This window comes from Schistocerca gregaria, chromosome 2 (assembly GCF_023897955.1).
Source record: "Schistocerca gregaria isolate iqSchGreg1 chromosome 2, iqSchGreg1.2, whole genome shotgun sequence".
Lineage (NCBI taxonomy): Eukaryota > Metazoa > Arthropoda > Insecta > Orthoptera > Acrididae > Schistocerca > Schistocerca gregaria.
Window position 1 is genome coordinate 62448683 of NC_064921.1, and position 272752 is coordinate 62721434.

Here is a 272752-nt window from a genome sequence, read left to right on the forward strand (position 1 = left end):
ATGCCAGAGCTTCTGTTTTCCAATACTTTCCTTCTCTAAATGCTCTTTGTCCAGTTTTCTCTTACCTGTTCTCAGGAAGGAGTGACCATGTATGACATGAAGTTTACCTTGCAGTTCTTGTTTACCTAACAGATCTTTAGCCTTTGTTGCATCGATTCTGGCAAATCATCTACCACGTCCAGCCTGAAAATAATTACAGATAAACATTCCATGTTACAGCCAAGTACCCAACACAGGGATGTTGGGGAAAGGTAGTGAAGTCAGTCCTGAAATTTACAGGTACTTTTGTATTCTGTCAGGAGCTTTTTTCAAGAGTTTCCTTAATACATTATACAAGTTTATTCATGTTTGAGTATTTTTCTTTTAATGCATCGCAAATTCTATGAATAGTGTGAATCTTGCAAGTCGTGTTCTAAAATGGAGAACGTAGAGTTGAGATTGGAAAAGATGAGTCAATAAAAGCCATGGTTTCACTTGTTCCCCATTCAGCCTACTCATGTTATTTGTGACACTCTTCATATAGATACTGAAGGTATAACTTTCAAAGCATTTTTATTTTCAACAAACATGTCACTATACTTTTCTGTGTACAGGTTTTTAATTGGAATATTAAACTTAGAAAGGGGAATACCACTTGCTGGAAATGCTGATACTTCATCGGTAAATAGTTCGTTTCTATTTCTCAAACTTGAAGATACTAATGCCGCACCAATAAAAACTACTGTCACAAAGTACTGTCACCATATTGTAGCTCCTTATTCTTGATTGGTATTAGAGTTATAATTTACACCTTATGCTGTGTTAATAGAAGGCCATATGTTGAACAAGATCCCGATCCTAACTAGAATGTGGGGGAAAGTAGAGTTACACAACTTGTGCATTAAAGTTCCTCATATGTATCGTTAAATCACGAGCCTACCAAAAGCGTGCACTCAAGCATTGAAACATCTAGTGAAACACTCAGCAATAAAGTTTACCTTGCAGTTCTTGTTTACCTAACAGATCTTTAGCCTTTGTTGCATCAAAGAATCATCTGGCAAATCATTTTTCATGCTCTGAATCAAATGAAGTTGAGATGCTACAAATGCTGCACATTACAGCAGATCTGTCACCATAAATACCAACACTACAAAACTGTTTAACAATGTTACAGTGCTTGTTATGGCATTTGGCATTTTGGGTGCAGACAAAAATAAAACAATCAGAAGGGCACCACAAGTCTCGCAACCTACCCTTCCGTCTTGACAATCACTGTTAGAACTGATGTACTTTGGTAGTCTGCACTGCCATAATTTTCTAAATTCATCCACATAAATAACTTTGTTCTGTCATTTGATATATTTTTTGTATGATGAATGTAGACATTTTTATTAGTGTTTCTGTTTCTTTAATGTTCTCTATAATAATATTAAGTGAACAGAGCTCCAAGGACATCACTCACTGGATTTCTCTCTGGTAATGAAAAAAATTGCATGATGGAGCACTAAGTGTGAATTGCCTCTTTATCTGTTGTACATGAATTTTTAGAAATATTTATTGTCAGATTCAGTGAAATTTGTACTGTTGGCCCCTGAGAAAGTCGCCGCTGTGTGGAGTGCATACACCCATACTATGCCTTCCCTTAGGCTTCACTGGGAATGTGAGAAAGTGAAAGATGAGTAAAACAAGGACATGTCACCAAATAGATTCAGGAGTCTGAGACAGAGCAAGCTGCAACTCTTCCACCTGCTATTATTACACTCCTATTACTTATTTTCTCCTCTTTCTTCTTTTCATCTTTTTTTTATTTGAAACTAATTATCCAAAGAGTTTGGATATAGTAATGTGTTTAGCCTGAAATTTCTTGAGAAGATTCCCCACTTTTCTGTCACGTCTTTTAAAGAGGAGCGTATTCAAATTTTTTGTGCTCCAACAGGAGCATTTTTCAGCCGGTTCCCTTCTTTTCCCTATTACAGCAGAGTGTGTTGCTTGTACATTAAAACAAATTTTATAGCTCAGTAAAGTTTTGACAGTTTGATTATACCTGTATACTTCACCACATTTATGTGCTTTGGCACATATAGGCAACAAATAACTGAGTGCAGTATAAAGTTAACACAAAATCATCTCCCACCCAATGCAACTTCACTTTAGAAAAATGCTAATTTTTAGGCTGTCCCACAGTACATCAAAAATGCAGTGTTTGATTATCAAATACAAAGAATTTCATATGACAATTTTTTTGTAAGATGCTTGCACCACCAGGCGGCTCCTTGGAATAATTTCCAGGCCAAGACAGCCTGTATAAGTCTGAAGTGCCCATTATACAGAGACAGTGTATCTGTGAAAACATGGAGACTAAAAACATAGTTTGGTGACCACAGAACTTTTGCGATGATTCAAGGAACCTTGTTACATATTCACTACATCATTTGAAACTACAATTACTCCCCAGACTGGATTTTATGTACATAAGTACAGTAACCTCTGGATCTCGGGAACAAAACAGTTACGAAGTTCCCCGAGAACATCATCTTAAGAATATATTGCAAAAATTATTACAATTTCTCATGAATAGAAATTATGGAAGTGTTCATTCTTAAAATGGGTACTTTTGGTACCAAACAATTATGATTTTTTTTTTTGGGGGGGGGGGGGGGGGGCTTTTTTGAGAGTCACTCGTGAAGAAATGGTGGTTTTATACACCATCTGAGACCTAATTCAAGAAAACCAACCAATTTGCCAGAGCTGGAGGAAGTGTGAAATGTGTAAATTTTGACGCTGTACTGTAGGATAACTACAATATGCCAATTCTTCTGATAGGCCAAGAGCTATCCAAAACAGTTGATCCTTTACCTCTCTGATCAACAGAACCTGAGATATGATTGCTGAAAAATAGCATTTTTCTGTACAGCTTTTTGGAACATGTTGGTACCCTGAACAGATTGATAGTAACTTGTACAGAGTGGTTAGGATGGGATAAAAGATATTGGGGAAAGAACTATAGAATATTTTTAGATAAAAAGCGTGTGTAAACTTGTCTCGGATTCTACATATACCGGTAGGGAGTGTTTCATTGGTATACAGTGGCCCATTGCCTAGAGATTATCTGGGATCAATAAATAGGGTAACATATATGGAACACTGGGTCTAAAATCATTTATAATAGAGCCAGGTACTTCAAGAGGTGGTGATTTGAAAAGTGTTGTTTGATGACAAAATGGTGACGGTGTTCAAAATTTTTCTGTTCCGGTAGATATTGTAGATCTGGTAGATATACTTTGTTCTGTGCCAGAGACTACACCCCTCCAGCCCTGGGAAGGGTGTTCGTCCCCAGAAATTTGTAATCTTGGACAAGAAGAAAGTTCACTCGACGCAGTACCAAGAGACCAATTTAAAAAATCGCCTTTTGAGTAACAACGAACCCATACTGTCTATGTTGCTATCACATTTTTGTGCTGATAATTGTACAGGTGGCTGTCTGGGAGCTAGTAAGACCATGGTGCTGTCTCACTGAGTCACATTCCTAATGCCTCACCATAATAACTTCAGTGCATCAGATTATCTCTGAAAATGCAGACAGACACAAAGTGGGTAAAAGTAAACACATCGTACTGTTACCAGTCTGATTTTTACGTTGTAAGTCTCGTGGTATTTGTTCCTTGATCATTGTCATTGTGATCAGTTGTTAGATAGCAATTATCTTTCAGTATGGTATCCTCATATTTATTGCCTCTAAGTTCCATCTTGATGATCAGTTCCTATTAAAATATAGGAGCCTCAATATTGTAATACATACAAGTAAGCTACACCAGTTAACAAAAGTTTCAAATTGTTCACTTGTGGCAGAGACTAGCTAATTAACTGACATAGTGGCTGTACATTGAGCTGTTCAACCACGACTCACTTAAAAACTCTACATTCTGGATGTTCATTACAGACTCCTTTATGGATTTGAACTTTCTGACCACCAGGTGCAGTCTGACAGACTTCGTGACACCTGTGTATAGACATGTGCAGATATTAGAAAATGTTAAAATTCAGGACTATTACATTTTAGTTATTAACTTGAAACACATAAATGTTTGACTGGAAGCTGCATAACTAGAAAATAATGAAATAATAGGTGCTACCTTATGAGAGATAAGTTTTAATGTGTAGGGAATTTCCAAAGTCTGACAAGAACTTTTGAGAAGGTGAAATTTTATAATTTGAACAATTAACAAACCAACATATTATTTTAGTGAAAGCAAAATTTTCATAAACAGAATAGTCAGGGCTACAGATCTGTCATGCTGGATGTTGGAAAGTATTACATTTTGCAATTGGAACAATCTCATACATGAAAATTTTGAACACAAATAACTTTTGAATTATAATTTCTTGGGAAAAGTAAGAAGTTTGTTGAAAAGTGGAGAATGAGGGTGTTTAAATCAGGTCAATTTTAAAACAAACATTATATACCGGCATTGAAATTTTACATGCACATGGTTTGCAATTATGAATCATGAATATTTCTTTAAATGAAATGTTACTACATGAACTAAATATACCAGTGCCATCAATAATCAGTAAATTATACTGTAAATAATGAAGTTTAAATTCTTATATTTGTAGTACATCATTAGTCATTTCATGTAATTTGGTATCAGCAGTGTGTACACAGGGCGTAAACTACAACTGTTTACAACATACCACACTAGTGCGAGAGAAGTCGAGACGAACAATTTGATTTAGAACATTTGCAGTCTGTCAATCCAAGAAACAATCTCGAATAGGCCTATAAAAACCAACTAAGCTAAAGCGCATGCATGCTGTGTGAGATTTTCAATTTCTTTCGTCCTCTTGTGCCAGCGGCTTAATCGCGCAAAATTTCAGATAGCACACATGCACTGTTGCTCATATTACTTTTGTAGGCCAATTTCAAGCTGTATCACGGCCAGATAGACCACAAGTGTCCTACATCAATTTGTTCATATGAACTACACCAACACTGTTGTGGTATGTTGTAAATAGTTGTGATTTCAACCTTGTAAAATAGAAAAAAAGTATTTAAGGAGTAGAATCATAGCAGAATCCCACTTTGCTACATTTCAACAACGCCACCCCTTGTGTGAACATACAAGCGTGTGGATATTGCAACATTTTATAATACATGTAAGATAGATTCGTCACCTATCTGCATTTATAATTTACTGTGACCTTTTACATACAACACAAAAGACTAGTAAGACAAGAATTATTTTAAGTATGGGTATATGTTACATGCACAAATAGAAGGGTTTATTCTTTTGTTCGGGAATTGAATATTACCTGGAAGAATTGCAGATCTCAGTCAACAGTTTGTAGTATGGAAAGCATATACAGATTAATGAAACCATAATTTAACTATCAGTTTTTTCATTGAGACCAAGAAGGTGACTCCAACATTTAAAATGTATGAATTAGCATTACATAGAAAGAATATTTCAACTAAGTGGAAGGTTTTTCCTCCCTGCACCCATAAATTCTCATACTGCAATGCTTTAGACATGTTCACACCATTACACAGTGTTAATCAGACAGACACTTTTGAAATAGCACATTTTTCTATTACATCTATTGTTATTGTTATCAACATCATCATCATCATCATCATCATCTGCTACTCATTTGCCGCACATATTTGAATGTTGTGCTACTAAAGAAAATATGATTAGTTGTTCAACAGGGTCAAACTGATCCAAACTTACCAGGCTTAAGAAATGCATGAATGAATACATTATCACAGTCAAAGGAATGTCAGCAAACTTTGTGTACATTAGATGTGACTGCAGAACTTACAGAGAGGAGTTCATAAGTGTTTCTTGAAAACATTGTTAGTGATGCTTTCTACAATGCTGTATTCAAATATTTGTATCAACCAAACCTACCCCAGTCATCTTGTCAATTTGTCTATGACGCACACCATGTGAAGAGTTGTTTAATACTTCTAGGCAACAGAAAAAGAAAACAGTACTTGTAATTAGAGACAATGTGTATCCCTCTGTCCAGAAATTTTACTTTGATACACTGCAGATAGTACCAGACATGAAAACAGCATATGGTGAACAGCCTGTAGGCTACTGAGCCATTTCAGAACTACAGAGTGAGACACTCACAAAGATACATACATGTACACAGAGATTCATTCTCTTTCTCTCTCTCTCTCTCTCTCTCTCTCTCTCTCTCTCTCTCTCTCTCTCTCTCTCTCTCCACATACTTCTCCGAAATGTGCTGTGTTTTCATTGTTTTTTATGATATTTATTTATTTATTTAACCTGGCAAGATTAGGGCCATCAGGCCCTCTCTTACATCTAACCAGGCATTCTACTTATTTTACAGTCATATGTTTTAGTAGGCATGTTAAACTACATGTAATACAAAAAGTGAGTAAACAATTAGAAAGGTACACCTCGAAAAATACATTATTGAAGAGAAAGATTTTAGGTAGGAGTGCTGGCAGCAGGGAGTATGAGGGAGACTCATGGTGAAGGGAGGAGAAGAATAGAGAGACATGATGAAACATGATTAAAGAAAATATAAAGGAAAAGAAGACTGTGTGACTAATAGAGATAGATGAAGTGGAAGGCATCTCAGGAGCAAGATAGGAGTCGCTAGCTTTGCTATTTGACAGAGGAGAGGATTGGCCTTGCACATTAATTTTGTGGAGAATTTTATGCGGATGATAGTAGAAAATGCTTAACTTCTTCTTAAAAGCAACAGTAGATTGAATTTTCCTCAAGGTAAGGGGCAGTTTGTTCCAGAGGCGGACAGCGGCAACTGAGAAGGAGTTTGCAAAAGTTTTTGTTTTGTGAGTGGGCACAGTTAGGATACCAGATAAGAGTGACCTCGTGTTTCGATTATGATGGCATGACAGGTTTTTAATCTCTGAAGCTAGGTACTGGGGTGCTTGCGCGACGAGGAGTCGGTGAAGTAGACATAGAGTGTGGTAGTCACGCAGTTTGTCCGGCCGCAGCCACCCTAGCTTGGAGTATGAAGCACTAACATGATCATATCGGCGAATGTTGCAGGTGTAACGCACACAGGCATTCATGGTTAGCTCTAGCCGTCTTTTGTTTTCACTTCTCATGCCTTGTTGAATCACATCACAATATTGGAGGTTCGGTAGAACGAGTGCTTGCACGAGCTGGCGTTTCAAGTCCTGTGGGAATATGTTCCGAAACTTTTTGAGAGCATGACAGATGGTGTTCACACTTGTCCTACATTACATTTATTTTATTTTTTAGTCATTTGCTCCTACAGAGACCCATGCCAGGGATATTAGAAGCCATGATTTTCTTCTTAGCATCTGCATTTACATCAACTGAGTGTCTACAATTATTTCATGTATTGCAAAACGTAGGGGTACAAATGGATGACAGCATCTATTTCTCTGCTTACTGGCCATGAGTACAGAGCACTTGCCTAACTAACAACAGGCTGACAGAATTCCTCCCAGTTCTCGTTGCTGGGAGAATGACTTAAGCAATCACTGTGGATCTGTTCCTGGTCAGGAGTATTATTTGAATGAGTCTTTCCAATGTCATAATTTATGTTAAATACTGACAATGTTACTGAACTAACAGAAGACGTGCCTGCTTTGAGTACTTTCTGTACATAAACCATTAGTCCAGAGATAAATGCAAGTGTATTTCAATTCCATACAGGCTGCAATACTTGATCAACATCTCATGTAGGCAATAAATGAGGACTACCTTCCTTTCAGCTTTCTGTTTCGACTACTTTTCAAGACCATCCAACCACCCACTTCCCATACACATACATTACTTAAATAGGAGACTTCTTTTTAGGATTTTTGACAAGTTATAGAATATAATAAACAAATATTCTTGTACAAAATATTTAATAGAATACTACATTTACACACAGAAAACAACTCCTTTTGTTTGTTTGGTGTTGTTTTAATAACTTCCAGATTAATTTCTAAATGATAATTTAAATCTGCATCTGAATCATGGATTTCCTCCTACAGCAAGTAAACTGTAAGGAGGTACACTTTCAAATTCCAATAAATATCTTTTTCTTTGTAAAATGTCTCTATTATGGGCTTAACAATTTGCTCCATTCCTTCCTGTGATTCTTCTAGTCAAGAGTATTTGGGGAGTATAATTTTACCTCTTATTTCCTGCACAGCATTGTTATTAAAACACTCCACATTCTTGCAAAATTTTGTGTAGAACTTGTAAGTTTACAACTTCTGTGATGTGTTCTTTAGATGCCGTTATTTCCATGGTTGTAAGCTCTGTTTTCATCTGCTTCCTTGACTGCAGGAAAGATTCTGATTATGTTATCTGAGAAAAGTTGTGACAGGTGCTCGCAGAGGTCGGTGTCCAATTACACTTGATAGCACTGATAATCAGAAGTGTAACAATAACCTCACAGTTGTGAAAACAAGTGTTGGCATGTCTGATTTCTTCACGTATCTGCCCAACTGTACAACATCTATGCAGAACACATCATTAGGGATGTTCTTGTTGTTATGACTAAAGGCATCTCAGTTGGTGGTAGAATTATTAAAACCTCCAATTTGCTGGTGACACCATGATTTTAGCCAGCAGCAAAGATGAACATATTCAGCTACTAACAAAAGTTAAATCCGCACCTAGTGGTCTCGTGGTAGCATTGTCACTTCCCGAGTACGGGGTCCCAGGTTCGATTCTGGGCGGGGCCAGGGATTTTTCCTGCCTCAAGGTGACTGGGTGTTGTGTCATCTTCATCATCATCATTCATCCCCATTACGGTCGGAGGAAGGCAATGGCGAACCACCTCCACTAGGACCTTGCTTAGCAAGGCAGCGCGGGTCTCCCGCATCGTTCACCTGCGCTCTGCAAAGAAGTATGGGACTCATCATCATCATCATCAAAAGAAAAGGACACTGGTCTATCTCGTGGACCAGATATCAACCTCAGCAAGCCCAAACTCAAACTAAGTGATAGAGGGGCATAAGCCCATTTCACAGGTCAATTGAAGAAACTGGAAATCCTGCAGTCTTTTGTCTACCTTTGGTCAGCTGTGAAGATAAGAAGACCGACCTCACTAGTGAGAGATGCTATGAAGAAACTCATCATCATCAGCTGGCATAACAGAGCTGTAACAAACAGCTCAAAGATACAGCCTGCTGAAATACTTATGTTTTCAGTACTCTTTTACGCTTGGAAAACATGAATCTTTAAGGCCAGAAACAAGCAATGTATTGATGTGTGTATCTTTGGTACATGCGCAGGAGGCTGCTCGTAAAATGGAGTGAAAGAAGAAGAAATGTATCCATTACTGAGCAGCTCAGCATCTCCAGGTGCCATCCTTCCCGTGTCAACCAAAATATCCTGCAGTTCTTTGGCCGACGAGGGAGGACAGGGAAGGGATCAAATCAAGATCTTCGTGCCACCTCTTCATCAGAATCTAAGAGAAGCATATGCTAGCAAACGTTTATATATAAAATAGTAATGTACCTATTTGCGACACACACACACACACACACACACACACACACTAATACAGCTTATTGTAAACACTATACACTTAACCAAAAAACGCGAAAAGAGTAACTACTTTTATATAAATATTATCCTGAAGGTACTAATCATATGATAGCGAAAATGAAAAACCAGTTAATTACTGCTATTAGTGGCAGATTGATAAAATTCAAAAAGTGGTATAGGCAAATAAGCTCTGAAATTACGGCTTGTGCTTGCCTATAAACTGCTTAATTTCTTCGTGAAGTTTGCTTGTGATGGACCTGCTTAGCTCTGCTACTATAGACCATCGGACTCCATCAGAAAATCATGAAACAAATCTCAAGACTTGGATGAGAGTGTATTATTAGAACTAATTATTGATATTACAATACACATTAATACAAGAAATGTCTCGTTCGAGACCTATATAAAATACAATTGGTTCTCGAGCGAACGACACTACTTATAAGTATTAAAAATAAAGTATCATTGTTTATTAGTTAAGTCTTTATTTATTGTTGAATTTCTTTTGATGAAGATCAATTAAGTGAAAACTTGCGAGAAATCGCCATGCTGGTACCGAAGATCTCATAGTTCCGCATTGACTTCGCTAAATAAATTTTCCGGTCGCCTGTAATGCAGAAAGTTGCTTTACCCATCCTCCTGGAATCATCGGTGTCTGTACAGTTTGGCGATGAGATTGAATGATCTCTAGGGCAGAGTTGGATTCTACAAGATCGGAAAGCATGATGATAATGTTTCCCACAGAATAAATGACCGTGCTTGCAGATTCGGCCGTTGAAACATGCAACAAATATTGTTCCGAAGATCCCATGGACGTTAGTCTACAGGCACAGCGGTTTAAAGGAAAAACTGCTTTTATAGCTTTTCACTAAAAAACATATATTCTTGAATCCTTTACGTAAGTTTGGAGGTGAAGTATTAACTCGCTGACACCAATTTCGCCGTCGAAACTAAATCAATTTTAAACAGTCTTTAACGGCTGTCGGCAATAATACGATTATTTCACAAAATGAGACTAATGCATATACATGTAGTCTCTGGTCCAATCGCAAGACAAAACTAAGTCCGGTGTCAGTATTAAAGCAGTAAAGGTTATGTTCTCCACATAGTAGCGTCCTCACACCGAACGACTGAAAAGAAACACAACGGGCAGGCGATCTACATCGGCAACTGGTGGCCGACTGGCTGTTAACGCAGTTCCACAGACTCGCAAGTCTGAAATCAGAAACTGCTGTTGCCATGCGCGAGCTTGGAGGAGAGGGAGTATTGTTTGTCATACCCGATCATCTCTCGGCTACACTCAGCATATCGAATACACATTCAAGCTCAGAGGAAGATGTGGTTCGTTATTATTATTATTATTATTATTATTATTATTATTATTATTGATACATGAACGAGAAAATATAAACTGTTGGAGGCTGTATGCCAAAGAGCTGTAACAGACAGATTTGAAAATCATAGCTCTTTACAGAACGACTAAACAGTGCATGCAGTGATTTGATACAGTTGATTTCTTTCGCCATAACACACTGTTACTTTCATTTTGAAAACCCAACTGTCTTGAGATTTATACACACTGAAATGTGGTGATTGTGGTTTGTGCTCATTAAATCATTTGTTTGTGAACATAATAGGTTTACATGTATTGGAGAGTTATGACTTTACTGCCATGAATGAATTTTACGGAACGACACATGCTGCTAGTCACATAAAAGAATACAGCCAGTATGATTTACTTGTTTGTGTAACTGTTCCCATCAATGCACAAAAAAATTTATTTTTATCAATAGATGTATAGTATACTACATACAGGCCATAGGGGAGAGTGGGGCACTCTGGACCACGGGGCACAATGAATCAGGTTGCATAATTTCAGTATAACGTGGTAAATAATTTTTTCTCTGGGCATATGTTGTCAGTATTTCTCTACCGACTGTCATTTGTTTTTTGCACGATCTAGTTCCCGCCATTAGTGTTGTACTGGTGATATGTTAAGTTTTGCGACAGTGAAGTAATTTTTGGAGACATAGATATACTCAATTTTGTTCAGTCCTTTGTCACCAAATTTTAGAGAAAGTAAGTCATTGTAAAAATATCAATAATGTATTTTAATTATATAGATTTTCAAATATTAACGATGTTCATACATAACCTCACATGAGCTTTGTTAGAAATACACTCCTGGAAATGGAAAAAAGAACACATTGACACCGGTGTGTCAGACCCACCATACTTGCTCCGGACACTGCGAGAGGGCTGTACAAGCAATGATCACACGCACGGCACAGCGGACACACCAGGAACCGCGGTGTTGGCCGTCGAATGGCGCTAGCTGCGCAGCATTTGTGCACCGCCGCAGTCAGTGTCAGCCAGTTTGCAGTGGCATACGGAGCTCCATCGCAGTCTTTAACACTGGTAGCATGCCGCGTAGGCGAGGACGTGAACCGTATGTGCAGTTGACGGACTTTGAGCGAGGGCGTATAGCAGGCATGCGGGAGGCCTGGTGGGCATACCGCCGAATTGCTCAACACGTGGGGCGTGAGGTCTCCACAGTACATCGATGTCGCCTGTGGTCGGCGGAAGGTGCATGTGCCCGTCGACCTGGGACCGGACCGCAGCGACGCACGGATGCACGCCAAGACCGTAGGATCCTACGCAGTGCCGTAGGGGACCGCACCGCCACTTCCCAGCAAATTAGGGACACTGTTGCTCCTGGGGTATCGGCGAGGACCATTCGCAACCGTCTCCATGAAGCTGGGCTACGGTCCCGCACACCGTTAGGCCGTCTTCCGCTCACGCCCCAACATCGTGCAGCCCGCCTCCAGTGGTGTCGCGACAGGCGTGAATGGAGGGACGAATGGAGACGTGTCGTCTTCAGCGATGAGAGTCGCTTCTGCCTTGGTGCCAATGATGGTCGTATGCGTGTTTGGCGCCGTGCAGGTGAGCGCCACAATCAGGACTGCATACGACCGAGGCACACAGGGCCAACACCCGGCATCATGGTGTGGGGAGCGATCTCCTACACTGGCCGTACACCTCTGGTGATCGTCGAGGGGACACTGAATAGTGCACGCTACATCCAAACCGTCATCGAACCCATCGTTCTACCATTCCTAGACCGGAAAGGGAACTTGCTGTTCCGACAAGACAATGCACGTCCGCATGTATCCCGTGCCACCCAACGTGCTCTAGAAGGTGTAAGTGAACTACCCTGGCCAGCAAGATCTCCGGATCTGTCCCCCATTGAGCATGTTTGGGACTGGATGAAGCGTCGTCTCACGTGGTCTGCACGTCCAGCACAAACGCCGGTCCAACTGAGACGCCAGGTGGAAATGGCATGGCAAGCCGTTCCACAGGACTACATCCAGCATCTCTACGATCGTCTCCATGGGAGAATAGCAGCCTGCATTGCTGCGAAAGGTGGATATACACTGTACTAGTGCCGACATTGTGCATGCTCTGTTGCCTGTGTCTATGTGCCTGTGGTTCTGTCAGTGTGATCATGTGATGTATCTGACCCCAGGAATGTGTCAATAAAGTTTCCCCTTCCTGGGACAATGAATTCACGGTGTTCTTATTTCAATTTCCAGGAGTGTATGTACTGCTGGGGTACATTGAACTACAATGAGCCATGGTCCATTGTGCCCCAGGACTCTTTTAATTGTCCAATACAAGCACTCTGTACTTTATTTCCTTAGCAAGGGTAAAAATTTATGTGTAGGTATTTAAGACTTGGGGATGTGTCTGGTGAATCTGAGTACAACTTTGAAGACTTGGACAAATTACCAGAAACAGATGATTTTGTTTTGACCGAATTTGAACTGCAAAACAAAACACCGGTTTACTATGTAGGGAAGATTTTGAAACTGAAGGATGACACAGGAGAATATCGGGCATCCTTTTTTAGAAAAAGTGAAAAAATGGGAGGGATGTTTTATTTTCCTCAGGTAAAGGATGAAGCTTTTGTTCCAGCTAGCAACATAGTTTATGTGCTTCTATGACCTGCTACTCATGGTGTGAGAAAGAGACAAAAATCATATTTAAAATCTGGAATCAGCTTCAAGTCCATTGATGTTCGGTAATTCCAAAATAATTTACATGATTGTGTGCCTACAGATTTAATTATATGATTCACATGTAGAATATATATATATATATATATATATATATATATATATATATATATATATATATATATATAATGTTTAAAGTGCATTTACACTTACTTTCTATGCTAAATAGCTTCTTTCAATGAACCTGTGTAATGCAGTTCATTGTACGCCACATGTGGGGCACAATGAACCATTTACCAAATTTTCTTCAAAGGTGTGCAGCTAAAAGGCAATTAATGACAATGCAATCATATAAGGCCATTTGATACTTGAAGGATTAAACTGTAACATCTGTAAATCACTACTCTGTAATACATTTATTGGATGAGTAACACGGGAAAATATTTTTTATGGTTCAATGTGCCCCACTCTGCCCTACTCTTCAGACAACACTTCCTGTCAAATCCCTCCTGCAGTAGCCTGGAAGCTTGTAGTTGAAAAATATTTGATGTGTTTCTAGTTCTGCACCAAGTTAGTATTCACAACCTGCTTGTTTATTTTAAATTATAACTATACAGAGCTGTGTTTTGGACACGACGCAACTCAGATAGGTTGCCAATGCGGGCGCTGCGTCGTTGCAAGTGATTTGATGATGACTCACTCTGCATTTGCGCCGTCTGCTGCCGAGGGAAACTCTTCGTTGCACCCCGCTCAGATTTAGTGATAAGAGGGCCCAGCAGACAGCCTGTCAAAAACTGAAATAGATCAAGCATGGAGACAGGAAAAAGGTTCAGTGGACTATGGGAAAAAAAGCAAAATAGAAATAGTGAACGTTCCTAGAAGAAGTAATGCAATCTATAGCTGCTGGCACGGGAAATGGCGTCTTGGTTAAGTGGTTACGGCCTTGGACTGCCAAGCAGGCCAGCCATTTTCAAAACTCTCTCTTGCCAATTTTGAATTTTATTTATTTATTTTTTGCCCTGCTATTCGCTTTATTCAAATTTATGTCTGTGTCATGGTGTAATGTCCATTTGCAACAGCGAGGTGTGAGATAGGGACCTGTAATCAATCACAGCTCATTCTGCATAACTACTCTGTTAACAGTCGAAATAAAGTGGCTTTCGAATGGGAACCACAAACGTTTGATAACAAGGCGAGAAGTCAACCGAATCCTCCACCGAAAATACCTTTGGTGTGTCATACATGGCATTAATGACAGTACGGTACGTGTGTCATGTGATAGGAATCTGTTATCGACGCACCTAATTGGTATGAGTGGTGAGTGCGTGAGGTATGCCTCATTGCCCGATATAAGTGTTCATATGGATGTGAATGTGAGCACTCCCAAGGAAATGAAGAAAACATAACAGTTTCTCACATAAGCTGCAACCAATGAACGCAACAGTTTCACAACCACACAATTTCTCGGTGCCCTGTCAAAACACGTGTCTTTAAAGTTTCTGAAGTTTTGGCTCTTGAATTTCGTTGTTGTAACACAGTTCACACCTGTTTATTTGTTGTTTTCATTTCTGTGTTCTTGCTATTAGACTGTACACTGTTTCTATTTTGCTTTATTTTCCTCAGTTGAGTACACCTTCTTCCTGTTTTCAAGCTTGAACTGTGTCCAGTTTCTGATGGGCTATCCACTTTGCCATCTTACTTTTGTATCCCGCCTGGAAGGTGGCGCGTGGGTCTGCTCCTGAAAACTGAAAGGTTGGACGAATGAAGGAAGCGAGTAGGAGCAGGTGAGGTAAGCTTTTACGTGAAAGTACATTTAATAGAGAATATTAGTCAATGACATATGTAACTTTACACTTTAGAGCCCGTAGGTGCGACTGGTACAGGTATCAACGGTAAGTACTACAAGTAGTGAGACAAACTATCATTGAAGTAACAAAGTCAGTAATGGCCCCCTATGAAGTAGGTCTTCTCCTCGGCATCAAATGGTCTGAATCTGGATCGGAGCTCGTAGCGCTCCACAGCGGCGGCTAGAGGGCGCTGTCTTCGGTGTCCGTCGTAGTGCCAACTTACGAACTTGCCCCTACGCCGTGGCATCGTAGCAATCAATACCACATTACCACCAAATCTGATGGGGGACCGATGGGGATTTTCGCTTGTGAGCCCTGTTCAAGTATACAGGACCGGATACCAAATCGCGTCGGCAACGGGTTTCATTTGAGTCGTTCCGTGTGCGCAGGGCGTTAAAGTTCTAAAAGCGCCAAACTCGCTCGCAGGCGAGTTTTGTTTCTTTTGATGTCACTAGTGAAAACGTTTTAACAATAACGAAAGGTCACTGACTTTGCGGAACTACCCAGAGCTTCTTGTTTGCGTTTTTCAAATAAATAACATTCTCAAAAAAGATGGTATACTATACAGTGAAACTGGCAGTTTGGTAAGTCACGTTAGGAAGCGGAACCTTTTGCCACTGAGCGTGATATGGATGATCAGTAGAGACGGCGCCGTGGACCGGCGAGCAACGCGCCGTTGTGAAAGCGTTTTACAAAGACGACAGCTACAGTGTGTGGCCGCGCAGCATGTGTTTCGTGCTCGTTACAATCTCGCACATCGTGCTCCAGCCCTGCCCCGTTGGAACATACTTTCAAAGAGCAACACAAGCTATGTAGCTGTTATTTCAAAAATCGTGTATAGTCACAGTCTCCGTACGAACTTTAGGAAACGGCTGATACAGTGCGAAAAGGGGAAGGGGGCAGGGGTGGAAGTGCGAAATGCGTGTGCATACCACAAAATGTTGCAAGACTGGGGGAAGCCTTCAGTCAAAGTTGCAGACGTTCTGCACCCAAGCATGTGCTGCAACTTGACATATCGGATCGCAGTGTGTGGCGAATATTGTACAAGCAACTGCTCTACCACCAATAATAAATTAGGTAGGGCAAAAACTGGATGCACACGATTCCACAAAGAGAATAGGCTTTTACCGGGAATTGTTGGCACCCGGGAACTACAACCGAGGCCTGTGCGACAGTCTGATAATGAGAGATGAGGACAATTTTTATGTGTCAGGCTTTATTAACAAGTAAAACTTAAGATACTGGTCCCGTGTAAATCGTGAAGTGCTTCATGAAACACCACTTAACACACAGAGAAAGTGGTAGTATGGTGTGGCGCATCATCGTTTGAATCATTATTTTTAGAAAATGATCACGAAAATGCAGTTACTGTGGATACAGGAAGTTACGTTCACATGTTGCATCATTTCCTATTGCGACAGCATGATGATCTTAAGGTATCTTCACACTGAAAACCAACTCCAACAAACAAAAACACGCAACTGTTGCAACTTTAGCATATGTGCAACTGTTGCGAGTTTGGTAAACTTACAAGTGTTATCAAATGTTGCAAAATGTTAACAACAGTTTCAGACTCTTGTAAACACACATATTGGGCGTTTTTCTTTTTTCGTTTTTACAGAAAATAGAATGGATTCTGACTCTGGAGACGCATTAGCACTGTGCCATATAATTCTTGGCATAGTTGTTTGTCACGAAAATCAACTCAACAAAGACGTAATTAGTGCAGAAAGTTTTTGTAGCAAAGAGAATTTCTATTGGAGGAGCTCTATACTGAATACAGGCAATGTTTCAAGAACTATGTCAGAAAGGTTTTTGTAAAAGTAAGCACTCTGGAGTTGGTATTGCACAAACACAAGGTAGAAGCAAAGAAGATGACACTGCAGTGTACATGCCCCAGTCACCCTATGTGCTGTGTTTTCACTCGCTGAACATAACTACAAACTTGAGACAAAAATTCCCTAAACTACTTTTTTAAAACTCGCGATTTCAAACGACTGTTGACTACATTTGAAAATTATGTCAAACTTAGATTTGAAAACAATTGTCAACCGACTTGGAGTTGTTTTCCGGTGTGAAGGTACCTTCATGTAATTGCAAACGCATTCTTCAAACAAGGCAGGGTCACACGCCATACCTTGTGGCATTCCATTAACGTGCTCCAGAATATCTTCCTGCCTATCTCATGTCGAAGAACGGGGACATGGCCACCTTTTAGCGTGTAAAAAATGGTTCAAATGGCTCTGAGCACTATGGGACTCAACTGCTGTGGTTATCAGTCCCCTAGAACTTAGAACTACTTAAACCTAACTAACCTAAGGACATCACACACATCCATGCCCGAGGCAGGATTCGAACCTGCGACCGTAGCAGTCGCACGGTTCCGGACTGCGCGCCTAGAACCGCGAGACCACCGCGGCCTTTAGCGTGTAATTTCTTCCATTGGTGTCATCTGAAATCTCAGATCTTCCTCTGTTACCGACCACATTCCATATAAGGAACTGAATGATCAAATTCTGGAGGAAGTTAACCGAATTCCAGTGCCAATCCTGCAATATATGATATCTAACTTCCGTAAAAGACTTGAAATGTGTGTCACTGTCAAGTGATGGGCATTTTAAATTGCAAGACTTATAAATTCACGTTCATTTCTTTCCTATGGCTGTGAAGAAATTTGTATCGCTGGTGGAGGTTTCAGAATCGCCCGATTCACTGTCGCAACTGTTAGTAGGATATGCTTGTCGCAAACAACCTTATGCCACGAATGCCAATTAATTGGAATCTACAAATTTGTATGCAAAGCACAATTCGAAACATGAAAGCGAACCAGAAAAAAGATGGCCAATATTGTCAGCACGAATCCCTGATTAATTATCACCAAATCGGAGTGGGTTGTTGGGTGAGAGCCAGAAACAACAGCGTCGTTCGGTTACCAGGAGAATGCGTGTTTTACACAATAGAAAACAAATCTCACTCGCACATGGAATACATGCAACTTGTAATCACGGAATATTGGAAGCTAAAACATAATTTCACATCAGACATAGTGAGTGGGTACAGGATTGGCTCAACACAACACTCTTCATTGAAAGTTTTCCGTTGAGAGGCCAGACAAACGCGTGTTCCTGAAGAGGGGCAGCAGCCTTTTCAGTAGTTGCAGGGGCAACAGTCTGGATGATTGACTGATCTGGCCTTGCAACATAAACGAAAACGGCCTTGCTGTGCTGGTACTACGAACAGCTGAAAGCAAGGGAAAACTACAGCCGTAATTTTTCCCGAGGGCATGCAGCTTTACTGTATGGTTAAATGATGATGGCGTCCTCTTGGGTAAAATATTCCGGAGGTAAAATAGTCCCCCATTCGGATCTGCGGGCGAAGACTAATCAAGAGGACGTCGTTATCAGAAAAAGAAAACTGGCGTTCTACGGATCGGAGTGTGGAATGTCAGATCCCTTAATCGGGCAGGTAGGTTAGAAAATGTAAAAAGGGAAATGGATAGGTAAAAGTTAGATATAGTGGGAATTAGTGAAGTCCAGTGGAAGGAGGAACAAGACTTTTGGTCAGGTGAATACAGGGTTATAAATACAAAATCAAATAGGGGTAATGCAGGAGTGCGTTTAACAATGAATAAAAAAATAGAAGTGCGGGTAAGTTACTACAAACAGCATTATTGTGGCCAAGATAGACACGAAGCCCACGTCTATTACAGTAGTACAAATTTATATACCAACTGTCTCCAGATGATGAAGAAATTGAGGAAATGTATGACGAGACAAAAAAAAAAAATATATTCAGGTAGTGAAGGGAGACGAAAATTTAATAGTCATGGGTGACTGGAATTCGAGAGTAGGAAAAGGGAGAGAAGGTAACGTATTAGGTGAATATGGAATGGAGTTAAGGAATGAAAGAGGAATTTTGCACAGAGCACAACTTAATCATAGCTAACATTTGGTTCAAGAATCATAAAAGACGGTTGTATACATGGAAGAAGCCTGTAGATACTAAAAGGTATCAGATAGATTATGAAATGGTAAGACGGAGATTTAGGAACCAGGTTTTAAATTGTAAGACATTTCCAGGGGCAGATGTGAACTCTGACCACAATCTGTTGGTTATGAACTTAAATTAAAACTGAAGAAACTGCAAAAAGGTCGGAATTTAAGGAGATGGGACCTGAATAAACTGAAAGAACTAGAGGTTGTACAGAGTTTCAGGGAGAGCATAAGGGAACAATTGACAGGAATGGGGGAAAGAAATACAGTAGAAGAAGAATGGGTAGCTTTGAGGGATGAAGTAGTGAAGGCAGCAGAGGATCAAGTACGTAAAAAGACAAGGGCTAGTAGAAATCCTTGGGTAACAGAAGAAATATTGAATTTAATTGATGAAAGGAGGAAATATAAAAATGCAGTAAATGAAGCAGGCAAAAAGGTATACAAACATCTCAAAAATGATATCAACAGGAAGTGCAAAATGGCTAAGCAGGGATGGCTAGAGGACAAATGTAAGGATGTAGATGCTTATCTCACTAGGGGTAAGATAGATACTGCCTACAGGAAAATTAGAGAGACCTTTGGAGAGAAGAGAACCACTTGTATGAATATCAAGAGCTCAGATGGAAACCCAGTTCTAAGCAAAGAAGTGAAGGCAGAAAGGTGGAAGGAGTATATAGAGGGTTTATACAAGGGCGATGTACTTGAGGACAATATTATGGAAATGGAAGAGGATGTAGATGAAGACGAAATAGGAGATATGATACTGTGTGAAGAGTTTGACAGAGCACTGAAAGACCTGAGCCGAAACAAGGCCCCGGGAGTAGACAACATTCCATTAGAACTACTGACGGCCTTGGGAGAGACTGCCCTGACAAAACTCTACCATCTGGTGAGCAAGATGTATGAGACAGGCGAAATACCCTCAGACTTCAAGAAGAATATAATAATTCCAATCGCAAACAAAGCAGGTGCTGACAGATGTGAAAATTACCGAACTATCAGTTTAATAAGCCACGGGGGCAAAATACTAACACGATTCTTTAAAGACGAATGGAAAAACTGGTAGAAGCCGACCTCGGGGAAGATCAGTTTGGATTCCGTAGAAATGTTGGAACACGTGAGGCAATACTGACCCTACGACTTATTTTAGAAGCTAGATTAAGGAAAGGCAAACCTACGTTTCTAGCATTTGTAGACTTAGAGAAAGCTTTTGACAACGTTGATTGAAATACTCTCTTTCAAATTCAGAAGGTGGCAGGGGTAAAATACAGGGAGCGAAAGGCTATTTACAATTTGTACGGAAACCAGATGGCAGTTATAAGAGTTAAGGGACATGAAAGGGAAGCAGTGGTTGGGACGGGAGTGAGACAGGGTTGTAGCCTTTCCCCGATGTTATTCAATCTGTATATTGAGCAAGCAGTGAAGGAAACAAAAGAAAAATTCGGAACAGCTATTAAAATCCATGGAGAAGAAATAAAAACTTTCAGGTTTGCCGATGACATTGTAGTTCTGTCAGAAACAGTAAAGGACTTGGAAGAGCAGTTGAACGGAATGGACAGTGTCTTGAAAGGAGGATATAAGATGAACACCAACAAAAGCAAAACGAGGATAATGGAATGTAGTCGAATTAAGTCGGGTGATGCTGAGGGAATTAGATCAGGAAATGAGACACTTAAAACAGTAAAGGAGTTTTGCTATTTGGGGAGCAAAATAACTGGTGATGGTCGAAGTAGAGAGGATATAAAATGTAGACTGGCAATGGCAGGAAAAGCGTTTCTGAAGAAGAGAAATTTGTTAACATCGAATATAAATTTAAGTGTCAGGAAGTCGTTTCTGAAAGTATTTGTATGGAGTGTAGCCATGTATGGAAGTGAAACATGAACGATAAATAGTTTGGACAAGAAGAGAATAGAAGCTATCGAAATGTGGTGCTAGAGAATAATGCTGAAGATTAGATGGGTAGATAACATAACTAATGAGGAGGTATTGAATAGGATTGGGGAGAAGTTTGTGGCACAACTTGACAAGAAGAAGGGTTCGGTTGGTAGGACATGTTCTGAGGCATCAAGGGATCACCAATTTAGAATTGGAGGGCAGCGTGGAGGGTAAAAATCGTATAGGGAGACCAAGAGATGAATACACTAAGCAGATTCAGAAGGATGTAGGTTGCAGTAGGTACTGGGAGATGAAGAAGCTTGCACAGGATAGAGTAGCATGGAGAGCTGCATCAAACTAGTATTAGGACTGAAGGCCACAACATCAACAACAGGACTACGAATTAAAACTTTTTTAGTTCTGTTTTTTAATAAAAGTGGAGTCCCTCCGCCTCCACACTGGCATGATGGCCAACACAAAAGGTCTACTGCCATGTCTGCAAAAGGGTTAGTTTTCACTACAGTGAAGTCTCACAGGACGTGGGTGCTGCGATGTTTGCGTACGTCTGGTTAAGGTTAACCATTAATACTCGCCCACCTGGAGATAGATAGAGTCGAAAGCTGAACGAAGGGTAGCAGTTTGAAGGGCAGAGGGAAAAAAACCTCTGCGATAGTTGGGTCGGGTTCTAAGAGCAGTTGCGGTTTGCTTGCTGCCTGCGACAGGTCATGCAAGGGTACGTTTTGTTAGTAGTGGGTATCATGCATGTCGATACCTTTGATGTTGCGCGGTGCTGTTACTCGGCGGCTGCCGTTCGGTGCTGGTGTTGGTTTCTCGATCAGAGTTACGATCAGTATCGTTTTGTGTCCGATAGGTCATATATCAGATTCACAGTGTAGTGTAATGTTGGCGATTTGTTTGTGCGTCAGTGAGCGAGCTCATCGGTTTCCCTGCTGTAGCCTGTTGGTCGGCTTTTATATCAGCTGGTATATCCAGTCAACGTTGCTGATATACAGGGGCTTGCCGACGTTTTCTGTTTGTGGGTGTATGTTAGCTTGCCATAGGTGGTTGTGCCCTAGCTAGTACTGTTTTTGGCCGCTTACGTTTCCACCTAATTTCGTGGTCATAGTTTCCCACAGTAAGGATGAATGGATTGTTCGTGTGTTTCGAGTTCCCGTATTTTCGTGTGTCGAGTTTTTTGACTACTTCCTTGAGGGTTTCAAGGCGGTATTCATTGTGAAGATCCACGGTGAGTGTGTAGCATGGAGCTGAGTACGTCATCAGAGGTCTAATCGGTGTCATGTACACTCCTGGAAATGGAAAAAAGAACACATTGACACCGGTGTGTCAGACCCACCATACTTGCTCCGGACACTGCGAGAGGGCTGTACAAGCAATGATCACACGCACGGCACAGCGGACACACCAGGAACCGCGGTGTTGGCCGTCGAATGGCGCTAGCTGCGCAGCATTTGTGCACCGCCGCCGTCAGTGTCAGCCAGTTTGCCGTGGCATACGGAGCTCCATCGCAGTCTTTAACACTGGTAGCATGCCGCGACAGCGTGGACGTGAACCGTATGTGCAGTTGACGGACTTTGAGCCAGGGCGTATAGTGGGCATGCGGGCGGCCGGGTGGACGCACCGCCGAATTGCTCAACACGTGGGGCGTGAGGTCTCCACAGTACATCGATGTTGTCGCCAGTGGTTGGCGGAAGGTGCACGTGCCCGTCGACCTGGGACCGGACCGCAGCGACGCACGGATGCACGCCAAGACCGTAGGATCCTACACAGTGCCGTAGGGGACCGCTCCGCAACTTCCCAGCAAATTAGGGACACTGTTGCTCCTGGGGTATCGGCGAGGACCATTCGCAACTGCCTCCATGAAGCTGGGCTACGGTCCCGCACACCGTTAGGCCGTCTTCCGCTCACGCCCCAACATCGTGCAGCCCGCCTCCAGTGGTGTCGCGACGGGCGTGAATGGAGGGACAAATGGAGACGTGTCGTCTTCAACGATGAGAGTCGCTTCTGCCTTGGTGCCAATGATGGTCGTATGCGTGTTTGGCGCCGTGCAGGTGAGCGCCACAATCAGGACTGCATACGACCGAGGCACACAGGGCCAACACCCGGCATCATGGTGTGGGGAGCGATCTCCTACACTGGCCGTACACCTCTGGTGATCGTCGAGGGGACACTGAATAGTGCACACTACATCCAAACCGTCATCGAACCCATCGTTCTACCATTCCTAGACTGGCAAGGGAACTTGCTGTTCCAACAAGACAATGCACGTACGCATGTATCCCGTGCCACCCAACGTGCTCTAGAAGGTGTAAGTCAACTACCCTGGCCAGCAAGATCTCCGGATCTGTCCCGCATTGAGCATGTTTGGGACTGGATGAAGCGTCGTATCACGCGGTCTGCACGTCCAGCACAAACGCCGGTCCAACTGAGGCGCCAGGTGGAAATGGCATGGCAAGCCGTTCCACAGGACTACATCCAGCATCTCTACGATCGTCTCCATGGGAGAATAGCAGCCTGCATTGCTGCGAAAGGTGGATATACACTGTACTAGTGCCGACATTGTGCATGCTCTGTTGCCTGTGTCTATGTGCCTGTGGTTCTGTCAGTGTGATCATGTGATGTATCTGACCCCAGGAATGTGTCAATAAAGTTTCCCCTTCCTGGGACAATGAATTCACGGTGTTCTTATTTCAATTTCCAGGAGTGTATGTACTGCTGGGGTACATTGAACCACAGTGAGCCATGGTCCATTGTGCCCCAGGACTCTTTTAATTGTCCAATACAAGCACTCTGTACTTTATTTCCTTAGCAAGGGTAAAAATTTATGTGTAGGTATTTAAGACTTGTGGATGTGTCTGGTGAATCTGAGTACAACTTTGAAGACTTGGACAAATTACCAGAAACAGATGATTTTGTTTTGACCGAATTTGAACTGCAAAACAAAACACCGGTTTACTATGTTGGGAAGATTTTGAAACTGAAGGATGACACAGGAGAATATCGGGCATCCTTTTTTAGAAAAAGTGAAAAAATGGGAGGGATGTTTTATTTTCCTCAGGTAAAGGATGAAGCTTTCGTTCCAGCTAGCAACATAGTTTATATGCTTCTATGACCTGCTACTGATGGTGTGAGAAAGAGACAAAAATCATATTTAAAATCTGGAATCAGCTTCAAGTCCATTGATGTTCGGTAATTCCAAAATAATTTACATGATTGTGTGCCTACAGATTTAATTATATGATTATATATATATATATATATATATATATATATATATATATATATATATATATTACGTTTAAAGTGCATTTACACTTACTTTCTATGCTAAATAGCTTCTTTCAATGAACCTGTGTAATGCAGTTCATTGTACGCCACATGTGGGGCACAATGAACCATTTACCAAATTTTCTTCAAAGATGTGCAGCTAAAAGGCAATTAATGACAATGCAATCATATAAGGCCAATTGATACTTGAAGGATTAAACTGTAACATCTGTAAATCACTACTCTGTAATACATTTATTGGATGAGTAACACGGGAAAATATTTTTTATGGTTCAATGTGCCCCACTCTGCCCTACTCTTTAGACAACACTTCCTGTCAAATCCCTCCTGCAGTAGCCTGGAAGCTTGTAGTTGAAAAATATTTGATGTGTTTCTAGTTCTGCACCAAGTTAGTATTCACAACCTGCTTGTTTATTTTAAATTATAACTATACAGAGCTGTGTTTTGGACACGACGCAACTCAGATAGGTTGCCAATGCGGGCGCTGCGTCGTTGCAAGTATTTGATGATGACTCACTCTGCATTTGCGCCGTCTGCTGCCGAGGGAAACTCTTCGTTGCACCCCGCTCAGATTTAGTGATAAGAGGGCCCAGCAGACAGCCTGTCAAAAACTGAAATAGATCAAGCATGGAGACAGGAAAAAGGTTCAGTGGACTATGGGAAAAAAAGCAAAATAGAAACAGTGAACGTTCCTAGAAGAAGTAATGTAATCTATAGCAGCTGGCACGGGAAATGGCGTCTTGGTTAAGTGGTTACGGCCTTGGACTGCCAAGCAGGCCAGCCATTTTCAAAACTCCCTCTTGCCAATTTTGAATTTTATTTATTTATTTTTTGCCCTGCTATTCGCTTTATTCAAATTTATGTCTGTGTCATGGTGTAATGTCCATTTGCAACAGCGAGGTGTGAGATAGGGACCTGTAATCAATCACAGCTCATTCTGCATAACTACTCTGTTAACAGTCGAAATAAAGTGGCTTTCGAATGGGAACCACAAACGTTTGATAACAAGGCGAGAAGTCAACCGAATCCTCCACCGAAAATACCTTTGGTGTGTCATACATGGCATTAATGACAGTACGGTACGTGTGTCATGTGATAGGAATCTGTTATCGACGCACCTAATTGGTATGAGTGGTGAGTGCGTGAGGTATGCCTCATTGCCCGATATAAGTGTTCATATGGATGTGAATGTGAGCACTCCCAAGGAAATGAAGAAAACATAACAGTTTCTCACATAAGCTGCAACCAATGAACGCAACAGTTTCACAACCACACAATTTCTCGGTGCCCTGTCAAAACACGTGTCTTTAAAGTTTCTGAAGTTTTGGCTCTTGAATTTCGTTGTTGTAACACAGTTCACACCTGTTTATTTGTTGTTTTCATTTCTGTGTTCTTGCTATTAGACTGTACACTGTTTCTATTTTGCTTTATTTTCCTCAGTTGAGTACACCTTCTTCCTGTTTTCAAGCTTGAACTGTGTCCAGTTTCTGATGGGCTATCCACTTTGCCATCTTACTTTTGTATCCCGCCTGGAAGGTGGCGCGTGGGTCTGCTCCTGAAAACTGAAAGGTTGGACGAATGAAGGAAGCGAGTAGGAGCAGGTGAGGTAAGCTTTTACGTGAAAGTACATTTAATAGAGAATATTAGTCAATGACATATGTAACTTTACACTTTAGAGCCCGTAGGTGCGACTGGTACAGGTATCAACGGTAAGTACTACAAGTAGTGAGACAAACTATCATTGAAGTAACAAAGTCAGTAATGGCCCCCTATGAAGTAGGTCTTCTCCTCGGCATCAAATGGTCTGAATCTGGATCGGAGCTCGTAGCGCTCCACAGCGGCGGCTAGAGGGCGCTGTCTTCGGTGTCCGTCGTAGTGCCAACTTACGAACTTGCCCCTACGCCGTGGCATCGTAGCAATCAATACCACATTACCACCAAATCTGATGGGGGACCGATGGGGATTTTCGCTTGTGAGCCCTGTTCAAGTATACAGGACCGGATACCAAATCGCGTCGGCAACGGGTTTCATTTGAGTCGTTCCGTGTGCGCAGGGCGTTAAAGTTCTAAAAGCGCCAAACTCGCTCGCAGGCGAGTTTTGTTTCTTTTGATGTCACTAGTGAAAACGTTTTAACAATAACGAAAGGTCACTGACTTTGCGGAACTACCCAGAGCTTCTTGTTTGCGTTTTTCAAATAAATAACATTCTCAAAAAAGATGGTATACTATACAGTGAAACTGGCAGTTTGGTAAGTCACGTTAGGAAGCGGAACCTTTTGCCACTGAGCGTGATATGGATGATCAGTAGAGACGGCGCCGTGGACCGGCGAGCAACGCGCCGTTGTGAAAGCGTTTTACAAAGACGACAGCTACAGTGTGTGGCCGCGGAGCATGTGTTTCGTGCTCGTTACAATCTCGCACATCATGCTCCAACCCTGCCCCGTTGGAACATACTTTCAAAGAGCAACACAAGCTATGTAGCTGTTATTTCAAAAATCGTGTATAGTCACAGTCTCCGTACGAACTTTAGGAAACGGCTGATACAGTGCGAAAAGGGGAAGGGGGCAGGGGTGGAAGTGCGAAATGCGTGTGCATACCACAAAATGTTGCAAGACTGGGGGAAGCCTTCAGTCAAAGTTGCAGACGTTCTGCACCCAAGCATGTGCTGCAACTTGACGTATCGGATCGCAGTGTGTGGCGAATATTGTACAAGCAACTGCTCTACCACCAATAATAAATTAGGTAGTGCAAAAACTGGATGCACACGATTCCACAAAGAGAATAGGCTTTTACCGGGAATTGTTGGCACCCGGGAACTACAACCGAGGCCTGTGCGACAGTCTGATAATGAGTGATGAGGACAATTTTTATGTGTCAGGCTTTATTAACAAGTCAAACTTAAGATACTGGTCCCGTGTAAATCGTGAAGTGCTTCATGAAACACCACTTAACACACAGAGAAAGTGGTAGTATGGTGTGGCGCATCATCGTTTGAATCATTATTTTTAAAAAATGATCGCGAAAATGCAGTTACTGTGGATACAGGAAGTTACGTTCACATGTTGCATCATTTCCTATTGCGACAGCATGATGATCTTAAGGTATCTTCACACTGAAAACCAACTCCAACAAACAAAAACACGCAACTGTTGCAACTTTAGCATATGTGCAACTGTTGCGAGTTTGGTAAACTTACAAGTGTTATCAAATGTTGCAAAATGTTAACAACAGTTTCAGACTCTTGTAAACACACATATTGGGCGTTTTTCTTTTTTCGTTTTTACAGAAAATAGAATGGATTCTGACTCTGGAGATGCATTAGCACTGTGCCCTATAATTCTTGGCATAGTTGTTTGTCACGAAAATCAACTCAACAAAGACGTAAGTAGTGCAGAAAGTTTTTGTAGCAAAGAGAATTTCTATTGGAGGAGCTCTATACTGAATACAGGCAATGTTTCAAGAACTATGTCAGAAAGGTTTTTGTAAAAGTAAGCACTCTGGAGTTGGTATTGCACAAACACAAGGTAGAAGCAAAGAAGATGACACTGCAGTGTACATGCCCCAGTCACCCTCTGTGCTGTGTTTTCACTCGCTGAACATAACTACAAACTTGAGACAAAAATTCCCTAAACTACTTTTTTAAAACTCGCGATTTCAAACGACTGTTGACTACATTTGAAAACTATGTCAAACTTAGATTTGAAAACAATTGTCAACCGACTTGGAGTTGTTTTCCGGTGTGAAGGTACCTTCATGTAATTGCAAACGCATTCTTCAAACAAGGCAGGGTCACACGCCATACCTTGTGGCATTCCATTAACGTGCTCCAGAATATCTTCCTGCCTATCTCATGTCGAAGAACGGGGACATGGCCACCTTTTAGCGTGTAAAAAATGGTTCAAATGGCTCTGAGCACTATGGGACTCAACTGCTGTGGTTATCAGTCCCCTAGAACTTAGAACTACTTAAACCTAACTAACCTAAGGACATCACACACATCCATGCCCGAGGCAGGATTCGAACCTGCGACCGTAGCAGTCGCACGGTTCCGGACTGCGCGCCTAGAACCGCGAGACCACCGCGGCCTTTAGCGTGTAATTTCTTCCATTGGTGTCATCTGAAATCTCAGATCTTCCTCTGTTACCGACCACATTCCATATAAGGAACTGAATGATCAAATTCTGGAGGAAGTTAACCGAATTCCAGTGCCAATCCTGCAATATATGATATCTAACTTCCGTAAAAGACTTGAAATGTGTGTCACTGTCAAGTGATGGGCATTTTAAATTGCAAGACTTATAAATTCACGTTCATTTCTTTCCTATGGCTGTGAAGAAATTTGTATCGCTGGTGGAGGTTTCAGAATCGCCCGATTCACTGTCGCAACTGTTAGTAGGATATGCTTGTCGCAAACAACCTTATGCCACGAATGCCAATTAATTGGAATCTACAAATTTGTATGCAAAGCACAATTCGAAACATGAAAGCGAACCAGAAAAAAGATGGCCAATATTGTCAGCACGAATCCCTGATTAATTATCACCAAATCGGAGTGGGTTGTTGGGTGAGAGCCAGAAACAACAGCGTCGTTCGGTTACCAGGAGAATGCGTGTTTTACACAATAGAAAACAAATCTCACTCGCACATGGAATACATGCAACTTGTAATCACGGAATATTGGAAGCTAAAACATAATTTCACATCAGACATAGTGAGTGGGTACAGGATTGGCTCAACACAACACTCTTCATTGAAAGTTTTCCGTTGAGAGGCCAGACAAACGCGTGTTCCTGAAGAGGGGCAGCAGCCTTTTCAGTAGTTGCAGGGGCAACAGTCTGGATGATTGACTGATCTGGCCTTGCAACATAAACGAAAACGGCCTTGCTGTGCTGGTACTACGAACAGCTGAAAGCAAGGGAAAACTACAGCCGTAATTTTTCCCGAGGGCATGCAGCTTTACTGTATGGTTAAATGATGATGGCGTCCTCTTGGGTAAAATATTCCGGAGGTAAAATAGTCCCCCATTCGGATCTGCGGGCGAAGACTAATCAAGAGGACGTCGTTATCAGAAAAAGAAAACTGGCGTTCTACGGATCGGAGTGTGGAATGTCAGATCCCTTAATCGGGCAGGTAGGTTAGAAAATGTAAAAAGGGAAATGGATAGGTAAAAGTTAGATATAGTGGGAATTAGTGAAGTCCAGTGGAAGGAGGAACAAGACTTTTGGTCAGGTGAATACAGGGTTATAAATACAAAATCAAATAGGGGTAATGCAGGAGTGCGTTTAACAATGAATAAAAAAATAGAAGTGCGGGTAAGTTACTACAAACAGCATTATTGTGGCCAAGATAGACACGAAGCCCACGTCTATTACAGTAGTACAAATTTATATACCAACTGTCTCCAGATGATGAAGAAATTGAGGAAATGTATGACGAGACAAAAAAAAAAAATATATTCAGGTAGTGAAGGGAGACGAAAATTTAATAGTCATGGGTGACTGGAATTCGAGAGTAGGAAAAGGGAGAGAAGGAAACGTATTAGGTGAATATGGAATGGAGTTAAGGAATGAAAGAGGAATTTTGCACAGAGCACAACTTAATCATAGCTAACATTTGGTTCAAGAATCATAAAAGACGGTTGTATACATGGAAGAAGCCTGTAGATACTAAAAGGTATCAGATAGATTATGAAATGGTAAGACGGAGATTTAGGAACCAGGTTTTAAATTGTAAGACATTTCCAGGGGCAGATGTGAACTCTGACCACAATCTATTGGTTATGAACTTAAATTAAAACTGAAGAAACTGCAAAAAGGTCGGAATTTAAGGAGATGGGACCTGAATAAACTGAAAGAACTAGAGGTTGTACAGAGTTTCAGGGAGAGCATAAGGGAACAATTGACAGGAATGGGGGAAAGAAATACAGTAGAAGAAGAATGGGTAGCTTTGAGGGATGAAGTAGTGAAGGCAGCAGAGGATCAAGTACGTAAAAAGACAAGGGCTAGTAGAAATCCTTGGGTAACAGAAGAAATATTGAATTTAATTGATGAAAGGAGAAAATATAAAAATGCAGTAAATGAAGCAGGCAAAAAGGAATACAAACATCTCAAAAATGAGATCAACAGGAAGTGCAAAATGGCTAAGCAGGGATGGCTAGAGGACAAATGTAAGGATGTAGATGCTTATCTCACTAGGGGTAAGATAGATACTGCCTACAGGAAAATTAGAGAGACCTTTGGAGAGAAGAGAACCACTTGTATGAATATCAAGAGCTCAGATGGAAACCCAGTTCTAAGCAAAGAAGTGAAGGCAGAAAGGTGGAAGGAGTATATAGAGGGTTTATACAAGGGCGATGTACTTGAGGACAATATTATGGAAATGGAAGAGGATGTAGATGAAGACGAAATAGGAGATAAGATACTGTGTGAAGAGTTTGACAGAGCACTGAAAGACCTGAGCCGAAACAAGGCCCCGGGAGTAGATAACATTCCATTAGAACTACTGACGGCCTTGGGAGAGACAGCCCTGACAAAACTCTACCATCTGGTGGGCAAGATGTATGAGACAGGCGAAATACCCTCAGACTTCAAGAAGAATATAATAATTCCAATCGCAAACAAAGCAGGTGCTGACAGATGTGAAAATTACCGAACTATCAGTTTAATAAGCCACGGGTGCAAAATACTAACACGAATTCTTTAAAGACGAATGGAAAAACTGGTAGAAGCCGACCTCGGGGAAGATCAGTTTGGATTCCGTAGAAATGTTGGAACACGTGAGGCAATACTGACCCTACGACTTATTTTAGAAGCTAGATTAAGGAAAGGCAAACCTACGTTTCTAGCATTTGTAGACTTAGAGAAAGCTTTTGACAACGTTGATTGAAATACTCTCTTTCAAATTCAGAAGGTGGCAGGGGTAAAATACAGGGAGCGAAAGGCTATTTACAATTTGTACGGAAACCAGATGGCAGTTATAAGAGTTAAGGGACATGAAAGGGAAGCAGTGGTTGGGACGGGAGTGAGACAGGGTTGTAGCCTTTCCCCGATGTTATTCAATCTGTATATTGAGCAAGCAGTGAAGGAAACAAAAGAAAAATTCGGAACAGGTATTAAAATCCATGGAGAAGAAATAAAAACTTTCAGGTTTGCCGATGACATTGTAATTCTGTCAGAAACAGTAAAGGACTTGGAAGAGCAGTTGAACGGAATGGACAGTGTCTTGAAAGGAGGATATAAGATGAACACCAACAAAAGCAAAACGAGGATAATGGAATGTAGTCGAATTAAGTCGGGTGATGCTGAGGGAATTAGATCAGGAAATGAGACACTTAAAACAGTAAAGGAGTTTTGCTATTTGGGGAGCAAAATAACTGATGATGGTCGAAGTAGAGAGGATATAAAATGTAGACTGGCAATGGCAAGAAAAGCGTTTCTGAAGAAGAGAAATTTGTTAGCATCGAATATAAATTTAAGTGTCAGGAAGTCGTTTCTGAAAGTATTTGTATGGAGTGTAGCCATGTATGGAAGTGAAACATGAACGATAAATAGTTTGGACAAGAAGAGAATAGAAGCTATCGAAATGTGGTGCTAGAGAATAATGCTGAAGATTAGATGGGTAGATAACATAACTAATGAGGAGGTATTGAATAGGATTGGGGAGAAGTTTGTGGCACAACTTGACAAGAAGAAGGGTTCGGTTGGGTGGACATGTTCTGAGGCATCAAGGGATCACCAATTTAGAATTGGAGGGAAGAGTGGAGGGTAAAAATCGTATAGGGAGACCAAAAGATGAATACACTAAGCAGATTCAGAAGGATGTAGGTTGCGGTAGGTACTGGGAGATGAAGAAGCTTGCACAGGATAGAGTAGCATGGAGAGCTGCATCAAACTAGTATCAGGACTGAAGGCCACAACATCAACAACAGGACTACGAATTAAAACTTTTTTAGTTCTGTTTTTTAATAAAAGTGGAGTCCCTCCGCCTCCACACTGGCATGATGGCCAACACAAAAGGTCTACTGCCATGTCTGCAAAAGGGTTAGTTTTCACTACAGTGAGGTCTCACAGGACGTGGGTGCTGCGATGTTTGCGTACGTCTGGTTAAGGTTAACCATTAATACTCGCCCACCTGGAGATAGATAGAGTCGAAAGCTGAACGAAGGGTAGCAGTTTGAAGGGCAGAGGGAAAAAAACCTCTGCGATAGTTGGGTCGGTCATGCAAGGGTACGTTTTGTTAGTAGTGGGTATCATGCATGTCGATACCTTTGATGTTGCGCGGTGCTGTTACTCGGCGGCTGCCGCTCGGTGCTGGTGTTGGTTTCTCGATCAGAGTTACGATCAGTATCGTTTTGTGTCCGATAGGTCATATATCAGATTCACAGTGTAGTGTAATGTTGGCGATTTGTTTGTGCGTCAGTGAGCGAGCTCATCGGTTTCCCTGCTGTAGCCTGTTGGTCGGCTTTAATATCAGCTGGTATATCCAGTCAACGTTGCTGATATACAGGGGCTTGCCGACGTTTGCTGTTTGTGGGTGTATGTTAGCTTGCCATAGGTGGTTATGCCCTAGCTAGTACTGTCTTTGGCCGCTTACGTTTCCACCTAATTTCGTGGTCATAGTTTCCCACAGTAAGGATGAATGGATTGTTCGTGTGTTTCGAGTTCCCGTATTTTCGTGTGTCGAGTTTTTTGACTACTTCCTTGAGGGTTTCAAGGCGGTATTCATTGTGAAGATCCACGGTGCGTGTGTAGCATGGAGCTGAGTACGTCATCAGAGGTCTAATCGGTGTCATGTATATGGATCTTGACACCCTCCTATTCAGTGTACTTTCCCTATTGAGCATTGGGTATAGTTGATTGAGCCTCGCGTGCGCTCTGTTGGCAATGTATTCAATGTGCCCACCCCAACATGTACGTTTCCGGTTCAGCCAGACACTGAGATATCCGACTTTCTCTCGGAAACGTATTGTGCGAGTATGTAGTGTTACCTGTCTACAGTGTTGATGTTTGCGCAGTAGTGTCGGTCTGCGTGTGAACAGAACTGCTTCGCACTTGACGTTTACTTTAATACGCCATCGTTCCAACCAAGGCTCGGCAGTTGTGAGTGCCGTCTATATTCGTGAATTTATGTTCGACGGTTTCCAATCTTGGGCAAGGATGGCTGTGCCATTCACGTAGATGGCTAACGTCGTGTTACTGGGAAGTCATTAATGTACAGGTTGAATGAAATGGGCCTCAGTATGCTTCCCTGGGGTACTCCAGTTTGGATACCGTGTTGTGTCAACTGTCGCCCTGCACGTCAGTGTTAAAACATCTGTTCGTGAGATATGAGTGTATGAGACGTACTAGTCCGTCCGGGAAACAAGCTTCGCTTAGTTTGCATATAAGGCCGTTGTGCCAGAGACGGTCGAAAGCTTTTTCGATGTCCAGGAACGCGGCCCCTGTGGCTTTGTTCGTGTTGTAGCCATGTGTTATACACTACTAACCAATAAAATTGCCACACCAAGAAGAAATGCGGATGATAAACGGGTATTCATTGGACAAATATCTTATACTAGAACAGACATGTGAGTACATTTTCACGGAATTTGGGTACATAGATCCCGCGAAATCAGTACCCAGAACAAGCACCTCTGGTCGTAATAACGGCCTTGATACGCCTGGACATGAGTCAAACAGAGCTTGGATGCCGTGTACAGGTACAGCTGCCCATGCAGCTTCAACACGATACCACAGTTCATCAAGTGTAGTGACTCGCGTATTGTAAAGAGCCAGTTGCTCGGCCACCATTGACCAGACGTTATCAATTGGTGAGAGATCTGGAAAATGTGCTGGTCAGGGCAGCAGTCGAACATTTTCTGTATCCAGAAAGGCCCGTACAGGACCTGCAACATGCGGTCGTGCATTGTCCTGTTGAAATGTAGGGTTTCGCAGGGATCGAATGAAGGGTAGAGCCACGGGTCGTAACACATCTGAAATGTAACGTCCACTGTTCAAAGTGCCATCAATGCGAACAAGAGGCGACTGAGACGTGTAGCCAATGACACCCCATACCATCACACAGGATGATACGCCAGTATGGCGATGACGAATACACGCTTCCAATGTGCGTTCACCGCGATGTCGCCAAACAAGGATGCGACCATCATGATGCTGTAAACAGACCTGGATTCATCCGAAAAAACGACGTTTTGCCATTCGTGCACCCAGGTTCGTTGTTGAGTACACCATCGCAGGCGCTCCTGTCTGTGATGCAGCGTCAAGGGTAACCGCAGCCATGGTCTCCGAGCTGATAGTCGATGCTGCTGCAAACGTCGTCGAACTGTTCGTGCAGATGATTGTTGTCTTGCAAACGTCCCCATTTGTTGACTCAGGGATCGAGACGTGGCTGCACGATCCGTGACAGCCATGCGGATAAGATGCCTGTCATCTTGACTGCTCGTGATACGAAGCCTTTGGGATCCAGCACGGGGTTCCGTATTACCCTCCTGAACCCACCGATTCCATATTCTGCTAACAGTCATTGGATCTCGACCAACACGAGCAGCAATGTCGCGATACGATAAACCGCAATCGCGATAGGCTACAATCCGACCTTTATCAAAGTCGGAAACGTGATGGTACGCATTTGTCCTCCTTACACGAGGCATCACAACAACGTTTCACCAGACAACGCCGGTCACCTGCTGTTTGTGCATGAGAAATCGGTTGGAAAGTTTCCTCATGTCAGCACGTTGTAGGTGTCGCAACCGGCGCCAACCTTGTGTGAAGGCTCTCAAAAGCTAATCATTTGCATATCACATCATCTTCTTCCTGTTGGTTAAAATTAGCGTCTGTAGCACGTCATCTTCGTGGTGTAGCAATTTCAATGGCCAGTAGTGTATGTTCGAGTACGTGGAGAAGCTAATGTGTTGTTGAGTGGCGATTCATAAAGACGAATTGCCCGGTCTTAGGGTGTATATAACGTATACTTATAACTAAGATAAGTTGATTCGAGAGGACTTCACAAGCAATTAAGTAGGATTTACTTTTGAAAGGAATTTTGTTCACCAAGAAGGATTTGTTTCGCTAATAAGACATACGAGAAGTCTCGGTTTTTACTTTCCAATTTCAGGAGAGCTAGGACGGAGAACGTGATGTTCAGCGAGAGGAAGGAGTGCTGTAAGGGGAGAAGGGAGGGACTTAAAAAAGTGGCCGCTGTGGTGTAGATGGTAGGGCGCTGGACCTGTGGGTCCCGGTTTCAGCCCCGAGCAGGCGCGGGGATTCTTCCTGGTTCCAGTCCCTGCAGACGCCCCTACGCCCACCCCGCCCCGGGGACGCAGCGTCCTTCCCCCTGCCAGCGGCGCTGTGCTCCAGCTGCAGCCAGGCCGACAGCACAGTCCGGGCTCGCGCCACCGACCTAATGATTACCATTTACTTTCTCTAACCCTCCTAAAACGTCGCACATAAATACGGGCATCTTTCAGGGCTCATACTTCGGGTTCTGTAGATGATAGAATGGGAGGCTCGTGTATACATATCAAAAAAGGTTTTGCATCACCTCGACTCCGAGAGTTCCGGAACCTGTACAGATAATTGGAATAGAGATCAAAATAAACAGCATTTCCGCCATTTTATTGCTAAAAAAATTCAAATGTGTGTGAAATCTTATGGGACTTAACTGCTAAGGTCATCAGTCCCCAAGCTTACACACTGCTTAACCTATATTATCCTAAGGACAAACATACACATCCATGCGCGAGGGAGGACTCGAACCTCCGCCGGGATCAGCCGTATTGCTCATGAAAACCACACATTGCATGTTGTACCACCATACAGCAAGACCTTCAGAAATGGAGTTCCATATTGCTGTACAAACCGGTACCTCTAATACCCATTAGCACGTCATCTTGCATTGATGCATGCCTTTATTCGTCGTGGCGTACTATCCATAAGTTCATTAAGGCATTGTTGGTCCATACTAGGGTGTCCATTCGTCCCGTTTTTCCCGGGACAGTCCCATTTTTTACCAAAATGTCCCGCTGTCACGAAAGTTTTTTGGGGGACGCTCAAATGTCCCATTTTTTTTTAAGATTCCGCTTGGCTATAGTATTTTACGCTACTGGTTGTTTGACTTGCTATTAACTGCGCATTTATTTACGCTAGGAAGCGTGTGATGACATTCAGCATACCCCAAACATGTACCGAACTGTCAAAAATCGCAAGTAATTTTAAACGCACTATAGGTTACGAATAACAACGAAGATTCTTCTGTTCTAAGTCGATCCACTGAATCCGTCCTTTCGGTCCAGAGATGATCTACGCCACTGATACTTGCTCTCTGGCTTTCGTCACCACTCTGTTAATGTTTCGCAGTGTGCAATCACTGTTTCATTATGCCAAAAAGAAAGCGTAATTTTAACAGCAATATAAAAAGCGAGTTTCCTTTTATCACTAGTAGTGTAGAAACTGTTGATTGTTACGTTGTGCAGATAAAATTTGCTATTGGTCATAGTGGAAGGTCTGAAAATGGCATCACGGTGAAAGTACTCGAATTGGTTAATTTAGCTGGAGAAACTTCAGATTTACTTCAGAATTATGTGCTGGAGGTTTTAAAGAAGTATGGTCTTGAAGGAAAGGTGATTGCAGTTTCTGCAGACAACACTAACACCAATTTTGGTGGTAAGCAGAGGAAAAGAAAAAACAATTTGTTCTATAAACTGCAACAGAACACAGTGAATAATATAGTAGGTGTTGGCTGTCCAGCACATGTGGTGCACAATTCCTTACAAAGTGGCTGAGATTGCCTACCCATCGACTGCCAATTAACTGTAAACAAAATCTACCAGCATTTCCACATATATACAGTAAGGGTTGAATCTCTGAAGTCATTCTGTAAGTTTACTTAAAGTGAATACAAAACTGCACTTGGGGACAGCAAGACAAGGTGGCTATCTCTGCTACCAGCATTATGAAGAATTGTAGAGCTATTTCCTGATTTGAAATCATATTTTATTTCCCTTGATAAGTGTCCTATTATCCTTAAACAATTCTTTGATAACCCTGTGTCTGTTGTTCTTCTACATTTTCTTGTTAGCCAGCTAAAACCTTTCTCCACAGCAATTAAATGTATTGAGAAACAAGAAATCACAATAGTGGAAGTTCATCAAGAAATAAACAAATTATTGGGCAAATTACAATGTAGAAAATCTGAAAGATTTCTCACATCATTTGTGCACGAGACTCTAAGAAAGCTGGAAGAAGAGGATGAAATTACTGTAAAACAATTTGATATTTATGCTGACATCTTCTATGACTCTTGCATTGAGTATATTAAAGAATGGTGTTTACCATTTCTCACACTTTTTAAAGCATTTGACTGGGTTGATACTGAAAAAGAGCAGCTACAGTGGAAGGACATTTGGGACTGTTGTGTTTTTGTTAAAAGTATTGTACCAAATTTTCCTGTTGATGAAGATGAACTGTTCGATGAATTTTCATGTGCACAGAACTTCAGAAAAAAGTGAAGAAGGAGACAAAAAAAGTGTTCATGCAACGTGGTGCAAAATATTTGCTTATTTTTACTTTTGAAACATTAACATGAAAAATATGATTCATTTGGTGGAGTTTTGTCTGGCAATTCCTGGGTCAGATGCTGCTGTGGAACATGTGTTTTCGTTAGTGAACTCTTTGTGGTCAGATGAAAAAACAGAATGAAAGTTGAAACAGTGAGGGCCTTGCTCATTGTCTAAACACACTTTAATGGTGTATCGTGTACTGACTTTTATGGAACAATTTCAAACGAAAATGCACTTCTTGATAAAGTACATAAAAGTGAAAGGTACGGCGATAGTGTGGCAGAATAATCTTAAAAAGTGATTTGGGATCGTCTGAGTGCACGTTGTAAAGGTAAACTTGTATATGTATTAAATTTAGTCAATACAGTATTTATGTCCCGTTTTTTTCTTCATTGTCCCTGGTTTTTCTCTAATTTATTTTAAATGTCCCCTTTTTCAGTGAAAATGAAATGGACTTCGTAGTCCAGATTGTCCCACTCCTCAACGGCGATTTGGCGTGGATCGCTTAGAGTGGTTGAAGGGTCACGTCGTCCATGAACAGCCCATTGCAATCCCAGGTATGTTCGATGGTGATGTCTGGAGAACATGCTGGCCACTCTGGTCGAGTGATGTCGTTATCCTGAAGGAAGTCATTCACAAGATGTGCACAATGGGGGCGCGAATTGTCGTCCATTGAGACGAATGCCTCGCCAATATGCTGCCGATATGGTTGCACTATCGGTCCGAGGATGGCATCCACGTTTCGTACAGCCGTTACGGCGCCTTCCATGACCACCAGCGGCATTCGTCGGCCCTACATAATGCCACCCCAAAATATCAGGGAATCTCAACATTGCTGCAGTCTCTGGGCAGTGTGTCTAGGCGTTCATCCTGACTGGATTGCCTCGATCTCTCCGACGATTGCCTGGTTGAAGGCATATGCGCGATACTCATCGGTGAAGAGAACGTGATGCCAATCCTGAGCAGTCCAACAGGGATGTAGAGCCCATCTGTACCGCGCTGCATGGTGTCGTGGTTGCAAAGATGGACCTCTCCATGGACCTGAATAGTGAAGCTGCGCATCATGCAGCTTATTGCGCGCAGTTCGAGTCGTAACACGACATCCTGTGGCTGCACGAATAGCGTTATTCAACATGGTGGCGTTGCTGTCAGGGTTCCTCGGGGCCATAATCCGTAGGTAGCGGTCATCCACTGCAGTAGTAACCCTGGGTCGGCCTGAGCGAGGCATGTCGTCGACAGTTTTTGTCTCTCTGTATCTCCTCCATGTCCGAACAACATCGCTTTGGTGCACTCTTAAGACATCTGGACACTTCCCTTGTTGAGAGCCCTTCCTGATACAAAGTAACAATGCGGACGCGACCGAACCGCGGTATTGACCGTCTAGGCATGGTTGAACTACAGACAACACGAGCCGTGTACCTCCTTCCTGGTGGAATGACGGGAACTGATCGGCTGTCGGACCCCCTGAGGCGCTGCTCGTGCATGGTTGTTTACATCTTTGGGTGGGTTAAGTGACATCTCTGAACAGTGAAAGGAACTGTTTCTGTAATACAGTATCCAAAGTCAACGTCTATCTTCAGGAATTCTGGGAACCGGCGTGATGCAAAACTCTTTTTGATATGTGTATTTTGGATAGCACGATGTTAGGTCGAATTCCGCGAACCGCTGGTAAAATTGTTGTTTATTGAAACGCAACCGGTTTCGCGGCCTAAAGCAGCATCATCAGGTGCAACCTACATGTTAAAAGGAAAGTATAGTATCACCACATTTTATGGAGTTTAAAAGTAGTAAAGGAACGTCCAGAATGTATTCACAACTATAACAGGTCATAAGCATACCTATCGCTCGTAGTCAAAATTTATTACTCAGGGAATATTGCCAATTCCATAGGGAGCGAAAGGTAACGAAGACATGATCCATTCATTTACGACAAATTGCTGAAAGGAGAAATTTGCGATTACAGTCATGTTTTAAAATTTGCCTGCTGCTAAAAATAAAAATAAAAATATTTTATAGTGAGACGACGCTAAAAGTTTTTAAGGCGGCCGACCTGGCGGAAAAAATTCGTCACTGCTAACATGATTAGTCGTGGCACTAAGCGAATTATTATGTGGAATGTATTAGGTGGCAGTGTCTTACCGGTGTGACGACAGGACAACGCGGAGTGTGCATGTAATGCAGTAATGATTGCCCTAAGAAATATATTGGGCGAACCTGTAGGTTATCTCAAATAAGATTTCAGGAACACTTTAACTTGCAGATTTGCATTAACAGTGCACTAAGACGCAAGTAGGGGCCCACCATCCCAAGCCCCTCAGAAAATTTAAAAATACTTCATAAAAAAGAAAGGCATATTTTGAATATTTTAGAGGAAGTAGAAATTTTTAGACGTGGAAAAGAAAATGTACAGTTCAAGTTGAATAGCGAATTAGAATTAAAGCACCATAGCACTCTCGCTAATTTTGATTTTTTATACGATTAGGTGTTAGTACGTAATAAAACCGTGTATTATTCTCGCTTGTAGAGGTAGCGACCCAACACTGCCAGTTATGATTGTCTGACGTCACACTGTCCGCATATATACCTTCCCTTCCGCCAGCCAGCTATCTAGGTGGAACAGAAGCTATACATGCGGACAGTATGCTGTGCCGTCACGCCGGTAAGACACTACCACCTGATACATTGCTCATTGCTCATAGTAATTTGGAAAGTGCCACGACTAATCATGTTAGCAGTTGCAATTTTTTTCGCCAATCCAATACCTATAAAAGTTTTTAGCGTCCTCTCACTGCCGGCCGGTATTGCCGAGCTGTTCTAAGGGCTTCAGTCCGGAACCATGCGACTGCTACGGTCGCAGGTTCGAATCCTGCCTCGGGCATGGATGTGTGTGATGTCCTTAGGTTAGTTAGGTTTAAGTAGTTCTAAGTTCTAGAGGACTGATGACCTCAGATGTTAAGTCCCATAGCGCTGAGAGCCACTTGAACCATTTCGTCCTCTCACTATAAAATATTTTTCTTTTTAGATACAGGCAGATTTTAAAATATGGCCCTGTAACCGCAAATTTCAGCTGTCAGCAGTTTATCCTAAACAAATGGAGCACGTTTTCGTTACCTTTCACTGAATAGTAAATTTTGAACAGGAGCGATTGTTATGGCCATGATCATTTAACGTTGTGATTATATTTTATACGTTTCAAAATCCAGAACACGTGGTGGCACTGCGCTTCGCTTTTTACCGTGTAGGTTGCACCTGACGATGCAGCTTTATGCTGCGAAACCTGTTGTATTTCAATGAGCAAGAATTGTTACCAATTGTTAGCGGAATTCTTAGTAACGTCATGCCTTTCAACAGATGTGGATGACAAGAATATAAAGTAGTTTGTTTTGAATAGCATTAGGGCTAGGGATCATTCGTATACCCAACAGTAGGATCCTCTTAGTGTCACTGCAAAATGGTTCAAATGGCTCTAAGCATTATGGGACTTAACATCTGAGGTCATCAGCCCCTAGAACTTAGAACTACTTAAACCTAACTAACCTAAGGACATCACACACATCCATGCCTGAGGCAGGATTCGAACCTGCGACTGTAGCAACAGCGCGGTTCCGGACTGAAGCGTCTAGAACCGCTCGACCACAGCGGCCGGCAGTGTCACTGCCCTATAGCAGAGTCACAGTATGAATATTACAGACTTGTTTCTGCTTAATCAAATGGAGCAAATCGTTTGGTCCTTTTTGCTTTTGATGTGATCTACAGTGAGTCTTAAGGGGCTTACACAGACGCCAATAGTTCATGGGTGGTTCCTTAGAAAACCCCATAAAAGGTTTTTTTATTTTATTTTTTTATTTGTTGTATCCTGCCCACTCGTCAATTATGGAGTGCCTAGGAAACCTGGTTTCTCGGATGGCCAGACGAACAATTCAAGCAAGTCGTATTAATGAATTTTATTAGAAAATTAAATAATTACAATACTTAACTTTGAGAATTTACGCTTATATGTCACAGGCAAAGGGCGACAGACAAAACAAGAAATCTCTTCAGTATAGACTTTTCCTGATGCAAGAAGTAATACAATTCCTAATACAAGAGACGTAATACAGTTCCTAAGTCGTTGCTATACAAATGCCTAATTCTTGATGCCGCTGTGGTAGTGGTAGAACTGCTAGTCTTAAATTGGGCCGGGGCCAGGCAGCGCGTCGCTGATGTCCTATATTGTGTCGAGGGCGCTGCCATCGCGTTGTCGTCCTAGAGAGGAGTCGGTCCGTGTGCAATTGGCTGACGTCTTCTTCACAGCACTCTCTGCTCTACCGTTCCCAACTGATGTACCGGTGCTTGACCTTTCGCCGGATTATTTTAATCATTTTTTTTCGCATGAATCACATATAGCTACTAGGAAATACCAGAGAGGGTGACCACTGAAAGAGAAAGTTGAACATATCCGCATATAAACAGGTAACCTACGTTCTTTTGGATTTATTTTCGATGTTTGAAATTTATTACAGGTGCACAGCAGAGGACGTTTCCTGTTCCTCGTTTCTAAATTTGCACTCTACAGCAAATAACAGCATGTCCATCGGCTTTAACGTATACTGAGGGTGAAGTCACTGCCTCAGTTAAAGCAGTTGTTCTAAATTCAACGGCTTCTGTGATGACAGATGCGTGGGCTAATATTTCCGTTTTATCAAACATTATGGTATTTTTTTTTCATGAATCTGTGATCCAAAGCGGATTTGTCTAAATGACGATAGCTCTGTGGAGCGCATTGTAGTTATCCTCGTTGTCTGCTCAGAGTGACTGTTGCCACATTCGCAAGGTATTTTTGTAAGTTCCAGGAACACAGAGAGCTGTCTTTTACTGGGAATGGCATCTCTTCAATTTCCTATGGTGATCGGACAATTGATTGAATACTTTGTCTGCCTGGGACTCTGCGTACTTTATTTGTTATAACTCCAAAGGAAGGAAGGAATTCTGTGAGCTCAGCATCTTTTGTTAATTGACTATCTCTATGCTTTTCTTCCTTAGAAATAGCTAAATATATTGATCACTACAGTCATTCTTTCAGAATACGTTTCTTAGATATCTGACCTCAGAACCCAGGTGTTTCCTGTCACAGTCTCAGCTATATGTTGCAGTGTGTTTAGAAATGCGTTGCTACGGAATGGATGATGGAAGGTTTGTGAACTGAGATATAGGTTAGTACGAATTGGCTTCTGATGAACATTATGCCCTACATTTATGGGCTTTGAATTTGATTGATATATTGTGTAAACGAAATTTAATTAATTCCTTTTAGCAACATTGTTACAGCGTAAAGTCAAGCGCGGGCAAGTCAACTGCACGGCAACCGCCAGCTCTCCAGGACGACAACGCGGCAGCAGCGGCCTCTATGCGAAGAGGATATAAGCGCCACGCCCAACTGGTCAGAGCCCAGTTGAAGAGCAGCTTCAAGAGTAGTGACTTGTATAGCAGCGACTTCGGATTGTTTTGCATGTTGCCCTTTGCTTGCGACACTTCAGTGTAATAGTCAAAGTTAAGTATTGTAATCCTTTCCTTTTGTAGTAAAACTCATTAACAGGATTTGTTCGAATGTTGTATAGCGATCCGACAAAGCAGGATTCCTAGACATCACACATTCGATGACTAGGCTGGATTTAACAAACATCGTATGTGCGCTACCCGCCCATCTGAGTTTCGTCCGCGTTGATACCGTAAAGACCTGGCTTATTGCAGGTCGCTACGAGTCAGGATGGGCGAGAGGAATGGTAAGGGGAAGGGCAGATTCACACCGGAGTGTACAGTTAAACAGTGGCAGTGTAGGTAGATGTTTATTCGAGCAGCTTTATACAGCACTCTGGCCCACCACATGCCGTTCGCCTGAGTGCGACAGCCAGCACCAGAGCAGCAATGCTTCAGTCACCCCCGTAGGCATAGACCAGGACAGTGGCCGAGGAGGTCTAGGTGACTAGGAGGTGCAGCTACCCCAACCATATCTTACACAACTTGCAGGGTATGGCCCTAGATGTAGCTTGCCGAAGTCTCTCAGAGGATGGAGGCTAGGTGCTTATTCTGTATCTTTCCGCCATTGTGCCGATCGTTTCGGTACTCAAGAGTACCGAACGGTCTAGTACTCGAATTAGAGTTCCTGGATTATTCAGTGTACATTTCGGTAGCGATACCGTTCGGGTCTAGAGAACCGAAGCGCTGTTGTCGGTTCGTGTCGCACAAGCCAACCAAAAGCAAGTGGCCACAGATTCGCGCATGCGCACTGCAGCGCGCACAGCGCCACGAACACAAAGCGGCTAGCAGAAGACACAGGCGCGCTATTCTTCCGAGTACCGAAAATTGCGTTTACGCTGCCATAATCCATGACGCTGCATTACATCGAGCTGATGTGCCCGCCTTCATCGCCCTTGACTCCCCCTTAACAGTGTCAGGCGCAATATATCAATTTCCATGATTCTCAGCTGAAATGCATAAAATTTTTTACAGTTTCTCTGACCGCATGTTTCCATGCATGCATAATAACGATAGCGTATTTGACCGTATTCTGCAGATTGTCGTAAACGCCGCATTACGTCATCTTATTCTCATTCACACTGACGTCGTGGTTCGGATTTTACGTTTCGGAAAAGGAGTTAAAAACAGTGTGTAGTACGACATTGTACTAATACATCTATAAAAACACCTGAAAAATTGATTCTGAGAGTTTCAAAGAATATGCACGTCACAGATTTGGGTCTTAAAAACAAAACTGAAAAAAAAAAAACGCATTTTCGAGAGCTCCTGCAGTTCGTTTAAGTTTATAACATGCACCTCATGAATGAAAATGTTTCGTATATGGTGCTACAGTCTAAAAATATTACGGCAGACATCTTTCATCTCTGTCTTCTGTGGTTGAGGATTAGATCGCAGATAAATACTTGTGACAAGCAAGATTATGAAGATAACTGCTGCTACTTACATTCCCAGTAATTTAAGTTGTGCTCTTAGATTCCTGTCTAACCGCTTACTGGGAAATCGCTACATATTCGGAAAAAATGATGAATTACACGAATAACAATGTCTCAGAACGTGTTGCAATATGAAGAAGAAAAGAAATGTTTGCATCCTCCCATGAGCGAGCCCGTGTCCTTACAGATCATATTTCCGCGCGCTAACCACTCTGCCACGCCAAAGTACAGATGGGCAGTGCTCAATTCTCATAGTATTGGGTAGAGGAACGTAGGCTGACTTCGTTGCCAAACGGTGCTGCGTGAGTCATAAATGCGTGATAGTTTGGAAGGTTTCCAATATCAGGCTTCACATAATTGCTTTCCATTGTTGCTTGAAAGTCGTAAACTTGTTTCGACAATTACTAAAAGTACACAAAGGCACTAGTAATGTCAGTTCACACTAATGTAATATACGTAAGCACAGCTGATGTCTTGATATTTAATGATCTTTAAACTCTTATTTGCATAAAAACTAACACGTATTTTGAGAGAATATTGACCGAAAACGTTTTTTTATGTAATCATTCACAGTAACAACCTAACTTAACCATATTTCTAACAAAGGAAAATAGTGTATTATGAACTCACTTTCCAACCGGATGCGTCCTCTGGTGATTCTTTAGTAACACAATCACTAAATCTAAAGCTAAAGCCGCTAAATATGTTTAAATTAACAAATTGTAGGTGTACATAAACCACATCTCACTGATCGACAGTTGTTGTTGTTGTTGTCTTCAGTCCTGAGACTGGTTTGATGCAGCTCTCCATGCTACTCTATCCTGTGCAAGCTGCTTCATCTCCCAGTACCTACTGCAACCTACATCCTTCTGAATCTGCGTAGTGTACTCATCTCTCGGTCTCCCTCTACGATTTTTACCCTCCACGCTGCCCTCCAATGCTAAATTTGTGATCCCTTGATGCCTCAAAACATGTCCTACCAACCGATCCCTTCTTCTAGTCAAGTTGTGCCACAAACTTCTCTTCTCCCCAATCCTATTCAATACCTCCTCATTAGTTACGTGATCTACCCATCTAATCTTCAGCATTCTTCTGTAGCACCACATTTCGAAAGCTTCTATTCTCTTCTTGTCCAAACTAGTTATCGTCCATGTTTCACTTCCATACATGGCTACACTCCAAACAAATACTTTCAGAAATGACTTCCTGATACATAAATCTATATTCGATGTTAACAAATTTCTCTTCTTCAGAAACGCTTTCCTTCCCATTGCCAGTCTACATTTTATATCCTCTCTACTTCGACCGTCATCAGTTATTTTACTTCCTAAATAGCAAAACTCCTTTACTACTTTAAGTGTCTCATTTCCTAATCTAATTCCCTCAGCATAACCCGATTTAATTTGACTACATTCCATTATCCTCGTTTCGCTTTTGTTGATGTTCATCTTATATCCTCCTTTCAAGTCACTGTCCATTCCGTTCAACTGCTCTTCCAAGTCCTTTGCCGTCTCTGACAGAATTACAATGTCATCGGCGAACCTCAAAGTTTTTACTTCGTCTCCATGAATTTTAATACCTACTCCAAATTTTCCTTTTGTTTCCTTTACTGCTTGCTCAATATACAGATTGAATAACATCGGGGAGAGGCTACAACCCTGTCTCACTCCTTTCCCAACCACTGCTTCCCTTTCATGCCCCTCGACTCTTATGACTGCCATCTGGTTTCTGTACAAATTGTAAGTAGCCTTTCGCTCCCTGTATTTTACCCCTGCCACCTTCTGAATTTGAAAAAGAGTATTCCAGTCAACATTGTCAAAAGCTTTCTCTAAGTCTACAAATGCTAGAAACGTAGGTTTGCCTTTTCTTAATCTTTCTTCTAAGATAAGTCGTAAGGTCAGTATTGCCTCACGTGTTCCAACATTTCGACGGAATCCAAACTGATCCTCCCCGAGGTCCGCATCTACCAGTTTTTCCATTCGTATGTAAAGAATTCGCGTTAGTATTTTGCAGCTGTGACTTATTAAACTGATAGTTCGGTAATTTTCACATCTGTCAGCACCTGCCTTCTTCGGGATTGGAATTATTATATTCTTCTTGAAGTCTGAGGGTATTTCGCCTGTCTCATACATCTTGCTCACCAGCTGGTAGAGTTTTGTCATGACTGGCTCTCCCAAGGCCGTCAGTAGTTCTAATGGAATGTTGTCTACTCCGGCGGCCTTGTTTCGACTCAGGTCTTTCAGTGCTCTGTCAAACTCTTCACGCAGTATCGTATCTCCTATTTCGTCTTCATCTACATCCTCTTCCATTTCCATAATATTGTCCTCAAGTACATCACCCTTGTATAAACCCTCTATATACTCCTTCCACCTTTCTGCCTTCCCTTCTTTGCTTAGAACTGGGTTGCCATCTGAGCTCTTGATTTTCATACACGTGGTTCTCTTCTCTCCGAAGGTCTCTTTAATTTTCCTGTAGGCAGTATCTATCTTACCCCTAGTGAGATAAGCTTCTACATCCTTACATTTGTCCTCTAGCCATCCCTGTTTAGCCATTTTGCACTTCCTGTCGATCTCATTTTTGAGACGTTTGTATTCCTTTTTGCCTGCTTCATTTACTGCATTTTTATATTTTCTCCTTTCATCAATTAAATTCAATATTTCTTCTGTTACCCAAGGATTTCTAGCAGCCCTCATCTTTTTACCTACTTTATCCTCTGCTGCCTTCACTACTTCATCCCTCAGAGCTACCCATTCTTCTTCTACTGTATTTCTTTCCCCTATTCCTGTCAATTGTTCCCTTATGCTCTCCCTGAAACCCTGTACAACCTCTGGTTCTTTCAGTTTATCCAGGTCCCATCTCCTTAATTTCCCACATTTTTGCAGTTTCTTCAGTTTTAATCTACAGGTCATAACCAATAGATTGTGGTCCGAGTCCACATCTGCCCCTGGAAATGTCTTACAACTTAAAACCTGGTTCCTAAATCTCTGTCTTACCATTATATAATCTATTTGATACCTTTTAGTATCTCCAGGGTTCTTCCACGTATACAACCTTCTTTCATGATTCTTAAACCAAGTGTTAGCTATGATTAAGTTGTGCTCTGTGCAAAATTCTGCTAGGCGGCTTCCTCTTTCATTTCTTAGCCCCAATCCATATTCACCTACTATATTACCTTCTCTCCCCTTTCCTACACTCGAATTCCAGTCACCCATTACTATTAAATTATCGTCTCCCTTCACTATCTGAACAATTTCTTTTATTTCATCGTACATTTCTTCAATTTCTTCATCATCTGCAGAGCTAGTTGGCATATAAACTTGTACTACTGTAGTAGGTGTGGGCTTCGTATCTATCTTGGCCACAATAATGCGTTCACTATGCTGTTTGTAGTAGCTTACCCGCATTCCTATTTTCCTATTCATTATTAAACCTACTCCTGCATTACCCCTATTTGATTTTGTGTTTATAATCCTGTAGTCACCTGACCAGAAGTCTTGTTCCTCCTGCCACCGAACTTCACTAATTCCCACTATATCTAACTTTAACCTATCCATTTCCCTTTTTAAATTTTCTAACCTACCTGCCCGATTAAGGGATCTGACATTCCACGCTCCGATCCGTAGAACGCCAGTTTTCTTCCTCCTGATAACGACATCCTCCTGAGTAGTCCCCGCCCGGAGATCCGAATGGGGGACTATTTTACCTCCGGAATATTTTACCCAAGAGGATGCCATCATCATTTAATCATACAGTAAAGCTGCATGTCCTCGGGAAAAATTACGGCTGTAGTTTCCCCTTGCTTTCAGCCGTTCGCAGTACCAGCACAGCAAGGCCGTTTTGGTTAATGTTGCAAGGCCAGATCAGTCAATCATCCAGACTGTTGCCCCTGCAACTACTGAAAAGGCTGCTGCCCCTCTTCAGGAACCACACGTTTGTCTGGCCTCTCAGCAGATACCCCTCCGTTGTGGTTGCACCTACGGTACGGCCATCTGTATCGCTGAGGCACGCAAGCCTCCCCACCAACGGCAAGGTCCATGGTTCATGTGGGGGGGGGGGGGGGGGGGGGGCTGACAGGGTCACACCGAAATCCAAAACCTCTCGATACAATTGGCGTAAAATCGGTGGGAGCACCGTTCGGTAACAAGTCTCTAGATGCTTACTGAATAGGATATTTCGTTAAAGAATCGAAAATGACGTCACTACCGAGACTAACCTACTACACCGATCGGTATGAACGGTACAGAATAGGGCCCCTGGCCAGACACCAGCTCACTGCATAGGTGAGGTCTTCCAAGTCCCGCAGCCGCCACGCCACAGGTATGGCGCGCTCCTGTCGGAACTCGACGAGTTAATCAGCGGACAGGTTCCCAGCCAATCCACATCACCCAATGTTAGTCGTGGTTTCTGTGAAACTCAAAAGCCCGTCATTCTCTGGGGTTCACGATGATGAGAGAATGACGGCACGACTGAATGCCTTGAGCTTCTAAGCTCCATTATTTATAACCTTGTAGTTGCGCTCCTGATCTAACCCTACAGGGGGAAGGGCAGGGACGACGAGACTTTGCCACATAACTTGTCTTTCCAGCTTTTCTTCGATCGTCCTGCGCCGAGCATGGGTTGCTACGCACTGTTAAATTTGCAACGTGTGAGTTTCTCGGTAGCAAACAAGTTGGCTTCGACTGCCTGGGCGCAGAAAGAATTAAACTTCGGAGATTTACAATGTCTGCGTTGAACTTTTTCAGGGCGCAGCAATATCTAATGAAGCCCTTCGGGAAATTGGCGAGCCTGTGAGACCAAATTTCCATAACATTAGTCTTTACATAGACGTGCCAGCATCACAAAAACAAGAGTCCGAATGAAGGAGATTGTAGCTTCTGTCATCGGAATGACCACAAAGTGATACAGATATATAAGAAACTGTGGAGAGGAACACAACGGTACTGTAAAAAGGACAAGTACATTTTATTAACGGTACCTGTGATCAGTTAGAACAATATCATAATCACAATCAATCTCTTCAAGAATCTCAACAATATTACCTGTGAATTTAATACTCGTACATGGGTGGCAATCCTATCGAGCAATTAGTTCATGAGCCTAGTCGAACAGTAAACGGTTGTGCAAATACACTTGACCCTTAGCAACGAATAATACTGAGCACATAACGAGTATCAAAACCGGTACAGGGATTAGTGAACACAGGGTTGTCGTAGCGAGACTGACTACCCTAGCTCCCAATTCCACCAAAATAAACGAAAAAATATATCTATTCAAAAAGGCAGGTAAAAATTCGCTTCCTGACAGACAATCTCCACTCCTTCCAAATTAACAGCGTAAGAGAAGACCAGATGTGGGTTGTATTCAAGGAAATGGTATCGACAAAAATTGAAAGATTTATGCCAAATAAATTAACAAATGACGGAGCTGATCCCCCAGAGCGCACAAACCAGGCCAGAGCACTCTTGAGGAATCAACGAAAAAACACGCCATATTTCGACGAGCGCAAAATCCCCAAGATTAACGATGGTTTACAGAAGCTCGTTATTTAGTGCGGGCTTCTATACGAGATGCTTATAATAGTTTCCTCAACGAAACTTTCTCGAAACCTACCAGAAAATCCAGAAATTCTGGTCCTATGTAAAGTATGCTAACGACAAGACACAACCAATGTCTCTGCCACAATTTGCAATTAGAAGCAGAACCCTCAGAGTAGTGTAGCACCTTAAATCACTTAATAAAAGCATGTCTTGCGGTCTAGACTGTGTACCAGTTAGGTTCCTTTCAGAGTAAGCTGATGCAATAATTCCATACGTAACAATCATATAAAACCGCTCACTTGACGAAATATCCCTACCCAAAGACTAGAAAGTTGCACAACTCTCACCAATATTTAAGAAAGTCAGTAGGAGTAATCCACGAAATTACAGACCCACATCGTTCATGTCGATATGCAGCAGGATTTTGGAACATGAATTGTGTTTGAACATCATGTATTACTTCGAAGAAAACGGCCTATTGACACACAGTCAACACGGATTCAGAAAACATCGTTCTTGTGAAACACAACCAGCTGAATGTTATTGACAAGGGATTTCAGATTGATCCCGTATTTTGACACTGTACCTCACAAGCGGCTTGTAATCGAATCGCGTGCTTATGGAACACCGTCTCAGTTATGTGACTGGATTCATGATTTTCTGTCAGAGAGGTCTCAGTTCGTAGCAATTGACATAAAGTCATCGAGTAAATCAGATGTTATTTCTGGCGTTCCTCACGGCAGTGTTATAGGCTCTCTTCTGTTCCTTATGTATGTAAACAATTTTGGAGACAATCTGAGCAGCCGTCTAAGGTTGTTTGCAAAAACTGCTCTCGTTTAGAGAAGAAGAGAACAGTTCAACATCTGAAGAAATGTAAATCCCCTGGTCTAGGCGGTATATTTGGAGGGAAGGGGTTAATAATCAAAGAAATGGAATCAGGAGGTACTGATGTGCTGTAATCATTGTATAAAAGAATGTGGGAAACTGGGGAGTTGCCAGAATACTGGTCGAAGTCTCTCTTCATCCCTCTACAAAAGAAAGAGACGACCAGCAACTGTTCCAACTATCGATCTATTGTTCCCATATCCCAGGGAAGTAAAAGTTTGCTCAACAACTTGAGTCAGTGTTAGAAGCTATACATTCGGCCTCACATATGCACAGAACAAGCAGTTTCATCGAAGTAAAAGGAAGTCGTGTGCAGACCCTCAATGTACGACAAATAATTGAGAAATGGTGAGAGTTCCTGATTCCTGTTTTAATCTGCGTCCTTGACTACAGCAGAGCCTTTGATAATGTTGTCTGAGAAAAATTGTGGCAAGTGCTTACAGAATTTGGTGTCACTCTTGATAGCACTGATTAGAAGACTACAATAATTAAAAAAATGCAAATGGCTCTAAGCACTATATAACTTAACATCTGAGGTCATCAGTTCCCTAGACTTAGAACTACTTAAACCTAACTAACCTAAGGACATCACACACATCCATGCCCAAGGCAGGATTCGAACCTGCGACCGTAGCAGCAGCGCGATTCCAGACCAAAGCGCCTAGAACCTCTCGGTAACAACGGCCGGCTACAATAATCACCGTGCAGCCGTGAAGACATGGACTGACACGTCTGATTTCTTCAGTGTATAAATAGGTGTCAGACATAGTTGTGTCCCATCACCCCAACTGCACAACATCTGTGCAGAACATGTCATATTAACAATCTCCGATTTGCTGGTGACACTGTGTTTTTAGCAAGCAGCAATGACGAACCTGCTGAGCTACTAACGAACTGGTCTATCATATGGGTCTGACATCAATCTCAGCAAACCCAAACTCGTGATAATTCAAAGAGGGGCACATGTGCATTTCACAGGCAGATTAAGGAAAATGTAAATCGTTTATTCCTTCATCTATCTTGGGTCAGCTATCTGTGACACGGGAAACTGAAGATAATGAGATAAGAAGACGGTACAAGCTAAGGCGAGAAGCTATGAAGAAAGTTAGCAACATCTGCAGAACAGACTTTAGCGAACAGCACACAGATCCAGCTTGCTAGAACATTCCCGTTTTCCATCTTATTTTATGGTTGTGAAACATGGATCCTTAAAAAAGGAGACATACTGTGTATTGATGTTTTTGAGCTTTTTTGTGCCGGATATTTCGTGTAAAATGGATCGAAAGCAGAACAAATACGAGTACGTCCATTATTGAGCCACTAATATCTCCAGGTGCCTTTCTTCTCGTGTGAAACAAAAAATTCTCCATTTATTTGGCTGAGGGGAGAGCAGCGAAGAGGTGGAGAGTTCGATCAAGGTGATCTCCTGTCTACTTATTCAGCAGACTTTAAGGAAAACTGGGAACCGCCCAGGATGGAGACGCTTGGCTCATTGTGATAATGATGATGAGAAATCTAAACATAGAAATTTCCTTCTCTCAAAGTCAGCGGTGAACTTGATATTAAGGTGTATACTATTTACATGCTTAACGGACAGGCGAAGAGCTCCGATTCTCTGTGGCCAGACAATAAACGTGTCGTTAGCGTAGCGAAAGAAGTAAGATGGACGAAGAGGAGCTGAATTTAGCGCCTGTTCTTTGGAATACTCCCAGAAATTAGCTAGTGCCGGAGACAGTAGAGACCCATGGCTATTCCACTAACATTTCGTAAAATGTATCACTATATAAAACGTGAACGACTGTCAAAGTATGTCGAAACAGTTTGATGATCTCGAGATGGGAGTGGTCTGCTAATAAGTTTAATATATCTTCCACAGGGACGTTTGTGAACAAAGAGACCACATCGAAACTTATCATAATTTCGTCTGAACTGATTATAATTTGTTTAATTCTATCTGCAAACGATGTATGTGAAAAGGAACCCCTGGTCTCCGAGAATAGATACCTAAGAAACATATACCAGAAGAACGGCTATAGCGGTCGAGATCTTAGGTTAGTCGTGTCTCAGAAACAAAGACTAAGAGGTACTCAAACATGAGTTGATCAGCCCACATCATTCCTTCCTTTCTTTGGAGCTATAAGGAATAAATTAGGCAGACAAGGTATTATATCAATTTTCCGATCGCCAAAGAAAATTAAAGAGACGCTGTTCCCAGTAAAAGACACCCATGGTCTCGGTGTTCCGGGAATTTATAAAATACCTTGTAGATGTGGCAGCAGTCACACTGGCCAAACAACAAGAACAACTGCACAACGCTGCACAGAGCACCGATGCCACATTAGATATCGAGATTTATACAAATTCATCAACACACATACGCTTACGTTTGATAAAATTGTGATTCTGGCTTAAAAGAAGCAGTTGAAATCAGAATGCGTGACAACAACTTTAACCGAGTCAGTAGCCACACCCATAGTGGTGCATGTTCATGACAATATACGCCCGCATCTCGTGGTCACGCGGTAGCGTTCTCGCTTCCCGCGCCCGTGTTCCCGGGTTCGATTCCCGGCGGGGTCAGGGATTTTCTCTGCCTCGTGATGGCTGGGTGTTGTGTGTTGTCCTTAGGTTAGTTAGGTTTAAGTAGTTCTAGGGAACTGATGATCATAGATGTTAAGTCCCATAGTGCTCAGAGCCATTTTTGACAATAGACGCTTGATGCTGAAAGACAACAGAGAAATCAACTGAGAAATCATCATTTAAGAAAATCACCATCGCATCCATAGTTCTTCAGTCACAAACATGTCATAACCTTTGGTAGCACATTATAGAAGTTCCGTGATTTTGTGACGTCTCCACGATATAATTCGGCCAACCAAAGTACCTAATGGCCTAATAAAGTGTAATCTCCTGACTATGATGATGGAGGAAATCGTCTAAAGCTCGCAATTGTCAAATTTAAGGCGTCAAGAACTCAGTGAAGAATTTATTCAAGAATGTCGCCGCGAAAAACTATGATTTCATAATACTGTTAAGAGTAGATGATCTACGTCTACATCTCATCATACCCCACAAGCTACCTCATGGTGTGGCGTTGGAAGAATGATTGTCAGTAATCCTCTGTATTGGCTGTAATTTCTTGTATTTTCTCGTCGTGATGATTATCCACCACGTATGTGGGAGAAGTAATATGTTGCCCGAACCTACACGGAAAGAGTTCTGCCTAAATTTCAAAAGCACACCACTCTGTGATACGCAACGCCATGGAAGCAGCACATGCTATTTAGGAGGGCAAGAAAACGTTGTTGCCTGTTTTTGACACTGGGCTGTCCGCCTGGTAGCTGAGTGGTCAGCTCCATGGAATGTCATGCCAAGGGGCCCGGGTTCGATTCCCGGCTGGATGTTGTGTTGTCCTAACCATCATCACCTCATCCTCATCGACACGCAAGTCGCCCAAGTGGCGTCAACTTGCACCCGGCCCACGGTCTATCCGACGGGAAGCCCTAGCCACACGACTTTTCATTTCAACACTGAACTGTTCCAGGTTAGTCTGTGGTATTTCCTTGTATTTGTATGAACTGAAGTGGACTAATGTTGAAGACCAAAATACATGTTATGCGAGAATATAATGAGTGAGGACCATAGAATACGTGAGGGAAGTACCGTTACCTTGATAATTGTGGTTTGTGTAAATTTAGTTCTCGCTGAAGTTGCTTTCACCGAGTTGTTTCTTTTTTCATCGTAGTGGTTCTTAATCGTGTTTATTTAAATTCATTTATGTAGTAATTAATTTAACTGATTGTCATCTTAATGGATTTTAAATTTAAACTCAGTATATGTTGCATGCTGATAGTTTCAACTTGTTTGTGGCTATTTTATTATGGTAATAAATTAATTTTATTTGTATTTGATTTGAATTTTACTAACGGCTCACTGTTGTGCTAAATTATGAATATAGTTATTTGAGTAGGTTGTTCGCGCGTTGCACCTTACTATAGAGACGTTTGGCTTACAAGGAGATGCTCTATCATTTTAACTCCCAAAACACAGCATTGTGTCAGTGGAACTGCTGGCAACACACTGAAACTCACGAGTGATTCTCCTCGGTAATTAAGGCGATTTGTTGCAATCACCCGCAACAACGCTCCCCGTTCCTTATCTGTCAGTACATGTAGTCTGTCTGGTCTTGGTTTACTGCCTGTTGTTCCTTTGCATCTCCAGTTCACAACTGCGTCACCAACAGTCCACTTGGACAGCTTTTGAAGGGGTGAATGTCGCTGATGGATATGTTACTCAGGTGACATCCAATGACTGGTAAACGTCCAAAGTCACTGAGCTCTCGTGACTCCTTCACTGTTGACGACACAATACACACCGTCTCCTTTTGTACTGGGAGGACGCCTGTTGTGACATCTGGTGGTCAACTCCAAATCACACAGCAGTGGCCATGTACCTTTGATCAGATAGCATGGGACACATCTTTGGCAGCAGCGAGGCAAGTGCTGTCGGGCAAGAGTTTCAGACGGAACTAACATAGACCATTGTGGGCTGGTAGCGTCCGCTTTGATGAAAATCTCGTTGCCGCTGAAAGAGACTAGTAAAGGTGGGTTCTAGGGCAGAACACACACAATGAAAGTAACACAGAATAGTGAATAGCAAAATTATGTTATTAAACTTTGGTAACACTGGTTACAGCAATTGTAGAATACAGGTTTAATCTATCTGTCCTACTCTGATTACAGCTCCATGAACACAGCTAAACAATATTCTCTGAATTAAAGTCGGAAGAAAACTAAACTTCTGTCTTGATGTGCTATACGAAGAATGGTTCCAAGCTAATAGTACTTAGTTAAATCTGTAGGCAGGCGGTCTCTGTCCATACACGGGAATTCTGTTCACTGCCCTGATGATGTTTGGTTTGTGGGTAGCTCAACTGCGCGGTCATCAGCGCCTGTACAAAGCCCCAAATTTTCACTGTCCAATTTTTTTTACACAGTCCAGTGGGGCTAGTGTTACGAATGATGATGATGAAGTGATGAGAACAACACAAACACCCAGTCCCAGGGCAGAGAAAATCCTCAACCTCTCCAGGAATCGAACCCAGGACTCCGTCAACCAGAGGCAGCAACGCTAGCCACTAGACCATGAGCTGCGGACATTCACTGTCCTGTTTCTACTAAAGACCAACCACTGTAAATCTGTCAGCCACTATTTCTCGCCGGCCGGGGTGGCCGAGCGGTTCTAGGCGCTACAGCCTGGAACCGCGCTGCTGTTAGTGTCGCAGGTTCGAATCCTGCCTCGGGCATGGATGTGTGTGATGTCCTTAGGTTAGTTAGGTTTAAGTAGTTCTAAGTTCTAGGGGTCTGAGGACCTTAGAAGTTAAGTCTCAAAGTGCTCAGAGCCATTTGAACCACTCTCTCACTCGAGGACTTTGAAACTTGAAGACAAGACGAAAGATCTGCAGAAACTCTCTAGCAAGACTCGGAGGACTTACAACTGACAACTTCTGCTCGTGTACAGTTACGTAAGCAGGCGCCACTCTTCCTGGTGGCGCTCCCGCTCCAGGGGATGTGGTTCTCGCTGGCAGCGTGACTGGTCTGTGGGCAGCGATTGTCCTGCTGCGGACGGACGTCCGGTATACTTCTGGTACCACCCCAGTATATTACACAGACTGCCTGCACCAGGCGACAGAGATGTTCACGGCAGCAAAGTACACTGTTGAAGACGTTGATCATGCAACGCTACCGTAATAATGACGTAGACTGCTATAAGAGACATTGGTTACAGTGATTGTTACGTTAAGGGTTGTCCCAGTCCATGCGAAGTTTTGCTAGAGTCTATCCTCACCTTAGTATTACTTGAGATACAATCCTGCACTTATTCCTAATTATAAACACAGGGTGTCTAAGGTTAATGTGTAACGCCGGAAATGCATATCCTCCCATTTCCATCTATTCTACTATAAATTTTTTTCCTTATTTTGTTACCTGAATATATGACATTTCTGTGCCTTTATAAATTGTAATTGCTTTACTATTTGTATATATATTTATGCATCTATGTCGATGTATAATTGGTTTGTTTTGTAAATATTATTTGTATTTTACGCTGGGTCTTGCCCAGGGAAAACTATGGTGTCGAACGAATACATCGATAGGTCATGTGGAGAACCAAAGTGTTTAGGATCTTTGGTAGTGTTAACTCCGCCGCGCGGAGCGCGGGATGAGCAGAGGGAGTTTGGCTGGAGGAGGGCAGTGGAGCAGGTGTGTTGTGTGAGGCTCCCGCGGGTTGCCAGAATTTCGGGGTTTGGCAGCACGTAATTGCGCTCGACTTGCTATGATAGTTTCTGGCACAGTGTCGTGGACGGGAAACATTAGCAGGGACACATCAAGAGCCCGTTTCGGCTGGAGACTGTGTCGAGAAGAAGGCGCGCCAACATCCAGCTTCTGCAACAGCGACGGCCGACAATGAGTGACTGTCGCCACCTCCTCGATCGACGACTTCAAACCTTCAATCAACCAACAAGGAAGACTGGAAGCACCTAAAGTTTTAGAACTGTATGGCAGACCTCAGCTTTTAAAATTGTTGCATCACGAAATTACAGCAACTTAACATGAACCTTTGTTGCTCATTGTCCCAATTGCAGTACAAAGCAGGGTCCCTTCCTTTTCCTAAATGAACCCGAGTGTCGTTGAAATTCAGACGCCAGCATTAAAGTAATATCATTCCATTTCGCTGCTTTAATTTCAAAGTTCAGTTAATGTATTCATAGCTGGCTACAGTATTTAGATTACGCAAGCACAAATTAAGAGTGCGAGTTTTGTTACCATATTTTAGCTTACCTGTGACTGCAGCTCGGCGTGGTACGTGCTAAATGTTACTATTGTTAATTGTTCAGAATCATTTAATTCAAGTTCAAAGTTAAATCTCTTATTTCTAAATTGCGTAGATTCAAGTAGCTTTTGAAATGATTGTTGAGGTAGCCCAAGACTAACCTTATTTTACTGAATTTCGTAGTGCTTCAGAAACAAATCTCACTATTAATTTCAGTCACTAAATTAACTTTCAATTTTCCGGTTTTATTAATTCTTTTGCTAAATTAAGTCAGAGTGTAGCGAAATTTATTACTTCTGACAAACTTTCAGTTTTCACACAACACGTGTCAACCTTCAGTTGCCACGCTTTTAGTGCTAATTATATGTGCAATAACCTTTCTTTTTCAGTTATTATAGTAGTTGTCCATAGGACTGGCGACCGTAATTTTCCCCAAATCTCAAATATCTAATTAACGCCAATTAATTGTTAACGTGACGACCGCACATTTACTTTCTTTATTAATTTTACCCTTTTCTCAAAATTAATTTCCACCAATTTCATTTGTATTTTTCCTTTCATTTAGATGTAACCCTTTCCTCCCTCTTTACCAACAGATTAACGTCGGTGACGATTGCTTTTCCCAAATTCCCATTAGGTACACGCGTTTTAATTTTTCACTGTCTTTAAGGTCGGTAAGTGAGGGGGAGGTTACAAATGAAATCATCACCAAAATTATAATCAAGATGGGGAAATAATGTTGTCTGAAATTTCGACAACATTTAAAACACCTAAAAATCAGCTTATGTTCTCACTAATCTGGCTTGACAAATAAAGTACGTAATAAAGAACTTCACTCTTGAAATCATAAGGTAAGCAATGTCAATACAGAAAACTGAGTTATTGTTTTTGCTATTAATATTGTCAGACCAATTTTTTCGTCACTAGTGATCTACTCTGGTGTCCAAAATCAAAGCAACAAACATAATTTTGCAAGGTTCTGTTCATTCTACCACAAAACATTATAAACAGGTAATAGTAAAGTAAAAATAATATGAAGACTACAGAACATACACTACTACAATATACGTAACGTACAAAAATGTTTTTTTTTTAATTTAACGGATTTCCACATACATTCCGATAACTGGTTAATGTGCGCAGTATGAGGTGTGACTACCTCTGGCAGCAATACAGGACTGTGAATGATATCATCAATCTCATCTTGAGACAATAACGCCCATTCTACCTGCAGAACTGCTCTCAAAGTCTTGGAGAGTGATTGGTGGATGCCTAGTGCACCCCAGACATGCTCTATGGGATGCAAGCAATCGGGAGAGGGAGCAGGTCACGCCATGTGGTATCTTCCGTTTCCAAGAAGGCATCAACCGCTCTTGCTCAATGAGGTCGATCATCATCGTCCATCAATACGAAGTCTGGCCCGCACCATCTCGCAGCAATCCCACACGAGGTCCCAAGATCTCGTCACGATACCATTTCTGGATAAGGTTTGTTGGTACCACTTAATATTCCGTTTGCCGTTCGTTTGTATTTGTTTGACTACTCAAGATTTATTTTTGGAGAGATGGTTGTAGTAGTTACCATGCCTCAAAGTTCATGGAAAGACGTTTGCAACAATTTTCTTTGTAGGATAGGAGAGAAAGGCACCTTGCTGTCTTCTGCCCTTCTTCGTCTTGTATCTTCTGTTCTTCTCTTCTTTCTTGCATTCTTCTGTTCCTCTTGGGCTAGGAATACCTGAATTTTAATGTAGGAGAGATATAAGATTTGTAGGACCTGACTGCCTTTCCAAACACAAGTTGATGAGTTTATTTCTTGTACCTTTTTTGTACTCTCGACTTATCATGATTCTCACCATACTTGTCCATGAAGTAGCAGTATCGTGACATATGACACGTCCATGCTGGGCGTTGTTCTTCTGAAGACCAGCCTGGTTGCAACCTGCATTTCCAATGTGGCGCTGATCTTCATGTTGTTGTCGTTGCATTAAGTGCTTTCTCAACATGTCTGTACACTCTCCGTCGCTATCTCGAAGCATCTGGTGTTGAGGGAGCTGGCGATTGATGTTGGTGGCGATGTCCCTCTGATGCATAGAAATATTTGCAATTTTTGTTTTACATATATCTGTTATTGTTATTTACAAAAAACTCTGATTTTATATAATGCAAAATTTTTTTGATAGGGTCAAAAATTATTAGATTGATATGATTTCTTTTCTTTGTTCTAATTATGTCCTACCACTTCTTCATCCTTTTATGGGTTGTGTGTCATTTCTTGTTTGTGTGCATGTTGCAGGATACTCAATACTACAAGAAATTGTTAGTCTGTTTTGTGTCCCTTTTTTTCTTTTAGTTATGTTGTTCTGTTGGCCTATTAATTTAACTGTTATTTAGTGGTTAGTATAAGATAGGCTGCACGTTAGTTTGCCTAACCTCTTCCGCATTTTTCACGTCAATCTTTACGTTTTGCAGTATTCGGTGGGCTAACTTCTACTTCTGGTTTCTCTTTGCTGTGTTGTTCTTGTCCCTGTGGACCATAATTTCCTCTGCAATTATTCGCGCCTTGGTCTCGCCAGTAGCTGTTTCTGACATCGTGACCTCTTTCGAAGTACCCTTGACAGTTGACATTTTGATTCCTAAATCCAAATCCACCACTGTATGAGTGTCCATTACCGTTCCTATTTCGGTACCAATTATTCTGGTTCTCGTTTCTATGCCAATTACCTTCATTATTCCACCGCTTTGGTCTGTTAAATTGCCTGAAATTATTGTTATTAGGATTCCGTTTATTATTATTGGAATATTCGTTCCTAGTCCTCTCCTTTTGCTTTTCCCTTTCCTTTCTTTTTTCTTTCACCTCGTCTTCTTTAAACATAAATCCAAGTTCCCTTAAGACCTCTTTGATTTCTTCGGTATTTTCATTTTTTTCTACTGTCGCCTGTTGATATTTTACCGGTAACTTCATTCTACATAGACGTAACAGCTCTCTGTTACTGTATGGTTTGTCTAGGCATTGATTCTTTTTGTCCATTGTGTCAAAGAATTTTACCACGCTTTTCTCCCCCGAGTTTTCATATGGTGTCATCTGAAGTAACTCGAATTTAATTTTGTTTTGCGTCTCCATAGACCAATATCATTTGAGAAATGCTGTTCTGATTTGTAGGTAAGACGTACAGGTAGCAGCGATCTTTTGCGTCACCCCCGCTACTGTTGCTGACATGTGTGCACAAATGAAGTCAAGTTTGTGAGCCACTCTCCAATGGTTTGGCGAGCCTACTTGGAACTGATCGATGAATGTGCGTGCATGCAAGCTACCGCCTTCTTCCTTGAAATGTTGAAATTTTCTGTTGGGAAGTGGTCTGTATCATATCTACTCATAAATCCGTGGCTGATTTGTGGCTGATTCATGGACTCAAATAATCTGCCACTGCTTGTGTCATCTTGCCTATTCTCTGGTAATCTGCTGCCTGTCTGCATATGCTCAGTTTCCTGCCCCATAATTCCATCATGTCCGCCCCCGGTAGCTGAGTGGTCAGCGTGACAGAATGTCAATCCTAAGGGTCCGTGTTTGATTCCCGGCTGGGTCGGAGATTTTCTTCGCTTAGAGACTGGGTGTTGTGTTGTCATTATCATCATTTCATCCCCATCGACGCGCAGGTCGCCGAAGTGGCGTCAACTCGAAAGACGTGCACCAGGCGAACGCTCTACCCGGCGGGAGGCCCTCGTCACACGACATTATTATTATATTGCATCATATCGTAACACTGGTGAACAAAAGTGTTGTTCCTTTGTTTCTACTATCGCCGCTCGCGGTACTGTACCTGTGCTACTGTTGTATTGTCATTGGATTTACTGGTTCAGTCGCCTGTCTTTCTATTGGTATCGGCTGACTGTATGTGTCCTGTTTTTCTAGATACTGTGCATCAGTATCATTTTCTGTTTCGATTTCTGCGCTAGTGTTGCGTCTGGCCTTGGTTCTACTTGAACTTTCTTAGACGGCGCGTGTTCGTGTACTGAATTAACGCTTGGCGTATCAGTCGTTTCGCTACAGGTGTAATCGGTCTCGATGTTTTCTTCGATAGTTTGTACCAACTCTGTTCGAAGCTTTTCAAACTGATCTTTGTTTTTGCAAGTTCTATTTTACTAATCCGCTGACCATATTTTTTGCGACCTTGCTTTGAATTGCTTGTTCCTCCGAAATTTGTATTGCTGTTCGAGTGGCTTTTTTCGTAAAACGTTCCACCTTCTTGTCAAAACTTACGATGTCCAATTGGACTTTGTCCACGTCAGTGCGTAATTGCTGCTGACTTTGTGTTAGTGCCTGAGTTCTTTCTCTAGATTCTTTCGCGTCTATGTTTATCTGTGTGATCTGACTATCAATTCTAGCGATCCCCTCTTCCATCTAGATTTTAACCTGTTGAATCTGTGTCTACTTCTTTTCTCAAGTTCTGATTATCCTGTGTCAATTGCTGATGCTGTTTCGTCATCTGTGTGTTCTGTTTCATTATCTGTGTTTTAATATCCTGATTCTGTTTCGATATCTGTTCCGTTATATTATTGTTCATTTTTTGTAACATCTCGACGATCGCGTCCTGTCCTGTAACACTGCCTTCTGCTGAACTGTATGTTCTCATTCTATTGTTTTCTACTCGGTCAGTTACGTCGTTTACTGGGCTATGCTGTGGCGTTTCTAAGTTTGATAACTGCAACAATCCGTGCTGTCTTCCCTTCTCCCTCTGTTGTTCTTTGTGTTGAGGACTAGTTGCGTATGCCATTGAAGCATTACGTGGCGCAAACAACTCCACCCACTGCCCTCTCTGTTCTGCATGTCTTGTGTTTGCAGGTACAGTTGCGTCTGTTACGAACCTTTTCGTGGCGCTCGTAACTCCACAAGATTCTGTGCTTGTTGCTGAGGCATACTGAGAATTTGTACGAGAGTTTCGACGTATTCTAAATGTTCCCCCTCTTCCTCACTGTCTGCTTCTCTTTGAACGTTGAATAACTGCCGTTTTATTGTCTCTGAATATGCGACAAAGAAACGAGTTTCCTGAGGTCGTTTCGCTGCTAACTTTTGCCATTTCCTGCGTGGGCTGTCTATTTCTGGCTGTGAATGTGCCCTACACGGAATTTCATATTCTGAAAATTCGGTGTTCTCGTCCCTTCGATTCCTATCTGTCTTATCTGTCTCAATTCTATGCAAATCTACCTGAACCTCCTGGTTTTCCAGCTCACCGACTGACCTATCCTCAGGTTCATTGTCTGTCCAACTTTCCATTAGATCGTTTACTTGCTATTTATCTAGTTAATTTTCCTCCATCTTGTCTACCTGCTGTATATTACGCAACCTTTTGGCTTGTGCTCTTATTAAGATGGAAGTTTTTTCAACATATCACAACCCTATCTACAAAACTGTACGACAACGTACCAGTTGGTTGAACCAACAACAACAACGTCGTGACTTCTCGGCTGTTCTGTCTGCTCTGCTACAGTCACCAATCTCCACCTGTGCGCTTGCAAAGGGAGAAAAATGTTATTTCTTAATTCTAACTCATTTTATACTGCGTCGCTCCGTTTCTGTGTCTCCCTGCATCTGTGTCTATCACCTGACACTCCTATGCCCTAACAGCTACTCAAAAATCGTAAAAATCCAAAATTTTCCGACACAAGACCTTGTCCCTACAATTCTACTTTCCTCGTTACTGGTATCTATTCAAGCCCTAAATCTTTGCAAATATCTCTTTACGATATGAAAAAAATTTCCAACTACGATAGCGACCTGCCGTACCTAACTCTGACACTATCCTTTCTTATTAATCTACCAATTTTTACCTGGCAGTTTTACCTATCTTGGCAGTGTCGCCATTTACTGTGAATGTGTGGGTTTTATTTTGTCAAGTTGCGCAATGGATTGACCCAACAAGTGCCCTTTGGCTCGTGCAAGGAACAATTTGCTCCTCACACTACTACAGAAGTTTGATCGATGCTCCTAATTTACCAACAAGAACTACTTGAAAAACATTGTGTGAAATCTTATGGGGCTTAACTGCTAAGGTCATCAGTCCCTTAAACTGACACACTACTTAAACTAAATTATCCTAAAGACAAAGACACACATCCATGCCCGAGGGAGGACTCGAACCTCTGCTGGGACCAGCCTGAAGAACATTCAGCAACAAATATCTTCTGGAGTCGTCCATTGTAAGGAAAACACACAAAAATATTCTATTCTCTTACGTAACTAGTCTAATGGTTCAAATGGCTCTGAGCACTTTGGGACTTAGCATCTTAGGTCGTCAGTCCCCTAGAACTTAGAGCTACTTAAACCTTACTAACCTAAGGACATCACACAACACCCAGCCATCACGAGGCAGAGAAAATCCCTGACCCCGCCGGGAATCGAACCCGGGAACCCGGGCGTGGGAAGCGAGAACGCTACCGCGCGACCGCGAGATGCGGGCAACTAGTGGAATACTTGGGTACTGGAGTATTGCTAGTTAGTGTAAGAAAAACATTAAACGAACGAACAATATTATTTATTGAAAAAAAAATTCTGAGAAATAAACTGAATCTTTTTCTTATAAAATAACATTTTTCCGAGTTCTTTTCGGAACAGGAGATTGCGTCTTATGGATAGGAATGCTATTATTTTACAAAGTATGGAAAGGTTCTTTTCTCCTTTTTCTTTAAGAATATTATGTACTCTGCAGAATGGCTGAGAAGCGCCTGCACAACTTGAATAACTTTTCTAGGTACGATCAAGACTGTCGCGTGAGAAATGTAATGGAGTGAACTGTTATGGAGGACAGATGGGGCTCACATACACTGTAGTGCACAATACTGTGAGCTGCGACGACTGCTGCTGGTGTTGCTCGCTGCTGACAAATAACACAACTGTCTCTCTTAATCTGGATTGACCTTCGCCAATCAAACTCTCCCTACGCCTTGATGAAGTCAAGGACTCCTATCCGCTACTAGTCTAACTATTGGCGTGGTACACCGGTCAGATAAGCAGTCCACCGCGATGTCACTCAATATTTGGTCCCAGACGTTCAACTAGCACTCTGTCCGTGTTCACACCGCACAATAAGTGAGCAATGCTTAATCGTGAGCGACTCAATATAGAGTATCACTCCGATTTGCTAATGACAGAGGTGCTCTCCCAGTGAAGTACTGAGGAGAGACTTTGTTCCTTACTCTTTGCTTATACGCATGTGCACACTCGCTCTCGTTACGTGTTCCCGCTCCAAAGGCGACAATGGAACGGCCCCTTTTTCTGGAAAAGTTTGCAAGGGTATATGATTCGCTGTCTTCCCTCACTCCTCTGGCCCTTTACGTCAGAATATTCTGCCAATCAGTGTTGCTCTTTTAAACAGGAGAATGACGTTTTGTTTAAGTTGACCAATGTGGAGATATGGTGGTCCATCAAAAAATTCATCTTCTGGGTGCTTCCACACAATGTAGCGGAATCTGCTTTCAAGTTGAACAAGGGGGTTGTTATCCCTTCGCACTGGCAAAAACTATCCTCTCTCTGGGCGGTCATTCCGGCTGAAGTAGGTGTGCGCCGACCCACCCCTCTGAAGGGGCGGGCTTCCCAGCGACCCGGCCGCCTCCTTAGAACGAAAATTCCTGTGGCTGTCATGTTGTGTACACCAGCCTCGACGTTTTCAACCTCGGTGCACACTTGCGATTTACTTATTAGAACTGCATATCACTTACATGAATTTGTACAAAACTGACTCTACCTTATCGACTTTGGGTTCGAATGAAGCATCTTGATGTGCAGAATACGATTGTGAGGACGGAATATGTAGGAAATGAAGGAGACCACGGCACCTTACAACCACTCGAAGAATCTCAAAAAGCATAAATACTGATTTGGGCTTTTTCAAATATTTGCGTTGGCAGTGCTTCTGCACCCATCATTTCCCAACAGTATTTGGAACAGCAGACTGTACAGGTACCAAACTGTTCAAACTATTTGGATGATATTGTCGTAGCAGGTCGTACATTTGAAGAACATATTGCAAATTTGCGTGCTTTGTTTAGTGTGTTACCTGAAGTAGCACTTAAGTGTAGACTGGACAAGTGTGATTTTTTAAAATCCGAATTACAGTAGCTTGGTCATGTCAAACTGTCAAGGTCTACTTCCTCGTCAGTCACATTTGTTAGCCATACGAGACCTGCCAGTTCTTCACAATGTCAAAGAATTGCAGTCAGTTTTAGGGAACATGAACTATTATATTCGGTTCATACCGAATGCGGCACATATCGCAGGTCCATTGCATCGCTCTCATCGCAAGAATGTCTCCTTTGTTTGGACAGATGAGTGCCAAGTAGCTTTTCAAAAACTTTAAGATGCATTACTCAGTTACCGATGCTTGGTTGACTTTGATACTTGCAAACCCGTTGTATTGCAAGTTGACGCTTCCTCTTACAGTACTAGTGCAGTGCTTTCGCACATAATTGGTGTTAAAGACAGGTCTATTGCTTTCGCATCAAAAGTGTTGGCCATGGCTTAGTGTAACTATTCACAAATAGAGAAGAGGCTTTGGCTATTGTGTATGGTGTCACCAAATTCCACCACTATTTGTGTGGCAGAAAACTCTACTTAGCAACGGATCACAAGCTTTTGCAGTACTTGTTTCATCCGACGAAGCCAGTTTCTGTACGAACTGCCCAAAAATTGCAAAGATCGGCTTTGTTGTTATCTCAATACAAGTACGAGATAGTGTACCATTCGTCAGCTCAACATGGTAATGTGGACGGACTCTCACTGCCTCCAACTGGCCGTGATACAGACTTTGGCGCTTCTGCTTCATCTTGTTGTCACATTGATGCTCAGGATTTGAATTGCTTTAATCTTTTCTGGTGAACTACAGTAAAATTGCACAGGCCAAGGAATCTGATTCAGATTTAAACGTTTTGCTAACGTACATTCGCACATGTTGGCCTCATTCCTTGCATAGCATGAAGAACTCTGTAGTGTGCCAATACTTTGCACGTCGGCATAGCCTAGCTATACAGAAAGGAGTGATTCTTGTTCAAAATGACAGTGGATCGTCATGTGTGTTGATCCCTAAAGCTTTGCAGTTACTTCACCAAGGACACCGAGGGACTGTTTGTACCAAACAGTTACCGCGTCAACACTATACTTGGCAGGGAATGGACACCCAAATAGAACAGATGACGTCACGGTGTCAAGCATGTGCTGACAATCAGTCCACTCCACGACAAAAATTCTCTGCTTGGCCTCAGTCGCAATCACCATGGCAACATGGGCACATAGGCTTTGCAGGAACTTTTTGGATCACTCGTTGGTTGATTGTGGTTGACTCATATAGGAAGTTTCCTTTTTCTGTGACAAAGAACTCGACAACATCACATAGCACAAGTCAGGTATTGTCCTCTATTTTTTGCCTCGAAGGTTTACCTGAAGTCGTGGTGCCAGATAACGGCCCTCAGTTAATGTCAAATGGATTTGAAACATTCTGTGAATGCAATGTCATACAGCATCTAACTAGTGCACCGTTCAATACACAATCAAACAACGAAGCAGAACGTTTTGTCAGAACCTTCAAGCAGTAAATGGCCAAACTTCGCGCCGCTGACACCAAGTCGCCTCCTAACGTTCGCACCCATGAGATGGACCATCGCCGGCGGAATTTCTTCGCGGCCTCCGCCATCGGACACTCTCCACCTGCTCCACACTCCTGAGCATCCGGCACTGAGGGAAGGCCGCAAGTATCACTTCGCGCCACATGATATTGTTTCCTACAGGGCTTTTAGCGGCAGCAGACGGTGGACGCGGGGCGAGATCGTCCGTCGACTTGGCGCTTGTATGAATCTTATTACATGTCTAGATGGCTTGCAGCGCCGACATCAAAATCAACTTCGCCACTGCCATGTGCACGATGATCTTTCTGTGTCTCTTCCCTCAGATTCATGGATACCAGCGCGGCCATATGAGCCATCAGAAGGTGGCATCTCGACACTGCGGGACGACCCCATGGAGACGGAGCTTTCGCCCCCTCTACTTCCTCTCGTCTCCCTGATGGAGCTGGATTCGCCCACACCGCAGCTGCCAACGCCTTCCCCATCTGGTTACTGGCCTCCGGAAGTGGATGCGTCCCCTTCTGGTCGTTTTCTGGGGGACGTTTCTGCCAGATCGAAGGCCAGATGGAGGGTTATGACCGGTAGCTTGACGACCCCTGCAGCCTCAGCTTCCGGTCCAGCGCCGCGTCCTCCCTCCAGCCTCTCCCTGCGTTGTCGCGCTTTTTACGCGACGACGGTCCGTCGCTTTGAGGGGGAGCAGTGTTTCGGCGTAACATCAATCGCCGGCACATCGGCCCAGAACGTAACCACAGAGAAGGCTGTGAGATGACGTCAGCCAATAGAACACTGAGTACGAGCGCACAGGAGTGGCACTTATACCAATATCAGCGCCGCTCCAGCTAGCCTCGGCCGCACAAGAAGAGCTGCACTAGAAGAGCCGCACTAGAAGACGAGCCGTATCCCTGGCTCTTTAGTCGTGACTTGTGCGTTGTATGAACTGCTTGCATGGAAATTGTATATATTTGCATGTCACCCCTTACTAACGACACCTCATTGTAACTCCCCTAAATTAAGTATTGTCAATTTACTTTACTGTAATAAAAAACATTAATGTGATTTGCTCGAATGTTGTTTAGCTCTCTGATAAAATACCCTATAGTAGACGAGTGGGCAGGTCCCCACAGTTTGTGTGTTGTGTTGTTCTGTGCAAGGTTTTGTGTGTTGTGTGTTCGTTCCTTTTCTGTTTACAAATTTGTTGATTTCATTTCTCCATCATACATTTATGATGTAACCATTTCTCCTGCTATTTGTTTTATTGTGTTTAGCTCCTGTGCGTAATTCTGTTTGCTGATGGGTGTTCTGTTTAGTCTGTGCAGCATGAATCTGCTTGTGTGCCGCCAGGTGGTTCAATAGATTGTGTGAGTTGTGGTGCTCATGGTTGTCAGTTTCCTCGATATTATGAAGTCATGAGTGTTGCATGTTTTTCGTGTGGTGGCTCCACAAAATTTAGTGTGTTGTCTGTTTTTGTTTCCAGTGTGAAGTGAATTTTTGGATGTAAGTTGTTTGTTATGTTGTGTAGCTGCTCTCTCTCTCTCTCTCTCTCTCTCTCTCTTTCTCTCTTCGTGTGTGTGTGTGTGTGTGTGTGTGTGCGCGTGCGTGCATGCGCGCTAGTGTAGGGCATATTATGTCATCGATATAATGAGTCCCGTCATAACTATGTATTTTTTTTGTTTTGTTATGTGTGTGAAGATCTTGTTCTCGATGTTAATCACGAATATGTTGGCTATGAGGCCACTAATTAATTGGTGATCCCATTGGCAGTGTTTTGCATACTAATTGAATTATTCATCCTTTATTTTGAAGTAAAATCAGGCTTCAGTTTTTCTCTCAGTTGAAACATGTGTTCTATTCATACGTCCATTCAACTAAAACCACTGTTTAATAGTTTAGTTGACTGAGTTATCCAGACTTCCTTCTGAGTGAAAGCAGTCTGTAGTAGTTTTGTCAGGTGAAGTGAAGCAGCGGCGTAGAGTAATAAAAACAGCTGTGCACATACCCCCAATAGGGTCAACCCCACCCCCATGTGTAAGACATCTCAATGAGTACACCAAAATTGAAATATTCATGTAATTATTTACTGAAAGACGAATTCTTCTTCCACCATTTAAAACTGGTAAAATAGATCGCTGCACATAAAATTGTTCCAAATGCAATTATACAACACGTACGTACGTAACTGATAAAGAACGCTTGGTTGGGAGCACAGAGTTAGTTGTTGAACAAGCATAAAAGTTCTCTTAGGGCTGTGTGACAAAGAAAGGATATACAATAGATTTTTGCAACTGTTCGTATTCTGCTTTCCTGGACAGGTGTGACGATGATCACCATTTTAATCATCCATCAATCATCCTGAGAGTCCGTTTCCACACACTTCATTCACGTCAGCGCCCTGCTGCTGGCAGGGCCAGGAACCCAACCGGCACGAGGAGGTGGCGCCGTGGACGGCGCGGCGCATGCGCAGTGCCACTAACAATTGCTCACCGGCCACCTCCTCCCGCCGGCTGTTACCCTGGTCCTTGCAGCAGCAGCGCGCTGACGTGAATGAAGCGTGTGGATGATTGGAGAACTTTTATGCTCCCTACAGCGGCGGTTATCGCTGAGTTAAAAAAAAAAAAAAAATGGCTCCAAGCACTATGGGCTTAACCATCTGAGGTCATTAGTCCCCTCTACAGAACTACTTAAACCTAACTAACCCAATTACATCACACACATCCATGCACGAGCCAGGATTCGAACCTGCGACCGTAGCAGCAGCGCGGTTCTGAACTGAAGCGCCTAGAACCGCTCGGTCACAGCGGCCAGTTCGTTGAGTTCTTGGGTTGGGTTTGGGGTTATGTACATATATCATCGATCGGTTTTATTCCACGCCAGTTTAAATTGACAGATAAAACCACTCAAAAAACCAGTTTCTGAAACAACCGATTTTCGGCTTTTTATTGGTGTTTCTTCCTGCAATAAACGTATAAATCGAACAAAGATTGAAAAAATATAAAAAAATTCTCTCTTTCAAGCAAGATGCATCTAGAATGAAAATATCTAACTAAATAGTCAAAACAAAATTTATTCCGTTCACCTGTCGTTGCTTTTCTCGAATAGGTAAGTGGTTGAATACTACAAAAAAAAAAAAAAAAAAAAAATCACCGGTATTCTCCTACTGATTCTAATTTTTTAAGACTGCTGGAAACTCACATTGAAATCGGGGATCATACCACTACATGGGCATTACGAATAGTCAGTGCTAAAGGGTGAAAACTGAGGGTGAAGAGCACTGTTTTTAGTTTTAATTTATCCGTTTTCAAGGGCAGATAAAGACACAGATGTTGACACAGGCAGCAGCAGATGAGCTACTTTCTGTTTTTATATTATGCTATGAAAGAGTTGTTGTTAAATATTTAATGTGTTACTGTTACCATATTTTCTTTCGTCCTTTATTATTTCAGAGAAATGGCAGACAAACTCTCAAAGCAAATGGAGCACTGCTCTTCATTGGTGAATCACTTCATAAGAATGTTTCCAGATTAGGGTTGGTGCCATTTGCAGTACAACAGGCGTCCGGCGACGACAGCAAGAAACTTACCGATATGACCAGGCGGATGAGAGTTTTGCACACTGCACGTACACACGTACGACACATGGTAGCAGGGACATTGTTCTGTTATGTCTCAGCAACGTTGTACAAGTTCTTACGCTGTGCGTTTGTCGCTCGATTCTGACGACATTATTGTTAAAATAGTACTGATCACTTTTTTCCATTATATATAATGACGCAGCATTTCAAACCACTGCAAATTTTATGTATGAATATTACTCGTTTTGTAAAAAAGGTTCATTTAAAAACGAATAATTTAGCACTGCTGCCATAGGTAATTGATATTTCGGTTTTCTGCCCAGTTATTAGTAGAAAATAAAAACAAAAAGACCTGTTATAACTGAGACCAAACAAATAAAGATTATTCAGAACTAAAATAGCGGTATCGGTTTTAACTGGTCGGTTTTTCCCATCCCTACCATGCGCCGCCTCCCCCATGGTACGGAAATGAAATCACTCAAACACAGAGACAGTGAAAACATTCATATAAGTGATGTAACTGACACACACTTGTGTCAATCGATTGTCTTACTTCAAGTGAAACTACTCAAGCCTAGAGAGTGATGTGACCGCTGAGGAGTTCCATTCGCTTGTTTCTCTTGACTCAAAAAACCGACTGAACGAAAAAACAATCGATGAGAATCGATTGTTGAAAATGGTCGGTTGTCCTATCAATACATGAATTCGATGGTTGAAATATCGCGTGAAAATGCGAGTACTTACAATGAATAAAAATCTGATACAAAAATACGAAACGTCAGAGCTAAAATAAAATGTTTTTTTTTAAATCTACAGGTTTATCTCGCGGTAAAATAAAATGTGTAGGCGAGAGACCTTTTAATTATTGTGATTTGGATTTGACTTTGAATTGAACTGAACTGAAATTATTTTTGAAATTTTATCTATACTTTTGAGTTTATGCTTTCAAAAACTGGCTGATTATTTTAGATTAAGATGAGCAAACTTTTTGTTCACGTTAAAGTTACTTTCATATGACTTAGCCTAGAAACACATTGCATTTAAATTGAAACCTGAAATAATGTTTTTGTATGTGCCTCGGCTAATATTTTTATCAAGCATGTGTTCTTTGTTAAAATTTGTAGCTGTCCACATACACGAGAGAATTGTTCTTACCGCCGTTAACAAATAATTGAAGTCCAAGTCATGGTTCTGGATCTCAGCGAGTAACTGAAAATAAAAATCTTAAAAATTATGTTTTCTTCCGCTGCCTCATGTGGCTGTGCAAAAATAATTGTTATGTTTTCTGCGGGCGATCTCTTCGCTTCTGCTAAATTCGTTAATTAAAAATACCACGTTATGGTGTCTGTTGCTGCAGCGGCGGCTGCAACTGTTGACCTGAAAATTACTCAGAATACTGATTTTAAAGGGAAACGGACATGACACAGGGCTCACGTTCTACAAATAAAGGTGAACAATAACTTTAAACTATTATATTATTGGATTAATATCACAAATGAGCTTACACTCGTCAGCAATTTACAAACATCAGACAAAAGAAAAAATTTAGATATAGAACAAATGAACGCTTTTCTTCTTCACATTAAACTTACATAGATTATATTGTGCATAATTAGTAATCTGTGCACTCAAATATTGAAATTAACATTTTACATAACATTAATACAAAAAAAATTATGTCGGCTGTGCGGCCAGTATCGCACTCAATATAATATTTCGGATCGAGATAAAAGCTCTCGTCCATGTTAAATCTTTTTAATATTTACGTTTAAGTTTTTTCAATATTTTCCCTCGGGATGGCACATTTGGAAATTTGTGGTAAGATCTTATGAGACCAAACTGTTGAGGTCATCGGTCCCTATGCTGTTTAGGTTTTTATGTTGGTAACGCCACGTAGCGCTCTATATGAAAATCATTGACTGTGCTGTGTGGAGTCTGTGGCTGGTTGGCATTGTTGAAATAGTCGCTATTTTGGTGATGGGCAGTTGGATGTGAACAGCGCATAGCGTTGCGCAGTTGGAGGTAAGCCGCCAGCAGTGGTGGATGTGGGGAGAGAAATTTTGAGAACGGACAATCTGGACGTGTGTCCATCAGAAAGAGTAAATTTGTAATATTGGATATCATGAACTGATATATATATGATGACTTTTGAACACTCATACATTGTTTGTTCTCTATCAAAATCTTTCATTTGCTAACTATATCTATCAGTAGTTAGTGCCTTCAGTAGTTAGAATCTTTTATTTAGCTGGCAGTATTGGCGCTCGCTGTATTGCAGTAGCTCGAGTAACGAAGATTTTTGTGAGGTAAGTGATTCATGAAAGGTATAGGTATTGTTAGTCAGGACCACTCTTTTGTAGGGATTGTTGAAAGTCAGATTGCTTTGTGCTAAAAATATTGTGTGTCAGTTTAGTGTTGATCAGAATAAGTAAAGAGGGAAATGTCTGAGTACATTCAGTTCTGCTCAGCTGTTTGAAAATCAAATAATGTAAGCGGTTTACCAGCACAGTAATTCGTTAATTTTTCTAAGGGGACGTTTCACCTAAGCTAACACATTACTTAATCTAACTTAAACTAAGTTACGCTAAGGACAACACACACACCCATGCCGAAGGCAGGATTCGAACCTCCGAAGGGGAGAACCACGCGAACCGTGACAAGACGCCCAAGACACAATTACTGACGTACAGAATCTTTTCATTTAACAATAAATCAGTTCGCATATTTGTATTAAACTTTAATTCATTTTCCCAGAAACTTTCTTTAAAAATGCAAATACGTTATTCTGATATGAAAAATATTAGCCATGTAGGTGCTGCGCTCACGTATCAATAATTTTGATATGAAGAGATTTTAGGTATCCTATGGCTCACCTAGTAATGGAAGTCGGATTTTAGCACCAGTGGAACACATATCAACCGTTTTCTCCTTCTATTTCAAAGCTTTACAGTATGTACCCATTTGGTCCATTCTTCATGACATGAGTAATCGATGATTAACATAACCAATTAACGCAGCTTCTCCAAAAACCTCCCACGTTCTACATGTTGGCATAACGTCCCTCTGATTGTTGTGCAGCATTTCAATGACGCCATCGGTATGAGTCTTCAAGCATCTGAACAGTTATAAGAGATGCATGACAGTCAGCCTTAAAATGCGACACCTTGTAACAGTTCTCATGTCTCTCTAGCTCTTAAGGCCGCATGACATTATACATCTAATTTCTATCGTATCTGACATTGCTCAAAGATTTGTCGGGTTCGCATAACTTTCATAGCACGAGCTCTCTTAGAACTGTGCGCAAGCTCTTTTCGTAAGACTTTCGCAACGTAATAGTTGTAAATACGGTTCTCGGACTTACTGGAGAATTTTATAATTGTATCTCCACTAAATTCCGCCATTAAAACGGTCCAGCATCGCCATGTCGTCTAGCAATTCTTTTTAAAGTTTCAGGAACCCGGCGCACGAGCAAACATTGGTTCTCACTGAAACGGAATAATCTGTAAACACTCACGTCCACCTCCGCGTAACCGTCGACTGCATCACACTCCCGTATATCGTATTTAGAACTGTCAGAATTAGTCAAAAAATGATACTACTTTGTAAAGGTGCCTATGTTCCTCCTGAAGGTTCAAGGTATGTCGATGCCAAATTTCATCTACACTCCTGGAAATTGAAATAAGAACACCATGAATTCATTTGCCCAGGAAGGGGAAACTTTATTGACACATTCCTGGGGTCAGATACATCACATGATCACACTGACAGAACCACAGGCACATAGACACAGGCAACAGAGCATGCACAATATCGGCACTTGTACAGTGTATATCCACCTTTCGCAGCAATGCAGGCTGCTATTCTCCCATGGAGACGATCGTAGAGATGCTGGATGTAGTCCTGTGGAACGGCTTGCCATGCCATTTCCACCTGGCGCCTCAGATGGACCAGCGTTCGTGCTGGACGTGCAGACCGCGTGAGACGACGCTTCATCCAGTCCCAAACATACTCAATGGGGGACAGATCCGGAGATCTTGCTGGACAGGGTAGTTGACTTACACCTTCTAGATCACGTTGGGTGGCACGGGATACATGCGGACGTGCATTGTCCTGTTGGAACAGCGAGTTCCCTTGCCGGTCTAGGAATGGTAGAACGATGGGTTCGATGACGGTTTGGATGTACCGTGCACTATTCAGTGTCCCCTCGACGATCACCAGAGGTGTATGGCCAGTGTAGGAGATCGCTCCCCACACCATGATGCCGGGTGTTGGCCCTGTGTGCCTCGGTCGTATGCAGTCCTGATTGTGGCGCTCACCTGCACGGCGCCAAACACGCACACGACCATCATTGGCACCAAGGCAGTAGCGACTCTCATCGCTGAAGACAACACGTCTCCATTCGTCCCTCCATTCACGCCTGTCGCGACACCACTGGAGGCGGGCTGCACGATGTTGGGGCGTGAGCAGAAGACGGCCTAACGGTGTGCGGGACCGTAGCCCAGCTTCATGGAGACGGTTGCGAATGGTCCTCGCCGATACCCCAGGAGCAACAGTGTCCCTAATTTGCTGGGAAGTGGCGGTGCGGTCCCCTACGGCACTGCGTAGGATCCTACGGTCTTGGCGTGCATCCGTGCGTCGCTGCGGTCCGGTCCCAGGTCGACGGGCACGTGCACCTTCCGCCGACCACTGGCGACAACATCGATGTACTGTGGAGACCTCACGCCCCACGTGTTGAGCAATTCGGCGGTACGTCCACCCGGCCTCCCGCATGCCCACTATACACCCTCGCTCAAAGTCCGTCAACTGCACATACGATTCACGTCCACGCTGTCGCGGCATGCTACCAGTGTTAAAGACTGCGATGGAGCTCCGTATGCCACGGCAAACTGGCTGACACTGACGGCAGCGGTGCACAAATGCTGCGCAGCTAGCGCCATACGAGGGCCAACACCGCAGTTCCTGGTGTGTCCGCTGTGCCGTGCGTGTGATCATTGCTTGTACAGCCCTCTGACAGTGTCCGGAGCAAGTATGGTGGGTCTGACACCCGTGTCAATGTGTTCTTTTTTCCATTTCCAGGAGTGTAAATCGGTTGAGTGTGGAAACGTAACAGACAGACTTACTTTCCCACCTATAATATTAGTATGGAAGAGTATGGATGTTTGCTAATTGAAGTGTCCTGTAGTTTATAAATATGGAGTTTAAATAAAATTTTAGAAAATGTTCGTGTTAACGAGATTCGAACCAATGACGCTGGGCATACGGCTACAGGCAACTACACTCGAAATCGCTGCGAAATCTTCGGATCTTAAAAGGTGACTTCTTGGAGCAATTCTGTTGCCAGTGCAGGATTTTGTGCACGAACTGACGTCTCAGTTACTCTATGTCCGACAAAACTTCGATCGGGGGGAGGGGGAGGGGGGCGGAGCGGGTACGGGTGGCCAATCATTCGCTCGAATTTTTCATAATGTTCTTATAACGAATCGTAAACAATTGTGCCCTGATGACATGGTGCATAAAAACTCCATCTTTGTTTGGGAACATGCAGCCCATGAATGGCTGCAAATGGTCTCCAAGTAGCCGAACATAATCATTTCCAGTCAATGATAGGTTCAGTTGGACCAGACGACCCAATGTATTCCATGTAAATGCAGCCGACACCATTATGGAGCCGCCTCCAACTTGCACAGTGCCTTGTTGACAACTTGTGTCCCTGGATTCGTGGCGTCTGTGCCACACTTGAACCCTGCCATCAACTCTTACCAACTGAAATCTGGACTCATCTCACAAGGCCACATTTTCCAGTTGTAGAGAGTCCAAACGTTGTTAAAAGCTGGACATCTACGATTCTGCCTTGTGCATAAACTACTATTATCGCGAGTAGTCGCGAGCTAACAGTTGTCAAGGGGAGTCGGAAGTGGTCGGACGCAGGGTGTGGTGGAGAGAAGCCACGCGACATGAGAGGTCGCAGCCTGCCGTGACCATGCTAGTAGATCTAGAGGAGACTTTCGTATTAATTGAGGATTTTTTGGTAATTTGCCTTTTTCTGCTCCTAGTTGTTGGTTGCTTGTACACTGGAGCGATTTTGTGGAATTCGCGCTTCAGGGGAGAGGGGTTGGGTTGTCTGGGGGAGGAGACCAGACAGCAAGGTCATCAGTCTCATCGGAGTAGGGAAGGACAGGGAAGGAAGTCGGTCATGCCCTTTCAAAGGAACTATCCCGGCATTTTCCTGGAGCGATTTAGGGAAATCAGGGAAAACCTAAATCAGGATGGTCAGACGCGAGATTGAACCGTCGTCCTCCCGAATGCGAGTGCAGTGTGCTAGCCACTGCGCCCCCTCACTGTGTAGCGATTTTGTCAGATGTGTATATGAATACACTCAGAGCAATATTCGTATCTTTGTTGTGGCCAGAAACGTGTTCATTCAGCATAGACATTGTGGGATAGATAAAAGTGTGTGAAGTCTGTCAGCATTTAAATCATCTTTTTTCTGATTATAGTAAATTAAAATTTTTATTGGTTTCTTTCATTTTTCTTTTAACGTTTAAGATTAGTTGATTATAGCCCTCCTGATCATTTATTTCTATGTATAAAAGTATGGCATTAATTGCTGAAATTAGTCCATGCATTGCACTGTGCACGGATCGCAGTATTGCTTTTTTGATATATTTTAGCATATTGATGATCATGCAGTTGCAGCGGCAAGACACGCTAAGTAGTTTTGCGTACAGGAACATTGCAGATCAGTTGTTAGGAGATGTTAGAGGATATTTTAAATCTCGCTGTCAGAAGGCTGAGAATTGATTTCTGTATATTTCGTGGGAGGAGTAATCATTTTTCTGTTCCTATTTCTGTTTCTTCAGTCTGATTTCCATTATTTTCAGAGATGGAACGTCACACACATATTTCTGTACATGTCATAAAATAATTACGAGCCCGTTTCGTTGTGGTCACGAGCCCAGGAGAGGCGTTGCAGGTGATATCATGCTGTTTGCAAAGGCACTCGCGTCGGTCGTCTGCAACCATAGTCCATTAACGTCCCACACTGATTTCTTCAGTTATTTCAGGCACTATTGCTTGCCTGTTAGCATTAACTACTGTATGCATACGCCTTGCTTTCCGTCATTAACCGAAGGCCATCGGCCGTTGCGTTGTCCGTGGTGAGAGGTAACGCCCGAAATTTGCTACTCTCGGCCCCCTCTTGACACTGTGGATCACGGAATACCGAATTCTCCAACGATTTCCGAAACTGAATGTCCACACATCTAGCCCAACTATCATTCCGTGTTCGAAGTCCGTTAATTACCTTCGTGTGGCCATAATCATGTTTATCATTATTATTTGATTTTTTTTACTGATACTATTATTGCTTTTATCATAATTTGTATGTATAGCACCTGTTGTAAAAATACTGCCAGCACTTACTTTATTATGTCTTAGTCATTACTCTTTAATCATATTGTCACTAGAGTAATCTAATTTTCTTATTTAAACTATTTTCATGATGTAACTGTGGTGTGTGAAATGCTGCATGTGCGAAACACTCTTCCGATGTAAGAGAGGGCCTGATGGCCCTAATCTGATCAGGTTAAATAAATAAATAAATAAATAATCGCATAGGAAACCCTTTCACACGTATCACCTGAATACAAATGGCAGCTCTGTTGCTGATTTTTTTGTTTTTTTTTTTGTTTTTTTCTTTATTGTGATTTCATTCCCCTGCCCCATATCGACAGGAGAGGGCTGTCAGCGGCACAATCCGCCGCTCTTCAGCCGAGTGACATGACAGTTAATACAAGAAGAAAATGTTACATATAAGGTGATAATAATAATAATAATAATAATGAGTGTATGGTATTGGTGGCCGGGAGACCCCTTGCAGGGCAGTTCGGCTGCCGCTCCACAAGTTCTTTAACGTCACTATGGCGACTTGCGAGTGAATGAGGATGAAATTATGGTGAAACACACTCAACACCCAGTCATCTCGAGGCAGAGAAAATCCCTGACTCCGCCGGGAATCGAACCTGGGACCCCGTGCGGAGGAGCAAGAATGCTACCACAAGACCACGAGCCACGGACTGTAAGGTGATAAAAATGGGGACATAAAAAGGAGTAAGGGGAGATAATGGAGGTAAAAATACACTGACATAGAGACATTCATGGGGGGACAATTAAAAAAGTCGACATAAAGTTTAAAAACACAGTTGTCGATTCGTAGAACACAATAAAAGACACTGAAGTCACATGCACAGGTTAAAAGTTGGCCACAGTAATAAAAACACTCCAGAAAACACTTAAAACTCACATGGAACACACACGATGAAGAATAAAAACTCCCAGGTGGGACCTGCTGAGGCAGAGGCCTGCAGGAGACAGGTGGGGCAGGAGATGAAGAAGGAAGACAAGGCAGGGGAGACACTGAAGGGGAGCACAGGAGAGGGAGGGGGAGTAGTAGGGGAAAGCCACTCAGGAGAAGGGAGGGGGAGGAGAGGGAGCCCTCAGGAGGAGGCAGGTGGAAGGTGGGGTTAGAGTTGGTAGGAAGGGTACTTGTCAGGGCGAAGCTCATCATCCGGAAGGGGTGCAGCTCCCCCAATGCACTAGCCTTTTATACATCGGGTATGTGCTTCTGCCGTCATCTGCATGTGTGCAGATTGCTATCGCATGACTTTTGTCACCTTAGTGTATGAAAAAATTGAGGAGGGTGGAGAAGTTCATTACGTGTGCCCCCTTCTGTGTCATCGAGCCGATCATACACTGCAGTCCGCGCCTTCCATCTGCACTCCAGATCAACACGACAGAAACTGAAGGTGTGATCGGCACATTGTTGTACGATTTGATATGAGAGTGTTATCTCAGACGGGTCACTTACGAGAACCATTGTAACTAAGCAAATGACATAGGTGGAGAAACTGGTGTGCAAACCGTCTTATGAAAAGAAGAGGTAGCGTCACGGTCGCTACGTTATCGCATCCGTACGTCGCGAGCGGCTTGTGCAGACCCGTGATTGCTTCCACACTGACGTAGGAGTGACGCGGAGGCTGCAGTGGGTGAGCTTAGGCCTCGGCTGCCGGCTGCTGACACGCCGACCTGGCTCCGCCAGCTGCAGTCGCCCGCCTCCCGCCCAGCCGCTCTGCCACAGCGCTCTTACGGGGCCACAAACCCAGGACCCGCCGCCATGAGGGACCTCTCCAGCGCCAGCGGCCGTAGCAACACTGCACTACCAGCAGAAAGGGACGCTCCCTACGTGAGTAACACTACTGTCATTTCCGTACCACATTCGTCTGTTTCTGTAGGCCAAGAAAGTATTTTTGACTACTCAACAACATACAAATGACATCGCTTTAAAGAAGAATGTGATACAGCAGTACCAAGTGCCGTAAACGCGTACACGAATTAATGTTGCTATCTGTAGGTAACATAAACAAATTATGCTTCCTGTATGTCTGTAAGTTTGGGGGGAATCAGCTTTCTGTTTGGAATTATGCATGCTGGGATATAAATTCATTACCAAAGACTAACTTCTCAGTCTTCCACCTCCGTAAAATTTGCACGAAATATTTACTTCTTACTCATTAAAGCATCTAACTCCCATGTATAAAACAACTTCCGAGCTCTGATTATATTGCAAATCAGTTAAAGTGCTAACTGTCTGACATTAAGCGTGCAAAATCCGTTTCAGGAAAGCTAATTTTTCATGCATCTCACTTGTTATGACGTCATCTCTCATAAAGTATGTGTCGTACAACATTATTCTGTTGGTGCATATGTTCGTAGCGTTCTTCCTTAAGTTTAATAAACACAAACGATACAAAAATCAAATGGCTCTGAGCACTATGGGACTTAACTTCTGAGGTCATCAGTCCCCTAGAACTTAGAACTACTTAAACCTAACTAACCTAATGACACCACACACATCCATGCCCGAGGCAGGATTCGAACCTACGACCGTAGCGGTCACGCGGTTCCAGACTGTAGCGCCTAGAACCGAACGGCCACTTAGGCCTGCACAAATGATACGTATAACAGAATTTAGTCGTCAGTAATATATTATCCTCCACTATTTACAAAAGTATGCCAACACTGGGGTTGCTTTTCGATTTCGCCACTGTAGAAATCACGTGGTTTTGGGGCAAAGAACTCGTCGAGAGCATTTTCATCCGGTAAAGAAATCCCTTGTAGGCTGCTGGATAGAGAGCGGAAACGTGAATATCTGAGGGCGCAAGATCAGGTGAACGAGGTGAGTGCGGAATGACTTCCCAACCCAACTCCTGTGTAATGTTTTTTGTTAGTCTAGCAGAACGCGGGCGTGCGTTATCGTGTATTGGCATTACTTCACGCAGTCTCCATGGCCGTTGTTCTTGAACATCTTCTGCAAGACGTCTCAGTTGTTGACAATAAATGTCAACAGTGACACTTACACCTCGGGGAAGCTATTGATGTTATACCACACCGTTGCTATTCCACCATATGCATAACATTAAACTTTGTGGATGCGAGCAGTTCTTTGTACGGGGAGTTGCCGCTTTGTTTCGGCGCAATCATCCCTTTCTTTTCTTTATGTATGTAGGAAGACGCCATTTCGCTTCACAAGTAACGATACAGGATATGAATGCTCGCTGTTGTTCACGAGCCAGTTGATGACGAGCAAGCAGATCAAAAGCGTCAGCACATCCCCAAAAACATACTTTTTTCTTATTAGGGGCATTGTACTGCCACCTACTGCCAGATACTCCATATCAGCGACCTCCCTAGTCATTAGACATCGAGAGAGAGCAGAATGGGACGCTCCGAGAAACTCAGAAACTTCGAACGAGGTCAGGTGATTGGGCATCACTAATGTCATACGTCTGTACGCGGGATTTCCACACTCCTGAACATCCCTGGTTCCACTGCTTCCGATGTGATAGTGAAGTGGGAATGTGAAGGGACACGTACAGCACAAAAGCCTACAAGCGGACCTCGTCTGTTGACTGACGGAGACCTCCAACAGTTGAAGACGGTCGTAATATGTAATAGGCAGATAGATATCTATCCAGACTATCACTCAGTAATTCCAAACCGCTTCAGGACCTACTGCAAGTACTATGACAGTTAGGCGGGAGGTGAGAGAACCTGGATTTCATGGTGGAGCGGCTGTTCATAAGCCACACATCACACCGCTAAATGCCAAACGACGCCTCGCTTGGTGTAAGGAGCGTAAACATTGGACAATTGAACAGTGGTTCAAATGGCTCTGAGCACTATAGGACTCAACTGCTATGGTCATTAGTCCCCTAGAACTTAGAACTACTTAAACCTAACTAACCTAAGGACATCACACACATCCATGCCCGAGGCAGGATTCGAACCTGCGACCGTAGCAGTCGCACGGTTCCGGACTGCGTGCCTAGAACCGCGAGACCACCGCGGCCGGCAATTGAACAGTGGGAAAACGTTGTATGGAGTGACGAATCACGGTACACAATGTGGGTTTGGCGAACGCCCGGTCAACGTCATCTGCCAGCGTGTGTAGTGCCAGCAGTGAAATTCGAAGCCGGTGTTGTTATGGTGTGGTCGTGTTTTTCAGGAAGGGGACTTGCACCCCTTGTTGTTTTGCGTGGCACTATCACAGCACAGGCCTACATTGATGTTTTAAGCACCCTCACAGTTGAAGATCAATTCAGGAATGGCGACTGCATCTTTCAGCACGATCGAGCACCTGTTCATAATGCACGGCCTGTAGCAGAGTGGTTACACGACAATAACACCCCTGAAATGGACTGACCTGCACAGAGTCCTGACCTCAATCCTATAGAACACCTTTGGGATGTTCTGGAGTGCCGACTTCGTACCAGGCCTCACCGACCGACATCGATACCTCGCCTCAGTGCAGCTCTCCGTGAAGAATGGGCTGCCATTCCCAAGAAACCTTCCAGCACGTGATTGAATGTATGTCTGCGAGAGTGGAAGCTGTCATCAAGCCAAGGGAGGGCCAACACCATATTTAATTCCAGCATTACCGATGGAAGGCGCCACGAACTTGTAAGTAATTTCAGCCAGTTGTCCGGATACTTTTGATCACATATTGTATGTACTCATGAATTCGCTTCTCTTTCTGGAGACTGCAGAAAAGGGGCCACAGTGACAACTTTCAAACAAGGACTGGTGGGATTATTTTGTGACACTGTCAGAGTGTCATAAAGTACCCCGTGAAGTGTCGATATTTTTCTTGTGTTCTGATATCCCATGCAAAATACACAATAAGACAAAGAAAACACGTGCATGTCGTCCTGTTTTCGTAGTGCGGTATTCCAGTGCCAAAACACAATTACGTTTTTGTCTCCCTTAACTATGTGCAAAGATTCTTTTATCTTCTCATACTTTATTTCAATTTCTTCATCACCTATCGGGATAGATGGCATACGTACCTGTAATTCGTGGATGGTGGCTTCATACCGGTCATGGATGTGATAATGGGTTCAGTATGTTGTCTACAGCAGCTTAGCAACATTCCTGTTTTCGTATTCTTTATTAGACCTACTCCAATATAAAACAAAAAGGAAAAATTGATTTCTTCTGCTATTCTTAGAAGGACATCTTATTTCATCTTTCTGTCAGTCCATTTCATTTTCAGCATTTTTCTCGACAACAACATTCCAAAGATATTGTCAGAAGAATCACAACACCAAACTACATTTAAGTGATTAACAATGCAAAGTCACAGGCTACTGTAAGTACGAGATAAGCCATTGCAGATGTTAAATACTGGTACATTAATAACCGGTTTAACCACCAGTCTGATGAATACAAGCATGCAAGCGTCTGTGGGATGAAGTTCCACTTGTTCGGCCAGTCTGTCGACGGTTAATGCTGGTTGTGGATAACTCTGGAGTTGTCATCCGATGAAGTTCCATCTACTCTCGACTGGTGACAGATCGGATGATCAAGCAAGCCAAGGCAATATGTCGACACTCTGTAGAACGTGTTGGGTTACAATAGCGGTATGTGTGCGAGCGTTATCCTGTTGGAAAACACGATGTGGAATGTTGTTCATGAATAGCAGCACGACGGGTCGAGTCACCAGATTGAAACACCTTAGCATTCAGGATGCCTGGGATATACTGTCATATGAAATCGAGCCCAGACAATAACTCCAGGTGTAGGTTCAGGGTGTCTAGCATGCAGATATGTTGGTTGCAGGCCTTCAATTGACGTCCTTCTAACCAACACACAGCGGTCAATGGTATCGAGGCAGAATCAACTTTTATAAGAAAACATTGTAGGCTGCCTACTCATCAAATGTGGGATCCCTAGGAAACCTGCTTTCTCAGATCGCTACACAACAATTCAAGCAAATCGTATTAAAGAAGTTTATTACAAAAGGAAATGATCACAATACTTAATTCTGAGAATTTACAATGATCTGTCGCAGGCAAAGGGCGACAGACAAAATAAGAAATATCTTCAGTATAGACAGTTACTAATACAAGAGAAGTAATACAGTTCCTATGTTGCTGCTATACAAGTGCCTATTCTTGATGCTGCTGTGGAAGTCATAGAACTGCTAGTCTTCAACTGGGCTGTGGCCAGGCGGAGCGGGGCTTACATGCTCTTTGTGCCACTACTGTTGGGTTGTCCTCCTGGAGAGCACTCTCTGTTCTAACGATCCCGACCAGAGTGGCGGCGCTTGATTTTACGTCGGAACAGAAAACACAAAAGGCCTCCACTATCCCCTCTAACGAGAGCTCGCTTGACACCATTTCAGTCGCAAGTGGCGGTGCTTTTTGTGGTCACACTAAGGGCTTCTGGCTCGGAGCTGGCCTTGAAGTAACCGATATAAGTTCGTTGAGTCACTGTGGTGCCAACTGCTGATCAAATAGTTGCTGCAGAAGCAGTACGATGCTCCAGAGCCATACACCCAACACGATGGTCTTCCCTCTCGGTAGTGCCTTGTGCGATCTCGAGAAAGGACTTCTCCTGACCGTATATTTTTGTGATCACCGCTGCCAGTAATAATGTATAGTGGCTACGTTCCTGCCCTATTACACAACCTCGTTCAAACTCGGTGAGATATTAATAATGGCATCTTTGTCACCTTAAAGGCATTCTCAAGTAACATCAACGTCAAATCTCAAAGGTAATTAATGCTCACAGCTGCTACAGTCTGTACTTAAAGAAAACCTGATTTGCATCGTCATAGTGGCGCTACTACTGCGAAATTTGAATATACAACATCTTTCAGACGAAGGAACACGCCTACTAACTTTCTTTTATATCGCACAACAGGTTCTTGCTTTGCGATTTTTTTCTGTCAGTGTATTATTTCTATTTCGTTTAGACAGTCCATGATTCACTGCCACAGAGTACCGTAATCGAGATAAAACACTTGGCGAATACTTCTTTTGATATTACTGGATTCTTTTTTTTTTACTGTTAATAAACATTTTGCATTTTCATAAGGTACTTTACTTTCATAAGTTTCTTTAGCCATCAAATTTCTATTTCTTGTTTCCCACTGCAGTACGTCTAATAAAGAATCAGAAAACAGTAGTACGGGTAAGTTGCTGCAGACAGCATAGTGAACGCATTTTCGCAGTCAAGATAGGTACAAAGCCAGCAGGCACTCAAAGAGTACAGGCTTATATGACACATATCTCCGCAGATGAAGAAACAGAAATAAATTATGATCAGACAAAAGAAATTTTACATATAGTTAAGGCAGACAAAAACGTAATTGTATCTTGGGACTGGAATTCAGTATTGGAAAAAGAACGAGACGAAAAAACAGTATAAGAAAGTGCACTGTCGGGAGACAAGTGAAATGGGATGCCGCCTGGTTGAATTTGGCACATAGCATGATGTAATCATTCGCAACATCCAATTTAAGAACCATGAAAGAAGGTTGTATTCGTGGAATACACCTAGAGACATCGGAAGTTTCATATAGATTACATTGTGGTAAGACAGAGATTTCGGAATGAGATTTTAAACAGCAAAACATTTCCAGAGGCAGATGTGGACTCTGATCATAAGTTATGCTTGATGAACTGCACATTAAAACTGAGGGATTGCAAAAAGTCAGGAAAAAAAGGGAATGGGACATTGAAAAATTAAAATAATCGGAAGTTGTTGAAAGTGTAAAAAACAGCATTAGGAAACGACTGGGCCAAAGAGGGAACTTGACTGCAACAGAAGACGAACGATTAGCTTTGAGAGATGAAAAGATGAAGGCAGAAGAGAATTCAATAGGGAAAAAGACAATTTCCAGCAGAAATCCTTGAGCAACACGCGTGACACTGAATTTGGTCGACGAAAAGAATAAACATAAAAATGTAGCAAATGAAACAAGCAGCAGAAAATTCACAAAATTCACACGTCAAAAACTGAGATTCAAAGAAATTCCAAAATGGCAATGCAGGAATGGCCAGTTGATAAATACAAGGCTGTAGAACCACGCATAACTAAAGCAAAGAGCGATTCGGCCTACACGAAAAATTAAACAATCTTTGGAGAAAAGAGAAGCACTTGCTTTTGTATTAAGTGTTCAGACGGCAGACAAATATTATTCAAAGAAGAGTGCACAAGCAGGTGGAACGAGTGTGTAGAAGGGCTGTAAAAGAGAAATGTACCTGAAGAGAATATTACGCAAAGCGAAGAGGAAGTAGGTAAACATGAGATAAAGTATTACAGGAAGAACTGGATAGAGCACTGAAAAACCTAAGTCGAAAAAAGGTGAGTAGGTGACACTCTCTCAGAATAATTAGGTCCTTGAGCCGGCCATGACAAAACTTGGTAAGCAAGTGCATCAGTCGCGACGTACCCTCAGACTTCAATAAGTCTTTTCCAAAGAAGGCAGGTGCTGACTGGTGTGAATATTACCAAACAATCAGTTTAATAAGCTGCGGTTTCAAAATACTGCCTCGAATTATTTACAGAAGAATGGTAAAACTAGCAGAAGCCTATCTCGGAGAAGATGACTTTGGGTTCTATTCAGGAATAATGTAAGAAGCTGCGACTTATCTTTCAAGATAGGCTGAATAAAGACGAACTTCCATTTATAGCGGCCCAGATGTTGCCAACGCTGTTTCGTGTACACAACCTAAGTTTCACTGGGAAGCGCTTACACGCCTTCCATACTGTCTCTACTTCCTACCAAGCAATTTCCGTAGTTTTTGGGACCTAAGGAAAGAGATTCGTGACCGTCGATTTGCTTTGGACGAAAAGGTGCACACCAGGGAGCAGTCGTAGCTCCGGAGACAGCCGCAACAATGTATCCAGGAGGGCACTGACCATTTTGTCTCATAGCTGGATAAATGTATTAACAGTTATGGAGACTACTTTTGAAAAAGTAAACAACTTACTTTTCTCCACCTGTTTTGTTTTCATTTGATTGTGCCTTGGATAAATGTATCGAGGCATGGTGGTTACTTTTGAAAAAATAAACGACTTACCTGTTTCGTTTTCATTTGATTATCCCTTATAGATTTCGAAAAAGTTTTTGACGATATTGACTGGAATATGCTCTTTGAAATTCTGAAAGTAGCAGGGATAAAATAAGGGTGCGAAAAGTTATCTACAACTTGTACACAAATCAGACTGCTGTTAAAAGTATAGACGGCCATGAAACGGAAGCACTAGCCAAGAAGGGAATAAGACGGATTGTAGAGTATCCCCTTTGTTATTCGATATGCACAATGAACAAGCAGTAAGAAAGCCAAGGAGAAATTTGGCAAAGTTTAACATACAAAGAGAAGAAATAAAAACTGAATTTTTCCGATGACATTCTACTCCTGTCAAAGACGCAAAGGATTTGGAACATCTATTGAACGGAATCAATAAGGAATCTATAATGTCTTGAATATACATTATAGTATGAAATCAACAAAAGTAACTAGATTATAATCTATTTAAATCAGGCGATTCCAAGGGGACTAGATTAATAAATCAGACACTGAAACTAAATGTCCTTTTCTTTTTGAGCATAAAATAAATGACCACAACCGAAGTATCGAGGATATTTTGATCATTTACCCAATAACATAAAAGGTCTGACAGGTAGCGAAGCAAGTTTTAACTCTAATTTAAAATCATTTCTCCTTAAAAACTGGTAGCCAGCAAAAAAATAATTGTAGTTACATGAGGTGTACCCATAACATTTCGATAAAGAAATCGTTCAAATTATCTGTGGGACAAATAAATAATTATAAAGTGGAGATTGGCAGTAGTATGTAAAGAGTTTCTGAGAAAGAAAAATTTGTCAACACGGAATACGAATTTAAGTTTAGGGTATCTTATATGAAGGAATTTGTGTGGAGTGTAGCCTAGTGAAAGTGAAATGTGGACCACAAACAGTTCAGACAAGAAGTGAACAAAAGCTTTTGTTATGCGGTGTTACAGCTGAGGACTGGATGGGTAGATGCGAAACTGATGAGGAGGCACTGACTCGAACTGGGCAGCATAAATATTTGGCACAATTGGACTAAAAGAAGGGTTCAACTGATAGGACACATCCCAAGGCATCAAGGAATAGTTTGCTAATTGGAGGAAAAGTAGGCGTAAAAATTGTAGTGGAAGAAGATCACGGCTATTCTACAGTAAGTATTTTCAAATGGATGGATGTGGCAGTAATTATTCATAGTTGAAGAGGCCTGACATATTGTGACTAGACGAACTGTGGGTTCTTTTTTATCGCTCTGAGTGAGGCTCATGAAGCCAGAATACATGAAATATTTTTTCACTCTGTTACATAAATGAATAAAATATTTACTTCTCTGTGACACATTTCTACGAGGTGCGGCAATAAAGTAACGAGACTGATGTGAAAAAAAAAGTTGCTTACCGTTTTAGTCTAGTTTAGTGTTGTCTCCTTCAAAGTAGTTCTCTTGTGGTTGCACACACTTTTTCAAGCGTTTCTGCCATTGATGGTAACATTCCTGGAACTCATCTTCTGTAATATCCTCCTAGGCCCTCGTCACAGAATTTTGTACATCTTGTGTTGTTATAAAATGGTGTCCTTTGACCGCCGTTTTGACTCTTGGAAATAGAAAAAAAGTCGCACGGAGCGATATCTGGTGAATAAGGTGGCTGTGGTAGTACTGAAAATTGTTTTGAGGTTAAAAATTGCTGTACTGACAGAGCAGTATGGGATGGAGCATTATCGTGATGCAGAATCCAATTATCAGCAATGTTGGTACGGACACGAAGAACTCTTTCACGAAGTCTTTCTAAAATTTCTTTGCAGTAAAACTGGTTAACTGTTTGTCCAGGAGGCACCTACTCTCTATGAACAATTCGCTTGGAATCAAAGAATCACACAGGCATGCATTTCATTTTTGACTTTGACATGCGAGCTTTTTTGGTCTGGGTGATCCGTTTGAGCACCATTGCGAACTTTGGCGTTTTGTCTCTGGACCGTACTGAAAAAAAAAAACCTTTCATCACCAGTGATAACACGGCTCAAAAATTCTGGATTGATTTCCAGGGTCTTTAGTTAATATTAGACGAACCGTTTCTCGATTGATGTTCAGTTCTTCTGCAATCATTTTCACGGATAATCTTCGATCAGATCATACGAGTTCACGCAGCCTGGCCAAGTTGACATCTGTCCGTGAGGTTGATGGTCGTCCACTGCGGTATTCATCTTCAACATTCGTTCTGCCTTCACTAAACATTTTATGCCGATGAAAAACTTGAGCTCTTGACATAACCTTATCTCCAAAAGCCTTTTGAAGCTTACCGTAAGTTTTCGTCGCGTTTTCACCCAGTTTAACGCAAAAAGAAATGGCATACCGTTGCGCAATATTGTGCAGTTCCATTTCCGTGACAAGAGACACAAACACGTGTTAGCTTATTACAGCACAACTCACGACTGAGCAGTTGCATCGATGTGTCACTTGGACTAGAAGCAGCTTATAGACCAAGGGCAAGATATAGTGCCTACGCAAGCCTGCAGGGCTGCCACATCTTGCCAAGAAAATCAGTCTCATTACTTTATTGTCGCACCTCGTAGACCATAGGATTGCTTGGTAATTTACACTGTCACTCGTTATGAAAGCATCACTTGATGCAGTAACTTAACTGTTCTCTTAAGGTTCAATGTTCGACATTTACATCAGCACAAGTTGACATGAAACTTCAACAGTTCATTGTCTCTACACAAAAATGTTGACCTCTGTAGCTGAGATCACCAGTTGGGTCTCAGTTCTTGTACGCTCGCACTATATTGGCCTCAGTGGGAGCGCACTGCTATGCTAAGAGCCTTCTGTAGCGCTTCCCATTGGTTGTTGCGCACTCCAGCGAGCCGTCGCCAATGTCTGCGGCGGCATCGACTCGTTTTGCCGACTTTGGTGTGGCACCGCGACCTATGGACGACACCACAGAATCAAACCATTGTTTGGACTGAACACCAAACAACACAAGGCAACCGCTTAAGCAACTGAAGACCTCAGCTGGAAACAGTGTTAAGGGATGGTCTATGAGAAACAACAGAGTTATTACATGTAAAACATGATAAGGATGTGCAATAGTTCCACGATAAAACAAGAACTGGCCGCTCTCTCTCTAATTTCAGATTCGCACTAATGGCAACTTTGTCATGATGTCTGCACTTAAACAGTTGTAAGAACCAAAATTGTGGCTCCTAGTAGTAGTAGAGTGCTCTGTTTTTGCGCCAGGAATGTGCTTTTCAGGGATGAATTGGACAAATACGGGGATTATGAGGATAACTAAAACTCAGACAAAGACCCTGAAATGTTCTGGAGCACAAACTGGGTAGATGTGAATAATTCCATAAACAAGTGAACAATTTTAACTTGCCCTTACCATCGTTTTTGTGAATTTACGTGACAGGTGTGATGGCAGAAATGTTAAGCGACATCCTTAATATTATAGATTGCTGTTTGACGTTGTGATACTTCTTTATTTCTAAACGTGATAACGCAAATCTTAGTAACATAACGAGAAACAATTCGGACGTGTTAAATTCGTACTTTCGAGAGTTTTCACAGAAATGTTTCGTTACCTTGACCGGCGAGTAAACAGTAGTAATTCAGTTGTAACCCAGTTTGTAAGTAAACAATTTTAAGTACCTGTTGATGTTTTTTTAAGAATAAAATTTTGGAGAGCATTTAGTTTTCAAAAACTTGTCACTACTCTAGAAATATTTGAACACAATGGCTTCTATCAATAACACTACATATACTTGAAATGTCTTAAATGTAGATTTTATTCGCTACAGTCTGGAACCTGCGACCGCTGCGGTCGCACGTTCGAATCCTGCCTTGGGCATGGATGTGTGTGATGTCCTTAGGTTACTTAGGTTTAAGTGGTTCTAAGTTCTAGGGGACTGATGACCTCAGAACTTAAGTCCCATAGTGCTCAGAGCCATTTGAAGCATTTTATTGAAACTTTACTGTGCAATTACTCAAAACAAACAACTTGTCCCTTCCCATTGTTTACATCCAAGGTCTTCTATTATGTAATTATACAAAACAATAGCTTTATCGACACTGGCATATGAAATGAAGAAAACAACTTAACCAAATATCTGCAATGACGTACCAATGAAAAGATACGGATACAAGATTTGGCTGATAATGGGACGAAAAAAATTACTTATATCAGGGTTAATATAAAGTGCGACGACCGAGCATATGTTTGGCAGAAAATGCCTAAAACAAAATCTATGATTGATGATGATAGTAATGTTGTCGAACGCAGATGGTCATCTAAAAGGCGAGAACTAGGAAATAACTCCAGTTCGAGAGAACTAGGAAATAACTCCAGTTCTATCACAAATTGAGAAACTGTAACATTTTCGAAATATTTAGGAATACCTTTCAATCATTCTACTTCTGGAAATAACGTAAGAACAGAATCAAGCACGAAATGTGAACTACAATAAGAGTTGTCTTATACGCTCAGTACTGAAGCTGCAGTAAAAATAAAAAGCAGTAAAAATAAAAATACGGACCTTTCCAGTTCAAACTGGCAACAGAACAAAAGTCATTAGTCCGAAATGTTATTAATAAATATCTCTGGATTATCATTCATACTTTCTGAATTTCGACATTTCCTTAAATTTGCTTTATGCCTTGTACTTCGAGTTTGTAATTGTTGTGTGACTTACTAGGGGTAGCCATAAAATCTTAAGTATAATTTTGATAAAACAAAGGTTACTTTATTAATTTTTTGGTTGTTTGAAATTACATTTTCCCAGTGCTGGAACACAAATTCCTGCTCCACAGTGCTCTAGCAGTACAGCTATTTCACTTTGTTCCAGAACTACAAATGAGTATCCATTAAGAAAAAATTAATGAGAGCGACAAACGAAGTCTTATGACTACCTCCACTCCTCGCAAGTGGTGATATCTCTCGACTTTTTTCTCTGTGTCTCTATCTTAAAAATCAGAAATGTCATATCTTAAAAAGGTAAAATCCGAGATTGGTTCGAACGTTTTAGTCAGCGGTATGATTTATGACCGAACTAGTTCATTAGCAAGGAACTACATCACTTTTGTTTTGGCACAAGTGATTATGCAATTACATTCCCTTGCAATGACAAAGAATTCGTATAACAACATTTAGAGCTCGTAATACTAATAAAGCCACGTTGTATAACGTATCAGAAGAAACTGAGTATAGACCTGAAATCAGCTGTCAGTTTCTCACTCACGGGCTCCATTCGCTCCATTTCGCTTCATCTAATTCACCTCGTGTGCGTTTCTTGTACTAGAACAAGGCATTGTCCTCCGCCACATTTCTTTAATTTTTTTCCGCTGGTGCTGCGAGAATGAATCTATCGTTGTGGTGATCGGAAACATACATGAAAACATGAGTGACAACGAAAATATGTGTCTGGCCAGGTGAGTGCTTGTATGGACGCAAGGTTAAGGCGACGAGTCGCAGTAAATGAGCTTCGATTCCCAGTCGCGCACAAATTTTCGGTTGTCTCTTCATATTAGCCGTGATACAATTTCATATCTTTGCATCTTCATTGATTTCGTCCGCGTGAACGTCGTCACGTTGTAACAGCACTCAAGTTCTAATCCGAAAGATGGATCAACACTTACTGCTGAAAGCACTATTATTAAGAACAACAACGTACAGCCCGAGCAGTGATCATCTGCTGGAAGGAGAGTACAGTTATTTATACAAATATCGAAATTTCAGAAGTTAATATTGGTACATGCATAGAATATCCCACATATACGAACACTGCAAGTATAAGATATTTCTAGAACGTGCCAGAAATGAATGATACGAAATGACCTTGGTTGTCATGTTTGGACCGACAACCGTAACAGGCCACCAGCGACGCTAAGCATTACACCACGCCCATGGCACAACAGCTTGTGGCATTATACAGGGTGAGGCGAAATTCGCGCACTCGGGTTTCGCAGCGTGACTCCTCACATGCCAGCGATAAAAAAATGTCTGTCACAAAATTTCGTCCGGCGATTACATCCGACAGAAAAAGGACGTTAAAGAGTGGCAATCTGACAATACTGTAACTACATGTATCGCAACTCTGTAAACAAACGGCAGAGCTCTGCTGTACAGTTGGTGCAGTGGATTGAATTTTGAGCTAGCATGCAGGAGGTCGAGGGTTCGATCCTGGGTTCAAGAATGTATTTTTAATTTGGTAAATGTAGTCCAAGTGGTACAGTATCTAGCATTTAATCGTCAACAGCGATTGCAGCGAGTCCTCTGGAAAACATTTGCACTTACATACGACAATCGTAGAAATGGAAGATTGGTCAGGTTTGAAAGATGCCCTTTCTACGTCGTGGGCTCGAATTTATTTGCACCACTTCCTCTAGTAGAAGCGAAACCGGTTTTCTTTGCACCCTCCTCTAATGGTCACATAGATTAGTACCAACTATTTTTATTGCTCCGTTTAGGTCCGTTACATTTCGTTAAGGCCATACGTTACCAGTAGGACTAGCAACGTGCTTTGCGAATAATTCCCAAACTCGGTTACTATTTGTATGTGTTATCACCATGGTCCCATTAATTGTTTGAACTATCTGTTTCTTATTTGTCTAACCACGTATTTGTTATGTTTGGCGTTACAAAATGTTGTAAATTTAGGGTACGTGTGACACAAGACACGGTATATATTACATTATGAAATGTCAGAATGAAATTACCAAATAAAAAATATGCACCCCAACCCAGGATTGAATCCTCCTGCACTCTAACCCAACTGCGTCAACTATGCAGCACGATTAAAATGTGCAGTCAGAGGTAGTAACCATACGTGTTGTTACAGAATTGCCAGATTGCCACTCTTTAACGTCCTTTTTTTTGCCGGACGAAATTTTGTGACAGACATTTTTTTATCGCTGACATGTGAGGAGTCGCGCTGCGAAGCCCGAGTGCGCGAATTTCGCTTCACCCTGTATAGCCTGAGACAAAAAAAGGGGGAGGTAGAGAGAGAGAGACGCAAGACGGAGGACTAACCGAGTTGGACGGAAATCGGTAGATGTAACGTACATCTACAGAGAAACAAATGATTACAATTTCCGAAAAACTGGATGATTTGTTCAAGAGAAACAGCTTCACAAATTGAGCAAGTCAATAACACATTGATTTACCTGTGGTCCTTACGCATGCAATTATTCGGCTTGACATTGAGTGATAGGGTTGTTGGGTGTCCTTCTGAGGGATATTCTGTCAAATTCTGTACAATTGGCGCGTTAGAAAGTCAAAACCCCGAGATGGATGGAGCAGCCTGTACATAGAGCTCCAAACGCTCTCAACTGGGAAGAGATCCAGCGATCTTGCTGGCAAAATAATGGTTTGGCAAGCACGAAGACAAGCAGTAGATAGTCTCGCCATGTGTGGGCAGGCATTGCCTTGCTGAAATGGCTTGCAATGAAGAGCAACAAAACGAGGCGTAGAATATCGTCGACGTGTCGCTGTACTGTAAAGGTGGCGCCGATACAACCAAAGGGGTCCTGCCATGAAAAGGAATGACACACCAGACCACCAGTTTTCTTTGTCGGGCCACATAGCGGGCAACAGTCAGGTTGGTATCCCTACATGTCCGGGGCTTCTCTTGACACGTCTTCGGCCTGAAATTTCATTGAGTGGAGTAGATTTCTCTTCAGTGATGAGTCCCGCTTCGAACTGAGTCCTGACGACCAGCGAAGAGATATCTGGAGACGCCCCAGACAGCGGTGGGGTACCAACCTGTCTGTCGCAGTCCGGCCCGACAACCTGGAGCGATAATCTGGGACGCCATTTCATTTTATAGCAGGACTCCTTTGGTTGCTATAGCAGGACCCGTACAGCACAGCGATCCGTCGACGATATGATACTCCCCATTCTGTTGCCATTCGTGAGAAGCCATCATGGGCTTACTTTTCAGGAGGAGAATGCCCGCTCACACACGGCGAGAATTTCTACCTACTGTCTTTGTGCTTGCCAAACCTTACCTTGGCCAGTGAGGTCGCTGGATCTCTCACCAAATGAGAACGGGTCGTGCATTATGGCAGAGCCGCCCAACCAGTTCTGGATTTTGACAAACTAACGCACCAGTTGGACTAAATTTGGCACGAAACCCCCCAGGAGGACATCCAATAGTTCTATCAATCAATGTCAAGCAGCACGCTAAGGGGCAGAGATGGTCCAAGGCGCTATTGACATGATCTGTTTGTGAAGCTCTTTCTCTTGAATGAATCATCCAGTTTTTCTCAAATGGTAATCATCTGTTGGTGTCTACATGTACATCACATCTACCGATTTCCGTCCCATTCGGGTAATTAAGATCTTGGCCTGTCTCGTGGCCCAGCCTACTGCAATCAGAACTTGCGCTGCGGCCCTACTGACGCGCTCGTCGACAGGTCGATGCACTTCAAGCATACCCCGTCCCAACCACTTGTAGTTCACTGTAGTCGCGAAAAGCAACTCAATAAACAAACGCCGAAGAAAGTTTGTCTTTGAGAGATCCACAGCCTCCAAATGCGCACTAATTGAAAGCATAGTACGTAGTACGCTATACTGTAGTAGATTTTTATTTAAATCGCGCGATTAGCTAATTTGGACGACTTGTTATTTTCAAGCGCATGTGCATTATTACGTATTACATGTCATAATTGTCAAATTATTTTTCACTATACGTAAAGCGTAGACGCTATATTCCATCCTTACGTTAATGTTGATCCATTCACAATGCAAAGATGGAATATAACGTCTACTTTTTACGTGTAATGAGAAATAATTTGACAATTATGACGTGTAATACGTAATATTACATGTGCTGGAAAACGACACATCGAAAATAGCTAATCATGCGTTTTAAATAAAGATCGACTACAGTACAGCCCACTATGGACTACGTTTTGTCTTATTAAACACCGAAGAGGGTGATACTCCTATATCGCTTTCAGTTCGTAATTTCCTGTGCAGTCTCCTCTTACTGCGTCAACAAGACCCCTCCAAGTGTTGCTGGACGGGCCTCTCTTCTTGAAAAACCATTACACATCACCACTTTAGAGAAAGCAGGTCGCCCCCCTGTTCGTGATAATACGACACGCTACAGTTTCCTCCTGCCCGCTTGTTCACGAACCGTACATCGTAAATTACGCAGGGCAACCAGACTACGTAACGAGTGTTGTTCTTTCAAAGCTTTGTAAATGTCCCGGTAGTACTTTTGTGTGTCTTGTGCTGCCGTGAAGTCCTTATCAGCTGTGATAGTTGCAGGCTATTAAGTAAAATGTACGAGCGTCAGGACTACCGGTTACGTTACACTCTGAAGCAGGGATATTTGACCGGTGAGAGGGGTGGAGGGGAGGGGAAGGGGGGGGGGGGAAGGACTAGGAAGGACGAAGGGTGCTGTGTACAGACGCCGGTCAGCGCACATATGACGTGTGGAACACGATGATGAGCAGTCTTCCTACATCTACTTCAGTACTGTGCAAATGACACACACGTGTTTACCAGAGGATTCGTGGAACCACTTCGTGACTATCTCTCGACTGTCCCACTCTGGGAGAGCTCGTGCGTAAAATGAGCACCCGTGTATTTCACTCTGAGCTCTGATTTCTCTCATTTTACCATGGTCATTTCTGCCTACGTTGATGAGAATCAACAAATATGGGATGAAGAAAAAAATACCGCATTTGGAGGTCGGTATACGATTCTTTATCCCAGTTCATCCTCCAAAACATAGCCCAGCCAATAAGATTTAACAGAGATGGGATTTTAAAAAAGATGTTCTTGCTGGAACTGCGTGCAGCGTAGCCAAGAAAAGGTAGCATGAACACTACAGTTTGCTGGGTGTATCCTGTTGGCTTATCAGGACGAGGTGATGCAGTGGGGAATGTACCGGGTAATCAAAAAGTTAGTATAAATTTGAAAACTTAATAAACCACGGAATAATGTAGATAGAGAAATAAAAATTGACACACATGCTTGGAATGACATGGGGTTTTATTAGAACCAGGCGCTCCACCCCATATTGCGAGACGCGTGAAAGATCTCTTGCGCGCGTCGTTTGGTGATGATCGTGTGCTCAGCCGCCACTTTCGTCATGCTTGGCCTCCCAGGTCCCCATATCTCAGTCCGTGCGATTATTTCCTTTGGGGTTACCTGAAGTCGCAAGTGTATCGTGGTCGACCGACATCTCTAGGGATGCTGAAAGACAACATCCGACGCCAATGCCTCACCATAACTCCGGACATGCTTTACAGTGCTGTTCACAACATTATTCCTCGACTACAGCTATTGTTGAGGAATGATGGTGGACATATTGAGAATTTCCTGTAAAGAACATCATCTTTGCTTTGTCTTAGTTTGTTATACTAATTATTGCTATTCTGATCAGATGAAGCGCCATCTGTCGGGCATTTTTTGAACTTTTGTATTTTTTTTTTTTTTTTTTTGTTCTAATAAAACCCCATGTCATTTCAAGCATGTGTGTCAATTTGCACCTCTCTATGTACATTATTCTGTGATTTATTCAGTTTTCAAATTTATATTAACTTTTTGATCACCTGGTATATGCAGAGTCGTCGATGTTCGAGACAGGTTCGCGACAAACAATTTTTTTCTGTACTTAAAGCATCAAATTGCATACAATTTACACTTCCAAAATGCTGTATTTTGTGTATTTCTTTCTGTTACTGTTACCTTTATTTAAACTTTAAGACACCATACGGACTTATTAGAAACGTAAACGACCACTTTGTTTCGTCCATCGCACAAATTTAATCAATACAAAATAATAGTGGATACAGAAACACCGTCTGTATCCAATGACATACAAAAAACACAATAAGTAGTCTACACTAGATTCCACAGATTCACAGAGCCGGTACGTATACGTACGAGCAACGTTCACTATTGCAAACACTTCGCCACTCGCTGGACCATACTTTGATGGAGCCTACGCAACACACCTGTATCCGAAGCGGCACGCACACGAGTTATTAGGTCACGTATATCCATGGGTAGAGTACTATGAACGTGTTCCTTTAACTGTCCCCACAAACAAAAATCCAGGTTTAGGGAACGCAGAGGACAGGACATCCGACCTCCACGACCGATGCTTTTCCCTGGTACTTGCATAATAACGAACGTTCAATCTAAAGTGTGGCGGTGACCCATAACGCTGAAACTATAGCTGTGACCGAATGCCAAGTGGAACATTTTCTAATGCGTCAGGCAAAATACTGCAAATTGTGCGGCAGTAAGAAAGGGCACAAAAGGACTCCTTCCACGATTTCAGCCCACAGGTTTACGCCAAATCGTGCCTCAAAGCCAAGTTCACAGGTGACATTTGGGTTATGCTCTAACCAACCCGTTGTGGAGATTGAATATACCTTCACGAGTGAAACTGGATTAGTCAGCCGATATCGCGTTGTTTATAAAATGTTCATTATCTTCCACTTGGTGCAAAAGCCATTCACAAAGCTGGACTCGTCAAATATGGTCTTATGACCGCTGGTGTTGTGCTAACATGTAGGGATTTGGCTCAGTTCTTCATGGTGCAACACTTCAACAACCAGTCTTCGAGATATTTGGATCTGCCTTCCAGCATCACAGGTACTTGGCTGAAATGATTGGTGAACGACGAGAACTAGGGAACTGACGTTAAAAATATCATATCTCCATGTTTTTCCTTATTGTTTTTTTCGAAACATTACAAATTGTTACTCAAAAAAAGAAAATAAACCGGAGTTAATTCTACACTGTTTCCGCCACTCGAGAAAGAAAAAAATTAGTTTCCAGTCGTGGCTGCAACCATTTTTGTTTACTTTTGTTTTATTAACTAGACAAAAAAACAAGACAGATAAGGCCACAGAAATGACAAACTGTCTAACAATACAGCTGAAAAGGGACTGTAACGAAAACACCGAAATGACCTACTCAAAACTTTTTCGTTTTCTGTCAAGTTTATTAAAAGCAAGGTGACAGGAATTAGAAGGGATTCTAGGCTTCATCTAACTACTTCACGATTAAATAGCGGCTACAGCGAATATGTTCATGATAACGTGGCATCCTTTGCCATGCCCAACGGGACAGGTCGCAGACGCTCCCCACCACGCAATGAACATAATGCTCGACAAGCCACGCAAGTGTATTGTTCTTTGTTCTGGGAAAGAAGCTTGAATCGGCACGCAGGAGAACCTCACTCTCTACTGCTGCTTCCGTCGTCCTGGCAAGAAAGGCCAATTGTCGGCGGAGCCAACTCTAATGTCTGTGTCCGCAGGCGACGAACTGATGACATAAAGAATCCGATTCATGGCAACGACTCCTTCGGTCTGTCTCACTAAGGCCAATGTGATAAAGACGAACGTTGATGGGTAGAAGATTATGAACGACTTGGTATCATGGTGACGCCACTTCCATCGGTAGAATAGGTAGGCTGACACTGGATCAAACAACCTTCCAATGTTTCTCTAGTGATAGGAACTTCACAGAGGAAGCGCGATTTGGAAACGCCCAGCGACATAATAGCATTTTTACAGAGAGATGCGACTGGGAAAGAATATCAACCCCCAAATAATGTCATGAATAAAAGATTCCCAAATAGTTCTTAATTTATTATTTATATTAAATTATTATTTATCCCACCAATGGTGGATGTGGACTTGATGTCCCAGCAGTCTACTGAGCGGCTACGACGGCTGTTAAGGTAGTGCGGGGTGATGCACGTTTCTCTGCACATTGCGATACGCTGAACAGTGTGATAGTGTTGCAAGCTCCTCGTTTTCATACATTTTTCGAAATACATCCGGTCTGATTTCACTAGATAAACTTTTGTCTTGAATCTGGATGAGGAATCGCTCGCCGTCCTCCAAGTGCGGCATTTTTTCTTTACTCTGTATTTCGGCATTCGGAGAAACAACAACAACCATAATACGAGGGTCAGTCAAAAAGTAATGCCTCCTATTTTTTTTTCTACGTTTAATTGTCAGGAAATTTAAATGCAATTACATAGGTTGAAAACCACAACATTGAGGATCATTTTGTCATTTTTCAATGTAATCTCCGCCCATCTCTACAGTTTTGGTCCATCTTTGAACAAGGGCATGTATCCCAGCACAGTAAAAATCACAGCTCTGCTTCCTAAGCCATTGACGCACGGATGTTTTGACGGCCTCCTCATCTTCAAAATGAATCCCACGATGAGCTTCTTTTAGTGGCCCGAACAGATGGAAGTCTGATGGTGCCAGGTCAGGGCTGTATGGGGGATGAGGCAAAACTTCCCATCCAATTTTGACAATCTCGTCAGAGGTGTGACGACTGGTGTGTGGTCTTGCATTGTCATGCAAAAGAAGAACATCTGCCATTGATTTTGTTGGGCGAACTCGCTGAAGACGTGCTTTAAGTTTTTTGAGGGTTGTGACGTATTGAACAGAATTTATTGTGCATCCCTGCTCCAAAAAATCAACCAGAATCACACCCTCTGTATCCCAGAAAACTGTTGCCATAACTTTCCCTGCCGATCGCACAGTTTTGAATTTTTTCTTCCTCGGCGAGCTTGTGTGACGCCACTCCATTGACTGCCTCTTTGATTCGGGTTCAAAAAAATGCACCCATGTTTCGTCCCCGGTCACAATTTTTTTCAGAAACTCATCTCCCTCCAAACGGAAGCGCTGCAAGTGTTGGGAGGCTATTGTTTTCCTTGCCTCTTTATTCTGATCGGTTAACATTCTTGGAACCCACCGTGCACAAACTTTTGAGTACCCCAATTGTTTAATAATCGTGATCACACTGCCTTTACGAAGAGAAATAATGCGACACACTTCATCTGCAGTCACCCGACGGTCACCACGAATGATGTCATCAACTTGCTGAATGTTGTGTGGAGTCACTGCACTCACCGGCCTGCCGCTCCGCTTTTCGTCAGTCAACGGTGTTTGCCCTTCAGCTTCCTTACAACGACGAACCCATCGTCTAACAGTGCTGACATCCACTGTCACAACACCATACACCTTCTTCAGTCTTTCATGAATGCGTATGGGCGTTTCACCTTCTGCATTCAAGAATTCAATCACACAACGCTGTCTCAAACGAACATCGATGTCGGCCATCTTACAAACTTCTGCTGTGCTGCCACCTGTTGACACAGAAAGTTACTACTGCAGTGGATTGCAGAAGGTTTGAGGAATGGCGCCAAATTCAAATTTTTCACTTAACTTAATTTTTTTAAGTAGAAAAAAAATGGGAGGCATTACTTTTTGACCGACCCTCGTAATAATAATAGTGCTGCCGTATGACCACAGGCGTGGTGCATGATTTTTCAGCCGGGAGATAGCACCCGGCCTTTCCCCCATACAAGTACTAACCTGGTACTACGTTTGCTCTACTTCCGTTATCGGGCGACAACAGATGTTAACACCGTGACAAAGCCTTTGGCTAGCATTCGCAGCAGAGAGTTAGTGATGTTACTTTCACGAAGTAATCTCTTCGCAACGAGAAACGCCTTTGCTTCAACGATTACCGAGTCAACACACTTATATCCGCGACACTTTCTCCACTACTTCGGGAGAGTAAAAAACGACCTGGCATTCTTCAGACCTTCTAGATGTGCTCCTTCAATCCTCTCCGATAAGGATACTCTAGCAGAAGGCGAACAAGCTAAGTGTAGGAGATCCATTTAGTAGATTTGTTGCATATTCTAAATGTTGTGCCAATAAAACGCAGTCTGTGGTTCATCTTCCCCACAACATTTGCTATTTGGTGGCTCCAATTTAAGTTGTTTGTGACTGTAAATCCTAGGTATTTGGTTGAATCTACAACCTTCAAACTTCTGTTGGTGTAGTGGAAATCTAGCGCTCAAGTTCAAACGCTAGGTAATCGCCAAGTCTGTCGCTGAAATTCCTTCACCTGTAGTCACACACACACACACACACACACACACACACACACACACACACACACACAAACACAGACACAACATTGATGCTACAGGCTGTGGTGCTTTTCGTGCGGACAGTATATTTCGGTTTGTTACGACTTAATGCACAATTATAACTGCCGTATCGGTAAACGTTTTAACCACTAAATTTTGTGGTACCTTCTCAGTGGCGTTATCATTACCGTCACCGTTATCGACTATTTGGCATCGATTGCTAGATAAATGTCTGCTCCACGCATTACGCTCTCAATGGCGGGTCTGTCTGCCCGAGTCTGGCCCGGCATGTTTTCTGACGTCAGCAGTCCACTTTAACACCGTACAACACAAACATAACAGCGCCCTGTAGACGCATCCGTAACACTCAACTACACTTCACAAATCACAACTTTCCAGGGCGGTGGTTGAATCCACCCACGTGATTTTCCAGTCAACAAGACCATACGACATTTACAGTTATATTTTTTTACATTTCAAACACAATCAAGTGACTTTCAATTTGGATCACATAACTATATTCTGATCTTCACTTCCTTTTGTGTAAAACTGTACACTGATCAGCCAGAACATTATGACCATCGACCTGCTAACGATATAAACGGATCCGGGCGATAGCAGCGTCACCTGGCGAAGAACGACTGCTAGTCAGGCACGCACGGTACTTCTATGCTATCCGTGTACAAAGTAAGGATGGTGCGCGGTCTACAGGGTGGCGCACGAAATGTGTTACCACTTTGTCTTTGAATATAAACTTTATTGTCAATACAATCTGAAAGGAACATATACTACAATGAAGAGCCGTCCATGGAGATTTGTTCTATCTCAGCACATGCTCAATATGTCCATCATATCGTTTCCTAACTTCCTTCAAACGAACACTGAAGTTAGTGATTTCCCTACGGAACATGTCTTCCGTAATTTCACTGCAAGCTTGAAGAATAAGTCTTCTGAGCTCCATAAATCACGTGGGCGTCTCGCGAAATTTTTTTCCTTTAGGTACCCCCAAAGAAAAAAGTCACATGGATTGAGGTCTGGACTACTGGGGGGGGCAATTTTGACTGTCATTGAAGCGAACTGGAAACCTGAGTGAAATGATCCGCATGTCGAAATGCTCGTGTAAAAACTCCAACACAGTGTTTGCAGTATGTGGCCTTGCTCCTTCTTGCATGAACCACTGCGCGTTGATGAGCAAGGCACTAGCAAGAAGCTGTGGAATGAAGCTATTGCGAAGCATGCTCAAATAACGCTCGATGTTCACAGTTTCTTCAAAGAAAAAGGGTCCAATAAGTCCGTGACTGAAAATTGCTGCCCACGCTGTAATCCTCGGAGCATAATGTTGTCGTTCATGAAGCGTGGATTTTCAGTGGCCCAAAGGCGTACATTTTGTTTGTTAACCACACCGTCTAAATGAAAATGTGCCTCGTCTGAAAACCAAACGTTTATGAGACTTTCTTCTCTATCCTCCGCCCACTGAGCAAACAGTAGTCTCTGCTGCTTGCCTCGTCTGAAAACCAAACGTTTTAGAGAGTGTCTTCCCTATCCTCCGCCCACTGAGAAAACAGTAGTCTCTGCTGCTTGCCTCGTCTGAAAACCAAACGTTTTAGAGAGTGTCTTCCCTATCCTCCGCCCACTGAGAAAACAGTAGTCTCTGCTGCTTGTGTTCTTCAGTGAGCTTCCGTGCACAGGTCATCTTGTATGGGTACATATGGAGGCCACTTTTAAGAATGCGTTGAACTGAGCGTCTGGATATTCCCAGTTGCACTGCTGCCTTTCTACACGATTTCCCGGGACTTCTCTGTACAGCAACTCGTACCGCGAACAAAAAGGCTTAGGCCGAGGTCGCTTCGCTTCCAATACTGTTCCTTCCTGTATAAAATTTATGATACAGCCTGTGGATGGTCTTCTTGCAAGGGACCCATCGTGTGTTAAACTGTTGTCGAAAACGCCTCTGAGCTACAACAAGGCTTTTCTTTCATGAAAAAGTCACACAACTGCCGATCGTTGCTGTGTCGTCAGTCTTCCATTGTCAGCCATTGCTGCTTGCTAGCCTCCTAGCGGCAGTATCGTGAATTACACGTCATTTCGTAACTCATTTGTTTTTCGAAGCTCTGCTGGTACTGCTGTAGAGGTCCCAGCGGGATATCTAATGTGCGTCGTAAATTATGAAAGAAACAATTGGTAACACATTTCGTGCGCCACCCTGTATCTGAGTTTGACCGCGGGCAGATTGTGATAGCCCGGAGGCTCGGCACGAGCATTTCGGAAACTGCACGCTTGTCGGGTGATCGAGGAGTGCGGTGATGAGTGGTGGTGGCGGTGGCGGTGGTGGTGGTGGTGGTGGTAAGCTCTTATGGGACCAAATTGCTGAGGTCATCGCTTTCTAGGCTTACACACTACTTAATCTAACTTAAACTAACTTACGCTAAGGAGGACACAGACACCCATGCCCGAGAGAGGACTCGAACCTCCGACAGGAGGAGCTTCGCGAACCGTGACAAGACGCTGCAGACTGTGCGGCTAACCCGCGCAGCGGTGAGTGTCTTCAACACATGGCCAAACCAAGGGGAAACCACGTCCAGACGTCGTCGGGTTGGGCGGCCACCCCTCTTTACAGATGTCGGAGTATTAGGCTGGGCAAACTGGTAAAACAGAACAGGCGGCGAACTGTGGCGGAACTGCCATCACATTTTAATGCTGGGCAGAGTACTGGTATGCCTGAAGGCACGGTGCACTGAACACTCCTAACGATGAGCCTCTGCAGCCAAGGACCAGTGAATGTGCCAATGTTAACACCACGGCATCAGAAACTACGACTGAGATGGGCACGTGACCATCGGCTCTAGACGCTGGCGCAGTGGCAGAGCATTGCACGGTCTGATGAAGCCCGATACCTTCATCACCATGCCGATGGGAGGGCCGAGTCTGTCGTCTTACAGGGGAAAAGCTTCTTGTCACCTGCACTGCAGAACGGAGACAAGCTGGCGGCAGCTCCATTATGCTCTGGGGAACATTGACGTGGGCATCCATGAGTCCAGTGGAACCCGTGCAAGGCACCATAACGGCAACGAGCATCGTACACTGTTTACAGACCTTCATGACGACCATGTTTCCCGACGGCACTGACATTTTTCAACAAGATAATGTGGCTTCTCACAAGGCCAGGCGTGTGATGGAGTGGTTCAACGAACACACTGCCGAGTTCGAATTGATGCGCTGGTCCCCCAGATCTAAACCCGATCGATCTAGGATGTGATTGAACGTGGCGTCAGGGTTCATCGCCCCCTTCCCGGAATTTACGGGATTCAGATCACTTATGTGTGCACATGTGGTGCCATGTTGCTCCTGCAACCTACCTAGGCCTGTTTGCTCCCACGCCACGACGCGTCACCTTTGTTAACCTTGCACCTGCTTTTAGGAAGGTGGTCATAATGTTGTGGCTGACCAGTGCGAAGTGCAGTCTCTATTGTGTTGCCATTCTGGTAGAAACAAAAGTGCGAATGACAAAGCAGAGCACCCATAGCACGATCGACCTCTGCCAGAGTAATACTGTACCACTGAAGCTGCAAACTTCATGGAATCTGCTCAGTTGGTTTAGACACTGCCGAAGGACAAGCAGAGTTACTCGAATGCAAGCTGTGGACCACCACCTGGATGGTATGAAGAAAACGATATAGCAGGGAGGATCCATCGAAGGGAGCTTGTTGTCTTTACCAATACTGTGTATGCCGGCCAGGGTGGCCGAGCGGTTCTAGGCGCTACAGTCTGGAACCGCGCGACCGCTACGGTAGCAGGTTCGAATCCTGCCTCGGGCATGGATGTGTGTCATGTCCTTAGGTTAGTTATGTTTAAGTAGTTCTAAGTTCTAGGGGACTGATGACCTCAGCAGTTACGTCCCATAGTACTCCGAGCCATTTGAACCGTACTGTGTACAGAAAAGCTACCACCTTTGTTTAAACTGCTGCACGTCTTAAACAGCATTTCAACAGGTCTTTCCCAGTCCGAGTTACGCCATTATCAATCGTAGCTGTGTAGACAGAGCTTAATTAAGTGTGCCACAGACGCTCGTAATTTGCAAATTATTATCTTGGAACACACGAGGTTCTTTTTCTCGAGGGTTTCGCCGAACTGCTGCTACGAACAATGCTCTCGTGTGTAAGTGACCGTGACAGGCAAAGCTCTCAAGTTAACGGGTCCGTAATTCGCTCGCACATCGTTGATTTATGAGCTTGTTGTTGCCTGCCGTCTTCCCGTAAGCCTACACAACATGGAAGAACAATGGAGAGCTAGCCTGAAAACGTGACCGATACTGCCGCTGGCCTTTGCTTTCCCGGAACTGCCTCATTCTCTGTTGAGAACGTGCTGGATCCTGGAAAAGAGTTGTGACAGTGCTGGCTCCAGTTTACTGATATTAACAACATTCTTCAGGATAACTAAAAACTCTACGGATATTGCATACCCTTTGGAATGAGAACCGAGACGGGTGAGGTTAATGTATGACCACGTTGTTGACATTCGCACACTTTTTTTAGACATTTGTGTCGTTGTAGAACATTAAAAGTGGATGTACGAAATCGCGTAGACAAACTAATTAATTGTATTATGTTTATTTTACTAACAAGCGGAGGGCGAGGGATGGGTCTCACCTATTCGGCTCACACTGTTCATATGGCTCTAAGTACTATCGGACAACATCTGAGGTCATCAGTCCTCTAGACTTAGAGCTACTTAAACCTAACTAACCTAAGGACATCACACACATCCATGCCCGAGGCAGGATTCGAACCTGCGACCGTAGCGGTCGCGCGGTACCAGACTGTAGCGCCTAGAACCGCTCGGCCACAGAGGCCGGCGTCTCAAACTGTGTGAGTAGAAGTTCCTAAAATGTTTCACCTGAGTGGGCCGTAGGAAAAGAGAAAAGGTTCTCGAAAGTTTTTCTGATTACGTTGTGAGCAATATATGAATAACAGTTCCGCCATTGGTTGCGCAGTCAGTAAATAAACAGAATGATAAATTGGTGACTCCAGTTCGACAACCTGTGCTACCTATTTAAATATAGTTGAACAGTTAGATTTATACACGTAAAATTAAGATATATGTTGTTGTTGTTGTTGTGGTCTTTAGTCCTGAGACTGGTTTGATGCAGCTCTCCATGCCACTCTATCCCGTGCAAGCTTCTTCATCTCCCAATACCTACTGCAACCTACATCCTTCTGAATCTGCTTCCTGTATTCATCTCTTGGTCTCCCTCTACGATTTTTACCCTTCACGCTGCCCTCCAATACTAAATTGGCGATCCTTTGATGCCTCAGAACATGTCCTACCAACCGATCCCTTCTTCTAGTCAAGTTGTGCCACAAACTTCTCTTCTCCCCAATTCTATTCCGTACCTCCTCATTAGTTATGTGATCTACCCATCTAATCTTCAGCATTCTTCTGTAGCACCACATTTCGAAAGCTTCTATTCTCTTCTTGTCCAAACTATTTGTCGTCCATGTTTCACTTCCATACATGGCTACACTCCATACAAATACTTTCAGAAACGGTTTCCTGACACTTAAATCTATACTCGATGTTAACAAATTTCTCTTCTTCAGAAACGCTTTCCTTGCCATTGCCAGTCTACATTTTATATCCTCTCTACTTCGACCATCACCAGTTATTTTGCTCCCCAAATAGCAAAACTCCTTTATTACTTTAAATGTCTCATTTCCTAATGTAATTCCCTCAGCATCACCCGACTTAATTCGACTGCATTCCATTATCCTCGTTTTGCTTTTGTTGATGTTCATCTTATATACTCCTCTCAACACACTGTCCATTCCATTCAACTGCTCTTCCAAGTCCTTTGCTGTCTCTGACAGAATTACAATGTCATCGGCGAACCTCAAAGTTTTTATTTCCTCTCCATGGATTTTAATACCTACTCCAAATTTTTCTTTTGTTTCCTTTACTGCTTGCTCAATATACAGATTGAATAACATCAGGGAGAGACTACAACCCTGTCTTACTCCGTTCCCAACCACTGCTTTCCTTTCATGTCCCTCGACTCTTATAACTGCCATCTGGTTTCTGTACAAATTGTAAATAGCCTTTCGCTCCCTGTATTTTACCCCTGCCACCTTCTGAATTTGAAAGAGAGTATTCCAGTCAACATTGTCAAAAGCTTTCTCTAAGTCTACAAATGCTACAAACGTAGGTTTGCCTTTCCTTAATCTTCCTTCTAAGATAAGTCGTAAGGTCAGTATTTCCTCACGTGTTCCAGTATTTCTACGGAATACAAAGTGATCTTCCCCGAGGTCGGCTTCTACTAGTTTTTCCATTCGTCTGTAAAGAATTCGTGTTAGTTTTTTGCAGCTGTGGCTTATTAAACTGATTGTTCGGTAATTTTCACATCTGTGAACACCTGCTTTCTTTGGGATTGGAATTATTATATCCTTCTTGAAGTCTGAGGGTATTTCGCCTGTTTCATACATCTTGCCCACCAGATGGTAGAGTTTTGTCAGGACTGGCTCTCCCAAGGCTGTCAGTAGTTCTAAAGGAATGTTGTCTACTCCCGGGGCCTTGTTTCGACTCAGGTCTTTCAGTGCTCTGTCAAACTCTTCACGCAGTATCGTATCTCCCATTTCATCTTCATCTACATCCTCTTCCATTTCCATAATATTGTCCTCAAGTACTTGTGTAGACCCTCTATGTACTCCTTCCACCTTCTGCTTTCCCTTCTTTGCTTGGAACTGGGTTTCCATCTGAGCTCTTGATGTTCATACAAGTGGTTCTCTTATCTCCAAAGGTCTCTTTAATTTTCCTGTAGGCAGTATCTTTCTTACCCCTAGTAAGATAATACTCTCCTTACATTTGTCCTCTAGCCATCCCTGCTTAGCCATTTTGCACTTCGCAGCAATTTGTGGAAGGGTTGTACTTCTGTCACGTTGAACGATTCTCTTCAGTCGTTGTTGATCCCATTCTTGCAGGATCATTTTCCGGCCGCAGCGATGTCAGGGATCTGATGTTTTACCCGATTTCTGATATTCACGGTACACTCGTGAAATGGTCGTAATGGAAAATTCCCGCTTCATCGTTGCCTCGGAGATGCTGTGTTCCATCGCTCGTGTGCCGACTATAACACAAAGTTCAAACTCGCTTAAATCTTGATAATCTGCCATTCTAGCAGCAGTAACCGAAGTAGCAACTGCGCCAGATACTTGTTATCGTACACAGGTGTTGCCGACCACAGCGCCCTCTGCTGCTTGTTTACATATCTCTGTGTTTGAGTACGCGTGCCTATACCAATTTCTTTGGCGTTTCAGTGTATTTTTAGGGTGATAATCGTCAAAGAAACATTTAAAACACAAACATTGTTCAAACCATGCACGTTTTATCAATGCATTTTCTTAGCAAGGAGATTTTTCTAAAATGTGCTTAAGTGGAAAGCATACTTCATTCAAGTTTTTAAATGGAAGGCTTTCCTCTATTAATTCTGATGCGCACCAAGCATATGGAATCTTTGAGGTGAAAACTGGACCACTGAACTGTTGCTGCACGATCGACTGCATTTTAATTATATTTTCCCTTGACGATAATTCTTGCTGTTTTTGTAGCAAATGAAGGGCGCTTTGCTAATCTTTTAATTAGACTTGACTTGGCGATAGGAATACATATCACGAGGGTGAGCAAGAGGGATTCATACTGTACAGACCGTTTGAAAATCTTGCAAAACAGTTGAAATCACAACCCGTCAGAGGGGAAGCATTTAAAAACAAGCTCTATTTAGATGTTTTCATTATTCGAATTAAATCATCATAAATTATTGTAAATTGTATATATTTATTTTACGTACACAAACCGAACTGTTAAACTGTGGCAGTGTTATTTTTTTCGTGCACTTGCGCAACATGATGTCAGGAAGCGCGAGGAGTTATTTTGGTGGATGTTGTTGTTTATCTTGGTCGTCAAGTTATTTAATTTCTTAGCGTTGTTGAATAGTTTTGGCAAGATTCTAACCAATAAAGGGTTTCTTTCACTCATATTTCACTTCAAATATTGTATGTGGTGTAGATACACGACTACATAATTGGTTACCTCCATCTAAGGATTTTCAGACTTTTCGTTGGTCGGCCTAAGATTACGGCAAACCTAAGCATTTAGAACAATGAACGACGATGGAACAAGATGCTGTCCGAAAACGGAAGAAATTCACAGGTTTCAGAATGAAACAGAAAACTTGCAGCTACATCTATCGGAAAATACAAACTTTAAGTATGTGCTGGACCAAAGAAATGACACTGATTGAACAACGCCAGCACAGCCCAGTAAGCTAACAACTCCAGAAAAGGCGAAGGTTGCTACAGCAGGACCACAGCAAGGAACAGCAGTGGATCTATCCCCTAGTTCCGGCATTGACCCACTCAGTGGTTGCAGTTACGATCATCCTTTCCGAGCCACATACATGGTTTGCTGAAATGGAAAATATATTTCAACAACAGAGAGTAGACAACAATCACGAGAAGTTTAGTTTGGTGATTAGTAGCCTCGGCGTTAATATTGGACGTTATAGTGAGGAGCCTGGAAGAAGCATTAATTTCTCGGTGCATGATGTGAGTTGACATCAGAGTGAGGCAGGTACCGTGCCAAGAGAAGCGGGGAGATAGGACCTCGTCGGAATACTGGCGACATTTAAGCATCCTAGTAGATGGCCCGACAGTCTTTGGCAGATTGATGCTAGACAGCATCCAGCACAAGCAAGGACTGCGGTAAACACATACGAGGAGACATCAGCTGACAAACCACTACTTAGGAGATGCACGAGCCAACCGCTACAGTGACAGTGATGCCGACATATTCCGCGTACGATAACCACCGTGGTGAGCAAGGCTAAACCGGAACCACGAATGTACACTGCTCCACAGTCACACCACGACACGCGACAAACACTTCAAACGAGAGTAGAAATTTAAAAGCTGCAATAGAAGACATTGGAACGCATATGCGCTCGCAACAGCGACGACAAGTTAACAATAATCATAGAAGCCGTCACAGGATGTACATAAATTGTGTTCAGAGAGGCGCTTCTCCTACTCAAAGAGCCAAGGTACGTGGAGCATTTTTCATTTAAGCAGCAACAACCATTACTGCATACGCCTCCTACTTCAAAGAGGTTGTACATATTAGACAGAAATACGGGCACAAGGTTTTTGGTGGATACCGGGTAAGACATCAGCTCGCACCATGAAACTAACGAGATGTTTGAAAGCAGTGAATAACTCTGTAATTAACACATATGGGCATAAAGCGTTCAAGATTGATGCCGGTTTATTCAAGCAATTTACACGGTCTTCTGTGATAGCTGATATATCAGAAACTTTATTGGATGCTGATTTTGTAGCACATTTCGCATTGGCGGTCGACGTACAGGGAGAATGTTTGTTAAATTTGACAGACAACAGTACATCATCAGACACTAAAAGGCAAACAACATATGAGAAGCTGGAGGCATTTAGTAACTTCTTACCTGAGGAATTTCAATATGAAGAGGAAAAACAGAAAATTTCGGATGACCAGGCAACTGGAGCAGCAGACCAGTCGACTAAACAGGCCCACCCAAAGGAATTAAACACATTACAGTGCACTATATCTCTGCCATGCCAGGACAATCAGTTCCATGACAAGCACAGAGAACTACACCAGAGAGGCTGACAGAAACAAAAGCGATATTCGAAGAAATGTTACATTCGCGGGTAATTCGCCAGTCAGACAGCCTATAGTCTTCGCCCCTACGCTTAGTACGTAAGAAGGACAGAGCGTGGAGGCCGTGTGGGGGCTATTGGACATTAAACTTGAGGACCATCCGTGATAGACACCCAGTACCTGACATACAGGACTGCACACCTCAAGTCTGAGGTGTATCGCAACAACTCTCACAGTCTTCAAGAACTGTAGCACAACATTTCGAATGAGCAGCAAATCCAGCAGTTCAGTTTCGATCAGCCTTCAGCAACTTTCTAACCAGTGCCCAAATGTGCCAAGGGATGAATGATGGTCACTTTCAACATCTGCTGTAGTCAGGTTAGTACTGTATTTCCTTTCCCCTGCTGTGTATCCTGGAACCCCACCCTCCGGTCCACTTCTATTTTCCCCACCCTGCAGCAACCCAGCAGCCGTCTTCTGAGGCCTCAGAGGTAGTTACGAATAACTCTGTGCAAGTGAGGTAAGAGATGACTCAGATAAGGTACTGCAAACTGTTTAACACAAAAAGTGATGTAAACGTGAGTTCGGAAGCAAGGTCCAGGTGAGAATGTGTGAGATGTGAGTGTGGAGTGTGTTGCTGTTGCAGGAGGTGGCGGTGTGCTGCTCCGGTTCCACCTGCAGTGGCGCCTGCTGCCCGTGGGCCCCATCGCCGGCCGCGCTACTCTGCTGCACCGCCCCTCCTCCAGCAGGTGAGTCTGCTGCGTCAGCTGTCAGCATCTTGCTGACATGCCCACACTACTGTGTTGTGCAGTCCCTCCTCTGGCAAGTGAGTCTTCTACATCAGCTGCCAGCACTTTGCTGACATGCCCATGCTACTCTGCTGAACTGCCCCCCCCCCCCCCCCTCCTGAAGGTGTCCGCTGCATCAGCTGGCAACATTTTGCTGACATGCCCACATTACTCTGTTGTGCCGCCCCTCCTCTGGCAGATGAGTCTTCTACATCAGCTGCCAGAATTTTGCTGACATGTCTGTGCTACTCTGCTATGCCACCCCTCCACTGGCAGGTAAGTCAGCTGCGTCATCTGCCAGCATTTTGCTGACATGCCTGCGCTACTGTGCTGCAGCACCCCTCCTCCAGCATGTGTATGTGTTGCCTCAGCTGCCTACATTTTGTTTACACTATCTCCTCAGCAAAATAGTTCAAATGGCTCTAAACACTATGGGACTTAACATCTGAGGTCATCAGTCCCCTACGTTTACAACTACTTAAACCAAGGACAACACACACATCCATGCCTGAGGCAGGATTCGAACCTACGACCGTAGCAGCTGCGTGGTTCTAGACTGAAGCGCCTAGAACCGCTCGGCCACAGCGGCCGGCTCTCCTCAGCATTTTTCAGTCATCGTGACTGCTTCTTCACCTTTTAAAGCTAATGAAGATGTCGAGGAGGACGAGTTTTACACATCTGCATTTTGAGGCTGAATGGGGTGACCACATGCCACCGTGAGATTGAATGGCACCTGGGGCCACTGCAGTCACATGATGCGGTAGGGAAAGTACATTGCGTGACAGAAATCAAAGGATCAGTTACCGAAATCCCCTAATTCCCACCCACTGCGACGCTTAAATTTGAAATTTGAATCACAGATTCCTACAGCATTCTTAGTAATAGTGCAACAGAGTGGCGCTCTTCGGCGTTACCCACATTTGGAAAAGAGTTGGGTTGTTTTGGGGAAGGAGACCAGACAGCGAGGTCATCGGTCTCATTGGATTTGGGAAGGACGGGGAAGGAAGTCGGCCGCGCCCTTTCAAAGGAACCATCCCGGCATTTGTCTGGAGTGATTTAATGAAATCATGGAAAAAGGAAATCAGGATGACCGGAAGCGGGATTGAACCGTCGTCCTCCCGAATGCGAGTCCAGGGTCTAACCACTGCGTCACCTCGCTCGGTTTGGAAAAGAGTCCAGAGCTCGGAATTTGATCTTAGCTGTGAGGTGGGTCAAAAGATGTCGCCATGGCAACGAATTTCACGATCGTTCTGCTCAACGCCACCGTCAGAGTGTCACACGGTGAGATGGTCGTCAAAACCGCTATTACTAACATTTCGCCCCTTCTTTTAATGTCTCTGCGATGGAGGTCAGATCTCCGACACTCAACACTGAAATTACACAGTTTTCTTACGTGGGGCCGAAGAAAACATTTCAGACGCAGCACCAATCAGAATCGGCTAGAAAAAGGGCTCAGGGGGCGGCATAAAGAGCGTCATTGAAACACCTCTTCTTCTGATGAGTTTATTCCGATACATTTCGATATCGAAAATGACAGTTCACCGTGCGATGAGAAACAAGATGTTCTTGACAACCTTTGACCCTGCTCACACCCTCCGACTTTTCAACTCTTCTGTAAGGACTTTGTGAGGCTGCAGACCCTTTGAACTTGATCGCCTTGCTTTGGAGTGCAGCGCGACCATAAGATAGCTCTCGTGTACAGGCTGAAACGACTAGGGACCGCTCAAAACCATTCAACAAAAATTGAAGCAACATATAATACTTTTGCTTTTTCAGTTGTTCCGTTTTCCATCCTCCTGTTATCTCGTGGGAGTGCACCATGAACTCGAGCGTCTATAAAACGCAAATGGTGCCTCTAGGAACTCCCCCCTCTCCCCTCCTCTCCTCCACAGTTCAGCAACACGTTCAGTGCGACCCACACACCTTTTCTGAGCACATTACAAACGTATATCTGAGAGACTTCGACATCAGTTCATGTTGACGGCTGCCATAGCGGCCGAAAGTAGGTAAACCCTACTGCAGGGGTGTCAAAGGGGTTGCCTAACCGCCAGGTGCAAGGGCAGCCACGACGCTAAATTGATGTCTAAGTTCCTGACGCATACATTTCTAACGCTTTGAAGAAAGGTGCACGGGTTTCACCGAGGGTGTTGCCGAACTGGGCTGTCTTACAGGAGCCCTTTGCCATTTTACTGATGACGTTAGTGTCTTACAGGAGCCCTTTGGCATTTTACTGATGACGTTAATGTCGCACTGCGTATGTTGATACCACAGGAGGGCGGGAAACATGAGAGCTGAAAAAGCACAAGTATTCTTTGCTGCTTCGAATCACGTTCAATTTTCGTAGAAAGGTTTAGAACGATCCCTAGTGGTTTCAAATTGCACACGAGAGCGTAAATTACGGTCACTTTGCACTACAAAGGCGAGCGATCACGTTCAGTGTGAATGTAGATCCACAGTGTCCTCAGAGTAGTGTTGAAACGTCCAAGGGTGCCAGAAGTGTCAAAGGCTGTCCAGGACATCTTCCTGTTGCTCACTACGTTGCTAACTGTCGTTTACAACCCCCAAATGTGTGGGAATCAACTCCCGAGGGAAAGTGGTGACTTCATTGACTCTGTTTATGAAACACCTTGAGGCCTTTCCTTGTCCATTCCGAGCGGCGGTATGTCTGAAATGTTTTCTTCAGCTACGCATAAAAAACCGCTTGATTTCAACGCTGGGTTCGCGGTTCTGGCCTCTATCGCAGAGCCGTCAAAAGAAACGGCGAAATGTTAGTAAGAGCGGTTGTCACGACCATTACATCGTGTGACATTTCCACGGTGGCGTTGAGCAGAATGATGCTCAAATTTGTTGCCAATACGACATCATTAAACCGCCTTACTGCTAACATCAACATCCGAGCTGTGGACTCTTTTTTTCGAATGCGTCGACACCTTGCTGTCTGAAGAGCCGGCGAACCCGAGGGCGCCATGTATTTGCTCCATCACAGAGAAACGTCTTAGGCTCCTTTGAGACAAATTCAAAACTTAAACATCGAAATGAGTGGGGATTACAGGGTTCCGAAAAAGTCATCCTTTAGTTTTGTTAAGCAATGTATGCAAGCGGAGCAGAAGCGAATGAAGAATCGTTCTAGTGACGAGACGGGCTCCTAATGGGGAAACCTCTGACGTAGCGACTTTGGTGAAGGGCAAATTGTTGTGGCCCGGTGCCTGGGAACAGCGAAGCTGGACGGCTGAAGGAGAGTGAAGCCACGAGCAGGCGACAAGTTGCTGGGCGTCCTCGTCTCATCACAGAACCTGGAGGCCAAAAGCTCTCCCGCTCTGTGAGGTAGGACGGGTGGCCTTATATATGAGATCTGATGACAGATTGGTTTGATAGCCGTGTTAGAAAACTACTCCGTAAACAAAGAGACCTTCATCTCAGATTCAAGACAAGTGAAAACTGACAAACAAAATGTTATCGATAGTATTGAGCCACAGTCATGCGATACTTCTGCCATTTAACTATGTATTACTATATTTATCTTCTGTACTATCTACACAAATCAAAAAACGTTTTGCATCACCTCGGTTCCGAGAGTTCCGGAAACTGTACAGAAAATTGAAATGGAGATCAACGTAAACATCATTTCCGTCCTTTTTATTGCTCATGAAAATCACACATTGCATGTTGTACCACCACACAGAGATATTCGTCGTGGCATACTATCCACAAGTTCATCAAGCCACTGTTGGTCCAGATTGTCCCACTCCTCAACGGCGGTTCGGCGCAGATCCCTCAGAGTGGTCGGTGGCTCACATCGTCCATAAACAACCCTTTTTAATCCATCCCAGGCATGTGCGATACGGTTCATGTCTCGAGAGCATGCTGCCCACTCTAGTCGAGCGATGTCGTTATCCTGAAAGAATTCATTCACAAGATGTGCACGATGAAGGCACTAATTGTCGTCCATGAAGACGAATACCTCGCCAATATGCTGCCGATATGGTTGTACTATCGGTTGGAAGATGGCAGTCACGTATCGTACAGCCGTTACGGCGCCTTACATGAACACCAGCGGCGTATATCTGCCCCACATAATGCCACTCCAAAAGAGCAGGGAATCTCCACCTAGCTGCACTCGCTGGACAGCGTGTCCAAGGCGTTGAGCCTGATTGGGTTGCCTCCAAACACATCTCCGACGAGTGTCTGGTTGAAGACATCGTCGGTGAAGACAACGTGATGACAATCCTGAGCGGTCCATTCGGCATGTTGTTGGGCGCTGCATGGTGTCGTAATGGCAAAGATGGACCTCGCCATGGACGTAGCGAGTCAAGTTGCGTGTTCAAAATGGTTCAAATGGCTCTGAGCACTATGGGACTCAACACCTGAGGTCATCAGTCCCATAGAACTTAAACCTAACTAACCTAAGGACAACACACACATCCACGCCCGAGGGAGGATTCCAATCTGCGACCGTAACGGTCGCGCGGTTCTAGACTGAACCGCCTAGAACAGCTCGGTCACATCGGCCGGTCGAAATTGCGTGTCATGCAGCCTACTGTGCGCAGTTTGAGTCGTAACAAGACGTCCTGTGGCTGCACGGAAAGCATTATTCAACATGGTGGCGTTGCTGTCTTGGTTCCTCCGAGCATAATCCGTACGTAGCGCTCATCCACTGCAGCGGCCTGAGCAAGGTATGTCATCGACAGTTCCTGTCTCTCTGTATCTCCTCCATGTTCGAAAGCATCACTTTGGTTTACTCCAAGACGCCTGGACACTTCCCTTGTTGAGAGCCCTTCCTGCCACAAAGTAACAATGCGGAGTCGATCGAACTGCGGTATTGACCGTCATGGGTGAACTACAGACAACACGAGCCATATACCTCCTTCCTGATGAAATGACTGAAACTGATCGGCTGTCGAACCCCCTTCGTCTAATAGGCGATGCTCATGCATGATTGTTTACATCTTCGGGCGGGTTTAGTGACATCTCTGAACAGTCAAAGGGACTGTGTCTGTGATACAATATCCACAGTCAACGTCTATCTTGAGGAGTTCTGGGATGGGGGGGGGGGAGGGGGGGTGATGCAAAACTTTGTGTGTATAAGTTGTTAGACCATTATTATGTCATATCTGTTAAGGTAGTCCAAAGCAGGTAAACAAGACTAACGCATGTCTTGAAGATGCAATCATCTCGTTACACACACAAAATCGATGTTAGAGTATTCACGGAAGCCAGTTCATGGATTTTGGTCATTGATTGGATCGTGCATACCAATCGGAGTCAGCCCCCTCAGCATCAGCTAACGCCTGAACGTGGCGTACTGCGTCACTGAAACTGGTTGCCATACGATAAAGTAACAGCAGAACTGCAGGTGTTTCATTTTATTACGTAAGTCAACAGGAGAAGACGCGTGGAACATCGATAACAAGGACGAACATACAAAAACTAAGACGTTTTCGTCTTACATAAAATCAGTAAGCGGCTCGAAACCAACTATTCATTCAATCAGTGACAGTACTGGCACCGAAAATGGAGATAAAAGAGAAAAGGCCGAAATACTGAACTCTGTCTCCGAAATTTTTTCGTCACGGAAGATGGTAACAGTCCCTCCATTTAATCGTTGTACGAGCGTCGAAATGGCACATATTGCGATAATCGATTGCGGAGTAGAGAAGCAAATAGACTCATTTAGTAGTGAAAAGGCATCAGGACCAGATGACATAGGTAGAATTCTACAAATATTTTGCGAAAGACCTTGCTCCTGTTCTAGCAACAGTTTACAGTGGACCACTCGGGCAACGAAGCGTACCGAGGGACTGGAAAAAAGCGCAGCTCATTTCCGTTTTCAAGAAGGGTTGTAGGACAGAGGCACACAATTATAGATACACAACGTTGATGTCGGTACGTTTTAGAGTTATGCAGGATGTTCTGTGCTCAAGAATTATGACGTTTATGGAGAATAAAAGTTTTCGTCTGTATAAATAAAAAATGGATTAAGCAGAGATCTTGTGAAAATCAGCTCGTTTTGCTCCTCCATGAGATCCATAGTGCTATAAAAAATGACACTCAGGTCGAAGCAGCGTTCCTCGACTTCAGGAAGGCGTTCGATACCGTCTCACACTGCCGTTTAGTGAAAAAGAAATAAGAGCTTACTGAGGATCGGACCAGATTAGCGAATGGATTCAAATCCTGTTCATACATAGAACTCAACACGTCTCTCTTAACGGAACGAAATCGACAGGTGAACACGTAATTTACGGAGTACCCCAGGAAGTGTGACAAGACCGTTACTGTTCACAATGTATATAAATAATCTAATAGAAAGTGTCGGATGCTCTTTAAGACTGTTCGCAGATGATGTTGTTGTCTATATAACAAAACAACCACGCGAGAAGACAGTATCGGTTTGCAGAATGACCTGCAGAGGACTGATGAATAGTTCAGGCCCTGGCAATTGACCCTGAATGTAAATACATGTAATATACTAAGGCAGGAGTGGTAGAAGGGACAGAGAAGGTCCAACGAAGAGCAGCGCGTTTGCTTACGAGTTCGTCTAGTCGATGCGAAAGCGTTAACGAGATGCTCAACAAACTCCATCGGCAGACGTTACAAAAGAGGCGTTTCGCATCACTGATATTTCTGTCCTTCCCGGGAAGGCTCGGACAACATATTAGTTCCGTCCACGTACATCTCGTGTAGTCACCGCGACGAGAAAATGCGAGAGATGTGTGTCAATGCAGAGGCTTACGGACAATCATTAATCCCACTCGCCATTCACGAATAGAACAGGGTAAGGGAGATCAGTCTGTGGTACAAAATGTACGGTCCACCACACAGCATTCGGTGATGCAGATGTAGGCGAGGTGCAAGTGCTTTGGAACAAAACGTGCAGGGCACACTGCAGATCATGAGCCTCTGGAGGAGGGGTGTTCGCGTGTTGACTGCTCAGAATCGTCAGTTACGATTGCAGTGGGCATGAGGCCATCGAAGCTGTACTGTGAACCAATGGGAACGTGTTGTTCGGCCGGATGAACCACGTTTATTGTTACAACAGCCGGTGGTGGTGATGCGCTGTCATTCCGGCGGTCAGCAGCTCGTGACGCGCATGTTTCACGAAACAGGTTACCTGGACGACGAGCGTTGGTCGGCGGGGGAGAAGAGGGCAGTATGATACTGAGGGGGACAGCCACCGAGGCTTCCACCGGACCGCTAGCAGTCATCGGAGGCACCGTGGCAGCAGTGGACGACGAGAAAGTTACTGACGGTTCCCTGCATCACTTGATGTTTCATGTCTTCTCCGATAGCGATGGCTTCTTCCAGCAGGCCAACGACAGTCGAGCAGCGTGCTGCTTCACTCCGAGAAGCACGACATTGAGCTCACCTTGAAGTCTCGGCCGCCAGAGTCGCCTCATGTGAAGAAGCCTTTGCAACGAATCTCGGACGCTATCATCCACCAGCTCGGCGTCCACAAACCTCCACAAGTTCGCAAGTGACGGCAACTGCGTGATCTGGGAGCAGACGTCTGGTGCTACGCAGCTCCGAAAACCGATCAGGTACACTGCTCGTCAAACACATGGCCGCACACAGTAAACGCTACTGTATGGCGTTCCGGAGGCAACGGCCGTGCCGCAGTGGATACACCGTTTCCCGTCAGATCACTGACGTTAAGCGCTGTCGGGGGTGGCCAGCACTTGTATGGGTGACCATCCGGGCCGCCAGAGCTGCTGTCATTTTTCCGGGTGCACTCAGCCTCGTGATGCCAATTAAGGAGCTAGACCGAATAGTAGCGGCTCCGGTCAAAGAAAACCATCATAACGACCGGGAGAGCGATGTGCTGTCCTCACGCCCCTCCTACCCGCCTCCTCATCTGAGGATGACACGGCGGTCGGATGGTCCCGATGGGCCACATGTGGCCTTATGATGGAGTGCTATTGCGTTCCGGGGTGGACCATAAGGTGATCAAAATGTTTTGTCTGGTCAGTCTGTAACAGGCGAATCATTTTCATTCGTCCCACTTGTTCAGCAGAAATGCTATCCATGCCTGGGGCTTTCTTATTTCTCAACTTTTTCACAGATATTTCTAATTCCTTTTTAAATTTGAATTTACTAATAAATCTGGCTTCTCTTCCTTTTTTAACGATGCTTCGAGACAATACTTCCTCACTGTACAGTTTCTCTGTCTACTGTTTCCATCTTCTTGCAGTTTCATCGTTATCACTCAGTGCAATGGAATTTTCTGTCGTAAGTATTCTACTTCTCTTTTATCTCTAGAAAGAAAATTACAGTTTTACGTGCTTCTTCACTAACGACACATGTTACTTCCCACTTCGCATCTAAGATAGCATCTACTACCTTTCTTTAACCTGACTTTTAAATCTATACAAAGTCAATCTGGAAAGTGTTGTAACCTGCGGATATATTCCAATTATAAGATGTGATTCAGCTGCCCTTCTACTGTCGTTTTATGCAACTCAAAATATTATAGCTGGCCTTCATCAACTTCTATTTCAAATTCTCTCGATCGCTTCGCACAAACTATTTGTCCTACAGAAAACGATCAACACCTTTTTGTAGGAAATTTTATGTAGCTGGAGGTCACGACTTTCGAGTTATTCTAGTAAAACGTACAGAAGTGACCTTCGGACACAGCTCCACCCCACACTCATCCCTCACCAGTCACGATTTATTGTATGTTGTTCGTAGCACTCGTTTCCACCACTGTTCAAAAATTTCCTACTTCACGGACTGTTCCCCATGTTTGAGATGTTTTGGTCGCTGCTGATTGGACTGTTATGCCACCAGCATAGTCAGCTACGTCGTTAACGTTAATAATTTAAACTTGTCCGTCAGGATAATGAAAGAAAAACGAGTTTTCTACACGTGACGCTAATACTAATTACGTTGACAATTCGATCCAAACTTAACCCATACAATTACAGCAGTTTCCTAGTCAAAACGCCTAACGAATGCAACTATGAAATTGTTTATTTGGTGCTGCTAAAATACACAAAATTGTTTGGTAAACGCAAATTTGGCAATTGCCAGTGGTCGACTAAGCCGGTGGAGTGATAACATCAGTCATGAAGATCAAAAAAGGTCGAATGTGAGAAATAATTCGTGCAATCTAAATTTTTGTTCAATGGTAGGAAGGAGTGCCACGAACAACATACTAGAAATCCTGACGGTGAGGTTGAGTGTCGGAATGGTAACTTTTGTAAATTTTTTTGGAATAACTCGTAAACTATGGCCTCTAGCGAAAACGTACCCCAGTACAATATTTAACTACATTAAATTTCCCTCCAAAAGGTGCTGTTTATTTTTTCTGTAGAACTTATAGTTTGCTCGTAGCGAGTGAGAAAATAAGAAGCTTTAGCACATGCGGTATGAGAGCCAGCTATAACATTGCAGGTTGTGTAAAAGGATAGCGGTAGGGGCAGCTGCATCGCCCTGTATCTCCTCCTAGGGTGATGACGAAAAAGCTATCTCCGTGGTGCGAAATATCTTTGGCACATTCTACACGCTTGTCTCTTTCATCCCGAACCAAATTTTCCAGCCAGTTCTAGTTCCCATCGCTTCCATCTACAGCATTCATATAACCAGGTAAGATACGCGCGCTGTCAGAATTTCAGCAGTGAACTCCGTGATGCACAACTACTCCTTCGTAGTGTCTGGCAATGGACTTTTTTGAACAACGTTGTAACGCTCTGGCGCCTCTTAACCGATCCCGTGACGAAACGGGGATATTCTCTGCCTCTTCTACTAAACCAACCTGATAAGGGTCCAGCCTGGTCAGTAATAGTGAAGAATAAATGGCACAAGTGTTCTATATGCCACTTATATCGCGGATGGCTTATTTTCCTGGAGATTCTTCCAACGAATCCCAGTCTGGCATTTGTTTTCCATAGATCTAGTTTGATGCGGTCATTCCATCTCGCGTCGCTCCGGATCCGTTACTCCCAGATATTTTCCGGCTGTTATGGTTTCCTGTGATGGATCACCAATATCATACCAGAACAGTAAAGGAAGTAGTTTCTACGTTACATTTTGTAACTTCAGAACGTCGAACTGCGTGTGGTAAACCATACCTGCGCTTGTACAACATATTATGTCCTTTGGACGTCAGAAACCTCACAACAAAATCTCAGCCAACATCACCTGATACGCCACTGGCTGGATCCAGCAGACATCATATTGGGACACTGCTGACTGGAGCTAAAACATCGCGTTTCGGGCTTTTTTATCACAATAATCAAACTGCGATTTTTCGTTCAAGAGGGAGTAGACCTATAGGACTAGCCCTTAAGGATGATGAACACTAGCAAAACTATGAAAAAACGCTGTTTCGGTGTGCGAAAAAACGAGTATGTTCGACTTAATTCTAATGGTAGAACTGACTCTGTATTCATGTGATGGTGAGCATTAATAAAACCGGTATACTATAGGGACGAATTCCTGACTGGAGGTGGAGGAAAAAAGATCCTATCAACATGCGTTTCGAATTGGACAGCGTGCATGCAACGCCAACAAATCGTCCTGGTACACAATAGAGAGCTGCATCGCATCCACGTCGCAACAGATGTTCAAAGTGGCCTCCTTGGGATACAGTTCACATGTTCACACGTCAAATTATCGATTGCCGCACTCTTTCGCACGATCCCGCCTCTTTCTCTGAATAGCGTCACAGATGTCGTGAACACGCTGTTGAAGGGTCTGCACATCCGTGACTGGTTCAGCATACACAACGCATTTCAGACGCTCCCAGAGCTAAAAATTCGGGACGTTTAACTCCTGTGATCTAACAGTCAATGCCACAAGGACTCCGCGTCCGGGGAAGACGCTGCCGAGGTGCCAGCGAACTGTAATACGAAAGTGGGGTGGTGCTCCGTCACTGAGGACCCACAAAGTGTGTCGTATTGTCAAAGGCGGATTCTGAAGCAGCACAGGCAGAGTATTACGCACGGAGTCCGTCGAGGCGTTGTGGAATAATAAACTATTGAAGTATGTGGTCGCCAAAAATCCCTGCCCACACATTGACGCTGAACCGATGCTGATGATGAGACACTTCAACCATTCCCCGAGGATTGTGGGTACCCCACATATGACGATTATCCAGGCTGATTATGCCAGTTCTGGTAAACCCACAATTGTGGTGGTCTGCTGCAAAAACTATCGACAAAATCCTTCCTGTAGAAGTAAATCCACGGCTTATGATCCTTGCACTCGTCACAGATGACAGAGATAGTAGGGGTTGTCATGCAGGTTACACATAATCGTACTTGTGCTTACACCATATTGGTGGGGCATTTGCCTGGATCTTCTACTTTGGTTCGTCTCCACATCCTGTAGAACCCGGTCCTACAAATCCACATCAACTTCTACATTTATACTCCGCAAGCCATCCAACGGTGTGTCGCGGAGGGCACTTTACCTTCCACTGTCATTACCACCCTTTCCTGTTACAGTCCCGTATGGTTCACGTTGATCTCCTCGGGAGATATAAGTAGGGGGAAGCAATATATTCGATACCTCAGCCAGAAACGCACCCTCTCGAAACCTGGACAGCAAGCTACATCGCGGTGCAGAGTGCCTCTCTGGCAGAGTTTGCTAAACATCTCCGTAACGCTATCACGCTTACCAAATAACCCTGTGACGAAACGCGCCGCTCTTCTTTGGATCTTCTCTATCTCCTCTGTCAAACCGACCTGGTACGGATCCCACACTGATGAGCAATACTCAAGTATAGGTTGAACGAGTGTTTTGTAAGCCACCTCCTTTGTTGAGGGACTACATTTTCTAAGGACTCTCCCAATGAATTTCCACTTCAAATCGTCCCGTACTCATACTCGCAGATATTTTACAGAAGTAACTGCTACCAGTGTTTGTTCCGCTGTCATATAATCATACAATCAAGGATCCTTCTTTCTACGTATTCGCAATACATTACATTTGTCTATGTTAAGGGTCAGTTGCCACTCCCTGCACGAAGTGCCCATCCGCTGCAGATCTTCCTGCATTTCGCTGCAACTTCCTAATGCTGCAACTTTTCTGTATACTACAGCATCATCTGCGAAAAGGTGCATGGAACTTCCGACACTATCTACTAGGTCATTTATATATATTGTGGAAAGCAATGGTCCCATAACACTCCCCTGTGGCACACCAGAGGTTACTTTGACGTCTGTAGACTTCTCTCTATTGAGAACAACATGCTGTGTTCTGTTTGCTAAAAACTCTTCAATCTAGGCACACAACTGGTCTGATATTCCGTAGGCTCTTACTTTGTTTATCAGGCGTCAGTGCGCAACGGTATCGAACGCCTTCCGGAAGTTAAGGAAAATGGCATCTACCTGGGAGCCTGAATCTAATATTCTCTGGGTCTCATGAACAAATAAAGCGAGTTGGGTCTCACACGATCGCTGTTTCCGGAATCCATGTTGACTCCTACAGAGTAGATTCTGGGTTTCCAGAAATGACATGATACGCGAACAAAAATCATGTTCTAAAATTCTACAATAGATCGATGTCAGAGATATAGGCCTCTAGTTTTGTGCATCTGCTTGACGACCCTTCTTGAAGACTGGGACTACCTCCCGTTCCTCTAGAGACTTGCGGTACACGATTGTTAGAAGGGGGCAAGTTCTTTCGTGTACTCTGTGTAGAGTCGAACTGGTATCCCGTCAGGTCCAGTGGACTTTCCTCTGTTGAGTGATTTCAGTTGCTTTTCTATTCCTTGGACACTTATTTCGAAGTCAGCCATTTTTTTGCTCGCGCGAGGATTTAGAGAAGGAACTGCAGTGAGGTCTTCCTCTGAGAAACACCTTTGAAAAAGGTGTTTAGTATTTCAGCTTTACGCGTGTCATCCTCTGTTTGAATGCCATTATCATCCCAGAGTGTCTGGATATGCTGTTTCGATCCACTTACTGATTTAACGTAAAGCCAGAACTTCCTACGATTTTCTGTCAAGCCGGTACATAGAATTTTACTTTCGAATTCACTGAACGCTTCACGCATAGCCCTCCTTACGTTAACTTTGACATCGTTTAGCTTCTGTTTGTCTGAGAGGTTTTGGCTTAGTTTAAATTTACAGTGAAGCTCTCTTTGCTTTCACAGTAGTTTCCTAACTTTGTTGATGAACCACGGTGGGTTTTTCCCGTCCCTCACAGTTTTACTCGGCACGTACCAATCTAAAACGCATTTTACAATTGTCTTGAACCTTTTCCATAAACACTCAACATTGTCAGTGTCGGAACAGAAAGTTTCGTTTTGCTCTGTTAGGTAGTCTGAAATCTGCCTCCTATTACTCTTGCTAAACAGATAAACCTTCCTCCCTTCTTTTATATTCTTATTTACTTCATATTCAGGGATGCTACAACGGCCTTATGATCACTGATTCCCTGTTCTGCGCTTAGAGAGTCGAAAAGTTCGGGTCTGTTCGTTATCAGTAGGCCCAAGATGTTATCTCCACGAGTCGGTTCTCTGTTAAATTGCTCGAGGTAATATTCGAATAGTGCACACTGGTAAATTGAAATCTGCACCTAAGACTATAACAGGCTGAGAAAGTTTATGTGAAATGTATTCCAGATTTTCTCTCAGTTGTTCTGCCACAAATGCTGCTGAGTCGGAAGATCGGTAAAAGGAGCCAATTATTAACCTAGTTCGGTTGTTGTGTATAACCTCCACCCATAATAATTCACAGGAACTATCCACTTCTATTTCACTACAGGATAAAGTACTACTAACAGCGACAAACACGCCATCACCGGTTGCATGCAATCTGTCCCTTCTAAACATCGTCTGTGCCTTTGTAAAAATTTCGGCAGAATTAATCTCTGGCTTCAGCCAGCTTTCCGTACCTATAACGATTTCAGCTTCGGTGCTTTCTATCAGCGCTTGAAGTTTCGGTACTTTACCAACGCAGCTTCGACAGTTTACAATTACAATACCGATTGCTGCTTGGTCCCCGCATGTCCTGACTTTGTCCCGCACCCTTTGATGCTGTTGCCCTTTCTGTACTTGCCCGAGGCCATCTAACCTAAAAAAAAAACACCCAGTCCACACCACACAACACCTGCTACCCGTGTAGCCGCCTGCTGTGTGTAGTTGACCCCTGACCTATCCAGCGGAACCCGAAACCCCACCACCCTGCGGCGCAAGTCGAGCAATCTGCAGCCCACACGGTCGCAGAACCGTCTCAGCCTCTGAATCAGACCCTCCACTCGGCTCTGTACCAAAGGTCCGCAGTCAGTCCTGTCGACGATGCTGCAGATGGTGAGCTCTGCTTTCATCCCGCTAGCGAGACTGGCAGTCTGCACCAAATCAGATAACCGCCAGAAGTCAGAGAGGATTTCCTCCGATCCATAGCGACGCACATCATTGGTGCCGACATGAGCGACCACCTGCAGATGGGTGCGCCCTGTACCCTTCATGGCATCCGGAAGGACCCTCTCCACATCTGGAATGACTTCCCCCAGTATGCACACGGAGTACACATTCGTTTCTTCCCCTCCCTTGCAGCCATATTCCTAAGATGCCCCATTACGCGCCGATGTTGGAGCTCCCAACTACTAGTAAGCCCACCCTCTGCGACCGCCCGGATCTTGCAGACTGAGGGGCAACCTCTGGAACAGGACAAGCAGCCATGTCCAGCCGAAGATCAGTATCAGCCGGAGAACAGAGCCTGAAACCGGTTCGTCACACAAACTGGAGAGGCCTTCTGTTCAGCCCTTCGGAAAGTCTTTCGCCTCCTGCCACATCTCGAGACGACCTCCCACTTTATCACAGTTGAGGGGTCAGCCTCAATGTGGGCAGTATCTCGTGCAGCCACAGCCGTAGTCCAATCGGGGGATGCGTGGGACGTGCTGGCCTTCCCCGACAAACCCCCGTCCGGACCCCCACAGTGGTGCCCATTGGCAACAGGCCAAACTGTGTGACCGAAACCAACACTGCCTGAAGCTGGGAGCGAAGGGATGCCAACTCAGCCCGCATACGAACTCAGCAGTCGCAGTCCCTATCCATGCTAAATACTGTTGTGCAAAGAACGTCTGAACTAATCTACAGAGAGCACACACTGTCTGTGGCCTCCATGAACGTTCGTCTGTCTGGAAGATCCCACGATCACAAACGCCCAAAAAGGGGTTTGAAATGTTGTGTGATGCGGTTGGTGTCCGTGAGGGTACTTGTTTTGGTACAGCCGTGCTGGTTCTCGACCGTTTCCATCTGCTTGGTCGTACACAGACACCATCTCTATTTGTCCCTGACATGAACACTGGAACATTCGGTTGCCTACAGTATGCTGTGACATTCACACAGCCAGCAACGCGCAAGAAACAAACAGTACATGGTCATAGGAACTCTCATTCGTAAGTGCCGTCTACTGTAGTAACGATCTATTTTAGACATACATTGATAGGACTTACTTTCCTCCATTTCCCTCCCTGAAGTTTTTCGGTTTTATTAATGTTCATCCTGTATGGTGCTAACTAAATACGTTAGTACGCGAAAGAACTTGCCCCCTTCTAACAACGGTGTACCGCAAGTCTCTAGAGGAACGGAAGGTTCCAAATGATTGAAAAAGTGCACTGGTAGTTCCAGTTTTCAAGAAGGGTCGTCGAGCAGATGCGCAAAACTATAGGCCTTTATCTCTGACATCGATCTGTTGTAGAATTTTAGAACATGTTTTTTGCTCGTGTATTATGTCATTTCTGGAAACCCAGAATCTACTCTGTAGGAATCAACATGGATACCGGAAACAGCAATCGTGTGAGACCCAACTCGCTCTATTTGTTCATGAGACCCAGAAAATATTAGATACAGGCTCCCAGGTAGATGCTATTTTTCTTGACTTCCGGAAAGCGTTCGATACAGTTCCGCACTGTCGCCTGATAAACAAAGTAAGAGCCTATGGAATATCAGACCAGCTGTGTGGCTGGATTGAAGAGTTTTTAGAAAACAGAACACAGCATGTTGTTGTCAGTGGAGAGACGTCTACAGACGTTAAAGTGACCTGGCATGCCACAGGGGAGTGTTATGGGACCATTGCTTTTCACAATATATATAAATGATCTAGTAGATAGTGTCGGAAGTTCCATGCGGCTTTTCGCGGATGATGCTGTAGTATACAGAGAAGTTGCACCATTAGAAAATTGTAGCGAAATGCAGGAAGATCTGCAGCGGATAGGCACTTGGTGCAGGGAGTGGCAACTGACCCTTAACATAGACAAATGTAATGTATTGTGAATACATAGAAAGAAGGATCCTTTATTGTATGATTATATGATAGCGGAACAAACACTGGTAGCAGTTACTTCTGTAAAATATCTGGGAGTATGCGTGCGGAAAGATTTGAAGTGGAATGATCATATAAAATTAATTGTTGGTAAGGCGGATACCAGGTTGAGATTCATTGGGAGTGTCCTTAGAAAATGTAGTCCATCAACAAAGGAGGTGGCTTACAAAACACTCGTTCGACCTATACTTGAGTATTTGCTCATCAGTGTGGGATCCGTACCAGATCGGGTTGACGGAGGAGATAGAGAGAAGATCCAAAGAAGAGCGGCGCGTTTCGTCACAGGGTTATTTGGTAACCGTGATAGCGTTACGGAGATGTTTAGCAAACTCAAGTGGCAGACTCTGCAAGAGAGGCGCTCTGCACCGCGATGTATCTTGCTGTCCAGGTTTCGAGAGGGTGCGTTTCTGGCTGAGGTATCGAATATATTGCTTCCCCCTACTTATATCTCCCGAGGAGATCAACGCGAACCATACGGGACTGGAACAGGAAAGGGTGGTAATGACAGTGGAACATAAAGTGCCCTCCGCGACTCACCGTTGGCCGGCTTGCGGAGTATAAATATAGATGGAGATATAGAATTTATAAAATGATACGTAGTATAAACCTTATGTTTACGTTCTCTGTGCTGTTTTCTTAAGAGAGAGTTCGAGAATGAGTAGGCGTCTTGTGAAAGTGGTAGATCTTAGCACTCCATCATGAGCCAATAATGAGTTTAATATTATAGTCCTGTGGTACAGGACCTGACAGATATTTTTCTAGTTGATGAAGGAATACTTAGATGGAATTCTGTTAACGAAAAACACATATTTAAAACGACCCCACCTTGAGATCTTGCGTGCATACTGGTAGATGGTCAAGGAGAGTTTACAAGACTAAATATCAGGTGACGAACCACTTTTGCAAACATCAGCGGTAACATTTTTCTATTTCCACATCACCACATCCAGCCACGTGCATGAAGGCCATGATTTCATTGCATCGCTGCCTTGTGAACAGTTTGTAAGTATAAAATAATTACTTCATAGTATAGTCTGTCAAATGTTAGTTGAGTGGCACCGAACCCAGGAACTAGTAGCTGCCGGCCGCTGTGACCGAGCGCTTCTAGGCGCTTCAGTCTGGAGCCGCGCGACCGCTACGGCTGCAGATTCGAATTCTGCCTCGGGCGTGGATGTGTGTGATGTCCTTAGGTTAGTTAGGTTTAAGTAGTTCTAAGTTCTAGGGGACTGATGACCTCAGACGTTAAGTCCCATAGTGCTCAGAGCCAACTAGTAGCTACGCAATAGACAAACTGGTTGTTGTTGTTGTTGTCTTCAGTCCTGAGACTGGTTTGATGCAGCTCTCCATGCTACTCTATCCTGTGCAAGCTGCTTCATCTCCCAGTACCTACTGCAACCTACATCCTTCTGAATCTGCTTAGTGTACTCATCTCTTGGTCTCCCTCTACGATTTTTGCCCTCCACGCTGCCCTCCAATGCTAAATTTGTGATCCCTTGATGCCTCAAAACATGTCCTACCAACCGATCCCTTCTTCTAGTCAAGTTGTGCCACAAACTTCTCTTCTCCCCAATCCTATTCAATACCTCCTCATTAGTTACGTGATCTATCCACCTTATCTTCAGTATTCTTCTGTAGCACCACATTTCGAAAGCTTCTATTCTCTTCTTGTCCAAACTAGTTATCGTCCATGTTTCACTTCCATACATGGCTACACTCCAAACAAATACTTTCAGAAACGACTTCCTGATACATAAATCTATATTCGATGTTAACAAATTTCTCTTCTTCAGAAACGCTTTCCTTGCCATTGCCAGTCTACATTTTATATCCTCTCTACTTCGACCATCATCAGTTATTTTACTTCCTAAATAGCAAAACTCCTTTACTACTTTAAGTGTCTCATTTCCTAATCTAATTCCCTCAGCATCACCCGATTTAATTTGACTACATTCCATTATCCTCGTTTTGCTTTTGTTAATGTTCATCTTATATCCTCCTTTCAAGACACTGTCCATTCCGTTCAACTGCTCTTCCAAGTCCTTTGCCGTCTCTGACAGAATTACAATATCATCGGCGAACCTCAAAGTTTTTACTTCGTCTCCATGAATTTTAATACCTACTCCAAATTTTTCTTTTGTTTCCTTTACTGCTTGCTCAATATACAGATTGAATAACATCGGGGAGAGGCTACAACCCTGTCTCACTCCTTTCCCAACCACTGTTTCCCTTTCATGCCCCTCGACTCTTATTACTGCCATCTGGTTTATGTACAAATTATAAATAGCCTTTCGCTCCCTGTATTTTACCCCTGCCACCTTTAGAATTTGAAAAAGAGTATTCCAGTCAACATTGTCAAAAGCTTTCTCTAAGTCTACAAATGCTAGAAACGTAGGTTTGCCTTTTCTTACTCTTTCTTCTAAGATAAGTCGTAAGGTCAGTATTGCCTCACGTGTTCCAACATTTCTACGGAATCCAAACTGATCCTCCCCGAGGTCTGCATCTACCAGTTTTTCCATTCGTCTGTAAAGAATTCGCGTTAGTATTTTGCAGCCGTGGCTTATTAAACTGATAGTTCGGTAATTTTCACATCTGTCAGCACCTGCTTTCTTTGGGATTGGAATTATTATATTCTTCTTGAAGTCTGAGGGTATTTCGCCTGTCTCATACATCTTGCTCACCAGCTGGTAGAGTTTTGTCATGACTGGCTCTCCCAAGGCCGTCAGTAGTTCTAATGGAATGTTGTCTACTCCGGGGGCCTTGTTTCGACTCAGGTCTTTCAGTGCTCTGTCAAACTCTTCACGCAGTATCATATCTCCCATTTCGTCTTCATCTACATCCTCTTCTATTTCCATAATACTGTCCTCAAGTACATCGCCCTTGTATAAACCTTCTATATACTCCTTCCACCTTTCTGCCTTCCCTTCTTTGCTCTGAGGGATGTAGTAGTGAAGGCAGCAGAGGATAAAGTAGGTACAAAGACCAGGGCTGCTAGAAATCCTTGGGTAACAGAAGAAATATTGAATTTAATTGATGAAAGGAGAAAATATAAAAATGCAGTAAATGAAGCAGGCAAAAAGGAATACAAACGTCTCAAAAATGAGATCGACAGGAAGTGCAAAATGGCTAAACAGGGATGGCTAGAGGACAAATGTAAGGATGTAGAAGCTTATCTCACTAGGGGTAAGATAGATACTGCCTACAGGAAAATTAAAGAGACCTTTGGAGAGAAGAGAACCACGTGTATGAATATCAAGAGCTCAGATGGCAGCCCAGTTCTAAGCAAAGAAGGGAAGACAAACTGGTAGGACATCAAATCTGGAAGCTGGTTGTACTGGTTGTATTATTGCTAAATTGAATATGCTGGTGTGAAACCATTGTAACATGCATCACACTTACCTAGACCAAATTTATTACTACAAATATTCACACCATAATCCTGGGACCACAGAGCACAGACCTAGAATGGAGAAGAAATTGCCTGAGAGCAGTGGAGCCCTACAGCCATTGGCTGAGAGCAACAGTGCATTATTGATACATAATTCAGATCATTTGGAGACTTTTGAGTGCGAGCTATGTTGTGACATTGTGATTAGCTCTTGCTCGAGTGCTGTTTGCATCATTAAAAGAAAAAAATGATTCAAATGGCTCTGAGCACTATGGGACTTAACAGCTGTGGTCATCAGTCCCCTAGAACTTAGAACTACTTAAACCTAACTAACGTAAGAACATCACACACATTCATGCCCGAGGCAGGATTCGACCCTGCGACCGTAGCAGTCGCGCGGTTCCGGATTGAACGCCTAGAACCGCTAGACCACCGCAACCGTTTGCACCATGACCTACATTTAATGTCAGACGGCTAACTATCTGCAAGAACGGATGCATTTTACACAGTAAGCAGACATACAGACATGGGCATAAAGTGGACAGTTTTTTAATTCGTACACCTGCATTTTGGGAAATCTTACTAGTTTTTTTTACCAATTTCGTGATGTAGCATCCTACCAGTCTACCGGTTTTATCAATTTCCAGATTTGGCGTCACTCAACTAAAATTTTGACATTATTATTTCATGCTACAGCTATTTTGCTTCATCACTGCTTTTACTCTGCTTCTCACTACAGCACCTGGGCTACTTTTAACTGCGTCACCCTGAACTGTGGTTATTTACTCGGTTATTAATAAATATAAAAATCACTCATTATAAACGATATCAAACAAATATCGAAAAATACCGGTTAATCGGAACTCAAATACCGGTACCGTATTAAGCTGCACGGGTTTTTCCCGCCCCTGGTGTGCAGTGGAGCGTCCGAGTGCGGTGCGCTGTGGCTGAGCGGCGGCGGGCTGTTGTGTGCCGCAGGTGCAGCCCCGGCGGGCGGGCGGCGCCGGCTGGCCTCGGCGCTGTTCGCGGAGCTGCTGGGGACGGCGGCTCTGCTCTTCCTGGGCTGCACAGCCGGCGTGCGGGGCGTCGCGCAGCAGGGGCCGGGAGACGTGGGCGCCGCCCTCGTGTCGGGCACCGCCGTCGCCGCCGTCATACAGGTGAGTGGCTCCTCGCCGCTACAGGCGCGAGGCTCTGTATCATCCGTGCCGTAGGTTAGCCTCGGTACAGAGGTAAATTTCGGTCTGGTGCTGGAGTTGCTATTCTGTACACTACTGATGCCTGTTGCCGGTCCGCCGGCAGATTGTTCGTCTACTATACTGGCAGGTGGCGCGGTGTCCGTAAGGCCGTTAGTTCGGTTCTGTGTGCTTTAACTGTGGACATAAAACGTTATTTTAGAAATACCAACAAGGAAAACTCGTCATTTCACCCGCCTCAGAGGGCCCGGCGGACAGCCCGTCAAAAACTGAACACAGATCAAGCCAAAGAACAGGATGTAGGTGTTATGTTATGTTATGTTAACCGGGGAACTATAAACGACGGAGAGGCTTCGTTCCCGCCGCAGCGGCAGTGGTCCACACCCCCACGATGACTTCCGCAGTCCACTTCACCCCTCCGACGCCCCACACCGAACCCAGGGTTACTGTGCGGTTCAGCCCCCAATGGACCCCTCCAGGGAACGTCTCACACCAGATGAGTGTAATCCCTATGTTTGCGTGGTAGAGTAATGGTGGTGTACGCGTACGTGGAGAACCTGTTTGCGCAGCAATCGCCGACATAGTGTAGCTGAGGCGGAATAAGAGGAACCAGCCCGTATTTTCCGAGGCAGATGGAAAACCGCCTAAAAACCATCCACAGACTGGCCGGCTCACCGGACCTCGACACAATTCCGCCGGCGGATTCGTGCCGGGGACCGCTGCTCCTTCCCGCCCGGAAAGCAGTGCGTTAGACCGCACGGCCAACCGGGCGGGCGATGTAGGTGTACTGGACTGTGGGAAAAAAAAGCAAAAGAGAAACAGTGAACGGTCCAAGCTTAACAAGTGCAACATTGAGCGAAGAAGTGAAGCGATGGCGTCGCTGTTAACTGGTTACAGTGTTGAAGTACAAAGCTGCCGAGCCCTGTTCAAAGCGCCTTCTGCCTTTTTTTATTTTATTTTTTTCGTGTTCACTGTATTCAGATTTGTGTCTGTGTCATCGTGTAAAGTCCGTTTGCAACAGTGAGGTCCAAGGAAGGCACCTATAATGAAAGTTGGTGCTGCACAACTACTCTATTAGCAGCTGAAAGGAAGTGGCTTTCGAATGGGTACTCCAAATCTTTGATGACTGGCGAAAAGTCAGTTGAATCCTCAACTGGAAACGCTTCTGGTGTGACAGTATGTGTGTCACATGAATTAGCTACGCCTGGTGAGTGAGACCTTGCCCGATTTAGGTGCTTGTATTAATTCTCAAGGAAATGATGAAAGCATAACCGTTTGTCACATAAACTGCAAAAAAAAAAAATGCAACAGTATCACGATCACACAGTTTCTCTGTGCTCTGTCAAAACGTATGTTTTAACGTTTTTGAACTTGCGGTCCTTTTTTTGGAAGTGTTGACTCTTGAATTCCTTTGTTGTAACAAAGTTCACATCCGTTTACTTCGTGTCTTCATTTCTGTCACACGTGCCCGGAATGGGGTACCTTAAACTGGTTCTCGTTTCAACCGTGCACCCTGTCCACACCACGTACCTGATAATCCCGCTGCGGTCGTATTGTTCTGCTCCACACTGCTGCTGGCTTATCTATCGAAATATGCAAGCGCGTTTAGGGGAGCCACTCAACGTTAAAACACAACACTGTTCTACGTCTGGTACGAACAACTATACTCTGAGACGATAAAAGAAAATCGCAGGTTGCACTGTTTAAATTCTAATTCATAAGTGTTTATCCCAATTAATGGATTACCAGACCACAATATCACTCAGACGGGCATACGCGTAACCAACACGACGCGGGTGATTGTTGATGATGCGAAAGCCGAATGATCGCACGAAAGTTCTTACGCTCGTCACGCTTACACAGATACTTTTCTTGTCCTCATTGTCACTAGTAATGATATAACACTGTTCGAAAAGTTAATTTTTCAGTTCTCAGTTCTCACCTGTACGAGCGTGCGCGTAACCGTCGCGGCGCGGCTGATTGTTGGTAATGTTGAAACGCGATGACCGAACGCACGTCCTCACGTTCGCTACAAGACACTGACACTTGTTTGCACTCTTTTATGGTAACTAACATTTGCTGATTCACATCAGTTCATTCTGAGAGACCGAACACGGCGCTGATGATTGATTCTGTACACTACTTATTTTTAATTACTTCTTGACGCACTTTCCTCTGATTCATTTGCATATTTTATAACTTTACTGTAATAGCACTTGTAGCAACACTTCAGCTTCCATACTAACAATGCCTCTCACATGCAGAGCTACACACAACACAACAGTTCCTTGTCCCGTGCTCGACTCGACAGACGCGGCTGCCCGCAAAGATACTCCACAACTCAGCCAGCGATATGACAATACGCTTACAGTCTTAATGGCACCTCGCCTGCTGTCACTATTCACCGCATTTACTTGTGACGGTAACTATTCTTACCAGACGACTTACACTCCTGGAAATGGAAAAAAGAACACATTGACACCGGTGTGTCAGACCCACCATACCTGCTCCGGACACTGCGAGAGGGCTGTACAAGCAATGATCACACGCACGGCACAGCGGACACACCAGGAACCGCGGTGTTGGCCGTCGAATGGCGCTAGCTGCGGAGCATTTGTGCACCGCCGCCGTCAGTGTCAGCCAGTTTGCCGTGGCATACGGAGCTCCATCGCAGTCTTTAACACTGGTAGCATGCCGCGACAGCGTGGACGTGAACCGTATGTGCAGTTGACGGACTTTGAGCGAGGGCGTATAGTGGGCGTGCGGGAGGCCGGTGGACGTACCGCCGAATTGCTCAACACGTGGGCCGTGAGGTCTCCACAGTACATCGATGTTGTCGCCAGTGGTCGGTGGAAGGTGCACGTGCCCGTCGACCTGGGACCGGACCGCAGCGACGCACGGATGCACGCCAAGACCGTAGGATCCTACGCAGTGCCGTAGGGGACCGCACCGCCACTTCCCAGCAAATTAGGTACACTGTTGCTCCTGGGGTATCGGCGAGGACCATTCGCAACCGTCTCCATGAAGCTGGGCTACGGTCCCGCACACCGTTAGGCCGTCTTCCGCTCACGCCCCAACATCGTGCAGCCCGCCTCCAGTGGTGTCGCGACAGGCGTGAATGGAGGGACGAATGGAGACGTGTCGTCTTCAGCGATGAGAGTCGCTTCTCCCTTGGTGCCAATGATGGTCGTATGCGTGTTTGGCGCCGTGCAGGTGAGCGCCACAATCAGGACTGCATACGACTGAGGCACACAGGGCCAACACCCGGCATCATGGTGTGGGGAGAGATCTCCTACACTGGCCGTACACCTCTGGTGATCGTCAAGGGGACACTGAATAGTGCATGGTACATCCAAACCGTCATCGAACCCATCGTTCTACCATTCCTAGACCGGCAAGGGAACTTGCTGTTCCAACAGGACAATGCACGTCCGCATGTATCCCGTGCCACCCAACGTGCTCTAGAAGGTGTAAGTCAACTACCCTGGCCAGCAAGATCTCCGGATCTGTCCCCCATTGAGCATGTTTGGGACTGGATGAAGCGTCGTCTCACGCGGTCTGCACGTCCAGCACGAACGCTGGTCCAACTGAGGCGCCAGGTGGAAATGGCATGGCAAGCCGTTCCACAGGACTACATCCAGCATCTCTACGATCGTCTCCATGGGAGAATAGCAGCCTGCATTGCTGCGAAAGGTGGATATACACTGTACTAGTGCCGACATTGTGCATGCTCTGTTGCCTGTGTCTATGTAGCTGTGGTTCTGTCAGTGTAATCATGTGATGTATCTGACACCAGGAATGTGTCAATAAAGTTTCCCCTTCCTGGGACAATGAATTCACGGTGTTCTTATTTCAACTTCCAGGAGTGTATATTCTATAACCAATGTATAGTCTCACAACTGCCGAGACTACAGAAGGAGGACATCCATTTCAATGACAGTACAAGCAGGTCGTAAAGTTGTGGAAAAAAATGGCATAGTGAGGTTTAGAACCCACCTCACCCACTTCTAGACTGTGATCGCTACTTACCCATGACACAGTCGCCATTACTCTCTACTCAATATTACATTTGTTATTGTGGACTTTCCAACGTCTCTATTTTGCTTTTTTCTCACAGTTCAGTACACCATCTTCCTGGTTTGATACTTCATCTGTATTCAGTTTTTGAGGGGTATCCACTGGATTATCTTACCACTAAAGTGGAGGGGGGGGGGGGAGTGCGACTCGGACGTTCCCTTGTGAGTGATTTTTAGGTTCGGATTTGTGGTTATGTTTTATTGAAGAGTCCTTGTGACGAATCCGGGTAGAAAGTGTGTTCATAAATGTTATTATACATGCATTTCAGCAGAGAATCGTGAACGTCGACACGGTGCACACGGTACCGTCGAGAAGAAGTTAATGGTCACAGAAGTTGGCGAGGCGGCTCGAGGAAACCCTGCGCCGTTATTTGGCAAAGAGTCTGCACGACGAGATGAACCCCTCCGAACTGCCTGACAGCAACTTTGTGCTGAGGTACTCACGGAGTGGGGACGTGGCCCCTAATTTGGCCGAGGTAATGCAGTCATGCATGAGAGCCCATCAAAGAGCTACTGCCATTTCCTTGCAACTGAAGGTGCATTTGCTTAGCAAGTCCTCAAATAAATCAGTTGAACAATATTCTTGTCGGTCATCATACGCTATAACTATATTTTTTCTTCTAGACTTTCACAACTCTTAACTTGTTGAGAGATGGGGCTCATCAGAAGGGGGTGGGGGTGACAGTTCAGCTGCCACGATTCAGCCAAGCTTTTCAAGGTGAGCATGCCCGTAGCTGTGGTCACTTGTCTTTGATCGGCGGGCGCGAGAAGAGACGGAAACATGGCATGGGGCCACCTCAAGCACAGACTCTTAGTCGAAGCAACCTTACTACTCAGTGCACTGGCCTACTGAACCGATCGACAGGCCGACCGAACGATACAGAATAGGACTGCAGTCCACATGGCTTTTAACTCGACTGTGGTGTGTGATAAAGCGGCCAGATAAACTCACCGTAGCACTGAGGAGTTGGCCAAATACGACTGATACTACCTTGCCTTACGACATTGGCAGAGCCATCTGCTCAGTGTTTATGTCTGAGAAGACTGCGTCGGTGCGATGCGTTTCCTTTCCTGGTCACTACATCTTGCACTGCATGGCGATTTACGTTATTTGATCAAACGTGTCAGGACAGCAAATACTGGATATTTATAAAAGGCATGCCCACCCTTCAGCTTGATGATGGCTCTAACTGTGCTGTAGACGTTTTGAATGGCGTATCTGGATGTCTGTGAAGGAATGATGGACCAGTCTCCTTCAACAGCCGAAACCAGAGAAAGTGTTGCACGCTGGGTTTCCGAGAAAAGCCGATGATCTTGTTTAGTAGTCGTCAAACGTTCTTGCTCAAGACCCAATACTGACATTTTGAGATGGCACCTAGGGCCGCATATGTACTGACCCTATTATTAATTGGTAACCTACGTAAAGAAGTATGTTTGTGCTGCCAATACTGTAGCCACAGTGATGACACGATAAGCTCGCCGTCAGCACAATTTGAAATACTTCGTATCGAGTGTTCCGTGTTTCAGATTGCTACGTCCCTCACCGACGACGAAGTTATGACACAAATTGCCAGACGAAGTGTTGTTATGCTGTCTGTGTGAATGAATGATTAACTGATTAAAAACAATAATTTGTACTTATATTTAAATGCATTATGCATTATGAGATATGACCAGAAATGTTTAGGAATATTTTGGATGTCATCTCTCCTGTACTCATTACTATGTATTACAACAGCCTTTCTTTACCAGAGGTTGAAAATACCGCTACTGTTGTAAGGTTATTTTATTTATAACACTTTGTTCTAAATACACACTCGTGTTATAAATAAAAGAACCTTGCAACTGTTGTGCTGTTTTCAACCTCTGGTATAATGCTCAGTTGCGGATTTCCCTCTGACAGGTTTGTTTGTAGTCTTACTTGAATTACATATTCCTTGCTTCAAATATTTACCACATTTGAAGATGACAATCTCTATAATGCACAGTCACGAAGCTATGTGACTCCTGTTTTTGCATTTATACCATAGCATCTGATCGGTAAGGGACAGCCAAGTCTGTGAGTTGCCAGTAATGGAAAACAAACAACAAAAAAATTCCCCTCACATTCTACAACCCCGCAATGGTCGCACAACTTACCCCACACTTCACAAGTAAAGTGGCCAGCTTTACTTAGCTCACGGCCAAATTCATTAATTAACCATGTCTTAAAATAATACTGCCTCTGTACTTTTTGTAAGTAAACACGAAAACTAGACTCTTAAGAAGGTCTTAACGTTAGTTCACGAATTTGGTTTTGGCTGTCAGTTGCTAGATGTACTTTATTAAAAAATGCGGATGCAAAATGGAGCCCGCACGAATACCTTATTCGGGCCGCATGTGGTCCCTAGGCCGGAGTTTGATTACCACTGCACTAACTCATCTCAGAGGTGTCACTTCAGGTCGGGACTCGGGGAAGTCCAGTCCATTTTAGGAATTTATTGTCCACAGACCATTGTCTCAAAGATTATGCTTCATGGCAGGATACATCATCATCCTGAAACAAGCAAACATTATCTCCCAACTGTTCCTCTACCGTAAACAGTAAACAATGTCGTAAAATATGTTCATACCCTTCCGCGTCTATCGTTTTCTTTAATGTAGCAGGGGGACCTCAGCACCGCCTTCCCCATATTTCACTATTGGCCCTACACATGATGGCAGAGGTAATGTTCATCAGTCATTCACCAAACCCAGTCCCTTCCAGCGAATTTCCGCAAGGAATAGCGTGACTGATCACTCCAAACCATTCACTGTCCAGTCACCCACTGTCCAGTGCCGTTGCTTTCCACACGACCTCAAGTGTCGGGTAGCACTGACTACGCCATCGTGGCCCTCTCTTTTTCGTTCCCTACGAACAGTCGTTGAGTTAGCTCGAATGCTGATAGGACTCTGGAACTCAATAATTGATCCCTTCCACGTTGCAATGTTTTACAATCATTTTGCGCACTCCTCGACGGTTCAGTACATCAAGACTGCCTGGTATTGTTTAAACTGTCATTGTTTCTTCGCGTTTCCATGTCACATCACAAGCAGTCGACACGAATGGCTTTACGAGGCTTCAAATGTCCCTGACGGATTTGCTACTCGCGTGACGTCCACGTGTGAATTAACTGAGCTCTCGTGATCGACTCATTGTGCTGTTACCGTTTCCCTACTGGTAACGCAATCCTTTCAGTGGTCAGATCCGTATTTCACATTACAATGGTGCGGATAGTCTGGAGCAGACAGTGGACCCAGCCCTTATGTTTGTGTTTCCTTGGTTGGGTGGTGGGCCACGAGTCTGCCGAGTCCCAGTCGGCCGGTGCTCACACACTCAGACGCGATCGAGGAAACGCTGGACCGAGTGAAGCCCAGGGCGGGCAGTGAGGGACGAGCGTCTCTCGTGCGGCTTCGCCAAAAGGACACACTGGTTGCTCTACATCTACATCTACATCTACATCCATACTCCGCAAGCCACCTGACGGTGGGTGGCGGAGGGTACCCTGAGTACCTCTATCGGTTCTCCCTCCTATTCCAGTCTCGTATTGTACGTGGAAAGAAGGATTGTCGGTATGCTTCTGTGTGGGCTCTAGTCTCTCTGATTTTATCCTCATGGTCTGTTCGCGAGATATACGTAGGAGGGAGCAATATACTGCTTGACTCTTCGGTGAAGGTATGTTCTCGAAACTTTAACAAAAGCCCGTACCGAGCTACTGAGCGTCTCTCCTGCAGAGTCTTCCACTGGAGTTTATCTATCATCTCCGTAACGCTTTCGCGATTACTAAATGATCCTGTAACGAAGCGCGCTGCTCTCCGTTGGATCTTCTCTATCTCTTCTATCAAACCTATCTGGTGCGGATCCCATACTGCTGAGCAGTATTCAAGCAGTGGGCGAACAAGCGTACTGTAACCTACTTCCTTTGTTGTCGGATTGCATTTCCTTAGCATTCTTCCAATGAATCTCAGTCTGGCATCTGCTTTACCGACGATCAACTTTATATGATCATTCCATTTTAAATCACTCCTAGTGCGTACTCCCAGATAATTTATGGAATTAACTGCTTCCAGTTGCTGACCTGCTATTTTGTAGCTAAATGATAAGGGACCTATCTTTCTATGTATTCGCATGACATTACACTTGCCTACGTTGAGATTCAATTGCCATTCCGTGCACCATGCGTCAATTCGCTGCAGATCCTCCTGCATTTCAGTACAATTTTCCATTGTTGCAACCTCTCGATACACCACAGCATCATCTGCAAAAAGCCTCAGTGAACTTCCGATGTCATCCACCAGGTCATTTATGTATATTGTGAATAGCAACGGTCCTATGACACTCCCCTGCGGCACACCTGAAATCACTCTTACTTCGGAAGACTTCTCTCCATTGACAATGACATGCTGCGTTCTGTTATCTAGGAACTCCTCAATCCAATCACACAATTGATCTGATAGTCCGTATGCTCTTACTTTGTTCATTAAACGACAGTGGGGAACTGTGTCAAACGCCTTGCGGAAGTCAAGAAACGACATTTACCTGTGAACCCGTGTCTAAGGCCCTCTGAGTCTCGTGGACGAATAGCGCGAGCTGGGTTTCACACGACCGTCTTTTTCGAGACCCATGCTGCTTCCTACAGAGTAGATTTCTAGTCTCCAGAAAAGACATTATACTCGAACATAATACGTGTTCCAAAATTCTACAACTGATCGACGTTAGAGATATAGGTCTATAGTTCTGCACATCTGTTCGACGTCCCTCCCCTGAAGACGCAGAACTAACGTGGCAGCATGTTTACATACAGCCACATTCCTGCTGAAAATTGCGAGATTATTACCACACTGCGCTGATGTGCATGGTGACTGCTTTTAACTGTTCGCTTACAGGTGCAAAGACTGTATACTGAAGCCATCCGGTTTGTTGGAGGTTGGAAGAAAGAAGTTCGGCGTTTAATTTTCCGATTATAGCAAAGGCCTTAGAGGTGGAACATATCTAGGAAATGCGCCGTGGCCTCCCTGAACTAACCATCTCAGATTTATACCGTTACATGTGTGATATTTATTCTTTCGGAGATTTTAATGCAGATGTGTACCATCATTCGCCCCCTTGGGGGAGCCTTGGGGGAGTATGAATCAGCGAACAACAGAGGAAATGAACGGGATCACGTCACTTGGGACTTTGAATCGTATGGGAAATGTGTCTGGGTGGCTGAGGCAGTTAAGGCAGCCGTTCTGGAGAAGTCTCTGTCTGATCAAAAATTTTCAAGTGCAGCCGTTTAATAATTTCACTGCAAAAAGCAACTACGTCATACAGATTTCCTTTAGCCAACTCACATTTGCTTCAAGCAGATTGGGGAAACCACGGAAAAGGCAAATCAGGCTGATTAGATAATAATTTGAACTGCTACTCTCATGAGCGCCAGTCCAGTTGTTGAATTTTTGTCGTCTCCCTCCTCGACTAGCCCACCTCGTACGTAGCATAATTAATTTCCATATTGTTGACTTTCTTATTGTCAAGTTTTATCATCTGTTTGTGGGGCTAATGTTTTGCGCCAAGGTTCTACATGTACAGAACAATAACAAAACAATAAAAATCGAACTAAAATTCTTCATCAAAATTCGAAGCTTCCTGAGAACTGAAGATCCTCTTGAAGCTAAAGCCACCTTGGGGTTGAAATTCGCAATGGACGTTGAGTTCTACTAGGATTCCTAAGATGCTTATCAAAAATAAAACCTTTTTTTGGAAACTAGAATCATCTTCAAGTCTAATAACCTTCTTGAAAACTTTATTGTTTTTGAAAAACAATCTTCTTCCACACTAAATTCTCTTGAGAACTGGTAGTCTACTTGTTGGACTCTTTTTAAATGTATGTGTTTATGGATATCATAGTGTAACTGACATCACACGCTAAACAAGTAAATGGGAAACTTCTTCAATTGGCTTATTGTTAGTTACTATTCTTGATGTACATAGATAATTTTCTATGAATGCCACTACTTTAGTGATCAATGTTTAATCCTTAGATTGAAACAAGTTTTTCCTGCTTGGTGAGGAAGGAAAAATTATAAAATTAAAATTCTTGTACAAAGTAAAAACAGCACCACCTCCTATAGCAACATCTAGATCTACTACATACATATATATGGTGTGCAGCGGAGGACATCCTGTGCCACTACTGCAGTCCGCTTTAAATTACTGGGTAGTTGACACTTCACGGGCTGGAACTGGATTCCTCCAATGAGAGCGCTCAACATCACGCCCGAACCGTTCGCCGTTGTCAAACTGTCACAGCAAATGCGCAACTGACTTCCAGTGTTTGGCCAGTGCTGTGTATCAAACGTGCCTATTCTGTTACCATCGTTGTATTTTTGTTTTTCGTGTGGTTTACCACGTCTGATGAAATCCAAAATAAAATGGGCAGACCCACGATCTGAGATGCAACACACCAGAAAAGAAAGCCGGGCAAGGGATTGCGGTTTAAGGACAATCGCGACAACTCGTGTGCAATGCGCGGGAATGTTTCGAGGGGGAGGCGGAAAATCGGGGCCCTATTGAATAGGGCCTATTCTCTTACCGCTTTACGACGTGGTCTCGCGAACAGCTGCCGCTGTTGACGTTAGTGAGCCGACCGTACTTCGTATTAGTAAATACGAGAATGAAAGAAGCGAAGCAGGACCCTCTTGTCTTCATATTCCGGGCAAGGAAAGTTGTATGAAGAAACGCGTCACAGCTCCGGATGCTTTCGCACAAGACGTGATCCTGGGTCGCATATACAACAATTATCATAACAGAGATTGGCCTGCATTAGGTAAGTTTCGGACAACACTGTGTGAGGCAGAACTATTTGAAGGTAGCAGACCGTTGTTGCAACTGGTTCCGCAGAGTCTCGGCTTCAAAAACAAAAATATTTCAGGCTATAAAATGTTGATGGGAAGAGAGGACATAGCCGCTTGGTGAGCAAATTTTTGCGGGAAGTGAAAGGTATTAATTTCGATGTCATTGTTTGGATAGATGAAACATGGGTGAATGGAGGTCATACTGTTACGAAAGACTGGAGTGACGACAAACGAGAAAGTGTGACGCTCTCCACTGGAAAAGTTGGTAGAATTATTCTTTTGCGTGCTCGTGCCTTCCACGGCTTTCCGACTGTCAGCTGCTTTTCAGATCCAAGAAGACATCAGAGTACCACGAGGAAATGAACCATGAAACATTTTTAAATTGGCTCAAAAATACGTCGTTGCCAAGTTTAGAAAATCAGTCAGTAATTATTATCGACAGTGCCCCATACCATTCAGTTTTAGAGGATAAGATTGTAACCCTGTCCTCTCGAAAGGAAGACATTATTCAGTGGTTACGACAACACAGAGTTACTGCGAATGATCGACTGAAACAAGTATAATTATTAGAACTTATGTCACTTTACAAGTGCCGGCCGGAGTGGCCGAGCGGTTCTAGGCGCTACAGTCTGGAACTGCGCGACCGCTACGGTCGCAGGTTCGAATCCTACCTCGGGCTTGGATGTGTGTGATGTCCGTAGGTTAGTTAGGTTTAAGTAGTTCTAAGTTCTAGGGGACTGATGACCTCAGAAGTTAAGTCCCATAGTGCTCAGAGCCATTTGAACCATTTTTTGAACTTCACAAGCCCCAGTTTCCAACCTATGTTATCGACGAGGTAGGCTATAAATATGAACATAGATTCATAAGACTAACACCCTGTCACTGCCACTTTAAATCTGTTGAACCTATTTAGGCGCAAGTGAAAGAATATGTTACCCACGAAAATAAAAAAAAAATAAAAATACTGTGAGTGAAGTTGAGAAACTGACTCTTCAGGGTCTGGAAAATGTCACCGAAATGGACTGGAGGACTGTTCTAATGCATAAGAAGCGAGTAATGGACGAAGCGTGGAATAATGAAGGTCTTCTCGAGGATAGAGTTACGGAACTTATTATTAGTTCCAGCTGCTCATCCACTTCGGAAAGTTCCAGTGACTCTGACATGAGTGGTATGCAGCCTCTTGTGGCAGCGCAGCTGCGTGCTGCTAGCGATAAGTGGAGAGGATGTACACAAAAAAATTTCCATTCTTTTGAACAGCGTACAATATTTCTATGTGCCGTCCCTGTGTGGCCTATAACGTGTAACGCGTCAGTTCCTAAAGCCAGTGTGGAGATAGTTCCATATAACGAATAAAAACGAGAAATTACAGTTTGCTTTTGCCACTAATTTCTTTCTTGAGTTTGTTGCCAAAGGTTAGCTTCAATCGCTGTGAACAAAGCGAGCGTGATCAATAGTTCTGCTACAACTTGCTGACCGCTGTCTCCTCGGATACAGTGCATATCACGAGGTTGTGGTTATGTTTGCAGTTCAGTCACTTAAAATCAGTTGCCGACAGAGCATCTCGGTTTCCCATCATAACTCAAAACGGCCACTTCCGATATTGCTTTGCATTACGCGTAAGAAAAGGGAGACTCACACGTTCAATAATGTTATCAATCCGTCATTATATTGACCAGGGGAGGGCACGTATTGACATATTATCAATACCAGAAATATTGACGAGCAGTATTGATGGCCCCAAAATATTCTCTATGCGTCGTGAGTGTGTGGGATCGAGCATTTTGACGGTTTGACATTATTCGCCATTCAGGTATTGGCAGAGCTTCATGAACCAGCCACACAGCGCTAATGTGCACTCTTCATATTATCAGTTCGTCTTTGAGCATAACATCTCTCAGATAAAATTTTTGTAGTAGTCTTTTATAAAAGGACTATGCGGTAATCGCACTCATCACCTTACAGTGATCAATCTATCATTCTCTATGGCATTGTTTTCTTCTTTAATTAGGAAACATAATAGCCTCGCCATATACTATATATGCTAGGGCTACGGAATACACATCAGCCTCGCCACACTGTTTACGTTAATTACCACAATATATCATTCCAGTACAGATGTAATTACTTCACAGGTTTCAATGACATTTTTGCGCCGCGCGGGGTAGCCGTGAGGTCTTACGCGCTGTGTCACTGATTGCGCGGCTCACCCCTTCGGAGGTTCGAGTCCTCCCTCGAGCATGGGTGTGTGTGTGTTGTCCTTAGAGGAAGGTAGGTTAAGTTAGATTAAGTAGTGTGTAACATTAGGGGCCGATGAACTCAGCAGTTTGGTCCCATATAAACTTACCAAAAATTTCCAAAGTTTCCTGAAACTGTAAATGCGTAAACCGACTTGAATTACAGTTTGTTTTCGTGTGCCAATGCTTTCACCCAGTTTATACAACCACTGCAAAAAAAAGTGCAGTTGAGTAAAAAAAAAGGTTCAATTGAGTGTGAATTCCTAAGGGAGCAACTGCTGCGGTCATCGCTCACTACTTAAACTAACTTATTCTAAGAACAACACACACCCGTGTCTGAGGGAGAACTCGGAGGAGGAGCTGCGCAATCCGTGACATGGCGCCTCTAACCACGCGGCCACTCCTCACGACTTCGTAAATAAGATTAACATTCAAGCAAAACTGAAATCCAATCAAACTTCCAATCCATCTTTGAACTACTTATTAACGATAAGTAAAACAACATTTTGAAGCTGCCGGAAAAGTGACAACTGTAGAAGTCATTCCTTGAACTAACATAACAAAGCATAATTCTGATTAAAGCTATTAATATTACTTAACAGTACATACAGTAAAAGTTAAAGCATCGTTGTTGCAATGTAAGACAGCAGACAAACTGAAAACTAATATTCATTTTAATTACTAATTACATAGTATTTTTTGTTTTAAGCGTATTCTTTCATTAATGTGTCAAGTGTTTGTCGAAGTTTGATCTGCGTGTTTTTCTGTCTATGGCGTTTTGAGAAGTTGTACCATCATCTAACTCTTCTGACATTACTACCTCACTAACTTACCACAAATTTCCAACATTTTTGCTACTTGTGTTTGATGATATTACAGCAAGTATTCGAATGACCTGCCTGTCGCCAGAAAACTCAGTTAGACGTAATCTTGTCGACTGCAATGGCCTGTACCACTGACGAATTTTGCTTTTCTATTTTACGTCGTATCAACATTAAATAATTTGTCGTAAGATGAAGGACTCATACGAAAATGGTTTGACATCTTTTGTTTCCGTGGATAAGATTTTAGACTGTAAATTAACAACGACAAGTAGCTTCTTTATCAACAATTCCCAGACATATTGCCCCGTTTTCGCTGTTTTCTATTGCAAACGAGATATAGCTAAAATAATTGTGGCACACAATTTCCTTTGGGTGTTAGACATCTTAACTTCAAAATGCCACCATCGCTTTGGCAGAGCAACATGGTTTGCCGAAACCGATAACTAAGAAAACACTCTGGTAAAGAGATTGTCACAGTTTGAAGTTTGTTACTTCTACTTTCATATCAATACACACGGAAGAGCCTAATATCGTATACGGCCTCAGTGAGCATGCAGAAGTGCCGCAACACATGCCATGGACTCGACTAATGTCTGAAGTAGTGCTGGAGGGAATTGACTCCATTAACTCTGCAGTGCTGTCCATAGATCCGTAAATATACGAGGGGGTGAACATCTGAACAGCACGTTGCAAGGCATCCCAGATATTCTGAAGTGAAAGTGTTTAAACTCAGAAGTGTGAGAGAGAACAAGTTACTCTCTCACCTATTTTTCATAAATATTTTGTTACGACCTTACGCAACTTGAGCGAGACCCTAGAAAGTTAACGGCCTGAGCAGACGTTGATGGAACGTGGTAGGGCGCTAAATGGTTGAGGTATTTTTATGGTTCTTAGTTTGTAGAAACGCATGTTGGAAGTTGAAAGCAAATGTCGGCAAGCCCATCCCTCAGTAAATTTTGCCGGACAGGCCCATGGCCGTACAGGGCAGACAGAGCTTCCCCTAGTCTCCAGCAGGACAATACCTAGGTATACCTGCATTGGCGCCAGCTGAAGGCTGCGACGAGAGCGACGGACTGAAGCGACGCGTCTACAAAGTGGGGTCATATACCAGGCATTGTGTGCTGTGCCATGCCTAATAAAAATTTACAAGTTTTCGTGTTTGCCGATGCTGCAAATAGGCCTGTGACCCACTTCCGTCGGCCGCTTCGGTAGTAGAAGAAATTCTGGCGTCTGAGAAACATTGATAGATAGAACCCTTATGACACCTCATAGCTTGGACTAACATGCTCCAAGGCACAGGCGATTTAGATAACGATCTTTGTATCTGTTCGCTTGTTGCTGCGGGAAGCGACGCGCCTTTGGAGAAAAACATCTTCTCCCTCCGCGAAAACTTAAAAAGGCCAGTAATTGGCAGCTTCTTTTTTTTCCAGAGACAAAGGTTTCTTAACTCTTGCGCTGGTGCGACATGAGTTTGTGCTGGCGTGTAGGATGGGAGAATTGGTGCCTCTAAGGCCCTTTGATGGGCCCAAGATGGGGTGAATGCAGTGTCATTCATGCACTTTGCGGAAAAACGCTTTTTTTTTTTTTATCTGGAGGGGTGCGAGGCACTCGGGCTCTGGACTTCGGTCTGGTAGCAACTTACGCTCGAAGTTCTGGTATGTGTGGTTGGTACTTGGGACCTGTCCTCAGACTGACTTCACTTACGAGTAGTTAGACTGGGGAGCCTGTAGTGAAGCTCTTATTGTATCGACAGTGTGATTACAAACGTCTCGGACTACTCGTTTGCCGAGGGCACACTTATTCGTTTTTGGTTTACCAGTCTTCACGTTTGGTACCCTTGTGCACTCTGTCGTATAAGTGAGCCAAATTGGTTCTTGGTACGACCAGCGAACGCGTGTGTCACATACTGAAATCTAAGGTGATTTCGGGGCTCTGGTAGAGAGTAAATTGCGATCAGTCAGCCTGGTCGCTATATCGTGAGATTTTGAATTTCTTTCGTGGCTGCGATCGATTCACAGGTGCCGCCTCACGCCCTGCCTCTGCCGCGCATGACTCACGAGCTGCAAATTACATCGGTGCACGAAGCAAACAGGGTAAAGTACTGCTGCTCGGCTTTGTCTGGGCATATAAATCCCAATCGCCACTTGCTCTCAGATGCACGTATCTAGACTTCTGTAGATCGTCGATCAGAGTCTGCTCAGCGTCAGAACAATTCAGACTGTGTTGTACACATTTTTAGGGCTGGAGTAGTTGACTCACTTTTGCCACCCAGGATCCTTGTCCATTGTGGTTTTAAACCACTTCTTAGTTGTTTACGATATTCTACCAGAATTTGTTTAACTTGAAATATGTCTGTCTTTGTTTTTATTTTTGGAAAAATAAATGTTGTCAGTAAACTAAATTTTGCTTACATTCTCAATCAAATCATCACTTTTATATAGTCACACCAAGGGTTAACATTCATTGTGGCGTCCCATCCCAGGATAACTTTCATTGTGTACTATCCAGCCAGGATAACTTTCATTGTGTACAACCCTGCCAACATAACTTTCATTGTGTATGACCCTGCCAGGTTGTCAATCAATCATTTTTTATACATCCTACAAACGGGTTAAATTTACAGTGTTCCTGGAGCCACACTGCAGCAGTTCTGTACGTGTGAAGTGTCCCATTGTCCTGCTGGAATTGCCCAAGTTCGTCGGAATTCAGGTGATCAGACAGGATGTTTACGTACGTGTCACCTGTCAGAGTCGTATCTAGACGTATCAGGGGTCCCATATCACTCCAACTGCACACGCGACACATCATTACAGAGCCTTTACCAGCTTGAACAGTCCCCTGCTCACATGGAGGGTCCATGGATTCATGAGGTTGTCTTCATACCCGTACACGTCCATCCGCTCGATACAACCTGGAACGAGACTCGTCCGACCATGCAACATGCTTCCTGTCATCAGCAGTCGAATGTCGGCGTCGACGAGCCCAAGCGTGGCGTAAAGTTTTATGGGTACACTAGTGGACCTTCGCCTCCGTGAGCCGATATCGATGATGTTTTGTTGAATGGTTCGTCGGCTGTCACTTGTTGATGGCCCAGCATTGAAGTCTACAGCGATTTGTGGAAGGATAGCACTTCTGTCACGTTGAACGATTTTCTTCGGTCGTCGTTGGTGCTGTTCTTGCAGGATCTTGTTCTAGTCTCAATGATGTCGGAGATTTGATGTTTTATCGGATTCGTGATATTCACGCTACACTCGTGAAATGGTTGTACGAGGAAATCCTCACTTCATTGCTATCTCGGGGATGATGTATCCCATCGCTCGTGCGCCGCCTATAACAATACTTTCAAACTCTCTTAAATCTTCGTAACTTGCCATTGCAGCAGCAGTAACCGATCTAACAACTGCGCCAGACAATTGTCTTATATATAGGCATTGCCGACCGCAGCGCCGTATTCTGCCTGTTTTACATATCTCTGTATTTGAATACGCTAGCCTATACCAGTATCTTTGGCGCTTCAGTGTAGATGACCAGAATGAAACAATGCCAAGCATATATTACTTCGTAAAGTCGCGTTGCCCACTGACAATACTGACAATATTATTGATAGTCTGAGGGCCGGTTTAATATTTAAAGGTATGAAAAACTAGTATTGTCAATAAGAACTGAACGTGTGCTGGCCCGTTATTGGCACTTGTGAAGTGAGGCTCTGTGTGTCGTCTGTAACAGAGTTAGTTGCAGCCTGCAGCCGATGTCGTAACTGTCGCTGCCAGTCATTTCCTTTCCTGTTCCTCGCAAATAGAACGAGGGAAAAGTGTTAATATGCTTCCTAACGAAATCTAATTTCTCTATCTTAGCCTTGTGGTTCTTACGTGAAATGTACATTGGCGGCAGTGGCCTCGTAAAGTTCTCTAAATTTTCTCCTTGGCGTTCGTCGAAAAGAAAGTACTGTAGTCTTCCCTCCAGTGAATCGCATTTGAGTTTGCGAAACATCTCTGTAATAGCACCCTATTGTTTGAACCTATGGGTAATAAATCTAGCAATCTGCGTCTGAACTGTTCCCATTTATTACATTCATCTGAGCTAGTGTGGATCCCAAACACACGAACAGTACTCAACAATGGGTTGCGCTAGAGTCGTTTATGTAGTCTCCTTTACAGATGAACCAAACTTATCTAAAATTCTGCCAGTAAATCAAAGTCGATCATTCGCCTTCCCTATTATAATACTTACATTCTCATTCCATTTTATACTGCTTTACAACGCTGAGTCCATTTAACCGACATGACTGTCAAGCACCACACTACTAATGCTGTACTGAAACAGTATGGGTTTGGTTTTCGTTCTCGTCTACATTAACTTACATTTTTCTACATTTAGAGCTAGCTTCCATTCATCACATGAACTAGAAATTTCGTCTGCGTTGTCTTGTATCCTCCTACAGTCAGTCAACGACGACACCTTGCCGCAAACCACAGCATCATTAACAAACAGGTGCAGACTGCAGTTTACCCTATCCGCCAGATGGTTTATGTATATCTATGTATTTACGTACGTATATATCGGCCTGGAATGTCATTGACTGGCGTACAGTTGTCTTCAGTGTTGCGCCCCGCTTCGAACTGCGCCCAAATGACCAGCAAAGATATGTCTGAAGACGCCCCAGAAAGCGGTGGGATACCAAACTAACGGTTGCTCACATACAGCCCGAGAACTAGGAATGATGGTCTCGGGTGTCATTTCTTTTCATAGCAGGACCGCTTTGGTTGTCATCTGCGGCACCCTTACAGCACAGGGGTACATCGACGATATTCCATGCCCAGTTTTGTTGGCTGTTATACCAAGCCATCCTGGGCTTACATTGCAGTCACATACCCTGAAAGTTTATAGTGCTTGCCTTCGTACTTGCCAAACTCTGCCTTGGCCAGCAAGGTCACCCGATATCTCAGCAGTTGAGAGAGTTTAGAGCAGCCCCCCCCCCCCCCCCAAACAGCTCTGGATTTTGACGATCTGAGGCGCCAGTGGGACAGAATGTGGCACGACATCCCTCATGAGGATATCCAATAACTTTATACTTTTAAACCAGTACCAAACCAAAAAACTACTTACATAAGAGCCAAAGGTGGACCAGCGCATTATTGCTTTGCTCAATTTGTAAATTCCTTTCTCTTGAATAAATCATTCCATTTTTCTGAAATTGTAATCATTTAATTGTCTGTACATGTACATCACATCTACCGATGTCCGTCCTAATAGGATAAGTTCTACGTTGTGCGTTGTGAGGCAATCTCACACACTCAGCACAAAGCGAATAAATGCTGATAAAGTGATGTGGGAGTATCGGGTGTATTCGTCCAGCAGACGACGCTCTGTCCAAGGGCAGGCTGCTCTGGTAATGTCCTCATACAACAGGGCTGCTCTGCTGCCCAGCCGCTTCTCGGAATACCTACCAGAAAGTCCATCTCACATGGAGTAAGGTTGCAAGGTGGCACGCTTGACTAGTGGCTTGCAGGGAGGGATGTACAAGCTCTCACACGATGCGGAAGCTAACAGGTTTTCTTGGTTGCTTGAACAGCAAGGAGCGCAAGTTGGCCGATCTACAATCATCGTTAAAGGGTTTTAAAGGAACTATTTCGTAAAACATTTGATTCCCGTGCATCTCATAGCTTCATTCATGAGCTTCATTATTTCGTTAATGGTCATGGTTATTGTGATTTTCGAGATTAAGTAAACTAATGCAAGGCATTCAGAGGGCTTATACTGAAAAGTAGAGGTCGCTTTCAATTTGCGTTTGGTCCATGTTAGATCGTACGATGCAGAATAGGAAATGTAGGTGACATACAGAATTATTTTTTAAATTCAGAGGGACATCACTATCTTTCTCCAGTCTCGAGAAAATGTATTTTATGTAAGTCACACCATTCCGAAAGTGCACGCTAGCGAAAAAGTCAGAATGAAATATTCGTAACATTCTTTGCAACTGATAAGAGGTCTGATAATTTGGAACAACATTTTGGCAAGTGGTGGTAGTAAGTTCCTATGGGACCAAACTGCTGAGATCATCGGTACAACTGGCTCAAATGGCTCTGAGCACTATGGGACTTAACATCTGAGGCCATCAGTCCCCTTGTCTTAGAACTACATAAAGTTAACTAACCTAAGTACATCACACACATCCATGCTCGAGACAGGACTCGAACCTGCGGCTATAACAGCGGTTCTGGACTGAAGCGCCTAGAACCGCTCGGATTCAGTGTCAGTCAAAATAAAACAATAGGTTTGATCCTAAACGTATGCTTGCACCTGATGCACGCAACCAACACTACCAAAATGCGTTGATAACCCCTTTGGTCCACAGTACTGCACATTCAAGTTTAATCCACTTCCACAAGCCTAGGATTCGTGAACAGCCTACTGTTCACTGCAGTGTTGTGTCAGTCAAGCCACAGTGTTCATAGTAAGGGTTCAGCTGGTGTCACCAGGATGCCGCTGGGAACAGATTGTTTAAGAATATAAAAGTGGCCGAGCGCAGCGTTGAACTTACAGTCGCGTGTGAAAAGTTAGACGACATTAGCTCCCAGGTGAGATCCTTGTGTTTCATTTGGTTCACTGGTGTGTGGGCTGTTCCTATCTGTGGTTCTTCCATAACCTTTTAACCTTTTTTGTGGTGAAGTTCTTTTCTTTTACGAGTTTTTCAACAATTTCCCCACGCGGCCTTCAATAAATCCGACTGACTTCCTGGTTGTTTCAAGGATTTTATAAGATGTTTAACTATGAGGGCGGTGTATTTTTTCTCAGAATCTATTAAACCGAATCCACCATCATTTGACGGTTTTTTTAACTGGTCTCTGTATGGAGTAGCATCCCTTTCTAGACGAACCATCCTATATACTTCTTTATTCGAGCAATATACTGTTCCAAATGTCGTTGGAAAATGGCGAGTGCGGAAGCACTGCCAAAGAGTAAACGCAAATATTTAAACAAACCCAAATTATTTACTACACCTACTTTTTGAGATTCTTCATCGAGAGGTGCTTGAAGAAATGCGTCGCGCAAATCAGTTTTTGAAAAGTAGCGTCCAGCGCCTAATTTGGCAACGAGATCATCTGGGCGTGGTATCAATTACAGTTTGTGGGTTGACTGCTGACATAGAGGCGAATGTGACCTGAAGGTGTGGGGAGCAAAACAGTGGACTTGTCCACTTTCTAACTGATATGGGCGCAGTGATCTTGCAATTCTTTAATTTCAGCTGCGACTTTGTTCCGTAATGCAATAGGAACAGTTCTGGCCCTTCAAAATTTCCGCTGAGTGTTGTCTTCCAGAGTAATATGTGCAACAAAATTTTCAGCTTTGCCTAAACCTTCAGAAAAGAGTTCCGGGAATTGTTTTAGCAAGCTAGCCACACTGTCTTCTGCACTGAATGCAGACACTGACAACACATTGTCACGAACGTTAAAGCCAAACAAGTCAAAAGAGTGAAGTCCAAATATGTATTCACACTGCCGTGATGCACTGTAAAAGTCACTGTTCGCGTATGCGAACGATACATGACAGGCAAAGTACATGATTCGAGAACAGGCATGTCTTGTCCATTATAAGCCGTCAGTTGCGTGCTAGTTTTAGACACGCGTGGGGAGTCTAACAGTTCATATGTGTGACGATTAAGCAATGTGACAGAGGCATCAGTATCCAATTGAAATTTCACACGTTTCCCACAAATAAGTAAATGAACAAAAAGTTAGTTTGAGTGACGTATCACTGATGAAACTGCACGCTTACTAGTTGCAGACTTGGAATATACTGCGTTAATGACATGGGCATTGGGCCGAGAGTTTTGTGAGTGGGCTGAATTCTTATGTTTGTCCCGTTGCAAACATAAGGATTGCATATGTCCTTTCCTATCACAAGCGTAACAATGAGCTTGTCAGGAGGGGGAGGCATGGCGTTTGTACCGTTTATAACAGAAAGGGTAAGACTTAACTCCGTTCACTTGTGTAGCCACTCTTTAGCAAACTGCTTGTGGTTACGCCAGAACACTTTCCTCATTAATAACACATTATCCTGTCTGGTAAAGGTTCAGAAAATTGCACATTACAAGTTACCACAACACTTAAGAAACTTCATTTTATGTGCGAACTATCTTCCTGAAGAAAAAAATGATTATCTGAGAACCTCAAAACCAAGTCTATTCTGCTGCATCAGGAACTCAAAAGAAAAGTTCCAAACTCATGAAATAAGATAACAGTATCACATTTCAATCAGATAGTTCAACAGTAAACTCAAAATAACACCAGATGAATACAAACTGTTCACAGATGGCTTATCATTCCCATATTGTCATAGTGCAAATACAGGGTGGTCCACTGATCGTGACGGGGCCAAATATCTCAAGAAATAAGCATCAAATGAAAAAACTACAAAGAACGAAACTTGTCTAACTTGAAGGGGGAAACCAGATGGCGCTAAGCTTGGCCCGCTAGATAGCGCAGCCATAGCTCAGACGGATATCAACTGCGTTTTTTTAATAGGAACCCCCATTTTTTATAACAATTCGTGTAGTACGTGAAGAAATATGAATGTTTTAGTTGGACTACTTTTTTCGCTTTGTGACAGGTGGCGCTGTAATAGTCACAAACATGTGGCTTGCAATTTTAGACGAACAGTTGGTAACAGGTAGGTTTGTTAAATTAAACTACAGAACGTAGGTACGTTTGAACATTTTATTTCGGTTGTTCCAATGTGACACATGTACTTTTGTGAACTTATCATTTCTGAGAACGCATGATGTTACAGCGTGATTACCTGTAAATACCACATTAATGCAATATGTGCTCAAAATGATGTCCGACAACCTCAATGCATTTGGCAATACGTGTAACGACATTCCTCTCAACAGCGAGTAGTTCGCTTTCCGTAATGTTCGCACGTGCATTGACAATGCGCTGACGCATTTTGTCAGGCGTTGTCGGTGGATCACGATAGCAAATATCCTTCAACTTTCCCCACAGAAAGAAATCCGTGGACGTCAAATCCGGTGAACGTGCGGGCCATGGTATGGTGCCTCGACGACCGATCCACCTGTCAGGAAATATGCTGTTCAATACCGCTTCAACCGCACGCGAGCTATGTGCCGGACATCCATCATGTTGGAAGTACATCGCCATTCTGTCATGCAGTGAAACATCTTGTAGTAACATCGGTAGAGCATTACGTAGGAAATCAGCATACATTGCACCATTTAGATTGCCATCAGGGCCAATAATCCTTCCTCCCATGATACTGCACCATACATTAACCAGCCAAGGTAGCTGATGTTCCACTTGTCGCAGCCATCGTGGATTTTCCGTTGCCCAATAGTGAATATTATGCCGGTTTACGTTACTGCTGTTAGTGAATGACGCTTCGTCGCTAAATAGAAGGCGTGCAAGAAATCTGTCATTGTCCCCTAATGTCTCTTGTGCCCAGTGAAAGAACTCTACACGACATTCAAAGTCGTCGCCATGCAATTCCTGGTGCACAGAAATATGGTGCGGGTGCAATCGATGTTGATGTAGCATTCTCAACACCACCGTTTTTGAGATTCCCGATTCTCACGCAATGTGTCTGCTACTGATGTGCGGATTAGCCGCGACAGCAGCTAAAACACCTACTTGGGCATCATCATTTATTGCAGGTCGTGGTTGACGTTTCACATGTGGCTGAACACTTCCTGTTTCCTTAAATAACGTAAGTATCCGACGAACGGTCCGCACACTTGGATGATGTCGTCCAGGATACCGAGCAGCATACATAGCACACGCCCGTTGGGCATTTTGATCACAATAGCCATACATCAACACGATATCTACCTTTTCCGCAATTGGTAAACGGTCCATTTTAACACGGGTAATGTATCACGAAGCAAATACCGTCCGCACTGGCAGAATGTTACGTGATACCATGTACTTATACGTTTGTGACTATTACAGCGCCATCTATCACAAAGCGAAAAAACTGGTCCAACTAAAACATTCAAATGTAATAAAAATGGGGGTTCCTATTTTTTTAAAAAAGCAGTTGATATCCGTTTGAGCAACGACAGCGCCATCTAGCGGGCCAACCATAGCGCCATCTCGTTTCCCCCTTCAAGCTGGACGAGTTTCGTTCTTTGTAGTTTTTTCGTTTAATGGTTATTTCGTGAGATATTTGGCCCGGTCACGATCAATGGACCACCCTGTATAGATGAAACAAGTTGTCTACTTTCACTGCAGTACCATCTTGTTAGACCATGCTTAGCAAATTCTAAGTACTTTTCTTCACACAACACAAATCATACATCATCCACTATTCGTTAAAATTCCCTATTAAGTAGATTGATAGTAAGGGATACATTAACAGGTATATAGATTAGTTGAAGAGTATGAAACAGCGCTGAAAGCTAAGGTAAGAAAAAGCACTGCAACAGCTGGGCCACCTATGCTCATTGCTGTATATGTATACCGACGTATAGTAAATAACCTACGGTACTATTCTTTGTACACTTTTATGTTCGATAAATGATGAAGACCTCGTGATTCATGTGTGCATATGGCATCAAGTCCCACAGTATTTGCATGTGCGATTTGCTGTACGCGAAAAAGGACCTTCATACACCAAGAAAGATTTGTTACTGAAAGACATTCTTTTATGAGATAAACGATGCCATTTGGGCAACACTTTCTGACCTAATTGTAGACGCTCGGTGTTCAGTCGTGGATTTTGTAGCTTCTTCCTTTTCTATGAGGCTTTCTTAATGTTTTCCAATGCTAAATTAATTATTTCACAATGTCCTAAACGTCGTTGTGTAGGGAAGGCTACTAACTGTTTTATACGATCTTGTAGAGGTTTATTCGTTAATACAAGTAGTGGAGGCAAAGTTCTAGAATCATTCGGTAGTTCGTTAGTGATATTTTGAAAATGAGGTAGGTGTAAATCCCAATTTCTGAGTTGGTGATAGCAATACAATCTGCGAAGTTTACCTAATTCTTTCACAATGCTTTCTGGAACCGATACAATGTGGCATAAAACGTGACATAAATACTGGTTTTATTCTTCTACGCCTCAAAGTTTTTAGCCCTGTATTAGAAAAAAATTGTGGGCCATCATCAGAAATTATTTTGTCAACATCCACTACTTGTTTCAGCAATTTTTTTATGAATGCTATAGAAAAAGGTGTGAATGACCATAGGTCATCAGCTGTAACAACAAATGATGAATGACCATATTTAGAGCTCGTAGTAAGGCCGAAATCGTCATTACCAGCTGCTTCTTTTAATTACTTACGAATGATCGGAAATATTAGAGGTTTTCCATATTTTTGAAGTAACACGTGTGCAGTAATTTGACTGCGAGAAAATATTTGTGAACAAAACCATCGTTCTTCTGAAGAGAGGTGTTTTCTGTCACACCGAAACTCGCAGTACAGTCATTGTATCCTGGAAAAATATCACTTTCAAGAGAGATGTGACCAGCATTTCCAAAATTAGTGCGTTCATTGTGATTCCCAATGTGATATTTATTGAACCTAGTGGTATCGCTATCGCAAGCGATCTTGTCTTCGATATTAATCGTCATCTCCCCTTCTTTAAAACGTTGCCAGACCTTTTGTCTGAATCATTTGTCGTTTGCGTCACTCTCTCGAATAATTCTTGGACACGCTTTGCAACAGTCACCAAAAGACTTCGCGTCTTTGAAACTTCAGTGTTAGTCTGTAAGTGTAATGACAAACTTTCGTGCTAATTCCTCTATTTGCAAATTTTTTTGTGACGTCTGTTGCCTCAGCTCAACAATATCGACAGATTGCACTTGATCAAGTCTGGACTGAAGATTTTTATTATCAGACTTGAGTTCCTCGCGTAGCTGAGTTTTCAACTGATCTGAGATTTCCTCGAATTTGAGATTTGAATTGCCCTTTATATCGTCTCAAAACAAATTTAAAAAGTTCTCTTCCTGTAGCTTTAAAATTGTTCCTGTTTGCTACAAGATTTTTTACTCTCGCCAATAAGTTTATTATTGGATTTCCTTATTTCATCGTTGGATTTTCTAATTTCATTATTGAATTTTCTAATCTCATCAAGTTGAGCTAGTATTAATTGTGTAACATTACTACTGAAAAATGGTAAGAAAAATTATTTTGCTCTGTAGAAGTAGAAGCAATAGACTATTTGATTCTCTCATAACAAAATCGGATTGTGTCACGGTATTTTGATCTGAATTGCGTGTAGTTTCCTGCAGTTTACCATGCATGACACAAATAACAGCCTGCACCCTGATTATATACAGTACTGTTCATCATGCTCAGACGAATTTTCTACATTCTGTCTCAAATTTTCCGAACCTTCGTTTGAAGTTTTCTCTACAGTCTTGTCCATTCCTGCCTGTGCTCTAGTTTTCATTGTCGTTGTAGCAATAAAGAAAATAATACAAAATTCAAAACAACTGTCTTACACAAAACTATTAACTTTCACTGTTACAGAATAAATACTGAACGAGAAAAATGCTGAAATAAAAAAGTTTGAATTAATGCGAAGCAGCGCGCAAGCAACCAAAATGCTATGCAACAACCATTGGCCAAGTACTTTTGCATAAAATTTTGTAAATGCAGTAGGAAGACGAAGCACCTCTAACTGCGGAATCATTCAACGAAACGAAATCCTGGCAGACAGGTCGGCAGGTGAAACATGTTCGTAACTAGTGCAAGACGCACGGGAATATTTGGCGTTGCACCTCTCACAGTAATTGAATTCTGATTGAGAACAAAAAGGAACAGAAATAAATTACTCTGCTCACAAATCACAAAGAAATCCATTTTCATGTACCTGACTGCGAGTTTTAAAATATTCTCTTACAGCTCCTAACAACTGTTCTGCGAAGCTCCCTTACGCAACCAACAACTTACCTATTCTTGCTGCTTCAACTGCTTGATCAGTAATAACATGATGAAAATATTTCAAAAGCGATACTGCGAACCATGCAGTGTGCAGTGTATGGCCATAATAATTGCGATGACTGCTGCCATATATATTTGTATAGAGAAACTGAATGATCACTAGGGGTTTAATCAACTAGTCTTAAACGGTGTAAAAAAAACTGAATAAGACTTTAATTTACTATACTCGCAAAATAGATTATTTAAACACTGACAAACTTTACACAGAGTTAAATTATTCAACAATGTCTATATTCGATGAACACGTCTCTGGCCATAGCAAAGATACGAATATTATTCTCAATGTATGCATACACAAATCTGACTAAATTCCTCCAGTGCACAAGTAAGCAACAACTACGTGCAGCAAAAAGGCAAATTACAAAAAAATCCTAAATTAATACCAAAGTCTCCACCAGCGCTGCTAGCACAATCACCATAGGCTGCGTCCGACCACATCCGACTCATCGTAACATCTGTTCACTCGCTGTTACTCGCAATAATAATATCTCAGACTCAGAGTTTGTGTATGCATACCACAGCAGAATCATTGGTCAACTTTGCAAATAAGTATTAACGTCATACTCTCAATGTTCCCAAAGAATGATGGCCATGTCACCGGGCCACAACTGTTCGCGATTGGTTTGAAGAACATTCTGGACATTTCGAACTAATAGTCTGGTCACCGAGATCGCTCGACATAGATGTCAGCGAACATTTGTGGGACATAATCGAGAGATCAGTCCGTGCACAAAATCCTTCACCAGCAACACTTTCGCAGTTATAGCCGGCTGTAGAGGCAGCACGGCTCAGTATTTCTGCAGCGGACTTCCAGTGACTTGTTGAGTCCACATCACGTCGAGTTGCTTCAGTACGGCGGGCAGAAAGAGATCCGACTCGATATTAGGAGGTATCCCACGCCTTTTGTCGCATCAGTCTGTATCAGTATCAGTAATAACTACAGTAGCTGTAGAATGGCGCATTTTCAGACATGTGAGTTAAGAATATACATCTACATCTACATTTATACTCCGCAAGCCACCCAACGGTGTGTGGCGGAGGGCACTTTACGTACCACTGTCATTACCTCCCTTTCCTGTTCCAGTCGCGTATGGTTCGCGGGAAGAACGACTGCCGGAAAGCCTCCGTGCGCGCTCGAATCTCTCTAATTTTACATTCGTGATCTCCTCGGGAGGTATAAGTAGGAGGAGCAATATATTCGATACCTCATCCAGAAACGCACCCTCTCGAAACCTGGCGAGCAAGCTACACCGCGATGCAGAGCGCCTCTCTTGCAGAGTCTGCCACTTGAGTTTGCTAAACATCTCCGTAACGCTATCACGGCTACCAAATAACCCTGTGACGAAACGCGCCGCTCTTCTTTGGATCTTCTCTATTTCCTCCGCCAACCAGGCCTAGTACGGATCCCACACTGATGAACAACACTCAAGTATAGGTCGAACGAGTGTTTTGTAAGCCACCTCCTTTGTTGGTGGACTACATTTTCTAAGGACTCTCCCAATGAATCTCAACCTGCTACCCGCCTTACCAATTATTAATTTTATATGATCATTCCACTTCAAATCGTTCCGCACGCATACTCCCAGATATTTTACAGAAGTAACTGCTACCAGTGTTTGTTCCGCTATCATATAATCATACAATAAAGGATCCTTCTTTCTATGTATTCACAATACATTACATTTGTCTATGTTAAGGGTCAGTTGCCACTCCCTGCACCAAGTGCCTATCCGCTGCAGATCTTCCTGCATTTCGCTACAATTTTATAATGCTGCAACTTCTCTGTATACTACAGCATCATCCGCGAAAAGCCGCATGGAACTTCCGACACTATCTACTAGATCATTTATATATATTGTGGAAAGCAATGGTCCCATAACACTCCCCTGTGGCATGCCAGGTCACTTTAACGTCTGTAGACGTCTCTCCATTGACAACAACACGCTGTGTTCTGTTTGCTAAAAACTCTTCAATCCAGCCACACAGCTGGTCTGATATTCCGTAGGCTCTTACTTTGTTTATCAGGCGACAGTGCGGAACTGTATCGAACGCCTTCCGGTAGTCAAGGAAAATAGCATCTACCTGGGAGCCTGTATCTAATATTTTCTAGGTCTCATGAACAAATAAAGCGAGTCGAGTCTCACACGATCGCTGTTTCCGGAATCCATGTTGATTCCTACAGAGTAGATTCTGTGTTTCCAGAAACGACATGATACGCGAGCAAAAAACATGTTCTAAAATTCTACAACAGATCGACGTCAGAGAATTAGGTCTATAGTTCTGCACATCTGCTCGACGACCCTTCTTGAAGACTGGGACTACCTGTTCTCTTTTCCAATCATTTGGAACCTTCCGTTCCTCTAGAGACTTGCAGTACACGGCTGTTAGAAGGAGAACATGTTCTTTCGCGTACTCTGTGTAGAAACGAATTGGTATCCCGTCAGGTCCAGTGGACTTTCCTCTGTCGAATGATTCCAGTTGCTTTTCTATTCCTTTGACACTTATTTCGATGTCAGCCATTTTTTCGTTTGTGCGAGGATTTAGAGAAGGAACTGCAGTGCGGTCTTCCTCTGTGAAACAGCTTTGGAAAAAGGTGTTTAGTATTTCAGCTTTAAGCGTGTCATCATCTGTTTCAATGCCATCATCATCCCGGAGCGTCTGGATATGCTGTTTGAAGCCACTTACTGATTTAAATTAAGACCAGAACTTCCTAGGATTTTCTGTCTAGTCGGTACATAGAATTTTACTTTCGAATTCACTGAACGCATCACGCATAGCCCTCCTTACGCTAACTTTGACATCGTTTAGCTTCTGTTTGTCTGAAAGGTTTTGACTGCGTTTAAACTTGGAGTGAATCTCTCTTTGCTTTCGCAGTAGTTTCCTAACTTTGTTGTTGAACCACGGTGGGTTTTTCCCGTCCCTCTCATTTTTACTCGGCACGTACCTGTCTAAAGTAGATAAGGACTGACGCACTGCGTTATTTTTCATTTTGCTGCACGCCACAGCGACTCGCGGACTCAACACTGTTTGACCCGCTGTTCCGCGCCTACAACGCATGGACATCGCTCATCCGAGTACTGTATTACCCAGAAATTCAAGCTCGGTGCCGGCTCGCAAGTTGTTTTTGACTTCATATAACAAATTTTTTCACAAATCGCGAATAAAAGGATTTTCTCGAGTTGTCGGTTTTCTCCAACCACTCAACAATTTGAACATACTATTTCCTTATCTTATATTTTAAGTTGTTATTTTAGTGGGAAAATAAAAAATCACGGACCTCGATAAATGCTTCCTCGGAAAAAAGAGCATCCCAGGATCAACGCTCTCCATCATGCACAGACTGCAACATCCAGTTTCAGCACTGACGACAGTACTTGATTTGGTCAGCCGGCGCTTTATCGCTACTTTGTGTCGATTCAGTTTCAACTTTGTGAGGAGATGCTGCCGGTACTCGAGTCTGAAGAGTGAAATTCCGTAATGAATCTCTAGATTTCTTTTCCAAGGCCGCTTCTAACTGGCCTAGTTGGACTAAACCTGATATGCAGCCTACAAGAGTCCGAACAACGGCCTCATGTGCAGGTGGCATTCACAAACTGCCACCAGGACGTTTGCTCGGCACAATGCTAGACACAGTGCTTTCACTGTAGGTGAAACACCTGTATTATTTACTTAATTTTTCTATTAATTGAACTTATTCCATAATAACATACTGTGAATTTTCGTGGCTTTGAAAGTTGCTTTTCAGGACAGCTCTGGTGCAAGATTTTTTTTTCCAAGGCCGCTTCTAACTGGCCTAGTTGGACTAAACCTGATATGCAGCCTACAAGAGTCCGAACAACGGCATCATGTGCAGGTGGCATTCACAAACTGCCACCAGGACGTTTGCTCGGCACAATGCTAAACACAGTGCTTTCACTGTAGGTGAAACACCTGTATTATTTACTTAATTTTTCTATTAATTGAACTTATTCCATAATAACATACTGTGAATTTTCGTGGCTTTGAAAGTTGCTTTTCAGGACAGCTCTGGTGCAAAGCGTGCCCTTATTAAGTACTAGAACTTTTTCTCCTTTGTATGGCCTTTGTAATGCGCTGTCATTCAAATTCCATTCAGAAGCGAAACCCTTAGAACCTGTAACTGAAGTACCCTGTCGACCTATCATTGGCCTATCGTCTTCTTTAGCTTCAAACAAACAGTCGTTCATTGCACAAAATGATGATATTGTGATGTTGTGAACGTCGCAGTGGATAGCCCACATACCTGAGCACCAGATAACAGATTTTCTTTCATAAAATCTATTAAACCGTTTGTTAATGTAATCACCAATGTCACAGGATACAAGGGTCACCGTAGGCACAGGTATAATTTCAAAGGGCGCTTCGAACGTGTGTAGGGATGAGAGGTTGTGTCCCACAGAGGCGGTTACTGTCGCCAGTGGGGCCCGCGGTTAGGGTCGCCAGGTAAGGAATCCCAGGCACCAGTATCTCCATTCCTCACTGGCGAACTGTTTGGGGACTGCCCGGTAGGGCACTCGTACATATCAACGTCGAGATCCTGCGGTTGCTACTGCATATCCTTGTGGCATTAGGCCTCAGTTCTCAGCCTCTCCACGCATACTAAGGCTGACAATTGCGACGGTTCGGGTCCGGAAACATTCCGGTCCTCAGGTTGTAACGATCCAACTTTACTGGCTGTGCATACGCTATCTTATTTCCCCATGTAAAGAAGTAATGTTAGGTGCCTGCATTCAAACCGCCTGCTGAGCGATGGAAGAATGTCAACATCGAAGAGTGTACGACACGCCACGCAGCACCACGTACTGGGGAACATGACGTGAACGCAGTGGAAGCGCGAAACAGTCAAAAAGCAATTCGGTGCTACACGACCCACCCGCCAAAGTTTTCTGCAGATTAAAATACAATATGAGAATGAATTAGAATCAGGTGACTCCTGCCTACAAGATTGTCAGAAATTGTCTAAAACGCTTGTAGGACTGCTGCAGAGCAGGTTGTACTGAGACATAAATGTTAAGAAAAAAGTTAGATACATTGCACCATTTCCGAGTTATTTAGCATTGAAGTTAGCCAGTCAGATAGTCGCACGCGCAAATTCAAGTTTCAGCTGGCCAGACAGAGTACTCGTTGGCAACACCGCCCCTGGCAGGCCGCTTGAATGTGAGTGAGCAACGTCCGGACTGGCTAATTTCAGTGCTAAATAACTGCACAACGTATCAGACATTTCTAACCACTCTGTATAATAAGGGTGAAAGTACAGATCCGCAAAATTACAGACCGATATCCTACAGTATTCCAGAACATATTCTGAGTTCGAATATAATGAAAAGAAAAAAAGAAATGGTCGTTTGGCATTGTTGGCCGGGAGGCCCCATCCGAGGAAGTTCGGCCGCCGAGTGCAAGCCTCATTTCAGCTGACGCCACATTGGGCGACTTGTGTGCCGGTGATGAGGATAAAATGATGTTTCGCTGAATGGTGCGCACACTGACACCTGTTGATGGCCCAGCATTGAAATCTGCAGCAATTTGCTGAAGGGTTGATCCAGTCCACGAGCGGAGAAAATTTCCAAGCCGGCCTACCAAGAGACGGAAAAGCTTATGTCCACGAATCAGGATGCTTTTAACTGAAGAGCCAAAGAATCTGTTACACCCGCGTAATACCGTGTAAGGCCACGGCAAGCACGCAGAAGCGCAGGAACTCGACGTTGCATGGACTCTACTCATGTCTGAAATAGTGCTGGAGGGAACTGGCACCATGAATCCTGCAGGGCTGTCCGTAAACCCCTAAAAGTACGAGGAGGTGGAGATCTCTTCTGAACAGCACATTCCAAGGCATCCGAGATATGCTCAATAATGTTCATGTCTGGGGAGTCTGGTGGCTAGCAGAAGTGTTTAAACTCAGAAGAGTGTTGCTGCAGTCACTCTGTAGCAAATCTGGACGCGTGGAGTGTCGCATTCTCCTGATGGAATCGCCCAAGTCCGTCGGAATGCACAATGGACGTGAATGGATGCAGTTAATCAGATCAGACAGGATGCTTACGTACGTGTCACCTGTCAGAGTCGTATCTAGACGTATTAGGGGTCCCTTACCACTCCAACTGCACACGACCCACGCCATCACAGAGCCTCCACCAGCTTGAACAGTCCCCTGCTGGTATGCAGTGTCCATGGATTCATGAGGTTGTCTCCATACCAGTACACGTCCATCCGCTCGATAAAATTTGTAACGAGACTCGTCCGACCAGGCAACATGTTTCCAGTCATCAAAAGTCGAATGTCTGTGTTGACGAGCCCGGGAGAAGCTTAAAGCTTTGTGTCCTGCAGTCATCAATGGTACACGAATCGGCCTTCGCCTCCGAAAGCCTGTATCGATGACGTTTCGTTGAATGGTTCGCACGCTAACACTTGTTGATGGCCCAGCATTGAAATCTGCAGCAATTTGCACAAGGGTTGCACTTCTACCGAGGTTGAACGATTCTGTTCAGTAGTCGTTGGTCCCGTTTTTCCAAAATATTTTTCCAGTCACAGTGATGTTGGAGATTTGATGTTTTTTCAGATTCGTGATATTCACAGTACACTCGTGAAGTGGTCATACGGAAAAATCCTCACTTCATCGCTACCTCGAAGATGCTGTCCACTATTTTTCGTGCTCCGACTATAACACCACGTTCAAACTCACTAAAATCCTGATAACCTGCCATTGTAGCCGCAGTAACCGATCTAACGAATGCACCAGACACTTTGTGTCTTATTAAGGCTACGCCGACCGCAGCACCGTGTTCTGCCTGTCTACGTATCTCTGTATTTGAATACTCATGCCTGTACCTGTTTCTTTGGCTCTTCAGTGTAGAAAGTATCACTCATGTGAAACTCAACTTGCCATACTGTCATAGGATATTCTGCAATTGTGGATGAAAGGTAATGGGTGGGATTTCATATTTATAGATTTCCGAAAAGCATTTGACACGGTACCCCACTGCAGACTTAACGGAGGTATGAGCATATGGTATACGTTCCCAGAGACGTGAGAGGATCGAAGACTTCTCAAATAATAGAACCCAGTATCCTGTCTCCGACAGCGAATGTTTATGAGGCTGAATTGCCGTGGTCCATATATAAAACTTCTTCTCTTTCCTAACGTTTCGTTGTCGGCTGCGGGCAACATCTTCTGAGGTGAGTCGGCGACTGGCTGCTAGGCGCTGATTGTCCCACTTATACAGAGCGCTTAGATGGTGCCACCACTCGTCACGTGCTTTCGACTTTAAAACTATCTCTGGCTAGTGCCATCTCTCTCGATTACAGGTAATCGATTGTCACGTCGTTGGTACAAAGTCGAACGGCATATCTTGTCTAGTTTTAATCCTTCTTCTCATCTTCATCATCATCATTTAAGACTGATTATGCCTTTCAGCGTTCAGTCTGGAGCATAGCACCCTTATAAAATTCCTCCATGATCCCCTATTCCGTGGTAACATTGGTGCCTCTTCTGATGTTAAGCCTATTACTTCAAAATCATTCTTAACCGAATCCAGGTACCTTCTCCTTGGTCTGCCCCTCCTCCTACCCTCTACTGCTGAATCCATGAGTCTCTTGGGTAATTTTGCTTCTCCCATGCGTGTAACATGACCCCACCATCTAAGCCTGTTCGCCCTGTCTGCTACATCTATACAGTTCATTCCCAGTTTTCCTTTGATTTCCTCATTGTGGACACCCTCCTGCCATTGTTCCCATCTACTAGTACCTGCAATCATCCTAGCTACTTTCATATCTGTAACCTCAACCTTGTTGATAAGGTAACCTGAATCCACCCAGCTTTCACTCCCATACAACAAAGTTGGTCGAAAGATTGAACGGTGCACAGATAACTTAAGTCTTGGTACTAACTTCCTTCTTGCAGAAGAGAGTAGATCGTAGCTGAGCGCTCACTGCATTAGCTTTGCTACACCTCGCTTCCAGTTCTTTCACTATGTTACCATCCTGTGAGAATATGCATCCTAAGTACTTGAAACCGTCCACCTGTTCTAACTTTGTTCCCCCTATTTGGCACTCAATCCGTTTATATTTCTTTCCCACTGACATTACTTTCGTTTTGGAGATGCTAATCTTCATACCGTAGTCCTTACATTTCTGATCTAGCTCTGAAATATTACTCTGCAAACTTTCAATCGAATCTGCAATCACAACTAAGTCATCCGCCTATGCAAGACTGCTTATTTTGTGTTCACATATCTTAATCTCACCCAGCCAGTTTATTGTTTTCAACATATGATCCATAAATAAACAGTGGAGACAGGTTGCAGCCTTGTCTTACCCCTGACACTACTCTGAACCATGAACTCAATTTACCGTCAACTCTAACTGCTGCCTGACTATCCATGTAAAGACCTTTAATTTGCTTGCAAAAGTTTGCCTCCTACTCCATAATCTCGTAGAACAGACAATAACTTCCTCATAGGAACCGTGTCGTATGCCTTTTCTAGATCTATAAAACATAGATACAATTCTCTGTTCCACTCATAACACTTCTCCATTATTTGCCGTAAGCTAAAGATCTGGTCCTGACAACCACTAAGAGGCCTAAACCAACACTGATTTTCATCCAATTGGCCCTCAACTAATACTCGCACTTTCCTTTCAACAATACCTGAGAAGATTTTACCCACAACGCTGATTAAAGAGATACCTCTGTAGTTGTTACAATCTTTTCTGTTTCCATGTTTAAAGATTGGTGTGATTACTGCTTTTGTCCAGTCTGATGGAACCTGTCCCGACTCCCACGCCATTTCAATTATCCTGTGCAGCCATTTAAGACCTGACTTTCCACTGTATTTGTTGAGTTCCGACTTAATTTCATCCACCCCAGCTGCTTTATTGAACTGCAGTCTATTGACCATTTTCTCCACTTCCTCAAATGTAATCCTATTTCCACCCTTATTCCTACCCCATTCTACCTCGAAATCTGAAACATTACTGATCGTATTTTCACCTACATTGAGCAACTCTTCAAAATATTCCCTCCATCTGCCCAAGGCATCCACAGGATTCACCAGCAGTTTTCCTGACCTGTCCAAAATACTTGTCATTTCCTTCTTACCTCCCTTTCGAAGACTGCTAATTACACTCCAGAATGGTTTTCCAGCAGCTTGACCCAATGTCTCCAACCTGTTTCCAAAGTCTTCCCAAGATTTCTTCTTGGATGCTGCAATTATCTGTTTGGCTTTGTTTCTTTCTTCAACATAACTTTCTCTGTCTACCTGAGTTCTGGTATGTAGCCATTTTTGATACGCCTTCTTTTTCCTTTTACAGGCTGCCTTGACTGTGTCATTCCACCAAGCTTTTTGCTTCATCGTACTTTTACACACTACTGTTCCAAGACATTCTTTAGCCACTTCTAGTACTGTGTCCCTGTAACTTGCCCATTCCTTTTCCAATGACTGTAATTGACTATATTCAACTAACTAGTACCTTTCTGAGATCGCTGTTATGTACTTGTGCCTGATTTCCTTATCTTGAAGTTTCTCCACTCTTATCCTCCTACATATGGACCTGACCTCCTGCACTTTCGGCCTCACAATCCCAATTTCACTGCAGATTAAATAATGATCAGTGTCATCAAAGAATCCCCTGAATACACGTGTGTCCCTCACAGCCTTCCTAAATTCCCGATCTGTTATTATATAGTCAATGACAGATCTGGGTCCCTTGCCTTCCCAAGTATACCGGTGAATGTTCTTATGTTTAAAAAAGGAGTTTGTGATTACTAAGCCCATACTGGCACAGAAATCCAAGAGTTGTTTCCCGTTCCTGTTGGCCTCCATATCCTCTCCAAATTTACCCATAACCTTTTCATACCCTTCTGTTCGATTTCCAATCCTGGCGTTAAAATCATCCACGAGCAGAACACTGTCCTTGTCCTTTACTCTAACAACTACATCACTGAGTGCCTCATAAAAACTATCCATCTTATCTTGATCTGTCCCTTCACAATGCGAATATATTGACACAATCCTAATTTTCTTGCTAGATACTGTCAAATCTATCCACATCAGTCGTTCTTTTACATACCTTATTGCAACTATGCTGGGTTCCATTTCTTTCCTGATGTACAGTCCTACACCCCATTTTGCTATTCCTGCTTTGATTCCAGACAGGTAGACCTTGTATTCTCCCACTTCCTCTTCTTTCTCACTCCTTACCCGAATGTCACGAACAGCTAAAACGTCCAGCCCCATCTTACTTGCAGCCTCTGCCAGCTCTACCTTCTTCCCAGAGTAGCCCCCATTGATATTAATAGCTCCCCATCTCATTACCATTTGTTTGCCAAGTCGTACCTTAGGAGTCTCTGGTTTGTCAGTTAGAGGTAGAACTCCAAAGTTCCGAGGCAATTTGCTCTGATTGTTGCCAGCATCCTATTTAAAGTACCAGGGAAGCAGGTTGCTAGCCTTACTTGCCCCGAGTCCCATTGGGTTTTACCCCTAACGGCTGAGGGACTAACCGGTGGATTTGGTAGTCTTTGCCGTATGAGCACAAAGGTGACCACGAATCAGAATATGACAGAGATGCCCAGCCTTATTCCAAAGTAACTGGTATCCCGACTGTCGGGACCACTTACTTTCCAATAGAAACCATGACACAGCTACACGGAATTTTATACACACCTGGGTTAGCTAAGGGGTGTCGTGCGTCTTTCACCGATCTTAAACTTTCACTAATTTTCTTGGTAGGTCGAAAGATTGTCTCCACTTGAAAGTTGGCCAAAACTTTACCAATACGGTCCGTAATGTTATGAATAAATGGAAGAAAAACTTTTCCAGCCGACGGTTGTTGTCGTCGTGTATTTTCGGACACTTCTCTCCTAGGGTGGAGTGCTCGATCTATTTCCTTGTCAGTGTACCCATTTCCCTTGAAAGCTGTTCTCAAATGGCTTAATTCATTTTGTAAGTAAATTGGTTTAAATATGTTGTTAGCTCTGTCCACTACAGTTTTTATGACTCGTCTCTTCTGCCTAGCATGATGATTCGAATTCTTATGTAGGTAACGATCGGTGTGTGTGTCTTTCCTATATACCTTGTGCCCTAGAGTCCCATCTGCCCGTTTAATAACCAATACATCCAAAAAATTTAGTTGTCCATTACTCTCTTTCTCCATGGTGAATTGTATCCTTGGATTGAAACTGTTTATGTGCACCAAAAAATCACTCAGTTCCTCTTCAGCATGATTCCATATCACAAAAGTGTCATTCACGTATCGATACCATTTCAGAATCAGCATTCGAAGCTGGCTGCAGTAAGATCTACTGCCGCCTACATACATTTCGCATACAGACCACGGAGATAAAAGGAATTAGGGCTGAAACGGAAGCACACAGGTAGTCGTTTTCCCTCGCTCTACCTGCAAGTGGAACAGGAAAGGAACCGACTTGTAGTGGTATATGGTACCCTCCGCCGCGCACCGTACGGTGGCTTGCTGAGTATGTATGGATATGTAGACGTAGACAGTCGAGCAATGGTTAGATGTTATAGCACACTGCCACATGTGTTGTTACTAACTAAGTTACAGCAGGCAGTTGAAAGCAATGTCTGGGGTTGCTCAGAAGGAGGAAAGTTATAGTGAAATGTGTAAGCAGACATCACATCCCCCTTGTAATGAAAACGCGAATGAGATGACCTTACGAGGGACGACTTTTAAATGACTAAAACGTGTATCGTGACGCATTCAAATAGTTACATACACAATAACGTTATTAATAAGATATTTATACAAATAGTAATTGAGAGCATGAACACTCAAACAAAGAATTTAAGTGACATTGTTCCAGATGTATGAGGGTACTGAGGAAATGAGATAATTAAGGGGAGGTTTACTATCTTTGGCCAGAAAAAAGCATGTTCTTTGAAAAAAATTTTCTCGGGATGTGTTACAAATATCAATGTCAAATATGGTCAACATTGTTATTGATATTTCCTCTACAAACTGGAATTTTTTCGACCGGAAATGTCGAAGAGCAAAGGTGGAAGTGCCGTCGGAACGAAACAAAATTTTGATATAGACCTCCACGCGCGGTATGTCACAGTTATCCGGCTAGTCTGAAATCAAAATTGAGTTGACGTTAGCGAAGTTTCTAAGATTCTTTAGAAGTTTTACCTCGCTTAAGTTATTTGGACCATAGTAAACAAAATGGCGACCATTTGAAAAAAATAGGGTTTTTTCATCGATTTTTCGACTTCGTCGGCCAAGTAAAAATATTTATAGTTGATGGATCGGAATGAAAGTGGTACAACTTCTAGACAATTTAGTTAGCTCCGTCGGAAACAAAGACTCATGCCATTCGGTTTAGTAAATTTGACGTTACCATAGACCGCGCGATAAAAAGAAAGTCATTTCAAGCAAAACGCGTTTGAAGTTTTGACTACAAATAAATGCAATATTACGCAACTTACGTTGAATCTGCTATTCCGGGTCCATGAACTAGTCCTTCCTCTTCCTCATAGAGGGCGTTCTGCTCGATCTGGGCCATCCTGCGCTGCTCCAGAGCCACTCGTACGGCCGGTGACAAGCAGCTTTCTGACGCTTGAATACGATGGTCGTCCGAATGCTTGGCGAACAGCGTCGAATAGAGTCCCAGGGTGACGTCCATCGTATCATGGTCTTCAGAATTGCTGAATATCCTTCGGTGAAGCTGCTCATTGCCAGGAAAGTCGCAATCTCCATAGTTTTCGCAACAGAATGGAAATGCTTGGAGGCTAATTTCCAAACACACGCGTTCTAACTTTCATTTGAATTTTGTGTGTTTCCTCTCAAGCACCCGTAGAATAACTCGTCCTCCGAAAGAAAAAGACTGGTGCGTGAAAAAGGCCGATTTTAGGCAGGTGCATTTTTTTGATAAACCGCGAATAACAAACATTTCCGTTCCGTATTTGGAAAACCGCATGGTTCAAAAAATGCAATAAAAAAATCGATTTTTTGAACAAAAAGATAGTAAACCTCCCCTTAAATATACCAAGTGTCCCTCCTAAGTGTTGTCACGAGCCCATTTTCTCTACCGTTTCGGCAAGTATTTGAAATTTCGTTTCTGTAGTGTGCACCTGGAGTCAGCCCAAAGAAATACTGCTCATCACGTCTCTCAAGCAGCGGTCAGTGCCGGAGGAAAGCGTCAGTTCGTGTCCCGTTACAAACGAAATGGTTTTTAAAACGTAATTTTACGTTCTCATTCCGTAGAGCGGTCCCAAATCAATTTAGTGCGAAATTAGATTTATCGAGAAATGTGCCCCCTCAGTTGAGCGGTCAGTGGTTCTGGCTGCTTTGCAATGGGCCCAGGTGTGATTCCTAGCTGGGTGGGAGGTTTCCTGCACTCAGGGAGTAGGTGTTGCGCTGTCCTCATCGTCATTTCATCATCATCGACGTGCAAGTCGCCCAGTGTCGTGTCAACTGAAAAGAGTTGCCAGTCGTCGACCGAAGTTCCCCAGGTGGGGTCTCGCAGCCATCAGTGCCATATGATCATTTCATTTCACTTTTTACCGACATGTATTAATAGGGACGGTAAAACAGGAAGCGTGACCGGTACTCCAGAAGCGAGTGAGCAGCTCTCCTGCATGGCAGCAGCTGTTAGCGGAGGCCAGGGAAGTGCTGTTGCTGCCGGAGTGTTGGTTATTCCTCTTGTTTTATCGTCCCTGTTATTACAACTAACTGATTAATTTCAAGAAGACTCTTTGTCAGCTTGCTATTTATGATTATTTTAAATCACCAAAGGACAAGATATAGTTTCAAATCTCATCAGGATCATGGTTATTCGAAACAAATCAGTGTAAAATACAAAGTATCCACGGTCATATGAATGTGTCAGTGAATTGCAACGCGCTAGACCCACTACATAGAGACAATACTCGTCATCTTCCCAAAACGTAGCCTGCCGTGATGGACACGGTGCAATCAGTCGCCATCGCGAGACCAGGCAGCTAAAGGTCGCACGAGTTCGCCCTCTTAGGTCTCATCCGACGACGCGCCTGGCCCTGCAACTTTGCCCTATCAGGTATCCGCTCGTCAGTCGTCACAATTCGTTACTTCCGCGTGGTTAGTTTCAGTTCGTTGTGTGAAACTGTTGTGCTTTGTAGTTACTTGAGAGCAATATTCCGTGCATAGGACAGTTGCTAGCTGATGTCTTGTTGGTGTATGCCGAGACTAAATGGATTTTAGAAAACAAACAAAATATCTAATGTCTAAAACGGTTTGCAACAAACTTGCTCGTGCAAAGAAGCTAGACGGAACATTAACTTTGGCTGAGTCCAAAAATTGAGGACAGAACCATGTGGAGGCTCAGAAAGAACAGCGTAGAGTGTTAGCGGCAACATCACTTCTTCAGAGGCTGTCGCTGTGAGTGCTGTCTTCCCCTCGCCATGAAAGGAATGTAGACTGGGAAACAGATTTACTCAAACAGACGATTTTTAATAAAGAAATGATCTGCATGACTGTGTCAGAATACTACGACAGATGAGAGTATCTTACGGCCTCCGAAGACCGTCCCCAGCTGCAAAACAAAATTGAGTAGGAGAGTTCGTAAACGTTCATTCTTCGCCCACTAAATGACATCAGTTTTGATTCCCGGAAATGTAACGATGGATACAAATTCTTATCGAATGAAGAGACATAGCCACTCCCAGAGTACGTCCTTGCAGACTATGCATTTATTGTGTATGGAAGACAATATGCCTGTAGTTTAGGTGGATGAAACTTGGGTTTTTCAAAACTTCACGGAAGAGCGTATTTGGAACGATAGCAGGGGAAATGGGAGGCCTGAAGGAACCTACAGGTATTCTTTTATAATGTGTATCGGTGTTTTGTGCGGCGATAGCAGTGATGAAGAGTTTTAACAGCTGGAAATATAATATTTGCTGCGAGTCTGGAACATTTTCAGTCCCTTTAAGGGGGATCTCAGAAAAAGAATACAGCCAGCGGCCTTCAAGTCGTCGTGCACTGCCACGCACAGACTCTCTCATAAATAAATCATATTCAAAGGCCACGCTATACAATAATGATGTCTCACAATTATAAAAATTAATTTAATATTTACTTAATAGGTTTCTTACTGGCAGTTTCTGTGTTGTCCAGTTGAATGCAAATTCATTACCCGTAACATTTTTCGTTACAACGTGAAACAATTTCACATTTCTTACAGTGCATTATTTTTATCTAAGAATGCAGGATTATTCACAAGTACCTCTGGGGTTACAAAACATGACAGGACGAACACTACAACATGTACAGAAAATAGATACAAATCAGTGGATAGAGCACCTGTCCAAGTTTTTAATTCACATTATGCTGGTTCTATATGGGCAGCATTTGTGCCACATGTAACGCCAGTATCTGCGTCCAGTTCGCTAATGTCATTGTAAATCTGCTAACTGGGTTGCGTATCTCAAGGCGTGAACTGATTCAGTGCGACAGTACAGAGCGCATGATTTGTCTACGTGTCGTGACCTGCGTGGCTTCTGGATGTGATTATTGCAACTACGCCAAGGGGTGTGTTACAGGTGGGAATTTGACAAGATGCTCTGTCCACTGATATGCGCCATTAACCTGCATCTCTTTTAGCTTTCACGCAGTCATCTTCTGAATCCCCAGAAGTACAGAGCGGGGCAAGGAATTAATCCTAATATTAAGTACGTACTGTGAATACTCACTATTCTATTGGGGCAGTAGAATAGCGAGGATGGGTTCCAACGTCACAGTGGCAGTGAATGTTGGCAGTCGATGTTTGCGATGCTACCGCTGTTAGTTCCGAACATGACGTGGCCGAATGAACTACGTACTTTTGATGTCGAAATCTATTTTTCTGAAAACTGGTCTATAGTTGCAGTACAACATGCTACGCGTATGCGATATCAATTCCCCCCTCGAAACATTGTTTCCGGCGGTATATTGACTCTGTTGTGCGTAGAGAACTTTCGTCAATGTGGCACTGTTATCAGGAAGAGAGTTGCAACATAGAGGGCTTGCAGAACACCTGAAAACATTGAGCGTGCAAGAAGGTCGGTGGTGCAGTCCTCTAAACGTTATGCTAGCAAGCACGCGTCGTCGCTTGCACTGTCTAGCCGTACGGGGCGTCGGATTCTCTTTGGAGACCTGAATTTCATCCGCATAAACTGGTGATCGCTCAAGAACTGTCAGAACGGGACCGGCAACGTTGATGACAGGCATGTGAAGACTTGACTGAAAACGTTGCTCAAGATGCGCACACTTTCTTCAGTGTGGATGTGTTAACAAACAGAATATGCGTTAGTGGTGTTGTGTGAAACCTGGGGAAGTTCCTCAGATGTCTCTCCACAGTGTTAAGGTCATAGTATGATGTGCAATCAGTGCTGAAGAAATCATTGGACCTTATTTTTTTGAGGGAACTACCTTGGTGTTATCGTCAGTAGTGGAAGGTATGTGAACATGATACAAACCACAACTTCAACAAATGCATATGAAGCTCGTTTGCCTTCAGCAGGGTTGTGCCATAGGCCACGCTGCTCGACATTCGACGAATATTTTGAGGGAAACCCTTGCCTGACATTTGATCTCAAGGTACAGCGACATTCCATGGCCTTCACGCTCGCCTGATTTAAAATCGTGCAACTTCTTTCTTTGGTGTTATCTCAAAGCTGGAGTTTATAAACGCCGCCCGAGGACTCTGGAGCCTTGAAGAAACCTATACGCATTGAAACAGGCCGTATTCCACAACATATGCTCCATATAGTGATGCGGTACTGTAAAATCTGGCTGCAGTTGTTCGTTAACAACGAGGGACGGCACTTGCGGGATTTGATGTTCAAAAATTAAAAACACTAAACTTCCAACTGTACTTTTATTGAGGTAATAAAGAAATGTTTCCTACCATTTTTAGTTTTTCTTTTATTAACTTTTATAGTTACGTATACAGAAGAATGCTGAAGATTAGATGGGTAGAACACGTAACTAGTGAGTAGGTACTGAATAGTACTGGGGAGAAAAATCTGTGGTACAACCTGATTAGAAGAAGGGATCAGTTGGTGGCCATCACCAATTTAGTACTGGAAGAAAGCGTGGGAGCTAAAAATTGTAGAGGGAGACCAAGAGTTGAATACAGTAAGCATATTCAGAAGGATGTAGGGTGCAGTTGTTACTCGGAGACGAAGAGAGTTGCACGGGATAGAGAGGCATGGAGAGCAACATCACATCAATGTTTGGACTGAAGGCCACAACAGCAACAATTAGGGATAATTCCCTGCCCCACCCTTTACTTATGAATTACCCTGTACTTTTATGTTTTCATGTTAAAATATGTGATGGATGTATCAATAAACTTTGAGAATATTTATACAGTTTCTTCAATCCAAATATGTTAGTGCTTCTGGTTTTTTCAACAGGTTAAATAAAAAAATAATCCCCTAAAATTTGTTGTGTATCAGTTTTACTGTTTTTATATTATTTTTGTAATTATCAGCAAGAATTTTATTTTGGAAAGTACTTTGCCCTATCCTAGTCTAAGAGTAGTGATATCTAATATTTTTTGGTATTTTTATGCTGTGCGTAAACAAGGTGACCTCGACTCACTTAGTTTCGTGATGAAGTACAGCAGTGGATGGGCGGCATGTTGTTACAGATGGTGGGCCACGTGTCAGGGGCGCACGTGAACCCCGCGGTGACGCTGGGCCGCCTGCTGAGGGGCGGGTTCGGCGCGCGGGCGGCGGCGGGCTACCTGGTGGCGCAGCTGGCCGGCGCCCTGCTGGGCTACCGGCTGCTCCTGGTGAGTGCGCAGGGCCTAGGACAGTTTAGCTTCGTATGAGCAGTGGCCAGCGGGCTCGTGCGCGTGCGCAGAGCCGGATTCGCGTATGAGCAGTGCCTTCCTCCCGCTTCTGGCTACTTGGAGCGTGGCTGTTGGTGTATGAGCAGTAGCAGCAAGTAGCCAGAAGCTACCCGGAAACATTTTCCTGGTGCGCCCAAGCTGCCAGATTCGCGCAAGCGCAGCGCAAGCTGAGTTATGGTGGGGGGTCCTTCCCCACGTGACCCGCAGCCGTGTATATGTTTCGTGTCTTTGTTTAAAGCTCCCACGTCAAATGAAAACAAAACATATTTCTGTGGCCGGTAGCCGTCAAGTAATTTAATATACATTATCATAAACATGAAAGACCAAAATAAGTTAGTAGTTTCAATTTTCTGATTTTATATTATTTCCACTTTATTAGCAATCAACCATTAGTGTCTTAATTAAGCTATTTCTGTCTGTTTCATAGAGAAATTTGCTTCAGTTAACTTTTTTTCCGCTGAGGCAGTTAGTTTATTTGAAACGAAGTGTTTCATTCCGCGCTATTGGCTACTTTCAACCTCGTTCAGTTTAAAGTGCAAATTTTCATTTTCTGGGACGAATGACGTTATACCGTAATAAAGAACCAAAGATGAGAATACAGTACGGGACCTCCAAGAAAATTGGTATCACGAGAACCACATGAAAAGCTGAATATAAGGTACTTCAGAGTCCATCTGGACATAGAAATGTGCAATTAGAGCGGAATGAAGCGTTTTAGAATGGTTTATGAAATGCCGATGCTGCTGGTCTCTTATGTCCCGTTCCTTTTATGACACTGTAAGATCTCTTAATGCTATATATGTACAAACATACGTAACATTGACTTGAAGCTAAGTAGGCAAATTTGGTCAGTAGTTTTGAACTAAATATTTTGTTTCAAATATAATGACAGCTGTAGCAGAATTTTATAGATCTGCCTTCTGTGAAAGTGTTTTTCGATCACATGGCACTTGTCTAGTACTTCCTCTGGGCCTGAAGTTATTTCTTAATTTGTGTTTACGTCTTAAATTTATAGAATGCCATTCTATGCTAAATTTTAGACTGGCAGCATACCATGTTTTATTGTTCTAACTCCCCACATGGCTTCATATTTATTCCTAGGGTAGAATATAAACTGTCAGTTGTACAGTTTCTTTGCCTCACAGACAACCATGTTAATTTTTTCACATTTTGAAATAGTCATGAAATTTATTGTCCTTTATTCCGGTGTAAGCTACACAAAAAACTGTCTCTTTTTTGTTGCAAGTAATTTGTATTCCATCCTAGTAGCTTTTTGCAGTGCTGTGTAGATGTAAACCTGTTGGAAATGCTGCATAACAATATTGCAGAGTACGAATTTAAAAAAAAAGAAAAATCTGTCAGTTACCCCTTACCAAAATTTTATGGTACTTCGAGCTGTGAAGTCTAATTTTGAAATGATATTTTGCCAAGAACTGCTTCCTTATTTGCATCCTTTATCTGTGTGGGATATAATAAAACAATTGCTCTAAGTACAACTCAGTATGTCCTCTCAACAACATGCCTCACGGGCGGCACGGCTACACATGGTCACGTGATGCCCCACCAGAAATACGACGAAAAGCGTATGAGCAGAGCAAGCACCAAGCACGGGCTGCCTACGTCATCGTAGCTGCGCATGTGCAGTACAGCCTGTTGTCTGGCGCGTTCTGGTAACTGCTCAAACGAACCTTTTGTGGCACGAGACCTGGCATCTGGGAGAGGGATCACTAGAATGGAGGCTGTAGTTATGCCAAAGACAGGAGAATGGTGAGATGCTGCAGCGTGTGTGAAGAATGGAATGAAAATAGTTCCTTATATGGGAGGAAAAGCCTGTTTTGTTGCGAGAGGATGATAGTGAACCATGACTAGTGGCTAGGGAAGTAACAATGTTATCAGTCCAGTTTTCAGTGTGTGTGAAACGTGATGGGCATGTTCTACGTGAACGAAAAGGGACAGTAATTTGATCAGATGTTAAAAGATTTGGATTGGGGAGGTAAATTGGATATGCGAACTTCGAAGATTTCGAGGGACTCATGGAAACTGAATGGAGTGTGTGGAGGTGTCTTCGGAGTCTTTAGCGGCGGTATGACTGAATAAAATCTTCGCGGTTTTCAGGCCTTATCAATTCTAACAAAGTCCTCGAGGTTTCGATGGCTACCTCCGCCATCGTCGTAGGGAGTTAAAATATACATGTGCACAGACTCTCATGTGTGACAGTTTAAAAAGTACACATAAAAAGAACAGTGGGCAATGTGTGTAGCATATAAAAAGCATAAAAGCCATACGCACAAGTTAAAATTGGCCACGGGATTAAAACACTCCAGAACGACGATACTTGAAAACCACTGCACGGGATGGAGGACACATGATGAAGAGTAAAACCTGCCAGGAGGGGCCTGCCGAGTGAGGGGAGGCATGAGAGGAGGGAAGAGAGGGGCAGGAGGGAGCAGATGGGGAGGGGGCTCGAGAGGGTGGGAGGAAAAGTAAGGGGGTCAGGGGCCTACCAAGGAGCTGGAGAGGGGCGGGGTGGGAGGAGGGGAGGCAAGGCAAGTGAAGAGGGAGTACGGCGACAAAGAATGGGTGCACTGGGAAGGGAGGGGGTAGAAGATGGATGAAAAACCGCTCAGGGGAAGGGAGGAGGAAGGGAGAAGCAGTGCTGAGTGGGAGGAGGGGGGGGGGGGGAAGTGGGGTTAGAGTTGGTAGAAGGAGCAGATATCAGGGTGAAGCTCATCATCTTGGAGGGGTAGGCGCTGAAAGTTGCGTTGGGAGAGGAGGTGGAGGGTGTGGATATGACGACAGGGCGGGACATCAGGGTAAAGGTGCGGCAACGGGCTGGGGCTAGAGAGGACAGAAAACAACAACGGATGGGGGAATCGAGTCTGCGGACGACCCATAGGGTGTAGATGTGTTCGAGGAAAAGGAGAAGATATGGGATCGGGCCTGGCACTATTTTCCGCTTATATACCTACGATTACGGATGCTGGCACCTCAGAGGGGGTCGAAACGACGTGTGCACGGAAGGCGACTTTTGCAACTCATAGCAGTTCCGGCCTGCCACGGGACCGAGTGACGTCAGGTGGCGCGAGGGCCGGCGCCACGTTTGAAACTGCCGCTCCCGCCCCCCTGCAATCATTAAGCATCCGCCGTTGCTTCCTTTCGACATCTAAAGCCCGCCCCCACACGCTACTCAGTGTGTACCATTAGTCTCTGTTGAAAGTGTTGCTGTTCATTCTAATCTCAGCCGCCTTTTTTATAACCGAGTCCCAGTCTGTTGACACATGAGCTAAGTCTCTCTCCTTCTCAAACTATATTTTGTGCCCGTTTTCGAGGTAACGCTCAGCTATAGTCGACTTGTCGAACTCCCTTTGCTTAATATGTCTCTTGTGTTCGGTACAACACTCTGCAACTGTGCGAATTGTCTGGCCTATGTAGATGCTGCTGCACTTACAAGAGACACACTGAACATACAAAGAGCTATGTCATCTGTAACAGGGCGCAGCTTATCTCGTATGTTGGGGAGTGTCCGGAACACTGCTCTAAATCCATGTCTCTGCAGTATACGTCCTAACTTGCTGCTCGTTGCCCCACAGTATGGCAGGAAATCCACTGGCTGGGCTTCTTCTGCCAATTCACAAAGTGACACCTGAAGGCGTATACAATGACTCTTTTACTGTAGCCGTTTTCGCTGAACATATGTCTGTGCTGCAATTCAAACTGTAAGTGGTCGTCGTCTGAAATAACTTTGACTCTGTATATTAACGTATCCAGGGCCGCTTTTTTGTGTGCAGAGTGGTGAAAACTGCCGGTGTTCAAATATCGATCATTGTGCGCCGGTTTCCTGTTCACTGGATAACGAAGCTGGGTTCCTGCCTTCCGCTCAAATAAAATGTCTAAGAACTGTAGTTTTCCATCCTTCTCCATCTCGATGGGAAATTTTATGTTGGGATGGACACGGTTCATGTGATCCACGAACTGCTGCACGTATCAGTAGCACAGGAGAGGATGGGTTGGAGGAATTCAGTCTCTGTGTTTAGCTAGATTCACTTGCTGTTGTCGAACAGCATTTCCTCATATCTTTAGCGCCGTTGTAGTCAGTTTTATGCTGTCCAAATAAATAAACTCATTCATTAGTTTGAGCACCTTATTTTCTAATAAAATTCCTGCAGCAAGACCTCATTTACGTGGACTGTATTTCATTTACCTTATTTTAGCTTTATTTATGTTCGTCTTTAAAACATTTTTATATACCATACATTCTTTTCAACTGGTCTTCCAAAGGTTTAGTCAACTCTGACAGAACTGCAGTGGTACTGAAAACTGTGAAGTTTTTATTTCTTCTGCATCAGCTACAATTCACTTTCTCAATTTGGAGGGCTTCACATATTGGGGTAGTGGCCAATATCAAACATGAATAAAACATATTAATGTGACAGTGACGGCTAACTACCACTAACTACTGAATCATAAGCGATATTGCAAATAACTTGTATTTATTGTAAATTATCTGACGATAGAAATTAGATCATATTGAACAAATCATGAATGAAAACAAATTAAACAAATTGTATACTGTTCTTAGACATACTATACTGGTAAGATTGGGTCTGAGCTCTTAATGTTAAGTTGATGCGAAGTTAGATTTAATTATGCTCCTGGGTAAGCAAATAGTAAATGTGATCTGACTGCGTTCCTATAATCGCACTTCGGACACCACCACCAAGAAACAAACCAAACAACATGCAAAAAGACAAATAACCAATAACGAATCGTAAGCAAAACTGCACGGATGCTCAGTGGATGGCAAGAACACGATCCCACAACTATTTCTGAACATTACTGCCGCTGCTGCAAGTTTTACAATTCCGTCTACCAGCGTGCTGGCTCCGTCGGTACTGCTGGGGCGACGACTGCAGCTGAATTAAGATAAGTCTCTCAAATATCTTGAGCAGAATAAACTACTCAGAAACAGCTAATACCACAAGCCCTATATTTCCTCTAAATGGTATATACGCTTACAAGACTGGCTCAACAACTGGCAACATACCAGTATGATAGCTCTGTGCACTGGCTGACTACATTCAGTGGTGACTGCCATCCTTTAAGGCGGAATCAACTGCAATTATACTAGTAGTAAATGCAATGCCTATCGTGGACGCTACTGTCCTACTGCAGCTGCAGACTTTAGATCATACACAGCACAGTATTCAGAATCTAAGTCCCTATCTCAGAGCTACCGAACTTTGCGAACGTCCGCTTTCACGGCACAGGACGCTCCTCTCCTGCCTCGCTCTGCCCGATGCTCTTGCGACCATCTCGCCGCCAAACTCTAATCAGAGAATCCCGACGCTGCAAAGGCCTCCCACATCTCCCTCGCGGTGTGATACAATTTCTCCACCTACCCAAAAATTTCTCTGTTCAAACAGCGGGCGTTGACCCTCAGCGTTTCCCGCACTTTCTTATGAACTGCCCAATCAGAGTTCAGCCCGGGCGTCGCAAGCGCGTACGTTGGACGCTCTCTGTCTGCTCGACATTTCCCCTCTGTCTCTCACCTGGCACCCGGCTTGCCGGTCAGTGGCCCCATCCCCTGGAACGCCCGGCCCCTGCACAATGGTCTTCCAGCGCTCGCCGGCCTCTGTCTCCCACCTGGCACCCGGCTTGCCGGTCAGTGGCCCCATCCCCTGGAACGCCCGGCCCCTGCACAATGGTCTTCCAGCGCTCGCCGGCCTCTGTCTCTCACCTGGCACCCGGCTTGCCGGTCAGTGGCCCCATCCCCTGGAACGCCCGGCCCCTGCACAATGGTCTTCCAGCGCTCGCCGGCCTCTGTCTCCCACCTGGCACCCGGCTTGCCGGTCAGTGGCCCCATCCCCTGGAACGCCCGGCCCCTGCACAATGGTCTTCCAGCGCTCGCCGGCCTCTGTCTCTCACCTGGCACCCGGCTTGCCGGTCAGTGGCCCCATCCCCTGGAACGCCCGGCCCCTGCACAATGGTCTTCCAGCGCTCGCCGGCCTCTGTCTCCCACCTGGCACCCGGCTTGCCGGTCAGTGGCCCCATCCCCTGGAACGCCCGGCCCCTGCACAATGGTCTTCCAGCGCTCGCCGGCCTCTGTCTCTCACCTGGCACCCGGCTTGCCAGTCAGTGGCCCCATCCCCTGGAACGCCCGGCCCCTGCACAATGGTCTTCCAGCGCTCGCCGGCCTCTGTCTCCCACCTGGCACCCGGCTTGCCGGTCAGTGGCCCCATCCCCTGGAACGCCCGGCCCCTGCACAATGGTCTTCCAGCGCTCGCCGGCCTCTGTCTCCCACCTGGCACCCGGCTTGCCGGTCAGTGGCCCCATCCCCTGGAACGCCCGGCCCCTGCACAATGGTCTTCCAGCGCTCGCCGGCCTCTGTCTCCCACCTGGCACCCGGCTTGCCGGTCAGTGGCCCCATCCCCTGGAACGCCCGGCCCCTGCACAATGGTCTTCCAGCGCTCGCCGGCCTCTGTCTCCCACCTGGCACCCGGCTTGCCGGTCAGTGGCCCCATCCCCTGGAACGCCCGGCCCCTGCACAATGGTCTTCCAGCGCTCGCCGGCCTCTGTCTCTCACCTGGCACCCGGCTTGCCGGTCAGTGGCCCCATCCCCTGGAACGCCCGGCCCCTGCACAATGGTCTTCCAGCGCTCGCCGGCCTCTGTCTCCCACCTGGCACCCGGCTTGCCGGTCAGTGGCCCCATCCCCTGGAACGCCCGGCCCCTGCACAATGGTCTTCCAGCGCTCGCCGGCCTCTGTCTCCCACCTGGCACCCGGCTTGCCGGTCAGTGGCCCCATCCCCTGGAACGCCCGGCCCCTGCACAATGGTCTTCCAGCGCTCGCCGGCCTCTGTCTCTCACCTGGCACCCGGCTTGCCGGTCAGTGGCCCCATCCCCTGGAACGCCCGGCCCCTGCACAATGGTCTTCCAGCGCTCGCCGGCCTCTGTCTCCCACCTGGCACCCGGCTTGCCGGTCAGTGGCCCCATCCCCTGGAACGCCCGGCCCCTGCACAATGGTCTTCCAGCGCTCGCCGGCCTCTGTCTCCCACCTGGCACCCGGCTTGCCGGTCAGTGGCCCCATCCCCTGGAACGCCCGGCCCCTGCACAATGGTCTTCCAGCGCTCGCCGGCCTCTGTCTCTCACCTGGCACCCGGCTTGCCGGTCAGTGGCCCCATCCCCTGGAACGCCCGGCCCCTGCACAATGGTCTTCCAGCGCTCGCCGGCCTCTGTCTCCCACCTGGCACCCGGCTTGCCGGTCAGTGGCCCCATCCCCTGGAACGCCCGGCCCCTGCACAATGGTCTTCCAGCGCTCGCCGGCCTCTGTCTCTCACCTGGCACCCGGCTTGCCAGTCAGTGGCCCCATCCCCTGGAACGCCCGGCCCCTGCACAATGGTCTTCCAGCGCTCGCCGGCCTCTGTCTCCCACCTGGCACCCGGCTTGCCGGTCAGTGGCCCCATCCCCTGGAACGCCCGGCCCCTGCACAATGGTCTTCCAGCGCTCGCCGGCCTCTGTCTCCCACCTGGCACCCGGCTTGCCGGTCAGTGGCCCCATTCCCTGGAACGCCCGGCCCCTGCACAATGGTCTTCCAGCGCTCGCCGGCCTCTGTCTCCCACCTGGCACCCGGCTTGCCGGTCAGTGGCCCCATCCCCTGGAACGCCCGGCCCCTGCACAATGGTCTTCCAGCGCTCGCCGGCCTCTGTCTCCCACCTGGCACCCGGCTTGCCGGTCAGTGGCCCCATCCCCTGGAACGCCCGGCCCCTGCACAATGGTCTTCCAGCGCTCGCCGGCCTCTGTCTCTCACCTGGCACCCGGCTTGCCGGTCAGTGGCCCCATCCCCTGGAACGCCCGGCCCCTGCACAATGGTCTTCCAGCGCTCGCCGGCCTCTGTCTCCCACCTGGCACCCGGCTTGCCGGTCAGTGGCCCCATCCCCTGGAACGCCCGGCCCCTGCACAATGGTCTTCCAGCGCTCGCCGGCCTCTGTCTCCCACCTGGCACCCGGCTTGCCGGTCAGTGGCCCCATCCCCTGGAACGCCCGGCCCCTGCACAATGGTCTTCCAGCGCTCGCCGGCCTCTGTCTCCCACCTGGCACCCGGCATGCCGGTCAGTGGCCCCATCCCCTGGAACGCCCGGCCCCTGCACAATGGTCTTCCAGCGCTCGCCGGCCTCTGTCTCCCACCTGGCACCCGGCTTGCCGGTCAGTGGCCCCATCCCCTGGAACGCCCGGCCCCTGCACAATGGTCTTCCAGCGCTCGCCGGCCTCTGTCTCCCACCTGGCACCCGGCTTGCCGGTCAGTGGCCCCATCCCCTGGAACGCCCGGCCCCTGCACAATGGTCTTCCAGCGCTCACCGGCCTCTGTCTCTCACCTGGCACCCGGCTTGCCGGTCAGTGGCCCCATCCCCTGGAACGCCCGGCCCCTGCACAATGGTCTTCCAGCGCTCGCCGGCCTCTGTCTCCCACCTGGCACCCGGCTTGCCGGTCAGTGGCCCCATCCCCTGGAACGCCCGGCCCCTGCACAATGGTCTTCCAGCGCTCGCCGGCCTCTGTCTCTCACCTGGCACCCGGCTTGCCGGTCAGTGGCCCCATCCCCTGGAACGCCCGGCCCCTGCACAATGGTCTTCCAGCGCTCGCCGGCCTCTGTCTCTCACCTGGCACCCGGCTTGCCGGTCAGTGGCCCCATCCCCTGGAACGCCCGGCCCCTGCACAATGGTCTTCCAGCGCTCGCCGGCCTCTGTCTCCCACCTGGCACCCGGCTTGCCGGTCAGTGGCCCCATCCCCTGGAACGCCCGGCCCCTGCACAATGGTCTTCCAGCGCTCGCCGGCCTCTGTCTCCCACCTGGCACCCGGCTTGCCGGTCAGTGGCCCCATTCCCTGGAACGCCCGGCCCCTGCACAATGGTCTTCCAGCGCTCGCCGGCCTCTGTCTCCCACCTGGCACCCGGCTTGCCGGTCAGTGGCCCCATCCCCTGGAACGCCCGGCCCCTGCACAATGGTCTTCCAGCGCTCGCCGGCCTCTGTCTCTCACCTGGCACCCGGCTTGCCGGTCAGTGGCCCCATCCCCTGGAACGCCCGGCCCCTGCACAATGGTCTTCCAGCGCTCGCCGGCCTCTGTCTCTCACCTGGCACCCGGCTTGCCGGTCAGTGGCCCCATCCCCTGGAACGCCCGGCCCCTGCACAATGGTCTTCCAGCGCTCGCCGGCCTCTGTCTCTCACCTGGCACCCGGCTTGCCGGTCAGTGGCCCCATCCCCTGGAACGCCCGGCCCCTGCACAATGGTCTTCCAGCGCTCGCCGGCCTCTGTCTCCCACCTGGCACCCGGCTTGCCGGTCAGTGGCCCCATCCCCTGGAACGCCCGGCCCCTGCACAATGGTCTTCCAGCGCTCGCCGGCCTCTGTCTCCCACCTGGCACCCGGCTTGCCGGTCAGTGGCCCCATCCCCTGGAACGCCCGGCCCCTGCACAATGGTCTTCCAGCGCTCGCCGGCCTCTGTCTCCCACCTGGCACCCGGCTTGCCGGTCAGTGGCCCCATCCCCTGGAACGCCCGGCCCCTGCACAATGGTCTTCCAGCGCTCGCCGGCCTCTGTCTCCCACCTGGCACCCGGCTTGCCGGTCAGTGGCCCCATCCCCTGGAACGCCCGGCCCCTGCACAATGGTCTTCCAGCGCTCGCCGGCCTCTGTCTCCCACCTGGCACCCGGCTTGCCGGTCAGTGGCCCCATCCCCTGGAACGCCCGGCCCCTGCACAATGGTCTTCCAGCGCTCGCCGGCCTCTGTCTCCCACCTGGCACCCGGCTTGCCGGTCAGTGGCCCCATCCCCTGGAACGCCCGGCCCCTGCACAATGGTCTTCCAGCGCTCGCCGGCCTCTGTCTCCCACCTGGCACCCGGCTTGCCGGTCAGTGGCCCCATCCCCTGGAACGCCCGGCCCCTGCACAATGGTCTTCCAGCGCTCGCCGGCCTCTGTCTCCCACCTGGCACCCGGCTTGCCGGTCAGTGGCCCCATCCCCTGGAACGCCCGGCCCCTGCACAATGGTCTTCCAGCGCTCGCCGGCCTCTGTCTCCCACCTGGCACCCGGCTTGCCGGTCAGTGGCCCCATCCCCTGGAACGCCCGGCCCCTGCACAATGGTCTTCCAGCGCTCGCCGGCCTCTGTCTCCCACCTGGCACCCGGCTTGCCGGTCAGTGGCCCCATCCCCTGGAACGCCCGGCCCCTGCACAATGGTCTTCCAGCGCTCGCCGGCCTCTGTCTCCCACCTGGCACCCGGCTTGCCGGTCAGTGGCCCCATCCCCTGGAACGCCCGGCCCCTGCACAATGGTCTTCCAGCGCTCGCCGGCCTCTGTCTCCCACCTGGCACCCGGCTTGCCGGTCAGTGGCCCCATCCCCTGGAACGCCCGGCCCCTGCACAATGGTCTTCCAGCGCTCGCCGGCCTCTGTCTCCCACCTGGCACCCGGCTTGCCGGTCAGTGGCCCCATCCCCTGGAACGCCCGGCCCCTGCACAATGGTCTTCCAGCGCTCACCGGCCTCTGTCTCTCACCTGGCACCCGGCTTGCCGGTCAGTGGCCCCATCCCCTGGAACGCCCGGCCCCTGCACAATGGTCTTCCAGCGCTCACCGGCCTCTGTCTCTCACCTGGCACCCGGCTTGCCGGTCAGTGGCCCCATCCCCTGGAACGCCCGGCCCCTGCACAATGGTCTTCCAGCGCTCGCCGGCCTTCGCCTTCCCGGCTGCGCCCGTCCACTCTTCGCCTTCACTGGCAAATTTACTTTGCTTACACCTACAGCATGCAACTAAATATTATTATTCCCAAAGCCCGTATTATTTCAGACGTACTTAATCATCACATATCTATCTTTCTAATCCACCTAATAAGACTAATTAACCATTATATGGGTTTATTTACTCCAAACATGAAGAATAATCTGCGAAATGAAAGCCACGTTTCAAATTTCCTCTTCCCTTCCTTTATTTCTTGCACAAACAACAGACTGAATAACATGAGGATGAATTCAGAATTTTAGTGCTCACAGATGACATAACTCTTCTGCTACAAGGAGGATGCAAAGTGCAGCCGGCCTGGGTGACACCTGAGTTGTTTCGACAGGCGGTGACGCCGTCTTCAGCATCGTGCGAGTGCACTACCGTGCCCGCGGCCGCACTGTCGCCGCTGCAGGCGCTCCTAGTGGAGGCGGCTGGAACGGCGGGTCTGGTGCTGCAGTGCCACGCCTCCTGGGATGGTCACCAAGCGGGCGTCGCCTCGCTCCAGTTCGGCTTCTACATGGCGGCCATCTCCCTAGCGTTGGTGAGGACCGCAATTTACAGCGAGTATTGGTTTTACTAAACATGACTGCGAAACAGCGACTGGGTAAATCTGAAGAGGTTAAAAAGTCAACCAACCAGCTGCAAATAAAGGCTTATTAGCCCTTAACCTAGGTTTCCGTATTTGTAAAAAGAACCGCACGGCTTCATGTGATCTAATGTACCATTATGTGATGTAACAAGGCCTACTACTTCTGAAGAAGAAATTTTTACAAATATCGAAACCTAGATCAAGGCCTAATAAACCTTTACTTGCAAATGGTTGGTTGATTTTTTAATCTCTCCAGGTTATAAAATCCTCTAGAGAGCATCATATTATTTATATTTTTCATGTCAGAAGCAATACTCTTTACGGCAGGCCAGTGACCGAGCGGCTCTAGGCGCTACAGTCTGGAACCGTCCGACCATTACGGTCGCAGATTCGAATCCTGCCTCCGGCATGGATAGATGTGATGTCCTTAGGTTAGTTAGGTTTAAGTAGTTCTAAGTTCTAGGGGACTGATGACCTCAGATGTTAAGTCCCATAGTGCTCAGAACCATTTGAATACTCTTTACACTACACAATAAATTATTCGTCGCACTCCGAGTGTGGGTTTTGCAAGGGACTGAGCGACAGGGTCTCACGGTGTGTGGTGCTGATTGATCGAAGTGAGAGGAGGACTTGATAGTCTAGCATAATTCGCTTAGGTGGACATATAAGACCGCAGGATAAGAAGGTGAGTAAGCAACTCAGCAGATGCAACTAACTTCCAAGTTTTGTTCCGAAACTGAAATACAGGTATGACTTTCCTAGCTGACATGCCTCTGCACCAACAACCATGTCCTTGTGCACACACAGTGGCTGTTCACCACCGTTTTATCTATGTCACAGGACCGCCTTTTAAAATCTGAGACTAGCAGAGCAAGCAGCCAAATAACTTCTGTCCAGAGACTCCAGCCTAGCTGCATCCGTGACTGTCAGCGACTCACTTCATTACTGCCTACTGACTTCTTCTTGACCACTCTCCTAAATCTGGACGTTTAGTCCTAAAGTTTCCTCTTGGTTTTCCATTTGACCCTGCCTGCCCCCCACACGACGTAATTTCGAAGACTTCTCGTCACCTGATTTGTTATCCTTCTTTCTGAGGCTGGTTAGAGCCTTTCCTTACGTGGTCTTGAACTATGTCTGAGGCCCTTTATTGGCTTCCCATATCGTAGCATTCCCCCACTGTCTTTCCCTCTCGTTCAAATGGCTCTGAGCACTATGGGACTTAACAGCTGTGGTCATCAGTTCCCTAGAACTTAGAACTACTTAAACCTAACTAACCTAAGGACATCACACACATCAATGTCCGAGGCAGGATTCGAACCTGCGACCGAAGCAGTCGCACGGTTCCGGACTGTGCGCCTAGAACCGCGAGACCACGGCGGCCGGCCTTTCCCTCTCGTAATTTCTGCTCTCTGTATCAGCCCTTACCCTCTTTTTTGTCTAAGACCCTTACTTCCTTTATTCTGTTACATCATTTTTGCCTTTACTTCCTAACGATCTTGCCTCGTCTCTTCTGTCACCTTACTCATTATTAGTTGTCATCTAAGTTACTACATAGGGCCATATTGTCGCGCACCCTGACCGAACAATATGGCGTGTGGCAGCGTCTGCTGCGCCTTAGTTCTGTCTTCAGTTTTAGTAACCTTTCAGTATTGTTTCCAGGATCTGACTTTTCGCTATGAACGTAACAGAATATCAACTTGTATATTCAGAGTCAATCAGAGATTTTCTATAACAGCTTAAATTTTAATACGGTGGTACACTGCCCGTCACTAGCATCTTATAAAGTCCAAGAAACAGTTGTAGCCGGCCGGGGTTGCCGAGCGGTTCTAGGCGCTACAATCTGGAACGGCGCGACCGCTACTGTCGCAGGTTCGAATCCTGCCTCGGGCATGGATGCGTGTGATGTCCTTAAGTTTGTTAGGTTTAAGTAGTTCTAAGTTCTAGGGGACTGATGACCTTAGAGGTTAAGTCCCATAGTGCTCAGAGCCATTTTGAAACAGTTGTACTTAATCAAACATAACAGTCAACGTTTGTACTCACAGGGATTGCGATTTTTTAACAACAGCATAAACATTTTTTTAAAATAATAGTACCCTCTAATGTTGTTGCGTTGTTACTCTCTAGCAATAGGTACATCATGTGACTCTGCACCCGTAATTGAGGCGGCTTGGCTTTGAACAAATTTGAGATATACAGTTTATTTCATTCTGATTTTATGTGGCAGATACTGGACAAGCCCGCTATTTGTCATACATTTTCGAACATCCACGGTCAGTCGCAGACCTAACCGGAAAGTGGAACAAGCCTTGTGGGAGACATTGCTTAGAAATCAGCCGCATATGATGCGAAGATTCGGTTGATGCTGGAGGAAGAGGCATATAAAACATTATCAACGGACACAACATCCAGAATAATGAGGAAGACGTCAGAGCTTCTCAAGAGATCTTTACTGGAAGAGAGCGACATTAAAAATCTCCTCCATCGGGCGACTCGACCACGTACACTGTGTGATTAAACGTATCGGGACACCTGGCTGAAAATGACTTACACGTTTGTGGTGCCCTCCCTCGGTAATGCTGGAATTCAGTATAGTGTTGGCCCACCCTTAGTCTTGATGACAGCTTCCACTCTCGCAGGCATACGTTCAATCAGGTTCTAGAAGGTTTCTTGGCAAATTGCAGCCCATTCTTCACGAAGTGCCGCACTGAGGAGAGGTATCGATGTCGGTCGGTGAGACCTGGCACAAAGTGGGCGTTCCAAAACATCCCAAAGGTGTCCTATAGGCTTCAGGTCAGAACACTGTGTAGACCAGTCCACTACAGGGATGTTATTGTCGTGTAACCACTCCGCCACAGGCGGTGCCTTATGAACAGGTACTCGATTGTGTTGAATGATATAATCGCCATCCCCGGATTGCTCTTCAACTGTGGGCAGCAAGAAGGTGCTCGAAACATCAATGTAGGCCTGTGCTGTGAAAGTGCCAAGCAAAAAAACACGGGGTGCAAGCCCCCTCCATAAAAAACACGACCACGTCATAATTGTTGGCACTACACACGCTGGCAGATGACGTTCATCGGGCATTCGCCATACCACACCCTCCCATCGGATCGCCATATTGTGTACCGTGATTCGTGCTTCACACAACGTTTTTCCACTGTTCAATTGTCCAATGTTTACGCTCCTTACACCAAGCGAGGCGTCGTTTGGCATTTACTGGCGTGATGTGTGGTTTATGAGCAGCTGCTCGACCATGAAATCCAAGTTTTCTCACCTCCCGCCTAGCTGTCATAGTACTTGCAGTAGATCCTGATGCAGTTTGGAATTCCTGTGTGGTGTTCTGGATAGATGTCTGCCTATTACACATTACGATCCTCTTCAACTGTCGGCGGTCTCTGTCAGTCAACAGACGAGGTCGACCTGTACGCTTTTGTGCTGTACGTGACCGTTCACGGTTCCACTTCACTATCACATCGGAAACAGTGGACCTAAAGGTGTTTAGGAGTGTGGAAATCTCGCGTACAGACGAACGACACAAGTGGCACCCAATCACCTGACCTCGTTCGAAGTACGTGAGTTCCATTCTGGTCTCTCACGATGTCTAATGACTACCGAGGTCGCTCATATGGAGTACCTGGCAGTAAGGTGGCAGCACAATGCACCTAATATGAAAATCATATGTTACTGGGGGTGTCCGGATACTTTTGATCACATAGTGTGCAACGTATGGCTTTCCGAAGGCTCACAGGAAGTACACTGTTCTACCTCCCATAGTGATCACCATTCCATCGCCGACTTACAGACTCGCGAAACATCTGGCCAACCTCCTTACTCCGAACGTTGGTTACTGTGTACATAGTATCAAGAACACGACCGATCTCAACGCTCGAATTAAATGCCGGCATCTTGGAGAAGGATATATCACGGTCAGCTTTGATGTGATGTCATTATTCACGTGCGTACCCATCAAAGATTCTATGGATCTGCTCTCCCAGTTATTTAACGACACTGTTGTTGGTTTATTTAAGCACCCTCTGACGTTATCCTATTTTTTGTATGTTTTAACCAGACCGACGGTGTCGCGATGTGGAGCCCATTGGCACCAAATGTAGCCAACCTGTCTGTGGAGTACTTTGACGACGTTGCCCTGGATACGGTACCCGCAAAACCTTGTTGCTCTTATCGTTAGGTCGACGACACGTCGTTGTCTGGTCCCATGGACGTGAAATGCTGGTAGAACTCTTGGACCACGCCAACAATATCGATGACAACATGAAGTTCACGAACGATGGTGCCTTGCCGTTCCTTGACGTCCTCACCCGCCATGAAGCCACAGTGTTCACCGGAAACCTACCCACAAGGACCGATATCAGCACGCTGTCACCATCAGTCGCAGAAACGTCATGTTATGAGGGTCTTGGTGCATCAAGTGGAAGCCGCCTCAGTAGCTGAAAACCTGCCAGAGTAACTGAGCCACTTACGGAGAGGGCTACAACAACCGCCAGATTTCGCAGGCCATCTACTGACAGGTTTCAGATAGATTATATAATGGTAAGACAAAGATTTAGGAACTAGGTTTTAAATTGTAACACATTTCCAGGGGCAGATGTGGACTCTGACCACAATCTGTTGGTTATGACCTGTAGATTAAAACTGAAGAAACTGCAAAAAGGAGGGAATTTAAGGAGATGGGACCTGGAAAAACTAAAAGAACCAGAGGTTGTACAGAGTTTCAGGGAAAGCATAAGGGAGGAATTGACAGGAATGGGGGGAAAAAATACAGTAGAAGAAGAATGGATAGCTTTGAGGGATGAAGTAGTCAATGCAGCAGAGGACCAAGTAGGTAAAAAGACGAGGGCTAGTAGAAATCCTTGGGTAACAGAAGAAATATTGAATTTAATTGATGAAAGGAGAAAATATAAAAACTCACTAAATGAAGCAGGCAAAAGGGAATACAAACGTCTCAAAAATGAGATCGACAGGAAGTGCAAAATGGCTAAGCAGGGCTGGCTAGAGGACAAATGTAAGGATGGAGAAGAAATAAAAACATTGCGGTTCGCCGATGACATCGTAATTCTGTCAGAGACAACAAAGGACCTGGAAGAGCAGCTGAATGGAATGGTCAATGTCTTGAAAGGAGGATATAAGATGAACATCAACAGAAGCAAAACGAGGATAATGGAATGTAGTCGAATTGAATCGGGTGATGCTGAGGGAATTAGATTAGGAAATGAGAGGTTTAAAGCAGTAAATGAGTTTTGCTATTTGAGGAGCAAAATAACCGATGATGGTCGAAGTGGAGAGGATATTAAATGTCGACTGGCAATGGCAAGGAAAGCGTTTCTGAAGAAGAGAAATTTGTTAACATCGAGTATAGATTTAAGTGTCAGGAAGTCGTTTCTGAAAGTATTTGTATGGAGTGTAGTCATGTCTGGAAGTGAAACATGGACGACAAATAGTTTGGACAAGAAGAGAATAAAAGCTTTCGAAATGTGGTGCTACAGAAGAATGCTGAAGATTAGATGGGTAGATCACATAACTAATGAGGAGGTATTGAATAGAATTGGGGTTAAGAGGAGTTTGTGGCACAACTTGACTAGAAGAAGGGATCGGTTGGTAGGACATGTTCTGAGGCATCAAGGGATCGCCAATTTAGTATTGGAGGGCAGCGTGGAGGGTAAAAATCGCAGAGGGAGATCAAGAGATGACTACACTAAGCAGATTCAGAAGGATGTAGGTTGCAGTAGGTGCTGGGAGATAAAGCAGCTTGCACAGGATAGAGTAGCATGGAGAGCTGCATCAAACCAGTCTCAGGACTGAAGACCACAACTACAACAACTTTCCGAAAACACATAAGCAGAAGGACCCCTGGTAGGACTTCGAAGAGGCTTACGTTTTTTCCCGTTCTATGGCTCTGTAACCGTAAGGATTAGCCAGCTCTTAAAGAGGCGTAAAAACGATTCGGACTTGAGGCAGCCACAAAAAAGGCGACGATGTTGAGGACTGTGGAAGACACTGTGGACGTCAGAACGCCGGAAACACAGCGTGGCAAAATGTGCGTACTGTTGAATAGCAGTGGGTGCAACACGAGAGATGCCTTCACCTTCGGTACCCAGAGGAAACTGCGGTAACAGAGCATCTTGTAAAAAGGGACATCGTGTTGCGTTCGATGAAATATCTGCTGTTACATACACTAACTGTTTCTCGGATAACGAAATAAAAGGTAAAATCGACATACAAATTTGTGACAACAACCTCAATAATGACAGCGGCCTACAGCTAAGCACGGCTCGGGATTCAGCCACCGGAAGGTTGAAGCAGGCGCGTAAAGGAAATATTACTTTGTATGGCACTGAAGTGAACCCCAGTGACGTCACAGAAATCAGTGCAGTTATATAAGGAAGGTAGCAGCAACCGAAAAGACAGTTACCATTTGACAATGGCCGAGGAGTACTCGACCGAAAGCTTGTGTATTTTAAGCCACTCGACGCAGCTGGAAGCTCAAAAGGTTGTTATAATTGCTTAGATTGAGTCATGATTCTACCCTTGGTCCCCCTCGAGCACGCAATAATGGATCATCTCGACCAGTTCCGTGATCGTAATGAGGAGCCCCCACAGGTAATCCAAAATGTGCCGAAAAGAGAATGTACGAGTATAAATAACGTCTGCATAATGTTGGAAGTTCGACGACTTTTTTATGAATGATGCTGTTATGTACAGAGAAGTAGCAACACTGGAGAACTGTAGTGACATGCAATAAGACTTGTAGAGAATCATCGCTCGGTGCAGTGATTTGCACTTGACTTTCAATATAAAAATAAAATTAAAGTATGGCGAGTAAGTAGACGAAGGTATCTATTATTGTATGGTTGTACGATACCAAAACAATCACTGGATGCACTCACATCCAGTAAATAGCTGGAATTACGCATATGGAACGATATAAAGTCAAACGATCACATAAAAGTAATCGAACGTAAGGCAGATATCAGACAGATTCATTTCGGGAATCCATAAGTAGTGTGGTTGGCTCACGAAAGACGTAGTTCATAAAAACTCTCGTTCCAACACTGCCTGAACATTCCTCGTCGTCTGAGATCAGCACTTGAAAGGTAACCCTAGTAGGGCTATATAAATTGGTTGAGTATGTTGGCGTTATTTTAGTGTTCTAACAACATTTATTTTTTCTTTAAAACAGACAAATTATGCTAACTAAGTTATTGATTGAATACTGTAAATAACTAACGGGTGATTCAAGACTACACTGGACAAGGATCCTGGGTGGCAGAGACAGTGTAACTAGTGGAGTGAGTCAAGTACACTGGCCCTAAAAATGTGGATAACGCAAACTGAATTGATCTGAAGCTGAGCACACTTTGATCAAATCTACTGCAGCTTCTCAACGTAGGTGCAACTGACAGCAAGTGGCTATTGAGATCTGTACGCCCTGGCAATGTCCGAGCGGCAGTACGTTACGCTGGGGAGGCCGCATCTGTGAATCGATTGCGGCCATGAAAGAAAAGCAAAAATCTCACGGTCTAGCAATCAGGCACACGGATCGCAATTTACTCTCTACCAGAGCCCTGACATCACGGTAGATTTCAGTGTGTCACATTCCCGTTTGTTGGTCATACCAATGACCAATTTGGCTCACTTATACGACACAGCGCACAAGGCCACCAAACGTCAAGACTGCTGACCAAAAACGAATAAGTGTGCCCTCGGCAAACGAGTAGTCCGAGACGTTTGAAGTCACACTGTTGTTACAGTAAGAACTTCAACACAGGCTCCCCAGTCCAAACTACTCGCAGGTGAAGTCAGTCTTAGGCCAGGTCCCAAGTACCAACCGCACATGCCAGAGCTTCGACCAGCAGTCCTTACCAGACCAAAGTCCCGCACCTGAGCCCATCGCACCTCTCCAGAAAAAAAAAAAAAATTCCGTTTTCCCACGAACGACACCGCCTTCACCCCGTCTTGAGCCAATCACAGGGATCTAGAGGCGCTAAATCACCCCCCCCCCCCCCCCCCCCCACACACACACACACACACGACAGCACAAACTCATGCCGAATTAGGGCAAGAGTTAAGAAACCTGCGTCTCTGAAAAAAAAAAGGAAATCGCCAATTACTGGCTTTGTTAAGTTTTCGCAGAGGGGGAAGAGACGATTTTCTCGGAAGGCGTGTCCCTTCCCATGGCAACAAGGGAACAGATACAATCTTAAAGATCTTTATCTAAATCGCCTGTCCCTTGGAGCTTGTTAGTCCTAGCTATGAGGTGTAATATAGATTCTATCTCTAAACGTTTCACAGACGCCTGATTTTTCTTACACAACCAAGGCGGCCGGGGAAAGTGGTTAAAAATGGCTCTGAGCACTATGGAACTTAACAGCTGTGGTTATCAGTCCCCTAGAACTTAGAACTACTAAAACCTAACTAACCTAAGGACATCACACACATCCATGCCCGAGGCAGGATTCGAACCTGCGACCGTAGCGGTCGCGCGGTTCCAGACTGAAGCGCCTAGAACCGCTCGGCCACCCCTGCCGGCGAAAGTGGTTCACTGGCCTATTTCCACGTGGCTCTGCACACAATGCCCGGTTCATGACTCCACTGTGTACACGCATTCATTCAGACCGTCGGCCCAGTCACGGCTGGTATCGCAGCATTATTCTGCTGGAGAATTGTCTCGACGAGGGACTGCCCTATCTGCCTTGTACGGCTGTGGGCCTGTCTGGCAGGACTTTCTACGGGGTGGAGTCGACGACAATTGCTTTTAGCTCCTATGAGCTAAGAATCATAAAAATACCTCATGCTTTTAGCGCGCTAACAGGCTCCATCAACGTCCGCTCAGGCCATTAACTTTCTAGAGCCTCGCTCAACGTGCATCAGGTTGTAATAAAATTTTTGATAATTTTCCACATGCGAAAAACAGATGAGAGATTAACTTGTCCTCTCCCACACTAAATATGGTTGTTAGAGGAAGCGGATAAAGTCCTAAGAAGAGCAGCAAGTTTTTTCAGAGGTAAGTGTGAAAGCGTCACAAAGATGCTCATACAACTTCAGGGGGCATACAATGCAAGGGTGTAGTTGTGGAGCACGGTCTGTTCTACTGTCACAATTCTGGGAGCATACAACCCTAGAAGAGTCAGCCAATCTATTGCTTGCTGCTACATGTATCTCAAGAACAGTAAATGAAAGTGAAATTAGAGAGATTCGAGGTCACGGGCTGAATTACCAACAGTCATTCGTCCCGAGGGCCATTCTCCAATGGGACGGGAAAGGGGGGAGCGACAACAATATCCAAAGTACCCTCCGCCACATACTACAAGTTGTCTTGGAGGGTACAGATGTAAATTTGGGCTTCGTACATCCATTTACACTCGCAGTCTAGGACTCTTTGTCCTAGTCACTTGGCAACCAATTCTTAATGTAAAGTATGACCTGTAAATAACGTGACCGCAAAAACAGTTTCTCACCATCAACTGTTGCATGCTCCAGCTGCGTCGAGTTCTCGCCCCATCTGGAGGCCTGGGGCAGCGACAGTGGAGCGATGCGACATGGCATGGGCCCCTATGGTGGCCGACTGTCAGGTTCGCTCTCTGCCCCTGTGCGTGGTGAGAGGCTATGAGGCTTGTAGACCCTGATACTTTGTTTGGTTACATTACTTTCTATGCCGTATATTCCTAAGTTAAATATGTCCAAAATCTGACGATCCTTCACAGCAACAGCTATACTTCGTCTTCCAAGATGGCCTTTAAAATGAAACAGATGGCATTATTTCTGGGCAAAGGGTTGTCTGCGTCGTCTTGTAGAGAAACGCTGTATCTTTCTCTCCAGACTATACCCTCCTGGGTATTCTAGAAAAGGGACTACTGGGCTGTTTGTCCACTTGCCCTATCTTGCCATACTGTACAACCAAAATTGGCCATCTTGTGCACACATCTACAGACTCCTAGGCCAAGACATAAATTATATTTGGCCTCATACTTCAGTTGTCTGTTAAGAAGTATTAACAATCTGATGAAAAACAAGGATGTTTGATTAGAGAATCATGATGCACCTGTGTGGATAGGGCAGACAGTTTCTGGTTTTGTTGATACCACAGCGATATTTATGACATGGGTGTAGACTTCGACTCTCACACCAGGTTTCATCCAAGGCTTAAGTTATAACAATTCTAAATATACTACATTGTAAGTTAACTGTCACCAGTAATACGAGATTGTAGCTGATCTGAGAAGAACTTCTTCATATGTGAAAAAAAAGTTGTTAACTTCGAAACAAGCTGATAAATGTTGCATGAAATGCAAGAGCTCTTCCATGCTCCAGTTGAGCAACTGGTGCAACAGCTGCTTCGACACGCAAAGTCGGCTGGGAGCAGGGGACAACCCTTCCTAGACTCCTGGCGTCAGGTGGGTCATTTTCGGCGGCCGCAGCGAACGAGTATCTTCATATGGGGCAATGGAAGGGCGCACGTCATGTAGCGAATTCCGTGAAGAATTCTCACATTCTTTCTGTGATGATTAAATCTATAATTTTGCTTCCGCTGTTTTTCCTTGAAGTTCGAGGCTCTATTGTGAAAAACTTACTCAGTTTTACCATTCAAACTAACGACCATCGCTGGCCACTCCTTTCTCCCATCTTTCAAGCAGCACACGAACCCCGCGGAAGACGAACTGGGCGTGTTTTGAGGAGATCCATAAATCGATCCAATTTTGCGCTTGTTCATATGGCCGGAAGCGCTGGCCAGCCAGGCCGTGTGCCATTGATCGAAAAGGATGGTAGTCAGAGGGAGCACTGTGTGGAGAATGCGGCAGGTGCGGTGGGGCTTCGATTTCATCTTTTCCAACTACACTCCTGGAAATGGAAAAAAGAACACATCGACACCGGTGTGTCAGACCCACCATACTTGCTCCGGACACTGCGAGAGGGCTGTACAAGCAATGATCACACGCACGGCACAGCGGACACACCAGGAACCGCGGTGTTGGCCGTCGAATGGCGCTAGCTGCGCAGCATTTGTGCACCGCCGCCGTCAGTGTCAGCCAGTTTGCCGTGGCATACGGAGCTCCATCGCAGTCTTTAACACTGGTAGCATGCCGCGACAGCGTGGACGTGAACCGTATGTGCAGTTGACGGACTTCGAGCGAGGGCGTATAGTGGGCATGCGGGAGGCCGGGTGGACGTACCACCGAATTGCTCAACACGTGGGGCGTGAGGTCTCCACAGTACATCGATGTTGTCGCCAGTGGTCGGCGGAAGGTGCACGTGCCCATCGACCTGGGACCGGACCGCAGCGACGCACGGATGCACGCCAAGACCGTAGGATCCTACGCAGTGCCGTAGGGGACCGCACCGCCACTTCCCAGCAAATTAGGGACACAGTTGCTCCTGGGGTATCGGCGAGGACCATTCGCAACCGTCTCCATGAAGCTGGGCTACGGTCCCGCACACCGTTAGGCCGTCTTCCGCTCATGTCCCAACATCGTGCAGCCCGCCTCCAGTGGTGTCGCGACAGGCGTGAATGGAGGGACGAATGGAGACGTGTCGTCTTCAGCGATGAGATTCGCTTCTGCCTTGGTGCCAATGATGGTCGTATGCGTGTTTGGCGCCGTGCAGGTGAGCGCCACAATCAGGACTGCATACGACCGAGGCACACAGGGCCAACACCCCGCATCATGGTGTGCGGAGCGATCTCCTTCACTGGCCGTACACCTCTGGTGATCGTCGAGGGGACACAGAATAGTGCACAGTACATCCAAACCGTCATCGAACCCATCGTTCTACCATTCCTAGACCGGCAAGGGAACTTGCTGTTCCAACAGGACAATGCACGTCCGCATGTATCCCGTGCCACCCAACGTGCTATAGAAGGTGTAAGTCAATTACCCTGGCCAGCAAGATCTCCGGATCTGTCCCCCATTGAGCATGTTTGGGACTGGATGAAGCGTCGTCTCACGCGGTCTGCACGTCCAGCACGAACGCTGGTCCAGCTGAGGCGCCAGGTGGAAATGGCATGGCAAGCCGTTCCACAGGACTACATCCAGCATCTCTAAGATCGTCTCCATGGGAGAATAGCAGCCTACATTGCTGCGAAAGGTGGATATACACTGTACTAGTGCCGACATTGTGCATGCTCTGTTGCCTGTGTCTATGTGCCTGTGGTTCTGTCAGTGTGATCATGTGATGTATCTGACCCCAGGAATGTGTCAATAAAGTTTCCCCTTCCTGGGACAATGAATTCACGGTGTTCTTATTTCAATTTCCAGGAGTGTATGTTTTGAGGGGGTTTGCAACATGTGTTCGAGCACTGTCACGCTGTAAAATCACCTTTTCGTGTCTATCGCTATATTGTGGCCGTTTCTCTTTCAGTGCTCCGCTGAAGCGCATCAACTTCTTTCGATAACGATCTCCTGTTATTGTTTCCGTCGGTTTCAGTAGCTTTAAATTCGTTCCGTCTTCCACCGCCTCGAGAACCTCTCTTCCACCGCCACGCCGGTCTTCGATGTCAAAAATCACTGCTTTTGAAGCTTTGAAAGCATTTTGTGCATTCTCTTTCACTAATAGGTGACTCGTATTAGGTCTTACCCAGCATTTTATGAGCCTCAACCACTCGCCATAGGTCTTACCGAACATTCTATGAGCTTCAGTCGCGCTAACCGACGGGCGTCAGCCGCAGAAGGCTCCATGTTAAAGTAGAAAATTTATACTTCCCGCCAGTGTCGAGAACTGGGCTCGGAACTTGACACAGTTAATCAACAATAAGTATATGATGCAATCAGAAATCGAGTAATATTTGGATGGCGTTGTGTCTACAAATGTCTAAACTTATTGTGGGGCACATACGATCTACGAGCTGCACCACCACTTTCCGCTACTGCCATCTATTGAAAAATGGCGGAACCAAAGTTGTAGACCTAATAGAAAAAAGTCATAATCCTTTCAGTGCATTTTAACTGACATCGTTGCTTTGAATCCACTGGCTGTGGACATTTGGCAGCACTTACCTTTGTAGCGTCGTGCTTTGTCATCACGTGCCACATACACTATCAAAAGTACCAGGACATCTATTAGTGGACATTAATAAGGGTGTGTCCACCATCGCTTGGCTTCAACTCTGCTGGGGACACTTTGAATGAGGTGTACAAATGAGGCAGCCTGTTTTCCTGTACAAATCAAACCAGAGAAGGTAGTGATGTTGGACGCTAGGGTCTGGAGGTGTTCCACAGGGTTCAAGTCGGTGCTCTGGGTAGGCCAGTCCATTTGTGGGATGTTATACTCAACAGATCATCGCCTCACAGATGCTGCTTTACCCCCACACACAGAGTGCACTGTCTTGCTGAAATAAACAATCGCTGTCCCCGAACTACTTCACTACCGTACACAGTACTCAATGCTGTAAAATGTGTTCATATGCTTCCATATTTAGCGTTTTCTTAAGTGAAATAAGGGGACAACATTGTAATCACGAAACATACCGCATACAGTAACATCAACTCCTATATACTTCAATGTTGGCACTACACATAATGGCAGGTAATGTTCTGGAGGCATTCGCCAAAGTAAAACAATTCCATCGGACTTACACAGCATATAGCGTGATAACGTTTCTTGTCATTCGTTATCAAGTGGCCTCAACCTTTAAACATCTCAAACGTCACTCATATTCGCCTGTTAGCACTGATTACAGAAACCTGTGGCTTACGAAGAACTGCTCGACCATTGTATCCCATTAGCACAGTCGTACTGCTGGCCAGAGTGCATTGGAACTCATGAAGGATTCCTTCTGCTGATTTCATGCGATTTTTACAATCACCCTCTATTATGTTCGATTGTCACTGTCCGTCACTATACGAGGTGTACCTCAGGCTACTCCTTTGTGTTTCCACCTCACAATCACATAATCACATCACCAGTGGTTGACCTGGGCAACTTTAGAAGCGCTGAAATGTTCCCAATATATTTCATTTGTTGCCCAGGTGGAATCCACTGACTAGTCCTCATTCGAAGTAACTGACCTCTCCTGACCGCCTCCCTCACTGCTGTTATTGCTTCTCCACTGACAGCTCCATACTATCCCCACTTTCTCCTCCCCCCACCCCCCACCTTTTATACTGGTGGTTCCGCCTCTCGTGTGATCTAGTAGTCAATTATGCATTACCCATGGGTGTCCAGACACTTTTCATGGAAATGTGTACATGGCAGGCTACTGGACAGCACCTGACTTTTTTTTCTTTCTTTTTAGTTTCATCGTGAATGACGGAGAACTATCACGTAGGCTGTTTCGGCTCTTTATAAACATATTCAACTATATTTACATCGATTTTCACGAAATTTAAAAAAATGTTTATGTTACTGGAAGCAGTTAATTGCTCACGATAATCATAAATTACTTTTAAAAATAAATAAAAATAGATTTCTGTAAATATTGTATGTAATCGAGGAAGCATCATTTACCGCAAAAAAAATTTCAAGCAAGGCCAAATAAAGGGTAAATGTAGTTAAGGTTTCATTGCGGATTCTAGCACATCAGGTCCCAATATGGATATAAGGTCTTTGTATGTTACTTTATCCATGTTGGATCTTGTGGACTCCGCGACCGTTAATAACAGTTGGTGAATTATTCGATCAGCCACATATATTATTTTCAAAATGTTTTATTTTAGCGTCATAACCGGGTTTGGGCCACCATGCCTATCTCCATATGGCCAATATTTTAGTTACATAGATATTTTGTTCTGCGCAACAATATTTGAAACTTTTGTGCTGTTTTATAAGTAGTTTCACTGATAAAAACACACTAAAGTGCTTGCCTTTACTTAGAAATGCATATAATGTGAAATATTTACATTCACTTAAGTTTCAGTAGACTTCGACTTTCTTTGTAGTCATCCATAAGGTTTTGCAGGTCGTTGTGCATGTTGCTAAAAAGCAAACAGCACACATACTGTAAATAAATTACTGTGGCATGCATCATAATATTTAATGTCAGTGTTGAGCGTCACACATGTGCCATACATTAGATGTTTTTGTTTACAATGCAAAGATTACCGATTAATCAGAGACACAAAGATATGATTCATTTCCTACTGAGCAAGGATGTAAACAGAGCACAGCTGATGTGTAGAATGTGCAAAATGCAACACGTTTATGACAGAAAAATGTTCGTAGTCTAAGAGTGAACCCATTATTAAAGAGCGGAAATTTTAACGAAAAATTTTAAAGCCAACCGATTACATACTATAAATTAAACATATCGGTACACACATTTATAAATCCAGACATTTGATAATCATTGCAGTTAATAGTTTAGTTGAGGGAAATACAAAATTAAAAAGATTGAGGGTGGAATGAGAGCAACACATTTGTTCATCATGATAGTAGAGGCCTATGTATCGAAATCATGTTTGATCTTTTTTGCAGAGTTCTGAGTATTTGGGGCCAGTTGTGCTTAATTTCTGTGGAGAGCCCAAGAAAAATTGTTTAGAAATTTTTTATTGGGTAGCTCAAGCCGATTATTTAGAATGTTTTGGGGTGAACTGAGAGTGTGATACATATTTCTAATACATGGCTTAACATGGATCTGAAATAAATTCGGAGAAAACCCACCACCACGGACTTAGTTATAAAAGATTCTTCATGCCATCTGCACAGCGTCCGGCCATCCTGATTTAGGTTTTCCGTGATTTCCCTAAATCTTTCCAGGCAAATGCCGGGATGGCTCCTTTCAAAGGGTACGGCCGACTTCCTTCCCCATCCTTCCCTAATCTGATGAGACCGATGACCTCGCTGTTTGGTCTCTTGCCCCAAAACAACCCAATCCAACCATCTGCAAAGCACAAAATGGATGTTCCAGCTGGAGCTTTTTTTTTTTTTTTTTGGTCATCAGTCTACCGACTGGTTTGATGCGGCCCGCCACGAATTCCTTTCCTGTGCTAACCTCTTCATCTCAGAGTAGCACTTGCAACCTACGTCCTCAATTATTTGCTTGACGTATTGCAATCTCTGTCTTCCTCTACAGTTTTTGCCCTCTACAGCTCCCTCTAGTACCATGGAACTCATTCCCTCATGTCTTAGCAGATGTCCTATCATCCAGTCCCTTCTCCTTATCAGTGTTTTCCACATATTCCTTTCCTCTCTGATTCTGCGTAGAACCTCCACATTCCTTACCTTATCAGTCCACCTAATTTTCAACATTCGTCTATAGCACCGCATCTCAAATGCTTCGATTCTCTTCTGTTCCGGTTTTCCCACAGTCCATGTTTCACTACCATACAATGCTGTACTCCAGACGTACATCCTCAGAAATTTCTTCCTCAAATTAAGGCCGGTATTTGATATTAGTAGACTTCTCTTGGCCAGAAATGCCTTTTTTGCCATAGCGAGTCTGCTCCGTCCGTCATTGGTTATTTTACTGCCTAGGTAGCAGAATTCCTTAACTTCATTGACTTCGTGACCATCAATCCTGATGTTAAGTTTCTCGCTGTTCTCATTTCTACTACTTCTCATTACCTTCGTCTTTCTCCGATTTACTCTCAAACCATACTGTGTACTCATTAGGCTGTTCATTCCGTTTAGCAGATCATTTAATTCTTCTTCACTTTCACTCAGGATAGCAATGTCATCAGCGAATCGTATCATTGATATCCTTTCACCTTGTATTTTAATTCCACTCCTGAACCTTTCTTTTATTTCCATCATTGCTTCCTCGATGTACAGATTGAAGAGTAGGGGCGAAAGGCTACAGCCTTGTCTTACTCCCTTCTCAATACGAGCACTTCGTTCTTGATCGTCCACTCTTATTATTCCCTCTTGGTTGTTGTACATATTGTATATGACCCGTCTCTCCCTATAGCTTACCCCTACTTTTTTCAGAATCTCGAACAGCTTGCACCATTTTATATTGTCGAACGCTTTTTCCAGGTCGACAAATCCTATGAACGTGTCTTGATTTTTCTTTAGCCTTGCTTCCATTATTAGCCGTAACGTCAGAATTGCCTCTCTCGTGCCTTTACTTTTCCTGAAGCCAAAATTATCTTCACCTAGTGCATTATCAATTTTCTTTTCCATTCTTCTGTGTATTAGTCTTGTAAGCAGCTTCGATGCATGAGGTGTTAAGCTGATTGTGCGATAATTCTCGTACTACTCGGTTCTTGCCGTCTTCGGAATTGTGTGGATGATGCTTTTCCGAAAGTCAGATGGTATGTCGCCAGACTCATATATTCTACACACCAACGTGAATAGTTGTTTTGTTGCCACGTCCCCTAATGATTTTAGAAATTCTGATGGAATGTTATCTATCCCTTCTGCCTTATTTGACCGTAAGTCCTCCAAAGCTCTTTTAAATTCCGATTCTAATACTGGATCCCCAATCTCTTCTAAATCGACTCCTGTTTCTTCTTCAATCACGTCAGACAAATCTTCGCCCTCATAGAGGCTTTCAATGTATTCTTTCCACGTATCTGCTCTCTCCTCTGCATTTAACAGTGAAATTCCCGTTGTACTCTTAATGTTACTACCGTTGCTTTTAATGTCACCAAAGGTTGTTTTGACTTTCCTGTATGCTGAGTCTGTCCTTCTGACAAGCATATCTTTTTCGATGTCTTCACATTTTTCCTGCAGCCATTTCGTCTTAGCTTCCCTGCACTTCCTATTTATTTCATTCCTCAGCGACTTGTATTTCTGTATTCCTGATTTTCCCGGAACATGTTTGTACTTTCTCCTTTCATCAATCAACTGAAGTATTTATTCTGTTTCTCCGCAGCTACCTTCTTTGTACCTATGTTTTCCTTCCCAACTTCTGTGATGGCCCTTTTTAGAGACGTTCATTCCTCTTCAACTGTGTTGCCTACTGCGCTATTCCTAATTGCTGTATCTATAGCGTTAGAGAACTTCAAACGTATCTCGTCATTCCTTAGAACTTCCGTATCCCACTTCTTTGCGTATTGATTCTTCCTGACTAATGTCTTGAACTTCAGCCTACTCTTCATCACTACTATATTGTGATCTGTGTCTATATCTGCTCCTGGGTACGCCTTACAATCCAGTATCTGATTTCGGAATCTCTGTCTGACCATGATGTAATCTAATTGAAATCTTCCCGTATCTCCCGGCCTTTTCCAAGTATACCTCCTCCTCTTGTGATTCTTGAACAGGGTATTCGCTATTAATAGCTGAAACTTGTTACAGAACTCAATTAGTCTTTCTTCTCTTTAATTCCTTGTCCCAAGCTCATATTCCCCTATAACCTTTTCTTCTACTCCTTCCCCTACAACTGCATTCCAGTCGCCCATGACTATTAGATTTTCGTCCCCATTTATATACTGCATTACCCTTTCAATATCCTCATACACTTTCTCTATCTGTTCATCTTCAGCTTGCGACGTCGGCATGTATACCTGAACTACCGTTGTCGGTGTTGGTCTGCTGTCGATTCTGATTAGAACAACCTGGTCACTGAACTGTTCACAGTAACACACCCTCTGCCCTACCTTCCTATTCATAACGAATCCTACACCTGTTACACCATTTTCTGCTGCTGTTGATATTACCCGATAGTCATCTGACCAGAAACCCTTGCCTTCCTTCCACTTCACTTCACTGACCCCTACTATATCTAGATTGAGCCTTTGCATTTCCCTTTTCTAGTTTCCCTACCACGTTCAAGCTTCTGACATTTCACACTCTGACTCGTAGAACATTATCCTTTCGTTGATTATTCAATCTTTTTCTCATGGTAACCTCCCCCTTGGTAGTCCCCTCCCGGAGATCCGAATGGGGGACTATTCCGGAATCTTTTGCCAATGGAGTGATCATCATGACACTTCTTCAACTACAGGCCACATGTCCTGTGGATACACGTTACGTGTGTTTAATGCAGTGGTTTCCATTGCCTTCTGCATCCTGATGTCGTTGATCATTGCTGATTCTTCCGCCTTTAGGGGCAATTTCCCACCCCTAGGACAAGAGAGTGCCCTGAACCTCTATCTGCTCCTCCGCCCTCTTTGTTAAGGCCGTTGGCAGAATGAGGCTGACTTCTTATGCCGGAAGTCTTCGGCCGCCAACGCTGATTATTTATCAAACTTTAGTCAGTGGCGGGGATCGAACCCGGGACCGAAGACGTTTTGATTATGAATCAAAGACGCTACCCCTTGACCACGGGTACAGCTGGAGCTAGCCAAAAGAGGTGGTACTACTTGGCCATTTTAGGCTCATTAGCCCCTACAACTTCTCAACCTACATGGGAAAAATATCAACTTCTCTCCTTCGAATTAAAATCGAAACTGAACTGAGCATATAACAGCAGTGTGCAAGAAGCCATCGGCCCTACAGAAGTATAAAAAGCTCTTCCATCTTGACCTGAAAAAGAAATTTGTACAACCACTTAAACTTCCAATTACTGATTGCAGCAATGTTATCCTCGAAGCTCTTTCTCAGGAATGTACGTGGCGCTTGGAATTGTACATGAATGCCTGTATTCGTTATATCTGTGATGTTCGAGACTTTTGTGATATTTCACCATTATATGCACAGATATCCTGGCTGTGTGCATACAAGCACATATATTCTCTCACACTCTGTCTTCTCTACTCCCTTATCAATGTACACTGTCCCTCATATCTCTCCTCGACCTTAACGCTCTAGTCTGAACAACATGGCAGAAACACCTGTTCCCATCAGAGCAAAATCCTTTCCATTCCACTCCATATTTCAGCCATTTTCTCGAATTCTTGTTCAGTAGCAGCACTCCATTTCTGGAATAACTTCCCGCAATATTTTAGACAAATGAATAACATCTCCAGCTTAAGAAGACAGATAATGATATATCTAGTAAAGCCAAAACAATGATTACCACTGTCACTGTACGTATTCATGCCCTTTTACAGCCTTCTTTTCAACCAGATTTTCCTCATTTCCCAGTATTCTTAGGTGATGCAGTCTCCTTAAATTTCCTTTCCCCAGATCTTGCTATATCAGAAAACATATGTTTTTGTTTCAACTATAAATTCTTTTTACACATGTCATTATTATTATTATTGCTGTCATTATTATTAATTATTGTTAGTAGTAGTATTATCAGTATTAGTGGCAGCAACAGGAGTAGTACAAGTATTGCCAGTATTAACTTTGTTTGTTCATAGTCAGTTTAACCTACTTACTCAGTCACTATATATATATATATATATATATATATATATATATATATATATATATATATATATCATTTTAATATCATTCTGAAAATGTAATGTATGTGTGAAATCCTGGTCCAATCTAAGAGGGAGCTCGATCACCCTAAACAGGTCATGTTAAATAAATTAAAAGGTATTTTGAATGGCTGCCGTGGAAGGAGAAGAACCAATGTGACCCTCTTGTTATCGCAGCTCTAAACACATTGACCTAGCAAGCGAGTGAATGCAGCGATCCATTCAACCCACTGCTCCCTATGCTTCATGGAAAGAGAGGCTACACTGTCCAGACAGCCCTAGTTTTAACAGAAGTAAGTTTCACATAATACAAATTGGGATTTCTAATCATCAGACTGCACACTGAACCGCCTGTTGAGACATCATGTGATGAGATTTGCTGCTGCACACCTGTTTCTTACTGGTGACGAGTCTTAAGTGCATAATAAAATAAAACACCTGCACCCGTCGTTTCGGTGTTATTTTATTTTATTGTATTACAACGATGGCTACAAGTGTTTCATTTTATTACATCAGTGAACTGCCGAAGTCCCGTAGACCACCAGTCACAAGGATGGACATATAACAAAAAAAATTCTTACGTTTTTCTGCAGGGTCCTTACACAGGAGGCAGCCTAAATCCAGCAAGATCCCTGGCTCCTGCCTTCTGGACGGGCATCTGGACCTATCACTGGGTAAGCACAAATGCCCTTGTTCTTGTTCTTCACTTAGCACTATAGCAAAGTTCCAGTTCATTCCAAATTACCGGTACCATGCAAATTCTCCTTGATGATATGTAATCACTGAGACTTATGCAGTAAATTCTGAACATGTTGGCTGAAGGTTCTTTGCTTGATGGCCCTATGATTTATAATATTTCGAAACACGACTGGCTGGCCTTCTACTGTATCTGTCATCCACAGCTCGAGTTGGACTCAAGCCGAGCTTGTGGGTAGCGCTTATGCATAGCCGTGAAGGCATTTCTGTAGCCGCTACTGCCATCCCTTCATACTTCTTATTTGTCATTGAATTTGATAGAAATACAGTATTCCTGTGCTCTCAGTTGCCCGTTTTCCCTTGTAACAATATTCCAAATTGTTTTAATTTTATTATCACGTGTGCTAATCTCAGACATAATGCACATGCTTCTGGATTTTTTTTTCTTAATACAGTGCAGTAGTTTTTATAATGTTCACTGTTTATGGATCATTACTCCTAACTGTAACATACGTTTCCTTTTTCTGTTTACAATATATATTTTATCCCTTTAGTGAGCCACGGGTTTTTAGATAGTTTCTTACAATTATATTCAGTTTTCTTAGGGAAACTAATTTCAAATATACTCACAAAGGTATAATGAAACAGGTTAATTTTTAAATTAGCATCAGGTTCCCTGAACACCTCATCCCAGTCTAACTGTTGCGAGATTTCCTTAAAATTTTCAATTGTTAAATCGTTAATTGAACACACTATTTTGGAGCGCTGTTTGGCATTATTGTATGGAGCGATGTCATGTACTTAACTTGCTGTACATCATGATCAGATAGACCATTCTTAACAGGAAAATTTTTTATGTGATGAAATTTATCTTGATCCACAAAACATTATCTATCAGTGTACTGCTTTCCTGAACCACCCATGTAGAAAAATCAGTAACTGGCATCCAACTGAAAGAACCAAGTGATACTTCGAGGACAACTTTCTGTCGGACTCCTTCAGAAAACCTACACTTAAATCCCCACAAACAATAACTTATTTCCCTCTGTGTGACAGACAACACAACAAAGAATCCAAATTTTCCAAAAAAAGCAGAAAATTTGCCAATGGGGACGTATATTTGGGAACAATTATAAAAGACCATTATTTACTTTAAGCTCACAAGTATGTGCCTCTATATGTTGCTCTACACAATTTTTTGTAGTTTCTAAATTTTTCACACTATGACAGATTTTAGCATATATGACAACTCCTCCTATCTCCATAATGTCTCTGCTTTCATGAACTGAATGCCCATATCTACCTACATCTACCTTTTCAATATCTGTGACTCTATGATGTGCAGACAGGTATAGTATATCAACTCCATCCTCGGTTTTAAATCTTCTAAACAAACAAGAAGCTCGTCTGTTTTATTTATTAATCCCCTTATATTTTGATGCAATGTACTAACATTATTTTTTACTGTGTTTTTATTAGAATCTTGTGACATACAAATATTATTTTTCAGTGTATTTTTATGAGAATATTTATGTTTTAACATCCCTAGTACCTCCCAGTCTGAGCTTCTCATTAAGCTTAATTTCACTAAATTTTGAAGCCTAAAATAGAGGTACTCCCATGAGTTTCAGTGCCCCCCTTAAAGATTCTCCTATCATCCCATCCAGTTTACCCTTCTCTTTCCTACTGAAATGTAGTGCATGTCTTGCGAAGTCCCACGTACCGATAGCACCAACATGAACCAAATCTATGCCAGACAAAGTAGCTGGCCTAAGCAGCTGATCTAGCTCCATATCGACCCCCCTGACAGACCACATGAAAGCAGGAACCAAGCCAACATTTGTATGGTTCGATGCAGATGTTATTTTTGCCAGGTCACAATCAATATTGTAGCCCTAATCCCTATAAATACTGTATAGAAGGAGAAACAGGACATACTGCCAGTCCTGTCCAGGGATGTATGACAGAAAAGCCATGCCACGAATTTCTTCTATAGAGATATCATTCCCCTGAGTGTTGGGCTTTGAGACCCTTTCGATGTCCTTCGTGGAAATACATGTCTGCACAGAAAACATTCTGAGTGTTATACTTCGTGCCTGAAATGCCGCAGCGGATGTTCCCTTGTTGCAAGTCTTACAAGCATCTTCACTATGCACCTTTTTTGATTCTGATGATCATCTGAGAACAGTCCGCCCACGGCAGCTGAGTGGTCAGCGCAACAGAATGTCAATCCTAAGGGCCCTGGTTCGATTCCCGGCTGGGTCGGAGATTTTCTCCGGTCAGGCACTGCGTGTTGCGTTGCCCTAATCATCATCATTTCATCCCCATCGACGTGCAAGTCGCCGAAGTTGCGTCAAATCGAAAGACTTGCAAAATGGTTCAAATGGCTCTGAGCACTATGGGACTCAACTGCTGTGGTCATGTCCCCTAGAACTTAGAATTACTTAAACCTAACTAACCTAAGGACATCACACACATCCATGCCCGAGGCAGGATTCGAACCTGCGACCGTAGCAGTCGCACGGTTCCGGACTGCGCGCCTAGAACCGCGAGACCACCGCGGCCGGCAAAGACTTGCACCAGGCGGTCTACCCAGCAGTAGGCCCTAGTCACACGACATTTATTATTATCTGAGAACTTACGTAAATAGCGACAGGCGTGCACATGTAAGCAATACATGGTACGGCCAAGTACCTCACTACCTATGATCTGTGCATCAGGGAAGGCTAACTACCTCTATTTGCGGTTCTGTATTTCCGTAGTAAGAATAACGCCGATATGGAGATCGTTTAGTCTTTTTTTTTTGTTGGAGGAGGGGTCAAAGTTTCTTACTTTCTTCCCTCACTCCGCGTGTGTCCTCTTAGATATAAACTGCCATCGACGTCACTTTGAACGTGTGATAGATACCTAAGATTTTAGTAACGATGACAACAAAATACATAAAATGTTTTAATGCAACAACAATAAATTGTTACTTTAGTCGTTAGTACTTCACTTAAGCAGTATTTCTAATTCAGAGAAATACATCATTTGTAAAACGTTCGTCTGAAAATTTGAGAGCACATCTGTGATGCAATTTATTTAAGAACTTAAATAGCAAAAAACTCTCATTACATTCCTGATGGCAACGCAGGCGTGTGTTCTCGCTTACAGGCGATCATAAGGTAGCCGAATAGCATCCAGGAATACATTATCCCAAGAATCTTGCACCTTTTGTTGCAACAGCGCAATGGTTCTTGAAATCCCAGGAAAGTGAGTAAGTTCTCACTTCACCATGTGACGCGGGATCTGGTGATTTTGCTCGGCACAGCAGCTATTCACAATGAGGAGCACGTCTCTTCAAAGCAACTCTACATGTGGACGTGCATTGTCCTGCTATAATAATGTACGGCAAAAGTTTGGGAATAACAGCCGGTTCAATGTAGCGGGCACTGGTCGTTTTATGCTACATAAACACCAGATGCGACCACAAGTTGTAATTGGCGGTTCCCCACACTGTGAAGCCTGGTAAGGGACATGTCTGTCGTGGGCGAATGCACTCTGGACGAGGTATATCACCATATCTGTGCCACACACATCATCATCATTTGCATACAGACGGAACCTACTCTCACCATTGAAGAGAACAGAGGGCCATTACATTCTCCAGTCAACACATTTGCTAACGGCCTTGCTACAGTAGTAACAAAGGTTCCCATCATATCACCGAAGTTCAGCACTGTCAGGCAGGGCTAATACTAGGATAGGTAGCCATCCGGTCTGCCGAGGGCTGGTGGCAAATGGGGTGCACTCAGTCCTGGTGAGGCAAACTGGGGAGCTACTTGACTGAGAAGTAGCGGCTCCTGTCTCCTAAAATAACATACGGCCGGGAGAATGATGTGCTGAGCACATTCCCTTCCATATCCGTATCCACTGACGCCTATGGTCTGACGATGACACGGCGGTCGGTCGATACCGTTGAGCCTTCATGGCCGGTTCGGGAGAAGTTAAGTTTTTGGTTTTAGAACCCGGCCAGATGCAAGCGTGATCTTAATCCTGCTGCAAGTAGACGTCTGCCACTGGTCCATGATGAAACGGCATTTGCAACATGTGCCCAGATTTCGCCCCTGGATCATCTTCGATCAGCCACTGTTGCTCGCAGGATGCGTCGATTTTGACTTGTGCATGTATTACGTGGTCGTCCAGAACCTGGTCTACAGGTGTGGGACTGTTCCACACTGTTGGAAGCAGCAACACATCACCGACAAATTGCGCCCAACATGTGCAGCAATCCGTCGATACATCCACCAGCTTCCCCCACGCACAGAATGTAACACTGTTCAAATGGCTGAAGCTGTTCAACATGTCTACACAATCGTCGATGGGCATGGTTTGCAACCTAGAAAGAATGATGAAGACACTGTTCACCTCAGCACAGTAACAGCATCGAGCGATGTGGCGCAGTGGCTAGCACACTGGACTCGTATTCGGGAGGGCGACGGTTCAATCGCCATCCTGATTTAGGTTTTCCGTGATTTCCCTAAATCGCTCCAGACAAATGCCGGGATGGTTCCATTGAAAGGGCACGGCAGACTTCATTCCCCATCCTTCCCTAATCCGATGAGACCCATGACTTCGTTGTCTGGTCTCCTCCCCCAAACAACCCAACCCAACTGTAACAGTCTGCAGAGTCGAAACAGGAGGTGCACAGACAGGCCTCCTGAGTGCCATCTGGCCACTGATGACCGTGGTAAATGATTCACTAACACCATAGCCCCACCAGTACGCACATATGAATTATACCCTGGTGCCACTGAACACAGTCCTTGAAGGCATTACATTTTTTTTCTGGCAGTATCGTTCTCTATCCTCCACATAACCTCTGAGAAATTTGGATATCGATATAAGTTGAATGGAAATGAGTTAAACCAAGTTATTTTCGAGTGGGGTATACATGACCTCCTCCTCTTTCAGTCCATGCCTGTCTCCACCAGTCCACACAGTGAACGTATCCTCCACGCACTTGCTCCACACTGTATGGTCCTGGAGTGTCGAGCCCCTAGTCTGGTTCTCGAACTCTTACATAAAATATTTGGCAACCACAGGGCCTGCTGGTCTTCCCATGGAAAGTCCTTCGAGCGGTTCATGAAAATCACCATTCAACATTAAGTGACTCAGCGTCAGACCCGTAGATGGTAGCGTTGTTATATCGCCTGCCGAAAGGGAACCGATGCACAGCGATGGCCCAAGAACCAGGAAAAGTTGCCTCATGGCAAGGCGTTGGCATCATACGCGAGTTTACATTTCATTCATCATACTTCCTAAGGCAATTGTTCAAGAGAGACGCGTTATTGTTATGAAGAAGTCTGCACCACTAAACAGTCGGTCTACAGCGGATGTCAGTGGGATGTCATTATCAGATCATGCTGCTGCCCACAGTAGATGGAACGTCAACATAATGCCACATCATTCATCCCGTTGCTGAGTGGCGAAAGGTGGCATACAGAAAAACCACAAAGATGACGGGTTTGAATGAATCTTCACGGAGACTGGTAAAAGACACAGCAATGAGAGTAGAGTTTCTTAATAGCCAAAAGTTAATTCATGTTGTTGTTGTTGTTGTGATCTTGAGGCCTGAAACTGGTTTGATGCAGCTCTCCATGCAACTCTATCCTGTGCAAGCTTCTTCATCTCCCAGTACCTACTGCAACCTACATCCTTCTGAATCTGCTTAGTGTACTCATCTCTTGGTCTCTCTCTATGATTTTTACCCTCCACGCTGCCCTCCAATACTAAATTGGTGATCCCTTGATGCCTCAGAACATGTCCTACCAACCGATCCCTTCTTCTGGTCAAGTTGTGCCACAAACTTCTCTTCTCACCAATCCGATTCAATACTTCCTCATTAGTTATGTGATCTACCCATCTAATCTTCAGCATTCTTCTGTAGCACCACATTTCGAAAGCTTCTATTCTCTTCTTGTCCAAATTATTTATCGTCCATGATTCACTTCCATACATGGCTACACTCCATACAAATACTTTCAGAAATGACTTCCTGACACTTAAATCTATACTCGATGTTAACAAACTTCTCTTCTTCAGAAACGCTTTTCTTGCCATTGCCAGTCTACATTTTATATCCTCTCTACTTCGACCATCATCAGTTATTTTGCTCCCCAAATAGCAAAACTCCTTTACTACTTTAAGTGTCTCACTTCCTAATCTAATTCCCTCAGCATCACCCGACTTAATTCGACTACATTCCATTATCCTCGTTTTGCTTTTGTTGATGGTCATCTTATATCCTCCTTTCAAGACACTATCCATTCCGTTCAACTGCTCTTCCAAGTCCTTTGCTGTCTCTGACAGAATTACAATGTCATCGGCGAACCTCAAAGTTTTTATTTCTTCTCCATGGACTTTAATACCTACTCCGAATTTTTCCTTTGTTTCCTTCACTGCTCGCTCAATATACAGCTTGAATAACATCGGGGATAGACTACAGCCCTGTCTCACTCCCTTCCCCACCACTGCTTCCCTTTCATGTCCCTCGACTCTTATAACTGCCATCTGGTTTCTGTACAAATTGTAAATAGCCTTTCGCTCCCTGTATTTTACCCCTGCCACCTGCAGAATTTTAAAGAGAGTATTCCAGTCAACATTGTCAAAAGCTTTCTCTAAGTCTACAAATACTAGAAACGTAGGTTTGCCCTTCCTTAATCTAGCTTCTAAGTTAAGTCGTAGGGTCAGTATTGCCTCACGTGTTCCAACATTTCTACGGAATCCAAACTGATCTTCCCCGAGGTCGGCTTCTACTAGCTTTTCCATTCGTCTGTAAAGAAATCGCGTTAGTATTTTGCAGCTGTGACTTATTAAACTGATAGTTCGGTAATTTTCGCATCTGTCAACACCTGCTTTCTTTGGGATTGGAATTATTATATTCTTCTTGAAGTCTGGGGGTATTTCGCCTGTCTCATACATCTTGCTCACCAGATGGTAGAGTTTTGTCAGGACTGGCTCTCCCAAGGCCGTCAGTAGTTCCAATGGAATGTTGTCTACTCCCGGGGCCTTGTTTCGACTCAGGTCTTTCAGTGCTCTGTCAAACTCTTCACGCAGTATCTTATCTCCCATTTCGTCTTCATCTACATCCTCTTCCATTTCCATAATATTGTCCTCAAGTACATCACCCTTGTATAAACCCTCTATATACTCCTTCCACCTTTCTGCCTTCCCTTCTTTGCTTAGAACTGGGTTTCCATCTGAGCTCTTGATATTCATACAAGTGGTTCTCTTCTCTCCAAAGGTCTCTTTAATTTTCCTGTAAGCAGTATCTATCTTACCCCTCGTGAGATAAGCCTCTACATCCTTACATTTGTTTTCTAGCCGTTCCTCCTTAGCCATTTTGCACTTCCTGTCGATCTCATTTTTGAGACGTTTGTATTCCTTTTTGCCTGCTTCATTTACTGCATTTTTATATTTTCTCCTTTCATTAATTAAATTCAATATTTCTTCTGTTACCCAAGGATTTCTACTAGCCATCGTCTCTTTACCTACTTGATCCTCTGCTGCCTTCACTACTTCATCCCTCAAAGCTACCCATTCTTCTTCTATTGTATTTCTTTCCCCCATTCCTGTCAATTGCTCCCTTATGCTCTTCTTGAAACTCCATACAACCTCTGGTTCTTTTAGTTTATCCAGGTCCCATCTCCTTAAATTAGCACCTTTTTGCAGTTTCTTCAGTTTTAATCTACAGGTCATAACGAACAGATTGTGGTCAGAGTCCACATCTGCCCCTGGAAATGTCTTACAATTTAAAACCTGGTTCCTAAATCTCTGTCATACCATTATATAATCTATCTGATACCTTTTAGTATCTCCAGGGTTCTTCCATGTATACAGCCTTCTTTTATGATTCTTGAACCAAGTGTTACCTATGATTACGTTGTGCTCTGTGCAAAATTCTACCAGGCGGCTTCCTCTTTCATTTCTTTGCCCCAGTCCATATTCACCTACTACGTTTCCTTCTCTCCCTTTTCCTACTACCGAATTCCAGTCACCCATGACTATTAAATTTTCGTCACCCTTCACTATCTGAATAATTTCTTTTATTTGATCATACATTTCTTCAATTTCTTCGTCATCTGTAGAGCTAGTTGGCATATAAACTTGTACTACTGTAGTAGGTGTGGGCTTCGTATCTATCTTGGCCACAATAATGCGTTCACTATGTTGTTTGTAGTAGCTTACCCGCATTCCCATTTTCCTATTCATTATTAAACCTACTCCTGCATTACCCCTATTTGATTTTGTGTTTATAACCCTGTAGTCACCTGACCAGAAGTCTTGTTCCTCCTGCCACCGAACTTCACTAATTCCCACTATATCTAAATTTAACCTATCCATTTCCCTTTTTAAATTGTCTAACTTACCTGCCCGATTAAGGGATTTGACATTCCACGCTCCGACCCGTAGAACGCCAGTTTTCTTTCTCCTGATAACGACATCCTCTTGAGTAGTCCCCGCCCGGACATCCGAATGGGGGACTATTTTACCTCCGGAATATTTTACCCAAGAGGATGCCATCATCATTTAATCATACAGTAAAGCTGCATGCCCTCGGGAAAAATTACGGCTGTAGTTTCCCCTTGCTTTCAGCCGTTCGCAGTACCAGCACAGCAAGGCTGTTTTGGTTATTGTTACAAGGCCAGATCAGTCAATCAACCAGACTGTTGCCCCTGCAACTACTGAAAAGGCTGCTGCCTCTCTTCAGGAACCACACGTTTGTCTGGCCTCTCAACAGATGCCCCTCCGTTGTGGTTGCACCTACGGTACGGCTAGCTGTATCGCTAAGGCACGCAAGCCTCCCCACCAGCGTCAAGGTCCATGGTTCATGGGGGGGGAGGAGTTAATTCATAACAGATGCAAATTGACAAAAATTGTATGGTACATTACCCACATTGCTGAAAACTGAAAGAATAAGAAGTGTTGTCCAATATAAATAAAACAGTTTACTATGTCAGTCACTCGTTTATTTTCCCATTACATACTCCGATGGTTCATGCCAGTTACATTGTTGGTGTTCGTGCAGCACAGATGCTTTTTCATAGCGCCAGATAAAGTGAAAGGCGGGTTATCTTTCATCTTTTGGAGATGTGTCGAAAGGATGCTGCATACTGCTACTTGTTTTATGTGCTCTACATTGTACATTATGTTTACATTATCACTCCTTTCAACTCGATTTCCCTTCAAAAGACGAAATATAACCTGTGTTGCACTTGGTCGTTACTATGAAAGATGCGTGTGCTCCTTAGTAACACCAAGAATGTAACTGCACATAATGTGAACCATCGAAATGTGAAGTGGTAGAATAAACAAGTGACTGACGCAGTATACCGTTTTATTTGTATTTATCATCAGTCTCAGCCTTCATAAAGAAAATCCAAGTGCTGTCAAAACATCTCCAAATGCCAACATTTATTTAGTCACGCAAGTATACACGTACACGCACACTCACAATATTTAGAAGACGTAACAGCATGCCTTTTTTTTACTTTATCCTTTACGTTTTGTTTTCTTTGTAACTGCTAAAAAAAATATAAAATACTGTCATTGTCCTTCAAAAGACGTGTTTATCACTGCCACAGTTTTCTTTAAATAAAATCCTTCTGTAAGACCGGTAGCCCTTAACGGCAATTGATGCTAACGTCAGAGAGAAATTTTTGAGAATTTGTGACCGTGAGATAACCTAATGAAACAGAACAAACTGGGATTCGGTGCCGAAACACTCCAGCACAGTATAACCACCAGTAAACAGGCGGGTCAGAAACAGACGCTCCCCCACCAAAAAAGCAACTTGTAACATTACATACTAATATCGGTCGCCAGCCTAATTAGCCATTCTTGTGTCAAGCAATATAATAAAGGAGAAGGCAGTGCAAAGGTTAACTTAACCTTCTTTGACACACACACACACACACACACACACACACACTAAACTCTTTCCTTGTATCTGTTCACACTACAACACAGTAATCTAACCTTGTAGATAAATGTGCTACTAACTAGTAAGTCAACCAAAAAAGTGCCAATGAGATAGCAAACAGTAACAATTGCCTCTTAACAAGACGTACCTTAAATGAACTAGGTGCAACAGTTTATGGAACCAATACCAACGGACATGAAACTAGTAGCATTATTAAACAGGGGAAAGCGTGAAATGATTCTGATTTAAATATTAATGATCATACACAATGGAATAGTCAGAAATAATGTGCAAGTAAGTACTATCCTGGGGTCTTCAGTGACCCCAAAATCCAATTACTCTGTAACAAACAATGTCACGACTTGCACTAACATGTTTCCTTGAAGACAATTGACTTCGAAGAGAAGACATACAATCTTTGCGCAAGAGTGGAGCCATTCCTGTGATAAATAAGATAATGCTTATGCTGCGGTCAAACATTACCCCACGATAGTAACTGGGGGTTATACTCAAGTTCAAACACTTTCCCAAGAAATGAACACTAATAAAACTTTGGAATTCAGATCAAAGTGCAGAAGTGCAACAATTAATAGTCTTTTTCATTTCAAGTTAATATTTCCAAGCAACTTTTCAAGTAAGTCCCATGTGGACTTTTTCTAAGATTTCTGTGTCAGAAACACATCTCTTCATTTATAAACGCCAGTTTATTTAAGTTATTGCATTTGTGCTGGGTTAACTTTTTCTTTGTCCATGTGTTGTAAAATCTAAATCATAGGAAAGATATCTAGGTCTCACGGAACCTTTTCACTGTCTCGCAAAAGAAAGCAGACAATAATATAAAAATTAAGAAGACACAAATGCACAAAAAGGCGGAGAACAGATTAGCCTCAGACGTTAGCAGTTGACATACTTGCCCTCCTCTCACCTCCCCCACTCATCCTACCCTGCCCTTGACCAATGCGAACGTTTCAATTTACCTCCCCATAATCCTCGATGGTGACTTTCCTTCCTGTTGACGGTCCATGTGCATGCCACCATTTGAAATGTACTGCGGGATGATTTGACGTCCAGCACAGATGGCCCTGCACTGTGAGCCGCCACTTTGCCTGCCGCAGGTGTACTGGGTGGGCCCGCTGCTCGGCTCCGTCGCGGCGACGCTGCTCTACCTGCTGCCACTGGGTGGACGGCCCTCCTCTGCCGACGCCGCCCCTGCAGCCACTCCCAGCTCTGACAACAAGGCGCCAGTCGGCGGCAAGTGCATCGTTCCTGCCGTCTGCCTCTAGGGCCTAGACTCCACGGTCTGCAGTCGAGAGCCTAGGATCTAGTGCCTAGAGGCTAGGATCTAGATCCTATGGTCCAGAATCTAGGGTTTGGAGCTTATGGTCTAGAGCCTACAGTATAGAGCCCAGGGTCTAGATAGTAGGGTCCAGAGACGAGCGTCTAGAGTCTAGTGGAGTCCGAAGGCAGCATGGGCCTCACTAGCCGAGTTCTTCCACCAGCTGTGGCCCCTTGGGCTCTGCCGATGGTGTCGTGTTCTAGAGACACGATTTCGATTAAAATAATGCAGAGGAAGAAGCAACATTTGTGAAATAAGAGAAAAGAACATAGTGTCTCGCACTTTGCGATGAGATTTCAGTGCCTACTACGCACGTAACTGATAAGAGTCAATATTTATTTTATTCCGTATGTACTTCTGTACTTCGCTAGAAGTTGTACACTGCACAGTGGAGGGCATTTGGCGTGCAATTGAAAGACTTGCGTCAGGTCGTTGAGCCATATGAAACTTTATACTGTGATGTTTTTGTGTAATAATTTTTTCAAACTGTGTTTCTGTTATGTGTGATGTATCAATGTAACACTGTAACAAATGTGATGTAAATGTACTATGAAAAGACACATATAAGGTTTGCCTGGAATATTACTGTCTGATACTAACACAGAAAGTAAAAAAAAATTAAATTACAAATAAAAAAATCAATATAAATAAAAGAGAGAGAGGGAGAGACTTACAAGTTGTGTGAGAGAGCTTCATATTAAAAAAAATTTTTAAAAAAACTTTTCGCTTCCCAAAGCAAAGTCTGACATTGTGTAGGAAACATCCATTCAGTGAGCGTGAATTCATCGAGAAACCAGCCGTTGAACAATTAGTAACGGATCACGATTATGAGTCCCAGAACGTACAGAATCAATGTGTTAACTCATCAGTTTTTAGCTCAACAGAGCACAGTGACAGATGCAAGTCCAGAGTTAGGCTGTGTGGCTGGCGATAATAGGTCTTTACTGGCTCTCACCCCTGTCCCGAGCATAATCTGATGTCACCCACAGGTGCCTAGGATTTTATGTACAGGTTTTGATTATTATAGGCACAAACGAGAGGAGCCAGTAGAGGATAATAGAACAATAAAATAATAGTATTAAAGATACAGGGTGTTCAAAAAGTCTCTCCGCAGTGCCGTATGATTGTTAGCAACGCGTGCCGTACGCCGCAGTGAATATACTGAAATGAAACTCAGTGAAATACAAGTTATTAATTTATTGAACATTCATTTTTACTTACAAATTTTCACATTAAATGTTGAAAGTGCCCCTGTTGTTGAATACACAATTCAATTCATTAAATCATGTTTCGAAACACAAGCTGCAACCTTTCTTCTGTAATACAAGCAGTGGAAGTGGATATTGCAGTTTTCAATTCATCTATGGATTTTGGACGGTTTTTATAGACAGTTGCTTTCGCTGCACCCCAGAAGAAAAAGTCAGGTGGTGTTAGGTCAGGCGATCGTGGAGGGAAAGGTCCCTGTGAAATTATGCGATCACCAAAAACATCAGCAAGCAGTGACATTGAAACGCGAGCTGTATGCGCGTTGCACCATCTTGTTGAAAATAACCGTTCAGTATTTCACTTAACACAAGTTATCCTATGAATGGGTACAGAATATCACGGCAGTATCGTTGTGCGTTTATTGTTTCGTTGAAAAATATGGGACCCACAAGCCGACGTCTAGAAATTTCAATCCAGACTCCTATTTTCACAGAATGAAGTGGTTCCTCATGAATACACAATGGATTTTCAGTACTCCACATACGAGAATTTTGCGAGTCCATGTACCCGGATAAATGAAACTACGCCACATCAGTGAAAAACGTTTCATTAAGAATGTCCCTTCCATTTTGTTGAACGAAATTTTTGAACCATTGACAATAATGCAGTCTCTTGCCATGATCAGTATTGTCAGTTCTTGCACGACTGTCACTTTGTATGGGGAAAAATGGTTGAAATGGCTCTGAGCACTATGGGACTTAACTTCTGAGGTCATTAATCCCCTAGAACTTAGAACTACTTAAACCAAACTAACCTATGGACATCACACACATCCATGCCAGAGACAGGATTCGAACCTGTAACCGTAGCGGTTGCGCGGTTCCAGACTGTAGCACCTAGAACCGCTCGGCCACTCCGGCCAACGTATGGGAAAAGTTCTAATTTTTCCTTACAGGTGTGTGGGCTGTTCCGACACTAACATCGATTTCCTGGGCGAGTTTTCGTATTGACTTGTTCGTACTCATGGACATTTTCTCGAAAATATCGGGTAGTTTATCCTCAGACAAAACGCTAGGAGGACGACTTCTCGGTACACCTGTCACTGACACCGTACTTCGAAATTTGTTAATAAAATCTTGCACAGCATCGCGATGTGAGAGTGTTGCCTCCGGGAAAACTAAATTAAATGTTTGACCAACTGAAACTGTGTATTTACCGCCAGCTTTGAACGCTTGTTCGACTAAAAACACACGTTCTTCAATGGTTATCATTTTAATCGTGGCAAAAACGAAATAAACGAACAAAGGAACTAAACTTAAACGTTCACGTCAACACGTAACGACACACACCAACGATACTATTTTACTCTGGCAGAGATAAACGAAACGTGAAATGTTGGGAGTAACCCAGGCACCCGAGCAGTCACACGGCACGAGCGGCTAACAATCGTAAGGAACTGCGGAGAGACTTTTTGAACACCCCGTATATCCAGAAGTCAGTGAATTTACCTGTATGACGTGTGCACACGTCCAGTCATGCTAGTGTTACAAGAATCTCAAAGTGTAACATCACCTTTATTTCGAAACACCGCAACTGAGGCATAAGTTACAAATTGGTCAACTGTACTCGTTTGAATTTATAATCAATCTCGAAATCTAAGTACAGGTAAACAGCTTTTCGACAACAAATATGTCGTTCAGGGCTCGTCAATACTGTGAAATCCTGGACTCCCTGACCTACCCTGTCATATACGTTTGTGTGGAGATACTTAAAAGCCTTAGTATATTCCGGTCCTGTTGATATCGTCGATGAACTCTGGGGAAATGTGGTTATCAATGCATTCAGAGCATGCCTGGGACATTGGAATGTGTACGGGTGCTGTTGAGGAGTTGTGCTGAGGCCTGCATTTACGTGAACGATGACCACGTGGAACACTTGCTATGGTGTATTTGTCCTCAAGTGCGTGTCTGCAGTGCTGACCCTCGGGGACTGTATTATAAGGAGTTCACGTATTCAGTCGCAATTCGTCGTATCGGGGAAACAATTGTCTTCAAGACACATATTTACACATGAAATCTGTCAATATAATAATAACAATTTGTACACACATGTAGAATAATTTCCAATAAACTGCAATTCGGACAAATATAGCATTTGAAAATTTGAGGAATATGTGTCACGTGATCGGTATAAGGTCAATAATAGCATGCTACTTTATTCTCCATTAGCTAGCTGAAATGAGTGAAAGTTTACATACGCAGAAACGTAAACACCTTTACCAAATTATATTTTGGAAAAGGGTTATGGCGCTCAGATGCTTCCACCCCTCTTTCTTTGCATCCTCACCTGCGTGGTGAACGTAAATAACTACTCAGTTATATTTTCTTAGGGTGTGACATAAATTTTAACTATAGTTTGTGTACGAATAAACTCTCAGCACTGAAATGATCATACTAGTGGCTGTGAACTGAAGTTAAGTAATTGCAGTGTACGTGAGTCACGCAGTTATACCTATACAGTGTACGTTTTCTACCGACAAAATTTTGCGCAGCTGTTTTAACCTCTAAAAGCACTTGAGACGAGCTCTTGATACTACACGTCAGTTCAGAGGCTGTAACAGAAATGTAGAACCGGTACTGTCGGAGTGGCGGTGTTCGTTTTCTCTACGACACAAGGAGAAGAGCAGAATAGCCTCCATAGCACGGCAATAAGGTAAGGAATAAAGGGGAAAGTTTAGAGTAACTCCGACGACAAGGGACTATGAAAACTCATTGAGGTTTCAGCGGCAGACCGAGTGATCGAATGTCGCGCCTCGTCGGCAGCGTGAAGTGACTGTATCACAGAGAAAACTGTAAATCTGTCATACAAAAAAACCGGTCCATATAGGTGCCACCTGTTTACAAGAGGGGTGGCAGAAGTGATGTATGAAACTATCATTCTGTATGCTTAACGAATGTTGCAGAATCCAAGAACATATTCTGAGCGCTAGCGTAATGAGGTATCCCAAACAGAATGGCTTCATGCCAACGAGCATGGATTCCGAAAACATCGGCCATGTGAAATCCAACTTACGCTTCTCCCAAAAAGCGTTTTGAAAATCATGGATCTGGGCAGTCAGATGCAGGGTTTCTTGATTTCCGACAAACGTTTGACTTAGTAGCACATGTACCCTTAATGACTGGAAATATGGTCGTAGGGGGGTATCAAGGCAAATTTGTGACTTGGTTGAGAGTTTATAGGAATAGAGGAAGCAGCATGTTACCTTGGAAGGAGAGTTATTGATAAAACTAGAAGTAACATCAGGCGTGCTGTTTGGGAGTATGTTGGAACTCTTGCTGTTCATGTTGTACATTAATGAACTTGCAGACAGTATTAAAAGTAACCTAAAACTTTACGCAGATAATACAGTCGTGTATATGAAATATTGTCTGAAAGAAGCTTCACAAATATTCAGGTAAGTCTTGATAAGACTTCAAACTGGTGCAGAGATTGTCACCTCTTTAAATGCTCAGAAATGTGAAACTGTGCACTTCACAAAACGAAAAAAAACGTAGAATTCTATGACTACTATCTCCATGAGTCCAAATGGAATGAGTAAACTCTTACAAATACTTAGGTGCAACAATCTGTAGGTATATGAAACGGAACGATCGCAAAGGATCCGTCGCAGTAAAACAGCTGGAAGAGTTCGGTGCGCTGCTTGGATACTATGACACTGCAGCCAGTCTATAAAAGACATTGCTTAAAAGCCAATCGAACGACGCAGAGTAGAACATTATTCAAGTTTTTGGGACCTGTACTAAATAGGATTAACTTTGATTATTCATGTTGCTTTTACTTGTACGTGTTCAACATTCTGAGCTTTAAATGACCCATGGGGGAGCATCACAGAGATCCTAAAAATCTTTGCTGGCAGGAGCTTCAAGGTAAACGCAAACTTTCTAGTGAAAGGCTACCTACAAAGTTTCAGCGCGAAGAATTTCGGAATGTACTACAATCGGCTACGTATCGCTCACATATTGATCGCGAAGACAGGATTATGGTGATAACAGCATGCACAGAGGCGATTAAGCAATCATTCTTCCCGTGCTCCATACTCGAATAGAACTGGAAGAAGCCGAAACACAAGGAACAATCGGAAATACCCTCTGCCTCCTACTTGACCGTTGTTCCTGTGGGGTCCTGCCCACTCGTCGCTCATAGGGTGTCTAAAGGACGCTGCGTTCTGGGAATGCTATTCAACAATTCAAGCAAATCAGATAATTACAAAACAGAAAGTTGACAATACTTAACTTTGAATTTACAACGGTGTAACGAGCGATGGGCGACATGCAAACAAGTAACGTTCTTCGCTGTACACAAGGTCCATGAAAGCAATTGATGTGGATCACTCGTCACTGCCATCATAGGGCCCTCCTAGTACTGTGCTAATACTGTCCGCCCGAGGCTGGCAGGAGCCGCGCTTATATTCTTTTCGGCTAGAGGGCGCTCCTGTCGCGATGCGGGTCTTGTCAGCGGGCTATTGGCTGACTTCGTCTCACCGCCTTCTTTGCTCTTGCGATCTTCGTCTTCATGCCGTCCCTTGTCGATACGCCGGAACAGTTTCCGTAGACATAGATGTCGACCTTAACTGAATGTACTCACAGTCCAGAGTCTATGGCTCGAGACCTGATGTGTGTCAGGATACTCACAAATCTACTACCTGCTGCCAGTTAAATGGGACAGATACCAGCCACAACTCAAAATGGTAGCCAATTGCTGGCCTCATTATTGGTGATGCCTAGGCGTGTTTTAGATTTACAAGGCACCCACGGAATGCTCTTAATTCTTCATTTTATACTCTGTCCAGTCATGTTAATGTAAACACCTATCAAAAAACCTGAATAGCCACCTTTTGCAGAGCGGACAGCTGCGAGACATAGAGGAAGAGGATCAGTGAAGTTGTGGAAGGTATCGACGGGGATGTGGAACCGTGCTGACTTCAGTGCTGTAGGCATATGCGTTAGGTTTCTAGGTTGAGGAACCATGGTGTGAACAGGCCCGTCAAGGAGGTCTAATAGATTGGCTATTGTCTTTAAACCTGGGGAATTGCGTGGCCAGGGGAATATGGTAAACTCATCCTGTTGCTCTTCGAACTACGCACGTACACTGCGACCTGTGTGGCACTTGCACTATTCGGTTGGCAGATGCCGTCATGTCGAGGCAAAACAAACCGCTTGTAGAGGTGGACATGGTCCCCAAGGGCAGGTGCACACTTGCGTTGATCCATTGTGTCCCATAGAATGAAGAGATTACCCATGGGATACCACGAAAACATTCCCCACGCTGTAGCTGTTGCAGGGTGTTTACTTTCAAACGTTTCAGGGCGTATACGCCAACTGCCAAAAGTGTGATTGAGCACAAAACGTGATTCACCTGAAAAGGAAACCAGTCGTCACTCAGTGAACGTCCAGCTGCTGTACTGCCGTGCTAGTTCCAGCTATTGTCGTCGATGAACACCTGTCAGCAAGGGCGCATAAACCAGGCGCTTGTTGCGGAGGTCGGAACGCACCAGTGTTCACTAAACGATAATTGAGAAGATACTGCTGATAGCTCCTTGGTCCATCTGGGCAGTCAGCTGCCCAACACTTGCACGTGTAATCGCCGTACGCACCTCCATAGCTCTTGTTCACTCCTGTCATCTATTGCATGTGGTGTACCACATTTGCCTCGGCGCTGATTTTGGATAGCAGAATTTTGCCATGCACGTTGTACTTTAACCGAGGTGGCTCACGAACGTAGCTTAGCCGTTTCGGAAATACTTCCACCCTTGTCCCAAAAGTCAATGATCATGCCCTTTTGAACGTAGGATTAATCGTTCTCTTTCTGCAATATGACAAAGACTGCACTGTTTTCCGCATCCACCTGACACGCTTTATATACATTCCACTGTTAGTGACACCATCTACAGTCTGTGCGTGGTTGTTGCACCTTGACGTCGAACATAAGCGATAGTAACATTAATATGATAGTACAATATTAAACAAGCACCACAGCTAGTTTCACAGTTGGAGATAAGCAGCGTGAATCTCCACGATTATTTGTGTTTTTATCTTAGTATGCCCACAGGGTTCCACTCTGTAACGAGTGTCAGTAACGGATGCTTGAGTCCTGGTGTACGACATGAAATGGTTTCTTAGAATCCTGGTAGTACAAAAATGTGCACCGCCAGCATTTGGACGGCTAGGGGGGAGGGCGGAGGCGACGGGGGGGGGGGGGGGAGAGGGGCAGCGGAGCGGTGTGGGGGGGGGGGGGGGAGGGGAAACTGCAGATTTCGTGCTAGTGTCTGCGGCAACCGCAACCTGTCTACAATGTGTCATAATATCAGTACAGAAGTCAATGTAGACAATACTCATAGTATCTCTTGCTACTCCCGCTTTCGTTTGCTTTTGGCATGTATGCGTTTACATGGTTTATATGTGGACGTGGACTTGTATGCGTTGACTCGTCTGAATGCAAAGATTGAGTACTGAAATAACAAACTCAGAACTCACTCTTATTTAAAAATGCAGTCACGGTGTTATTCTAAGTTTATTGCGTACTGTATCAATTTGGTCCATGTATGAGCGTCTAGTCAGAACATTCCGTAAGTATGTCAGCTACAGTCGCATGATCTCAAAGAAATGACTTGTAGCTTCCAACTTAGCTTTCATATCTCACCTTGGAGGTGCCCAATGGAGGGAACGCGGACTGCGCTGATATGCCTGCTAAAAGGGTGCATCCTTACATGGAAAAAGATAACAGCATATCGCTAAAATTATTATTGATTCTAGATGGAAGGACTGCATTCACCACTGCAAGTACTGCACACCACATGATCTTTCTGTCAGAGGGGAATATAAACTTCTGTGACCACCTCCCTCCCCCTTTTTTCTCTCCCCCTTCCTGGCTTTGGTGTTTTTGTGGAGGAGGTGGCTATGAGCCATCATCCTTGTTCCGTTGCAATCACTAAAACAAAGAGGACGATTCACTACACAAGCGCTTTCACAAAACAATTACAGCTAGGATTTCTGAAGTGTTAGCCTTCGATGTGCTGACAACTAAGGAATGGCACTACCTGATGAGCTACACAAGTTTATGAATCACAAGCAAACTTACACTATTTGTAATGTGCACTCTGGCACTATCAGATGAGATACAGAGAAACTCCACATTTACTCTCGCTATCTGACTCCCCTCAAATCCTTACATCACGCGTATCCAGCAGACAAACTCGTCCAAAACATCCAGGACACCCTTCTCCATTTACAAATGCTGGATAAGACGGTTTCACTCTGTTGAGTATTGTAGCAGGTGGGCTGAAGGGAATCGAGCTAACAGATATAACTAAAGAAACATGTAGAGGTAAATCTCATAGCTACATGAACTCAACTCACTTTTGACGTACAGTGGGAAACAAGTTCATGATTGTTATGGCATGTCAGCTATTCAGTCAACTCACGCTTCCTTGAGGGACATTCATCCGCTTTCATTTGATTATACGTGCAGCATATGCCTTTAAAAACATTCACAGCTAGCTTAGATGACGAGAGTATGTTCCAAAATACAGTGATTTGATGTTTTATTTGGTCCTGTAAGTGACGTGTTGTACAATTAGTGTACCCATACCACATACATTACTATTGGCTGTTACCCACAGCTGCGCTCACATATCAGTAGTTCAGTTACAACGAGTGATTGTGGGTCAGGAAGCAATTGTACGTGCGATAAGGTTAGCCGCCATCACATGTGTCCTGCTCAAGTGAACTTAGCTTGTGATGTGTGCTCTCCCTCAACCGCCACAACGCATGACGGTGAGGCAGATACAGTGTTGTTGTGGAGTGGTGAGTCCAGAGGGCGTGGGTAGCCGATGTACAACGTGTACATTATGCAACAAATTTAATAAATGATTAATACAGTTTATATTCACTGATATAAAAAATGTTTAATTGCCTACTTAGCCCTCTTGGGTGTCAATTTTATATTTACTTTCTAAAGTAGCCCATGTTCTTCCTCAATCTATCTCCATAGCAAATTTCTTCCAAATTGGTTGAATGGTTTAGTCATAAAGACATAAACGACACCGTTACTTTCACATTTAACAATATTAGCATGTAAGTATGGATTGAACCCACTGAGTATTATATATGATGGCAGTTCGGCGATGGGTCACGCAACACTTACCACATGACGACAAGCTGTTGACAGAGTAATCAAATGGTTCAAATGGCTCTGAGCACTATGGGACTTAACTGCTGAGGTCATCAATCCCTTAGGACTTAGAACTAGTTAACCCTAGCTAACCTAAGGACATCACACACATCCATGCCCGAGGCAGTATTCGAACCTGCGGCCGTAGCGGTTGCGCGGTTCCAGACTGTAGCGCCTAGAACAGCTCGGCCACCACGGCCGGCGAAAGAGTAATCAGAGATATTAGAGCCCGCACAGAGGCATACCGACAACCTTTCTTTCCACAGTCAATACGGGACTGGAATAGAAGGGAAAACTGATAGAGTTACTCAAGGTACCCTCAGCCACACACTGTCAGGTGGCTTGCGGAGTATGGATATAGATGTAGATGTAGATATGGAGTTATGTTATGATGAGTGATGGTGATGATGCAAAAGTAAAATATGGAGTATCTAAAATTATAAAATAGTGTTAACGTGATGAACAAAGAGAATAAATAATTTGTAGTTCCGTGTAGCACAAATTTTATAACATGTCAGATACTGTCATGTGTCTTTCTGTTACCGTTGGCTGCGCTCGCATGTCACTGTCAAATGCAGCCCCACTAAAAGCCTCACTTTACAAATATATCACTCTGTTTGTTATAGAGCGTTTAAATGATGCTGTCATTGTGAGTTTTCACTCTTTTTAAGCATCTCAGAAACTATAAGATATGTTTGACGCTCTTGGACTAAAATGCAACAGGCTTATTACTGATGTTAGTATGGTTTTACTGATTAAACATGTTGAGGATTGAATAAGCGTGGTATTCATTATTTGAATCGTATTGCGTAGAAGGTACCAAACAACAGAAGCATTTTCAGAAGTATGACAAAGTGCAAAAGTCAAAGAGTAAATAGCTTTTTCAAAATTCCGCAACGAAGCAGTCGGTATGTGTTGTGCAGCAGGAAAAGTTGCACTGTCACCTCTTCCTACTCTGCCGGAACCTTTAAAATAACTTCTTGCATATTTAAAATACAAGGCCAGGTGTATCATAAGATTGGGTCGCTGAAGCCGATGCCTAATGATGATCCGAATTTTTTCCAAATTTATTTTATGGGCAATTGTGAAGAACGCGGGGTCTAGTGAAGCAGGGGATACAATCCGTCGGCTTTGACCAATGACGTCAGATTTAGCCAGAGAGTATTTATTACATAGATGAAAGAGCTGACAAGACTTCAGAAACAAAGGAATACGAGAGACGAAAAATATAGTTGACATATATCAAGGGAAGTATTATTTTCACGTTAAGGATATCGCGTGTTTGTATCGTATTATTTCTGTGGAAAATGAAGGGGAAAAAATGGATGGAAATATTGGTAGCATAGAATACCTCACTTCACTTATATATGGGTTGTGCCTCGAACCTCATTCCAACTGTAATGGTTAACTGAAGTAAGGGATACAAGTTCAGCGTACGTCGATTTTTTCGTTTTCGTTAGCAGTAATATCTTGTTGTTCAGTTGAACTATATAGGTCAACTGAAGCACGTGATTCAAATTTTAAGGCTCTGAGCACTATGGGACTCAACATCTTAGGTCATAAGTCCCCTAGAACTTAGAACTACTTAAACCTAACTAACCTAAGGACATCACACACACCCATGCCCGAGGCAGGATTCGAACCTGCGACCGTAGCAGTCCCGCGATTCCGGACTGCAGCGCCAGAACCGCATGGCCACCGCGGCCGGCTTCAAATTTTACATGTGTTGTTTCTTTCGCCTCCGCTACCGCTAATACTCTGTTCTTACGTAGACAGTTGTACTACCGATAGCAGGAGGAGCTACGTACGTAATATTTGCAGCCCATACTTCCGTTGACCTATATACATTTACACTGCTAACGAAAACGTGGAAATGGACGTACGTTACATATGCAACCTGTGCCTCAGTTGAACTACACGAAGAGGCAACAAGACGACACACATACAATTTGTATCCAGTACTTCACTATGAGGTACAGGTGTTTTCTTCGCCTTGGATGCTAATAATATTTACTGAAAGTTATAGTTTTGCTCGCAGCAGTGATAATAGTATCCCATTCTTTAGTTGAGCTCCAGTTGACATATATAGGTAAATCTCATCAATGTTTCATATGCCGTTCTTTTCGAATAGGTAGTGTCAGTGTAAAGGTGAACTGAAGGACGGGATACATACACTCCTGGAAATTGAAATAAGAACACCGTGAATTCATTGTCCCAGGAAGGGGAAACTTTATTGACACATTCCTGGGGTCAGATACATCACATGATCACACTGACAGAACCACAGGCACATAGACACAGGCAACAGAGCATGCACAATGTCGCCACTAGTACAGTGTATATCCACCTTTCGCAGCAATGCAGGCTGCTATTCTCCCATGGAGACGATCGTAGAGATGCTGGATGTAGTCCTGTGGAACGGCTTGCCATGCCATTTCCACCTGGCGCCTCAGTTGGACCAGCGTTCGTGCTGGACGTGCAGACCGCGTGAGACGACGCTTCATCCAGTCCCAAACATGCTCAATGGGGGACAGATCCGGAGATCAGGGTAGTTGACTCACACCTTCTAGAGCACGTTGGGTGGCACGGGATACATGCGGACGTGCATTGTCCTGTTGGAACAGCAAGTTCCCTTGCCGGTCTAGGAATGGTAGAACGATGGGTTCGATGACGGTTTGGATGTACCGTGCACTATTCAGTGTTCCCTCGACGATCACCAGAGGCGTACGGCCAGTGTAGGAGATCGCTCCCCACACCATGATGCCGGGTGTTGGCCCTGTGTGCCTCGGTCGTATGCAGTCCTGATTGTGGCGCTCACCTGCACGGCGCCAAACACGCATACGACCATCATTGGCACCAAGGCAGAAGCGACTCTCATCGCTGAAGACGACACGTCTCCATTCGTCCCTCCATTCACGCCTGTCGCGACACCACTGGAGGCGGGCTGCACGATGTTGGGGCGTGAGCGAAAGACGGCCTAACGGTGTGCGGGACCGTAGCCCAGCTTCATGGAGACGGTTGCGAATGGTGCTCGCCGATACCCCAGGAGCAACAGTGTCCCTAATTTGCTGGGAAGTGGCGGTGCGGTCCCCTACGGCACTGCGTAGGATCCTACGGTCTTGGCGTGCATCCGTGCGTCGCTGCGGTCCGGTACCAGGCAGACGGGCACGTGCACCTTCCGCCGACCACTGGCGCCAACATCGATGTACTGTGGAGACCTCACACCCCACGTGTTGAGCAATTCGGCGGTACGTCCACCCGGCCTCCCGCACGCCCACTATACGCCCTCGCTCAAAGTCCGTAAACTGCACATACGGTTCACGTGCACGCTGTCGCGGCATGCTACCAGTGTTAAAGACTGCGATGGAGCTCCGTATACCACGGCAAACTGGCTGACACTGACGGCGGCGGTGCACAAATGCTGCGCAGCTAGCGCCATTCGACGGCCAACACCGCGGTTCCTGGTGTGTCCCCTGTACCGTGCGTGTGATCATTGCTTGTACAGCCCTCTTGCAGTGTCCGGAGCAAGTATGGTGGGTCTGACACACCGGTGTCAATGTGTTCTTTTTTCCATTTCCAGGAGTGTATTTTAGTTGCGTCGGGCGTTTCGCCTGTAATATTGCTAGTACATATTCGAAAAAATCTTACTGATACTAGTGCTGAGAACCGAAAGAAGAACGACAGATGCGAAATTTCTGTTGCGTACTGGAGTACACGAAAACATACGTAATGGTGTAATACAACAATGAAATACGTCAAAATACTCAAATGCAGTAAAAGAAAAAAATGAAAAACTGAACTTACCTCACGGCAACTTCTTAAAAGAACCGAAGCTCACCTAGAAAGACATCAACAAAATAACATACCCACATACACAACAAACAAAGCATAAAGAACACACACACCGACACGCACAGATACACACATGCGCCACCACCCTTCCCTTCCCCCCCCCCCCCCTCCCCCAACTCTAATGTGAAATTAGCTAACATATTTCGGACGGTACATCTGCCTAACACGTTTAACAAAACATGAATATTCGTCTAAGTGACTTTGAGGTGTGGAAATCCGGCGTCTCCTCTTTCCCTACAAGAGATTTCACAGTTGACCAAAACCCTCTACACTATTTGTGCAAGCCCCTGTGGATAATGATCTGAACTCAATATTGTGATAAACTACGAGATGCTGATAACCCCTTTCCCCTAAACCCCTATAAGAAGAAAAACCATCTGAAATTACAATGGAACCCTCTGCAACGTGATCGTCAATTAAGCTGACCAAAACTTCCTTCCTTGGATTGGGTACTACTTTAAACACTACATCGTCACACTCTTGACCTGAAACTACGGCCCCCCAATCCCATAATCCCATCGGAGGTTCCCCCATGTTGTACTTCCTTTTGAAAAAATGCGACTCTTCAATATCGACCACAACACCCTGCCTCCTCAACGACTCCCCAACAGTACGTGATTTTCATAATGTCTCTCAAGGCGAGCTTAGATTTTTCGAACTATGTCCCTCGTCTAATGGACCGCCACAACCGATCTTTGCTGCAGAGCCATACGAATAAGTCTTGAGTAAGGTGACGAGATACACTTGTGGGACGCATACGTTCACCGCAGTCACGACATCGAACATACTCGACAATGAGACCACACATTCGTGAAAAACAAATCGTCGCCAACATGTCTACGCCCATAGCCTCTCTCAAATCATCCAGGTTCATCGGAACAGATAAATCCATACCTATAAACGAAAATGAGATACTAAAATTGTCCTGAAATAAGAAACTAAATTACCTCAATATCACTAAGAATGAAATTAAGTACCGAATGAATTGCAAACAACCAATTATTTAAATAAATGCACACGAAGACTATTTTGAGCTGTATCTAGCGATCTCTTTTAAAATCACATTCAATTATTTTAATATACAATGATAGCAGAACAGTTTTACTATCTATAGCTGAAAGTGAAGACATTATTATCTGTGAGTAATGTTTGACGTCATTGGCCAAAGCCGACGGGTTGTAGGATAATTTCATCGAACAAGGAAAAGGGAGAGTTTAAAAGAGTCCTCCACAAGTAAGAAATGACAACTATCGAATCGTCATCAAAGCCGACAAAGTACCATCAGAAGAACACGCTGGCAGGTTCAAAGCGCCAACCGTAGATGACGTTGCTGTTGTTATGACTCGAGATCCAGTTGACAACAAGAGATATCAAAATCACACGTAGAGACAGGACTGTTAGTTCAATCCCAGGACTACGCCGTTCGTATGAGGCACTACAGTATCCTCTAATGTTCTGGCAAGGGCAGGATGAATACCACATCACCATCAAAGAGTGCGATCCAGTTACTGCTACGTTTGATAGTGAACTATTTAATTCCTTAATATCATATTCTTAATTTTTCTAACTATTTAATTACTCATGTTTTGGTAATGAAACGAATAAAAAAGTATGTTGAATGAAATACTACGTGCACCGATTGAAGATAAGACTTAATTGAGATAATTATATCCTTCGATATCGTCAGCTGTACTATCATACGTTGTGGATGTGTACGCTAAGATCGAAAGTGAACGTCTACGATTTATTAGAAATAACCAGGCTAAATTACGATCGGAGGAATGCATCCATTTACGAGATGCTATTATCGAAAACATCGACGTAAATTTAAACACCAATGACATCGGTACTGCATTTATTTTACCTTCAAGCTACATCGGCTGTCCACGGAACATGCAGAAGCAGAAACAAGATGCGATGACTTACGTACGTCATTAAGGTTTACGGTCGTCCTGATTTGTTTATTACATTTACATGTAATCCGAAATGAGAAGAAATACAAACTTTTCTATTACCATGCCAACGCTGGCCGGAGTGGCGGTGCGGTTCTAGGCGCTACAGTCTGGAGCCGAGCGACCGCTACGACCGCAGGTTCGAATCCTGCCTCGGGCATTGATGTGTGTGACGTCCTTACGTTAGTTACATTTAATTAGTTCTAAGTTCTAGGCGACTGATGACCTCAGAAGTTAAGTCGCATAGTGCTCAGAGCCATTTGAACCATTTTTGAACCAGGTCAACAATCAATATATCGTCAAGATATCAATGCACGTGTGTTCAAACAAATATTAAAATCATTAATTAATTTAACCGTAAAACATCCGGTTTTCGGTAACACGTTGCTGGCTGTATTGTATGGAGTGGCAAACGCGAGGTTTGCCCGACTCTTACATTTTGATTTGGCTTTAAGGTAAAAACCGGCCAGAAAAAAATTGATCAAATAATTTCTGCCGAAATTCCGGATCCATTGATTCACCCAGAATTGTTTGATATTGTTACCAGTCACATGATCCACGGAATGTGCGGTACTTTTACCATGACATCGTCATGCATGGAAGACGGAAAATGTAAGAAGCGTTTCCCAAAACAATATACAAATGATACTATTACGGATATTGACGGTTGTCTGTTGTATCACCGCAGAAAAACTGAGAATAGTGACCACCCATTTAAAACGCGAATGTCAAATTCTACAATTCAGGTTGAAATTGACAATCAGTGGGTAGTACCACACTCGGCACTGCTTTCAAAACGTATAAGACTCATATTAATGTCGAGATTTGCAATTTCGTAAAATCCATTAAGTACATTTGCAAATACGTTAATAAAGGTAGTGATTTGCCCGCACTTGAAGTACGAAATACAAAACAAAAATGACGAAATAAGACAATACCATATGGGTAGGTATATCAGCAGCAATGAAGCTATCTGGCGTATTTTTAGTTTCCCCATACACGAAAGACACTAACTGAAGTTTTCACATTGTGTCAAAAATCTCATGTTTTCGCCGATTCGCAAGAACATTATTACATGTTGATGTTCCACTCTATTTTACATGGAATAAACAAGGGGAAAAATGGGAGCCACGTAAACAAGTAGAACCACATCCATCAATCCCAGGCATATTTAAATCCAAGATATTTGGGACAACTTTACACAGTAAATCTAAAACAACGTGAATACTTTTCTTCCGTTTGCTGTTGGTGAATATTCCCTGACCATCTTCCGAATTTTTTGCGAACAATTAATGACTGAGTGTTCAGTACATATCAAGATGCATGTCGCGAGGTGCAGTTACTGGAAGAAGACAGTCATTAGCACATGACACTTGCTGATGCAGCGTTCACATGCACGCCGATTAGTATTCGTCATCTGTTTGCAATTATTTTGACGACATGTTATCCAACACATTCATCGACCTTGTGGTAAAAATACAATAACTATATGACTGAAGGCACATTGTACCGAGTTAAACAAACAAACCGGTGTCCAAACCTAGATTTCACACCAGAAATATATAATGAAGCATTAGTCTTGATCGACAATTTATGTATTTTACTTTCAAATTTGCCCTTTACTCATTATGGCATGTTATCACCTGATCGCCCGGCCCCGACTTAGTTAACAGTGATTTGTAACGAAAGAAACAGTATAACGACGTTGACTTAGCTACAATTATTGCAAATAATGAGCCATTACTGACAGCTGAACAAATAAATGTTTACAATCGGATTATGTTGACCGTTGGAGCCGAACAAGGCGTTTTTTTCTTAGACGCACCAGGTGGAACTGGTAAGACATTTTTAATATCATTTATCCTTGCGAAGATACAGTCGCAATAGAAAAATGCGTTGGAATTGCTTCGTCAGGCATTGCTGCCACTTTGTTAGATTGTGGACGAACGGCACATTCAACATTTAAGTTGCCATTAGACATTCATAACAAACCAAACACAACGTGTAACATTAAAAAAATAGCGGAATCGCTGGAGTGTTGCAAAATACTTCAATTACAATTTGGAATGAGTGTACTATGGCTCATAAACATTCACTCGAAACATTTCATAGAACTATGCCAGATTTGAAAGGCTAAGATAAACTTTTTGGTGAGACTGTCTTACTATTGTCTGGTGGCTTCCGGCAGACATTACCAATCATTCCTCGCTCTACTTTTGCTGATGGGATTAACGTACGTTTAAAACAACGGTTCTTATAGCGAAGTGTCGAGACACTTCGATTGACCATGAACATGCGAGTACAATTGCACAATAATCCACCGGCACAGGTATTTTCTAAGCAATTTCTGGATATTGGAAGCGGTGAAATTGAACTGCATCAACATACACAATACATCATATTGACAGAAAATCTCTGCATTGCTGTTGAGACAAAAACTAAATTAATTGAGAGTGTCTTCCCACATATATTGAGTAATTGCTTAGATCATAATTGGCTCAGTAATCGTGCTATATTGGCAGCAAGAAATGCTGATGAAATTAATTTCCAGATTCAACAGTTGTGGCCCAGTGATGAAATGTCTTTTAAACCAATCGACACAATAGTTGATGAACACGAAGCTGTAAATTTTCCAACTGAGTTTTTAAGTTCTCTAGATATACCAGGAATGCATCTACACAATATTCGCTTGAATGTTGGTTCACCGATTATTCTTTTCCGTAATTTAAATCCACCTAGATTATGCAACAGTACACGTTTGGACATCAAAAGGCTCACCGGAAATGTTCTCGAAGCAACTATTTTGACGGGAAAGTTTCAAGGAGAAATCGTCCTGTTGCCACGTATTCCAATGATACCGCCAGAATCTCCAATACCATTTAGAAGGCTTCAATTTTAGATTAGTTTGGCTTCCGCGATGACCACCAATAAGTCTCAAGGCCAAACAATTCTATTTGCGGTTTGGACTAGAAAACAAGTGTTTCTCTCACGAGCAACAATATATCGCTTGCTCACATGTGGAAAAACCATAAAATCTATTCGTACTAGCAAAGGACAGGTTAACCAAAAACATTTTTCACCAATTAGCACTTAGATAACTGAAAATTTTCAGTTGTAATAATGTAAAATAATGGAAATAACAGTTAAAATCAATGTTACCCCCCCCCCTCATCTATAAAATTCAATTTTTATATGTTACTAATTTATTACATATTTTGTAAATAAGCCATTGATTACAAACTATAGTTGAATATGAGATGAATAAAACGCAAATTTAAAAATTGTGTGTTCGTTTGTGGTTAATTACACCATTTCGATACTTTACCAATCACTTTCAAATTTTGGCGGGACGTTTCATTCTCAATCTCTTTTTTTTTTTTTTTGTTTGGAATCGGCTAAACTATTTTTAGCGTTATTAGTGAATATTAATTTGATTATATTAAAAAGTTGAGTGCAAAATTAATTCAACCTCTCAGAGCTACTGAGCCACAGCGACGCGTGACCGGGTCAGCTAGTATCCAAATAAAGGCCAAACAACGTCGATGCTCCCTCTTACAAGGCAGCAGCACAAGATCTCATTGCCGCTCACCGTCGAAGACGTTGTGTGTGGAAATCACTGGTCATCCTGACTGCACGCTGACCCAAAATTCTACCTGCTCTTGAAGCAGTGAGCTGCGTACACGATCAGCTGCACGTGATGGTCAGTTTCAGGAGAAACCAAGTTCGCACTACAGCATCTTCTATCCCATTTTTGGAGACTTAGGACTCTCTATGACTGCTAAGACTGCTAAGCTAGACCAATCATAAGTGTGGTTAAAATGCTGACAAAATACTCACCTCATAACGAGCACTCGACAAGGTATTTAAACCGACACGAAAACTCTTTTCAGTCCTTATGATAATAATAAGAAATGTTTTTTAAAGAAACTCTGATGTGTCATAGTTCCATTTCTGCACTTTAAAATCAAATCAAAGAACCGATCATTGACTGGAATTGGTTATATTCGGCTACTTGGAGACCATCTGCAACCATTCACGGACTTCATTTTTCCATGACAATGTGCCATGTAACCGAGCCACAACTGTTTTCTATGGGATTGAAGAGCATTCTGGACAATTCGAGCCAATGATTTAGCCACGCAGAGCGCCCGACACGAATCCCATGCAGCATTTATCGGGCACAATCCAGAGGTCTGTTCGTGCTCTAAATCCTGCAACGGCAACACTTCCGTAATTATGGACGGCTATAGAGTCAGCGAGGCTCAATATTTCTGCAGGGAACTTCAAATGACTAGTGGAGTTCATTCCACGTCGAATTGCCAGGAAAAAGGAGGTCTACACGATATTAGCTTTCCCATGACTTTAGTCACCTCAGTGCAAACTTTCCGCATCACGTGGATGCTTAAGACCCTTTTTCTCTGTCAAATTAGATTCTGTCATCAGAAAAATTTTCCAGCACTCCAAAAATGGCTCTGAGCACTATGGGACTTAACATCTGAGGTCATCAGTCCCTTAGAACTACTTAAACCTAACTAACGGAAGGATATCACACACATCCGTGCTCGAGGCAGGATTCGAACCTGCGACCGTAGCAGTCGCGCCGTTCCCGACTGAAGCGCCTAGAACTGCTCGGCCACAGCGGCCGGCTTTCCAGCACTTCCTGTTGTGATAATTGTATGCGTAATAGCACCATTAAAGCAATCGATCAGAGCAAACATCTTCATTTGGACCTTCTATATCACCGTCATCATCCAAGCACATTTAAATGTTGAGGACAGTTAACAAGTTGTTCAACCACGGGAGTTCTCATCTTTTCTTATTAGAATGTTTCTACGTCATCTGACTTCAAAACCAACGAAAGATAGCAATGGGCTCGTAATTTACTTTGTGTTCAGATACCTGTCGAATTTACTTCTTGTAGACAATATTATACTGAGCACAAAATACTTACAACCCCAAATATTTCTGGAATATAAGCATTTATGGCCAAACAGTGACTATAATCACTATAAGGGGGAGGAGTTACTAAGGGGACCTCGTGTGTTGTGTGTGTGTGGGGGGGAATGACTTTAGTGTTGTATTTAAAAATTAATTATTGCATTAAATTAAGTCATGGAAACTCAATGGAAACTCATTAAGGAGAAGCGGACAGAAGCTTGCCGGCAAGCATTTCTTATCCTTTCTGGTTTAATGTTAACAAGAATGCTACAGTGTATGGGGCCAGCACAACACACAACCACCAGATTTCATCAGCACTGTTTTCCTACGTAGGCAGTGACCGGTGCGCCAACTGGCGCTTTGGAGTTCACTACCCTCTCTAGTTCTGAAACGGGGTACATTTTGCTTGCAAAAAAATGATGTAGAAGATTTCATTTTTTTTAACTTGTGCATATGGTGAAGAGTATGTTGAATCCAAGTTTTCGAAGAAACACTCGGGACAACTTTATGTGGCCAAAAAACCGAGAAATTTTAGCACTTTTTTCAGGTTTTCGCCTATTATTCGGAAACTAAGCATCCTATTACCGGAATGAAGAGCATTAGATTTTGCCTCCAGTGATGTATTTAAATGTTAAAATCGGTGAAGCCGCTTGACCGCAATCAGTTGTCGATGTTAGCTCACTTTTACCAACTTGGTCAAAAAGCCAGCTCCAACCCCTGTAACTCGAAAGCGGCTACTCCAAATGAACAATGTCAAGTTATCAAAGTTGTACAGCAGTTCTTGTTACAAGAGCACCTACTTTTTCAGATTTAGACACTATTAAACGTTCATACACTTGAAAGTTAAACTAATTCCATTTAGTTGTTTTTTGGAACCCGAAGTTATTCAGTGAAATGAAATCACCAACAGGAAGACATAAACCTGTCCCACCCTCGGGTGTAGAGGCATTTATACATCTCCCACGACTGACATGTAGTAAACAGCCGAGGCCGCCATGCCCTACATTCCTTTGTCATTATTTCATTCTTAGCCACGACCAGTCATCCTGTGTTGTGCGACAGATGCGTTCGAAATTCCTTGTGTCTTACAAAATTATCGTTTCCTCATTTTGCGTTTACGTTCGTTGCGCGGTCATTCCCCTTAAAATAAATGCTCCAGATCGTACGGAGATATATTTTACACTCCTGGAAAGAGAAAAAAGAACACATTGACACCGGTGTGTCAGACCCACCATACTTGCTCCGGACACTGCGAGAGGGCTGTACAAGCAATGATCACACGCACGGTACAGCGGACACACCAGGAACCGCGGTGTTGGCCGTCGAATGGCGCTAGCTGCGCAGCATTTGTGCACCGCCGCCGTCAGTGTCAGCCAGTTTGCCGTGGCATACGGAGCTCCATCGCAGTCTTTAACACTGGTAGCATGCCGCGACAGCGTGGACGTGAACCGTATGTGCAGTTGACGGACTTTGAGCGAGGGCGTATAGTGGGCATGCGGGAGGCCGGGTGGACGTACCGCCGAATTCTCAACACGTGGGGCGTGAGGTCTCCACAGTACATCGATGTTGTCGCCAGTGGTCGGCGGAAGGTGCACGTGCCCGTCGACCTGGGACCGGACCGCAGCGACGCACGGATGGACGCCAAGACCGTAGGATCCTACACAGTGCCGTAGGGGCCGCACCGCCATTTCCCAGCAAATTAGGGACACTGTTGCTCCTGGGGTATCGGCGAGGACCATTCGCAACCATCTCCATGAAGCTGGGCTACGGTCCCGCACACCGTTAGGCCGTCTTCCGCTCATGCCCCAACATCGTGCAGCCCGCCTCCAGTGGTGTCGCGACAGGCGTGAATGGAGGGACGAATGGAGACGTGTCGTCTTCAGCGATGAGAGTCGCTTCTGCCTTGGTGCCAATGATGGTCGTATGCGTGTTTGGCGCCGTGCAGGTGAGCGCCACAATCAGGACTGCATACGACCGAGGCACACAGGGCCAACACCCGGCATCATGGTGTGGGGAGCGATCTCCTACACTGGCCGTACACCTCTGGTGATCGTCGAGGGGACACTGAATAGTGCACGGTACATCCAAACCGTCATCGAACCCATCGTTCTACCATTCCTAGACCGGCAAGGGAACTTGCTGTTCCAACAGGACAATGCACGTCCGCATGTATCCCGTGCCACCCAACGTGCTCTAGAAGGTGTAAGTCAACTACCCTGATCTCCGGATCTGTCCCCCATTGAGCATGTTTGGGACTGGATGAAGCGTCGTCTCACGCGGTCTGCACGTCCAGCACGAACACTGATCCAACTGAGGCGCCAGGTGGAAATGGCATGGCAAGCCGTTCCACAGGACTACATCCAGCATCTCTACGATCGTCTCCATGGGAGAATAGCAGCCTGCATTGCTGCGAAAGGTGGATACACACTGTACTAGTGCCGAAATTGTGCATGCTCTGTTGCCTGTGTCTATATGCCTGTGGTTCTGTCTATTTGATCATGTGATGTATCTGACCCCAGGAATGTGTCAATAAAGTTTCCCCTTCCTGGGACAATGAATTCACGGTATTCTTATTTCAATTTCCAGGAGTGTATATACGACGGCAATTTAGCATGCTGATGTGGTTAAAGTGAAGCAGGTTTTTTAACCAAGTTGATAAAAATCACCGATCTTTGTCAACTGATTGCGACCAAAGAGCTGCACCGATTTTAACATTCAAGACGGTCATGCGACGCAAAATTTAAAGCTCTTTCGCTTTGGTCGTCACTTCTGAGTAACAGGCGAAAATCTGAAAAAGTACCGAAATTCATTGTTTTTTTGCCACAAAAATTGTCCCCAGGGTTTCGAAGATCGAAAACTTGCATTCTATATACTCCCAACTATACACACAAAATAAAAAAAAATAAAATCTTCAACCTCATGTTTTGCAAGCAAAGGATCTTCTCTGTGACGCCATTATGGACTGCTTCGTTGTGTATTTCCTTCTGTTGGCTCTCCTAGCGACAATACCTCACGTTTCAGTATGTTACCGTGCTTGTAAGCTGGTAAGACAAAGTAACACGAACATCACAACTGCGTACAGGATGGTTACGGTTAAACTTTCGCTACTTGAGAGGGCCCTCGTGTAAAACGAGTGATAGTAGGACAATGGAACGTTGTGCAAGTAGTTGTAACAACGTGCCAAATAATAATAATAGACGTATGGCGCTGGTGGCCAGGAGAGCCCTCGCGGGGCGGTTCGGCCGCCGCTCCACAAGTTCTTTGACGCCACTACCGTGACTTGCGAGTGAATGAGGATGTAATGATGATGAAAGACACACAACACTTCTTTTTTTGTAACCATATATATTTATTTAAGTATATATTAACAACGATACATTAAAAAAAGACATTTTATTCTATTAACCTATTTGATTCACAGTGTTGGTTAATATTACTGTCATTTTGTATGTTTTCGTTTTTATATTTTCCTTTTTCGTTTTTCTCTTATTGTTGTACCTTAAACCCTTTTACATGGCATTTGTCGTCTTTTTTTTGAGGGGGTAGACATTGCAGGACAGGCATAACAGTTTATATTTGGCATCGATGCATTGATTTTGAGTTTATGTTTCTGTATGTGATGCACTTGTGATGCCACAGGCACATTGTGTATTCTGGTTTGATCTCATCTTCTAGTTACACTGTTAAGTGGGACAGTATGAGGGAGACGTCACCATGATAGGTGGAGCAGAAGTGGAAGAAACTTCTTCTACATATACTACAGAATATACCTAAATTGACGAAGAGAGAAAGTTTTGTCATATTACATCAGAGAAGCAGACAGGAGAGTGTGAGTAATCAATAGAATTTTATAGGCACGAAGTAAAGGAAATCATTTAAAAAATATCTAATAATAATAATGAGTAGTTGGCACTTTAGCCGCGGTGGTCTCGCGGTTCAAGGCGCGCAGTCCGGAACCGTGAGACTGCTACGGTCGCACGTTCGAATCCTGCCTCGGGCATGGATGTGTGTGATGTCCTTAGGTTAGTTAGGTTTAAGTAGTTCTAAGTTCTAGGGGACTAATGACCACAGCAGTTGAGTCCCATAGTGCTCAGAGCCGAGTTGGCACTTTCCTCTAAGTAATGCTTCTTTCCTAGTCAGTATAGTACAAATAATGGAAGTTAAAAAAAGAGTAACTAAGAAGAAACACTTTATACTACTACACTTCACTATTTGATGCGAGAGGAGAAAGCACTCTGTCTCTTGTGTTGCACTCGTCCACTGGCACCGCACACGTTGTTCTTGTGGTGAGTGCGGTGAGGTGGCTGGCGGTGGTGCTGAGGGTCACAGGCTGGGGAGGACTCTGGCGATCGCCGTCTGCAGTGGAATCTGCAGGAAGTTTCTGAAGTTCTCGTGGTAGCGCCTGTGCTGCTGGGCCGTCTTGTTCTCCTCCCAGAGGTCCATCAGGAAGGCCAGCTGGTCGGCCTGCCTCCGCGCTACCATGGCGTGTGCCGTCATGGCGAGCATCCAGAGAGTCGCCAGTCGCTCGGGCCGTGGAAATGGGTTGCAGTCTGGGCGGTGATTGCTTCCACTGTGATGCTTCCCGGCGCCGTTCTGTTGATGTGGGTCACCATCTGCTGGCACGCTTTCCAGATGTTGATGGCATTCCCGCACGTGAATCGGTGCTCGAGGGTGTCGGTCATGCCACATACGTCACACTTGTCACTTGCGACGAGTTTTATCTCCGCCAGTCTTTGGTTGGTTGGTACCGTTCTGTTAATTATTTTGTACCATGTCTCCTTCGCATGTTTAGGCAACACGTTTTCCGAGACGCTCCCCCATATTTGTTTCCAAATGTATTGCGGGAGCTTGTGTTCAATTTTGTTTTTTTGCGGGCTTGCCCCTGAGGGCCCAGTATATTCTCTCGGCTGTTCTGTGGCTGGGGTTCGCCAATGTGTCCAGAACGCAACTTTTGTTGGCGTAGTGCAGCCTGACGTGTCGCATTCTGAAGGGAATGTGCCTCGTGTCGACCGGCGCTTCTTGTGATGCGGGCTTGTATCTTCCAGTTATCTTGGCTGTGACGCTGTCAGGGCGTCCTGGATGGCGAGCGTTCGTTTCAGTAGAAGGGCTGCACATTTGGTCTTCATGTCAACTAGACCTAGTCCCCCTTCTTTCGTTGGCGGCGAGCACGTTACTTGCGCCACTCTGAATACATTTCGACGCCACAACAGGTAGTACACTGCGCTTGTTAGTGCTCGCGCAATTTCTGTAGGGATGCTTAAGATTTGCTCCAGGTACCATGCTTTCGACAGGATCGTCGTGTTTTTCAGTTCTGTTTTTTGGTGGATTGTTAGCTTCCGGTTCGCGTGCTGTCTCTAGACACCTCTTACGGCGTGTAGCACGTCCCTCCAGTTGTATGCGGCCATTCTAAGTGGACAAGACTGTATATATATTCGAAGAACTTTATGGCTTTCTGCTATTTTATACCACTGGCTGTATGGGTTGGGTCGTTGATTCCCTGTCGGCAGTAGCACTGTTTTTCTGGGGTTGGTTTGGGCGCTTTTTGGAATGTATTCACGATGGTTTTGTTGTGGTTGGCAGGAGAGCCAACCGTGTTACTGAAGGAGGCCGAAATGCACGCGTTTTAGCTCACGCAGGCTGGCGTGAGGTCTGGAACATGACAAGGCAATTAGAATTGAGAAAAACGGACGTAGCTGGTGAAATACTTAACTTTAATCCATTCATGGAGAACGTCGCTCTTTATGGTACATGATTCACAATATCAATAGTACGGATACTGGCGCCTTGCTAGGTAGTAGCAAATAACGTAGCTGAAGGCTATGCTAACTATCGTCTCGGCAAATGAGAGCGTAGAAGTCAGTGAACCATAGCTAGCAAAGTCGGCTGTACAACTGGGGCGAGTGCTAGGAAGTCTCTCTCGACCTGCCGTGTGGCGGCGCTCGGTCTGCAATCATTGATAGTGGCGACACGCGGGTCCGACGTATACTACCGGACCACGGCCGATTTAAAGACTACCACCTAGTAAGTGTGGTGTCTGGCGGTGACACCACAGGTTTCTACTCTCCCAATATGTTCCTGGTCTTCAATAAAGATGCCTAGGTCATCAGTGTAGGCTATACATGCTACTGGTTTTCCTCCTACGGAGAAGCCTCTGATATCGTTTGTGAGTTCCCGCAGCAGCGGGTCCAGTGCTATAGCGAATAGAGCCATTGACAATGGACAGCCTTGCCTCACGGATCTGTCCAGTTTTATCAGTTTTGTTTCCCAACTATTGATTATTACTGCCGATCTCGCAGTACTTAGTATCTTCTGGATGGTTGTGATGAATTTTTACCCAAACCCGAGTCTGTTTAGTGTCTCTACGAGATATTTGTGGTCGATCCTGTCAAAAGCCTTGTTGAAGTCAACCGAAATTATGGCACCTGCGCTTCTGGTGGTGGCTGCCTGTGCTATTATGTCCCTGTAGTTGCATGTGGCGTCAAATATATTTTTCGCTGGGACCGCACATGTTTGCCACGGACCGACGACTTTCCTCATCGGCGATTTCAGGTTGTTTTTGCGATGCATTTCGCTATTATTTTATAGTCGGCGTTGAGGAGCGTAATCGGACGAAACTCTTCAATGCGGCGGGCGGCTCTCTTCTTAGGGATGAGTGTTATGGTCCCTTCGGTCAGCCCAGGTGGAATTTCCGCCCCATCGAGTATCTCCTTCACCATTTCCGTGAAATGCCCTCCTGGCACGTCCCAATATGCGAGGCAGAATTCGAGCGGGATGCCGTCGGCGCCGGGTCCTCTTCCTCTTGCGCTGGTCCTCGTCGTTTCTTTGATGCCATCCACGTCGACATTTTCTGTCAGCAACGCCCTGTCTGCGTCTGTGAGCACGCTCCTCGTCTGTTGGAGGATTTCAGCAGTTGCCGCGTCGTCTGTCGCCACTCGACGGAACATGTCTCGGAAATAGTCCTCCATGTGTTTTGTTAACTCCGTTTTCGTCGTGAGCGTCTTTCCCTGCTTGTCCTGAAGCTCACTTTCGCACTTTCCTGCGCCTCTCTCCCTTTCCCTATTTAGGTGGTGCATGGTGAGTGGCTCTTCATCCACCTCGCCATATGTTTTACTTCTGGTGAGGACGCCTCTTATTTGCTGTTTCTTTACTTGAAGGAGTGTTGCCTCGATTCTGCTCACTCGAGGCAGGTATTGCTGGTCGTCTGCTGGTGCGTCGCGTGCGTCTTTCAGGCACTGCTGGTAGAACTCGGACGTGGTTCGCCTCCAGAGTGACTTTTCCGCGCTGTACCTTATCAACAGGCTGCGCGTTGTCGGCTTCGCTCGTGCCAGCCACCACTCGCTCAGTGCTGCTGTAGTGTGCCCGCTGTGCCACGCATTCTTGCCACGTTTCCACTATTTGCTTGCGCAGTTCCGCGTCCTGCAGGTGTTCCGTATTTAGCTTCCGCGTGTTTCTTGTGCTGACGTCCTTTCCTTTTTGGAGATGCAGTCTGCATTCGTAGCTGCAGTGGTCCGAAAAGATGACAGGGTAGACTTCGACGTGCGCTAAATTTTTGGTTGCTGCGCTGCTGACATATATACGGTCCACTCTGCTTTTTCCATTTTTGTGGTGGTATGTGAATTCAGTGTGTGTTGGATGGAGAAGGCGCCACGAATCTTCTATTTTCAGTCGTCGGAACACTCAGTATCTCCAGGCAGAGAAAATCCCTGACCCCGGCGGGAATCGAACCCCGGACCCCGTGCGGGGGTAGCGAGAACGCTACCGCAAGACCACGAGCCGCAGACAACGTGCCAAAGAGAAGTAATGAATAAACCACTGAAAGAAACACATTTTAATCTGAACATGAGACGGCAACTTCCGTCAATTGCTTGCCATGTTTACGTTACATGCTACAAACATTGCTCAATATGACCACCAACCACATCCACGACAGCCCGGAACAGCAATACAAATGTCATTTCACAATTGTTCGTAATACTTTTCGTACGGTGGACCATGGAATGGTTCAAATGGCTCTAAGCACTATGGGACTTAACATCTGAGGTAATCAGTCCCATAGACTTAGAACTGCTTAAACCTAACTAACCTAAGGACATCACGCACATCCATGCCAGAGGCAGGATTCGGACCTGCGACCGTACCAGCAGCGCGGTTCCGGACTGAAGCGCCTAGAACCGCTCGGCCACAGCAGCCGGCTCCATCAAACGCTCAGCTGTCGTGACACAGTTCTTGCACTGCTTTAAGATCGCACATTGTGGTGAGCATTGTCGGCCATGGCAAAAGTAACTTCTTCAACAATTTTTGGCGCAGCTGGCCGTCGGCCTGCCCCAGGAACAGTTCCCATATCGCCAATTAAATCGAACATCCGAATCATGTTCTTCAACGCCGTTGTGGAAAAACGGGCTCTCCGTATTCCTTTAAAGCGTCAGTACTCAAGAAGAGCAGCAGTACTATTGCTCTTATTTTGATAAAACGGCTGTACAAGTAAAGCTCTGCTCACCTTTTCCAAACTGATGTCGTCTATATGCAGCTGTAATGCACACCGATGCTCGCCGTACCAGTATCAGCGACTAACGGCAAGACCCGGCCCTGCCAGTACTAACGCAAATCCTGCAGCTCACGTTGTGAACATCGTTCCTGTAAAGTTGGGTACCGTACCAGTTCGGTTAATAATTTTTCGTCTAGACTGGCTCAAGTAGTGCAAGTTTAATTATAACCACCCTGCGCATCAGTTACCTGTCTAATGCAATTCTCTTCATCTAAGCTCTGCCTGCATTAATGTAAAAAGTGTTGTGGTTTCTCTTATATTGGCTCGTATTAATCCAAAAGCTTAAGTTAAAACCACAATGTCTAGAATTAGGTCATATTTAAATGATACTCAAAAGAGAAAATTAGAAGTCCACCGAGACGAAGAAGTTAAAAAGACAATACAGTCTTCCAGCGATCAACTACACCCCGATAACAGATATGCACTACAATTAGTAACGAAAGTGAAACTGAAGAAAAGTCTGGCAATTTAAAAGTTAAAAGTAGCAGTCAATACAGTTGCAAAAACGAATTGGGGTAAGATTCTGGCAGTTTGCAAATTCATAGAGGAAACGATACCAGCTGTGAAAATGAATTAGGTGTAAATTCTAGCCATGCGCAATTTGAAAACTGTCCACCAGTAATAGACGTCGATTTCATGCTGTGAACTTGGTGATAAATTCAATTGTTGAGCTCGTCGGCGAACCGATTTTCTGGGGCTTACGGTCACATTGTCACATAAGATAGCAATGTTTTCTTGTGTTCGAACAGAACGCGGCCATGCTGTTTTCTTAACGTTTGAAACAGAACCCGTGGTCTCCATCTTTCGGATCAACTTCCGATCTGATTATGCGGTTGCGGCAGCATTACGTCAGTGTCACACCCAGTTCACGAACCGTTGCCTTGGGACTTTCTTCGTTTTTGTATTAACTTTTTATCACTTGGATACGGTGCTCAGTTTGCATCTGTTCCAAGACAAAAATAGACGCCAAACAACAATGTTCACCACTCAAAAGCTGTCAGGCTACTAATGGTGATGAAACAATGGCTGACAATCATCATATGACAAAATGGCGCAAAATTCAACTTCGTCCTGACTTACCGGGCACCTGTTAGTACAGCTGAAGAGCATTGCACATACATCAGGGAGACTACTTGCAAGAAATTATTTTTAACAAACAAAAATTTTGTAGGATCTGTATTTGGCAACATTAGCTTTTCTTTCCAAATTCTTTTGAAGTTAATGTTTTAAGGCAAATAAGTTTCTTAAAAGGGTTTTTAGTAAAATCTGTTTCGTACTTTCTAACCAGCATTTCTGTTTGTTCCTGTATATCCTCCATTTTATTCCTTAAAAAATTGAATAGTGTATAGCACGTACTGAAACGTTTTTTTTAAATATTGTTGAGTTAAAACATGAATAGAAGCACTGAATACTGCCAGTAGAAAAGAATTTAAATATCCACGATTCTACGATATGCAGAAAGCTAGTCCAAAAGTTACTTCACTTCATGGGTTCGTTTCTAGGCCAACTTTGGATTATGCACCAAACTTCTGCTAGTACTTCCGCTTCTTCTTCTACAACGTCAAAATTGTTTATTAAGGTGACTAGATTATTTTTTGCAGTTTGAACAAAAAGTGAGGCACCCCGTGTGTTAGCATAGAGCACTGCAGTGCTTTGGAAGCTAGTTTAAAATTTTCCAGAATCCGTCTTTGAAATACTAGAGACAGGGAAAAATCAGAAGTTTCCGTATTTTTTTATCAAATTAGAAGCTTCTGCATTCTGTGCTTTCTTCTTGATCTTAAAAGTGATATTGCAGAATTTGTATAAAAATCTGTTTATTGATAACAGTGAATAAAGTCTGGTTGGGCGCCGTTTCTCCGAGTCATTTCAATACGCCTGTGAGTTGCGATCATTTAACATTTTTGCAACAGTTTCATCTGTTTGTTGCAATCGAACCACCGAAACAGGAAAGAAAACGTGAGTGCATTGTATTTTCTTTTAAAACTGTTGCAGTACCGCTCTATTCATGATGGAATCATTTGGTACCAAATTAAAATCAGTGTTTGTGACACGTTGACTGCAAACGTATTTGCCACTCATAGATGCAGCACCATCGTATGCTTATCTCTGCACGTATCCAGCTGTATGCTCCATCTTCTCTAAATCAATTATTTCCTTTTCAAAACTCTCAGCATCATGGCCGCTTATGGAATACTAAAAATGACTCCTTAACTCAGGCGTCTTTCTGTCAGGTGTGCTTAAATCTAAGTGGAAATATGTTACAACAACTCTGAGTTGGTCGCATCTTGGTACTTCGGGGGTTGGGTTAACAATAAGGGAATAGAAAGGCTGCTGTTTAATTTCGCTGATGATCAGCTCTAAATACAATCATTTAACAGTTGTAACAACTCGTGTCGAATTTGTGGTCGCACATATTTTGATTTTTTTTTTTCCTCTAAGAGATGTGTATTCGGAAAAGGCTATTACAATTAATAAATTGCCACTCTGCTCCCCTATTTCATATCCACGAAGGCTGCGGAAATCAATTTGACACAGAGCTAATGTCCTTGTTACATCCAGGTATTCTAGAAATTATAGCTTCATTTCGTCACTGTGTCCACCGGCAAGTGTATTACTGGCTTTCTCACGTTTCCAAATGCTGCAAATAACAGAAGCGTTTAAATGTGCTTTGACCTTTGCAGTCATTAATTTGTCCATCACGACATGTATTTTCTCCACCTCCAAATAACCAACATGGTAGACATTCTACATCTACATCTACATGGTTACTCTGCAATTCACACTCAAGTGCCTGGCAGAGGGTTCACTGAACCACCTTCATACTGCTTCTCTACCATTCCACTCTTGAATAGCGCGCGGAAAAAAGGAACACCTAAATCTTTCCGACCGAGCTCTGATTTCTCTTATTTTATTATGATGATCTTTCTCCCTGCTTGGGTGTCAACAAAATATTTTCGCATTCGGAAGAGAAAGTTGGCGTTTGAAATTTCGTAAATAGATCTCGCTGCAAAGAAAACCGCCTTTGCTTCAGTGACTGCCACCCCAACTAGCGTATCATATCAGTGAAACTCTGACCCCTAATGCGCGGTAACACGAAACCAGCTGCCCCCTTTGCACGTTCTCGATGTCCTCCGTCAATCCCACCAGGTAAGGATCCCATACCGCGCAGCAGTATTCCAGCAGAGGACGGACAAGTGTAAATGTAGGCTGTCTCTTTAGTGGGTTTGTCGCATCTTCTAAGTGTTCTGCCAACAAAGCGCAGTCTTCGTTTCGCCTTCCCAACAATTTTTTCTTTCCAATTTAAATTGCTCATAATTGTAATTCCCAGGTATTTAGTCGAATTTACAGCCCATAGATTTGTGCGATTTATCGTATGCCCAAAATTTATCGGATTTCTTTTAGTACGCATGTGGATGATCTCGCACCTTTGTTTGTTTAGTGCCAATTGCCACTTTTAGCACCATACAGAAATTCTCTCTAGATCATTTTGTAATTGATTGATCGTCTGATGATTTTACTAGACGGTACTTTACACCGTCATCTGCAAACAATCTAAGGGAGCTGCTCAGATTATCACCTAGATCATTTATGTACAGCAGAGGGCCTATGACACTACCTTGCGGAAAGCCAGATATCACTTCTGTTCTACTCGATGATTTACCGTCTGTCACTACGAACTGTGACCTCTGAGAGGAAATAACGAATCCAGTCAAACAACTGAGACGATACTCCATATGCACGCAATTTGATTAAGTCACTTGTGAGGAACGAGAACCGAAGCTCACTAGAACATAATGACACACTTATTGGCCACCTTAAGTGGGCCTGCAAAGCTCAACACGGTAACCTTTGGAAATAAAAGCTCAGATTGCCCACATAGGACATATTGACATTCATTAACCGATGTTGTTGTTGTTGTTGTTGTTGTGGTTGTGGTCTTCAGTCCAGAGACTGGTTTGATGCAGCTCTCCATGTTACTCTATCCTGTGCAAGCTTCTTCATCTCCCAGTACCTACTGCAACCTACATCCTTCTGAATCTGTTTAGTGTATTCATCTCTTGGTCTCCCTCTACTATTTTTACCCTCCACGCTGCCCTCCAATACTAAATTGGTGATCGCTTGATGCCTCAGAAAATGCCCTACCAACCGATACCTTCTTCTAGTCAAGTTGTGCCCCAAATTTCTCTTCTCCACAATTCTATTCAATACCTCCTCATTAGTTATGTGATCTAATCTTCAGCATTCTTCTGTAGCACCACATTTTGAAAGCTTCCATTCTCTTCTTGTCTAAACTATTTATCGTCCACGTTTCACTTCCATGCATGGCTACACTCCATACAAATACTTTCAGAAACGACTTCCTGACACTTAATCCTATACTCGATGTTAACAAATTTCTCTTCTTCAGAAACGCTTTCCTTGCCATTGCCAGTCGACATTTAATATCCTCTCCACTTCGACCATCATCGGTTACTTTGCTCCCCAAATAGCAAAACTCATTTACTGCTTTAAACCTCTCATTTCCTAATCTAATTCCCTCAGCATTACCCGTTTTAATTCGACTACATTCCATTGTCCTCGTTTTGCTTCTGTTGATGTTCATCTTATATCCTCCTTTCAAGACATTGACCATTCCGTTCAGCTGCTCTTCCAGGTCCTTTGCTGTCTCTGACAGAATTACAATGTCATTGGTGAACCTCAAAGTTTTTATTTCTTCTTCATGGATTTTAATTCCAACTCCGAGTTTTTCTTTTGTTTCCTTTACTGCTTGCTCAATATACAGATTGAATAACATCGGGGAGGGGCTACAACCCTGTCTCACTCCCTTCCCAACCACTGCTTCCCTTTCATGTCCCTCGACTCTTATAACTGCCATATCGTTTCTGTACAAATTGTAAAGAGCCTTTCGCTCCCTGTATTTGACCCCTGCCATCTTCAGAATTTGAAAGAGTATTCCAGTCAACATTGTCAAAAGCTTTCTCTAAGTCTACAAATGCTAGAAACGTAGGTTTGTCTTTCCTTAATCTATTTTCTAAGATAAGTCATAGGGTCAGCATTGCCTCACGTGTTCGAACATTTCTACGGAATCCAAACTGATCTTCCTCGAGGTCGGCTTCTACCAGTTTTCCCATTCGTCTGTAAATAATTCGTGTAAGTATTTTGCAGCCGTGGCTTATTATACTGATAGTTCGGTAATTTTTCACATCTGTCAACACCTGCTTTCTTTGGGATTGGAATTATTATATTCTTCTTGAAGTCTGAGGGTATCTCCCCTGTATCATACATCTTGCTCACCAGATGGTATAGTTTTGTTAGGCCCTGCTCTCCCAAGGCTGTCAGTAGTTCTAATTGAATGTTTTCTATTCCCGGGGCCTTATTTCGACTCAGGTCTTTCAGTGCTCTGTCAAACTCTTCACGCAGTATCATATCTTCTATTTCATCTTCATCTACGTTCTCTTCCATTTCTATAATATTGTCCTCAAGAACATCGCCCTTGTATGGACCCTCTGTTAACCGATATCGTTAGCAAATTAAACACTTGCTAATAATAGCTAATGAACTAACATTCTGTAAATACATCAATATTATGCGGAAGCAGAGCACACGCTTAGTAAGAGGAATCAAATGAAATCGAACACACATAACATCACGCGTCCAGCAACGTCTTACTATACCAAGAGCGATCAGAATCACAGTTAACTAAGCGCTCTTAGTAATTAGTGCACATAACTGGGTGTCTTGATGCTGCGGTGATTTTGCGAAGATGTCAAACCATCAGTTCGCAAGATCTCATCAGCGTGTCCCTCCAAGGAAAGGGCACATCCAAAGCTCACGAGGTTGAAGGCGAATGTACAGCACCGGCCGACTAACGCCCCCTCCAGTATAACCACGTGATAACCGCCGCCCGGCCTCAGCGACGTCGCCTTCGCTTCTGCCCGCCAGCCAATCGCCGACTCGCGCATCGCCGTATTCCGTTCTCAAAGCGTTGTTCCCATGGAGGTAAATATAAGAGGAGTTGTCATGACGTCACAAACTTGAAGCCGACGCAAGTGCATATCCACCATGTTAGCTACCCCAAAACATTCGCTTCTGGTGGTTTGATTCCGTGTAGTCGTGAAGTGTTTTGATAAAAAATGCTTGTGTCGCTTACGGGTGTACTAATCGTTCTGATTGTAGTCTAAAGTTTAAACAAATCACATTTCATTCGTAAGTGGACTTATTTAAGCGCTATTTCTTTATATATATTTGAAATTCTGATGCACTGTAAAGTCTTACAGTATGGTTTTATTTCTGTGATTTGACTTTAGATTTCCTATCAATCCAACGCAAAGAGCTCTCTGGAGGTGAGCAATACACTTGGTTTTCATTGTGTGGTTATTCCCAAGTAACTGAAAAGTCTTGGCAAGAAATATCCTGGAAATGAGGACTCATGTTTTAAAATGCAATAATTTAATATTAAAGTAATGTAACTACATGTAGTTAATTATATCTTAAGTAAAATGTGTGGCACGCCTGTTACAGTGCTTAAATTGTAAGTACTTAAAGGGTTACATATTTGTTAATGCAAAGTTCCCTATCTAAGTCCAGTCTAGTTAGATCATTACATTAATCACTGTGTTGTCCTGTTACCCTGTCAATTGCTGTTATTTGCCACACTGAATGTCACTCGGTAAGTACAATTTAAAAACAGAGCAGATGTATAAACTACAATGGGCCTGACAATCTTAAATTCAGTTCTTTTCCTTCGTAATTTAACGAATCTTTCACTTTGTTGACATGACAGCTGGCTTGTTTATATCATCCCTGCATACATCTATGGGACACCAAAGGAAATAACGTAAGTTTCTTGCAAACTTGAACATATAAAATTTTGATTTGACTTGAAAATGCAACGAATACAAATCGATACCTCTAAACTATCAATCATTGCTTTTGGAGTTCTGGCTTTATCAGTTATCGACACAAGCACAATGAAAGTAAATAGAAATGGATTACGAAAGCACGCTTTTCATAGCACATACTTCTCGGTTTTTCGAAGTGTGTAAACAAAAAGGAATTACGGTACTGAGGCCAGAAGCGTCATATTTTTGTGTCGTATTACTGTATCGAATACTCATTTAAGATCAGAAAAACGTTTGAAGTTGCATTCCTTATGCTGTGCTGTTCACTAAAACAGTGTAACATTTACTATATAAAACAAATATCGCGTGCACACGACACAAATAACGAACAAGAAGCAATTTTAAACACTCGTCTACTAATATTGAGAGGGATCCGAGATGCTGGCAGGCCCCGTCCACTGGCTACAAAACAACGTACAGCGTAAGTCTGTCGCCATCTCCCCTTCTTCTACCTCCATGGTTGTTCCCCCTACTCAGGGTCGGCACTCGCTTGTATCCCTACCCAGCCCAGGCCACAAGACAAACCTCTGTACTAGGACATCGATCTTACTCATGTCAGAGATACTACAGGCGCCGGTCCCGCCACGGCTCCCCGCGCTCAGGTCTCTAGCATCTGGTAACTGATGCAAAAATGCAACTTTACTGTAGTCCACGCACCCTCACATTGACGATGCGACGCAGAGATTGCGTCGCAATTGCATACTACAACATCCTTGACGACGTATCTTAAAGAGACTAATACCACGCTCAGGTCTCTAGCTTGTAACTGACGCACCACTGGCACTTTACAATAATCCCCACACCCTCACACTGACGAGGCAAAACGGAAATTGAGTCGCGATTGCATACTAAACGCTCCCTGCCTACGGATCTCCAAGCGGCTATACAGCCCTAAGGTCTCTAGCAGCTTCTAACTGATGCCCAGCTGCCACTCTACTGTAGTCACCACACCATCGCACTGACGATGCGACACAGAAATTGCTTCACGATTGTATACTACAGGCTTCCTGCGGACGTATTTCTAAGAGAGTAATACCGTCCTCAGGTCTCTAGTAGCTTGTAACTGATGCACCTTTGGAACTTTACTATAGTCATCGCATCATCACGATGATGATGTGACACAGAAATAGCATCGCAATTGCATACCACAGGCTCCCTGCCGACGTATCTGCAAGAGGCTAATACTTCCCTCAGGTCTCAAGTAACTTAAAAGAGATGTACCGCTACCACTTTACAATAGTCCCGCACCCTCACACTGAAGATGCGACACGGAAATTGATTCGCATTTGCATACTACAGGCTCCCTCCCGCCGTATTTCCAAGAGACCAATACTACCCTCATGATTCTAGTAGCTTGTAACTGATGCACCTTCGCAACTTTACTGTAGTCATCGCATCCTCACACTGATGATGTAACACAGAAATTGCTTCGCAATTCCATACCACAGGCTCCCGGCCGACATACCTCCAAGAGAATAATACCGCCATCAGGTCTCTAGTAACTTGTAACTGATGCACCGCTGCCACTTCACTGTAATAACCACACCCTCACACTGCCAAAGCGACAAAGAAATAGCTTCACGACTGCATACTAAAGGCTCCTTGCCGAAGTATATACAAGAGACGAATACCACCCTCAGGTCTCTATTAGCTTATAAATGATACACCGCTGCCACTTTACTGTAGTCCCCACAACCTCACACTGCCGATACGACACAGGAAATGTATCACAATTGCATACTAGAGGCCCCCGGCCAAGGTGTCTCCAACTGACCGCCTGATGTCTCTAGTAGCTTGTACCTGATGTAACGTCGCCCCTTTACTGTAGTCTCGCACCCTCAAAATGACGACGCGTCACAGAAATCGCTTCGCAGTTGCATACTACAGCCTCCCTTCCAACGTATCTCCAAGAGACTAATACCACCCTCAGGTCTCTAAAAACTTGGAACTGAATCACAGCTGCCACTTTACTGTAGTCCCAGCACCCCCACATAGAAGATGCGAACTCAAATTGCATATTTCAGGCCCCCTACCAACACATCTCAAAGAGTTTAATACCACCGCCAAGCCACTAGTAGCCTGTAACTGATGCACTGCTGCCTGGTCACTGTGGTCCCCGCACTCTAGAAGTGATCATGTGACGGAAATTGCTTTGCGGTTGCATACTACAGCCTCCCAGATGAAGTATCTGTAAGAGAATAATACCGCCCTCAGGTCTCTAATAGCTTGTAATAAATGCAGCGCTCCCTCTTTACTCTGATCCCAGCACCCTCACACTGACGATGGCGGCACGGATATTGCTTTGCGATGGCATAGTACGTGCTCCCTGCTGATGTATCTGCTTTAGACTAATAGGGCACTCAGATATCTAGTAGTTGTAACTGATTTAGCGCTGCCACTATGTAGTAGTCTAGGCACCCTCACACATACTTTGAGGCACAGAAATTGATTTCCATTGCTTACTATACTTTCCCTCCCTTCGATACTCCAACAGACCAATACTGCCCAAAGGTCTCTAGTATATTATAACTGACGTATCACTGCCACTTTACTCTAGCCCCATTCCCTCACACTGACGATGCAACACAGAAATTTATTAGCGAATGCTTATCACATGCTCCCTGCCAACGTATCTCAAAAAAGATTTAAACCACCCTCAAGCCTCTAGTAGAATGTAACTAATGCACTGCTGTGTGCTTACTGTGGTCCCCACACTCTAACAGTGATGATGTGACACAGAAGTCACTTTGCAGTTGCATACCTCAGGGTCCCTACCGACATATCTTCCAAGCACCAATACCTCCCTCTGGTCTCTAGTAGCTCTATACTATACTCCCCACACCCTCACACTAATGCTGCGACTCAGAAAATTCTTCGTGATTGTATTTTACATGCTCAGTGCTGACGTATCTCAGATGGAATAATACCATACTCAGGTCTCCAGTAGCTTGTAACTAACGTACCGCTGCACTTTACTGTAGGCAAAGTACAGTAAAAAAGACATTGCGACACAGAAATTGCTTTGGAAATGCATACTAATAGCTCCCTGCCGACGTATCTAGAAGACACTAATACCGGCCTCAGATTTCAGGTAGCCTGTAACTGACGCACTGCTGCCATTTTACTAAAGTCCTCGTAACCTGACACTAATGATGCGACACACAAATTGCTTCGTGATTATATACTACAGGTTACCTGTCGACGTATCTCCAAGAACCTGTTACCACACTCAGGTTTCTAGATGCGCCACTGCCACTTTACTGTAGTCCTCGCACATTCACACTAATGATGCGAACCAGAAATTTCTTTCTGTTTCATTCTACAGGCTCCCTGCTGACTTATCTCTGATGGAATAATGCTGTACTGAACAATACTGTGCTCAGGTCTCTAGTAGCTTGGATCTGATGCAACGCTGCCACATTGCTGTAGTCCCCGCACCCTCACACTGAAGATGCGACAGAGAAATTGCTCCGTGATCTCACAATACTGTAGTCAGGTCTCTAGTAGCTTGTAACTAATGCACTGCTGCCACTTTACTCTAGCCAACATAAGCTAACAAATACATTGCGTCACAGAAACTTCTTCAGAATTGATTCTCCAAGTTCCCTGCTGGCGGAACGCTTAGAGCCTAATACCACCCTCAGGTTTCAGGTAGCCTGAAACTGATGCACCATAGCCACATTACTGTAGTCCTTGCAACCTCACAATAACGATACAACACAGAAATTCCTTCATGATTACATACTACGGGTTGCCTGCCGACGTATCTCCAAGAGTTTTATACTGCCCTCAGGTGTCTAGTAGCTTGTAACTAATGAACCGTTACCACTTTACAGTAGCCCCCGGGCCCTCCCACTGACGATGAGTAACAGAAATCACTCACAATTGCATAATAAATACTCCTGCTGACGTATCTCCAAGAGACTAATACCATCCTCAGATCTCTAGTAGCTTGTAAATTATGCAACGCTACCACTTTACTCTAGTTCCCACACCCCCGCAACGATGGCGCCACACAGAAATTGATTCGTGATTGCATACTACATGCTGGCTGCACACATATTTTCAAGAAATTAATACCACCATCAAGGCTCTAGTAGCTTATAAATGATTCACCGCTGCGACTTTACTGTAGTACCTGCACCCTCACACTGACGATCCGACAGCGAAGTAGCCTTCCGATTGCATACTACATTCACCCTGCCAACGTATCTCCAAGAGAATTATACCGCCCTTAGGTGTCTATTAACTTGCAACTGTTGCACCACTACCACTTTAATGTAGACCGCACAACCGTACACTAACGATGCGATGCAGAAATTGATTCGCGATTGCTTACTACAAGCTCTTTGCCGACTATCCTACAAGAGACTAAAACCACCTTCAAGTTTCAAGCAGCTTTTAAATGATGCAACGCTGCCACTTTACTGTAGTCCCTGCATCCTCTCAGTGATGATGCGACACAGAAATTGAGTCACGACTGCAGACTACAGACTCCCTTCCGGCGTATCTACAAGATCTATTCCACCCTCAAGTCTCTAGTAGCTTGCACCCTCACAGTCGTCATTCGACGCAGATATTGCTTGGCGATTGCATACCACAGGCTCCCTGCCAACGTATCTCCAAGATACTAATACCAACTCACGTCTTTACTAGCTTGTAAGTGGCGCACCACTGCACTGTGGTCTCCACACCGTCACATAGACATTGTGACACAGAAATTCCTTCGCGACTGCATAGTAAATGTTCCCTGCCGGCGTATCTCGAAGAGACTAATGCAGCCCTCAGTTCTGTAGTTGCTTGTAACTGATGCACCTCTGCCAGTTTACTGTACTCCCCGCACCCTCACACACTACAGGCTCCCTGCCGATGAATCTTGAGTTACTTAATTCCTTTGGCTCCTATGGAGGTATAGGGCATCCACGAGAACTCGCCATCCGTCTCTGTCTTTGGCCATTTGCCTCAATTCTACCCAGGTCTTACCAACTCTTTTTGCTTCTCCTTCCACTGTCCTCTTCCGTGTGCCCCTAGGTCTTCCTCTCTTCCTTGTTCCCTGCGGATCCCATTCCAATGCTTCCTTGCCGTTGGCTCCATCTGGTTTTCTCAAGGTGTGCCCCAACCAACCAGACTTTCTCTCCTGTATCTGGTCTTCTATAGGTATCTGGTGAATCTTTGTAACTGGTATGTTCTCGTTTTATCCCTTTTTCCAGCTTTCACTGGTGTACAGAAGGACAGCCTTCACATTTGTATTAGAAATACGGATTTTTTTTGTTTTGTTCGTGATATTTCTATTTGTCAATATTGGATACAATTGTATGAAGGCAGCATTTGCCTTTTAATGTGGTTTTTCACGTCATCTCTAGCTCCACCATCATCTGTCACCATACTACCCAGATACAGGAATGAGTTGCCAGTTTCCAACAGCTGCTCCCCTATTAACAGTGGCACCTTCATGTTCTCTGAATTTACTCTCATTTCCGTTGTTTTGCCTGTATTTATCTTGAGGCCAGCAGTCTTTGCTTCTTCTTCCAGCAAGTTTAATTTAGCCTGAATACCAGCCAGCCTTTGAGCTAATAAAACTACACTCCTGGAAATTGAAATAAGAACACCGTGAATTCATTGTCCCAGGAAGGGGAAACTTTATTGACACATTCCTGGGGTCAGATACATCACATGATCACACTGACAGAACAACAGGCACATAGACACAGGCAACAGAGCATGCATAATGTCGGCACTAGTATAGTGTATATCCACCTTTCGCAGCAATGCAGGCTGCTATTCTCCCATGGAGACGATCGTAGAGATGCTGGATGTAGTCCTGTGGAACGGCTTGCCATGCCATTTCCACCTGGCGCCTCAGTTGGACCAGTGTTCGTGCTGGACGTGCAGACCGCGTGAGACGACGCTTCATCCAGTCCCAAACATGCTCAATGGGGGACAGATCCGGAGATCTTGCTGGCCAGGGTAGTTGACTTACACCTTCTAGAGCACGTTGGGTGGCACAGGATACATGCGGACGTGCATTGTCCTGTTGGAACACCAAGTTCCCTTGCCGGTCTAGGAATGGTAGAACGATGGGTTCGATGACGGTTTGGATGTACCGTGCACTATTCAGTGTCCCCTCGACGATCACCAGAGGTGTACGGCCAGTGTAGGAGATCGCTCCCCACACCATGATGCCGGGTGTTGGCCCTGTGTGCCTCGGTCGTATGCAGTCCTGATTGTGGCGCTCACCTGCACGGCGCCAAACACGCATACGACCATCATTGGCACCAAGGCAGAAGCGACTCTCATCGCTGAAGACGACACGTCTCCATTCGTCCCTCCATTCACGCCTGTCACGACACCACTGGAGGCAGGCTGCACGATGTTGGGGCGTGAGCGAAAGACGGCCTAACGGTGTGCGGGACCGTAGCCCAGCTTCATGGAGAAGGTTGCGAATGGTCCTCGCCGATACCCCAGAAGCAACAGTGTCCCTAATTTGCTGGGAGGTGGCAGTGCGGTCCCCTACGGCACTGCGTAGGATCCTACGGTCTTGGCGTGCATCCGTGCGTCGCTGCGGTCCGGTCCCAGGTCGACGGGCACGTGCACCTTCCGCCGACCACTGGCGACAACATCGATTTACTGTGGAGACCTCACGCCCCACGTGTTGAGCAATCCGGCGGTACGTCCACCCGGCCTCCCGCATGCCCACTATACGCCCTCGCTCAAAGTCCGTCAACTGCACATACGGTTCACGTCCACGCTGTCGCGGCATGCTACCAGTGTTAAAGACTGCGATGGAGCTCCGTATGCCACGGCACACTGGTTGACACTGACGGCGGCGGTGCACAAATGCTGCACAGCTAGCGCCATTCGATGGCCAACACCGCGGTTCCTGGTGTGTCCGCTGTACCGTGCGTGTGGTCATTGCTTGTACAGCCCTCTCGCAGTGTCCGGAGCAAGTATGGTGGGTCTGACACACCAGTGTCAATGTGTTCTTTTTTTTCCATTTCCAGAAATGTGTGTCATTTGCAACATCCAAATCCTCCAAGCGTTCATGGATCCCCCACAGGAGTCGTCGTCTCGTGCTTGCTATGACTTCTCATAACTGAGTCTAGAACAAGTAGAAAATGTGTTGGTGATAAAATGGAACCCTGTGGGACTCCAGTTACTTTTATGGGCTCTGTCATATTTCCCTTGTGGAGTACGCAACATATAGATCTTTTATGATGTTTAAGATCTTCTGTGGTATGTCACACTTCCGCAACATCTACCAGAGCACTTTGTGTTACACAAAACTGAAGGCCTTTTGAAAATCAATGAATGCCAGCTACATGGTTACTTGGAATTCTTTGCTTTGCTCTGAAATGATCCTAAGAGTGTTAATAAGATCAACACAACTGCGTTGTGCCCTAAAACCGGCCTGTTCTTTATGCAGTCGCTTTCCAAGAGACACTTTAATTCCGTTTAAAATAATTCTGGCAAAGACCTTACTGGGCACTGACTGCAATGTAATTCCACACCAGTTGTTGCAGTCTGACAAATTTCCCTTTTTGGAAGCTTTACCATCACACGATTTTTCCACTCTTTTGGAGATTTCTCTTCAAGCCAAATATGCTTCAGCAAGGGATGGGGCATTTTAACAGTACTTTGAATATTGTCTAGGCCTGGAGCCTTTGTATTCTTCAGTGTTTTCAAAGCCATCCTAATTTCGTCCATTGTGGGGCACTGCAAATTTATATCTTGATCTTCTTCGACTTCCTCTGGAACATCTCTTACCTGTTCCTCTTGGTTGTCTTCACAATTTAACAGCTCCTTCAAGTGCTCCTCCCATCTCTGTAGCTGTGCCTGTTGAGTTGTAAGCATCACCCCATCCTTGTTCTTAACTGGTCCTTCGCGTCTGAAGTTCTTCATTGACAACTGTTATTTTGTAGAGCTCTTTCATATTTCCTTGTCTTGCTGCCACTTCTGGTAATTTTGCTTGCTCTTTATCCATTTCCTTTTATCTCGGCGTAGCCATATTTTCACTTTTTTGTTCGCCTCCGTGTATTCTTTATGCGCTTCACTCTTCTGCGCTCTTGTCTTACAAAGATTTAACTTAAGTTTTTGTTTTTTCCTGTGGCTGTTTTCATGTAGCACCAGAGATCCATTCCTTCCTTTGATGTGCCTTATATCCTAAGTTTTTTTCTCCCACATCTAAACAACTGTCTTTGATTTTTTGCCAACATGTTTCAACTCCCTCTTCCATAAAGTTTTCTTCAGAGAGGAAATGGAATCTGTTTTGTAGTTCAATGGCAAATGTTTATTTGATCTGTTGGTCTTTAAACCTTGACACATCCATTTTCTTGCACCTGTGATTGAGCTTGGTTCTATTTGCCATTATCTTCAGTCTTAATTCCGCCAAAACTAGGTGGTGGTCACTTCCAGCGTCTGCTTCTCTTCTATTTCTCACATCTAACAGAAAGTGAAGAATCTAGAAGATCTAATACTACCCTCAGGCCTATACTAGTTTGTAACTGACGCACCGCTGCCGCTTCACAGGCAATCGCTTTCCCCTCACAGCGAAGATACGAGACAGAAATTTCTTACGATTTCATACTACAGACACAGTGCTGATGTGTCTCCAAGAGAATAATTCTGCACTCAGGTCTACACTAGCTGGAACCTAATGCACCACTGCCACTTTCCTGTAATCCCCGCACCCATACACTCACGATGCAAACCAGAAATTGCTTCGTGATTGCATAATACAGTGTAGATGCCGACGAATCTCCAAGAGATTAATACCACCAATATTTTTCTACTAGCTTGTAACTGATTCGCCAGTGCCACTTAACTGTACTAACCACACCCTCACAGTGACGAAGTGACACAGATATTGCTGCATGATTGCATACTGCAAGCTCCCTGCTGGCGTACCTCCAAATGACTAATACCGCACTCACGTTTCTATTATCTTGTAACTGATTCACCAGTGCCACTTTACCGTAGTCCCCACACCATCACACTGACGATTCAACACAGAAATTGCTACGTGACTGCATACTAGAGGCTCAATGCCCACCTATCTCCAATAGCCTATTACCACTAATATTTCTCTAGTAGCTTGTAACTGATTCACGAGTGCCACGAAACTGTACTCCCCACACCCTCACACTGACGATGTGGCACACATATTGCTTCAGGATTGCATACTACCGGCTCTCAGCCAACGTATTTCTAAGGGACTAACACCGCTCTGAGGTCTCTAGTAGTTTGTAACTGATTCACAAGTGCCACTTTACCATAGCCCCCACACCATCATATTGACGATACGACACAAATTACTTCATGATTGCATACTACAGGCTCCCAGACAACGTAGTTTCAAAAGACTAACCTCGCCCTGAGGTCATTGCTGGCTTGTAACTGATGCACTGCTAAAAACTTACTGCAGTTCCCGCACCCTCATACTGATGATGGGGCACAGATATTGCTTCGAAATTGCATACTAGAGAGTCTCTGCCAATGTATCTAGAAGAGATAACGCCCTCAAATAGTAAGTAACTAATAACTGAACCAAAACTGCAACTTTTCTGTAGTACTCGTACCATTACACTGACGATGTGACCCATATATAGCTTCGCGATTTCAAACTCTGGGCTTCTCGGCGACATATTTTCAAGAGACTAGTACCACCCTGAGGTTTCTAGTAGCCTATAACTAATGCAACACTGCCACTTTAGTGTAGCCATCGCGCCCTCACACTGATGACGCGACACAGAAATTGCTTTGGAATTGCATACTAAAGCCTTCCTTGCCGACGTATCTCCAAGTGACTAATACCTCCCTCCGGTAGCAAGTAACTAATAACTGATACAACACTGCAACTTTTCTGTAGTCCTCGACAATCACACTGACGATGTGACAGAGATATTGCTTCGTGATTGCATACTACAGGCTCCATGCCCACGTATCTTCGAGAGCCTAATACCACCAATATTTCTCTAGTAGCTTGTAACTGATTCACGAGTGCCACTTTACCATAGCCCCCCACCATCACACTGAGGGTGCGACACAGAAATTGCTTCTTGGAACCATACTACAGGCTCTATGCCCATGTATCTCCAAGACCCCAATACCACCAATACTTCTCTAGTAGCTTGTAACTGATGCACCAGTGCCACTTAACTGTATTATTCACAGCCTTACACTGATGATGTGACACAAATATTTCTTCGCGAACTCATACTACAGGCTCCCAGCCAACATATTTCGAAGAGACTAGCACCGCCCTAAGGTCTCTAGTAGCTTGTAACTGATGCACTGCTACCACCTTACTGCAGTTCCCGCACCCTCAAACTGATGATGGGCGCGCAGATACTGCTTCGAAACTGCATACTACAGCCTCCCTGCAGATGTATCTATCAGAGGCTAATACCGCCCATGAGTAGTAAATAACTAATAACTGAAACAAAATTGCCACTTTTCTGTAGTCCTCGGACCCTCACAGAGACATGACATAGATATAGCTTTGTGACTACATACTACAGGCTCCCTGCCAACATATTTTCAGGAGACTAAGACCACCATGAGGCCTCTAATAGCTTGTAACTGATTCGCCAGAGCCACTTTACCATAGTCCCCACACCATCATACTGACGATGCGACACAGATATTGCTTTGTGTTTGCATACTATAGGCAGCATGCCCACATATCTCCAAGAGCCTAATAACACCAAAATTTCTCTAGTGGCTTATAACTGATTCACCAGTGCCACTTAACTGTGCGACCCACACACTCACACAGACTATGTGACACTGATATAGCATCGCTACTGCATACTACAGTCTCCCACCCAACGTATTTCCATGAGACTAATACCGCCCTGTGGTCTTTATTAGCTTGTAACTGATGCACAGGAACCATCTTACTGCAGTCCCCGCACCCTCACACTGATGACTGGACACAGATATTGCTTTAAAATTGCATACTAGAGCCTCCCTGCCGACGTATCTCCAAGAGACTAATACCGCCCTCAGGTAGCAAGTAACTAATAACTGATCTGACACTGCCACTTTTCTGTAGTCCTCGCACCCTCTCACTGACAATGTGACACAGATATAGCTTTGCAATTGCATACTGGGCATCTTGGCGACGTATTTTCAAGAGACTAATACCGCCCTGATGTCTCTAGGAGCTTGTAACTGATGCAACACTGACAGTTTTTATGTAGTTCTCACACCCTCAGTTTGACAGTGCGACACACAAGTTGCTTCGCGATTGCATACTACAAGCTATATGCCAACGTATATGTTAGAGACTAACAAAAAACTCATGTGTCTAGTACCAGGCAACTGATTCAGCACTGCTTCTTCACCATAAGTCCCACACACTCACATTGGCCATGTGAGACAGAAATTGCTTCCTGATTCCATACTACAAGCTCCCTGCCGACATTTGCCAGAGAGAATTATAAAACCGTAAAATCTCTAGTACCTTGTATCTGATGCACCGATCCCTCTTTACTGTAGTCAGCACTCCCTCACTGTGACGATGCGACACAGAGATTGCTTCACAATTGCAACCTACAGGCTCCCTGGAGACGAATCTCCAAGAGACTAATACTTCCCTCAGTTTCCTAGTAGCCTGTAAATGATGTTCCTCTCCCTCTTTACTGTAGTCCCCACATCCTTACACTGAAGATGCGACACAGTGTTTGCTTCCCGATTGCATCCTACGAGCTCCCTGCTGACGTAAGTCCAAGACATTAATATTACCCTCATGTCTCTACTAGCTTGTAACTTCTGCACCGCTGCCACTTGACTGTAGCCCCCACACCCACACACGGACGATGCAGCACTGAAATTTGTTCGCGATTGCGTACTACAGGCTCCCTGCCGACGTATATGTGAAATAACAGATCGATTCACATTAAGCCAAGGGGAGATGTGGCATCAGTTTATAGGGAACGGAAACTGTACTCTGAACACCAGGGCAGGGCCAACCCCACGTGATTTCAGACAGAGAGGATCGTTATTTGGCTGTAAGGACGAACAGTACCATACAGCACTGCCTGGGATCTGGCATCTAACTTCACATCATCAACTGGACATGTTGTATCATTCCAATTGGTGTACAGAAGGCTTCAGCAGATTGGTGGGGTCAGAGACCTGCTGTATGCGTACCTCTAACATGTCTTCACAGAAAAGAGCACCTAGACTGCAGTCAACATGCCACTTGGATGGGTGAACAATGGGACAATGTTCTTTTCACAGGTGAACCTGAATTGATCTGGAGAGTGATTCTTAATGGATTTGCATCTGGAGGGAACAATAAACATGATTTAGGAAAATAAACATTGTGGAAAAAGATCATAATGGAGGGAGATCCCTAATGGTGTGAGTAGGGATTATGTTGACCACTCGAACACCTCTTCAGAAAATTGTACAGGTTAATTGGCAGTGTTCAGCTGCTATCAGGTATCTTGATGAGACCTTGGGGCCTTGTGTGGTTGTTACAAGGTGCTGCCAACAGATTTCGTACTGATGGACGATAATGCTCGACCTCATGTAGCACAGGTGGTTGGTGCTGCACACATGGTGTGTCCTGCTCCCTCTCCTGATTTGAATCCTATAGAGTGTGTCTGGGATGCACTAGGGGGAAAGGGTGCATCACATCAGCATCCCCAACACCACTACAAGACTTGCAAGCAGCTCTGCAAGAAGACTGAAGGTATGCTCCCTTCAACAGATTGATGTTGTCACATTATACGAGTAGGTGATATGAGGATGAAATAAGACTTTATCTGCAAGAATCCATATATATTATAAAAATAAGTGTGAGAGAACCATCAGCCTATCACAATTCTGGAGAAACTGCGTCATAACTAACGGGATTCATGAAAAACTGACTCCTAATGCATGGTGTTTAAATTTTTTACTTCTGTGCTATTAACTCCATTTGTAATAATGTTCACAGACAGTATCCAAATATGCTGCTAAATGCACCTGCAAGATGGTATCACGGTACAAGGGCTGTTCAATACGTAATGCAACACTTTTTTTCTCGGCCAGTCAGTGTTGAAAAAATGCAGAATTTGATGTGGGATATCATGGAATATTCCTGCTTCAGCCCCTATAGCTTCATGAAGTTTTGGTAGCTGGTAGCACTATACAGTCTTCTACATGGCAAGTTTAACAGAGTTGCGAGGACTGTCATTGAGTTTTGGCAGAAAACCTGAGTTGCAGAATGTCTACAGAGACCTAGCAAAGAAGAAAGACATGGCAAGTCATCAAGCAAGGAGTCTGTCATCACAAAAAGGTCGCACAAACTTGTCCAATCCCTAGTGTGCTGGCCAGCCGTACACAGCTGTGACTCCTGCAATGTTGGGAACACTCTCATTCAAAGAGATTGACAGATCACAATCAGACACCTCACTGTTCAGCTGGATGTTGCTGACACACTCATCCACCTGTTAGGATATTCAAAGCTGTGTGCCCACTGGGTTCCTCACCACCCAACATAAAGAGCATAAAGAGCAACAAAGGACCATCTGTGGGGAATCATTTACATATTATGAGGTTGATCATGACAGGTGATAAAACCTAGATAAATCACTTTGAACTGGAAATAATATGGCAATCTATGGAGTGGCTCCACACCACCTCTCCTACAAAGAAATAGTTCAAAGCCACACCCTCGGCCAGTAAGGTAACGGCATGAATTTTCTGGAGGTTATTCTGTTTGATGTCCTCTCCCATGGTGCAATGATCAACTCTGAAGTGTACTGTGATGCTCCCAGGAAACTTCTTGACTTCCTTCTCCATGATGTCAGATCTCACAAGTGTACGTACCCAAGAGGAGCTCACAAACTTTCACTGTACTGTCCTTCCTCATCTATACTATAACCCGGATCTCGTACCTTCCGACTTCTATCTGTTTGGCCCAATGAAGGATGCACTCCACAAAAAGCAGTACATGGGTAATAGGGGAATTACTGATGTTGACTGGTAGGGTTGTACAATGTGGATATAAAGGCCCTCCCAGTAAGGCAGTGTAAGACCCTCACATTCAATAGAGATTATATGACAGATTATTGTAGCCAAAGAATGGGGAATAATGTGGTGTATTGGAATCCTGAATAAACTCAACTCGCTTTCAGAAGAAAAAAAAAAAAAAGTGTTGAGTTACTTATTGAATGCCCCTCGTACTACACAGTTCAGGAAATATGACATTACAAAAACTGAGATACATGAAAAACTGATACATCATGCAAGACATTTAAATTTATTACTGCTTTGCTATTAACTCTATTCATGACATATTTTGCAGACAGTATCTATCTATGCTGCTGAATGTACCTACACAAATATATCATTGGATGACATAATTCAAGAGACGACATCAAACAGTGAGATGCGAGAAAAAATGCCCCATAATGCATTAAGTTTAATACAGTTCTCCTTTTCTGCTACGACACTACAGTTGAGTACACTTCAGGAAATCTCTGACACTTGGCAAAATTCTTGACAGCTTCCAACTATGATGCGCAAATGCTGTAGGTGAGAACAACAGCTGCCTATAGAACTATAAAGATGCATTGCCATACAGAGGTTTCCAAAATCATATTGTAGATACGCAGAGCAGCTGTACTTTTACATTTGTATATTATGCATATTTTATTCTATGACTGTT

The 272752-nt window shown here is 44.1% G+C and overlaps 1 protein-coding gene across 1 annotated transcript; it reads left to right on the top strand.

Annotated features, from left to right (window-relative positions):
- Nucleotides 1–80519: 80519 nt before the first annotated feature.
- LOC126336323 (lens fiber major intrinsic protein-like) lies at nt 80520–223037 on the top strand. The gene is made up of 7 exons (XM_049999885.1): nt 80520–80710; nt 113142–113244; nt 133914–134092; nt 178720–178863; nt 190021–190218; nt 211064–211144; nt 222246–223037. The coding sequence occupies exons 1-7, from the start codon at nt 80642–80644 to the stop codon at nt 222411–222413; spliced, it is 942 nt and encodes a 313-aa protein (XP_049855842.1). The 5' UTR covers nt 80520–80641; the 3' UTR covers nt 222414–223037.
- Nucleotides 223038–272752: the final 49715 nt, after the last annotated feature.

Coding starts and splice junctions, on each gene's coding strand:
- LOC126336323 (XM_049999885.1), top strand. CDS start 80,642: ATGAGGGACCTCTCCAGCGCCAGCGGCCGTAGCAACACTGCACTACCA. Junction 190,219..211,063: donor CGGCCATCTCCCTAGCGTTG/GTGAGGACCGCA, acceptor GTTTTTCTGCAG/GGTCCTTACACAGGAGGCAG. Junction 211,145..222,245: donor GCATCTGGACCTATCACTGG/GTAAGCACAAAT, acceptor TGCCTGCCGCAG/GTGTACTGGGTGGGCCCGCT.